The sequence below is a fragment of the Bolinopsis microptera genome, chromosome 9, assembly GCF_026151205.1.
Source record: "Bolinopsis microptera isolate Bmic1 chromosome 9, MBARI_Bmic_1.0, whole genome shotgun sequence".
Taxonomy (NCBI): domain Eukaryota; kingdom Metazoa; phylum Ctenophora; class Tentaculata; order Lobata; family Bolinopsidae; genus Bolinopsis; species Bolinopsis microptera.
In genome coordinates this window covers 2,100,255-2,321,483 of record NC_087080.1, presented here as the reverse complement: position 1 = coordinate 2,321,483, position 221,229 = coordinate 2,100,255, and the positions used below count along the sequence as shown (strand labels likewise).

Genomic DNA, 221,229 nt, shown 5'->3' with positions numbered 1-221,229 from the left:
CTACAATTCCTCACGATAAGCCATCATCTGGCTCTGCATTAAATGATAAGCACCTTCTATCAAAGACCATCTTTAAAAATGAAGAAAAACCTGTGGCAGACACAGTGGAAGAATTCATAGACAGTGATGCTGAATCAGATCTTCTCCAGTACTGCGAATCTCTTCAGTTCAGCAAGGAGAATGGGCACTCAGTGTGTTCGTTTGGAGAGAAATACAAATACAGTGGATCCAGGGATGAGAACAAGAAAAATGCAGAAATACCGGAGAAACTGGCTGCGCTCATCCTGAAAATTAATGAGAAGTTCTGTGCAGAAGAAAATCCTGTAATGAATAGCGTGTTGATCAACCGCTACGAAGAAGGCGAGGGTTACCTGCCAGAACATTCTGACAACGAACCAGTGATACATCCAGAATCTAGCATATTGACTCTTTCCATTGGAGGTGAATGCGAAGTCCTCTTCACTGAAATGAACAACTCAGTTCACACACACAAGTGTACCCCCAGGTCAGTTTACAGGATGACCAGAAGGAGTCAGGCTCACTACAAGCACTCTATCCAGAAGGGGTCAGTCACTGGTGCAGTACGATATAGTTTTACTTTCAGATCAATAGACGGGAAGAATCGTGCTAGTACTTGTATCTTCTCTGATTCAAACGGATCAGGTATGAAATTTGGAGAGGATCACAAGAGGAGCTTTGGTAAATGGCTGCCTGGTCGGAATGTTTGGACTCCGACAATAGATGACATTAACCCATATCTTGCATGTGGATACAAGAACGTTGTTATTATGTGTGGTATTAATGATGTTAGAAGACCATCTGTTAAATCTCAACGTGAAATTTTTGCTATATTTAGTCTTTTAGAATTCAAGATTGAGCAAATCCAAGAGGCCAATCCAACTGCTCAAGTATTTCTTTGTCCACTTTTACCAACTCGAAATACTGACTTAAATAGGAAAGTTCTATACTTTATAGAGCTTATTCGACGTGAGCTACTTCCCAAAAACTTTGGTGTCCAGTTCGTTGATGGCTTTGATGACTTCCTGGATAATAACACTGGCTTACTTTGCCCAACCTTGTCCAGGGAGTTTGACAAATATGGCCGGACGGATTACCTGCACCTTAATTGGAAGGGAGTGGCCAAACTTGCTACTTTAATCCGTAATACTGTCCTTGTTAGGATGCATGGAGGGACTGATAGGAGGAAGAGGGGTAGGAGGGACGGTAAGGTTGGTTCAACACTTTATTCTCATGCCGCCGGAGGACAGCCTCATGTTGAAGGCTATCAGCCTCCAGTATGAATGTTCTTAAAAAAGAGGTCTGTGCCCACTGTTTAAAAAGTATCTATCTAGGTCAATCTATATTTGAATGCTACAACTGTAACTGTCCCATTCACTCTAGATGCTATAACACCAGTGACAAACAAAATCAAAAAGTTGACTTGTACTGCAATAATTGTCTCCACCTAGCAGTAATCCGTTATAACCCATTCAAGCTTCTGAATGATGACAATGATGATAACACTGATGCAGATGATGTTACACGTAAAATCTCTGAGGTACTTGAAAGCTGTGACTCATATTCTGTAAAAGGCATAAACCACACCTTTGCTCACGAATTACAAGTGCAAAACTCACTAATATTTCAAAATCTTGATGGCAACAAATCAAACTTTGACTCGCTGGCAATTGAAATAGCTAGATTTACTAACAAATTCTCTGTAATTGGTCTCGCTGAAACAAATGTTGGCCCTGAATTGAAAAACTTGTACGAACTCACAGGCTATGAGAGCTTCTATCAAGATACCTTTGACTCGAAAGTAAAAGGCTCAGGAGTAGCTCTATATGTCCTTAACTCCTTTAATGCTGTTAAAAATAACAACCTGTCACAAGTAACAGAAAATGTAGAAACCCTCTTTGTAACCATAGGAAGTATAGGAAATTCTACTTCTATAGGAGTAATATACCGCCCTCCAAGTGGCAATGCTGAGCAAGCTCTCCAAGAATTGTCGTCAATCCTTGATAAAGCACCAAAACATACACAAATTGCAGGTGATTTTAACATTAATCTCCATGGTAAACACAGTAACATTATTGCACAGTATGAAGACGTCCTATTCAGTAGAGGCTTCTTCCCATTGATATCATTAGCAACTCATGAAAAGCCTGGATGTAATGCCTCATGCATCGACAACATCATTACAAATGACCTAGACTCTGTTACTGCCTCTGGAGTCATAACTGATCACATATCTCACCACCTCCCTATATTTAATATATCTGACTGGGAAATTAGCAAGACCAAAAATACTCATAAGCACACTCAATATTTGTTTCAGTACTTGGAGAAGAATCCGAAAAACTGTCTGTAATATTTGGTGTGCCTCAGGGGTCAGTATTAGGTCCCTTGCTTTTCATTATCTACATCAATGAAATATATAGAGTATCAGACCTAGGTAAGTTTATACTTTTTGCCGATGACACCAACATATTTGTTGTAGATAAATGTATAAAAACACTTTACTGCAAAGCTAACAAAATTCTTAAACTTGTTCATCAATATATGAAGAGTAACTTGCTGCATATCAACACAAAGAAATGTTGTTATATCCACTTTAAGCCGAACTGTAGAAATGAACCAGATTCAAACACTAATGAATTAGAACTGACACTGAATAATATAATAATTAAAAAGGTAGAGGAAACTAAGTTTCTTGGAGTCATTATTGACCAAAAACTGAACTGGGATGCTCACTTGAGAGCGTTAAATCGTAAATTGAAATGTGAGATTGGTAGACTATGTGGAATCAGACGCTGTGTACCTAAAACACTCTATAAGGACCTGTACCACACCCTTTTTGAATCACACCTATGTTATGGAATATCTGTTTGGGGAGGTGTATCAAATAATAAACTAGAAGCCATATTTAAAACACAAAAGAAATGCATAAGAATTCTCTTTGGTGATAATGATGCGTACTTCAATAAGTTCAAAACATGTGCCAGAGTAAGGCCTATCACTAGGGACAAGACCGGTAAAGTTATCAAGCAGATGTTAGGCAAAGATTTCTTTGAACTAGAACACAGTAAACCAATCTGTAACGAGTATAACTTCCTGACTGTCCACAATCTTAATAAGTTGCACTGTTTACTGGAAATGTTTAAAATTAATAAGTTCCAATCACCAGTCTCAATGTTCTCTTTATTCAACAGGTCACCAAGACGAGACAACTACTTCATCCCACCCACTCCGTCCTCACTATTCATCTACCAATCAACCAGTATTCACTGGTAAGTCAACGAGTGAAATAGACTTCTCCACTCCTATCAGTATATTCAAGAATAATCTTAAGAAAGCTTTGTTAGAACTACAATCTAAATATGACAGACAACTATGGTGCAGTTACAACTTTGATGCAAATGAATTATCATTGAAATAGGTTAATTAACTAAACTTAATCTTATGAGTAAACCACGGTGTTATTGCAAAGAACCATGACAAGGGTATCAGACCTATATATTAATCTAAGAGACGAAACAAAACGAATCATCATACAACAAATTTTAAAATCCTGCGGCACAGGATCCTGTTGTTTTCCTACTCTGCCTCTCCCAAACCCCTCTCCTTCCCCTTTCTTCAGGTTTATTCTTCAATTTTTTAAATTAGATAGCAGATATATTTTCTTTCGAATTAGTAATGGCATTATACATTATTTGGTATCGTATGTATGTTGTGTTTAGTGTTTGCTAACTAGGTATGTGCTGTATATTTTGAAGAATTTTGAGGCTCACGACGTCTCGTCCCATGGGTTGAGTTGTAAGCTGAGTATATGTTCAAATCGCCTTACTTCGTATGGTGAAACATCGACAGGTTTGCCTTGACCTTTCGGACGAGTGTTTGCCCACCGGGGATCAAAAAATATGATCACCATGAACATTACTTTGACACGTGAACTTATCAAACGACTGTAATGATTCCATTAAATTTTCTTAGTATATTTAGCTAGTTTATAGTAGATACACACGATCACAGAATAGAAGAGCACAATTGGGCTCTTTGTTCTGCGACCGTGTTTCCTCGGTGGGCCGACAGGTTTTTGTTGTGTAGTAGTGCTGGGGAAAAAACACGCTTTAAATATCAATGAATGTAAATATTGTTAATTGACATTAGTGCCACAGTTTATGTGGTAAAAACAAATTTATGGTCAAACATTATATATCGTAGAAGGGCATGATTTACCCACATCACTAAGCATCTGGATGGATAATTAGCACACAAGGATAAACTGACCTTTAAACATGACCACCAGCTATACCACGTAATCATAGCTCCAAAATAAATAAATTGCTCTACATAGAAACATCTGGCCTGATCTTATCACATTGTGGTCCCCTGGGGTTCGGTAAAGCCCTTACAGGCAACTGGGTCCTTTTACCAGCCACAATAAAACTAGTCATGCCAGTACTGTCATAAACTGTAACCAACTATTTAAAAATAAGATATCTTTTGCTAGAATTTTACATTTTAAGCCATAGAGCAATCTTCTCAATTTTAAAATTTAAAAATAACATTTTACCCTAACTATGATGTGGTGGCATTTCATACTTAACTAAAATTCAACTTTGAAAGTCAATAGATTATTAGTCACAATGAAATTATAGTTTAAGACATCCATTTTGCATTGTGTTTCCAATATTAGAATTTATGATATGTATTGATTGAATAATTGGTAATAAATTTAACTTTTGTTTTATTAAAACTTTTGTTTTATTAATAAGCTTGCAGCTTCCGATGAAAATGTATTCAACTTTGTGTCATGCTTGAATTGGTTTTGGACCTCTTCAATGCTTTTAGTTTATTTATAATTGTTATTTGGTATTATGAGCTGATATGTATATATACATACGGTAACTAAAATTAAGCGTATAGCGAGCATATTTAACAATTTTTAAGCAATAATGTATTGCGAGCAGCTGTAACTTAAATATCGCATAAAAATCATATAATTATAACACAAAACTAAAATTTTATTGGAATCTAGGTTAAACTAAGATAAAATTAATATCAGCCCCTTCGCCACTCTCAGCAGTCAACCAGGGCTCATAAAAGCTTAACAGCGCCTGGGTCCGTTCACCAACTGTGCTAATGTGAGTGGCGGTGTGGTAAAACCCATTTTAACAGCGTGAATATTTATCAAATATAAGCGCGCTAGCTGCTAGCATACTTGTATCATTTAATTTTTAATCAAATTTATTCGGATATATATTTATTGATTATGTATTGAATTGGTGATAAATAATAAAATTGTCTTTTCTCAAAAAAATTGTCTTTTCTCATTGTAGATTTTGAGTCGACGGATGTTACTCGTATAAATTTCTTCGAAGTAGCGCGCGCCGCTTTCTTCTCGAAATGGCCCGATGGCACGTGCTACGAAGTAGCGCGCGCCGGGCCAGACCATTAACAATGGTCAAATTTTGAGTTATCCCAAAAAGTCTTATTTTTAGCCTAATAAAAGTTCGCAGCTTAAACTTTGCAGGTTTTAGTTAACTTCTGATTGCATGGCTGAATTGTGTCACCACCGTCACGTGAAGTTGATTTGTTTCTCTAAAAATAAGCGCGGCCCGGGCGCGAGCATGAGCTTGTAGCGCGATTTCACCTAACCATGTGCTTTCGCGCCGCTGCGGGCGCGCGCTACTGCAAGCGCAAGGGCTCTGGATAGAGCAATAGCGCGATGCGTTACTGTGCCGCGCCGCGCACTCAATGAGGCTTCTCACGGCTAGATCGGCGAGATGCGCTACTGTGCCGCGCCGAGCTGCCATGAATAGACATCGTCAATTAAGCATGAGCTTGCTGTTATGTGAAGAAGACGCAATCACCTATTTAGTTGCTCTAACCAGAGCCCTCTCGCTTGCAGTAGCGCGCGACCGCCGGAGGCGGCAAAGAGGGCTCTATCCATGGCCACAACTGGCACCACAAATCGTGGGACGTGGTGCCAGATTTCCTCCCATATTTCTGATGCCGCGCGGGACGTGTCAGTCATTTTTAGTCATGTCCGTGGATTGTGATTGTAATATCGGAAAACAATATTTTCTCATTGGATTTGATTTTTGTAGAGAGCTAATATACTTTCTTTGATCACGCACTCCATTTAACAAATTTGAAATTTTGCTTGTTCCTTTGTTTGTTGCAATCATTCGGTTGATCATTCGGCGGATGCTCCAAAGGGCCGGGACATATTTTAATGTTAAATTCTCAATAACCAGCAGACTTGTTACCCTTTACCTTGCTAGTGCTACTCTTTTGTCGTTTGCAATTGGACTTTAGATTAATTTTCTCATTGGATTAGATTTTTGTAGGGAGCTAATATACCTTCTTTGATCATGCACTCCATTTAACAAATTTTGCTTGTTTCTTTGTCTGTTGCAATCATTCGGTTGATCATTCGGCGGATGATTCAAAGGGCCGGGACATATTTTAATGTTAAATTCTCAATAACCAGCAGACTTGTTACCAGTTACCTTACTACACTTTTGTCATTTGCAATTGGACTTTAGATTTATTTTCTCATTGGATTAGATTTTTGTAGGGAGCTAATATACCTTCTTTGATCATTCACTCCATTTAACAAATTTTGCTTGTTTCTTTGTCTGTTGCAATCATTCGGTTGATCATTCGGCGGATGATTCAAAGGGCCGGGACATATTTTAATGTTAAATTCTCAATAACCAGCAGACTTGTTACCAGTTACCTTACTACACTTTTGTCATTTGCAATTGGACTTTAGATTTATTTTCTCATTGGATTAGATTTTTGTAGGGAGCTAATATACCTTCTTTGATCATGCACTCCATTTAACAAATTTTGCTTGTTTCTTTGTCTGTTGCAATCATTCAGTTGATCATTCGGCGGATGATTCAAAGGGCCGGGACATATTTTAATGTTAAATTTTGAATAACCAGCAGACTTGTTACCAGTTACCTTATTACACTTTTGTCATTTGCAATAGTACATTTGTTAAATGTTGTCAAGGTGTAAATTTTCTCTAATTTTAATTGTATTTTGGACAAGTGTTTTGTTGAGAAACACTTATATAAGCGAACCTACCCCAATATTGATTAGCAAACAGTATTTTATTGATTAACTCCCTAAATTATTTCTAGTCCAAATAGTGGATATTTATTAGCATAATTTACAGCCATCTCTGAGGAACACTATAAGTGAACATATCCCAATATTGGTTAGCAAACAGTATTATTGATTTATTCCCTACAATCATGTTTCCAGTCCAAAAAGTGGACATTTATTAGCATAATTTACAGCCATCTCTGAGAAACACTATAAGTAAAGCTTATTGTTTAACATTTTACCAATTACTCTGTCTTATTGTGTTTCATTTTAAACTGTTCGATCCGAATTGTGAGTTTGTTTTATACATTTGAGTTCACAGCTGCACTTTATCAGATTATAATTTCAGTCCACTAATATTTGCTTCTCTTAAATCATCTCATTGTTTAACATTTGACCATATTTATTTTGATATATTTATTAGCATAATTTACAGCCATCTATATCTCTGAGAAACACTATCAGTGAACCTACCCCAGTATTGCTGTATTGGTTAGCAAACAGTAACATGTTAAGCGTGCATTATATATTATAAACCATGTCCTATTCCCCCACCCCTTTTTCCTTAGCGAGTGATAACTAAATATGTGAATGACCCCTTACAAAGGATCCTGTACGTGCAGAAATAGTATACATCGAAGTACACACTCATCTGCACACTAAAGTTACACTCGCTACAGTTCATCTCTCGGATTATTCCAGAATTGCGCGCAAACACACGTGTTGTCTCAAACAATGAAACAGTCTGTTTCATTGACATGTAGGTTGACACTCTCTCGTTGTGTACGTTTTGAGAACTTTTGTTTAGACTTTAGGGGCCATCTACTTGGGACGTCCGTCAAAATTGCAGATTTTCAGACCACCCCCGGGGAGCACCCCCTCCCCCTGTCCGGGTGTGTCCGAATTTTCAAACCCCCTCCCCCGGACGTCCTGATTTCCAGCTACTTTAAAGAGTACAAATAAAACCAACTCAAATTCATTGTTAATAAAATGTGTAGTCACTTAGAATAGACAATAATACATTTAGTGTCGAACAAGTTTAGCACAGTTACATTAAGGTACTGTAGCCATCCAATGGAATAAGTTTTAAGGCAGTAGCAGAATATGCGAGTTGTGTCTCGGCTCTCATGAGCTGCTCTGGGAAACGACTTCTCGTTCAAAATACAGGGATCTAAACTTACTGAGTAATTAGTGTCAAAGAGTTGAAATAAATGCGACTTTTTCGTTAATTCTGCCAAAATTTCCGGACGTCCGGATTTTCAGAAACCACTCCCTATCACTGTCCGGATTTGTCCGAAATTCCAAAACCACCTCCCCCTCCCTTTTTGCTGGACGTCCTAAGTAGATGGCCCCTTAATATTTTATTTGATGCAGAATAGCTGACAGCAGCTACAATTGTACATTTGACTCAGTCTTTCTGTGCTTTCATATCTTAAGTCTGATATTTACTTTGCTCCTAAACCTTCTTTTAGTTCTGACAAAGCAAGATTTGCCATGATACACACACGATACAGCGACTTTTTATGTCGTCATCGCTGCATAATTTAGACTTTAGAGCCAAGGTACTAAGGCAGATAGCTGATATTCAGGGCTCTTTCCCCCTAGACGATTTTGGAGCCCGCTGTTTGACAATATTTACACTGACAAAAATTGGTCGACTCTTTTATCTTATTCTCTCACATTAAACAACATTAACCAGGTTTATTTTTTTTCTAGAAATGACTATAATGTGACTACTGACTATTGCATTGGATAGAGTTTTCCAATGGCATTGTTTTCTACCTATCTGACCTATGTTAAGTTTCGCCAAGACTTGACGGGACCATCACATCTTTTGACCACCCCAAAGTCTCACTCGTTGCGCCAACACAGCAGAGAGTTCGTGAGGAGGGGCCTATATCCCTGATCAGCGGCTTATCCTTTCGTCCACCACAACACTAACTCACACAGTAACTGATGACAATCCTTTCCAACTAATGCTCACTGAATTTATCCTCAGCGCTTCTGTTGACACAGCATGGCACCAGGTACTCTCCCTTATTTTTCCCTATTTATTTTGTTATATTACACAAGCTGAACTGGCTCGAGGGATACCCTTGATTTTTACACGTACCTCATTATTACATCATATCAAGTTTAAGTATGTTAAATTCGATTCTAATCGAAATAAAATGGTTAACATTTGCAAGATAGTAACATTTGTTTCACTTCAGGGACGGATCCAGTGATCCACTAACTTTTCCTAAACAGTATCGAAAGATTGATCTAGAAGCTTTGACAGAGTTTTAGCTCTTTATGTCTGCCACATTGACTTTCTGATGAATAAAGGAAAAAATCGTAAGCCTTTTACAATATCTAGCGCCAGTCGGCCGCGCGTTATTGACATTGTGTAGACCCTTTGAAATTTTTTAAAGCTTTTAAAAACGGCCATTTCTTAGGATCGATGTCCTTAAAGTTAGTTGTTCAGATCATTCAGAGGTTATCGTTTAAAGTTTAGTTCAGTCTAAAAAAGAAATCTGAAAGAAGGTAAATATCTTAAACCTCAGCTGCTTTTCCTAATATGCGAGATGAGTCTGTCCGACCAAATTTTATTTGGTTAGCCGTCAGGGCAGAAACTCAGGATCTCAACGAATCTTTATTTAGTTGCTTATCTTAAAATCTGTTTCAGGTAGGTGATAAGGTGACGTTTGCAGAGCGGCGTCTATTAAATATCGTACCTTTATGTTTGAAGCTGAGACCGGCGATAGTTTTAGTAAGGGAGGGCTCCTGCAGAGATCAATTCACGGACGCTAATGTTGCCTTGAATTATAGTATGATAACCGACAGAGTAAGTTTGTATTATATGATAAGTGTTTGTGAAGTTAAGTTGTAAATCAAGTCGGAGGTTTTGTGATGTATAAGTATAATGTCTTGATAAATGATTCAAATTTCTGATTGTCTCTAAATAGACTTGGTGAAGACAGATTCTAATAGAAATAAATAGTTGAATAACGTATCGACATAACTACGTCATACTCATATCCTCAATAAATGTAATGGATTTGTAGTGTTGTAATTAGTTTAAAACTAAGAATAAGTGTGCAGATGATAATATAGCAGTATAATATTGTGCCCAGACCCTCCCAGATCTGCCTTCAGCTCCCTGTCGTAGTCAGGGATTATAAGGAGCTCTATCTACTTATCCCTTTTCAGGTGACGTTTGCAGAGCGGCGTCTATTGAATATCATACCTTTATGTTTGAAGCTGAGACCGGCGATATTCCTAAGTAATACGGCAGATGAAGACACAAGTTTTAGTAAGGGAGGGCTCCTGCAGAGATCAATTCACGGACGCTAATGTTGCCTTGAATTAGAGTATGATAACCGACAGAGTAAGTTTGTATTATATGATAAGTGTTTGTGAAGTTAAGTTGTAAATCAAGTCGGAGGTTTTGTGATGTATAAGTATAATGTCTTGATAAATGATTCAAATTTCTGATTGTCTCTAAATAGACTTGGTGAAGACAGATTCTAATAGAAATAAATAGTTGAATAACGTATCGACATAACTACGTCATACTCATATCCTCAATAAATGTAATGGATTTGTAGTGTTGTAATTAGTTTAAGCTAAGTTAAAGTATAAGTGTGCAGATGATAATATAATAGCAATATAATATTGTGCCCAGACCCTCCCAGATCTGCCTTCAGCTCCATGTCGTAGTCAGGGATTATAAGGAACTCTATCTACGTATCCTTTTTCATTCCTGACCCTGATTGTTGTACGTAGCTGTGACTTGTAATCTTCTCGATTCTCCCAGTTCAATTTCATTTGAACAGCTTCAGGTAGCATTTAAACAACAATTGTTACATGTTTAAATCTGGAAATATTCTTCGATCGTACACTTCTCTACACTGTTTTACGCCATACATAAAAAATCAAGAAAAAAACAAATTTTGTTGTGCAGCTGGATTGAACGGGTCGGCTCGCTCCGCTCGCCAAGGGCCCCCCAAAGAAAAATCCTGGCTACGTGCCTGTAGTGGATACTAAGTAAAAAGGCTTCCATGGAAAAAATTGCACATATAATATCTCGGTTCGGGATACTAGCCAAAATGACTTCTTTAAAATTGAAATAACTCCAGTTTTTGATATTCAGTTTTTTACTCTTTTTCTGAACTCTAGAATGTGACTGAGGAGTGATTATATTTGTCCTAGTATACTAATTAGCTAATATAGTAATCGGCTACAGACATATCTACGCCTATGTGGGACGCACACTAAAATTAATGGAAATAATTATCGGACTTTATTATTCACGGACCTTAATACCACAGACATTATTTTCACGGACATAATTATTCACGCTGAGGTCTTCAGTGTGAAAGTAATGTCCGTGATAATTATGACCAATAAGGTAGATAACATGCTTGTCCTTGCATTTTAGAGTTCCGTCTAGCACCAGTTCTATGTTGTTGACCATGATCTTTTGAGTCCTTGTCGGTGAACGGACCGAATCACTACATGACTGAATCCCTAACGGACTCAATCACTACCAATCACTATTGGTAGGGATTGAGGTATATTTTAGGACTGAATCACTACCGGACTGAATCACTACCGCTAATATCTAAACCTAACCACTTTGATGTGATCCCTACTGAACTTTGCAATAAAGGCATAATTATTCGTATTTCATTAGTTAATTATTTTATTTTTTGTTAATTATTATTAGATTTTTCGTGATAATTGACTAAGCAGAAATTTGGTCAAAGAATAATAGATAATATACTGCTACAGTAATTTAAATCACACAATAATAAGTAAACATTAAAGCATTAACCCAAAATCTTAGATCCAACAGCTTTCAGAAACTCGGTAACATCCCCAAAGTTATCATAATCATCAACCATACGTTGCATCTCCAGGTCAAACTTCTCCCACTTTGCTGCTCTCTTGAAGGGTTTTCTGGTGAGAATGAAGGACTTTCTGATAGGAGAGTTGTCGATAGAGTAGTCAGCAGCAAGTCCCTCGCTCTGCAGGTGTCTCCACAAGGACTGTTTAAAGGTTCCATCCACGACGAGGTGATCTGACTGATAGATGATGTTGATTGCAGTACCAAGGAGGATAGATCTTCTGGTGTTGGTGTCGTAGGAGGAGTCCCAGAGCAACATAGTGTCACCACCGGGAGAGGTCAGGTAGTTAGGAGGAATCACCAGGTCTTCTAAGGAGATGGGGTTGACAGGATGGGGTAGGCTGCCTGTCTGGCTCGTCTGACTAGTCGTGCCAATGACTTGGGATCACAGTTGAGCCGGGACGAGGCTTCGAAGGATAGTCCAGCGACAGAGTCTGCAACAATCTGCTTAGTTGAGTTCTCAGAAGTAGCTGCGAGGGTCTTCATTTTAGACTTGGAGCGGTGGGCTGCAATTTCTGCTGGTTGAGATTCGTGATCATGAGGGGTAGCAGAACAGAAGGTGTCCTGGACAAGGATCAGGCGGGACTTGCACTTGTTGCACTTCCAGTAGGTCTTGTCTTCCCTCTTTCTGTTAAGGTGGTAGAGGTGACCATCGTAGAGGACGTTGCGGCTGCATTTCTTTCTGCCAGGAATAAACTCGATGGATGAGGAAGACATAGTGGTATAAGATAAACACAGGCGTTGCGGGTTTATATATTATTCCCGCTAGCTGATTGAGATACCGAGCATGTGAAGGTTCACATCACTGTATTGTCGTATAGCAGGTCATTATGGATGACTTGATCCGAACCATTTCTCGTTAGGGCTCCTCGTTGCGTACGTAAGTCTGTGGATCACATGTCTGACAGGCCCCATAGCAAGCACTCCATGAGAGCACCGGCTCAGATCACGTCATGATATTAGACTAGTGAACTAAGATCAACTGGTAGAGATTGAGGTATATTTCAGGACTGAATCACTACCGGACTGAATCACTACCAGTAGTGATATTTGGGTGGTAGTGATTCCGTCCTGTCGGGATTCAGTCCTACAATCGTCCTTGTCAAAGAGGACGGGGCAAATTTTGCAGCTAGGTCCATTACACCTCTGTAATTGTCCTACATCAAGGGTTTCCAGTTGTCCCGGTTGTCGATTCTTTTCTAGTGTATTACCGATTGAAGGGTGTTTCCTAGTGGCAAATACTATCCGTACATCCCCACATAACATTAACCTAGTAGCTTAATGACCAGATTAAGTTCTTAACCAACTTTGTAAGACTAATGTTATCAAGAGTGTTGTACGGAAAATACGAGGCTCTGTTGTGTCTTATCCTCAGTGTCTCTGGTTGGATTTCCTGGGTTCTCAATAGACCTCTGTATTGCTTTCGGCTCGATTTCTTCTAGTTTGTCACCGTTGTTGTTGTGTCCGCATCTGGCAAGATCCTCCTTTAGTTCGCCCAGGTCCTCTACACATGGTGGGGTTGGAAACTACATATGTATCTGATCTCAAGTAGTTCCTAGCATCTGTTTCCTTTCTAAATAGCTTGTACCAGATCTGATTTTCGGAGTCCAAACTCAAGGTAAGGTCTAAAAAGTTAACCTTGATTCTATATGGTTCTGCCAGTTTGATTTAGCCAGTTTGTTCAACAATTCGACAAACATTGTAAATTGTCCCGCTGTCCCCATCCACACTCCAAATATGTCGTCGATGAATCTCTCCCAAAAGTTTATCAGGGTCGCACTCTTTATCTTTTTGCTAACCTTTTTGAAGAGCAACCAATGCATACTATGCATGCATGCATTGCATAGTAACGTCTGACACTTGTCTGGAGATACAGTTTCCAGTAGTAGGCATGAGGCAGGGAAAATTAGTGTGTGACTGATTTAAGCAGTTGGTCACCAGAGTTCAGTTCGAGTACTAATTTTAAGGAAATTAGTGACGTTTTATTGCTAATAAAATTGATTTGAATTCACGTATTTTTGTTGACGTTAACAAGGCTCATACCTCCCCCTCCTGTCAGCAACCGTCAGCATTTCCAAATACCCTTTTCCCTCGGCTGCTGACGTCATACATGAACGCTCGCTTATGTTAGCTATACATTTTGTAACAGCAACATTTACATTGTATTATGTATTATATTGTATTATGTAATTACATTAAATGACGGGTGGGCGACAATTTACCCCCCGACAATTAACCCCCCGACAATATAACTTAATACAATTAACCCTGACCCTGACCCTGACCCTGACCCTGACCCTGATCCAGGACCCTGACCTTGACCTTGACCCTGACCCTGACCCTGACCCTGACCCTGACCCTGACCCTGACCCTGACCCAGGACCCTAACCCTAACCCTAACCCTAACCCTAACCCTAGGCCTAACCCTGACCACTGACTCTGACCCTGACCCTAACCCTAACCCGATCAATTGACCCAGTGTAATTACATGGGGGTCAATTGTCGTACTAAGTCCTAGATTTCGCGACAATTGACCCTAGTTTAATTACATAGGTAGGGGGTCAATTGTCGGTGGGTCAATTTTCGGGGGGCCAATTGTCGTACTAAACCCTAGATTTCGCGACAATTGACCCCAGTGTAATTACATAGGGGGTCAATTGTCGGGGGGTCAATTCACAATTGTCGCGGTACCTAAATGACATGTACTTTTTCAGGATCAAGTCAAAGTCAGGCCTGCAGCGACGAGCCCCTTTCTTTCGGATTGTGAAGTGTAATGTTAATGTTTAATGTAGCTGTTTAACGTCGAAAATTGTTAGTTTGTAATTGTTTTTGAGAAGCAAAATAATTAATCTGAGAAGTGTTTCCAGTTTTATAAAGCTCAGGCATGGGCACCGTATTGTTTATTTAGTTATATTTTATACAATATCTTTGACCTTTGTCGCATTAAGTTGTAGTACTACTACTAGTAGCGGGGTAGTACTAGTAAATACTGAATACTGTGTTTCGTTTATTCTATAAGTATATAAATATTGCATTGTGTATCTTTGTCGCATAGTACATAGTATAAGTTGATAAGTAGCGAGGTAGTTAATACTGTTTCGTGATGTATTTTGATTGTACAATCTTAATTATTCGTATTATTATACCGCAATTCCTGTATTTTATCGTCTAAAAGTGAACAATACTACTACTATGTCGGAGCTAAGTCCGATCTACGCCAGAAAACCCCCTCCATATATCCCTGTCCCGCATCAGGGTTCGCAGTTCCTCTTTAGAGTTTGTCCCAACTTCCTTCAGTAACATAGACAAGTAGCTTTGTCTTGGTCGGCCTTGCTGTGCTCTACCGTGCGTAGGTTCCCATAAGACTAAATCACTGGCAAGTAGCTCAGGATGTCGGATGCAGTGTCCCGCCATTTTTAATCTCCTGCTTCGTAACTTGTTTGACAGCCTTGGGAGGCTACCATACAAAGTTATATTGCTGACCTTGTCCTTCCATGAGATACCCAGCACCATACGCAACATCTTTGTGTATGTCCCGTCCAAACTTTTCTCTTGAGCCTTTGTCAGTGTCCAGGTTTCTGATCCGTAGAGCAGTACTGATTCACAAGCCGCTATGAACAATCTAATCTTTAGGCTCTTTGAGAGTTTGGATTTCCAGATATCCTTCAGTCTATGTAGGGCACCCCACGCTTTTCCCTTTCTAACCCTTATCTCCCTATCTGTGCTCTCAATCCAGGAGCCTAAGTAGATGAAATCATCTACATTTTCTATGGCTTCCCCGGATCGACTTTGTAGGTCGCTAGATCGATCCTCCATATTCAGTGTCATGACCTTGGTCTTGCCTTCGTTTATGTGTAGTCCCACGCTTGCTGCCGCCGATTCTACTCTGAGCAGGAACTCGTTAGCCTTGTCCATGTCCTCAGATATAAGTGCTATATCATCTGCAAAGTCCACATCGGTGATGATCTTGGGCCCCACTCTTCTGCTTTTTCTACGTTCGAGGGTGAGTCCAAGTCGCTCCGCATCATCGCCTATGGCTTGCCTCATACAGTAGTCGATGACTATTGCAAAGAGGTAAGGTGCTAAGGTATCACCCTGTAACACACCTGCAAGTATCTCGAACAATTCAGTTTCTCCGTCTGGAGTTAGGACTTTAGCCATTGTCTTCTCGTACATGAGCCGTATAAGCTGCACGATTTTGACTGGAATGCCGTAAGCTTCTAGAATCTTTAGCATTTTCCCACGATGTACACTGTCGAAAGCCTTCTTAAAGTCTATAAATGTCAGAACAGCTGGCAGTTTCCGACTCTTGACACCCTCTATAAGACGTCTCAGTACCAATATCTGTTGAGTTGTTGACCTTCCTGGTCTGAATCCATTCTGGTTTCTACGCAGAATTGTCTCGATTTCTGGCTTCAACCGGTTTAGAACCATCTTGTTTAGAGACTTGGCAACTAGGGATGACAAGCTTATTCCCCGATAGTTCATTGGTTCGCTAAGGTCGCCCTTCTTTGGAATTGGTATGATGTTGGCAGTTGACCATTGGTCTGGTTTCTCACCTTTCAATAGAGCATTGTTACAGAAGTCTAAGACAATTTGATCAAGGTCGCATCGTTTTAAGACTTCTGGGGCTATGTTGTCGTCACCCCATGCTTTCCCTTCCTTTATGCTGGACTTTGCTTTCCTGTACTCATCCAACGTAAACGGTTCTGTTCCGATATTCAGAGGTGGGTGGACTGGATCAATATCCTCTTCCGCGTTCTCTACCGTCGGTGGTGAGCCGAGAAGAGTAGCAAAATAGTCCTTCCATTTCTGAACCCTTTCCGTTGGTGAGTTTCCCTTGATTTTGCCAGTATATGATGGAGCTTTACCTGTGATCTTGTTGATCATGGTCCAGCTTTTAGCATGTCTGCCCTGCCAACTTGCTTCCTCCAGTTCCCGGACCTGCCCCTCCAGCAGGTGCTCTTTGGCTGCTTGATAAGCATCGCCTAGCTTCTGTTTGCCCTCTTGAACAGCTATTCGGTTGTCTTCTGTAGCATCTGAGTGGTATTTTATGCTACATTCCCTCAGCTTCAGCCTGGCAATCTCAACACTTGGAGTCGCTGAGATTTTACATCTTTTCTTTTTCTCCTTTTCAGGTAGTAAAAGTCGAGAAGTTGTCCTATTCGCATCAATAAAGCATTGGTACCTTTCTGTTGCCGTCTGATCATCCTTTTCAAGTATGGAAAAGCGGTTTTTAACTTCCACTGTGTACCTCTCTTGTAGAGCGATATCAGTTTTAAGTTTAGACCAGTCCAGAACCGGAGCCCTCTTCTCCGTCTTGCTTATCCGTAGACTAAGCTTTACCCTTGCTACGACTACTCTGTGATCCGAGCCAATACTGTGGAAACTACCATATGCTTCGGAGTTCTTGACGGAGTTCCGCCATTTCTTCCGGCAAATGATGAAGTCGATTTGAGATTTACTTTGACTCATATCTGAGAGATATGTCCAGAGTTTACCTCTTCGCTTCTGAAATCTGGTGTTTGTGATTTCTAGCTGTCGCTCCAACAGCATATCCTCTAGCAGTCTACCATTTCGGTTTGCTGGACCCTTGTGGAAGGATGTCCAGTTTCCTGATGATGAGACATGCGCATTGAGGTCTCCTACAACGAATAGTAAGTTGTGGGCTGGTATCTGGTCGATGGCACCACCAAGGCTGTCGTAGTAGTTTTCTGCTTCGTCGACAGTCGCCCCCTCTGTCGGGCTATAACTCACAATAACAGTTGTGACCGGGTTCCCTGCAAAGTTGGCTACCATCGTCCTCCTGTCATGTGAGTATACACTAATCAATGAGTTGAATACTGTCTTTTTGTCCAAGACAATACCAACCCCACCAGCAGCCGCCCCATTGCTGGTTCTCCATGCCGAAGTTGTTATGAGGTGAGAGCTTCCAAGATCTTGATACTCGATTTCAGTGCTATGTACTACCCGATGCTCCTGAATGCCCAAAATATGTACGCCACTATCCCTCATGCATACACCCAGCTCATCCCTCTTGTATTGTTCTCTTATTGTTCGTACATTAAGAGTTCCTACAAGAATTTCCTTCTGGCCACGTAGTAGTAGGGTACCAGCCTTTGAAAGAGTTGGAGCAGGAGATTTGGGTGTGACCCGCCGGTCGAGAGATTAAGGTGTGTGCCCGAGGTAAATACCCCACACACCATGTGTTGAGTCTACGGCGGCGCCCGGCCAATAGGCAGGTCACAAATTGTTTTGCCAGACTTGTATAACCGCATCATAGTACTCAAGCGAACAACCATCCCCCTGTTCGCTAGGGCCGTTACTGCAGAAAGCCTCACGTCTAGAACAATTGATCATTTGTCGCTCCTGATCCTAGAGCATCCTTGTCTCGTTACTTGTCACATGCACTTTTTCTAAAGAGGAACTGTATAGTGATATACAGAAAGAAAATCTGTAGTAGATTTTCAAAGGCGACTGATAATATTGCGGACGCCACACCAACAATATGACAACCATACCATAATCCAACATTCCCATGCAATACCAAATTAAAATAAACAAGAGGCATTTATAGCCTTCGATAAGTATAAGCACACGATGTACGTGCACCCGGGGTTAAATACGACGCAATTGTCAGCACTGCGCGCGCGCACACGTACCATCTTATGTGTGCTAATCTGTATGTGCCTATCCTACTTGTGAAACAAGCGCGTCACGCAGTACGCGTAGGCACATGGCTATGTGAACCTATTTAGTAACATACCCAGCCAGTAACAAATAAGGTTTGCTAGGGGGTATAAAACAATTAGTTAAAATTAAACTGTAATAGTGTAATTAACACAGTCCTAAATCGTATAAGGAATTAAATTTGGTCCAATTTCTCCTAAGGAATAAGGTAATTAAGTTTATCTATAGCTTGCTAGTTATAAAACGCGCGCCGAGTTAAGCTCGACGACAGTCTTGTCGCGTCGACTCTCTAAGTCTAATATATCTGAAACAAATATTTAACGAGTATGGAGTATCACCCATTTTAATCTATTGCTCGTTTCTCACACGTACGTAGATCGACAGAAAGAAGCTATCCTGTATCCTGAATTCAATGCAAGTGAGCTTGAAAAGAGCGCCGCGCACAGAAAATGGGCCCAAGAAACCATACCGGTTGGGGGCCTAACTTGGAAAGTAAAAGATCTTAGCTAGCTTGACATACGTTGCATGCCACTTTTCGTGCGCGAAGCGCGCGCCGCCGAAGGGCGTACAGGTTGTCCCGGCAAAAGCCTCCTTAAATTATTAATGGACGATCCTAAAGACCGTAATCTAGTCATGAACACTTCAGAAGAATTGAATGAAATAAAGGATATTGCCCGCTGTAAACAATGTTGAAGGAACCGTTTGTAGCTTTTGCACATTTTACGGTGTGAAGATGTTTTTACCATGGTAAATTCGGTACACGTACTCAAGTTCGACACGCACTCTAGTTTGTCACTTACTGTAGTTCGACAAACCCTGAGGTTAGACTTTGAGTCTGTCTAACTAAAGTGCTCTATCTGGACTCAAGTTCGACACGCACTAAAGTAAGACAAGATAACTTTGACTGTCGGACTACAGTTTTGAAATCTCCAATTTATCAAGCATGCAACGATCCTTAACGAGCTTGTAATATATTCGTTTGTGTGTTTTCCACTTGTGTCATGCTGTTCACTGTACTTATGTGTTTATATAATTTTATAATCCATATCTATGGACATTTAATTGACCTCATACTCAATTGTTAGTTATTAAAATTGTAGGCTTAACGGAGAAATAAAAGAGTAACGTGGTAACTCTTATTTCGTATTATAGATCTAGATTGTAGATTATGCTAGTTAAGTATTTAGCTAATTAGTGATTCACTCCCGGCGCGAGAACAAAGCGCCAGGAAAATAAGACAATTTTTCGCGCGAACTTGTAAATTTACTTACGCCGCGCAGAGGTGTGCCTTCCTGGTGTATCCATATTATTAGGTAGTGCGCCATCGACAGTGAGCCGCACGTGCCGACTGTGGGATGGTTTTTTAGCGCTAATTTCGGCCAGCACAATTTTCTTCAAACAAATAGATATTAAGTATTCTTCCCGACCTCCGATTGCAACAAAAATTGGTAAGCTTACTCATAGACTTACAAGAAATGTGTCCGAAAAGTTTAAAGCATATCCAACCATCAAACATTATGGTACAGCTAAAAGCAGCGTATTTTGCCCCATTTTGATCACTATATCAACTCCGATATCCACCAAATTTTTCGGACAGTTGTAAAAGCCCTATTGGAAGATCGTCACCAATTTTCAGAATGATCTCATTCAAGGAACTGAAGATATATCCAAAAAATACGACAAAAATCAACGAATTTGGTCAAATTTGGTCAAATTACGCGACTTTTACAGCTAATTTTCCTCCAAAAGCCGCGCACCATCAAATATGGCACCTAGGCAAAACTCACTGATCTTTCCAAAAAGGTATGACAAATTTGGTATTGTGAAAATTCTCACAGTCTCTAGAAAAAAATGGTACAAAAATTTTTAAAGTCCGAGCAAGTTTATTTTTATGGTGCACCTCCTAATATTATCTCTGATATTGGGATACGAAACATGTATCAATAGCTAGCTAGGGACGTCCGGTTTTTTGCGAAATGTTCGCCTTTTAAAAATAACGTTTTTCCCTCAGAGGTCAATTTAAGACAACGTAGATTTAAGTTATCTCAAAATCTCCAGAAAAGTCTCATATTGGGCCGATCAAAAGTTTGCAACTTTAACTTTACAGATTCTTGTCGCCTAATTAGCTGAATTGTGTTACAGCTTACCTGAGGACCCCAGGCTATTATGTTCATTAACATAATAGAATAAAGATTTGGCGGAATGACAGGCTGAGCGCGGCCCAGTAATGTTACAGCATGCCGGCTGCTTAAAAATTGGAATGTGCCACGCGTGCAAATTACTTAATGTCGCACCATTTGTTTAAATTAGACCACCTCTACTTCTATTAACACGGCCTGACGGCCAGCCAGTAAGGTTTTCTGGGAACTATTACTATAGTTTTTTATAACTCACAACGTTGCTCTAATGTCTAACCAAAGCCCTTTCGCTTGCAGTAGCGTGCGACCGCCAAAACAAGCGCGTCACGCAGTACGCGTATACACATGGCTATGTGAACTCACAAACGTGTTGTAGGTCTCCATACCAGGTTAAGGTAAACTGTCATAAATGGAATATTTCCCGCTATTTACAATTTAGTACATTTCCCGACATCTAATACTATAAATGTCGCCCCGTCAGACGTGCTGCGACTTTCATTTGTATAACATTTCACAATTAATAAGCTAACAAAATAAAAATCGCAAAGTGATAATAAGATGATCAAAAATATCATTACATTTGTTCATTGAAATTGGGGACCAATACGATGAAAGCTACTTTTTGAGAAGTTTCTTGAGTGATAAGTGGTCACAACTATTATAGGTCACAACCTAAACTTAAAGTTCTTAAACATTAAAGGTAAGTCACCCTAAAAGTGCCCTTACAGTTAAAATTGCAGATCATTTACAAAATTGAAAATGTTACTTTGCATATGAGGGACGAGGGTACACTTAAAATTACATCACATGGCCCCCAAGTACACAGAATAATACGTGGCTACTAATTTAGCTGAAAACTGAAAATTATTACATTTAAACCATGCGATACAAAAAATAACTATATGCTCGATTCAACTCTGTTATTCTATTCGTTGGATCTGATTATATTCATAATAACGACATAATGATAAACATTTATTTAATGATTGTTTATTCAAGTCCCTTTATGGGAAATATTTCATAAGGTCTCTTCTGAGAGAGAAAAAATTTAACCGATGACACCATCAAATTTGTTATAACCACAAACATTGTGAAATGTCTTAATTCCCGTGATAACGTACACAAAGTGTGGTAAAATACATAGAAGCACAAACGCAAAACCAAGCCGTGCTGCACGCATGACGTCACGTTACAACGTCACGTGATGACGTCACGTGATGGTGCCAAGTCTTGCGATGAGTTTAACAGAACCAGCTGCACTCTCTTCTACCACCACTGTGTTGTTTGCCACAGAAACATTTTTCGTTGGCTTTGTTCAAACCCTGGAAAAGAAGGAAATATAAAAACAAAACTGATTACCTTACGAGACATATTTAGTGGTACGAAAGTCGGTGGATTTTCAAAAAAACACATTTTTTCGGACTACCAAAATTTAGGTCACCATCATTATTTTCCCCAGATTATTTTTCACGTATTTTCCTTAATTAATATTATGACTTAATCGATTTACTATCAATTTATCAATATAGTAAGTTATAAATATGATTCATCAAACAATTAATGATCAACACTAGTATTCGATCATGAATTGCTTTAAATGTTAAAAATGATTTTGGACATTAAAAATAAGCAAGCTCTGTCACTACTTCATTGTTCCCAAATCATTCAGGTCACCAGAATTATGTCGAACTAAAATATGTCTCGTAAGTTAATGCACGTGTGTTTTTAAGGTTTATAAAAGACTAAATATATTATAAAACAACAAACATTCAACTTATTTATCAGATTATAATAAGTGAATAATAAATTATCTGCAGCTCACAACCACTTACAGAAGTATTGAGAGAAGTGTTGCCTGTCCCGGAAGTGGTTCTCTTGTTGCCGTTGGTTGCAGTCTGTTGCTTAAACATGTTCTGCAGGGCAGACTGGGTATTGTTCTGGGTTTCTTTTGTGGTCCTGAACGTGGTCAGGTGCTCCGATACCGACTGTCTGGAGGAGATAAGATTTTAGTTTCTGGGGTGATGGAATTGTTAATCAGTGATTATAGGATACAAGGATACAAGCAATTTGGGACTCAAATACAAGCAATTTGGGGACTCAAAAACTATATTAATGAACTTAACTGATAACTGGTACAAATAATCGGAGTAGGAATTCAGACTAATTTGCTAAGGAATTTAAAAGGAATTCAGACTATAATTTGCTTTATTTCCGTTACAGCATTCGTGGGAACCCCTACCTGTGGTTAGATTCAAGGGTGGTAACTTTTTTGCTGTCGTTGTTCCAGGAATCGAACGTTCCTCTGAGACCTTGTTTTCCGGTGGGGACAGCCATATTTTATGTGATTTGCAGGGTGCCTTAGCTGAGTGATTATTTAAATGAAACACCAGTACTATCAATGATAATTCATTTTAACTTTAAGTTTAAAAGCCAACAAATTCCAACTAACAGACATGATAATAACCTGTTAGGCCGGTTGAAATTGGAAATAAAGGGAAAAATGCAAAATAAGAAGAGGTTTATAGGTAATCAAATAGCAAAATTGCCACGCACAACAGTAAATGTAATCAGGCACTACTTTATCTCTTATTCTGGAATATTATCGATATATTCCAAATCAAATTTATCCTCTACCACGTACAAAGTCCGTAGTTTTATTTCCAACTATACTATCCGCAACAGCAGCAAGTGGGCAGCACGTGAGCAGCACGTGAACAGATACAACTATATTCCGGGAGTAGCCGGATTGGTCGAGTATCAGTAACTGTAAGCCTATTGTTAAGCAATAATTTTAAAATTTTGTTGCATGACAGCAGGCTTGTTTAAAAACACGGTAAATTGGCTTGATACTTGTTTGAACTGATAATTATCAACCTTTGAGGGTCAGATCAAAGATGTAGCATGCAAATTTGTGAATAGAAAAATTACCGGAGGCCTTGGAAAACGGAACAGAGTACAAAACGATACAAAGCTCTTTGACTGATGCCATTTTCTTAGCCGAAGTATTAGCTCAAAATACCCCCATCTGACCAACCACAACCTTGTAGTTATCAAACTCGCCCACACAGCACACTATCACTTATACTTAAAGTTATTATCGAGCATCTGGGTTCATTTTCTTAACCTCACCTACTGTATGAAGGCCAACGAAAAGAGCACAGGAGAAAATGTGTGTTCCCTAAAAGTGACGTCGAAGCAAGGGACGTGAAATTTGCTGGAATAAGTTAGATATGATTAATGAACGCTCCTATGGCTATAGTTCCTATAGCTCAAATAACTTAAGAAAATGTGCTAATTCTCAGAATCGAGAGAGTTGCGGTATAAGAGCCTTATATACCCGACAAAACCTGAAAAGATGTGGCGATTCTCAGAACCGAAACTAATTTTAGGACATCTTTCTATTAAGACAATAAAAGCCTGACAAACCCAACAAAACTGAACAAAATGTGGCAATTCTCAGCCTCAGGTAAGAGAGCAACTTCAGGAGGTGTATGTGTAAATGTGACAACACAGCTATCTCCATCCTGTAGAGTGAGTACATACAGTATATTATACTTTGTGTACCCCTAATGACCTCTAGCAACGCTTACATATTATGTAATAGTAATACAATGACCTTTGAATAGGGACTTTTACCGCTCCCATTTAAACGCCCGCCCAAATTTTGAAAAAAAAATCTTGCGAACGGGCTCTGAGGGCATGAAAGTAACTTAGAAGGATGTATTGTTAAGCACTGATTCCGAATCACCCCCTTGACATAGGGTTAAAATGCTTCCCCGAGGAGCTATGGGCAAAACCTGGTTTGGTCAGTGGTCACGTTGTGGTTAGTGTTATGGTTATCTTTGGGCTTATGGTTATGGTTGGGATTAGGGTTGGGATTTAGGTATGACCGTTTCGTTAGACTGCAAAAGCGTAAAACCCAATCCCCGTGATGATTTAAACATTTTTGGGCGAGCGAAATAATGTAAGCCGGACTTTGCACTTACAGCCACACAAATCTAATTTTCACTGAATCTAATATAATTTAACATAATACAATAACTTATAATAACTGTCATCAACATTACTCATTGCTGGGTATATCTGCAATCTGAAATAGATCCGTTGCGTGTCGTGTCTAGTATATATTATAACTTTAATTAAAATATGTACACGATTTACTTGACACAAAAATCAGCATCGGTTAAACTAAGTAAGTAAAACGTAATTTTACTTAGAGAGATTATTTAAATACTGACGATGAGAAGCTACCCGCGCAATTCACAACAGGATTATGACCTTTTTAACCAAAGTTTCCCGCTTAAATTCATCATTTCTACGTGGAGATAAGAAAATCTAATTTTGTGAGACGTCAGAATCTGAAAACAGAATTGATAAAACCGCCAAGCATGGAATAAATTGTGTTACTACGCGATAAGAAACTCTACTGTCCTTTAAGTAGCTACCTGCATGTATTATGTATGGGTTACCAACTGGCAAAATGAGGATGGACCAAACAGAAAAAAGTCGTGTCTAACCATAAATCAAATGATAAATGGTTAGACTTAGATCCTGACGTAAAAGTACTGAGAAAATTAGAAATGAATACATATCATTAGAGCTCACTGGAAATACTTTTATTGGTAAGAAAAAGCGCAATTCAAAGAAAACATGAAGGATTACTTCCTACTCAGTAATGGATGCATCGAAATTGAATTCAAGACAAGATCAGATTACAAATATAACATTTCACAGAGACGGACTAAATAGGTCATGCCGTGGTCTCCAACACATAATGAGATCAAACAAACAATATTTGATAACTTATACATCACGCCGCTTGGAAATGGCACTTCCACTATTGATGTTTAGACTAAAATTAGAGAGCACAATTCCAAAGTAATTCGTATTTTCTTGGAAAGTAAGTAGAAGTACCATTTCCTCAGAGGACAAAAGAACGTGATAGAACCTGATAGAATGACAAAAAGTAACGTACTGAAGTCAAGGGGGAATCAAGTTAGCTCATCTCGTGAGCGGTTGTAAGTGATTTTCTCACTGAGTGCAGTGGATGATTCATCAGTAGTTAGTGACTGTGTCTGATAACTATAGCAGACACGTGTCTTCAGAATCAGTGCCATCCCTCTAACTAACAAAGCTATAAAGCTAAGCCATATATTTTATATTTAACCGGATGGGAAGGATTATGTGTGAGCTCCATCATCCAAAACACATAAATGTAATATGAGCATAAACTACTATACCGGAATAAACTACTAATACTATACCGGAATAAACCATAAATTTAAAATGTAAAGCATTATGCCATTGTTAGCGAAAAAAATTAAATAAGCTGAAGTGAAAATATAAAAGAGAAATAAATATCTATAGGTATAGGTATACTGTATATCCATAGGTTCTTATTACTTTATTATATTTAGTCTTCCTCAAAAATCATGAAAGGTCGGCTGCTGATGATTCAGATGTCAGCCACGTAGCCAGAATCCTCCGACAGGCCAGCCTCGGCTAAGGGCCTGTTGTGCTAATAAAAGGGCGAAGACTCCGGAAAGTTTTTGAGAAAATGTAATTACGTTCCTTCATTATCCGGCATCTTAAGCACAGAAATAGCCATAGAGATATACGTTAGCCTTAGAGAGGTGATATTCTAGCTTTTTTTACGGATTATCCTCAATAATCCGTAGAGAAATCGGTGGTGTTTTGAAATTAACATGTTATCCTTGAACTTAGTGCAAAGGTTGAGGAAAAATAACCATACAGCAACCAGGCATCCGGAGCACACCAAACGGTTTAATCTTCCTTCTTGACTGGACAGAGTTAACTGAAATTTAGAGTTACCTCCGATGTCTGATTCATGTCTGAAGGCTCCACATGTACGTGGCTGTGGTGATTTGTAATCATGCAAAGACCGTATTCACTATTTAAAAGGATAATTCAAAGAATAAATTATTCTGGGAAAATTCAAGTACGGTGCTGATTCCATAAAATTAAGTTTAAGCCATCGGAATTCTTAGAATAAAAAAGAATTTCTCAGGAAATTAATAAATACAGGATAAACCTAATGATATATAATCTCCTCATTCGATAGATGTTTTCTAAAAATGAATTGACTAATACAAAATTGCATTAGCCATGCCGGGCCGGGACTAAGAAGGTCCTTCAGCGAGTTAAGAGCTTGGTGCACTGATGCTGATAACGAAACTTATTTGTAATATATACACTATTATATTCAGGGTGATTCAAAAAGGGATTTTAAATGGCCATAATTTGTAATGACACAAATTATAAGTCATGATCAAATGAGAAGCAAGAATAATATTCAGCCTAAGGAGGTTTTAACAGACTGCCAGTGCCAATCACTGCCGGACTGACCTGTGGATAGCTAGCTCGCCAGACAAGTATAAGCAACTAGGGCAGAATATAGTATCTTGGTTGTCATTCTGAATATTCATTATCCAGGTTCGAGTAACCGACTTTTAGTGTTGGTGTAGATGATAGAAGGAAAGTCAAAAGAAATCAAACCCCAGTCACTTGAAGAATAAGAAGAGCTGATGAAAATGAAAGGAAACTGTGGTAAATATAGAAAACATAACTGGAAATTATAGTATAACTATAAGACAAACAAAATGTATACAATAGTCAGCTTATACCCATATTTTAGATTCACTACATCAGACACAGAGTTATAATTACATTTGATTAGCTGAACTTATAGCATGTACTTATAATTACTGTACTTTTAGTTAAATGTAGTTGTATTACCAGTATTATTAGTTGATGACTAATGAGTAATGGTGTTATCATATTCATGGTGTTGCTACATGGTGTAAACTGTTACTATGGTGATACTATAATGTTATTAAGGTGATATCATGGTGTTACTATGGTGTTACTAGGGTGTTACTATGGTGTTCTTACTGGGCGGCGCTCAGCCTGTCATTCCACCGAATCTTTATTATGAACATAATAGCCTGGGGTCCCCAGGTAATGGTGTTCAGGAAGCTTGAAAAGAGCGCCGCGCACAGGGACTGGCGTGCCAGGTAACTTTATGTGCTCTTTCGTTTATAAATAGATGTTATTATATAAGGAGAGTCTGTGTGCCAGAGCTGAGTTGTAGCATTCTGTATAATTACAGACGGGAAGGTCGTTTTTTGTTATCTTTACCTTGGCACAAAGTGATTTATCGAGGATAATGTCCGATGAAATAATGAATATGTGAATTCTTCAGAGCAGACTGTAATACAGTATTCGTCGCAACTTTATTTTTAGATCAAAGCTCCGAGATATATTTAATCTGAAGTTTTACTCCCTCCCAACCGAAGGTTAATTCCACAAAATCTAAATCTCAAATCAATTAAATGTGAAATTTGGGGGAGAGACGAAGGAGGGATAGAAGACACTTGGTCTATTAGACCAAGTCCCTGTTGGTATGACTATGACGACCCCAAAACCATTAGGAAAATCTCTGCCAATTTTAGGGTCGTTGATTTCCATGATCTAAAGATAAAGAGAGTCATTAAATGTGTCGAGCTTTCTAGCTCCATTGATTACTTTGTGAGTTGAATTGGAAACTGTATGTTATTGTCTATTTATTTTTTAAAAATCAGTATTAGTTTATTTGTTTGTTTACCTTACGAGACAGATCCATGCCACAAACGACCGCTCATCATGATCGATGACGGACAAATATTTGGGCAAAATGTCAACAATTTCATCAAAAGAGCCGGGCTTCCTAAATTTTAGGTTGGAAAATATGGGGAGTCTTGGAAAACATGGGGAGTCTAGACTCTAGAATAAAGGGCAGTTTAGTCTTGCTAAATAAAAGAAGAATTCATGTTTTGTTCAAATAAATGTTTTATAAAGTGTGATATTGTCAAACATAAATACAGACCAACTGTTGGTAAATTCTGAGCAAAAACCGTTCATTATTAATTTTTATTATTAATATTAAGATTAACATTTGTATAAATACTAGAATTTATTCATTATAAAATGCATCGTTAATTAATCTGCCAGAAAAGATAAATTACAAAACATGCAACAAACATTCTATTATTATTTTGTGGTATTACCGGTAATTATTCTTAATCATTGTTATTATTATGTATTTTGAAATTAACTCAGTACTAGCAAACTCATTACAAAACAAGCAAATCAAAATCCCATCAAATTCCCGAATTTAAACTAACAAATTCAAAATAAAACAAGATAATATCGTTTAACTTAAACTGTCCATCAACTCCCACACACAACTAAACCAGGAAATGTCTCATTAATCTCTCATGTCACATTTCCATCTCAAACAGGAAGTGCCAACTAAATGTCACATAAGGCAACTGTCTGGGGTTTGAGGAAATGTCCCATTACTGAGTTAGAGGGGGCTGGAAACATCCCGTTATAAAGCTAAACATCCCATTATAAAGCTAAACACCCCATTATAAAGCTAAATGTGACAGTATAAAGCTAAATGTAACAGTATAAACTACTGAAACTCTGACAAGTCAGGAGATAAGGGGTCAGCACCACAAATCCCACCAGACCCAAGAGGTACACTCCCCACGTGACCTTCGGACATGAGGTGTCCGAGATAGAGTCCAGGTTGGGGAACCCCATACAGTTACAGAACGAGTGGCACAGGATGGGTCCTATTACCTGGTAAATGTTTAATAGTTATTGGATAACAAGTGGATAATTAGTGGATAATTAGTGGATAATTAGTGGATAATTAGTGGATAATTAGTGGACAATTAGTGGATAATAAAGATGATAGTAATAGTATAGTGGAAAATTAGGGGACACAATTACATTGTACAATGTACATAACACCACATGTATGTCTTATGAGGAACAATTGCATAACGACCAATGAGTGATAAATAGTACTTGTCGAGGGTTAGAATAACATCAGTAAGATAACTAATCAGCTAGAATGTGACAACATTTCACCCCAGTCCACAACCTGCTTAAACATTAAACAACCCTAAATAACCTGCTAACAACCCACTAACATCCTGCTAACAACCCGCTAACGCCTAGCAACCTGAGCTAATAACCTGCAAACAACATACTAACAACCCAACTACTTACCACTTTACCTTTGTTCTAAGTATACAACAAAGAGTGTTTTGACATTTTCTAATGTTTTTCCATCCTCATGTATTTTTTCCTTTTCACCCTTTTGAAAAAAGGCAATAGTGAAAGGTTACGAATGGAGGTTTTTGCAGAAAAACGTGGATTTTGGAGATTGCAGTAGGTGGGTCAAATATATGTCGTGTTCCTTGCTTGCTTGCTTCCGTTCGTTACCAAGCAACGAAAAAGTTGCGCGCGCGCGAGGATTGTTTGCGGAGATGTGATGTATAGATAGCCTGTGATCTATGAATGCGCGGCGCGACTGTGTTTTATTGTATACGATGCATGTAATGTATAATATTACTATTAGGTAATACGCCCAATTTGTACGTGGCACGCGTAGTGTATTGATGTGTACACGAGTATAGTTTACCTTTGCTGATAATTTCTTGAATTACAGATACAAGTTAAGTTCTACGGCAATTGAACTGAATTTTTCCTTATTTGATGCATAATTTATCTATATTATTATCATGAAGATTGAAGTGAGCTGATTGGAGCTTATACTTAAATTTATAGTAAATGTGAAATGGAAATCTAGCGTCCGCCAAAACGAAACAACGGGCGCAATTCTTGTTATAAAAGGGCACATTCTGATGGATTTAATCAAATTCGTTTTAGATTGATAACTTCATTGGGGGGCATTCACATATTACGTAATCATTTTTTGGAACATTTTAACCCCCCCCCCTCCCTCTCCGTAATCAGTTGAATAATTGTTGAAAAAACCATTTTTAATTGACGAATGCTTGCTGTACTTCAGGGTCTAAACTCCTCCTGCAGAACCACTGACAGTTTGACACTACACAGTACACAGTAACTAGAATTGAGGCGACGTTGACACGTGACTATAATTTAAAACACGGCTATATTTACTAGTAAAGATCTTGATTCGGGAGGAGTAGCCATAACTTTTGACTTCTTGATTCATTAGATGGTAGTTTAACACATTACAAGGCTTTGTATTTTTAATCCTCAACTCTTAAAATAACTCGTCCAACGGTAAATTTGTTTTGACAATCTCACTCCAACGGAGCGGTTGTCCTGAGGTACAAGGAAAACAACATTTTTGACATGCCAATTGATCAATTACTATAACATAATTTTATGAGGAAGCGGTAATTTATCTTTCAAACAACGAGACTCGGAATAATCTTGATCTCATGAATAAGACTAATGTCATCGTGGGTCAAGACTCAAGTATAAAGGGAGTAAGAGTATTTTAGTATTTATTAAAGAGTAAGAGTCTTTATAGAGCCTAATCTTCTTCACATCAGTCTCGTCTTTTCCCTATGCCGCTGAAAAGTCAGAATTAGCATATATTACTATCTCACTAATAACAAGGGATTTGAAAGCAAAGTATAGAAGTGATTACGGATCCCTAGCGTAGTTCAAGTGGGTAAATGCAACTTACCATTAACAACGACCTCGCAGAATGAGAGCCACCCGATTTTAGAGATGGTTATCTGAGAAGCACGGGTTCCATCACAATCTGTTTGGTAGAACAGTTTTCCTGACTCGTAAGTGATAATTCCACACAGGTGATCCCCAGCTCGAACCTGTAACTCAATGAGAAGGTGAATTTGTGAACTTATCGAGCGACGCGGAGAGATTTTAACATGAAATTTAAAGTAACGTTTAATTTCGTTAGCATCTGAAAATATGCACCATCACCTCAACATAAACAGAAAAATCAAACGCAAAACATACCTCGGCACTGTTGATGGCATCATATGCGTAGTAATCCAGTCTAGGGTAAATTGACACAATACCAACTTTAGTATTTTCAGTAAGGTCCAGTTTTACCCAATTCCCGTTTTGGGAAGGTCCAGCAAAGAAGCAAGATCCTCCGAAGAAGTTACCTTCCACGTTTCCATCCGTTACGAGACTTGCAACAGCACCATACATAGAGGAGGAAGAGGAAACCTCAGCAGAGGAAGCCAGATTGGGCTTACTCGCCTTGATGGGCTCAACAGCAGCGTCACCAGGCTCATAATCATGGTTAACCATGACTTGGACTTCACAGATTGTGAGGTATTCACCGGTCAAAACAATCTTAACGAGCTGACCCTTCAGTCCGTTAAGAGGAAAGAGGAACTTCTCGTTCACATTCTGGTAAACGAACCCTCCCACAGTTCTACCATCTACTTGCATGATAGCTCCATTGATCCTTTTAGCAGCTCCATCGTTGTCATTCCTTCCATAAACCGTGATGTGGTCAATGTAGAACTCCTTTTCTAGGTCCACCTGCCAGTAGTTAATGACCTCCTTGTTAGTGTGGGAACATGATCCTTTGTTAGGTATGAGGACGGAGGGGAAGTTGTCGATGGCTCTGGCAGAGGAGTAACCCGCAAAAGTGGAGCTCTGGTTAGAGGGACGTCGGATGGCAACGTTCTCCCAAGCCGGCACCACTGTCGGCATCTCATCCCCGAACACATCTTCATTTGCAACCCAGACTTCTACCTCGGCTAAAGACAGGTATTCGTTGATCAGTTCAACAGTGACCTTCCTCCCGTACACAGCCTCATCTCTCTCCGACAGATCTATCTCGATAGGGTCAGTTGGTTTGGTGGGTTTCTTGAGATCAGTAGCCACCTGAAGTGTCCTCCCGACAACAACCCTAGCACCTTCTATCCGCTCAGAGCAGCAGTCTGTTCTCCCGAATATAGTGATGTGATGGATCTTATAGACCCGGCCCAGGTCCACTTGCCAGTACTGGAGACCAGATCTGCCCGTGTGAGTTACAGATCCATAGCCCCAATGACCGTTTCTGTTTCCATCATTGGCTTTACGAGCATATCCGGTGGAATGAGTAGAACTCTGAGTTGCAGTAGACTCCTCGTTTACAGCCTCGTGGTTAAATGCCACGTTTGTAAACCCATCCACTCTCTCCCCGGGCCAGTTAACCGTTACCGGTGTTTTGTCAAGGTCAGCTTTCTTCACCATGACCTGAACCTCGCAGATAGCAAGGTAAGTGGTACCAGCGGAGATAGTCACGTACCTACCTGCCATAAGTTCCGAGCTGTCACATTTTATTTGTTGTGGACCTGTCTTCTTCATGTCCTTCAACTTACCACAGAGGTTGCTATCAACGAAAAGCATGGCGTTGGCCATGTAAGCAGAAGCGGAAGAGTCCAGCCCCCAAACACGAATGTGGTCAATTTGGTAGACCCGTCCCAGGTCTACTTTCCAGTGATCAGACCCTCTTTGTGCGGTATGCGTACAGGATCCTTGGCTTCCTGCCCAGTTCTGTGCAGTCCAGCCATCAACAGCTTTATCGGCTGATCCTCCGTGAGCTTCAGAGGTCTGGGACGCCTCCTTCTTCCAGGCAACGTTGTAGAACTCCTCTACCTCCTGACCTGCTTGTAGTGCAGGACCGAGAGTAGGTGCTGCTTCCTCCATCTCGTCCTTTCTCACATTTATCTCAATCTCACATATGACGAGTTTGCGAGCCCAGCTCTCAATACGGACCACCTTTCCCGTTCTTTTTGAGGCTTCTCCGTTGCAGTCGAACTTTTGTCCTTCCATTGATGCCATGTTCTCTTTCATTCCTGAAATCTTTTGGCAGATTTGTCCTCCGATCAGAATGTTAGCTCCGTCCAGGATGCCCTCGTCATTTCTCCACACGTCAGAAACACCGTATATGATGACATGATCAATCTTGTAGGACTTGTCAAGAGTGATCTGCCAGTAGTTGAGGTAGGTGGTCCAGGAGTAGGTACACCCTGCTAGATCCCATCTCGTGTTCGTGTTCCCGTCTACAGCTCGATCAGCTACAGCTCCGGATTTAACACCGGACTGTGCTAACTCGACTGTCTCCAATCGGGCCACGTTAACGTACTCTGACTCAGCTTCAGCTTCGCTCTTCTCTCTGAAGCAATCCATCCTTCCTGAAACTCCGTTACTTGAAACTTTTGGGCCTCTATGGCCTTCTTTCTTGAGATAGCATCTACCATTACTTTTGGTCATTGTGAATGCAATGCACTGAGAGCCAAATCTTCGACAGGACTCGTAACACTCTGCTTTGTCCTTCTTCAAAGTTGTGAAGCTCTTTATGTCCCCACCCCACATATCAATATTATCCATATAGCAGGAATCAGGATCCGCACTGAAATCTATCGTCACTGCTGTGAAATCATCAACCGATTGGAAGCCATTATAGGACGGCATAGTGACTCCGTCTACGGAAACAACCATTTTCGTGAACTTCCAGGTATCGTCGAAACCATTAGCAACCCTCAAACCAGTAACATCACCAATGTCAGCACTGTCCTCAATTGCACAGCTACCTGCCTTCCCCATCTCTTTTTTACCTACACACTCATGCTCAGCTGTCTCACCCTTAGTTCCGATTACCGCAAACACATAGTGGTTCTCACTCCCACCATCATTACCCCCCGCGCCACTGGTCTGGTATGCGAACTCGTACTTTACCTTTTCTCCCGTGCTTGTTTCCGTTTCGGCTGCCAGTTTCTCGTTAAAGCAAGGCATTTCACCGAACATGTATCCGTTACGTGTCCTCACTGCGTTATGTCCAGCTTTCTTTAACCAACAGTACCCATCTCTTGTTCTGAACACGAAAGCGATGCAACCTGACCCGTACCTCCTGCAAGCTACATAGCATTCTTCCTTGACTTTGCTGGTAATTCTAAATCTCCCCAAGTCACTCCCGGAAGCATCTGATTGTTCCCATAACATGAACTTAGATCGGCTGTGTGGCAGGCAACTACCAGCCCAGCCATTAAAACAAGCCACTGCATTTGACCTGGGCAAGAGGGGTTTTGTGGATAAAATACAGAATAACGGACGGACGGACATACTTTAAATTTTAAATAGCAAAATTTCGAATATCATGGGCAAGTAATTATAAGGTATACCAAAACTTATTATATATACAAATTCAGGAAAAATATGAAGATATAAGAGCAACACTTACAGCAGCGTAAAACTGAAAACAAGCCTACTCCCCAGAGAAGCGTCCTGGTTAACAATAAGAAACAGAACAATAAACAAAGAGGCAAGAATAAAAGCGGAACAAAAAGAGCTCACGTGACCCATTTTATGAACAATGACTCCCTGTCCAGCACCCACTTACCTTTGTTGAAAGTTTGCTCTGTTGTCTTCACGGTATTGTCTGTAACAGTAGGCATCTTTATATAACAGGAACCATGACTACCAGTGTCTTTATCAGCTCCTCAGGCTCAAAAACCTTTTCAAACTTTCTAAAGGAACGTTCACAGATAACGACGGTACTGAAGAGATGGGACTTTGTGAAGCTTCCCGAAACTTTGACGCTCACGTAATGTTTACACAAATGTCGTGTGTTAAAGTGCTGTTAGAGGTCTAAAAATGACCAAAAATTGCTGACGTATATTGAACGGTCCATAAAAATGAATATTGAAGATACGAAGATGATGAAACATTACTTTCGTATATTAATTGAGGTACTTTATTAAAACATGTTACAGTAAATCGAGCAAGCAATGCATGGTTTCTTGTAAATATTCTTTTTACCGATTTTATTATCTTTTTCTGCATTCAAAAATAATTGAGTATTTTTTGTTTCGGCAGACTTCCGGACGATACTGATCTTGTAACAAACCAGGCGCAATACTAATATCGTGGGATTAGTGCGTTCTGGTTTCCCATATTCATAATACTCAATGTTTACGGTGGCCTACGAAGAAATAGTGTAAAATGGCCAATACGTGCCTACGTTATTTTAAATAACTGATATATTTGGTAGTGGACCGGTAAAATTGTTCTTATCATCAACAAAAAAAATTATATAGAATCAACTTAGTCGACCGTTGGCAAGGGGTATAAATTAGGCACGTAGCCAGGATTTGGCATTAAAGAAATTTGTAGGACAACAATAAACTGGGACTGAAAAGAATCAAGTACTCACGTAAATTTGGTAACTTCACAACAGCAATCTGCATTCTCCAATCAGACTGCTCTTTAATTTTTCGCTGGAAATTAAGCACTAAGCAAATGCCAAAATGTCTTACCAGTCCCTACCGGACTCAGTACTTGCCACATTGAATGGAATAAGTACATGTATAGTGGGATTTGGGAATAATTTACGAAATGCTGAAGTCAATTGCCTGCCGTTTAAACAGTACAGACTGCAGTCATAAACAAAGTCCAGTTACCAGGCGACCATGGGGATTAGGGGGCTTATTTTTTCTGGGGTTCAATATTTTCCGAGGGGGCTGCAGCCCCCCCCCCCCTGGCTACGTGCCTTGTATAAATTAAGTTACATGTGAACAATAATTGAGTTAAGACGCTTGGGAACTAGCCTATCCTTTGTAATTTGACTTGAAGTGACTTAGACTAACCTCTACCAGTCTACAGTAGTATACAATATGGCCCCGCTGTATCACCTAAAAGTTAGGCACCATTTACCTAATTTCCTTATATGGTAGTGTCACATAATCAATAATAATTTGTCGGCCGGGTGGTGTAGCGGTAACACAATTGCCTCCCAAGCAGAAGATCCAGGTTCGAATCCGGTTATATTCACTCTGTGACTGGTAGGACTAGCCCCCCCCCCCCCCCCCCCCTACTGCCAGTATAGCGCTTACACACAGTGACTTAGGGTTACCGTAGGGGAGATTTTTATCAGTGTAACGGTGAAATTATTATATTATTTAGATATCATAAATAAACTTTATGAGAAATAAGACAAACCGTTTGAAACTTAAAAATCATACACATTTAAAAATACAATGTCAATCGTCAGCAATTTTCAGTATTTAAGACTTTGTACGATCATGTCACATTTCTTAACGACTGATTTCAATAAGGGAATATTCTCATTTATAAGTTTACAAAGGATTAAGAGATTATCAGTTTTTAGTACAAGATTGAAAATTAATTGTTCTTTGTTTGATAATATAGAATCCAACTGTAATCCACGTGTTTGAAAGTAATTATCTAGCATCACGAAAAAATCAGTCTTCAATTCATAACTTGAAAAAAGATCAAAGCAGTCATCCTCTTGGCAGGCTTGGTTCTTTAAATGTTTCTCAATTGACCGCAGAGTCTTGGTTAGCATATTAGAGCCAGCTTTAAGTCTTGTCATTTTTCGTCTGCGCTTTACACGTGGATGATCATTGCTACTATATGAGGAACTTTCATCGTCTGTACTTTCATTGAGGTCATTGTCTTTATTTATTGATTCATTGTCACTTGAGTAATCCTTTGTAGAATCATCATCTTTACCTTCATCCATGCTATCATCAGTGTCGGTAGGATATTCATCATCCATACTATCACCTGAATTTTGTATTGCAAGATTGCATAGGGTGTAAAAAACAATATTAAACAGCTTGACAGTGTAACATTATTTTCAGATTTTCATGTTGTTTTTAAAACTTCGAATCTATTGAATTAAATTACCTGTCTTCGATAAGGAGTTCATCTCGTGTTTCTGATCATTCTTGTTTCCAGAGTTGTTTGTTGTAATGGTCTCATCATCAGACACATTTTTATTCTCATAGATGTCATTCTTATGATGGAAGCTATATCGATGACTGGCTAGACTGCGTGAACTAGCAAATGTTTTATCGCATAATTCACAGAAATTGCTCATGATGATTCCAATTAAAGTGTCAGAGTAGCAAAATTGATGCGTATGCTAGGGGCACAAAGTGGAAATGATGCTGATTCTATTGTATTTATACACAATTTTGGAAATTTCAATTTTTAGATGTATCTTTTTGCAATCATATAATGAAGCAATATACAGCTGACGCTGCAACATGTAGGAATACTTCCCAGTGGGGAACGCACCAGACAGGAGAAGGGGAATAAAGTCAAATTCTACATCAACTAGTCAGACGGAGAGTATCATTATATATCATATGTATCATTTTAGTTATCATTATATCATTTCAGCTATCATTATATCATTTTAGTTATCATTATATCATTTCAGCTATCATTATATCATTTTAGATATCATTATATCATATGTATCATTTTAGTTATCATTATATCATTTCAGCTATCATTATATCATTTTAGTTATCATTATATCATTTCAGCTATCATTTTAGATATCATTATGTATCATTGTGTATCATTTTAGATATCATTTTAGATATCATTTTAGATATCATTTTAGATATCATTTTAGATATCATTATGTATCATTGTGTATCATTTTAGATATCATTTTAGATATCATTTTAGATATCATTTTAGATATCATTTTAGATATCATTTTAGATATCATTATGTATCATTATGTATCATTTTAGATATCATTATGTATCATTATGTATCATTATGTATCATTATGTATCATTTTTGTATCATTTTGTATCATTTTAGATATCATTGTGTATCATTATGTATCATTTTAGATATCATTATGTATCATTGTGTATCATTTTAGATATCATTATGTATCATTGTGTATCATTTTAGATATCATTATGTATCATTATGTATCATTTTAGATATCATTATGTATCATTATGTATCATTTTAGATATCATTGGGTATCATTTTAGATAACATTGGGTACCATTTTAGATAACATTATGTATCATTATGTATCATTTTAGATATCATTAAGTATTATTGGGTATCATTTTAGATATCATTAAGTATTATTGGGTATCATTTTAGATATAATTATGTATCATTATGTATCATTATCATTTTAGATATCATTATGTATCATTATGTATCATTATGTATCATTATGTATCATTTTAGATATCATTATGTATCATTGTGTATCATTTTAGATATCATTTTAAAGATATCATTTTTAGATATCATTTTAGATATCATTATGTATCATTTTAGATATCATTATGTATCATGATATATCATTATGTATCATTATGTATCATTATGTATCATTATGTATAATTATGTATCATTTTAAATATCATCATGTATCATTGTGTATCATTTTAGATATCATTATGTATCATCGTGTATCATTTTAGATATAATTATGTATCATTAATCATTATGTATCATTTTAGATATCATTATGTATCATTATGTATCATTTTAGATATCATTTTAGATATCATTATGTATCATTATGTATCATTATGTATTATTTTAGATATCATTATGTATCATTGTGTAAAATTATGTATCATTATGTATCATTATGTATCATTATGTATCATTATGTATCATTATGTATCATTATGTATCATTATGTATCATTATGTATCATTATGCATCATTATGTATCATTATGTATCATTATGTATCATTATGTATCATTATGTATCATTATTTATCATTTCAGATATCATTGCATATCATTTAAGGCATCATTATTTAGTTTTTATATCATTATGTATCATATCGTTTTTGAAATTTAAAAAAAAAATCTATTATTACAAATTCTATTGTAATTTATTCATGATTTTTATGGTTCTACTGATTTGATTAGGCGATTATAAGTAATTTGGAATACAATCAAGACACATACATTCAAAAATGTGACAAATGAAAATTTGTTACAACAATTGGTAATGTTATCAAGATTCAAAAAGTCAGTATCAAAAATATTTGATTTAATCATTACATTTTTCCGTAATCAGACATGAAAAACAAATCAAATCAAATGTTCTAAATCAGAAAATCAATTTTTAAATAGTTGTTTATGTCCATAACTTAATGTACTGATTCCATCGTCTAATATAAACTTTTTGTCGTCGAATCCTGATAGTCCACGCTTTTGCACAACAATACTATAAATTTTATTGCCAAAAGTGCGAATTGTTTGAGACTTTGTTATTGTAGTGCATTGAGTGTTCAAAACTCTTCTATAGTCTTCGTGGCGGATCTTTCTTTGGGCTGTTTTAGCGATCCCTTTTGCAGTCACCGAATGACCGATGGAACAAGATGATGTGCAATCATGAGCTTTTTCACACTTGAACAACAGCTTTTTGGTTACGACCGAGTACATTTTAGGCTTTAATGCAATAACTTCGCTGATTATTTCAGTCGGCTTTTCATCAGAGAACTTCCCTGGAACCTTTTTGTTTGCAGGGTCATGAAATCCTGCCAGCGGTGTACCGTTTAGATAGCCAGACAAATCCATTAGGTTCCGCATTCTGTACAAATCTTCATATCCATCCCTGGTGAAAACACCATAAATGAAGCTGTCGGTATCACTAAGGATAAGTTTGATGTCGTTTCCATATTTTGGTTTGAGAACATCATACCAGAATTCCCCCATGATGTTTTTCGCATTTTCCAATACAATAAATCCACAAGCTATGGGTTTGTTCAGGACTAAATTGCGTTTTACTGATTGTACAACAGTTGTTTGGTCATCCAGCATGTGAAAACCAATGAACTGTGGTTTAGAAGTAAGACGTTTTGCAGATTTTTGATCTTTCACTATCTCAACATTTGTGCGATTTCTGAGACTTTCAATAAACTTTCCGTAAATGGAGTTATTGGCAAGCTTAAAGAAGTCTTTCTCAAAATCCGATTGTGCATTTTGTCTTTTTGTGGAGTTGAATTCAATGTACGGAGTCACAAAATCTGTTTGGTCTGCGGCTAAAACCCGATGAATCTTTTCAACTTCAAGCCCTTTGTTTACGCATAACTGAAGGGTTTTAAGGGAGCATACAAAATGTTTCTTATCTTTCAAATCAGGAACAAGTTTGCGTGAGGCTTTAAATTTTTCACTGTGCAGTTCCAGAAACTTTTTGTTGAAGGGCGACAATTGATGTTCTTCGGTCATTTTGCTCTCCACAGCGAGGGGGTAATCATTGTGGTAGTCATGAAGAAACGCTGGATAGTGCAGATCAATATCCAAAATATAGCATGTTTCCCCTTCTGGGTCTATCTTGGAAGTGTCAAGTAGATCTATTTCATCCCTGTCTAGCCATCTAAAATTCTTATATGGCAACTTGTACGACATTGACTTTCCATAAAGGTTATTTGCATCAACATAATGGATGAATGATGTAGGCTTTGTTGTGTCATGGTCGTCCAAATAAGGGTTGTTGGCTTTGAAATGACGATGGTTAACCGTAGTGACTCCTCCTCGCAGATTCTTCTCAATGAAGGTGTACATGTCAATGTCAGTCATGTACTCGATATTCACATTTGTCATCTTCAGCATCGCATCCCAAGAAAATCCTGGCAAACTCATATAGTGACAACAGTCTAGGCCATAGTAGTCCAAGCAAAGTTTTCTAAAACTCTCAAATACATCACATAATATGAGAGCATCTGTTTTTACATAAATCTCCATGTAATCGAGCAAAGATTGACAGTTCATGGTTTTGTAGACATCTTGAGCTCGAGTGTAGTCAGCATCTGAGATGTCTTCTTCCCTCAGTTTACTGTAAAACGCTTGCTTGGGTGGTAGGTTCTTCTCCGAGAAAACTGAGAAAGATGAAGCATAGTCAAAGAAATATACGCCTTTTTCTGACAAAAGTTCGTAGTTTTCTGGGAACTCTTCTTTTAATTGCTTGAACTTTTCGACACCTGACTTTTTCATATTTGATGCCAATCTATCAAGGGAAGTAGAAAGAAATGCAAAGCTGTCCAAGAAAATAAAGTTGTCAGTAAAAACAGCTTTGAACTTTTCAAGTGTCTCAGGGATTACATCCAATCTCTCGACTCGTTTTGTCAAATCTAGTAGGAAGAGGTTGAGATCATATCCTTTTAGGTTATGTGCAAATGCTGGAACTTTTTTAGTTCTGTTGAAATAGTTTATGTTGCAGGAATTGCATGCTGCACCTCTGAAGTTATTCTTTTTCTGCAAGTGGTCATGATCTCGAACTGGGTAATTTTTTTCAGATTCCCAGTTCAATTTTCTGTTACAAATGTGACAGATTGTTGCACTCTTAAACTTCACTTCATCCTCGGGCGTCATATCTATTGAATGTTGGTTCTTTTCATAGCATTTCATCATTTTATCATGTATGTTAGCTAGCTGTGATATGAATTCTTCAGTCACAACATTTGGATTTTCATGGCTAAAAGTGATCACTTCCGAGTTGTATTCCGAAAACTCTGACACAGTAACGATGCAAAAGCTGCAAGGTACATGTTTTTGATACTTTTCTGTGTAGCTCGAGGTATCTTTTTTACTGCAGGTACTGTAAGGTACAGTTAGACATTCAAAATCAAAGTAAACTGTAAACAGTTTTTTGTCTTGCTTATGTAATGCCTTAAACTCAATAAATCCTGGATCCGGCATCTTGACTAACTGATTAATTCCTTGTTTACAGTTTTGGTAGTGAGTCTCATGGTTCTGTGAAGATACAAAACCATGCATACATTTTCGGCAGTAAAACATCGTGTGATGATGCTTAGTGCGATGTCTCATGAATGCGTTAAAATCTTTGATCAGTAAATAATGAGCAAATCCTTCATTTTCCAAGTAGAGTAGGTCAACTGGTTCGCCAATTTCACTGCCATGTTTTAACGGCAAAACACATTCTTCCTCAACACACCACTGGAAAACAGAAATTGAGACCTTATTCAACTCCTCAACTTTTGCTATATCTTTGATCTTTACTGGGAATTGAACCGTACCCATATTTATCTTCCCGATGTGAGACAGATACTTTGTGTGTCTATCAATATTGGAGCCTGTTGCAGGATAGAGCTTTGCCAAAAGGCAATACAAGAAGCATTTATTGTCTGAGGACTTAATGTTTAGAACTGATCTCATTTTACTTAGCTTCTCCGGAATGGAAACGTTGCCTGAAGCAGAAAGTGGAGAGTATTTTGCAATTTCGATATGTGCCCATTGCAATTCGTCAAAAATCCAACCACTTCCCAATCGTTCGTAGGTGTCAATTCCATGCCGAATATAGCTCTTAGCACGTGACAGAAAGTCATCAACATTGTCTCCTAGTAGTAAGGGTTCACAAATTGACCTGAAAACCTTTTCAGATTGACCCTCTTCTCCATTGACATGCTTGTGGAATGATAGGGAAATGACTAGCTGTGCTTTAACAGGATGTGACTGTAAAATTTGGATAATCTTTTGCTTAGCTGCAGAGCATGACTCCAAAAGAATTGTATCATAATCTGAACTTTTCGCAATGCTGAGATCAAAGGACTTAAAGTACCCCGAAACTGAACTACAGTGCTCATCATTGTCCAGATGTTCATGAATCCCAGAGAAGCGATTGCATAAAGATTCATCGATCTGAAAGCGACACAGAAGCTCATGCCTTGCCAATTTGTCCGAGCGAAACAACTTTTTACAGCTGTTGCAGGTTTCTTTGCTGTTGTGTGTCGGAAGATGATGTTTTAGATTATCAGCCCTCATCCTCTTGAAACATACCGGACACTCTTCAACTTGATGTTTGCCATGTTGGCTTTTTGCTGAAAATCTTCTCTTCATTTCTGTCGAGAGCACAGAAAATCAAACGTAACGAAAAATGCAGTTTGAGAAATGAGCTGATGAAGGTCTCACTCCCCTTATATAGCCGATTGCAGAAAAATCAACTATTACTGAAAAGATCAAGTGTAAATCAGGATTTTGTCCTTGACCAGTTCAAAAACAGCAAAGAGAGCAGGTAAAATCAAACGTAACGAAAAGTGCAGTTTGAGAAATGAGCTGATGAAGGTCTCACTCCCCTTATATAGCCGATTGCAGAAAAATCAACTATTACTGAAAAAGATCAAGTGTAAATCAGGATTTTGTCCTTGACCAGTTCAAAAACAGCAAAGAGAGCAGGTAAAATCAAACGTAACGAAAAGTGCAGTTTGAGAAATGAGCTGATGAAGGTCTCACTCCCCTTATATAGCCGACTTCAGAAAAATCAACTATTACTGAAAAGATCAAGTGTAAATCAGGATTTTGTACTTGATCACATCAAAATCGCAGGGAGAGCATGTAAAATCAAACGTAACGAAAAGTGCAGTTTGAGTAATGAGCTTACGAAGGTCTCACTCCCCTTATATAGCCCACTTTAGAAAAATCTACTATTACTGAAAGTGTCAAGTGTAAATCAGGATTTTGTACTTGAATCAGAATTTTGTACTATAACAAAATGTATGCAATTGACGAACAATAATTATCCTATAAACAAATTATTAAAAAAAAGCTCGCTTAATTACTGACAGTGCTTAACATTTGCAAATTGACTTGGTACTAGTTCAAACTACATGCATCTTACATTACTCAGTTAGATTAATGGTCATACTGCAGTGCAAGGCTATTAGATTGTAAGCCGGGTTCGAATTCGCCTATATCTTTATATTGATCACTGCCTACTACATCTTACATTTCTCAATTTAGTGGGAGTTCCCACATACATTTGGATGGAGAGAACGCTCTCCTAATTCCGGTTTTTCACGGGAGTCAACCCCGAACTGCGATATAGCTGACTCATGGCACTGGAGATAGACTAAGATCTCTCTAACCGAGCCGTCAACATCAGCCTTATCACAGTAAATTTTGATTGCTTTTTTTTGAGTTTTGTAAGAGTAGCTTGACACAGATTTGAACACTGGATGTTCCGATTAACTGTCTGATAATTACAGGTGTACGCCACAGAGGGGCCCAAATTGATTCAATTACAGTGATATTTACAAACATATATTGCAATGTTATTATGGTGTATCATGTTACCAATGAATTTGGTGCCTTTCCTAATAACAATTATGACGTGTACATTGCACAGTTATGTTTTCACCTACTGTACACTCTTGTAACTGTCATAACCATTTGCAGTTATGTAATAATATCTTGTTGCATAGAGGAATATTGCTGCATCTATTGTTTTAGGCTGAGTTAATTAGTTGAATCTGGTTAGATTGATGGTAGCCAGCTCTCGACCGGATTCGAACCTGGATCTTCTGCTTGGGAGGCAATTGTGTTACCGCTACACCACCCGGCCGACAAATTATTATTGATTATGTGACACTACCATATAAGGAAATTAGGTAAATGGTGCCTAACTTTTAGGTGATACAGCGGGGCCATATTGTATACTACTGTCTACCATTTGTAGAAAAGACACCTTTATCGTTTCCGTGTTATCTGTTGGACGGGACTTAAAATTAGAAGGCCGATAAGACATTGGCTCAGCCAAACTGTTGCTTGTTGTTTGACTGGAAAAATTTAAATTTGGTGGATACAATTTCCGGAGTTAATTAAATCTGATGTCCTTGATGAAAAATTGTATCTAATAGGACACTGACATCTAAAACATATAACTTGAACCGCCAAGGAATCAGCTGATAAAACGCTAACTCAGCTTATCAGCTTAATTAGGTTTATTAATAAAGGAATCCAACTCTTCATTACCCTGTGTCACGTGTCCACAGCTGTATATTAACAGGTGCTGAGCATTACGACAGAATCATCATAACTGGAGATTTTTCATTTTCAGAAAACTTTGAAACTTTGAAATGCGAACTGTCGATTAAATTTTTTTCATTTTCTTTAAACAGCAAATTAACATTACTTTCTTGTTTTTTACAAACTTTTGAAGTTCAGTGGGATGTACAATTTACACTTTTTGTGCAGCATTTTGCTTATTGTCTGCATTTATAGTAAACCAAACAGTCGGTTTGGGCAACTCAAAATTGACGAGCTTTGTATTCTGTAAGATCAAAGAATAAATTGTGCGAAACCATTGATAGTGTATCAAATGTATTTTTCGAACATTTGTATGCTGAAGCACTGTCCATAATATAAATTGCCATACTTTATACCTACCAATAAGTAAAAACCATTCATAATTTTACTCACAGATGATGTTGAAGTCCTCAATTCTTTTGCTGTGCCTCTTGGTGACATGTGTGACGACTAGCTCAGTTTCGCTAAGTACGTCGTTTTTTAATAAGAAGGAATTAAGTTTAAATAGACATATGATAACTATTCATAGTTAAATTTAGCATAAAATGACGCTTATCTCGCTTTTTCAGAGACCGTTCGCGTTAACTTTCAGTTCAGTATAAGGCAAATAATATTCATCTTTAAACGAAATAGAAAAAAAAACCTTTCAGATCAGCGTTACGAAGGGGACGAAGAATCGCCGGATGCTTCTAAAAAGAGTGTACAAAAAAGAGCTATAGCTGACCTCATTACTAATGCTGTCAAAGTTTCTCCCCTGTTCAGTGCCATCTTTGGAGGAGGTGCCTTCATCTACGGGATAGTCAACGGTCAACAACAACTCGCACAACTCAAGGAAATAAACCAGAAACTGGATAAGCTTCAGGAGTCCGTGGATGAGCTGAGTGTGCGAGTAAAGTCGCTGCAGGTTGGCCAGGAGTGGAACGAAGGAGCAGTTCTCTACACAAACGATGTGCAAAGACTTAGATTCCTTTTGCACCAAATGCATTGGAATGTGGTGTATTGTACTTCAGGTGCAAATCTAGTCCTAATGACGACAGATGAAGCTAAAGAATGGGCTGATGCTGTCCTCGACAATGGACCTGATGGTCTTGAGCAGGTTCTCTTCAGTCTGCATGATCTGGTGATGGGAACTGGTCGACTGTTTGGAAGGAGATCTTTGATCTCCGTTTACAAAGACCAGCTTGTATTCCCTAGCATCAACAATCCCGGATCTTTCACCCAAGATATGGAAGACTTTGTGCAGTACATAATGGCTTTGGAATCAGCAGGTTATGCAGCAATAAGTACTGCAATGAACATTAACGGTGAGGGAAATAATGTTGCTAACTTTATCGATAATATAGCTAAACCAAGGATGGAACAGCAATGGACCAAAATATCTGAAATAACTGGAGTCCCAGCATCCTGGAGAAAAGTTTCGCAAATGACGCCACCATTCCACATTGCTGCTGATGGATATGGCGATCTTGGAGCCAGATTTGTTGATCTAAATGGTGATGGAAAGATCGACATGGTTTACCATCGATTTATCAATGGACATCACCAACAAAAAGGTGCATATCTGAACAATGGGAATGGCTGGACATGGGCACCACAGTACATACCACCATTCCACATTGCTGCTGATGGATATGGTGACCTTTCAGCCAGATTTGTAGATCTAAATGGTGATGGAAAGATCGACATGGTTTACCATCGATATATCAATGGACATCACCAACAAAAAGGTGCATATCTGAACAATGGAAATGGCTGGACATGGGCACCACAGTACATACCACCATTCCACATTGCTGCAGATGGATATGGTGACCTTTCAGCCAGATTTGTAGATCTAAATGGTGATGGAAAGATCGACATGGTTTACCATCGATATATCAATGGACATCACCAACAAAAAGGTGCATATCTGAACAATGGAAATGGCTGGACATGGGCACCACAGTACATACCACCATTCCACATTGCTGCAGATGGATATGGTGACCTTTCAGCCAGATTTGTTGATCTAAATGGCGATGGAAAGATCGACATGGTTTACCATCGATATATCAATGGACATCACCAACAAAAAGGTGCATATCTGAACAATGGAAATGGCTGGACATGGGCACCACAGTACATACCACCATTCCACATTGCTGCAGATGGGTATGGTGACCTTTCCGCCAGATTTGTTGATCTAAATGGTGATGGAAAGATCGACATGGTTTACCATCGATATATCAATGGACATCATCAACAAAAAGGTGCATATCTGAGCAATGGAAATGGCTGGACATCGGCACCACAGTACATACCACCATTCCACATTGCTGCAGATGGATATGGTGACCTTTCAGCCAGATTTATTGATCTAAATGGTGATGGAAAGATCGACATGATTTATCATCGATATATCAATGGACATCACCAACAAAAAGGTGCATATCTGAACAATGGAAATGGCTGGACATGGGCACCACAGTACATACCACCATTCCACATTGCTGCAGATGGATATGGTGACCTTTCAGCCAGATTTGTTGATCTAAATGGTGATGGAAAGATCGACATGGTTTACCATCGATATATCAATGGACATCACCAACAAAAAGGTGCATATCTGAACAATGGAAATGGCTGGACATCGGCACCACAGTACATACCACCATTCCACATTGCTGCAGATGGATATGGTGACCTTTCAGTTAGATTTGTTGATCTAAATGGTGATGGAAGGATCGACATGGTTTACCATCGATATATCAATGGACATCACCAACAAAAAGGTGCATATCTGAACCTTGATTTTTTCGGTGATCACACGCAATCGTTCTCATACGTATCTGACACCAAATTTGAAACTTGTTAAAGAAACAGTCAATATTGTAGTACCAATTCTTTGGGGGACAGTTCTTACTTATTAGCAAGAGGCAGCAGATAAATGTACTGTTGCTTGTTGCATGTATGTAGTCTCACACTTCTCTCAAGTTTTAGTATTATGAACAGGGAATATCGACAGTAGACAAACACTCGTTAATCGATATTGTGATAATAATTTCAATTTTATTGTTATCTTCTTCTGCATTCAAAAATAATCGAGTCTTTGTCAACAAATAAATTCCCCAATCCCCATTGAGAATGATACAGAAGAAATGTATTCAATATAATGCGAGGAACCGTAATCCTCTTCGCGGCCAAGAGTGGCGTTTCAATCGGAAATCTCAAATATGAGGTATATCTGCAACCTTATATATATTATGTTACCACACTGTGCGTCAATCGTGTGTCTACTGAGTCAACCGACAGACAACACCGTTACCTAAAATGTTTAAAACAATTAAATTGAACCTTCTAATTAGTGGCCGCTTAAAAGAAATAATGTACAAATTCAATTGGTTAGTGCCTCATTCACTGCAATCAAAATATCAATCATACATAATCATACTGCAAAATGGGGGTAATTTCGCTCTTTTCCCAACTCCAACTTAATGCGGCTCATTTTTACAAAGCAGAAAAGGGGGGACGCTGACAGCTCGTTTCGATTCGGAAGATTTTAAATTTACTGTACCACTTCCTAATAAAAGGTCGATACAAAAGATCTCGAATTTCATAATTAAATATATTATGGTATCTAACAAACTTCCCAATCCGGAATTTAGAAAAATAAATGTTAGTGGACATGATGCCCTCCCCCATTTTGAAAATTAAAGTTAGAGCAATTGAATGATGCATACGATCGATAGCGCGTAACTTCTAAAACGAAAATTGATAATATAGCGAGATGTGGAATGATTGGTGTGTACTTCAAGTTTAAACGATGTACTTTGGCAAGAATTGAAATTATATACACTGAGCAAAACCCTTCTTAAGATTTTCCACTGCGGAAGAGCCTTCGAGTGTTTCGACACAACCTTGTTTTTGAAATATCTTGATCACAGGCATTCCCGAAATGTTTTTTAAATTAAGTCGCATCGCTCCAATGTCCTCCGGATTGCGGAATTCATCCACATCAACTGTGAAAAATGAGGCGTCTATAGTGGGGCTCAACTCCTCTGCTACTTGGTTAAAGGCACCAGGAGAGTTCTGGGCACTATTGAAATAGTAGACCGCCTTGAACTCACTATCTTCATTCCAACATTCCATCACTGTGCTCTCGAACTGATCCAAACTTAGGATCTCCTTTGACATGTTTAGCTGAGTGTTTTGTGTCAAAAGATATAGCAAATTTGATTTCAATCGCAAGGATTGGACGGATTAAATAAAGTAAACGTTTCCAAAACTGCAATATCTGGATCATAACATTATTTGTTAGTTGCATTGTTGTAGTGATTCTGGGGTAGAATTTGTAGTGTTCCCGTTTGCTGCGACAAGGAAAACATTTCCTTTACCTGATAAAAGCCTATTCTTTGTCACAACAAACGGGAACACTACAAAACGGGAACACTACCAATTTTGCCCCAGAATCATCTTTCCAACACGGCATTGAAATAAATCCAAAAACTGAACGCCAAAGAAATGTAACACTACTGTGTATTATATCAGTCATCTATACATCATTACATGACGGCAGCAAAACAAGACTACACGCGGAACTAATTGCGAGTGTACAATAGAGTGTTAAAGAGTAATTGAGTGTTTGAGTGTCAAACAAGGAATGGGAGTATGGTATTCAGAAGAGCGGAGTGTAAGAATTAAGAGTATGTGATTGTGTAATATGATATTGTAACAAATAGATTTACATGAAAATGTATTATTGAGCAGTGAGCTTTTCCATAAGATTATATATATATTATTACTCAGAAATCACATGGAAAAGTTCACTGGCTACTGTTATATGTGTCAAACTCAAAAGTTAAGTCGTCTCATCACTCAAAAACTAATAAACAACCATTTTGCAAATTTTATTTTACCGTATATACATGCCGGCAGCAAATCGAGACTACGCGTAAATTATCAAATGTATCATAAGAGTGTTAGAAAGAGTGTAGAGTATAGCGTTTAAAGCTAACGACGAATAGAATGAATGCGATTATTCAAAAGTGTGAGGTATATAATTATTATGCTCATAATTATGTATAAATTATATTTATCTGTACTAGTATATTATAGTATATAAATGTATATTTATAAGCACATCAGAATGGTTTCGCACAATCCAAGACAACCCGGAAATGTAAATTTCAGATTGTGTGTAAATTTTAATTTTATTCATTATGCACTCCTCAATTCTCGAAATCCTTCGGCATTCCAAGAGATAGAACATTTGTATCGCATTATTTCTGCATCGGGGTATAGGAAGATGATGGCGTAAACTGAAAAACCCCCTCTGTTATAATGCACTGTGCACTGTGTAGTAATGGTGCCTCTGTGATCCTGAATACTGGAATCCGGACGTGGCGTCACTGCAGGTATATCCCGCTGTGTACTGGAATGCATAATCAAGGTTGACAATTTGCTAATTAGCTAATTGTTTCGCACGAATTGCTGGGGAAGTAACGTATCTGGATCCAGCATAACTTTCTTTTAATAGTATTCCATCTTGGTTTTTAACAAAATTGGTATTAAACATATTTTATATGCTTAATATTTTATTTAAGTTTTAAAGTTTTAGAAGTTTTTAGGAATTAAATGCCATCATGCCCCGTTGTGATTCACACTGGAACGGACGTCTACATATAATATGGGTTATTTTATTCTTTGTCGTAGTGTAACATTAGCATTGTGGGTCACATATTATTCGCATAAAGGCATAATGAATAGAATATAATACATTAGCCGTATTTAATGTGACCATTGCCTAAAATAAATAATATTGAACCTACCCGGCCTCCCAACACCCTACAAACATCTCAACGAATATGCCCGCAAATATCTCCACAAACATTTCTACAAACATCCCTACAAACATTCCTACAAACATTCCTACAAATATCCCTACAAATATACAAAGACACTTACTGAGCCAGTAGTGAGGAAGGTTAGGGTTGAGAAAGCACCGAATGCGGAGGTAAAAGCCGTTTGAACCAGCACTGTAGCTAAAACTTGCAGCAGGGGGGTTCCGCGTCTGTACAATTCAAACTGAAAACATCACTAGATATTATAATATACTGGGAATTAGATCAAAGCTAAGAAATACTATTTTAACAATATGTTAATATGCAACTCAGTGGTGTGGTACCTCCTCATTGGGGTGGTACCTCTCAGTGGGATGGCACCCCCTCACTCCTCAGTGGGATGGCAGCCCCTCACTCCTCAGTGGGATGGCAGCCCCTCACTCCTCAGTGGGAGGGCAGCCCCTCACTCCTCAGTGGGATGGCAACCCCTCACTCCTCAGTGGGATGGCAACCCCTCACTCCTCAGTGTGATGACAGTCCCTCACTCCTCAGTGGGATGACAACCCCTCACTCCTCAGTGGGATGGCAGCCCCTCACTCCTCAGTGGGATGGCAGCCCCTCACTCCTCAGTGGGATGCCAACCACTCACTCCTCAGTGGGATGGCAGCCCCTCACTCCTCAGTGGAATGGCAACCACTCACTCCTCAGTGGGATGGCAGCCCCTCACTCCTCAGTGGGATGCCAACCACTCACTCCTCAGTGGGATGGCAGCCCCTCACTCCTCAGTGGGATGGCAGCCCCTCACTCCTCAGTGGGATGGCAGCCCCTCACTCCTCAGTGAGATGGCAACCCCTCACACCTCAGGGGTGCCCCTCACTCCTCAGTGGGATGCAGATGGCAGCCCTTCACTCCTCAGTGGGATGGCAACCCCTCACTCCTCAGTGGGATGGCAACCCATCACTCCTCAGTGGGATAGCAACCCCTCACTCCTCAGTGGGATGGCAGCCCCTCACTCCTCAGTGGGATGGCAACCCCTCACTCCTCAGTGGGATGGCAGCCCCTCACTCCTCAGTGGGATGGCAACCCCTCACTCCTCAGTGGGATGGCAGCCCCTCACTCCTCAGTGGGATGCAGATGGCAGCCCTTCACTCCTCAGTGGGATGGCAGCCCCTCACTCCTCAGTGGGATGGCAACCCCTCACTCCTCAGTGGGATGGCAACCCCTCACTCCTCAGTGGGATAGCAACCCCTCACTCCTCAGTGGGATGGCAACCCCTCACTCCTCAGTGGGATGGCAACCCCTCACTCCTCAGTGGGATGGCAACCCCTCACTCCTCAGTGGGATGGCAACCCCTCACTCCTCAGTGGGATGGCAGCCCCTCACTCCTCAGTGGATGGCAGCCCTCACTCCTCAGTGGGATGCCAACCCCTCACTCCTCAGTGGGATGGCAGCCCCTCACTCCTCAGTGAATGGCAACCACTCACTCCTCAGTGGGATGGCAGCCCCTCACTCCTCAGTGGGATGCCAACCACTCACTCCTCAGTGGGATGGCAGCCCCTCACTCCTCAGTGGGATGGCAGCCCCTCACTCCTCAGTGGGATGGCAGCCCCTCACTCCTCAGTGAGATGGCAACCCCTCACACCTCAGTGGGGTGGTACAAGTTTAACTTACCCCATGGTGCAAGTGAGCGACTCCGAAAAAGAGGGGTTGAGCAATTACAGTAGCTGTCCATCCCAGGGGCTTGAAGAGAAGTGGGCCTAGGCAGCTCCTGAAAACTGTTAGTTAATTAAAATAATTAATTAATTTGATAGGATCACAATCAATAAAAATAAAGACTAGCCAGTAGCCACACCAATAGAAATCGGGGTGAGTTCAATGAGTTGAGAGTTTAATCGGGATTAGCGCTCTTCAATAGAATGTTCATAAAAAGAAAATATGATTCGACCATCAAAACTAAAAGCCAAGGATTACCATTATTTTTATTATCTCACCGATTTCCTCAGTGATGGGGGCGACTATCAGGTTCCTGATAAGAACCACATCAGAGTAAGATGAGTAGTCAGAGAGCAGTCCTTCCTTCAGTTCGTATTGTAAGTAGAGGGGTCCTGAGGGTAGTAAGGTGTTAAAGAGGGGTCCTTCCTTCAGTTCATACTGTAAGTAGAGGGGTCCTGAGGGTAATAAGGTGTTAAAGAGGGGTCCTGAGGGTAATAAGGTGTTAAAGAGGAGTCCTTCCTTCAGTTCGTACTGTAAGTAGAGGGGTCCTGAGGGTAATAAGGTGTTAAAGAGCAGTCCTTCCTTCAGTTCGTACTGTAAGTAGAGGGGTCCTGAGGGTAATAAGGTGTTAAAGAGGGGTCCTGAGGGTAATAAGGTGTTAAAGAGGAGTCCTTCCTTCAGTTCGTACTGTTAGTAGAGGGGTCCTGGGGGTAATAAGGTGTTAAAGAGCAGTCCTTCCTTCAGTTCGTACTGTAAGTAGAGGGGTCCTGAGGGTAATAAGGTGTTAAAGAGGGGTCCTGAGGGTAATAAGGTGTTAAAGAGCAGTCCTTCCTTCAGTTCGTACTATAAGTAGAGGGGTCCTGAGGGTAATAAGGTGTTAAAGAGGGGTCCTGAGGGTAATAAGGTGTTAAAGAGCAGTCCTTCCTTCAGTTCGTACTGTAAGTAGAGGAGTCCTGAAGGTAATAAGGTGTTAAAGAGGGATCCTGAGGGTAATAAGGTGTTAAAGAGCAGTCCTTCCTTCAGTTCGTACTGTAAGTAGAGGGGTCCTGAGGGTAATAAGGTGTTAAAGAGGGGTCCTGAGGGTAATAAGGTGTTAAAGAGGGGTCCTTCCTTCAGTTCGTACTGTTAGTGGAGTGGTCCTGAGGGTAATAAGGTGTTAAAGAGCAGTCCTTCCTTCAGTTCGTACTGTAAGTAGAGGGGTCCTGAGGCCAGGGTAATAAGGTGTTAAAGAGGGGTCCTTCCTTCAGTTCGTACTGTTAGTAGAGGGGTCCTGAGGGTAATAAGGTGTTAAAGAGCAGTCCTTCCTTCAGTTCGTACTGTAAGTAAAGGGGTCCTGAGGGTAATAAGGTGTTAAAGAGCAGTCCTTCCTTCAGTTCGTACTGTAAGTAGAGGGGTCCTGAGGGTAATAAGGTGTTAAAGAGCAGTCCTTCCTTCAGTTCGTACTGTAAGTAAAGGGGTCCTGAGGGTAATAAGGTGTTAAAGAGGGGCCGTGAGGGTAATAAGGTGTTAAAGAGGGGTCCTGAGGGTAGTAAGGTGTTAAAGAGGGGTCCTTCCTTCAGTTCGTACTGTAAGTAAAGGGGTCCTGAGGGTAATAAGGTGTTAAAGAGCAGTCCTTCCTTCAGTTCGTACTGTAAGTAGAGGGGTCCTGAGGGTAATAAGGTGTTAAAGAGCAGTCCTTCCTTCAGTTCGTACTGTAAGTAAAGGGGTCCTGAGGGTAATAAGGTGTTAAAGAGGGGCCGTGAGGGTAATAAGGTGTTAAAGAGGAGTCCTTCCTTCAGTTCGTACTGTAAGTAGAGGGGTCCTGAGGGTATTAAGGTGTTAAAGAGGGGTCCTGAGGGTAATAATGTGTTAAAGAGGGGTCCTGAGGGTAGTAAGGTGTTAACGATGGGTTCTTAGGGTAATACAATAATCAGTATTACCCGCAATCAGACAACGAATGAGTTTCAAAAAGTTCCAATTAAATCTTTACAACATGGGCAGAATATTTTCAGTCATTATCAGTACCTCAATAAATGTAATAGATTTGTACTAGTGTTGTAATTAGTTTAAAATACAGTGTCAAAGATATAGACGTGGTGTGCGGTTCAATGCTCAGTGTGCGATAGCAGTGATTATGTAGGGCGTAGGCTCAGTTGATTTTGTGAAATTATACAATAATAGTAGCATATATTATTATTATTATCCTTGTATAGAGGTTGATGAGAAATGTGACAAAATTGCTTTTATATAATAATATGGTGATCACTGAGATTCTCTTCATTGATCTTGATTGTGTCAGTGGTTTCAGTTCAGTTTGTGATTGGTGGTGGTTTAATGAGATAGTTCATTAATTTCGCTCTCTGTTATAAGTGCTGATCACGTACACAGAGTACATGTGATTCACCTCCACAATCTCGAGTCCTAGACTTGTTTTGGATTAGACACACTGTCTTTGATCACAGGGATGTTCGAGTATCTGCCATGATTAAGAGCACTGATTCTCTTTTCTGCAGCTCAGTGAGGAGCTCATTTTTTAGTAAGATTGTTGCAGCTGTTGCATATTATGTCAAATTAATCGTTTTACAAACAGACTTGTTTGAGTACATATTGAGGATTATCAGCTTTGTACAAACTTAAAGACTAAGACGTAGACCAACTCGAACACACTTCGTTAATATCGATCTTGCTGTGCTGTGAAGTGAAATTAGCTGAAAACAGTTCAGCAAACGACAGAAGTTCAATCAAATCATAGAATTGAACGTGGGCTCTCTTAGGGGCTTCTATCCACCATCCCTTCACAGTATATGGTTTTGCACCCCGACTGTGCTATAGCTATTACATTATTTCAATACCAGCCGACAAATGGGGTCTTTAAGGGTTGTACTATCGTCCTGTTGAACAGATCCCTCATACATTGCTTTTTGTGGTTAAAAGGAACTTTATTTAGCGACTTTTGATGTGCTATTTTAAGGGATAGTTTAAGTAGGAGGGAGGGGTTTGAGGAGGGGTTTGAGGAAGCTGACGCTAGTTTAATTTATAGGCGATGGCTACGGCTACGGGAAAACTAGCTTAGGGGTCGTTCACACATTACGTAATCAATATTTTAGCAATTTTACCCCCCTGCAACCGTAAGCATTTGGAACCCCCCCCCCTCCTCGGCTGATTACGTAATATGTGAACGACGAAAGCAGTTTTTTGGTCTATGACCAAAAAACGGCTTTCGTAATAAATACAGAAGGAATTAATTTAATGTAGTTTGAGGAGTCCTCACTCTCCTCACGTCCAATAATGGCGTTTCTCTTGTCCCTAATATGAACGACCCCTCATACCATAGTAAAGTATACGAGTAGACTCCATATAATGATAGATGTAGATTTCATTACTTTAGTAACTTTCACGAACTATCAATACTTAGCGACAACCGTGCCAGTGCTACTTCATGATTATTATAACCACAGTGTAGTTATTGACACCTAGCGTTACTTGATTATAATTCGTTAGTTAACGGGATAATCTAGGCTTACATCACGACCTTTTTGTCCGCCAGGTTTTATTAAAGTACTAAATATTAAGACTGATATAGGATCTTTCATCTTTTATAGTAGGTTATACCTTTGACCACTTTATTTTTTTTAAATACTAACATTTGTCCATAAATTCTAAACTGAAATTTTAGCAATGCATTATCTTGATATTTCCGCTTGAACGACTTGAATGTACATCTTTGTTGGGAATATTTTAATGTCGAAGCATGTAATAAATGCTCCAATTAATTAATTTTGCTCTTTAGAACTGCTCTGACATGGTTAGTCTTGGGCACTCAGTAGCTATTCATATTATATGAGCGCTATACTAATATTATATATATAGCACACATTAGCAGATTATTTTCGTTTCTTCTCATTTCATCATGCTACGAGACTTTTAAAGACTACGATTTATTTATAGTTCTGATTAATCAAGCACCTCTCCCAAGTCTCTGTTAACATTACGTTGTGTCTTGTAAATCATTTTACCATGTTAGTAAAACTGTAAATGATAATACAATAGGGGCAGCACAAGGTAGGACTCGAGAAGATGGTGACAACACGGACCATCGACCACACTCCCAACAGCACCCTCGACATCCTCTGTGGAATCCTGCTCATTATCGTCCTGGTATTTGGGATTATGGGCAACATTCCGGTAGCTGCTCAGTACCTTAAGAACATACCAGTTAGGATCAGCCTGGGAAGCAGCGAAAAGAAAGTATGTTTCGACTCCTCTTCCTGTGCATTTCACTTACAGACACCCTGATATGTCTGAGCATGTTCCCTATCATGATGTCCCTGCTGATGTCACGTGCTCCCATCCTGTTTGGTAACCAGCTGTTCTGTGAGATATGGGGTGTTACCTGGACTGTCCTGCCCTACCTCTCCATCTACCTGGTAACCACCCTGTCCCTGACCCGGACTTACACTCTACTGAGACCACTGAGAGGAGTGAGGTGGCGGTGTATCCTGGGTTCAGTAGCAGGGTACCTGGTGTTCCTGGTGCTGAGAAGTGTGGTCCCGTTACTGGCTACCGGCTACACGGACTACCACTACTTCCCAGACTCTGCTCTCTGTCAGGAGAACATCACCGAGACTAACCCTTACTGGCACCTCAAGATGACAGCTAACCAGGTCCAACTCCTCCTCCCCATCCTCCCTGTCACTGTCTCCTGTATCGCCTCCCTCCTGGTGCTCCACACCAAGCGACAACACCACCGGAGCAGCAGGGCTACTAAAACCATCCTGCTCCTCACCCTGCTCTACTGGGTCTGCAACGTGCCCGTTCTGCTCAACTACATGTACTTCCATGTTAGGTCCTGGCAGGGACTGGACTATGCTCAGATGTATGGGAGTAGTTTCATGTACTGGTACAGTTGGCCAGCCACTCTGGGCCTCTCTGTGGGGGTTAATTCGCTGCTTAACCCAGTCGTATTGTGCTCAAATAACAGGGCCCTGGGACTGCTCAATAAAGGCAGATCAATTATGAGAAGACAATTTGAGAGGTTGGTTGAAGGACCAGTTAATACACCAAAATGAACGTGTTTCATTGATGCCAACAACTGGAGTTGTTTTGTAGTGTTATGGACCATTCTTAAGGAACAGGCAAAACAAAGTTTTATTTCAGTTACATCTCAGAAGGAACAATTTGTGGCCAAATAGATCATGTGCAATGTGAAACACAAGAAAATATACCATTGAAGCCATATATCGCAAAAAGTCTTGTTAGCTCTGTCACCTAGTATCTGAAGGAAACACGGTACCTCTAAAGTAGTAGAACTACATGGTACCATAATATTTGTATGGAGTCGTGTAAACGACTCCGAAATCTGGACCGCGATGAAACTCAGCACTCAAAGGAACACTTGCAATCGAGTAAAAGCCCGGATCGAATAAGAACATGAATTTTCTCTGTACATTTAACGCAAATGTTAATTACTAATTTGTTTTAAGTGAGAATAACGACCGTTGTAGGTAATTAACCACTTCTATTAAGGAGGCCGGGGGTGGGGGGGACGAAAAGCAGCTGATAGATTTCACTCACCTCTATCAGAGGGACTTTTGATAAAGACCCCCCTCCCCCCCCCCCCCCCCCCCCCCCCCCCCAATACCTACTACATACTAAATAACCCAGTAAAGCTGTTAACATTGTGGGATATAATATGTTGTTAGAACTTCAGTATGTTGGAGTCTATTTACTATAAAAACTAAGTATTTTCTCTAGCAAAATAACGTAGCTACATTTTATACCGATTTACTGTATTATTGTGATGATAAACTGCGATATTACAAAATCTGTTGAGTCACGAGAAGGAGCTGTCTGGATATATACAGCTTACTTTATGTCTATATAAGGTAATAATAAAGCTCGGTATAACCAAACATAACACTGAGTAGACCACAGCTCTGCCAACTGGATTATCGTCAGCTCGAAAGAAAAACCTCGATAACTATCGTCACACAACAATCAGGTGATATTGTATTTATAAATCCAAGGTACCTTTCACGGAGTAGATCTTGGTCGCGTTGTGTTGGCTGACTTTAAATGGAGAGGATTTATTTTTTGCTGTTACTCAGTGAGTCAAAACCAAAATGGGAGGCTGTTTCGACTTTTGAATTCTAATTGTTATTAGGAGGTCTGCGCCGTTATTATAAAGTTCCGTTCAAGGAAGATCAGCAAACACTTTGTCGGTTTGCTATTATGTTAGTCGCGAGCAGAATAAATTCAGTTAGTTGTGAATATCATGGATAGTCCACATATCAGAGAGAAATAATCTTGGCTCCGAAGTAACACGTAACAAACTAAACACCATGATTACCGCTATAGTTATCACTAATAAATAACAATTTATCGGAGACGGGATTTTTGTGCGTATAACTCCCAAAACTCAAAACTCAAAACTAAAAACCTATAACTATCGTCTGATAATGTGATTATTGTGTGTTTATAAATCCAAGTATTCGGGAGGAGATCTCACATTCGAACAGTTGTTAACCATGTTGTGCTTCTCTACTCTTCTCACTATACTCGGACTACTCCTCGCTGCGGAGTCATCTGTCGACGAGCCCGGACAAAGACTGGTAGAAAGACGCTACAGGGGATTAAAGTTCGGAGCAACAAACCAGGACTACGTTCTCTTCAAGCCAAGAATGGAACCGGTGCAAGAATCCTACTCGCTGTGCGGATGGGTGAAGAAGATACTGTCTGGTAATTAAAGTTCTGGTTTGCTTACGGAACATCTGGTTATAATGAGGAGATCCGCCTAAGAGATAACGGAATTTCTACACGTTGAGCACTAATGTAGATATGAGGAGCAAGGTAACTGACCAGCTAGGAACATGGAGACATGTCTGCCTTACGTGGAGTCTCACTACTAGAGCAGCTAGTATGTACTATGATGGGTTACTTCTAGGATCAGCCACAACCCCCTCTGGTAGAAAGGTCGGTCTAGACGGGTATGTTGTGCTAGGTAATGAGTTTGACTCATACGGAAGTAACTTTAATAGCCATTTGGTGGGGAACTGTTCAAGGTGAACCTGTTTGATAAAGAACTGAGTGCTGCTGAAGTGAAAGAAATGGCGGACGGTGGTCTCTGTTCCGAAGTAGAAGAGAAATACGGACGAAGTAGGTATCTGAAATGGGAAGACATGCTTCTTGAGGAGAAATCAGGAAATGTAACAGAGATTGACGTAGGCTGCACCCCTGAACCAAAGGAGGAAGATGGAGAGGAAGAAAACAACAGCACAGAGGACTGTGAATGTGAACAGGGGAACGGAACAACGTTCAGCCAGTGGGACCTGCTACGAGGAGAAAAGTTCTTCAACAGGACGGTCTCCGTGGAGTTGGTGACAGAACTGAAACAAGCCTGGACAATTTTAGGTAAGCCTGTAATAAGCCTGTAATCATGTTCATTGTTCATATTACAAGCTGTTATTTTGTTTTGTGAATAACATTTAGTTTAAAGATATTTATCTGTGCAGTGTTTTTTGGTTAACAAAGTTTACTTTGTATTGTATATTAAATTTTAGAATACATTTTACACTATCAATTTATCCTAATATCATAATATCGTCAGGTGATTTTGAAGGCGCAACGGTAACGGAGCGGTTTATTTCTCACTTTAAATTCTTCCACGACGGGAAGAGTTGCGGAGATGACTGATTCTTCTTGAGGAAGATTTCACACACAGATTTAACTGTTGTACTGATAGAACAATTACAGACATTTTTTAACTGGGAAATTAATTAATCTGTTAGCTTTCTGAATTATTAGTTTTACAACAGTGTTACGTTAATCAATAGATCTTTACAGCTATAATCTTGTTGACATCATTTTTACTCCGAAAATTTAATTTTCATTACGCATTTTTTGGCAACGTTTTTATTTAACAATTTAGTGTATTGTTTTAAATACGATTCCTGTGACAATTCTAGATTAAATTTTTTCTTCAGCGACGAATTTCATCGAGTTCCAATATTAATTGTCCTATCTGGGTCAATAACAAGTCAAATGTCAAATGTGACGCACCAACATGATTTAAAATATAAAAGATCAATCCAACATTTAAATTCTCAGTCAATAGTGGTACAGTGATGTTACAGGAAGATCTCTATATTTGTCTCTAGTATCACACATACTGAAGATACTACACAAAATATCAATACAATACAAGATACAATAAACCATCTTATCTGTACTTATACTATGATATAGATTAGTTTAACGTTATAGTAAGACTGTGTACTTATAGTAAATAAGCTAAGATCCTGATATAAACACTTCTCAGCGGTATAATATTACAAGTTATCTTACATCTTCATAACTACCATATTGTACATAATTAAATTTTATAATAATAATTTTACCATTTGTTTACTAATGACGCATCACTCCCTGGGAACTGGTAATTATCCCCCGATTATCCTAATTAGAAGATCTAGTCCTCTTCCCGGACCTTGTCCGTGTAGCAGCACTAACTCTAAATTAACACAGTTTATTAAAGTACGACTATGTAAAGTAATAAGGATAGAGTTATCCCGTCTGAAGGACGACGATGGCACGATTATAAGCTCCGATCTGGCAGTCGCTGAGAAATTTAACGGCTACTTCTCCGGTATTGCAGCCAGTATCAAGAGGCAAATCGCTGCCCGTCGAACCTTTGACCCAGGTGGTTTCAAGCATTTTCTTAAGGCTTCGTGTAGTAACTCGATGTTTCTTAAGCCTACATCACTCGGTGAAGTCCAAAAGATAATATCAGGGCTTAAGAACAAGTCCACACTCGATTGTAAAATTGAGCCATTGAAAATTGCAAACAGCTGCGAAAACTTTACCAGGGCACTAGCTAATGTCATTAACTGTTCGTTCTCCAGTGGTACCTTCCCAAATGCTCTAAAAACTGCGAAAGTCGTTCCTATCCACAAAGGTGGTTCAAAATTGGAAGTAGCTAATTATAGGCCGATCTCTCTTTTGGGATCATTCTCGAAAATTTATGAGAAACTTATGCATGCTCGTGTTTTAGAATTTTTAGATAAGAACGATTCTCTTTTCGAAAATCAATACGGATTTCGGCCAGGAAGATCGTGCGAACATGCACTGCTCAATGCCCAAAATTCTATACTACACTCTCTGAATAAGAAACAAATTTCCCTACTGCTCCTGCTCGATTACAGTAAAGCCTTTGACGTGCTTGATCATGAGACCTTACTTAAGAAGCTTGACCATTGTGGGATCAGGGGAGTCGCGCACGAATGGTTTAGATCTTACCTTTGTAATCGATCTCAATACGTAACTTTAAACGGAACTTGCTCTTCTAGCATGCCCATAGTTTACGGCGTACCTCAGGGTAGCATTTTAGGACCTCTCTTATTTGTAATTTATATAAACGACCTACCTGGAATTAGTGATTTTGCAAAGTTCATCCTTTATGCCGACGACGCAAACATATTAATTAGTGGAACCACCCTAGAAGAAATACAATTAAAAGCTAATCAGCTAATTTCACGTCTTGTAGATTGGGCAGGTGCTAATGGGCTATCTTTAAATGTAAAAAAGACGTGTTACATGATTTTCACTAGAAAAAGAATCGACTTCAGCGGCTTTAATTTGTCCATTGACAACACTGTAATCGAACGTAAGACTGAAGCAATATTTTTAGGAGTGATCCTAGACGAAAAGCTCACTTGGCAAAAACACATTACGGCAGTTAGAATAAAGATGGGTCGCTACCTCGGAGTTATGTATAAGCTAAAGCACCTTCTACCTATCAAAGCCCGCCTAAACATTTTCCAAAGCCTTATCCAATCCCATCTAAATTTCTGTTCTTTAGTGTGGGGATTTGCCTCAAAATGTCACATTGAATCTCTGTTCACCAAGCAAAAGCAGGGAATTAGAGCTGTTGTGTCAGGATATGTAAATTATAGATATAAAGACGGCAATCCCCCGGAGCACACAAAAAGTGCGTTTAGATTGCATAATATCCTAACAGTCCATAGCGTCATTGTAAAAAACGCTCTTATTCTACTACACAAAGTAAGGAACATGCCAAGCCTTCTCCCTAAATCCATCAAAGAACTTTTCCCTCACGATATTCCCACCTATAATTCCACATACGAACATAACCTTTCTTGGTTCACAACTTACAACGGCCCAACATTTAGAAATACTCTTTTCTTCAAAGGACCCATGCTCTCTATTACAAAACAAAGTAAGGATATAACTATTCCAAGTTCTACCTTTTCAATTGAAATCTTTAAAAATTCAGCTAAGCGCGAACTCCTCAAGCTGCAAAGCTCAGGAGACGATGAAAATTGGCCAAATTTCTTACTTTATAGTATACCTGGGCTAAGAAAGTCTCAAAGAGAAGGGCGCTCGCAGATAGACTACAACACCGAGTTAGTAAGCGACAACGCGTAAAGAAAGATCACTCGCGACAAATGACCATGATCTTTTATCAACAACATATCATTTTAATTTCACTGCCATTATGCAATGCCGAATTTACATCTGCCGCGCAAAACTTTTTATCTATTATTATTAAATAGTAATTAGCATGTTTACAAATTGCGACTTCAACCAGTTTTGCAGACCGTTAGTTATATAGTACTTTTAGTAGGGCATTTATTTTAATATATTTTATTTTACATTATTATATTTTAGTGTGACTTCTATAATTTCATTTATGTAATAACCATTGATTAATAAATTGCGGCACACGCCAACCTCCACCGTGGGGTTTCAAAACAAAACTATAAATTACAAGTTGGCTATTTTTTACTCATTGTGTGTTGTGTAATACAAAATTATGTCATTGTAACTTACTGTTTATTTCGATACGAATTTCTATAATACAGACAGTTTTTTTTCCTACTCTTGCCGAAGGCAAAAAGATCGTAGGGAATAAGTAATCGGGTTTGGATATATGAGGTGGCCCGACGGTCCTACGTTGATGACAAAAGTCTGCTCCTTTGCAATACAGACCACTCCACTATAATTATGTGTATTGGAAGCGTCTGTTATGCTGCGCGCGACGCTAGCCATGAGTAAATTAATTACAGTGATGTTCCTCCTTCGCAAAGTTATTTTCCGCAATTTTCTGGATTCATTTATTGTTAATGCGCGCGGCGCTACATTGGTCAAATAAATCGTCAATTTTTACCATGCGCGAATCCAACTCATTTATTAAAAACATAGTATATAAATATGTTGCACTTTTTTTCCAGTCACACTTTTCACTCGAAAGAATTAATGGCACAAAATACATGTACATTGTAGGGAAAATTGATCGAGCGTGGTTTAACCGCGGCGAAATTCTTGTTTATTCGTGATTTTAAGTGATAAAAAAGGATCAAAGCGACTAAACGTTCAGCCAACTTATTAATAGAATATAACAGACATTAAAGTTAGAGTTAATTAAGCTTAATCATTGTGTTTTACAGCCCTTATATTTAATTATTGAGGGCTGTAAAACACAATGATTTTGCCATAGTTGAGCGATTCAGACTGCACCTGGGAGATAATAAATATACCACTTCAGAGTTAAGGGTAACAGCGTCATAAAGATCAAAGGGGTAGGAGTGGCTAGTCAAAAGAGTGCAAAGGTAACAGCTGAGGTGTCCTTAACCTTCAAAACTCGATAACTACCGTCACACAACAATCAGGTGATATTGTATTTATAAAGCCGAGTATTCGGGAGGAGATCTCACATTCGAACAGTTGTTAACCATGTTGTGCTTCTCAACTCTTCTCTCTATACTCGGAGTACTCCTCACTGCGGAGTCATCTGTCGACGAGCCCGGACAAAGACTGGTAGAAAGACGCTACAGGGGATTAAAGTTCGGAGCAACAAACCAGGACTACGTTCTCTTCAAGCCACGAATGGAACCGGTGCAAGAATCCTACTCGCTGTGCGGATGGGTGAAGAAGATACTGTCTGGTAATAGCAAGTACTGGTTTGCTTACGGAACATCTAGTGATGTCGATGAGATCCACTCAGCAGATACCGGATTATTCCGAACGTTAGGCACAATGTAGATATGAGTAGCAAGGTAACTGACCAGCTAGGAACATGGAGACATGTCTGCTATACGTGGAGTCTCACTACTAGAGCAGCTAGTGTGTACTATGATGGGTTACTTCTAGGATCAGCCACAACCCCCTCTGGTAGAAAGGTCGGTCTAGACGGGTATGTTGTGCTAGGCAATGAGTTTCACTCATACGGAGGAGACTTTAATTTTCCATTTGGTGGGGAACTGTTCAAGGTGAATCTGTTTGATAAAGAACTGAGTGCTGCTGAAGTGAAAGAAATGGCGGACGGTGGTCTCTGTTCCGAAGTAGAAGAGAAATACGGACGAAGTAGGTATCTGAAATGGGAAGACATGCTTCTTGAGGAGAAATCAGGAAATGTAACAGAGATTGATGTAGGCTGCACCCCTGAACCAAAGGAGGAAGATGGAGAGGAAGAAAACAACAGCACAGAGGACTGTGAATGTGAGCAGGGGAACAGAACAACGTTCAGCCAGTGGGACCTGCTACGAGGAGAAAAGTTCTTCAACAGGACGGTCTCCGTGAGTTGGTGACAGAACTGAAACAAGCCTGGGAAATTTTAGGTAAGCCTGTAGACTTAATCATGTTCATTGTTCATATTACAAGCTGTTATTTTGTTTTGTGAATAACATTTAGTTTAAGATATTTATCTGTGCAGTGTTTTTTGGTTAACAAAGTTTACTTTGTATTGTATATTAAATTTTAGAATACATTTTGCACTATCAATTTATCCTAATATCATAATATCGTCGGCAACTTGGTCGTTTACCTCCGGACAGTCTATGCAACTTCTATGCAACGTCCGTGCAACAACAAAAGAACCGTCTATGCAACGTCTATGCAACGTCCCTGCACAATGAACACTCTATGCACACTCCCTGCACGGTCAGTCTATGCAACGTCTATGCAACGTCTATGCAACGTCTATGCAACGTCCCTGCACAGTACCATATGAACACCGGCTACTAGCCGGCTACTAGCCGGCTAGTAGCCACTTTTGTAATAACAGCTCCTCAACTTCACATTAACAACCGGCTACTAACCGGCACTTGAAAAGTGGTCACTAGCCGGCTACTAACCGGCTACTAGCCGGCTAGTGACCACAAAGTGGCTACTAACCGGCTACTAAGCGGTCACTAGCCGGCTATTAGCCGAGCTCTAAAGCAGACCTACTAGTAGCCGGTTCCAAACCGGCTACTAGCCGGCACTTAGAAAGCGGTCACTAGCCGGCTACTAACCGGCTACTAACCGGCTAGTAACCACCAAGTGGCTACTAACCGGCTACTAACCGGTCACTAGCCGGCTCTAAAGCAGACCTATTAGTAGCCGGTTCTAAACCGGCTACTAGCCGGCACTTGAAAAGCGGTCACTCGCCGGCTACTAACCGGCTACTAACCGGCTAGTAACCACCAAGTGGCTACTAACCGGCTACTAACCGGTCACTAGCCGGCTATTAGCCGAGCTCTAAAGCAGACCTACTAGTAGCCGGTTCCAAACCGGCTACTAGCCGGCACTTAGAAAGCGGTCACTAGCCGGCTACTAACCGGCTACTAACCGGCTAGTAACCACCAAGTGGCTACTAACCGGTCACTAGCCGGCTCTTAAGCGGACCTACTAGCCGGCACTCGAAAAGCGGTCGCTAGCCGGCTACTAACCGGCTACTAACCGGCTAGTAACCACCAAGTGGCTACTAACCGGTCACTAGCCGGCTCTAAAGCGGACCTTCTAGTTCCAAACCGGCTACTAGCCGACACTTGAAAAGCGGTCACTAGCCGGCTACTAACCGGCTACTATTTGAAACTTGTTATTTGAAACAAATTGTAAATGTAAAGCACAACGTAAATGTAAATACCACATAATCAATCAAAATGATGCTCGCAAATCTTTGCACGTGCAAGTTCATGTAGTAATCATCGTTACCATGGTTACTATACAAATTCCGTTTTTTACCTAACAAATATAATTCTCTGAATTTTAAATAAGATATTTAGTACTAAAGTATAATGATGAAATATCGTGGGGTCAATTGTCGGGGGGTCAATTGTCGGGGGGTCAATTGTCGGGGGGTCAATTGTCGCATTGCTATACCTGTGAAGGTATGTGGTACCACGCTAAGCGTCACATGAGAGGGGGGCACGGACGAACCAGGACTGATTCAGCTGCAATGGACTTGGCACTCTGTGAATTTATGTGGTTGAAGAGATTTAATCTTACACGTTCTGATGTTTCTGTTCGTAAGAGTTTTAACTTTGAGATTCCTGAGCTCATGAAAAGAACCTTTGGTTGAATAATGGGAAGTTTAATGATTATCTAAAATATATAATTGATGTTGTATTGCATTTAATGAAGTCGTAGATATATCATAATTTTGCAAACTAACCAGATTAATTGTTTTATTTCATGAGGACACTATAATTATTTATATTATATATATTTGCTACCATTTTACTGACACCAGGGCATCAACTTTAACACGACGTTCCGCAAAAACCGTAAAAGATATAATACTCAAATTTGTTATGACTGGGCCTTAATGGCCTTCAAATCAACATAAAAAAATAAGCAAGAATTTCGCCGCGGTCACACCACGCACGATTTTCCCTGCTCAAACCGTTAATGTTTGCAATGAAAAGTTTAATCTTATTGAGTCAAAAAAAATAGGATATTGCATTATTTTGTTGTCATGTCATAAGTTACGAAAATATTCAGTAATAATATAAGTTGCTTAATTCATAAGTACAATGTTTTTAATCGTAATTTATCATTGCGCGCGTGCAGGATTATAATCGAATATTTAGTACGCCGCGCACAAATGTGGGGCTAATTTATTTAAACGGCATCGTTTGACAATTGAAATTCGCGTTGGATAAAACAATTAATTAACACATAGCTGTCGTCGCGCGCAGCAAAACAAACGCCAATAATACCCCCAATTTATGCAGAGTGGTCTATATTGTGAAGGCGCAGACTTTTGTCATAGACGTAGGATCATTTTTTCACCTCATATATCCAAACCCGATTACTTATTCCGATCCCTACGATCTTTTTGCCTTCGGCAAGAGCAGGGAAAAAAATTGGCCAAGAAATAAGAATTTTAGTGCCCAAAATTCGGACTTCCAAGTGGTGTCAAAAACGTGAATTAAATAGGTAATAATAATTTTCACTGGGAGACTTTGCGGCAGGAAACTGATCCGGCCTCCTAAAGTCTTGACACCACTTTAGGGTTAATGGGTTCCTGCTAGTGTTAATAACAGGTAGCTAAACCTTTGTGGCAAGTGTTGTGTGAGTGCTAGCTTCACTGAGCTTATTTGGCCAATTTAGCCTGAGCAAGCTAGCTCGAATTTCTCACGCAGAACTGTTTACATTGGTTAATAGAGACATTGGTTAATAGTGACCACGGTTGTGGTTAGGGTTATGAATAGCTTCGGGGTTAGGGTTAAGGTTGGGATTAGGGTGTCTGTAAAACCGTTTTGTTTGGCTGCAAAACCATAAAAACGGCACGTGAAAATTTGGGCGAGCGAATTAGTTAGAGCCGATTTCTATACATGGCGCTAGCCAGCGCTAGCAGTAGCCGGCACTAGCAGTAGCTGACGAACAATATCGCAACTATATTGCGCTGGCCTGCGCTGGCTGACGAGTAATATCGCAATTATTACATTTTGAAAATAGACGAATGCTCCGCTTGCTCCCACTTTACTAAGAAACGATCTATAAACCGAACCGAAACTGATGGATCCCAAATTATTTATGATATGGGACGCATCAAGTATCATAGTCATTTTTTAATCCTTTTATCAAGATTGTTTAGGTTATATCCCTCCTTTTGCATAAGAATCCCTGCAGGGACGTGATCAGTGAAAACGATGTGATCCCCAATTGAGTTCTAACGGATCACCGCAATCGTTAGGATTTGACGTGACACCATGCATGATAGATCAGATCAAATAACCATGGGTATAACGAGCCCTGACGGACCTGCAGGCCTTTCCAAAAACTATATAAGTAGCATTAGCCACCAACTTATTTATCCCTCGTTCTTTACATCGTTCTTTACTATACATCATTCTTTACTCTTAATCAACATGCGGACCAGAAGAAACAGATATACCGCTCCTACACCTGCTCCTAAATGCGATCACTGTGGGTCTACCGGTCACATCTCCTCAATCTGCTCCAGAAGGACTTACAGTCCCGACCTTCCCTCCCTCAGATGTACTGCCTGCATTCGGACTGTTAGAAGCGCTTACAGAGAGGACCCAGATTATCTACAGATTATAGTACACATCGATCCGTGCTCCCTGCACTCTACACCCACAATTCGACCAAACAGACCTATCCCCACCACCAATCACCGACTTAGAACCTCTTCTACTTCAAGACCTACCCCACCCCCTCCTCCTCCCACTGTTCCAGGACTAGCTCCTCGTACCGCTGCTGCTCCTCGTACCGCTGCTGCTCCTCAACCGCCTCAACCTCCAGCTCCTCAACCTCCAGCTCCTCAACCTCCAGCTCCTCAACCTCCAGCTCCTCAACCTCCAGCTCCTCAACCTCAGCTCCTCAACCTCCAGCTCCTCAACCTCCAGCTCCTCAACCTCAGCTCCTCAACCTCCAGCTCCTCAACCTCCAGCTCCTCAACCTCCAGCTCCTCAACCTCCAGCTCCTCAACCTCCAGCTCCTCAACCTCCAGCTCCTCAACCTGCTCCTGCACAGCAACCTGTTACTGATCAACAACCTGCTCCCAATTCTCCTCAACCTCCTGCTCAGCAAGCTGCTCCTGGACACCAACCTGCTACTGATCAGCAACCTGCTCCCAATGCTGCTGCTGCTCTGCCTACTGGTCGCAGAACGAGGCGGATATTTTCTTTAGACGGGGTTATAGCGGAATACGACGCCGTTGTGCAGCTAGTCAACTCTGGTCTCTCAAAGTCTGCCGCTCTGGAGCAGATACACATTTCTCGGAGTCACTTCTCAAGAAAGCGATGTATCGCTGAAGCAGCAAAAGTTGACCTACCAGGTGTCCAACACGCACTGCTGCAACTACGAGACGTCAGACTTCCTAGTGTTTACACCTTCGCAAACGAGATCTGCAACCGTAATCTTGCCACTCTTAGGACCCTTTGTACCCAAGGCGTCGTCCTAGCGCCCAAAAACAATTACACTGCTCCTCCACCACGAAGAAATTGAATGTAATCAGTTTTCAGTATTTTTTTATTTTTCATAAAAATGTTGTAATCGATTTTGGAACTTACTTTCAAATAACGTGTTTCAAATAACTTGTTTCAAATAATTCATTTCAATAATTTGTTTCAAATAACAAGTTTCAAATAACAAGTTTCAAATAATTTGTTTCAAATAATTTGTTTATTTGGCAATAATGAATTATAGCCGGTCTGATTTAGAGTCGCCTAGAGCAGGTTAGTACTAGCCGGTTAGTAGCCGTCTACTAACCAGCTAGTACCCACCAGCCGGCTAGTGACCGCTTTTCAAGTGTCGGCTAGTAGCCGGTTTGGAACTAGAAGGTCCGCTTTAGAGCCGGCTAGTGACCGGTTAGTAGCCACTTGGTGGTTACTAGCCGGTTAGTAGCCGGTTAGTAGCCGGCTAGTGACCGCTTTTCAAGTGTCGGCTAGTAGCCGGTTTGGAACTAGAAGGTCCGCTTTAGAGCCGGCTAGTGACCGGTTAGTAGCCACTTGGTGGTTACTAGCCGGTTAGTAGCCGGTTAGTAGCCGGCTAGTGACCGCTTTTCAAGTGTCGGCTAGTAGCCGGTTTGGAACTAGAAGGTCCGCTTTAGAGCCGGCTAGTGACCGGTTAGTAGCCACTTGGTGGTTACTAGCCGGTTAGTAGCCGGTTAGTAGCCGGCTAGTGACCGCTTTTCAAGTGTCGGCTAGTAGCCGGTTTGGAACTAGAAGGTCCGCTTTAGAGCCGGCTAGTGACCGGTTAGTAGCCACTTGGTGGTTACTAGCCGGTTAGTAGCCGGTTAGTAGCCGGCTAGCGACCGCTTTTCGAGTGCCGGCTAGTAGGTCCGCTTAAGAGCCGGCTAGTGACCGGTTAGTAGCCGGTTAGTAGCCACTTGGTGGTTACTAGCCGGTTAGTAGCCGGTTAGTAGCCGGCTAGTGACCGCTTTCTAAGTGCCGGCTAGTAGCCGGTTTGGAACCGGCTACTAGTAGGTCTGCTTTAGAGCTCGGCTAATAGCCGGCTAGTGACCGCTTAGTAGCCGGTTAGTAGCCACTTTGTGGTCACTAGCCGGCTAGTAGCCGGTTAGTAGCCGGCTAGTGACCACTTTTCAAGTGCCGGTTAGTAGCCGGTTGTTAATGTGAAGTTGAGGAGCTGTTATTACAAAAGTGGCTACTAGCCGGCTAGTAGCCGGCTAGTAGCCGGTGTTCATATGGTACTGTGCAGGGACGTTGCATAGACGTTGCATAGACGTTGCATAGACTGACCGTGCAGGGAGTGTGCATAGAGTGTTCATTGTGCAGGGACGTTGCATAGACGTTGCATAGACGGTTCTTTTGTTGTTGCACGGACGTTGCATAGACGTTGCATAGACTGTCCGGAGGTAAACGACCAACTTCCCATATCGTCAGGTGATTTTGAAGGCGCAACGGTAACGGAGCGGTTTATTTCTCACTTTAAATTCTTCCACGACGGGAAGAGTTGCGGAGATGACTGATTCTTCTTGAGGAAGATTTCACACACAGATTTAACTGTTGTACTGATAGAACAATTACAGACATTTTTTAAACTGGGAAATTAATTAATCTGTTAGCTTTCTGAATTCTTAGTTTTACAACAGTGTTACGTTAATCAATAGATCTTTACAGCTTTAATCTTGTTGACATCATTTTTACTCCGAAAATTTAATTTTCATTACGCATTTTTTGGCAACGTTTTTATTTGACAATTTAGTGTATTGTTTTAAATACGATTCCTGTGACAATTCTAGATTAAAGTTTTTCTTCAGCGACGAATTTCATCGAGTTCCAATAATAATTGTTCTCAATAACAAGTGAAATGTGACGCACCAACATAATTTAAAATATAAAACTTGTAACTTAAGTGATAGAAACTTAAGTGATAAAAACAAGAATATCTATGAAAGCGACTAAAAGTTCAGCCAACTTATTAATGAATTCAGGACAATAAACCAGGTGATGGGTTTAATGAAATTTAAATGAGGTGAAGCAATAATTAATCATCACACCTCCACTCAGAAAACTACTTTCTTAGACTTAGAGTTCCTACACTAGTCAAAAACTCCCTACTAGATGATGGAGTAATAAGTAATAATTAGTAATTAGTAATTAGTAATTATTAATTAGTAATCAACCTGAGAAGAGTAGGAGAGTGAGTGAGAGAGGGATGATGGAGTTATAAGTAATAATTAGTAATTAGTAATTAGTAATTAGTAACTAACCTGAGAAGAGCAGGAGAGTGAGTGAGAGAGGGATGAGAGCGGAGAGAGGGTCCCTTATTCCTATCCAGTCTAGTAGGCGGTAGTGTTCAGAGGAAGTGTCACCAAATAATATTAGGTAACACGGTGAGAGTATTGTGATTAATAGCGCACTGAACATCCTGCAAATAGTTATTTTATAGGAGGAGGGGAGGGGGGTATGCGATATTTGATTCAATGGTTCGATTTTTTTAATAATTGTCTCATATCAAACAAACATGACGTAAGTTCATATTAAATATTATCAAACCTCTGTTTTACACAAGTTGGATGATTCCTGTGGTATTTCTGCGGCCATATATAAAGACTAGTAACAAACAAGACAGCTAATCCCAGAGATACCAGTATCGCCTTCCAAAGAACCAGGTCGAAGTTCATCAACATAGTATTATCTACTTGAAGAAAATTGTTAATAAATGTTAAATAAATGTTAAAAGTCTGAAACGTTTACAGAAATGTAAAATATCCAAAGTTATATTGTTATAGTAACCAATTCATAGTATCGTAGGGAACGCACGAAATCTGAAACAGTGACAAACAAATAAAGGGAGTCATTAGATAGATACCAGTCCCTAATTGATGTGGCTAGCATTATCAAACAACTTGTCGTGCATTAACGTACTCTTCACATGGTCAACAAACTCAGCAGTGTACGATTCACAATGAGCCCATATTCTACTATGCCTACTTGCCATGTGACATATACACTATACAGCTCTTGCTCGGTAGGAATCCTTCGACAGGTAGCCCATTTTGTTGAAAATCACAGGTCGCATGGCAACTAGGGATCTCCACTGTATAATATATGAGAATACTCGGCTGACAAGCCCTCCAGCATAGCTTCTACTGCAGTTTTGCTGAGTTAATATGTTCACTGTGTGGCCTACATGTCAGGAATTGCTATGTGTGATATTTCAGTTGGGGTCGAAAAAGTCATGAAATAGCAAATTTTGAGAACGTTTCGTGATTGGACTGTGGGTGAGATTTGGAGCTTACGTATGGATGACTGCTGTACTCTGTGGAAAGAGCGCAATTTAATTCAAAGCGTCAAACTTAGAACAGTTATTCAGCCCCATATAATGATTTTCATATTAACAACAGTAACATTTTCATAATAACAAACGTGATTTTCTAAATGATATAATGTACATGGTTGGTTATTGAAATCAAACAGGGACTACTAAAACTGCATCCTCATTCTTCATTTCTTCATGCAATGAATTTTAACTCAAATATCGTAACTTAACTTTCAAACAACCTTAAGATAACCTTATAGTGAAAGAGTCCAGCTCTTACGACTAAAACGTAAACAAAATAATTTTAATTCACTCGAATCCAATCTCAACAGAATAAACACCTTGGATCTTTCGGTTATGCCATAAAATAAACCAACTTGTTGTAACTAAAACTGCTTCTTGATAAGTTTCTCCAACTTTCTAATTCTACTGGAGTCCTGGTCCGCTACACTAGCTACATTCTCAGAGTCCGAAATATTCGCGGTCTTCTTAAACAACTCAATCATGTCCATCTGTTCGGACCTCTTGAACCCTTTCATTTCCAAAACCTTCTGGAAATCTCCAATATCCTTGTCAGCCAGCAGGTTGATATAACTTTCCACAAAAGCGATCTGGGACTCAGAAGGAGCCATGACCAACTTGAGTATCATTTCAGCTCTAACCATGCCCTGGCTAACAGTTTTAGTAAAGCTAGGAGCAGGTTTCCTCGCTACAGCACTCCCCAGAGAGGGTAGCTGCAGGAGCACTGTCTTCAGAGAGTGAGTATCCAGTAACAACTGCTCAGCTCCCACTGTACTCACCGGCTTACACTTGTAGATCTGGTTAACGTACTTGGGTATGAAGCTGTTAGCAAACTTGAGACAGTAGTTGGTAAAGTATTTCCGGGAGTTGTGGAGGAGGTCTCGCACTGCGGGCACAGTCGCTGCTAAATGGGAGGTTATGGAGGTAGTGTACGCGCTTTGATCTCCTACTGAGTCCAAAGTAGACCAGTTAACCTTCAACATGGCACTTAGTGCAGGCTCACAGAGTGAGTCTAGGTGGAGGACTAGTTCCTGAAGACACGTGGTGATGGTGTTGGAGAACAGCTCTTGCTCGCTGTTGAAGGAGATCTTTTCAGCGTACGCCTCCTGGGCTTTTTCCTTGATTTTATCCTCGAGTTGCTGGGTTGTTTCTAGGCAGTACTCAGACGTGCACAAGACAATGCAGATCATAACCACTTCTGACATTGCTACTTTGTTGTTGTCCTTGTCTTTCAGCAGGGATGAGGCGAATCCTGGTTATAGTAGGGTGTTAATTATTAATCAACTCTTGAAGAATTTAGAATATCAATTCCAGGCACACACCCTACATAAGTTAAATACATGGCACAAAATATAATTTAAACCTGAAGACTTGTTAGGGAGACTGGGCATTAGAAGACTGCTATGATAATTTTGGAGATGTTTCTTGAATACTTCCGTTAGGTCAACCAGAGCTTGTCCCTGAAATGATAGAATAAGGTGTTAAATAACATATCAGATCTTTACAATTTTATCTGTACATGCAGTGCTCTACGATATCTCTCTCTGAAATGAAAATTTCGCACTTTAAAGACTAATCTATTCTGGGTTCCTCTATCACCAAAGTGTAAATAAATAATTTGTATTACTTAAATCCTGACTTCCCGACTCGACGAACCTGCGATAGCTGAGAACACTGCACAAGACACTTCTTGTAGAAGACGAACAGGTCGGAGGAGGAGGGTAGTAGTGGAGCAGGATCTCCAACCTGGTAAGTAGGGACACCTCCCTCCTTTAGCTCCAGAACAAACTTCTCTACCAGCTCCGTCAGGTTTACATCCTGGGAATCTATATACACGTTCAAGTACATCTCAAAGCACTGTGACATTGCGTTGTGGAATGATTCTGGTTCTTTCTTTTCCGTTTCTCCGTCTGTTGCAGAGTCCAGTTCCCTTTTTGGTTCTTGTTCGAATCGTTCCATTAGAAGCTTCTCAAAAGCTTGGGTTTTTTGAACTGCGAAAAGGAGCAGTTTAACATCCAACTCCGAGACACGATTTTTCATCTGCTTCTCTAACATTTTCCGTGTGACTTTACAGAAATCGCTGGCTATTTTCCCCGGCATGTTCCAGTGCTCTGGAAATATCCGGGCACAGTCCTCTTCGTACTCGAGAAAACACCTCTTTAACCAGGCATACCTTCTATCACATTTATCTAACCACGAAACTTCATCGTATTCCCTAAACAAGGATTTGTACTCGGTAAGCTGACGATCCACAAACCAGTTAACAAGATCCTCTTTCACTCGGGGCTGCAAAGCGTCCACCACTAAACACGCATCAGCTAAGGATAGCTGGCAGTTTAACTTACACTCATATAAACTGTGAGCCTCCTCGAAATCTCCTCTTATCTGCGCAGCTAGATCCCTCAGAAGCTTGTCAAGTTTATCAGAGAGATCCTTTATTTGCGGGATCTGGTGATAGGGAGTGAAATGGTGCATTACGTACATGACTCCCTGTAATAATGGGGCTGCTTCATCGTATTTTCTATGTTTAATAAGAGTGGCTAGACTCTCAACACCTCCTACTAGCATGTGCAGGTGGTTGAGAGTGGTGATGGAACTAGTCAGGTTCTTCTTAGCGTGGTCCAGCTGTTTTATATCGCTTGTTATCTCTTTAACGGTAGTTTCACTTTGCTCTGCCTTATCTCTAATCTCTTTTATCTTGTTGAAGAGAGTGGCGATGCTCTGTTTGGAACTCTCGAGTGCCTCTCTGCCGTCTTCAGCGGCCATGGTTTGTTCCTTGATGAGATGGCGTATGTCATTGTCAAGTTGTCTGATTTTACTGTTCATTTTGTGGACCTGAAATAAAGAAATGTTTGGTTACTTTTGAGGAAGCTTGAAAGGTCACGTCATGATCAATAAAATCCGAGAGGAATAATTTCTATTTTACTTTTAGTGTGATAGAGACCTGTAAACAAATGCAACAACTTTAAATTTAAACATCAAAACAGAATGTGATAAAACTTACAACATCATCAATATTTGTCAGACTCTGCTCGGTGGGGAAGATGGTGTTGATATAGTCGATAGCTGAGAAATCTTTGCAGTGTAGCGGGTCATTCGAGGGCAGCAGTTCTGCTATAGCAGCCTCAACTTCGGGATCAAATTCCAGTGATATGTCATTTTCCAACTCCGTTATGCATTTTTCCATGCTTAAATATGGAGTGAGATCGTTATTATTTCGTTTAATTATCGAGGGACTCTAAAAAGATTGAGAAATGAAGATGATATGCGCGCCCACGATAATCGTATGCTTCATTTCTGTGATTCAAGTAATTTTGTCTTCGCGCCCTACAAAAACACAATATTTTACCTGTGACCAGGAATTGGCCGCTATTTTTGCATCATTCTGCGATCATGAATTCTGGTATAAGTGAGAAAGAGGGTGAGATCAGGTTGCTATGTTGGTAGAGGTGGGGCTTGGGGACAGTAATTCAATATCCTATCCGATTGTGTGATTTTAAATCGGAAATCAAGGCATGATACATCTTCAAAGTAAAATTTTCACGTAGAGCTATCTTTATTCGAACAGTTTCATAGTAAAGATTTCCAGTCGTAGGGTGTTAATAAATAATGGAAAACAGCAGCGTCGATAAACCACAACTAAAACTTGAAAGTGAGGATCTCAAATAAAAAGAGTAAAAAATATAACTTAAATTAAAGGCTAGATTTCAGAACTAGATTTGAGAAATTTCGTCACCATTCATCGTCTTTGTCGTGGGCGTCTCTATCTCTAACAAATTTAATATCTTTAGATGACGAAAGTTTTTTCACAAGATTTTTTCTTTTTTCGTCCACAACATCAGGAAGAATTGAATCATGGATGTGAACTTCCTCTATTCCATCGGAAAACAGTGACACACGTTCTTTGAAATGTTCTGGAAAGTTTACAAGCTTTTAGTTTATAAATTATTCAATACAGGCAGTAACTAAAAACATAAATTTATAAATATAAGCACTTTTTCTCAAAGTCTAAGGAATAGAATGAGTTGAACGAACAAATCAAAATGAAAATAAGGACCTAAATTTCCATAATTACCTTCAGCATCGATGTACAAACTTTCATCAGGAACATCGAACAATATATTAGAGCCAGCGATCCCCTTATATCTCTGTCTGCAGTCTTCTAACCATATTCCAGCTCCTTCTTTTGACATCTCCTTGAAAGGAGATACAAATATACCGAGAGGAGCTCCTGCAAAAATAAAGAAGCTGAAAAATGTGCTTTGGGGTGCAATGACTATCAATTTTTTAAATAGATGCTCATGATTATTTTCAAGCAATTATGCATATTATTACATTTAGAATGTTCAGCCAGGCTTTGTCCCATATCTGGAACATTATTCTGATTCTTATGCAAAAAAAGAGGACACTCTTCTAAAATAAAAAAGCTAAATGGTAACAAAACAGAAAACTGAAAGACTTACCCTCAAACTCATCCCCGCGCTCCTCGCGCCTCAACACCCAATACCACCTCTGAACCCTGCCCACCCAGACAGAGTGAGGTCCTGTAATCCTCATGTTATCATCCGGCACCTGCAACAAAGACAAGTCCTCCTGTGTTCTCGACATTACAGAGTGACCCACGTACTCTCCTAAACTGTCTTTCAGTGGTTTGAATTTACATCTCTGATCCATTGTTCTATCTGCGATATACTCCGCCATTTCCTGGTGTTTTAAAGCAAGCTCGGAGAACTCGTAGGAGCCGTCAGGCATTGGATAAGGGTTGGAATGTTTGAAGACATAGTGAAACCACGCCCACCGCCGTACCTCCTTAGTGATAGTGTGTCTTTCCCCAAACGCTTTAACCACATTATAATACAGTTTGTAGCTAGGTTTAACCTTGCGTTGCCGTCCGATGGTTACAAGGTCCACTGCAGTGTAGAACCCTGCACTGGGTTTAGGAAGATAGCTAGCTATAAACCCGTATGTGTGGTACATGTGCGGGGGATACACTTCGAATAGTAACTCGTATAACTCAATATCGTCCACTATGTCGAACTCGAACATGCGGAGAATGCACCAGTTAACGAACTGAGGGTGGTCTTGTCGGAGACGGGGCTGGCGCTCGTTGTACAGCTGTATTGCTGACTTCAGTATCATTGTCTGTTGGGTGGAGAGGTTAGATATAATGCTAGGTTGAGTTTCATGGTATTATGACAAACGTTATTCGAATCATGTAGTTTATAAAATTATGTCTTTATCAAAGGATCAATTAATTAAAATTAATAATATTAACAATAGAGATGATATTGTGTAAGAACCTTTCTTTCTTTCTCGGTGCCAGATCCATCATCCTGTGCCAGTGTTAACTTTACGCTCTCGTTATACGCTCTCTCATCAAACTTCGTCAATCCCCTGTAATTACACGTGTATATTCAACACTTAAAAAGTTAAGACTGTAAAAATCAGCATCACCATATTATACAAATAATAATTTCACACTGATTAAAACTACAAATGGGTTCAAAAAATCATTAAACTTACTTTTCCTCAGCCTTTTTACGGAAATCCTCCCTTATCTGCTCCTGCCAGCCGAAGAAGTTTGGTTCTGCCGTCCTAAAACGGGGCTTATCTCCTGACAAGCCCCGACTGCAAACTTTCTTCTGCTGTCCTGAACAAACAACATCACTATTTACTGATGACTATTACGCATCAAAATACTTAGAAATTTATACAGATAGTGAGTATAAGTAACTACTTAAATATACATACTTATAATACATATTATCTCGGCGTACTGCCAATTCAAACATTCAACTAATCAATTCTTTTCAAGTAGAATATTAAATAAGTATCTCGATTGCATGAATAATATGTGTTTATATCACCCCCCCCCCCCCCCCACTATTACCTACCCCCCCCCCCCCCTACTATTACCTACCCCCCCCCCCTTCCCCCCTATTATTACCTGACACCCCCCCTACTATTACCTACCCCCCCCCCCTATTATTACCTGACACCCCCCCCCCCCCCCCCGCCCCACTATTACAGAAGCCCGCCCCCCCCCTACTATTACCTACCCCCCCCCCCCACTATTACAGAAGTAAGAGGCCTACCTTTGTTGGCTAAGTGCACTGCTAATCCATTGTAACAAGTCCGCAGAGAACGAATTCTTATCATAGTTGAGTAACTCTTACATTTCCTAAAGCATACATTTCAGTACATCCTGGATAATGGAGATGGATTTGTTAGTAATTTTTAATATGCGTGAAAGTTTAACTTACAATTATTGTAAAAGTGCTGTTTACAGAATATTTTATGTGGTGTGCTGTAATTAGTATTCAAAACGTGGTACGTAAAGTATTCTAACAGTCTAAATGTACGATTGAGGAATTCCAATTAAAGAGCATTTAAAATAACTTAAAATACAACTTAACATACAACGGTGAAGCAGTGGCTACCAAACAACTCGAGCCGATTCGGCAAACAAAAATAGCGGTTCAGATCGAGGTCGGCACATAATTCAGGGATTGGTAGTATTCGAAAATCATTATTTAAATTTTTGCTCTGTAGGTCAACCTTAATTAATGAAATGCCTATTTAGCGATTTTTACGTACAGTAAAACCCCGATATACCGCAGAGTTTGCGGGAAAGGCAACGGCGGGGGTTGCATTGATCGGGGTAAATTGGGGTCCGTGATAAATCGGGGAATTACTGTATCGAGTTGCAACCCTCCTATATAAACTTCGACCTTTCCAATTTGCATGATTCAATTTTAAAAGGTTACTTTTAAAGCAGTTCAAAAAAACAATATATAATTTTCTGGTCAGAATAGCACAAATCAGGCTTTCAATGAATCCTTTTCTGATGTCTAATCAGGCGATGTCTCTGATTTGAAGCGAAAGTACAATCAGGACATTTGTAGGGTTTCTCGCCCTTATGGATCCGCATATGTCGAGAAAGAGTCCCTGCCACTGAAGCAGCATACGAGCAATATGAGCATGTGTACGATCTTTCTCCCGTGTGTCTTCTTTGGTGGTTTGTGAGATTATGTTTGAAAATAGCAGTGTAGTCACATTCTGTGCATTTGAAGGGTCTTTCTCCCGTGTGGACTCTTTGGTGACACAAGATGACACTTTTGAAAGCTGCAGAATAGTTGCAAAACGAACATTTATGAGGTTTCTTTTCATTAGACCTGAGTCGTTTGGCACTGGAAGGAGAATCGTGAGTTTTAAGGTGTTCAATGTATGTGTCTTGGTAAGTGCTTGTATACGAGTACTCAGGGCAATTATAAGGTGTTTCACCTTTCTGAGAGTCTTTTTGATTTTCTAGAGATCGACGAGGGTTTCTCACTCTGGTATGAGTTTTTAAATGATCTGTAAAAGTACCTTTATTAGAAGTGACATAAGAGCATTGTGAGCATTCGAAATGGTTTTTATCGCTTTCTTCTTGCTGATCTTTATATAAGATATTGGACGACATTAAGTGCTTGGCTTGTCGAGCTCTGAGGTTATAAGATGACTTATTAGAACTAGTAATGTCAGGTGAAACGTTGCATCTCTCCCACTGATCGTCACATTCTTCATCTATGTGCTTATCTTGCCCCCTGTTGCATTTTCAGGGTCATGTCTTTTAACATTTTCTGTAAATGAAGCATCACATGTGAAATCATCTTTACAAACTGGACAACATTTTACAACACTCCCTGGCTCAGGATTTTCAGGATTTTCTTTTATTTGTATCTCCGGATTCTCCTTTTAACCACCTCTGCTTTTATGAGATTAGCATTAGACCCTGCTTTTAATTCAGCTTTGATAACTTCTGTATTTATGGTTTTTAGCTGAGATTCTTCCATGGTTGCTCTTACTGATATATCGATTTCTGCTTCAATAATTTCCGACTTCATCTCAAAAACAACACGTAATCTAATTTCTGATATCATCATGGCTGTATTCTCAGATATATCTGGTTTCGGTTCCATTGCTTGATCCACCGGCGCGGCTGTTAACACGCCTCGAATACACAAGAATCCGATTAAAACTCGTCTGATCTAGTCTCTGTCGTTCCTCCCTAATTCCTATAAAGCAAAGATGACAGTTTTATCAGTTTAAACTGGGCGATCTGCAATAGGATGTAATGAAATTATGTGACAAATTTTTTTATAAAGTTGTTTTCCACTAATATAAATAATTTGATACTATAATTGTTTTACTTTAAACTTTTTTGTCATTTAGTGTTACTTTTTATGAAAACTCATTTTAAGTGACTGGATGCTGTGGATCCTCGACAAGTAAACAACTTCTGCTTCAGGACTCTCTGACTGTTTATAGGATTACCGTTTTCCGATAGTCTGCAAAGAAAACACTAAAAATATTTGGACTACGATTGATCCAAAGATTCACTGCCTTCTGACATTAAAACGATACAGAATGATAGTAAATCGCAATTAATTGCTAATACAAGTAATTATAGCATAATACCTAAAATTTAAAAATATGATATGAAATGCATAATAACTTAATAAAAACGGTTAAAAACGCTGGAATAGCAAAAAATATAAATAATTTAAAGTGATTAAAATTCATGAAACATAGGCTGTAAAGTGTACTATCATGAACTTAAATAATAAATACTGAGACTAAAAAATTAGGAAAAGTTTGATTAATCTAAACAACTTAACGAAAATCAAATAAATTTCCTTTGATATCAACTGCTTTACTGCAAAATTAAGGAGACAAAAACGGTAATTTCATGCGTCTTGTAAACACTAAACAATAACAGTGCAGACTCTAATAATATATCTTGAGATTTGTCTCAACATGATCAAACTACAAGATAGAAGGTGACCTGTATTCGCCGATCAATTCGTAAAGAGTCCAAGCGATCGGTATCGATCTCGCATCTCCATAAGAACGAAGATCTGTCTATATACAGGGTTGCAAAAGATGTCGTACTCCTGAATATTCTCACCCTCAACTCCTGCAGTGTTCGTTCGACGAAAGTCTTTATAAAGGAGTATAAATACTCCTTCAGGAGCCCCGACAGGAATCTTTTCAGGAACCTTGCTGAGTTATTCAAGATGTCGATTGTTTCTTCTTGTGATGTAAACCTATTCATTACTCTGCGGCCACCAGAGCAAAATGCTGCCCCAACTTCTTCCACACATTTCAGAGCAGTTTCAACTCCCATCAATTTCATTTCTTCACAAATCTCTTCTATCGTTTTGCGGAATTTGAAACCCATCGATTCGGCGCTATATAGAGTAAGTCGGTATCGAGAGGCAAACAATGTAACGACAGAAAGCTCTGGGTCTTTCATGATGGCTTTTGCAATCTCATGTGAGCATTTTGAGTTCACGTCGAGGACTTTAGCCATGAATTTATCAAGCAACAAACCAAATTCGCTTTTGGAGATAAAAATAATATCAGAGAATTTGACGTCTCTGTCCGAGGACAATGTGCAGGGATTGTCTGCGAGGAGCCATTTTGCATGGTGCCTGATTTTCTCTTTAAGATGCTCAATATTGTTTGGTGGATTGTCCATTGAGATGCGTTCTGACCTGATAGTGAGCACACCTTTCGTGTCTAAATCGGTTTTAGAAAACATTTCTACACCAATAACTAGTTTTTCAAAAGTAGAGTTTAACACCGGTTTCCTACAAGTACAATCTTTGTCAGATCCCTCCAATAAAAATTGTTCCAACTCAGCGGAGCTCTTTATCAAAGGAAAGGGAGGAAAGGTCTGTTTAATATCGTTTGGTCCATAAGTGAAGCATACAACGAGTGATCATCCTCTACTGGTTTTGTCGGATCAGACTTTTGTTGTTTGGATTTTTGAGTCACTTTCTTGACTTTGGGGCACAGTTTACTAAAACACTCACTCTCATAGACGTCGCAATTACGTTCACTTGCTTTATAATAATTATCAGCTTTGATGATAAAGTCATCAATATACCACAAAAAGTTCTCGGGCAATGCACGTATCATTTCCACATCCTGGTTATTCATGTTGCAGTTCCTTCCTAACGCTAACCTGTGAATGAATTAATATGATTTATATTTCTCAACGGATGTAGGTGGAGGGGGAGGGGTGAGTGAAGAGAAATCAAGTTTAGTTTTATGGCTGGGTGAACTTTTAGAAATCATCTGAAATCGGTCAAAACTAAAATGAAACACCGTTTATTATATTAAGATACAACATTCCATAAAATACAGAATATAAACCGTAGGTAAGAAGTAGCAATACGATCTGAATAAAGGGTCTGATCAGCAGTAAAAAAGGAATGCAAATTTGACATAATAACATGGGTAAAAACAACGGTAATAAATTAAACAATTTGATCGTAATAAATATAAAATCACTGATTAGGAAAATCAGTATAATTACCTATAAGTTATATTATGATAAAACAAAAACGAATATAATATGATAATTTCTTTGTAATTTAATGTCATTTTTGGGCAGTTTTCGTGATCACTATAAAATGTTATCAAATTATCACACAATATAATCAGGGTCCAGAATTCTTTTTCGTTTGAAAGGATTTCTGATGCTTGGTAATTTCCTCCTGATATTGTCTCCAGTCGTTCTGATGAATCTTGACATTTTACCTTCTCCTTTACAATCAAGAAGTTCTTCAGAACTTGGTAAACAGTCAGACGTTGCTCCACCAGAATATGAAGGACCACATTCCATGTTTGTTGTTTGCTGGAGGTCGGCACTAAAAGATTCTGAAACCTCCGAGAGTGTTCTGATGGTGGTGGAGTCTGAATCAGAGCTGGAGTCCTCGGCCTCTTCCAATAAATAACAGTGCTCTTGTCCTAAACAATCAGGATTGTCACACCTACAAAGATTGAATTCACTCGCTCTCTGAACGAATGAATTTTGAGCATAAGGATCGTCAACAGAGCTACAATCATCAGATGAATCGTCGGATTCTGATGAACTGTTTCGCTCGCAAACATGCTCTCTGGTCACTGTTTGAGTACAAAAGTTTCTCAAATAACTGATTACATCGGATTTCGATTCTATCGAAGGGTCTATGTCCGCTCCATATGATTCTAATATCTTGTGTTCGTCTATCTTTTCCTGCTCAGAATTCACAAACTGTATGAGCTCTGACATACGTTCACTGAAGTTGGATCCCCCCTTTGAGTCTGAATGTTCATCGTTCTCTGAATGTTCATCTTCATCTGAATATTCATCTTCTGATGCTTCTTCATGCCCAACAGAACTTTTACCACCAGTTGTTTTTGTAGGTAGTATACTGTTTAACCAGACTAAACAATTCTCTTTATCGCTATCTGATCCAAGACTAATCTCACCACTGCTCTCCACAGCACGTCTGTTTCCCTTGATTCTGTGGAACTCTTCAAGACCCCATGATGAGAACTGAAGTCTGACACCCAGAGTGTCATGCAACCCTCGTGGTACTCTTTCTGGCCAGTTCTCAGGGAATGTGTGAGGATCTTCTCTCTGATTAAGTTTTCCGTCGTTAAGCTGTCCATTATTAACGAGCTGATAAGATCTCTGTCCACGGGACACACTCTCAAAACAATTACTGTACAGAACATTGCAGTAAGGTGGAAGGAACTCAGTCAGATGAGGAGATGTGCCCACGTGCCTGCCACGTTTCCCCACGTGGTTCTTGTTTATGAAGAAGATTATGTACCAGTGGTACTTTTCTGGTACATCTCGGATAGTCTGCACGTCAGTCAGGTACATTCTTTAGCCGTGCATTACCTGAGCGTACGGTTTGATTTTAGGATATCTTTAGGATGTTTCGGTATTGAGATTACGACGAAGAGATAATTAATTTATTGATGATCAGTTAGTTATGATAATCAAAAGGTGGTAAAAACATGAAAGTGGAGAGCTACAAATTAATTGATTTTAACACAGAATTAGTGAGATTTTGTAGAGCTAATTATAGGTAATGGGTACTACGATAAACCCGATTGTTTTTAAAGTCGTATCAAACTTTCGCCGAGAGAATGAAACTCCAATCTAATTGCTATTACTGTTTGCTATTCAAATTCGACTCATAAATAATACGGAATCCACTGCACAATATATACAATCGAGATAAACTTCAAGAACATTAACTATTTTACTTAGAATTACAACTTCAAACTAAAGAATGAGACTTATTTTCCCATTTTTGCGACCATTACATAAAACAACAATCGAATCTAATATAAGAGCCAACTTAAATCTGACGACAAATACGAACTGTGCTGATGTCAATATAATATATTTTTCTTTTCCTTTTTTTTTTTGCATCTTGACACCATCTGATCCGGGTTCAGGCTATGGAACAGGTCATGTAACATTATCTCCAGTAATTTTATAAACTATGTATTGATTGAGATAGCAGGATAGAAGAGAAGCGAGGGGGCAGAATGAGGCATTAACAAATTTAGGGCAACACACGGATAATTTAATTAATTAATTTAGTAAACTAAGTTATATCATATTTCTTTGAATTGAGAGTATAAAACTTTCAAATGATCAACATTTAACGATTTCAAAGTTATGATAGTACAACACAAATCTAACTTTTATATCATATTTATATAATATATCCAGAATATAGTCAACTAAATTCAGTCTTAAATTATCTGATACCTGCAGAGGGTGCACGTGGGCATTAAGTTCCCAATTCAGATATTATAACACAAAAATCAAAATATCACCCCTAACTCAAACCAACTCTCAGCCCGATCTCTGAATCTCTAGAATCTTCCCAACAATACCCAGCAGCTGGGGAACACTCCTAAAAATAGCAATGTCCTTATCCATAGCACTACACAAGTCTGCAACTTGTCTGTTCTTGATCATCAACAGATACAGGGACTTCAACAACAGATCGAAGGTTGATACAGCGTCCCCGTTAACATTACTCAACTTGTCCGTGGTGTCCGGGAGGGAGAAGATTAGAGCTCCTCCGATCTCTAGGATCTGGTCCTCTGTTAGGGGACTCCCGGCTAAATTGTATGCCGTCCTGAGAGAATACGGTCGTAATTAGTTGGTTGTTGTTGCTAATCATCTCTATTGTATATAGTTTTGGAGATCTATAGTTTTTTGAGATCTAGAGCCGTCTTTGAAAAATTGTAAGAAGATCTTTTCTCAACGTAGTTTGGTCCAATAGGCTCTTAAGAACTTTGAGAAACGATCTTATTAAAAATGTTTACAGATGGTTACAGATACATCTTATACATATCTCCCGTACTAATAGTGGATAATTGTAAGTATTGCCCCCATGCGGCCTCTATAATTCACGTGGTCTCTACGATATGACAATATCTCATTCAATGATGTGATCATTGTTATAATAATTAAATATATATATGTTTAATGCAGCCAAGCTTTGGAACGCTGTTCATAGAAAAATTTTAACTTCAAGCAATTGCTTAGAAACGTCCATTAGCTTGATAAAACTGAGAACCAAAGCACTATTAATACAAGCACAGGCAGCTGACTTAAAAGATACTTGGACTCCAAACAATTTCAAATTGCAGTAATCAAATCTAATTGCAGCCAGCGGCACACACTTACTATTACTATCATGATTGTACTATAGACAGAAAATCTTTCAAATCGATTTTGGGCGCTTTTTAACCATTTGTTGTAATGTTTTTAGATAAGTTAAACATCTAAATTTATAAAAATTTTTATCGGAATGAATTAATTGATATTTAATAATTTATTCGGTAGGTTTATCTGATATTGATATTGATTATATTGATATTGTTATTATTGAACGAAGCTAACTCTAGACATAGTTAATACTACTTCTTTTAAGAAAGGGACTTGGAGTATAAACGACCAAGTTTGCATAAATTTCTATCCAACCAAGAACTCAGGAGGCAAAGGTGGGTGCGTAAACTTCTGGTCTGCACTCTCCGATCCTGTATCACCCTGGATTCTTCTCAACGTATCTTTGTAAAAGTTATATACCAAGTCTAGTCAATCTCTTGCTACTCCAAGTCCCCTAAGATATCTGATCTAAAGTTCGTGCTAGTTATATATAATATATATGAAATATATTTTTGTGTGCTTTAATTGATACTAAATAAAATTGTTGTTTTCTTTCTATACATGAAGGTTTCAATACTTTAAACTATATCACAAATAATTTGAGACTAATGTCACTGAAGAGTGAAGATGACGCCTCAAGCAACATGTAACATGTTTGTCATCTTGCAACATGTTTGACTGTCTGTAGATCGATAGTTTGATCTCAATATTATTTGCAACAAATTATCTAGTTTAATTATTAAAAGGGAGACTAAAATTTCCCCAAAGAAACATATAAACTCGTACCTAGCACAGGGAACAGTAGCGTCGACAAGAGTGTTCTTTGCTATCCTAACAGTCACTATATTAATCAGCTCACCCTCAGATCTGTCAATCTGGTTCATTCCTGACAAATGTGAGAATTAATTAGCAAATTTATACAATTATAATACATACCGCGTGGGTCTAGATTTGGGAACCGACCGGAAATATGGTTTCCGGCTACAAACCTTTGCTTCCAACTGCTTCGGTTCCACAGTTGGGCTACCTTGCTAGGTTCCACAGTTGGGCTACCTTGCTAGGTTCCACAGTTGGGCTACCTTGCTAGGTTCCACAGTTGGGCTACCTTGCTAGACACCAGGTCCAGTCCGGCCACAGGATTCATTTTCAGTCCGGTAATGGAAATACTACCTACTCGGTTCTTAGTCTCAGTCTGCTACAGACAGTGTGTCTAGACTAGATCACGTGGTATTAGTTATGTATATATATAATACTCTCACTATGTAAGAGTATAACACCACGTACGCTAACAGGTACTTACGGGCTAGGTGACCGCTGATCACCAATTCAACAACTGATTAGGGAGCTCGCTAATTGAAATTAGAGCTACAATTAGAGCTACACATACACACGTAGATTAGGACTAGTTTAGGGCAACACAACTTAACTTGAATAATCTTAATAAATACCACCTGTATTTACACACAAAAGCAGAAACTCAACCAGAAACACACTTGAATATGAACTATTCACTATTCAGGTATAACCGTAAAGAAAGAAGCAGCAACTACCTTATCGGAAGTTATTTGACTGAACATTGCGTGAACGGACATAATTTCGAACAAATAAAGTCGGGTAAGGTACATTATATAATAGAATAGTTAACGACAATATATTACAACAGGAACCTGATAAGAAGTTGTTGCAGAGAATCTCGCTGGCGTTATTCAACTCCTTCTCCTCGCCTCCCCCTACACAGCACTCCTTTATTAACTTGTACAGCTGCTGGTCCGCTAGTGCTAATCTTATAAACCCTGGTGAGGGGTAATGAGGGGTAATGTTTTAGTATGTTGCTGGTCCGTTAGCGCTAATCTTATAAACCCTGGTGAGGGGTAATGTTTTAGTATGTTGCTGGTCCGCTAGCGCTAATCTTATAAACTCTGGTGAGGGGTAATGTTTTAGTATGTTTCTGGTCCGCTAGCGCTAATCTTATAAACCCTGGTGAGGGGTAATGTTTTAGTATGTTGCTGGTCCGCTAGCGCTAATCTTATAAACCCTGGTGAGGGGTAATGTTTTAGTATGTTTCTGGTCCGCTAGCGCTAATCTTATAAACCCTGGTGAGGGGTAATGTTTTAGTATGTTGCTGGTCCGCTAGCGCTAATCTTATAAACCCTGGTGAGGGGTAATGTTTTAGTATGTTGCTGGTCCGCTAGCGCTAATCTTATAAACCCTGGTGAGGGGTAATGTTTTAGTATGTTGCTGGTCCGCTAGCGCTAATCTTATAAACCCTGGTTAGGGGTAATGTTTTAGTATGTTGCTGGTCCGCTAGCGCTAATCTTATAAACCCTGGTGAGGGGTAATGTTTTAGTATGTTTCTGGTCCGCTAGCGCTAATCTTATAAACCCTGGTGAGGGGTAATGTTTTAGTATGTTGCTGGTCCGCTAGCGCTAGTGTTATAAACCCTGGTGAGGGGTAACGTGAACGATCACTTATTAACCAGAGACTGTTTGTTCAAAATTGAGTATTTCTACGATATCCGGATCACGAGTCTAACATACTCCTTCATAAAACTATTCATTATCTAACGTCTCATAGCTCATCCATATAACCTCTATCCGTCCAATAGTTTCTCAACATTATTTCATGTTGATTAAAGTACCAATCCTCTAGCTAAAGTTTTAACACGCCCAATTTGTCACTCGCATCATCAAACACGTACAACAAACCAAACCTGATTTGTGTGCTAGAAGAGCGGCAGTTCGCACGAAAACGAGCCTGTTCGTCTGGTAAAGCTTGCAGATAAGCACCAAATCCTCCGCTGAGAGGGGACCGTGTGTTATAGTTGCTGGGAGAGCTGGATCAATCTGAAATAAAGCAATACGTGAAAGTGTGACGTCACAATGACGTCACAATGACGTAGTAACCTTGTAACCATAGTAACCGTGAGACACTAGAGTTGGTATTTTACTAAATGTTGGTAGTATACCTCTATGATACACTTTGTCGCATATGAAAGTGCCGATATTTGCTATTGATAATAGGTTATTAGGTACTTGATAACCATTGAAGGGAGGGGACACGTCTTGCTCAATACATTGAAACGTCAACAAAATTTCCCGTGTGGCTACAGTGATTGAAGATCCCACATTCGAGTACTGTGTAAAATTAAAAATATTCGAACCAATTAGAGCTGGGGAACTGTGATTCAATACTTCGCTCTTTAGTCAGGCACAACTTTAATGATGCAACGTTAGATTCTCCGTAAAAAGTGTCAATTCCCCCTTTACACTTTCAATTGTTAGAAATCGCAGTATTTCCAACATTTCGCAACCTACACACACGGCAGAGAGTAGATATTTGGAACTTTATTGTTTCACCACTGTACAATTCTGCGAGGGAACAACACACATAAGACACAGTCACTTTAGTCGCGTAGCCATTTCCAAGTTGGTATCCTTTGTTTCGTTGCTAAGTTGTACTGTAGATTAACTCTTTGACCTGTGCGCGTGCTATAGTTGAATACCCTTGTTACACGATCTATCCCTTGCTGAGTGCGATGAAAGTTCTGGTTTTGGTGGTATGTTTGGTGGCAGTCAGCACGGTGTGCGGTGTAGAGTTTGAGGTGGAGGAGATGGAGAAGAGGAACATGAGGCATCACAACAGAGTGGTGGTTGTTGAGAAACCTGAGGAGGATGCTGCGGTACCTGTAGCTGAAGTAGAGGCTGGCACGGAGGAGGATAAAGCGGTTAATACTGGCGTTCCATCTGATGAACCACCGAGGTTTGTGCTTCATTCTTTGTTTCACGTTTGCTTACGTTTTTTATATTATCACTCCTTTTTTAGAGAAATTAGAAATTTCTAGGTGATGTAATATCTGACGAACAAAGTTTTTACTTTTACATTTTTACATTGATCGAGTCATGGTTTCGAAATTGATAACTTGGCAATATATTATATTAAACAACGTAAAGTAAGTTTAACCCAAATATAGACAAACTTCTTAATTAATTAAATTACGAAGTTGAGCGATACCATTAATTGTTGCAATTCTCCAAATAATCCCTTATTTCCTTCAGTTACGTGAACGGGAACGGTGGAGATGACAGCGGAGAAGATGACAGCGGAGAAGATGACAGCGGAGACGCCGCCCCACAAAAAGCCGGAGCACAGACACCAATGGGATTCACTACCGCCATACTGCTCGCCTCATTTTTCGTACTGGTTTTTGTCTAATCGCGATCGTAGAATTTGTGACGATTCGTCATCTCGACAGGAATTCTGCGTCAATCATAACACTGTACTTTGATAAAGGAACTCAAACTGATGTAAAATCGGAGTGGCTTCAGGTAGAGGAGGGGGAGACTAGGATCGAATAAACTTGTTTGGTATTTTTGGTTGTTGTTGTTTTAGAGATCGTTTAAATTTTCAATGTTACGTAAGCCAAGTTTTTCTATTTATTTTTCAAAACGTCCTTCCTTTCCATAAGACCCCTTTGCATAGATTTAGCCCCAACTTTCGAATTATGAAAAATGACAACTTAAAAAATTGTATGATTCGTGCGTTTTTGGCTTCTTCTTACAGCATCCTTTTAGAAGTTACACTGACGTCCTAATTCCTATAACATCGAAACCACCTAAAAAGAAGGCGTCAAGAATTTTCTCAATCCTCCGAGTCCAACGATCACAATTTTATTGATTCACATAAGGCTAAAATACCCTTGTATAAAACCAAGTGCTTTTGATATCCCCCGGTTCTTTATTCGGCTTGCGTGATTTAAACTTTAGTAGTGTAATAGATCTATGATAATTTGGTTTTGAATTCGAAAACGTTCTTTGAATGCTCACTAACAATTCAAAATGGCATACTTTTAAACGCAGCCATTTCATTACTAATTTACATGATCCTTTCTGTTAAAAAATATCGTTTTAATTTTCACTTAAAATAAAAATAGCACTGCATTGTAGAGTATTCCGTGTTAATATTGTACTTTTCTTTCTTTAACTAAATTAAATTAAATACAGTTTGTTATCTCCTTATTATTCGTACTTACATGAATAGATGACTAAAATCACAAGAAATAACAAGAAATTACTTGACAATGCGATAAATTCATCAAATAAATCCTAAATTAACACCAGATAAATTCTCTGATTTTCATCATGACTGAAGATTAGATATAAACTAAATATAAACTAAATATAAACTAAATATAAACTCAACAAATTAAATAAAAACTGCAAACTAGCCTCCTTGAGAGCAGCTACATCCTCAGAAGTAAGCTGTACAGGAGAGAAACAGGGGAAGTAGAGTGAAGTGGAGCCCTCCCACGAGTTAATAGCAGCATTACTACCCTGGCCCTGGGAGCAGTGGCCGTTACTTGGCGGGCTGGTGGTGGTTTTAGTGAGGTTCCTGGAGTCTGTTGGGGCCACGTTACTCATCTTCTCCAGGTGCCCTCTGAGAGATAGAGTTTAGTTAGAGTTTAGTTAGAGTTTAGTTAGAGTTTAGTTAGAGTTTAGTTAGAGTTTAGTTAGAGTTTAGTTAGAGTTTAGTTAGAGTTTAGTTAGAGTTTAGTTAGAGTTTAGTTATAGTTTAGTTATAGTTTAGTTATAGTTTAGTTATAGTTTAGTTATAGTTTAGTTATAGTTTACTTATAGTTTAGTTATAGTTTAGTTATAGTTTAGTTATAGTTTAGTTATAGTTTAGTTATAGTTTAGTTATAGTTTAGTTATAGTTTAGTTATAGTTTAGTTATAGTTTAGTTATAGTTTAGTTATAGTTTAGTTATAGTTTGGTTAAAGTTTGGTTAGAGTTTGGTAAGAGTTTGGTTAGAGTTTGGTTAAAGTGTGGTTAGAGTTTGGTTAGAGTTTGGTTAGAGTTTCGTTAGAGTTTAGTTGGAGTTTAGTTAGAGTTTAGTTAGAGTTTAGTTATAGTTTAGTTAGAGTTTAGTTAGAGTTTAGTTAGAGTTTAGTTAGAGTTTAGTTAGAGTTTAGTTAAGGTTCGTTAGAGTTTATGTAGAGTTTAGTTAGAGTTTAGTTAGAGTTTAGTTAGAGTTTAGTTAGAGTTTAGTTAGAGTTTAGTTAGAGTTTAGTTAGAGTTTAGTTAGAGTTTAGGTAGAGTTTAGTTAGAGTTTAGTTAGAGTTTAGTAAGAGTTTAGTTAGAGTTTAGTTAGAGTTTAGTTAGAGTTTAGTTAGAGTTTAGTTAAGGTTCGTTCATATTACGTAATCACTGAGGGAGGGTTCCAAATGATTACGCTAGAGTAATTTTAACACAGTAGCTTTGTGTAAAACTGATAACAGAGCGGGAGGGGGGAATTGGCCAACAAGTTATTACGTAATATAATGTGAACGGGCCCTTAGAGCGGTGTTGATCTATTGAGCTAGACAATTATAATAGTGGCCGCTTAGAATGTTAGAAGTATTAGCAGCATTGGATGTTAATACACGTAGTATTATATTGCCGCGGTTATATAACATAACATTTATTATGTATACTACATTAATTAATGATCGAGATATTATGATATTATGCACTATTAATATGCGAGAATGAATAATGATTTGCGCTCTTAAGGTCAGACCTTGTTAAGCAAGATATTATAATATAATGTATTTCGGATGTAGAATTCATGCTATTAATGTAGATCTATACTGTAGGAACTTGGGATAATTTAAATCTCAACGGGTCAATGCGCTACAAATATCGCAGTGTTATCATGTATGCTCTTGTGTGATTTAACTTCACATTATTCGGAGCAACGAAAATAAGTTCTTTACAAATTTTTTATACCGTGTTAGAATATTTACACAACCCTCTATATTAAGCTGGTCAGATAGACCACACTTAAAGCCACATGGAAAACAACCCGGCTCTTACAATTCAAATTATCATATTGTTGGAAACATCGTTTTTATCGTAATTATATATTATATACATCACAGGTGGGTTCAGTACTAATTATCTTCTTAGAATGAACTGTTTCATATTTGGTTGCATGTTTGCTGGTATATTTTGATGCATGTTTGGTGGATTGTTTGGTTGCATGTTTGGTTGCATGTCTGGTTGTATGTCTGGTTGCATGTTTGGTGGTATGTTTAGTTGCATGTTTGGTGGTATGTTTAGTTGAATGTTTGGTGGTTTGTTTGGTTGCATGTTTGGTTGCATGTTTGGTTGCATGTTTGGTGGTATGTCTGGTTGCATGTCTGGTTGCATGTTTGGTGATATGTTTAGTAGCATGTTTGGTGGATTGTCTGGTTGCATGTTTGGAGGTATGTCTGGGTGCATGTTCGGTTGCATGTTTGGTGGTATGTCTGGTTGCATGTCTGGTTGCATGTTTGGTGGTATGTTTAGTTGCATGTTTGGTGGATTGTCTGGTTGCATGTTTGGAGGTATGTCTGGGTGCATGTCTGGGTGCATGTCTGGTGGCATGTCTGGTGGCATGTCTGGTGGCATGAGGATTGTAATGAGGAATGTTTGGTCGTTATGGATCACCCGGGCCGCTCAACTTCCGAGGAGGCCAAGTCTGCATTTCTAAATAATGTTCGGGTCTCCCAGTCGTTCACATAATATTACGTAATCACGGGGGGGTTTCTGAATAATAACGCAAGCGTAATTTTAACACAATATCTATTATCTATTGTATATTATATGTGTAAAATTGATTACGGAGGGGAAAGAGTAAACAACTGGCCGAAAAGTGATTACGTAATATGCGAACAACCCCAATTGACTTCACTTAATAGTACTGAGCTAAGTTCCAGTAACTATTAGTAGGGAACACTTGCACAACTTAAGGAGATGAGTACAGTAAACTAACTTGAGTAGAGGTCCTAGAGGGCTGGAGAGGACACGTTGTGGTAGGGACACTATGTCCTTGTCTATTCCTGCTCCCACTAGAAACTTAGCAACCTCGTCACTAAAATAAATATTATTATAATATATATAATTTTTATTATAATATAATACGCAATACTACCGTAAAAGTAAAAGTTTGGTGTATCTTAAATTGCATTTCGATAAAATCTAAAATAACTTCTCGAACTAAACTTTTGAAATTTATTTTCTGTAATTATATAGATAATTTGTAAAACATTTTTGTTAAAATTCGACGAGGATGGGATTCGAACCCACGCGGGCATTGCCCAATGGATTAGCAGTCCATCGCCTTAACCACTCGGCCACCTCGTCCACATCTGCCCCTATGTTTGTTATTGGATATAGCTAAATTTTGAAACCTAAAATTGTTGCAGTTGTTCTCCAGCAGATTATAAGAAGAACCATGGAACTTTGAGTTGCTGTGTCCTATGAGGTAGTCTTCAAATACCTCCTGAAATTGTAGAACTTAAAATTTACTTGACATGGAACGCACTATGTGATATAAAAGAACTGCCCTAAAAAGTGGATTGGTAAATGGTAAAAAAGTTCAATACGGAACTAAAAAATCACCCAATAGAGAATAATACAAGTTTTGGTTGCTCAAAGCTCTGACTTAGAAACAATAATTGTCTTTCACTGCTCACCTGAGTAACAGCTGTTAAGCCCAGAAGTTCCTGTTTTAAAGGCGCACCAAGCTGCGTAGTCCCCGGAACACAACAAGCTATTCCGTGTCCTCCAAAGAAATACTCGTTACCATAGACCACTATTGCAGTGTGCCATAGTCCTTCTATACGTCTGAAAATAGTGCGCTCCTGCAGAGGGCTTACAAACAAAGTTATTTCAATAACTGCAACAATGTAGGTAAGTTTAGTTAATGTAATGTTAAATTTAATAAGCTTATTTCTTTCTAACATTAATCTTGGTGTCAGTTTGTCAGATACCCTTAACATGATTGATATCATAGTTCAATAAAAGAATACCATATTAGCAACTTACCTGCCCAAGATAAAAGGTGAAATAGTTTTGGCGAGTCCATTACTGAGGTCATACACATACAGGGTTACTGGCGTAGTCATTCAATGTACATGCAAGCTAAAACTGAGTATTGGTAAATTCTGTTAAATATCTCTTAGCGTGGCTTTTAAGTACTATCAAAATAGGAATTAAATCATTATTATGTTTTAATACTTTCAACACTACTATATAACAAATAATTTGAGAATGTCCAATATGTCCATGGCTTTTCGAATCACATCTCAGTTATGGTATAAGTGTTTGGGGTGTTGTCCTCAAAGAACAGTCCAATGATTGTCTTTTTATCACACAGAAGCACTGTATAAGGATCCTTTTTGGTGATCTCGACTCATATTTAGATAAACAAGCAACATGTGCACGTACTAGACCATATGGTATGCAGAAATTAGACCATAAACATTTTTTTTTCAGGGTGATTTTTTGAGCAATCACCCTGAAACTTTCAGGATATGTTCTAGGGATCATTTAGAAGAGATCAATCGAGCCGAATTTTGAGATAGGCCTTAGAAAAATTTTTATTCAATTTTCAATGAGGTCCAAGATTTTCAAAATTGAATAAAAATTTTTCTAAGGCCTATCTCAAAATTCGGCTCGATTGATCTCTTTTAAATGATCCCTAGAACATATCCTGAAAGTTTCAGGGTGATTGCTCAAAAATTGTAGGAGAAGATAGATTTTTAGACTCAATTTTCAGGGCACGCGATTGAAAATTGCTCGCGCAATATAATTACACATAAGCGCTGACCTTTGACTGGCGATAATTTTGCTATGAACAATATTTTTCCATGGGACCAAAAGCAGCTGATAGATATCACTCCCCTCTATCAGAAACAACTATAAAATCAATTTCGAGAGAATTTTGATGAAGTCCCTCCGGCCCCCTTAAATAATCCGGTCCCATACCATTAAGACATTTAAAAACAAGAATTAGTGACTTTTGGATTCTGTAACGGATAGGCAGCCAATGAAGATTTTCAGAGTATCTCCTAGGTGATCATGTTTGTAAAGTTCCACTATAGCTTTAGCAGCAGCATTCTGGACAAGTTGCAGTTGGATGAGGTAGTCACTAATTCTAAAATAAAGGGCGTTGCAGTAATCCAATTTGCAGAGGATGATGCTATTATCATTTGACAGCTGCACTCCTCCCATACTTAGCAGACATGAGGGCAAACAGTATATATACAATAAATTAAATCGTGGCTCTCCTCCTCAGGTATCAGATTGAAGGAGACATTGGACATAGGGGCGGTCTATGCCTTCTTTGCCTTCCCACATATATACCTCCTCATAATATCCATATTCAGGCGTGTCCTGATGTTACACATTTCCTGGCTGTAGTCCTCTTTCGTCTTGGTGGCTATCAACACAGCAAGCCACCTGTGAAACGCTTGGCTTCAGGTGCCATTCCACCTAAGCTATCCACCCCGATAATTGTAACCGATAATTATCTCCAATAATTCGTTAAAAATAGTTATTTGTTTATCTAGATAAAATATATTTTTACCTTACAAGACATATTTATGGCGGCCTAATTTGCGACGACCGAAATTTTGGCGGTCCGAAAATATGGCGAAATTGAACAAAAACGTCAAATTTCGGACGTCACAGAAAATAAGGGTATTTTTCATCATTTTTTGTGACAGTAAGCAGTAAGGAAATTTCTGAAATTCGGTAAAATCATGTTCAAACTTAGTCTGTATTAAGACTGTAAGACTTTCATGTTAGCACATACATGTATTTTAATGCAAATTTAAACTGTATTGCTTGACATTCAATTCGTCATTGGTGTGGTGATAATTTGTCCCAAGATGCCAGAATTTATTTATTTATTTTACTTGATATTACATTTTAGAAACAAAATAAAGCAGTGAAGGCACAGTCATTGAAATAAGCTAAAAGATAATGCGACAGATTCTATTACGACGACCGAAATTTTGGCGGTCCGAAAATATGGCGAAATTTTCGGAAAACCGCCACATTTATAAATATGTCTTGTAAGGTATTGGTATAACAAATATTTCGCCGCGGTAACACCACACACGATTAAATTTCCCTACTGCCTACAATGTAATTGTTCTACTTGTATCCCAGAGTGGTGTTTGGCGCACGTGATAATCGTTTTCATTATATTAGGCGTGCAGAACTTGAAAATTCTGCGCGCATCTTAGGTGTCGCCGTCAATCTATATGTGGTTTGGTTGTAGATCATTTCATATGTTGCGCGGTTTTGTTTCGTGTTAACGATGCGTATGATCATGTCACGTCATATTTATACTGCATCGTATGCCAACTTTATTGACTGTAATAAAATATTCTGTCTAATCTTAGTTATTATTTGTATCTAACATAAACTAATACTTTTTGATGCTTACTCGACACATCTACAGCACCATCGACTATATAGGATTCTTTAAAAGCATACCGCAATCTTGATCTTAGTCGCTTCTTGAATGTAAATGTAAAGTAACATCTGTTCTTAAATATGTAATCGCTTTTTACCATTCAGTTTCGATCAACTGTAAAATAATCGGCCACGAGTTTATCAGCTGATATAATAATTTAATTCGTTTCGACTTGCTGAATTTTATCACTCGGTAATTTATTAAGCTTGTTTCAACAAAATAACTAAACACTTATATTGATGATTGATCCGCTCATATGACTAATATGCTATATTAATGAATTAGAGTAAATTGTAACCCGATGGAAACCTGTGTAACAGTCGTCAAGCACCTAAAACTGGTTGCTATGCCTGTAATTAATTAACACATAGCTGGCGTCGCGCGCGCAAAATTGCCTCCTTTTATACACATAATTATAGGGGAGTGGTCTATATTGCGAAGGAGCAGACTTTTGTCATCACCGTAGGACCGTCGGGCCACCTCATATATCCAAACCCGATTACTTATTCCCTACGATCTTTTTGCCTTCAGTTAAACAAAAATTTCAGTTAAACAAAAATTTCAATTTTATGCCATTTATTACAGATTAAACAAGTTTACAATAAATCAATTTGATATTTAACGGAATCCTAATTCAATGTGCAGTATGGTTGTCACTCTTTAAATAGATTAGATATAGGTTGACGGGGCAAAGGAGTGTGCGTGCTGTTCGCTATTGCTCACACCAAACGGCAACCTAGTAAAAGTTTTGTATGAACACTGGTCTCCATCACGACACAAAATTAGGATTGTAGAATTTATTGTATAACTATTAGTGCAGTGGAGGTAGCGGTGTGGTGCATTAATAGAGTGACAGCCTACTGATTTAGATTTGTTTTTAAGTGAGCATAATGGGTGTATTTTTGGATCTAATGGCAACTTTAAAATTTGTTCTTTTAATCATTTATTAAATATCAGTTTAAAAATATATAAATCTGGAATCTGTTCACTCTGTGAACCAGTCCTTTAAAAAAATTCCAAAAACCCTCCTAAATTAAATATTAAAAACGTCTCAGTAATGGAAATAGTCATACAATTAAGAAATTATCCAAATTCTTAATATCTACCTAAGAGAAAAATACCTACCTAAGTCAATTTCTACCTGTAATACACTAAATATTAGGTTAAATACATAGGTGGTGGAGTCAGCACACATTTACCAAAATCAAAATTGTTTAATAGGAGGAGCCTGTGGGCCGAGATCACTGGATTAAATTTAATGAAGGGGATTGTTTTCAAATGACAGCTGCATTATGTCATAATCGCTTGTGGTCCATGCCGAATCATTATAAGCATGTTGCAGCTTTAGAAGTGCCTTTTTCAGGCGACTTTTAGCAAGGCTAATCTTGTAGGAGTAGTCAAAGAGCTTAAGTTTAGGTGCAATTGTGTTCCAAATTTTGGTGGATCTTGATATAAAGTCATTAGATGGGAGTTGTGAAATGATAGTGGTTTCCTTTCTAGAAGATGACTGATAATGCTGTTGCAGTGATGCTGGGCACCTTAGTTTTAGTATTTTAAAAACTTCCATAAATGTGTGATATGTATATAAATTTTTGAAAGCCAGGATGTTTTGTTGCTTGAAAAGTGGTTTACAGTGCTCTAGTTGGAAGAATGTATGGTCAAGTGCCTGGCTGTCAAACTCTCTTGTTCTTGCACATGTAAGGAACTTGTTTAGGTATGCCTCTTTATCACCAAAGAGGACCCGTACACAGTGCTTCTGAGACAGCCAGATACTTGCTGTCCTAAAGAGTGCTGCATCACCCCAAACTGAGATACAATATGTGAGGTGGGATTCAAATAGTGTGTGGTAGAGGTATTTATGGAGTTCCTTTGGTACAGAGTCCCTAATTCTATTTAAGGTGGCAGAGGCATAGTTTAACTTTCGTTTAAGTGCTGTTATATGAGGCCCCCAGGAAAGCTGTTCGTCAATAACAACTCCGTCAATAACAACGGCAAGAGCAGGGAAAAAAATTCACTAGAAATTACAGTATCGAAAATACTGCCACAATACAGTGAAATTTGAAGGAAATATTAGTGGTTTTGCCTCTCTCTCTCTCTCTCTCTCTCTGTTCCAAAGTAAACCAAGAAACAGTCCCAAATGTCTTCTAGTATGATAAAAGAGGTAGTTTACTTGGTTAAGAGGTTTATTTACATTCGTATACCTATGGATGAACTGTAGAATATCAGAGAAGGTTATTGACATTGTTCTCTTGAGGAGGGTGCTGGAATTTTACCTTACTACCATTCTGGAGACGGGCACGAACATATTACTGTTAACAGGAGTCAAAAATACCAGCAGGGCACTCAATTGAATTCCAAAAGTGTTCTGGGGGAGAAACATTGTCTTCGGGAAGGAATCTGTTGCTCCAAGTTATCCTCAGGAGAAGGAAACGATTCACCAATTCACTGAATCACTTATGCTCTACTGTTCCCAAGAGAAAGAAACTGTTTCGAGGAGAATTGCTATTTGGATTTGGTGCACTACTGTTCTCAGGAGAAGGAAACTGGTGCTCTACTGTTTTTAAGAGAACTGGTGCACTACTTTTCTCAGGAGAGGGAAACCGATACTCCCCATACCCTACTGTTTTGGAGAACTGCTGCACTGCTGCACTGTTTTCAGGAGAAGGAAACTAGTGCTATACTGTTTTCTGGTGAATGTTTACCCCTGTTCTCAGAGTAAGAAAAATGATGCTCTGATATTTCCAGAAGAAAGGAAGTGGTACTGTACCAAGATTACTGGTAAACAGTGATAAAAGTCGACAATTAGCTTTTGTGAAGCAAATCACTTTGGACATGATAACGTTTACTAAGCTTGCTAGTCTATTGCTCGCTTCTTTCACTGTTCAGGAAGCTTGAAATGTGAAAAGTGCACCGAGCACAAAAATTAGCATGTCAGTCAGGTAAAACAAAGTAGATAACAAATATATAATAATTATTTCCCTACAAACATTAATTATTTATCAAATACCATATTTTAAAACAATTTTATCAAAAACATTATCCTATTTTAAAAATACATATATTTTATAAACTGAACTGAAGAATGGGAAGTCATCCGACATCCCAATACATGTAGTTAAAGAATCGTCTAAAGTGATCTGTCCTGTACTATCTTTATTATACAGTGAATGCATGAGGAATGGAGTATTCCCAGATGATTTAAAGACTGGGAGAATCAGTCCGATCTATAAGAAGGATAATGAGGAATTGCTGGAAAACTATAGGCCAGTATCAACCTTAGCTGTTTTTGGTAAGATATTTGAAAAAATTATTTACAACAGACTGTATAGCTTCTTTCAGTCCCAGAAAATGATTTACGAGAACCAGTACGGATTTAGAAAAAATCACTCCACAAGCCATGCCCTCAACTCCTCAGTGAATTACATAGAATCCTGTCTTAGCAAAAAATTGCATGTACTTGGAATATTTATTGATCTATCTAAAGCGTTTGACACGATCTCACATGAAAAACTACTTAATAAACTAGACAACTATGGAATACGTGGAAACGCCAATAGACTCATCGCTAGTTATCTCTCTAATAGATATCAATATGTCTCTGTACTGGGCGAAGAGTCTGACAAGCTGCCTGTTCTCTTTGGAGTTCCCCAAGGCTCTTGTCTCGGACCCTTGCTATTTATAATATATGTTAACGACTTATTTAGAACAACTGATCTGGGCAAGTTCATACTATTTGCAGATGACACAAACATATTCGTAGTAGATGAATGTAGAAAAAAACTGTATGCAAGAGCAAACGAAATTCTCCGTTTGTTACACCAGTACATGAAATGCAATCTATTACATATAAATATAAAGAAATGCTGCTACATTCACTTCAATCCGTCACGTACAGCTACTGATAATGAGGCAGATAACGAATCAGAATATATACTAACTCTAAATAATACGGTAATAAAGCAAGTTAAAGAGACCAAGTTTTTAGGTGTTATTATTGACGAAAAGCTAAAATGGGATGTTCAAATAAGAGCCCTCAACTCGAAACTTAGGTGTGAGATCGGAAGACTCAGTAGAATACGACACGTTATCCCGAAAAAACACCATAAAGAATTGTACCACACGTTATTTGAGTCACACCTAAGATTTGGAATATCGGTATGGGGTGGGTCGAGTAATAATATGCTTCAACCTATCTTCATCACTTAGAAAAAATGTATCAGAATACTATTTGGTGACCTTGAAGCATATCTAGATAAATTTAGAACATGTGCCAGAACACGTTGTATAGATGAACAAATCCTAGGAAGAGAATTCTTTGAAAAAGAGCATACAAAGCCGTTGTTTAACAAGAACGGCCTTCTTACCGTCCACAACCTGTACAAATACACATGTCTATTAGAACTGTTCAAAATTGTCAGATTAGAATCTCCAATCTCACTCCTATCTTTACTCCACAGATCACCATCACAAAGACGTTCAGACCAGTTCATCACCCCGAACCCATCCTCCTCTTTCATTTATCAACAACAACAACATTTATCAACAAAAATGTGGAACGACTGTCGAAAAATTGACAGTTTGATAAGCTTTACTAAGTCAACGAACTTAGTTAAAGTAACACTGAAAAGTGAGCTACTCAAGATACAGTCAAGGTACGAAGAATTAGAATGGACAGAATTAAACTTTGATAAGAATGAGCTTGTATTTTAAAAACAGAGTCCTTTGACTTTATTATTTTGAAATTGAAGAATCGTCTGGCCATAACTCATTTCGTTCGCATTACAGATTCACATTCACTTTCATTTTCACTATCACGCACAGTACAGGGTCATACCTCAATACCAAATTATTATAGGGCACAAGAACAAATTTGTTTACAATTATCAAAATTTGTTGAGCCCAGCAGCTTACTTCCTTTCCTCTCTTCCCCCGTCGTCTGGAGCGTGTGATTTTTGTTGATATCCGAGCTCTTGTTTTTATCTTTTGGTTAACTTTCTCAATGAAACTAATAAATCAATGAAACTAATAAATCAATGTTTTAGCTCATTTTACAAAGTCAAATATTTAAAACAATTAAAATTGTATAGTGCTCAATTTGTAAATGACTAGTTGATCTTTGCTATTGGAAGTTTGTCAAGGACTGGCAGCTAGCGGGGCAAGGAATGCACGGGCTTAGGGGCTTTTGTGCACACCAGAACACTAGCTCGGTAGATTTTTGGAAACTAGAAGGACTGAAAACTAAAATTGTTTTTGATGGAGGCTGAGGCATGTTTTTGAGAGGGACGGTATAATAGCTTGTGGTAACAACTGGCCTTTACTTTAATAGGATGAAGTTTTAGTTTTAGGACAGGAAGAAGGCATTAAGAAGATTTGCTCTTTGTTTACAAGGCAGAATATAAGCAATGTTGGTTATAATATGTATCAATATCTAGATCTTCGTTTATCAATTTTCACTAAATGGGTTTAAAATTTTAATAGGGAGGGAAATTCATCAACTTTATTAAGTACCTATCAAAAATAAATCTTATATCAATGTAATATATTAAAAATCATAATCCTAAGTCTAATAATAAATCTGTTAAAAACACTTTCTCACTACACTGCGCTCACACACGTTAGTAAGACAAAGGAAAATGCACACCCAGCTAATTTTCAATTTCAAGATAATCATTTTGGATGTGTGGACCCTAGGGTAGACTTAATGTCAAAATTTAGATTAGAGCATTCGAAATCTTTGTTTGTCCAATCAAGATCAGCATGGTTATGCTGGTTGACGAGCAGTGATTGCTTCATCCTAGACTTCAGGCAGGCCACACTTAGACAGTAGTCACGTATACCAAGCTTAGGCACAATTACGTTCCAAATACGAGTCGTTCTGCTATTGAAGTTGTCAGGGGGGTCTGCTTGGCTTAGTATAAGGGTGGGTTTCCTACTTGAGCAGGTGAAATTTTCATGGAGGGAAATCGGAGCACGGAATTTCATGATTTTATAGAGCTCAAGGAAACAATGGTAAGTGTACAGGTTTTGGACGGCAAGTATTCCGTGTTCCTTGAACAAAGGTTTCGTGTGCTCTTTCAAGAAAAATTTTTTGTTCAGATTTTGGTTGCCAAACGGTCGAGCACGAGCACAGGTCTTAAATTTATCTAGGTATGCCTCCCTGTCGCCAAACAGTACCCTGAGACAATATTTTTGTGCTTTGAATACAGAACTTATACGAGTTTTGGCTGCCCCACCCCAAACCGTGATACAATAGGAGAGGTGTGATTCAAATAGAGTGTAATACAACTGGCGGTGTAAGAAATCTGGGAGGGAGCAGCGTAGGCGGCAGAGAGTTGATGTTGCATGGCTGAGAGAACGCCTAAGTGATTTTATATGGTCTTCCCAGGTTAGCTTTTCATCGATGACGACTCCCAGAAACTTAGCAGATGCAACTTGTTTTATTGGAAAGTTATCAATGGTTAGAGTATATTCAGAATTATTGTCAGTCTGGGAGGACGATGCTGGTTTAAAGTGAATGAAACAGCATTTAGACAAGTTGACATGGAGTTTGTTTGCTCGCATGTAGGAATATAAACTAGCTAAAAGAGAATTACCACGCATATATGCCTCCTTTTTAGATTTCCCAGTCACAAATATATTGGTGTCATCAGCGAAGGTGACAAATGATCCCAAACTGGAGCTGTTGGCGATATCATTAATATATAGGAGAAATAAGAGAGGTCCAAGAATCGAACCCTGAGGGACTCCAAACTGTATTTTCAAGGCGTCAGATTTCTCACCAACAACTTCAGTATATTGTGATCTATTTGTTAAGTAACTTTTTATAAGATCATTTGCCACCCCACGTATCCCATAGCCCTGTAATTTGACAAGTAATGTACCATGATCTATTGTATCAAAAGCTTTGCTAAGGTCTATGAATATGCCTAAGACATGATGCTTAAGTTTTAGAGATTCAGTTATAAGGTTTACTGAGTGATTAACTGCATGTGAAGTAGAGTGTGACTGCCTGAAGCCAAATTGTGTTTTAGATATTATACCCTGTGAGCTAGCAAACGAATATATTCTTGAGTAAATGATCTTTTCAAAGATTTTACCAAATATAGAGAGAGTAGAGATTGGGCGGTAGTTTTCTATCTCTTCAGGGTTTCCCTTCTTAAATACAGGAGTTATTCTACCAGTCTTTAGAACGTCGGGGAACGTGCCATTAGACATTAAGATGTTGATGTATCGACTAAGGATCGGTGTAATTACGTGAGATGATCTTTTGATTACACTAACAGGAATATCACTTGCTTTTCCATTTTCAAATCCTTTTATTATTTCCGTTATCTCATAAGGTGTACAGTCTTCTAACATAATCGATTTTTCATTAGTCTTTCCAAGGAAATCATAGAATGTTTTTATAGGGAGAATTGGTAAACCAGAGGCCTCACTGCTACTAAGTGTTTCATTGAGCTTAGGGGCAATAGAAACAAAGTAAGAGTTGAATCCATTGGCTATGACTCTACGATTCATGATTCGTTCGTTGTTTATGATAAAGGGAGGCTTAGTTTGCTTCTTTTTCTTGCCCCTGAGCTCATTGATTATCTGCCACGTTTTTTTGCTGTTTTCTATATTTTTATGGATTTCATTGCAGTAGTACGATCGTTTGGCGACCTTGATAATACTTTTAAGCATTCTTCGGTAGTCACTGAAGACTTTATAGAGCAGTACATTACCCTCAGGGTTTCTATTTGTTACAGTGCTTGACCAGTCTCTACAGAGTTCATGTTTTCTTTCAACTGAGACAATGATTCCATCGGTAATCCACGGGTTGAGTTTGGGTGTCCTTTTGGTAACTTTTGGTACATCAAGCTTACAGTGTTTATCAAGTGTTTTATTGAAGCAGTCCAAGAACTCATTGAAGTTTACCGAGGGAGTCAAGTCATTCACCTTCACCTCGAGTTCATTAACAAAATTAGTGAGTTTGGAACTTGAATAATCATAGTAGCGAACATGTTTAAGTTTTTCAGTACTGTTTTCGGTAGGAATTGACGTGAAGGTGAATATAAAGGCATGGTCACCAATCCTATCATTCAATACACCGGAGAGAAGTACATGATCTATCTCTGATGTGAGGATATTGTCAATACATGAGTTTTTACAGTTAGGACGGAAGTGGGTAGCAAGTGATATAGTAGGATACATATTGTTACGAAGTAACGTGTCCTCAAATAGCTGGCTGGAGGTTTGTACATTAAGGAGGTTAGAGTTAAAATCGCCAAGAATATGGAACTTTTTACCAGCCAACTGCTTAGATATATCCTCAAGAGTTTGACAAAAGGTCTCACTACAGCCATTTGGAGGACGATAAGCAACCCCATATGTCAGTTTATCACCCGAGCTAAGAGTAATTTCAACAAATAAGCACTCAATATCTTTTGTACAGTGAGATAGATTTTCGATTACTACAGCATTCAGGCGATCAGAGACATATAAGGATACTCCTGTTCCTTTTTTCTTATCAGGGAATGGTACTTGACAAAATGTTGTATAGGAGGGGATTTGGTATAAGCCTTGTTGGCTTGGATCGATGTTGGTCTCAGCCAATCCAATGACATCAAAATTACACGGGAGGGTCTTATGTTCTATTAAAAAGCTGTCAAAATTACTAGCAAACCCATCTATATTGCAAAACAGAGCGGGCAGATAAGCAGAATTTTTATTTTTCTCAGGAAAAAGTTTGCTGATTGAGTTTGCTAGTTCTTGTTTTGTGTAACGCTTACAGTCTTCAAGTATTGAAGAGAATTTAGCTATGGTGACATCTTCCTGGTTGTTTGTATCATAGAATTTATCTGAATCATCATATCTTTGGCTGCTTGGAAATGGGCAATACCTATCTTCTATTGTACTACAGCAATCACTGCACATCCATAGACCGTTTTTGCTTGTAAATTTCGCGGATCTGAAGCACTTAGTATGAACAACTTTGCTGCAATTTTCACATTCTAAGAGTGGCTGGCCAATATTAATGTATTTACTACAGGGGTCGCACACATCTTTAATAAGTTTCATAATCATGATAAACTAAGTGGGATAAACTCCCACTGGTCGGGTGGCCTTCCTTTGTCTTACTCTCTCCTGTCTCTCCCTCACATACACCCACTGTTTCAGACATCTCACAAATTTAGCAATACCAAGCTCTCCGAGATGGATTTCATCACCATTTCTCGTGAGTTTCATAGCAAGCAACCCTTTACCGTCTAAAAAGTGGCCAACACCAAGGTGCCATACAGTCTGGTTAAAGCTAGAGTACAACATTTCATCAACCAAGCTGTTGAATGCCATAATGTTTTTATTCATCTTAGGGAGTCTAGACGGTAAAACTGCTGTGACAAACAACTTCGCCTTAGGGCACAGTTTCTGGATCTGCTGGATTTTCAGGTGGAGAATGTCTACCAGCTGGTGTATATCACCAGGTGACTGCACATTTTCAACTCGTAGATCGTTGGTCCCACAAACTAAGATGACGTTGCTATAACCAATGCAGAGCTTAGGGTCTATTGCACTGACCTTGTTGGCTTTAACACGTTCACCTGGGAAGGACTGTCCAAGGGTTCCAGTACCGACACCGAACTTGATGGGCTTGGTGTTAGAGTCGCCCATGATGATGCAGCTCCGGCTAAACTGTTTGCTCACAGTTCTCAGTGTGATGGAGAACCTTCCTGTCTGCACAGAAGACTGAGTTTCAGCAGGACCTGTTTCATCAATACCGTGACGATACCAGGCTTGTGACGATCGTGTCATCACATACACTGAGTTAGATTCTGGACTCACACTATGAACATACTCAGTTGAGGCTTCGTTTCCGGTCTCATAGATGCACTTAAAGCACACCTTCCTGACGTCGCCTATGCTGATAGTAGCAATTTCTGAGTTAGCAATAATCTCAGACTCATCGTCAGAGTGAAAAGGGAGCTTGCTACTAGTGGTGGTATCAACTGAGGGAGGGTAGTAGTTTATTAGGATGGAGTTGGGCTTATGGGTCAGTCTGCACTTTGATGTAACTGCGTCTATGGCTGAGGCAAGGGGTGCTGGGATTGTGGGGGATAGGGGTGGGTCTGAATCACCAGTATAAGAGTAGTCTTCCCCAAACTTGAGGACCTGTCTTCCATTCTTCGGGATGAACTTATTACTAGCTTGGCTCTCCAGGAGAAACTCTGTAACTTCTTTGAGGATCTCAGCACTTAGCACATCGACCAGGTAATCACACACTGGAGGTTCTGTGCATTTAGGGAGGGGGATTTCTGTAGCAGGTGGTGCTTCAGATGGACTTCTGGACTGCTGAAATTCATGAATCTCTTGACTCAGCTTCTTCAGTCTTGTCTCCAGGGATACAATCTCCACAGTAGGCATACTGTTACCAACAGCATTAGAAATAGCATCTGATATAGCCTGTATGTTCTGGCTGTAGTCTACAGAGCTCTTTAGGTTGTTGTCCATCTTGGCTGACATGCTGGAGCCTGGTCTGGGGAATGATGTATCGAAACACCATGGACATAGCCATTCTGAGAGAATCATATTCAGAGAAGCTTCAAGAGGTGTATCGTGCTGAATGTTGTTAGCACCCTTGAGATTGCAACAGGAAGCATGCCAGTGCTGAAAACATCTGGTACACTTGAACTTCCATTCCTTACCATCTGATGTTGATCGGCAAGGACAATCACTCTTTGAAGCCCGTTGTTTTACTGTAGGTTTATCCTGGATTTCAAGTTCTTCAGCAGACTCTTCAGCACGGGAGAATGGAGGAAAGGACTTGTACAGAGGGCTCATTGGACTGCTGGGGCTCTCTCTGAGGTTCGATGATTCTAAAGCTGATATCAGGTTTGGGCTGATCTTTTCAATAACCAGATTACCTGGAGGTTTAAGAACAGATGTCTCTGGTTGTTCTTGGGGTGACTTTGATGGGCGTTTACCCAGCACAGCTTTCTGGGCCATTGCACTAGGGCTGTTCCTGCGCAGGGCTTTGTTGTCTGCTAGAGGTTTCTTCTTTTGGGAGGAAGCTCCTCTGCCGGATGGTGACATGCTAGCTCTGGATCCTGGGTTGGTAGGAGGAGGAGTGTGTCTAGGGGAACGCCTTTGGGTACTAGCACTTGAGGTAGTAGCCATGATGATATGATATCAGAGATATGTCCGGAGTCCAGGGGGCCAGCTTGGACAGACCCCTGCACCTGAAAGGAGAAGAGCATCAGCCGGTTCATTGTGAGTGATATGAGGTGGGTTAAGTGGGAATATGATTGAATAGAATTTTTTCAAGAACTTTCAAAAGAGTGATTGAAGTATTCAAAAATATGTAAATCATTCAAAGGTCAGACACACTAACAACAACAGGACAAACTGGGTTTGGATGGGGTGATTTGGTTTGAAATTGTTAAGTGTGTAGGTAAAATTGTTTGAGCAGAATTTTCAGAGTAAAAATAAATAAATTCAGGGCAAAAAATTTGTTGAGACAGGTATTCAGAGAATGCCTATCTTGGAATACTTCAACACTACTGTATAATTTTTTGGACTAGCAATGGTTTTTTATTAGGTGTAGTGACTAGTGGTATGTGAACACATGACGAACCGAACTGACAACTCAACTCATTTTCTAGGAGCAGTGATCCATCCTCCTTGAGCCCCCCATCGTCCAAACAAGGTCTCTAGTTCATTGTTAACATAACCATTGCTAGTCCTCAAATTATTTGTTATATAGTAGTGTTGAAAGTATTAAAACTGTGATTGGACTCGGTATTTTCGTCCCCGCCGAGTGGGACGATGCTTGCTCGCCAGTTAAGCTATACTTTAGATGACACTAATTTCTACAAACCACAAAATATTAAATATAAAATGTGTCCAGTATGGCGCAAATGCATAATTTGATAATTTCTCGACGCTGTCGTCGGGGTGAGAGTTATCTGAACCAACTGCATGCCCCTACGATTGCGTCACCACTGGTGAGCAAGCATTTGTTTGTTGTTTAGTTGTGTTGGAAGGGAACATTACTTGATTAATTCATCCATTAGGATTTTAATAACGATGAGCTAAGATATACCGTTCATCTTAGACTATTGGATCAATCTTATTATATGATTAGATTTTATAAACGAACCTGGCACACAAAAGATTGTAATGCGGAGGTTGGCTGGCTCTACTATAATAAATACGACACTCCAACTTACAGAATGCTTGCTAGAGATAAAACAAAATATTATCAGACTATACATGCAGCATGAGTAACTGGTGGATAAGCCTTCGGTAAAAACGGATCCGGAAAAGTCAATGCGGCACTCGGGTCCTTGGTATTGTCGTCGGTATATTGTCCATTATCTACGTTCTGCTTTCATAGTTCAAACAATAGTGAGTTCTAAACATAAATAGTAAAAAAGTAAAGTAAAAGTAAAAATTATGACATAACATCATCACTAATGTCTACAAAGTATCATCACACTACATGGAAAAATAACTATTTCTCCATCAAATTTAAAGGTAATAATTTATCAAATATTAATCATGAATAAAAAACAACATTACAAAATGTAATTTATTCATACTTCCCAGTGGAGTAAAGATTTATAAAACGTTTCTTTGCTACATAAGGATGGAACCACAGATAATCATTGTGTTTTTCCTTATTACTGATATAACTGGTACCTTCAATTCTTGTTAAAACTTCTTTCGAAACATTCCAAAAATGAAAGTCATTTACAATACATTTAGAAATCATATTCTTTTTAAAACTTTCCAATCCAATTTTAAAACTCAAAACTGTCAAGCAGTTCTTCACCTCCGAAGGGAGTTTGTTCCAATAAGGAACAACCCGCTCTGGAAGAAAAGAACACTGAAGATTCTTGACCTTTGTCACACTCTTACTACATCTATTGGATGAAACCAGATTAAGACCTGATCTGCTTGGTCTGAACAAGTCTGAACCATAATCAGTCAAGCCATTAATAACCTTAAAAGCTTCAATAAGGTCCCCACGTATTCGCTGCTCTGCCAGCGTTGTCAAATTAAGGATTTCCAGTCTACGGCTGTAAGGAAGAGTACCCACCTCATCAATCAGACGGGTAAACCGCCTCTGGACGCTCTCCAGCTCCAAAACAGTCCCCCAACTTCCATGAGCCGCAACTGGATTCCACAATTGGACACAATACTCTAGATGAGGTCTTATCAAAGCTTTATAGATGGCTATCATTACACATTTTTCTCTAATTATCAAATTCCTTACAATCCAGCAAATCATTCGATTTGCCTTGGAAATACATGCTTTTATCTGTTCATTCCAAAGCAGGGAACTATGGGTAATAACCCCCAAATCTTTTTCCTGATCAGATACTTCAAGTTCTACGCCATTTACTAAATAATTTAAGTTAGGGTTGCTATTAAGATTAATATGAACAACTTTACATTTAGCAGGATTAAACTTCAAAAGCCAAATACTCTCCCAGACTTCCAGTTCTACAATATCTTCAGCAACACTGCTGTGGTTAGCTGCATTACCAATCAACTTGAGGTCATCTGCAAATAATTTAATCTTATTCTTGACTATATCAGGTAAATCATTAATATAAAGACTAAATAGCAAAGGACCCAATACTGACCCCTGGGGAACACCAGATAACACGTGTTTCACCTCAGACCATTGTCCTTCTACACAAACCCTCATGGTTCTGTCTGTAAGAAAATCTTTAATAACATCTAAAACTTTTCCTTTGACCCCAAACCCCTCCAATCTAGATAAAAGTCTAAAGTGGGGGACAGTGCCAAAGGCCTTACTAAAATCAAAATACAGTAGATCAACAGGATCACCTTCATCTAAAATATCAAGAATATTATCAAATGTCTCTAAAAGATTGGATAAGCAAGATTTGCCTTTAACAAATCCATGCTGATGCTTTGATATTCGTTCTTCTAAAAAATCCAATAAATAAATAAGCTTTAAACCGACTAAGTATGAATGAATGAAATACCTGACAATCTACACTCCTATAAAAATTAAAAAAGCATGAGTAACTCGTAGTGATGTATGATTTCTAGAAAGTTTAAATTAAATTTGGCGCTCACAGGTCCTCGTGATCATGTGATCGCCGCATAATGTTCTGTAAATGCGCAGGGCACCTTCAAGCTTAAATTATTCACCATACTGAGGCCAGAGGCAGTCAACCAACGTGCGGCTTTATTTTTATGATATGATATGTTTTGATTGTTATTAATAAATACCAAAATTTAAATTTGTTTTACTAAAATTTGTTTTACTATAATTTATGCTTAGTTTGTCTGAAACTGACCATGCTACAATTTTTATGTTTTAAAAATATTTTGGCTGAGATACCTTTTAAATATTACGATGCATTTAAAAACAAAACAAACACAAAACAGAGATATTTTTAATTTATAAATTAATATTTAAATTCTGAAAAACCTCTGAAAAACCTTGTCCTAAGAGGACAAAAATCTGCAAAGTAAAAGCTGAGAGCTTTTATTAGACCCAAACGAAGACTTTTCGGGATAATTAAAAACATAGTTTGTCCTAAATTTTGCTCCTGGGGAGCTAACTTTAGTTTTACGAGACGAACATTTTGTTAAAAACCGGAAGTTTCTGTTTATTTTACTTTGAGAGAAGTTTGAAACACATTACTGCAATGCACGCAATTTGGTGAATGTGCTCTCTGTGGGTGGAGATGTTAACTGCAACTGCACTTAGTACTATATTCATTTTGCACCCATGAGAGGAATATGTGATCACAGATGAATTTTCGATATTATGTTATAAGACAAGGTATCTGGTATAGGGTTGCTACAAGTTTTAATTGATGATGTCCATTTCTGCAGCTTGGCGAGGCCGCGAGTAGTGTGGTTGGTTTTATCCGATTTTTTTAGATTTTTATGGAGGTTGTACCATTGTAAAACTTACATTGTGACAGTATAGATGGCGAAATATTTTTGAAAATGGTCCTAACACAGCTTTGATCATAACAATAACATTGGGTGAATAGATTGGGTGAACAAACTATGAAGCAGGCAATTATATGTGCTCATCCATCATTCTGCATATGTAAGCTCAGTAGTTTAATTGCTGATTCATACTCAATGGTGAATCGATAGAATTCATGTGTCGGAGATCTCGTGAGAACACCTTTTAATAATTATAGCCCTCAGGATCGCATTATCCCGATCCGGCCGTAATGTGTATTGAGGTATGCACTAATTGTAGTGGTGAACGGTTGCAGCTCAGGCTATGTTTCAGTATAACTATATATCAGAGATCGCAGTATATTTACATTCTACTCGGATTGCAGATTGAAATATTTTCCTGTTGGAACCATGACACATGCAGGGGAATACCAAAATATTAATTGTAGTTGTACAACTAATATGATCAATAATTAATAACGGCAACGCTAATTTGTCCTTATTGGACTTTATTTTTACGGACATAAGTTAATAGTTGCTGCAAATGCCAAATGCTACAACTACAAGTTAAGCCCTATAAGCGTTCATTTTAATGTCCGTTCATTTTAATTTTAATATCCGTTCGAATATTGGCGGACGTTTTAAATTGTAATTAAATAGACCATTGAGCGGTCGCGTTTATTTTAATGTCCGCTCAAAATTATTCCCGTTCACATTATTTCCGGTTGCAGTACGGGTAAAATAACGTCCGAATAAAGCTATCCGATAAGCTCAGGCAGAGCTTTCGGACTGCGTAAAACTAAACAACTTGAAACGTTGAAGAACGCCGTTAAGACATCTGTTGTTAACTCACCTAAAACACAAACATACGTCATACAGTCCAATGGCGAAGAATTCACAGCCAACTGAGCAAGTCATAAGCTATATTGAGCGGTCACGTTTATTTTAATGTCCTCTCAAAATTATGGCTACGCCCGTTCACATTATTTCCGGTTGCGGTACGGGTAAAATAACGTCCGAATAAAGCTATCCGATAAACTCAGGCAGAGCTTTCGGACTGTAAAACTGGACAACTTGAAATGTTGAAGAACGCCGTTAAGACATCTGTTATTGACTCACCTAAAACACAAACATACAGTTCAATGGCGAAGAATTCACAGCCAAAGCTGAGCAAGTCATAAGCTTGGAAACGCTCAAAAGCGTAGTAAAACGTGTTGTTGAGGAAGAGGACCGCAGTCGCAACGTCATTGTATTTGGTCCGTCACAAGGGAGCGAGATATATAGAGAACTTATTGACACAGTTAGCGAGATTTTTCAAAACATTGGACAGAAACCGAAGATTGTTGAAGCGTGCAGAATTGCCACGAAATCTAAGGACAATTCAGTTACAGCATCATTAATAAGTGAGCTTACGTTATTCGTTTAAGTCTGTCTGTCTGTCTGTCTGTCTGTCTGTCTGTCTGTCTGTCTGTCTGTCTGTCTGTCTGTCTGTCTGTCTGTCTGTCTGTCTGTCTGTCTGTCTGTCTGTCTGTCTGTCTGTCTGTCTGTCTGTCTGTCTGTCTGTCTGTCTGTCTGTCTGTCTGTCTGTCTGTCTGTCTGTCTGTCTGTCTGTCTGTCTGTCTGTCTGTCTGTCTGTCTGTCTGTCTGTCTGTCTGTCTGTCTGTCTGTCTGTCTGTCTGTCTGTCTGTCTGTCTGTCTGTCTGTCTGAGTGTCTGTCTGTCTGTCTGTCTGTCTGTAATTTCCGAGCGGCTTAATTGAGAAAACGGTAAGAGTTACGGCAGTCTCTATATTTACTAGGCGTTTTTAATGCTAAATGTGTTTCACTTTCAGTGTTTCATAGGTAATGAAACATATTAACATAATATTAATATTATGAATTGGGTCATGCCATGTGAATTTTATATGCTAATCTGCATTCATCACGCTTTTTATACTAATAAATTATTCTTATGTAATGAGTAAGCACGAGAATTTACCTACTATTAATAATAATTAGAACTCATGGATTTATTTTTTCTGAAATTACCATTTAGTGTCAAATTGGTGCTAGTGCTACCCACCCATGACGGGGTGGTATAATCATGTAACTTGCGGTTGATCGAACAATTAGCTTCGTAACAATTTGGACTTTAATAGCCCTTAAGCTTATTAAACGACATAACTCATGATGTTAATTTACTCAATAGACACTTTTAACACATTGTTCAAGGTAACTTCTAAATTACTGTTACCGAAGTTCAAATGCCCTGCAAAAAAATCGTTTGATGTGCCCAATATCTATGCTTCTCAATTCCCACAATTAGCCTCAATATTCAATAATCATATAACTATAAATAAAACAACGCCATCTGCATCAATAACACCAGTTTTATAAACTTTTGAGCCCACCATGAAACTTGAAGATTTTGTTAAACCAGATCGTTTAAATCCCTCTTGCCGTCCAACTCTGCTACGTCATGTTTTATCACATTTACTCTTTCTCGTCGAAGAAGCCAACACTGGTAGAAAGAAAAAACTTTCGATTGTTGATTTCTACCGTCCTGTTGCTGTTGACCTGCTTTCTTTGTACGATGTCACAGAAAAGTCCGAAGTTCGTAGAATTTCACCTACTATTGCTGGGTAAGTTGCATATTTTTATGCTTCATATTTGTTGTCAATATACATACATACTATCCGATCATAAACTTCATATCTGAGTGATTTTTCCGATTTGTTGATATCTATTCAGTTTCTGTTTATCCAGTTTGCATTTAGCGATCATGTCCGATGCGGGCGATGTGGATAATTGCCAATCGTGACTGATATTCATAATTTGTTCTATATATAATATATACTACTTAATATTTTGTGTTTATGCTTTATATTTCTTGTCACATTGGTTACGCTGTTTGTAATTTGAAACTATTACAGGAAAATCAAAATCATCAATACAAAACTTCGAGGTCTCTCAGTTAATACGGCAAAGTCTACGATGGACAAGTTCACCGACAGTCTAAATGAACCTTTTGATGTCCTACCCAAAAAGAAACTTGAAGTTGAAGCCCCTGTGCAAGTTAATCTCATCACTCCTGTTCTCAGTGACGTTACTACATCAGCATCATTGCAAGTAAGCACGTTTCAATACGAATACAGAATTATTTGTTTAACATAGCTTATTTATTTTAAAAGTTTATAAACTAAAATAATATTAATACCATTGACTGTCAAATTATTAATTTTAATCTCTGAGCCGACACTGTAATTGATTGTTTGCAATGAACAATTTGAGATCACATAACACAACTTTTATTTTCACTAAATAGTAGATAAATGCCCGGCCATTAATTGAATCACCGATCACGGATAATAATACAAAATATACTTATGATATCAACGACAGGCTTATATAAGCGAGGACTCGGCAAGCCAACACACTAACATTGACCCGAGAGATGAAAAGGATCGTGATTATCAACCAGCCTCTTCCAGTTCTTCTGCTAGCACTCCGAGAGTCACGGTGTCCACTTATCTGAACTGCAATCTGGATGGTATGGCAGCTGAGTTGGAAAGAAATTCTGCCGGCACGGAGTCGAATGCACGCACGTTAACATTGTTTTGCAAAGAACTTTACAAGGGTGGTCTCCTGCAGCAGCCATATGTTGTTCCCCGGTCAAAACTCGAAAGCATCCGTGGAAGAGATGGGAAAAAGAGGCTTGAAGCTCTGTCTACTCGTTCTCCGTTAGGTTTGTACATAATATAATGTTTTCACCAGGTTATTTTTTAACTTTTGAACATGTTTATATTACCAATTTTAAAAATAACAGCGACATTAACTTTACCATTAGAATTAGTACGCTTTAGATTAAAAACAGCTATTTTGCAGCAATATTCTTTGACGGAAAGGAGGATAAGAATATAAGGATGAGCCAAAAAGATGAAAAAGGTCACATACGACATAGTGTGGGGAAACGGAGCCACTACTCTGTGGTAGAACAGCCTGGTGCGATCCCTTTGGGGATGTTTGTTCCTGAGCAATCGACTGGTAAGCACTAGATAAAGATTATACTTAGATGAATATATTTTTATACATTGCGATGTTATTTTGATCATTGGTACATAATAAACGGTCTAACGACTAACGTTATATATGTCTCGTTCCATTTTAATGTTGCATTAGATTTCCGGAATAGGTTCTGCAGTTACAATGTTACATTTATGCCGATTCTTTGTTGATTACTTAATCTTTATACCACAGGTAAAGGCCTTGCTCTGGGATTGTGTAACTACTTTGAAAGTCGAGGGATAAGCACGGACAAAACATTGTGTATAGGTGGAGACAACACTAGTGTTAATTCTGGCTATCTGGTAAGTAAATAACTTATTTTTCATTTCAGATAAGGAACTTTTCATCTTTTAGCTGAGCATTGGATACTATTAGACAACCATTTCGTTCGTTAAAACATATTAAAATAAACAATTTTCAGGGAGGTGCTTTTCGAGAGTTTGAGGTTCTGCTACATCGAACACTCCAAAGAGCCCTGTGCCTCTTACACCAAGTGGAACTCCCCTTGAGAAAATTGTACTTTCACTATGGAGGAAGTACCAAGGGTGTGTTATTTATTTTAAATTTGAAGATATGTTATAGTATTTTAAAATAACAGTTCAGAATTTCCACAGTATTAAACATTCCTTATTACTATAACGATTGCAGGGATTTCCTCGATAACTACGCCAATAAATTTCACTTTACAATTAATATTATCATCGTTAATTCTTACACTTACACTCAAAATAACGTGTATATCATTATTATATATCATTACAGCACCTGGTGACTTTGACGGACCTATGGGGCCCTTCATTATGTCCAACGAACTTTGGCTGAAACCAGTTAGAGTATTTAAAAAGATTGGCAAAGGTTTTCCTCGACTGCCCCAAGAGGTGATATATAATTTAAAATTGATATGGTTAATAATGGATAATCTTATTGTTAGATAGTAACTACGTTTATAATTTGCTGGGAAGATAACTTACTGAACCGTTTTGCAGTTCCATGTTTATCAATCATTGCGATAATGTTCGACAAAATCATAGAGCTCTTACCTAGCAACGTTAAAATTAATAACAATCTGTTTTTTTTCAGACGCTGAGTAAGATGTCAAATGATGCAAAACTTATGTATAAGTACTGCATCACTGTCGAGACTGGTTTACACGACGAATTCGTGTATAACGCGATAGGAAACTGCTCCACTGCTCGGTGGATTACGTTTGGGGCCAGAATCCTCCGATTTTACATTTCGGGGGATCTTACCTACAACTCCCATATTTCGGAGTGTTTAGAGAGGATGGTCAACTTTATTGTAAATGTCTATTACAAGGTAAAAATCAGATTACAGTGCTGGCACTTGTGAATTGATTGCTAATGTTTATTCAAATTTAAATGCTCTTACAATATTGATGAAAATCAGAGAATGTTCAGCCTATGTTTCCCTTAAGTACCAAAGTTACTCAGAATTTCTATTAAATCGGACTAAATCTCAATAGGTGTTTGCCAACATCAAGATGAAGAGCAGCTTAATAGACGCCCCAGCCCACCTATTTGACCAAATACGGTTCACAAGAGAACACTGCGAACCAGCAGAGCGTAAGGTCATATTCGAGTCAATACAACAGAACGGCTATATGGCTCATCCCGAGAGTGTGATACTCGCCATGCTAGGTAAGAATAACAACAACAAAAAATGAATACGGAAAGTGGGTAATATAGCTAGGCACACTTAAAATAACAATATGATACTATTACTATCAGAGCAGTGAATATTCAGCTGGTAGTGGTATTCTGTGCTTACGTCCGAATTCTTGCGGTTATAAATTATAAATGTGCAGGTGCTCTTAGAATCACTTGACTTTAACACAATATCCAACCAACAATATTTTACATCTATTGTAAAAAACTTTATATACATATTTATTATCCAGGCGATCACAACAGAGACCATCGAGAGAAAGGAATAGGGATCGTAAAGAATATTCGTCGTTCAGAGGAGTGGGACAAGCACGTTGAAAGAGAGTCTGGCGTTCGACGACCTAGACGAATCCGACATTTCAAGTGCCCGAAGATAGTCTTCAAATGTACGACATATTTTGAGATGGTCAGAATGAAAGTTGAGGTGAGTTTATAGAGCATGTATAACTATAGTGATATTGTAATTATGCAATGGTTTGATTTCCAAACCATTTGACGATACTTTACCATGTTAAGTGACCATGTTAAGTGATCGGCAGACTTAGTAAGTCTGCCGATATTATGCTTTTGCATCAAAATCTGACAAACGAAAAGTAAGACTGTGCGTTCATTCTACTGAACTAGCAGAATGCAGAATTTGTTAACTAATTTGCTGAGTCTACCTAGTCTGTCAAATATACCACGAACTCTGTCCCTGTTTCAGTTATATTATTATTACGATTTACCGATCAAATAACTAATTTGCCCTTCATTCAGAAAGAGAACGGTCCGGTTCCAATGAAGATATTCTTCCAGACGTACGACAATGAGTGGGAGCGAGTAACGTGCCCTCCCCTCCTCTCCGTAATGTCAAGTGCTGAACTGGAAAAGATACGGGAAGCCCCTCTGGTTTGTAGGATTCCTTGCCATAGTCAATCTGTGGAGCACACTGTCGCACTTGTGTCCCACGCTGTTCAACGACGACGGACTGAAGACACTCAATTGATGAGTGTCCTCCAGATAGGAGCTGCACGGAAAGAGTTTTCGGGTAGAGTAACGCACAAGCGGTACAGAACTGATACAGACTCGACTCCAAAGTCGAAGAAAGTTAAAGATACGCCCTTTAACAGGGAATTATTTAAGGATTTCGATTAATAGACTTAAGATTAGTGTAATCTATAAACTGAAAGTAGATGTTAATAAACTTTTGATAGATAAGCACTTTTGGAAAATAGTATTACTATCATTATTGAAATACTGTTCTGATAATCAAAGTTTTGCAAATAAATGAATTACGAAAAGAGTAGTTTTTAATTTTGTCATAGTATTAGCCAAAAACATGATTATACATTTTTTTGTAGAACATTAGAGCTTCGGTAACACGTCTGAGGCTCTAATAGCTATCATGAAGTTACCTTGAGAAATGTGTTAAAAGTGTCTTTTGAGCAAATTAGCATCATGAGTTATGTTGTTTAATAAGCTTAGGGGCTATTACATATTAGTATTACAGTCCAAATAGTTTTGAAGCTACTTGTTCGATCCACCGCAAGTTACAAATACATGATTATGACACCCCATCATGGGTGGCCAGGTGGCCTGCAAACCCTGGGTAGCACGAATTTTGTCACTAAATGGTAATGCCAGAAAAAATAAATCTATGGGTTCTAATTATTATTATTATTAGTATTAGTATCATAGGTAAATTCTCGTGCTTACTCATTACATAAGAATAATTTATTAGTATAAAAAGCGTGATGAATGCAGATTAGCATATAAAATTCACATGGCATGACCCAATTCATAATATTAATATTATGTTAATATGTTTCATTACCTATGAAACACTGAAAGTGAAACACATTTAGCATTAAAAACGCCTAGTAAATATAGAGACTGCCGTAACTCTTACCGTTTTCTTAATTAAGCCGCTCGGAAATTACAGACAGACAGACAGACACTCAGACAGACAGACAGACAGACAGACAGACAGACAGACAGACAGACAGACAGACAGACAGACAGACAGACAGACAGACAGACAGACAGACAGACAGACAGACAGACAGACAGACAGACAGACAGACAGACAGACAGACAGACAGACAGACAGACAGACAGACAGACAGACAGACAGACAGACAGACAGACAGACAGACAGACAGACAGACAGACAGACAGACAGACAGACAGACAGACAGACAGACAGACAGACTTAAACGAATAACGTAAGCTCACTTATTAATGATGCTGTAACTGAATTGTCCTTAGATTTCGTGGCAATTCTGCACGCTTCAACAATCTTCGGTTTCTGTCCAATGTTTTGAAAAATCTCGCTAACTGTGTCAATAAGTTCTCTATATATCTCGCTCCCTTGTGACGGACCAAATACAATGACGTTGCGACTGCGGTCCTCTTCCTCAACAACACGTTTTACTACGCTTTTGAGCGTTTCCAAGCTTATGACTTGCTCAGCTTTGGCTGTGAATTCTTCGCCATTGAACTGTATGTTTGTGTTTTAGGTGAGTCAATAACAGATGTCTTAACGGCGTTCTTCAACATTTCAAGTTGTCCAGTTTTACAGTCCGAAAGCTCTGCCTGAGTTTATCGGATAGCTTTATTCGGACGTTATTTTACCCGTACCGCAACCGGAAATAATGTGAACGGGCGTAGCCATAATTTTGAGAGGACATTAAAATAAACGTAACCGCTCAATGCTCTATTTACTAACAATTTAAAACGTCCGCCAAAATTCGAACGGATATTAAAATAAACGGACATTAAAATGAACGCTAGTGCTTAACTTGTAGCATCTGGCATTTGCAACTATTAACTTATGTCCGTAAAAATAAAGTCCAATAAGGACAAATTAGCGTTATTGATCATGCAATTTGAGCGCCGCCTGGTAAATATATAAACCGACACAATTAGTATACAGTACAACTACAACAACTGAAAGTCTAAATTGAAGTCGAACATTATTTGTAAAATCGCATGTAGCATGATGCCTGCAGGCCTGCTCCTGCTGTACACTGTACAGTACAGTGTACGCAGGCGAGTACAGAATTAGTAAATTAGCGCACGCGGCACAAGGCGGATTTTATTTATTGGAATCAAATATTTTGCAATAACTTAAACGAATAACGTAATTGCTCATTTATTAATGATGCTGTAACTAAATTGTCCTTAGATTTTCTGGCAATTTTGCACGCTTCAACAATCTTCGGTTTCTGTCCAATGTTTTGGAAAATCACGCTAACTGTGTCAATAAGTTCTCTATATATCTCGCTCCCTTGTAACAGACCAAATACAATGACGTTGCGACTAGACTGCGGTCCTCTTCCTCGACAACACGTTTTACTACGCTTTTGAGCGTTTCCGAGCTTATGACTTGCTCAGTTGGCTGTGAATTCTTCGCCATTGGACTGTATGACGTATGTTTGTGTTTTAGGTGAGTTAACAACAGATGTCTTAACGGCGTTCTTCAACGTTTCAAGTTGTTTAGTTTTACGCAGTCCGAAAGCTCTGCCTGAGCTTATCGGATAGCTTTATTCGGACGTTATTTTACCCGTACTGCAACCGGAAATAATGTGAACGGGAATAATTTTGAGCGGACATTAAAATAAACGCGACCGCTCAATGGTCTATTTAATTACAATTTAAAACGTCCGCCAATATTCGAACGGATATTAAAATTAAAATGAACGGACATTAAAATGAACGCTTATAGGGCTTAACTTGTAGTTGTAGCATTTGGCATTTGCAGCCACTATTAACTTATGTCCGTAAAAATAAAGTCCAATAAGGACAAATTAGCGTTGCCGTTATTAATTATTGATCATATTACTATTAGTTGTACAACTACAATTAATATTTTGGTATTCCCCTGCATGTGTCATGGTTCCAACAGGAAAATATTTCAATCTGCAATCCGAGTAGAATGTAAATATACTGCGATCTCTGATATATAGTTATACTGAAACATAGCCTGAGCTGCAACCGTTCACCACTACAATTAGTGCATACCTCAATACACATTACGGCCGGATCGGGATAATGCGATCCTGAGGGCTATAATTATTAAAAGGTGTTCTCACGAGATCTCCGACACATGAATTCTATCGATTCACCATTGAGTATGAATCAGCAATTAAACTACTGAGCTTACATATGCAGAATGATGGATGAGCACATATAATTGCCTGCTTCATAGTTTGTTCACCCAATCTATTCACCCAATGTTATTGTTATGATCAAAGCTGTGTTAGGACCATTTTCAAAAATATTTCGCCATCTATACTGTCACAATGTAAGTTTTACAATGGTACAACCTCCATAAAAATCTAAAAAAATCGGATAAAACCAACCACACTAGGCCGCGAGGCCCAGTAGCGCATTTTGCCGATCTAACGAAGGTTAGAGAAGCTGTGGTTGCTATCAGCATAATTGGATGCGCGGCGCGGCCCAGTAACGCTTAGGGCTACAATCGCAAGTTATATTTTACTAAATGCTAAAATGGTCCACTATTTAAAGAAAATAAAATTTAACGAAGACAACATTTTATTGCCATTGCAATGAATAATAATATCATAATAAATATATCACTTTATCCAAAGTCCTTGCGCTTGCAGTGGTGCGCACCCACCTCCCAGCGGTAAGCCTAGCACATGGTTAGGTGGCTGGTGTTATAGATATAAGTAAACATCTTGCTCTAACCAGAGCCCTCTCGCTTGCAGTACACAGGGGGAGCTGAAACCAGGTTTTCGATCAAACGCTGCCATTTGTAGTCAAACGTCGCCAACAGTTGCTCTCGTCCAATGAAATCGCTGCATTTTGCCTGCCATTATGCATAATTGAATTACATATATTCGTATGCGAAGCTTGGCTTTCATAATGCAGCCTTTCTTCTATGGCAAGTGCTACAGGGGAAGCCGCGCACTCGTGCGCGGCGGGTCATACACCGTATTACAATACAATATATGTATACAACATAAGCCATACCAATCGAGCTATAACACATAATATGTAAAATATAATTTTACGTCATATTAAAAACTTAACATCATCTTTAAAAAACAATACAAAAATAAATTTGATTAGGTAAATAATATCAACACGACAATAAATATAACCGAAAATATTTTGATCGGAAATATGAAAGGAAATTTATTTTTAATTATGTTACTCATTACTGCTGGCTGCAACTTACCCGCGGCACAATTTAAATATTTCTAAAGGAAAACAAAATTTAACGAATTAATTTAGCATGCTGAATTTGTGGAACAATTATATTCAATTGTTACTGGAAAAAAATAGCATGGGATATTGTATCACGTCGTGACCCCCACGGTCGTTTCATTTTATCGCGCACTCGGGTATGATATGACAAGTAGGATATTTGATATTACAATTATACTCAATTGTTTGCTCTAACCAGAGCTCTCTCGCTCGCACTAGCGCGCGACCGCAGTACGCGCATACACATGGCTATGTGAACTTAATTGTTACTGAAAAATAAACAGTAGAAGTTACTAAAACATAAAACAGTTACTGAAATATAAATATGATTAAAAAACCAGTCCATACCTGCTTTTCTGAGAACTAAATAGCTCAGGTTAAATGAAAATGCTATTTCCATAATATTAAAACAATGTTTTAATGCTTAACACTTAATCAAAGATAGTCCAGCAAGAGAAACACAATAAAATACTCATCCCAGATATTGGTTAGGAAACAGTGTTATTAATGATTAAGGCTACGTATCAGTAACACACAATTCACTCAGAGATATAATCGCAGAACTCTTAACCACTGTTCGCAAAAATGTTGAAACAGAGCCTTGGCCTAGCCTCTTTCGTTCCCCACAAATTCAAATTTTCTATTGAAACAAATAGATAGGATGGCGCAAGACTGAACATCAGTGTGAGATTGTTCTGTTCACCGCTGGACAGGACATTCACAGATGTAAGGGTACTTCACCTTCAAGCACAGTCCAACATTGACAAAAGCATCTCACAGATGTACCAATCTCACGAGAAAAGAAAAAACGTGAGTATAATGACAGAGTTAATAGTTAATAATAGTTCATAGTACTATGTTTACAGTATGTACAGTATGTATCTGTAGGAAGTTTCTTGAACTTTTAACTGGTACCCCTCAGTGGCGTAACGAAAGGTCCTGCTGACCCCGCTGTGCAGGGGGGCGCCGTCTTAGGGGGGCGCCAAATCGTCGTTTGAATGTGGGACAATTTCGAAAACTTAACTAAAGTACTAGCAAAACTGCGCGTTTTGCTCTAGATACACACTTTTTTAGAGATTTTACCGGAGTATTCTTTAAAATCACCTAATTTGTTCAATTTTAGGGAGGGGCACCAAAAGGGGAGGGGGCGCCAACAGGGGGGCGCTTTTTTCGGCAGGGGGCGCCAACAGGCAACGTTACGCCACTGTTACCCCTGAGTGCTTAATGTGGAAAAGACCAACTTCACACCACTGGCGTTCAGTACTACAGGAGGAATCCACTGCTCTGTCAACTCTGATGATAAATGGGTTCAATTTAATAGATTGTCCTTATAATACATGAGACTCTCATAAAAATGACATCAGGTCAGCCATGGTAAATGGATAAAGTAATATAGGAATACATCCAGTTGCGTAACGAAGGGCCCCGCTGACCCCGCTGTGCATTGACGATGATGAATGTGGGACAATTTCGAAAACTTAACTTAAGTACTAGCAAAACTGCGCGTTTTGCTCTAGATAAACACTTTTTTAGAGATTTTACCGGCGCATCCTCTAAAATCACCTAATTTGTTCAATTTTAGGGAGGGGCACCCAAAGGGGAGAGGGCGCCAACAGGGGGGCGCTTTTTATACGCCACTGCATACATCCCTAAACTTCTGTAATTATTTCAGAATAAAACAAATATTCAGAATAAAACAAATATTATATTCAAATCTCTTTATTTAATAATAATAATAATAAGTACAACATTTATAAACCGCCTTATAGCTAAATCATATAACTCGATATAATTTAATCCTGGAGATAAACTCCAGTGCTTTCTAAAGCGGCTCTTACATTAACTGAGCTTAGTTTAACAATATTAAATCATTACAGGGACCTAATTTGGGGCTTGATCGTTATGTTAGGGCTATTCTGTTAGCTGATGCTGACAGGCACCGCATGAGGCAGAGACTTAGGACCATTACGCTGGAGGCAGACAATGACCCTTTTTGAACCCCATGGCAGTGTTAGTTTTATTATGGTACAATTTGTAAATCGGAGTTATGCAAACGACCAGGTCACTCCTGTTTTACACTATCAACAGCTACTTAAAACAACCTAGATTGTACAACTCACTTTGAAGATTAAACTGTTAAGCGATGAGTGATTGGGCTCATTTTAGTAGCGGAGACATGCGGATCAGCTTCTTGTGGTTCTAATAGTTCATTTAGACAAGAAGTTTTACTTTTTTTACAAATTTAGTTGTTCAAGTTATTTATTTTAAATAAAATAGGGCTGTGACTTATTTAATTTGGTTTGAGATACAAAGGGGACCATGATTTGAAACACCTTATAGTCGTCACAGCTGGAGTATGAAAATAGTCAAAGCTATTGTTTATTTCACATCATGAGACACCATTTATTATATTATTGTCTTAGAGACCCTAAAATTCCTCCAACTTACAAGTGGGGTCAGGGGGCTAGCAAATTTAGGGCAGCTGATTTGTAACATAGTTCTTCTCAGGATAAACAATGGCATTGATCGGCAGAAGAAGAGGTCTGGCAACCGGTAGAGTGGACAGTAAATACAGCAGTGTAGTGATGTGACCATTGGTGAGAGATCCAGTGTCTCTGTAGCATGCTGCTAGTACAGAGAATTAGAATGGCGACTCTCCAAAAAGCATGCCAACAATATCGATTTTTGATCAGGAGGTGTAGCTTTATCTTTCTTGGATTGCAAGGTAACAGCTCTTACCAGTGTTTATGTGAAGTTGATTGGCAAGCATGTAGCGATGAACTGAATTTAGGACTTCATTGGCTTTTTTGTATGCTAGGTTTTTACTAGGGTTTGCATTATCGGTCCACAATTTTTTATCGCCGATAACCGATAATAATTTTTCAATTATCGGCGATAACGATAATTATCGGCGATAAAATTTGGTCAGAACAATTAGCTTATTTTCCATCGATTCAGTGGCTTAATTAATCATACGTTCATGATTTATAACTTCCGTGATTGAGGGTCATGAATTCCCGAGATATCGTACACAAATTGTAAACGCGTAATTTCAAAATAGTCAATTAATTGAAAGTGAAGATCCGATATACTTTACAGTGAACAGTCAGTGACAATAACAATCTTACACAAAGTGGAACTCCACAGCCGCTAAACGGCTATACATTTCGGCTTGAGTTTTCTTTTCGATGTAAGATACTATTAGGGACTGATTTTTTGGTCGCTTGACTTTGGGGGATGCCGAAGATTTATCATTATTAGCAGCTGCATTTTCTATACCGTGTTTAACTCTCAAGTGGTACCAAAGATTAGTGTAAGACCTTTTGGCTGTTGTGCTGAGAAAAGACTTGTCACATTGCATGCAGGCCACGTTGTCCCCCTCTTTTGTGAAATGTTTCCAGATCTCGTTGGTTTACATATCAAGATTAACTAGTTTTCCGAGACACAACAGAAAACAGATAACAACTGATACGTGTAACGTAATCAATCAACGATTTAAGCAAATGAGCGACCCAGGCAAGTAAATCATCGGCAAGTTAATCATCGGCATTTCTCAGGGGAGGGGCGTGGAGTGTGGACTGTGCAGGAGTGTATTGTGTTGTTATGGTGTGTACTGTGTACTGTGTCGGGTTCAAATTATTACCTTATACGGTTGTAACTGAATTGATAGTTTGAAGTGAACAGCTTATCTGTAATAGGGTGGGGCGAAACTACGGGATACTTATTACAGATTTACCGTTTAAACTTTAATTCTGTTGAATTCAAATATGCAACTATCCCATGAAATATGAATACTTTTACATAGTACATACCTTGTTTCACCAATCAACAGTGATAAGATAACATTGCAAATCTTGCTGATTTAAGTACTTAAGTAGCAAATTCAGATGTTTTGATCAGTTTCACACATATCTTATGATCAATCTAGTGAAAATGGGAGGTAAGAATCTGCGAGTTAGCTGTAAAGTCTCGAAAATTCCGAAATTATTTTTGAAAAGAAATTTCTGAAATTATCGGTTTATCGGTCAGAAATTATCGCCGACAACCGATAACGATTTTACTACGAATTATCGCCTATAATTTTATCACCGATATTATCGATTGCAAACCCTAGTTTTTACCTTTTTTTCATCAGTAAATAGAATAAATTAAGATTTCTTTTCAGAATTTGTAAATTCATTTTTGTAAATTGTAAATAAAGAACACGAGGGGGCCTTAAGCACTACTTGTAGCACTTCAAAGAGCACAGGTAGATAATCCAGCTTCTCTTTTTAAAATAGGTAGATTATCAGATGTTTCATGTATTCCTTAAAATTTGTATTTCATATGGCACACCGCCATATTGTTTGTGATTGGAAAGATAACTCACCAGGAGTTTGTGTGCTCGTCCTCTGATCCGTATGTGTCCAAGAATAGTTGAAGAAGAATAACTTGACAGTTTCAGAGATGAGCTATAGATCACTTTTAGATAAAATCATCAAGAGTTCAAGACTTATTGGCGCCGAATTGTCAAGTTACAAAGACCCTGACATGTCAAATAAGAGCTCTATTCAAAAAGGTAGACAATTAGCCTTCTTCGGACAATGGAACTGATTAAAGTGATAGTTAACAGATACTGCTCACAAACACATCTAGATAACTCGTATTTTATATTTAGCAACGTTACTATTTTCTTAAATAACACATCACTGCTGCAGAATAAGTAGAGGAGATAACTTGTGGCAGAACAGTTTCTTCAAGTTTTTTTCAGCGTTAAGTTGGTTCACAAGATCAAGGTTATCTGGCAGTATACTCCAGGCCAACAGTTGAAACTTTAATTGGTTATAACGGTCTGTTCTGTCTCAGTTCTCACTCGCAACGGAGCAGCAACTTTGTAACTTTGTATCAGGTAATTAAAGTTTTTACTTTTCTCAAATTCATTACTCAATACAGCCTGATATCAGAATATAAAGACAATAGTTTTCAAATTATTACACATAATTATTAATGAAGGGTCTAGAAGGTAGCTCCTAATTAACTAAATTAATCCATTTTAAAATATATTTCCTCTCATTCCAGTTTAATGAATCTACTTGCTTTTGCTCTAACGTGTTGGTTACTTAATCGAACTAATGAAACAGGTAAGACATAGTTATAGTTAATCACAATTATTTATAATATCCCATAGAAATCGATCAATATCAGATGATTTTGAACAATTTTATGATTATGATGACATGGCTTTGTGAGTTCATTGCTTGGTACAAATGTGCAAGTTTAAATAAGATATATAAAGATCTGAGGCAAACAGATATAGTATAGTAGGGCCAAAATAAAGACAGCAAAGTGTGTCACTTTTGGCCCCCAGTGTCATATAATTATAAATTGAAGCAGTGAAATTTAACGACAAGCTTGAAAACGTATTTTTTTCAGAAAAAGTTCAATTTGAATTATACAGATGGAATGGACTTCCTGGTAACGCCACTGTTGGAATTGTTGTCGCTAGAACATCCACAGAGGTATTTTCTTGACTTATATATTAAACTACATTTCAATAAAAAGATTTTCGATAAAGATAAAGTTATTATTGAACTATGCCTACAACAACATTTACAACGAGTGTTTCTTAAATTTTAATTGGTGATATTTATATATTAATATAATCATGGGATTGTAGTCAAATCATCTTTGTACAATTGAGTTGAAATTTAACTCGAAAGATTTTCAGGCCACTGGAGGCAAAACCAGGCCATGCAATAATATTCAAAAAGATTCTCAGTTCGATTTTAGAACTTGAGTTATATTAGTTCATAGTTTGTACTGTGTAAACGTAAAATATTTAAAAATGTATGTACTAGACTTCCCCAAATGAGAAATAATATAAGGACATTTTGTTTCAATTCGCGATACTGACTACAGCTGATCTCTGTTAAATCATTTTCGATACTTTGCCTTTTAAATCTTTCATCTCAATCATTTGAACTTGATCATGGCGACACTCATTTTTATTGATACAGGTAGTGTTAAATTGTTCAGGAGAAACTTTCTGAGTTCTCCACTTCTTAGCAAAAACATGTTTCGATTTTTCTCTGACTTTTTCTGATAATGTTGTAGAGAAATCGTTGTACAAGACAGGGTTGATTACAGAGTTGATAGGTAAAAATACTATGGATATAAGAGAGTAGTATGGTGTAGCGTCGATGACTGCTCCTGAGTGGAGACAGGAAGCTATGGTAACTGGTAACCAACAAAGAAAATCCGTTGCTATGATCAGCGATATTTTTCGCTGCAATCTTCTGTTTCTTTTCCTTACTTCATGACCTGTATTTGTTTTACCCTGAGTAAGCACTTTCGACGTGGTTCTGGTTCTATTGTTGATGAAAATGTAGCAGACTGAAATTACTAAAAAGCAAACCATGTTTAATGATAGGATGCCCCAAGCATAAATTCGTTGAGGATCGTCTGCTTTAACAAAAAACTTGAATAGACAAACTCCTTCATTCCCGTAAAAGTCAATCTTCTTTCGACCAAGTACATCGTCTCCATAATCACTAGAAAACATACCATCAACAAGATCATTTATCACTCTCCATTTAAGATTTTTGCCCTTAATTTTGCCATAGTACTCCTGTAGGATGCTGAGATGGATTTGTTTTTCGGGAGCTCCGATAAAGAGTCGTACTGAGGGTCTGTATGTCATGCCATTGACAAAGAAGTCTTCAAATTGAGGCACCAGAGGAATTACTGCAATAGTTATACACATCATGACGATAATTAGTGCACCTAGACTCATTTTGAAAAGGACTCTTCTTGTAAATCGTTCGCTGATCCGAGTCTTATCTTTTATCACCCCCAACCTAGTTATGGCAAGAATTGTCATGGAAACAAGAGACATTTCATAACCAATCGTACTGATGACGCCTATTATGTTACAATGAGCGCTAGACAGCCAATTTATATGTTCGGAGCAGTATCCACTCCCATAAACTATTGTGTCCATTATTGCTATATAGATCAAATACACTCCGATCAGCAGATCACCGAGATTTATGAGAAGTATCAGCATCTTATTGTTCATAGCCACTTTTGACATTTCTTTGTTGAAATCGGTTAGAGTTCGATAGAGTGAAATCAAGTTAAGGAATATGGCTAACACAGCCAGATTCCAGCTCAAAATCTTTAGAAAAATGCTTTGTAATATTTGTTTGCCACAGTGTAAGTTACACTCGTCTGAGAAATCTATACAGTCAATATTTCCATTACACTTTTCGGTGATCGGGACCAGTTGGTCTTTGGAATCACACAAAAACACATTAGTACAGAGTATTTCGTCAGAACCATCCCCACAATCATCGACCACGTTGCAAACTTGTTCATAGTTTAAGCAAACACCGTTGTCGCATTGAAAATAGTCATTTCTGTACGACTTATTACCTATTTTTGTCACGAATGAAAGGAAAGTATTATCAGCAACTGTGTATATCCTATTTCGGTGTTGCTGAGGACAAGAATTGTATTGGATCTTTTTTTGCAAAGGGCAAATCGAGTCTTCACAATACCCTGCACAACTCAGTGTCACGTAAATTTCTCCAAAGGTATGATCACAGTTAACTGTTGTGTTAGGGTGGATAATTCTCAAAATGGATTGAACTCCAAAGACATCAAGTCCCGAAAGATTGACTTCATTGATAACGCAACGATTTGCTATTTCCTGCAGACTCTCGAGACCAGGCAAGCAATACATCAAAGTTTTCAATTCTCCACCTGATTTCTGCACAGTCAGTACACTGTCAAACGTAGGATTGATCTTATGCGACTTCGCACATATATTCGTTTCAAGACCACATGACGTATCAATCCCATCACATATATTTTTGAATTCTACGAAGGCTACTTGATCATGTTTACAAAGAAACACCTCCTCGCACCTTTCATCTATTGACACTACGAATCGTTTTGTTGAACCAATGCCACAAGTTTGCCACACGTCCTCTTCGTCGATTGCATCTAAACAGTCCTCAACCCCATCCCTTAGCCATGCAATGGGGATTTGTAATGCCTGGTCGGGCTTGTAAGCCCTGTGACAAACCCTCTTTGTCATGGAGCGACAGATTGCTATGTTTTCATCAGCCCCGCTCAGACAATCTTCAATTTCGTCACACAGTTGGTGTTTATGTACCTCACAGGTGAGGGATACGTTGACACAGACCAGGTCTATTCCGTTGTCACATAATGTTGGAACCTCCTCATGACCATGACACACAACAAATTTGGATATGGTTGAAAGATAGCCGTTGATATAACATGTTATTGTTGAACGGCTCTGGTCTGTACAGTTGGTTTGATCTAGAAAGTTATCACAGATTGATACATGGTCAACTAATACTTCCCTAAATAAGCTGAATGGAGCGCCACACCTTGTAATATTCATAATTGGGATCACCGAAGAAGTTTGTCTTCCTGTGAATGTATTAAAGGTGGACCTTCTACATTTTTCGTGCCTTGGTAAGGAGTCTTGTTCCGGACAGTTCTGTTCGTCCTCACCATCTGGACACAGGTACGTCGAGTACCCATCACACACTTCACTTGGTTTGATGTAATTGAGTGTTTGTGTCCAGCCAATGCAGTACAAACCGTACAGATAGCCACCACAGAAAGCCTCGTCCTCGCAATTAAGTCCATCACAGCATCCATTACAAACTGAGGACTTCCCCACTATTAGCCCGCTTCTTAAAGTTACTTGAACTATATCTTCCTCTTCATTTTCTGCTGAACAAATGTTGTCCGGTAAATTGGAGCAGCTTTGTGAATAGGGCAGATTGTCAAATGCTGGGTCTAATTGCAATTGGCACAACATCGCTGAAGAAACTGTGACGGTAGACATAACACCTTTCGTCGGGAGGACGGCGTTTTTCTTCACTGTGCAGACGTACTTGTCACAAATTGCAGCAGAGTTTGATAAGGTCAGCGAATTTCTGATACCACAGCTTTGATAGAAATTAGGGTCGTTGTCACAGACGGTGTCAAATGTAGAGTGGTGGTCCCCGGGTCTGGCTATGTAAAGCTTGTCAGAGTAGTGACATTGAAATACTAAGGAGCCCAATTCCTCAATACAAACTCTCTTAAGGAAATTATATCGCTCCACGATTGGACAAGTGCTTTTAAAAGGACCGCAGAAGAGGACAGTGGCTGATGGTATATTTGAAGAAAAAGCTTTTTCCTTTATCTTTTTTATTTTAAACGTCACATTAACAGTGCCGTTGTTATCTACTGGACAGAAAATATCGTCGAATGTAAACGCATGCATAGACTTCCGCTTGGGGTCAAGAACGGTTTTTAGATCTGAGAACCAACTTATTGCAAACTTGTACCCCATCATTTGGCATATGTGGTTAGGCAGACATTCTTGATCGAATCCTTTGTTTCCTTCATATAAAACATGGCCCGAGAGTTGGCCCTTCTGGACGAACAAGACACCAAATCCATTCGTTGCTTTTACACCCTCACCGTTGAGCAGGTAAAACTTTGCGTTACCTGTTTAAATTATTTTGTGTGAAATTAATTGCTTACTGGTAAATAGTTTGAGATTTCAGCCAGCTAGACACGTAAACTTTCATATTAGATATGCCTTGAAGTTGATATAACTAATTAAAGCTGTAAAGACAGAGTTTTAAACTCTAAAACTCTAAAAGGAACCATTTTGTGTCAGTTAAGAATAATCTTGTTAACAATTCACAACATATTCTGAAATCGTTGGAAAGAATACCCCCTTAAAATAACTAGCTAACTAGCAAGACATACTCACTTTCGGGTAGAGTATGTGAAGATCGTATCAGTATAACTATTAGCAGCAACATGTTCACAGATTTAACTGTGCTGATTTCAAATGGTGAGGAGTGTCTCAATACCTAAAAGTACTTATATAGTCCAGTCTCCCGTTCCCCCAGATAATGAAAAAACGTCGTGTGAATTGTTTACTCGTAATATTATAAATGCTAACATTGTTCGTGCTGCAATGGGGACCCCATCAGACCTCTGTATAACAATAAAATGTTCGAGATTCAATATTTTTAACCCAAAAAAAGGTTAATGTGCTGTTTGTTGGCCATTTAGTGAGGAGTTTTGTTGGTTTTAAAGTTTGTTGTTTGATTTTATTAGTCGTGTTAAATTTATGTTTATACAAAGAACGTTTTTTAAAAGGTTACAGTTCGTATGTCATTCATGCCTCTAGCATCATTTTCACATATTATGCAGTTATGCAGTTAGTTGTTTGGGTCAAGAATTCATATTTGTGCCTATATTCAGGATATAACGAAAACACATTTTTTCCGTTGAGCTTTTATTTAACATTAACGTGAATTGTAAAATGGAACATGAATAAAACACGTATTTCGAAATTATAATTTTAACTAGAAAGCCCGTGGTCACAGGGAGGAAGCTAATAGTATTCTTTGGTAGTCAGCGTTTATTATAAACGGTTTATAGCATTAAAAAAGCATTAAAAAAACGTCACATACGATGATAAAGCCGATTAAAATGTAGCTCGCACGGAACACAACGTAATTACCACAAAACCGATAAAAATGACGTTAAAACAATCATTGCACGTGCACGTGCGTGTAACAACCCTCGTTACCATGGTTACTATGCAAATTCCTATTCCTCATATAATTTGCACGTGGGCGGTCGTACATACAGACATAAAAAATAATTCTAGAAAGTACAAAGGCTAATAGGTCAAAGACCGACCACCGCTTAAGAGCCGGTTAAGAGCCGTTTAAGAGCCGTTTAAGAACCGCTTAAGAGCCGCTTAAGAACCGTTTAAGAACCGGCTAAGAACCGGCTAAGAACCGCTTAAGAACCGGTTAAGAACCGGTTAAGAGCCGGTTTAGAGCCGGTCAAGAGCCGGTGAGCGGCCGCTTAAGAACCGTCTAAGGACCGCTTAAGAACCGCTTAAGAACCGTTGAAGAACCGCCTCTAAAACTGCATTTAAACAACCTAAGAACCAACTTAGAGCCGTTTAAGAACCGGTTAAGAACCGGCTAAGAACCGGTTAAGAGCCGGTTAAGAACCGCCTATAGAAAACAGATTTATAAATCTACTAATAAACTTAGATCCGGATAAGAACCAGCTCTTAACCGGTTAAGAACCGGTTAAGAACCGCCTATAGAAAACAGAAATATAAATATACTTATCAACCTAGAGCCGGATAAGAACCGGCTCTTAACCGGTTAAGAACCGTTGAAGAACCGTCTCTAAAACTACATGTAAACACCCTACACCCGGCCCAGCACATTTGAACTCCCCCGCTCCCTCTCTTGTCTTTACCCTCGCTCCCGGCCCAGCACCACTCCACTCCCCTGCTCCCTCTCTTGTCTTTACCCCCGCTCCCGGCCCAGCACCACTCCACTCCCTTGCTCCCTCTTTTGTCTTTACTCCCGCTCCCAGCCCAGCACCTCTTCACTCCCCTGCTCCCTCTCTTGTCTTTACCCTCGCTCCCGGCCCAGCACCACTCCACTCCCCTGCTCCCTCTCTTGTCTTTACCCCCGCTCCCGGCCCCAGCGCCTCTCCACTCCCCTGCTCCCTCTCTTGTCTTTACCCTTGCTCCCGGCCCAGCACCACTCCACTCCCCTGCTCCCTCTCTTGTCTTTACCCCCGCTCCCGGCCCCAGCGCATCTCCACTCCCCTGCTCCTTCTTTTGTCTTTACTCCCGCTCCCGGCCCAGCACCTCTCCACTCCCCTGCTCCCTCTCGTCTTTACCCCCGCTCCCGGCCCCAGCGCCTCTCCACTCCCCTGCTCCCTCTCTTGTATTTACCCCCACTCCCATCCCAGCACCTCTCCACTCCCCTCCCTCCCCATTTTAGACTAGGTTAGTAGTTTTTGACGTACGTAACAATAGTTGGCAATAGCACCTAACAATGTTGGCAATAGCACCTCGCTTTTGTTATAATTGTACAAAATACTTGATAACCTTGCTTAAAACTTATAATTAATACGCTTGCCTGATTCTACTGTATCTACCGTTGAGACTATGAGGACTGAGGAGGAGGAGGATTTTAAACATTATCCCTCGGCTTACTCGCATTATCAAAGAAAATGAAACTGAGAAATGAGAACTGAGCTGAGCTGGTTAGAAATGGTTGATCCTGCACTGTATTACCAGGATATGCCACGTGACTAAAAATCACCACCTGACCAAGTTGTGACCTATCATAAACTGACTGTCGTTATCAAGCCAATGAGAAAGTAGGACTAACATAATAGATTTCTTTGGACACCAATATTAACCACCAATATCTAAATATTATTTCTTTATAACTTCTTAAAATGCAAATACTTACAATGCTAATACTAAAAATACAAAAATGGTAATTATCGTCCTTGTTAAGTACGTGACAAAACATTACCTCGTGACCAAGTCCCGACCTATCACAATGTATTAATCGTCGTTTTCGGGCCAATGAGAAAGTTAGGATTAACATTATACATTTGTAAATTTCTTTGGACACCAATATTAACTACCAATATTTAAATATCATTCCTTTGTAATTTCTTGAAATGCAAATACAATGTAAAAAATGGTATTCTTTCGTCTGCGTCAGGCATCTCAGCAAGCTTGAGCTCAGACCATCGACACAGCTGCTTGTAATGGCATAATCGATTGTCAATCCCGTTGACAATTATTTGTAAAGAAGTTTACAAGCTATTATATACTAGCAGGAACCCGTATAACCCTAAAATGGTGTCAAGACTCAAGAGACTAAAATAATTATTATCTATTTAATTCGCGTTTTTGACACCACTTGGGGGTCCAAATTTGGGGCTCTAAAACTTCTATTTCTTGGCCAATTTTTTATTTTTTCATGCTGATTTGGAGGCCATTAAAGCATCTGGCCCAGTCAAAAAAGTTTTAGTTGTATATCTTTTACGGTTTTTGCGGAAAGTAGCGTTAAAGCTGTTGATGTCGTGGTGTCAGTAAAATGGCACGGATAAACATATTATATATCGTCTCGCTTTATATATAGTAAGATTCTAGTATCCTCTGAACTTTTGGTTATTCATGGGGTACAGGGGTAGCATCGTACTGATACTTGAAGCTTTCCTTCTTGTAGTTGTATTACTTTATTACCTTTCAACACACTTATCAAAACATCAGTCAGAACTCACATTGTTGCAAAACAATGAGTGGACATTAAGAAGCTAAGCTGGGGTGTGGTCCAATTTGAGAGGTTCCCCATTTGAGTGACTATTTACTTTAAAAAGAAGCTATAAGGGGCGCCTGTTGACGTTGCTTCACAAAACTCGAATGTGGCCATTCCAAGATTTTGAAACTTTTAGAAACAACCGAGCGGGCCATTAAAAAGGTGCTTGACAAAGAAAACTTTTTATTTACAGTTAGTCAAACATAAATACCTATAAAAATACATTTTTTAGTTTCATAATATCATAATACATAACAAAAGATTCTTCTATCAAGTAAATCCTGGTTATAAGGTCGCCTTGTAAGATCTAATTTCCTGGAACGCATGATAATATTTTCATGGTTCACTGAGTAGAACTAAAAATAAGTTTTACGCTTTAAAAAACGCATTTTATAGATATGACTAGAAAGCCCGTGATCACAGGCTATTAGTATTCTTAGGTAGTCAGTTTTTATCGCATCAAAAAATATCCGTCACAACCGAAGACACAGCCGATTAAAATGTAGCTCGCAAACCTTTGCACGTGCATATTGTGCGTGTAACAACCCTCGTTACGATGGTTACTTTGAAACTGCTTATTTTTCATCTAATTTGCACGTGGGCGGTCGTACAAAAATAATTCTTTGAATTATAAGTAAGATTATACCATTGTGCAGTTCTATGTCAGGTGTCATTGCAGTTCTATGTCAGGTGTCATTGGTGGACACTCGCTTCACAGCTCATCAAATGACAATGGTACCCGATTGTTGGACTTTTGCATTGCCCACCAACTTACCATCGGTGGCACTATGTTTCAGCAAAAGGATATACATAAAGGTACGTGGAGATCACCTAATGGTCGTACTGTAAACCAAATAGACCATATCTGTATCAGTAAGAAGTTTGGAGGCTCTTTGCTAAATGTAAAAGTTTGTAGGGGGCTGACATTGGGTCTGATCACTATTTGGTAAGAGCACGACTGAGAATGAAGCTTATGTCAGTGAAAAAGAAGCAAGAACGTAAGCTTGAGATTCCTGCTATTGAGCATCTGCGTGATCATTCACTTGTTTCCGAATACAATATTGTTCTGAGAAACAAATTTGACTGTTTGGAACCTGAGGTTGACCTGGAATCAATGTGGGACAACTTCAAGACAACTGTCCAACAAGTCTCCATGGAAATCCTTGGGCAAAGACCTCGAAAAAAGAAGGACAGGCACCAATCTCAGAAGACAAAAGATTTATTGAAGAACCGTAAAGAATTTAAGCGTAAAGACCCTAATTCAAACGCTAACAGGTCAGAGTATTCTAGATTGAATAAGCTCTTTAAAAAAAGTAGTAAGGTGGACGATAACAACTGGGCACTTAGAATGGCCAATGACTTGGAAGAAGCTGCGAGAAAAGGTCAGCAACGCGAGGTATGGCAGAAGATTAATGTCATATCTGGAAAGAAGAAGAAGCAGTCAACTGCAGTTAGAGACGTATCTGGCCAGTTGATTGCCGACCCACATGCCCAGAAAGAAAGGTGGAAAGAGCACTTCTCAAGGCTATTGAACCCGCCCCCGCAAGAGGCCAATATTTCCGACCTAGACAACATCTCTCCTCAACCCAGTTTTGATGACCTTTCCGATTCGGATGAGGCTCCTACAAGAAACGAGATTGTTGATACCCTCAAAAAACTCAAGAATCACAAAAGTCCAGGAGTGGATGGTATCACCAACGAGCAACTTAAGTATGGACAGGATGGGTTAGTTGATCAACCAGTTGTGTTGTTCAAGAAAGTGTGGGAAGATGAGAAGATTCCTGAGGATTGGTCCAAAGGTGTTATTATCATCGTTGGAAAGAAGGGTGACACCTCTCATTGCGCTAACAACAGAGGCATTACATTAAGATCCACAGCCTCGAAGCTCCTGCAGATGATACTCCTGCGAAGACTTAGCAATGGCATGGAAAAATTTCTCCGGGAGAATCAAAGTGGTTTTAGGCAGAATCGCTCATGCATTGACCAGGTTTATTCACTCCGCTGTATTATACACCAATGTATTGAGTATAATATCCCTCTGTATATTAATTTTGTTGATTTCAAAGCAGCTTTTGATTCAATTGACAGGCAGTTCATTTGGAGAAGTATGCAGCACTACGGCTTACCTGACAAGTACATTAGAATCATGAAGGCGTTCTTTACTCACACAGTTAGTGCTGTTAGGGTCAATGGAGAGGTTACAGGTTGGTTTGATGTCAACTCGGGAACTGGGCAAGGTGATATACAGGGACCACCAGTATTCAACTTTTGTCTGAATTTCTCGGCATACCTTATGGAACTGAACAAGGTCATTAGTAAGGGGGCTCTATTACAGCTGCCAGCCCCCGGGGTAGAAGAGAAACATCTCTTGGACACTGATTACGCTGATGACATGGCCATGTTAGATAACTCAAAAGAGGGGCTGCAGGAAACCACTGACCTTCTCTGCAAATACAGTGCCTATGCGGGTCTGAAGATTAATGCTGGCAAAACACAGAGCATGGCTGTCAGTAAAAGTGCATCGCAGAGGCCGTATTCTAAAGACGACACTATGGACATCAATGTGGAAGGTCTCCCAATACAGCAGGTCAGCAGCTTCACTTACTTGGGTGCTATCATCAGTGCGGATGGAACAATTGACAAAGAACTATCAGCTCGAATTCAGAAGGCCTCTGGGGCATTCTATCAGCTTAGCAGTATATGGTACAGTCGCAACATCAAGACACCGACTAAAATCAGGATCTACAAAGCGGCTGTCCTCACTATACTGCTTTATGGAAGTGAGGTATGGAATACCACACAGACGCAGATGAAAAGATTTGAGGTGTTCCATCATAGATGTCTGAGAAGAATCCTGAAAATCAAATGGTTTTATCACGTATCTAATGCTGACGTACGTAAGCGGGCCAACATCGCCCCTGTTGATACTTTCGTACGAGCAGCTAGGCTCCGATGGTTTGGCCATGTGGTGAGGATGCCAGAAGAAAGAATACCCAACTATCTTCTGCACTGGATCCCAAAGCATGGTAAAAGATCAAGAGGTAGACCTCGGAAAAACTGGCTGTCATGTGTCCGGGAGGATGCAGCAATCTTCACAGGTGTCGATAACATCACGATAGAAGATGCAGAACAACAAGCAACAAACAGGGTACATTGGAGAGGCCTAATACATCGGAGAAAGGAGTTACTATGTGGTGCAGGCCACTCCAACGACTAGGAGGAGACCTTTTCAAGTACAAGTACAAGTATACCATTATTTATAAATTAAAGGTACAATGGATGAAGAAATAGTTGCGACTACTACCTGGAGATATATTGAAATTAGAAATTGCTAATAATTAGCAATTTAGTTTGTAATTTGTGCCCAGGTTGTAGAGACCAATCAAGTTACAAAAATGGTTACAAATTGCAAAAATCAACGAATAAATTAACTATCACTATTACTCTGCTTTCTAAGAACTGCTAGTGGGAGTAAGAAATACAAACAATAAAAATGTTACATTGTTTATCTTCACCTGTTGGTTGTGACAACAGATATCATTACAGGTAGTGACAGTCGCCATCTCGAGCGTCACAGACCACATCGCAGATTTGATATGCAAGGATATGGGATTTAATCATTCTGTGGATTGGTTTGGTTTGGTTATGTTCCATAGATTTAATAACAGAGATGTTAATGGCAGTGCTATTTATCATAGGTTAAAGGCATATAAAAGATGGTAAGTTAATTCTAAAATTCTCACAAGTGCAAAGACAAAATAGTTATTTTACCAATGTACTTTGTTGGGCTTCCTTAACAAGGCCAAAGTAAATAAAACGACACAATAGTGTAGAACGTATGTCATTAAAATCCAAGTCAAGATTGAAATTTTTCATACAAAAAGGCAGAGGGAGGTTATTTCTCAACGACATTTGGCACTTTAAAGTTTTATTATAGTACATCAGTTTATGCCCTTTATGGTACGTACTACGAATTATATATTTCTAATTATAGAAAGTATAGCTATCCTAGGGGGCTAAAATCCAACTGTAGCCAGTTTTACGCTTGTAACTCTGATTACATAGCGAGCTATGAAAAACATCAATTATGAAATAAAATTCAACCACAATTATACAATTATCCGTTATCGTTTTATCTAGAATGTAGTGCACACTGTACTCACTATCTCTATAATAGTTAGTAGACACACTGAGTCCTGACAACTTAGAAGCATTAAGGTAACACTCCACACTGTTCGCCGATTTAATTGTCTCAAGGCGACCTCAGAGTTTCGATTGTTATCTTTACAAAGCTTCTGACGGCCATAACCGAAAAGAAGAAGGTGATGAATTATAAAGTTATAAAATCATCACGTCCCTGGATATTTCCAGAGTCCAGCCAATCAGCATTATTTGGTCCTGTAATTCTAAACTCACACTAGGGAACAAGGCAACGAATTCCTTTCTGGCTCGGTGTTATCTCCATTATATCATGTTTATTTCATTCCAGTTTTGGTTAGACTTTAATAAGTGGCATAAAATTGAACGTTTTGTTCGACTGGAGTTCCCTGTTTTCTACCTTAAACTGCAATCTTTGTCATTACCTTTAGCTGTAGCACTAATCTGTGAGTAATCATTTCAGGTACGCTTTACTGGTTGAAGAACAAGATAACGCCAAACAAAACCTCGAGGAATTAGAAAATCGTTTAAAAGTAACAAAAGAAATGAATAATATTATCTGTGGTGAAAGTGAACGAAATTTCAATGAATGCTCTAATTATTCGATTGGGGAAAATAACCGTGATTATAGATTGGGGCTTGCTTGTGTACCAAAACCCGGTAAGACTGAATTTGGTCATTTTTAAGGGGCTTTATCTTATGTTAACTGATGTTCCTTTTTCAAAGATTGATTATTAGCCATCATTCAAATAGATTGTATCAAAAACACAATATAGAAACTACGCTATTTATACACGTTTAATATTATATTTTACATCTGAACAAGAATTATTTTTCCAGGAGATTGCACCTTCGTCCAAAAAGGGGTTTTTATGAAAAACCTTTGTTACCGAGATAGAGAAATCGCACTTTACAAATGTCCTGACATGTCCACATATTATACTTACGTCTTCTTCTTTGATGAAACTTCTCGAATTAACACAGGTAGCACAGCAACGAAAACATGCCCCAATGACCCTCGCGGATACCAGACATGTTTTGGTAGGTTGGTTGTTAAGGTTTCAAGCAACATCACCATACCTTTCTGCAGTAGATACTTCAAGAAGATTTCCATGTCAGGAAATAGGTTTGAATACAAGCTTAAGCAGATAAGGTATACAGATATTAAGTATACTCATGACCCTGGCCCTGGTAGTTTAAGTAAATGTGATAGAATTTGTAATTATGATAATTGTCGCGTTGACGCATCCTGTAATGGTTTCTATTATGGCATTTACTGTGGTGGCATTTTAAGTGATAATACATATGTAAGCCCGGTACAAATATGTGACGGCAAACCTGATTGTGAAAATGAGGAGGACGAAGCTGGGTGTTCAGAGTACGATATTGAACTAGTAGAAAAACATATTCTAAGGGATGTGGTTCAAGATAATGACGTGATTGTTTTTGAGACGAAAGAGTGCTTTTCGAGGAATCGTTATTATTATTTCATAAAACTATACAACTATACCAGATGTTCATCACATTACTACAGACCAAAATGTCAATTGTACCTTGACCAGACTAATTGCTCGGATCCTATGAGAGGAGTGGTCCCCTGCCTCATCGGGGGCAGCCCATCTACGGTGTCAAAGTTTGCCACTTGCATACAGACGCCGGGTCTATGTGATGATGGATTTGACAATCTCTGTGTGAAAACTACTCTTTTGTGTCATGTTCACAAGCACCAACTATGCGATGGAATATTGGATTGTTCTGATGAAAGTGACGAAACATCCAGAATCTGTACATCAATGACTGTATCTACGTGTTACCGCAGATATCGACACAAGACAAAACTCCCAATACCTATCAGCTGGCTGGGAGACGGATTTGAAGATTGTGAAAAGGGGGACGACGAAAAAGACATTTGGCCAAGATGTGGAGTCGGTGAATGGTCTCATTTTGTAATCGACAACAGTAAATGTGAAGATGTCTTCAAGTGCAGCGTCAGGTCATCGGATTTTGTACAATTCCACGATCTGTGTCAAGGTCTCAACATCTGTGATCATGAAAGAATATGCAGTAAAACCAGAAAACATGAGCATATTTATGAAAAACCGATTGCCATCGGAAGAGAAAAACCATTAGAATTTCTTGTGCATTGTTTACCGGGAGTCATTAAAAGTCTAGGCCACTACATATCACCATGTGTCAAATATGACTTCACACCATTGCAGATTTTTGGATCAATTGAACCAACAGCATCATTAATGTTACCCAAAATAGCTAGAGACTGTAGAAACGTATTCGGAAAAGTATACATTTATTTCAGCTGTTCCAACAAATGCACTGACCAACCTACATGTCCTTTAAAACCACTTAACTTTGATTCTTGTGAAGTTGAAAATCAATTTAAAGACAGGATATACACAATGAATATGAAGAACAAGAATCAACTTACCTTTTTGATTAAAAACGAAAGAAGTGGAGAATACGAACAAAGAAACTTCCGATGTAAGAATGATCGATGCATCAGCTTCGAAAAAGTTTGCAACTTGCTTGACGACTGTAATGATGGCTCAGACGAAGAAAATTGCTCAAACAACTACGCTTGTGACACTCCAAAGCAGTACATAAGACACAATCAAAAATGTGATCGGACAAATAGATTGTGACGACTACACTGACGAATGCAATAAACAGTGTGGTATGACCATCATACCTAACAACTCAATGGAGGTGTTCAGTTGGGTCATTGGTTGTGCAGCAGTTATCTTAAATTCCATAAAGATTTTTAAGAGTCTCAGGCTACTGGCCACTAAAACATTTACCTCTGCTCAGAACAATAAGGCATTGACATGTGTTATTCATGTCGGTGATCTGATTACAGGATCTTACCTTCTCACAATTGCAATCGTAAACTCGTATGTATATGGGACTTCATTCTGCAAAAAAAGGGCTAAGTGGTTGTCAAGCGATGAGTGTGCATTCTTAGGAGTCTTCAGTACATTTGGAAGTCAAATATCACTCTTTTCTATGACCTGCCTCAGTATTTTCCGTGCTCTTGGCGTGATCAAAGTTCAAAAGATTACATCTAAAAATGCGGCCGCCAAAATGGCAATCCTCATTCTGATTATGGGAGTAGCATCATTTTTCTGGGCGTACATTCCTTTAATGGCGATTAGCGAGGACTTCTTTGTTAACGGTATGACTTATAATCCAAAAATCAGAGCATTTTCTGCGTTTGTTAACAAAAAAAGACACGTTGACATTTTAAAATCATATTTTGGAAGGATTTCTACCTCAGCAGTCTCAACTTGGGCCAAGATCAATGATTTGATTGGCGATATGTTTTCCAAACAGTATGACGGGATAGGACGAAGAAAGATTCACTTCTATGGTAACGATGGTGTTTGTCTTTTCAAATATTTTGTTTCGAAAGATGACCCTCAAAAAACTTATGTTTGGACAAGTCTTTTGCTCAACTTGCTATGCTTTTCAATTATGTTAATCTGTTACATCAAAGTCCTGTTTTCTTCAAAACACTCTAGAAAACGCAGGAACAGAAACGAGGAACAAAACAGACGGGCCAGAGATAAAATAGAGACAGAGAGATACATTGCCATAATAATCGTGACAGATTTTCTATGTTGGATCCCGTTCATCTTGGTGTGTATGCTTCATTATTTTGAATTTATGGACGCAACAGCCCTGTATCCAATATCGTCTATTGTGATTCTCCCAATAAACTCTGTGATAAATCCTATCCTATACAATAACTACATTACCCGCATAGTCAAAACAATTGTAATGAAAGGAAGATATTGGCTCTCTCTTATCTACATGACGTTCTGGTTAAGAATATCACATTCAGCTACTGAAAAAACCAGAACGAAAAGCAAGAAGCAGGAAGAGGTTAGAGTCGATCATCAACCGATTGAAACACCTGGACATGATGCGGGACTGAAAGACACCGGAAATTTTAAGTCATTACAAGGGAATATTGCATAGTTCCTGATGAATCGGTTGACGAAATAACTCTACAAGTTTCTATTTTGAAAATATAGGCAATGATTAAAAACAACTCAATTCCTTTTGTAGTTGAGAATTTGGAGGCACGTGATCTGACAACATCTGACAAAATCGCTGTGCCTGATGAGAAAGTAACTGAACTATAACTTATTACATCATGTTTTGAAAAAAGGGTAGCTCTGCATAGCGGACCAATCTTATTATCGGTAGCAAATTTTTAAACATTTTTCTGTGCAGAAGTGCCCAGTGTCATCATCTTATATATTTTGAATTTTAAGAAAGTGGTTAAAATATTAAACTTGCAAATGGTGTTCGTAAAAAATTTGCTTTAACTCTTTGATATTGTATAATATAGTATGCTTATCTTTAAAACATTGGATGTCATATCAACTTATAGAGGCAATCCAGCTTCTGATAACAATTCGTCGTACCTGTGTACAGTGTATTGTGTACACCGAGACAAATTTAATTTGTTAACCCTTTACTTCTAATGGTAGGCATATGAACTGAAAATCTGCAAAGGTTGAAACAAGTCCGATGTTTGGACAGCTAGTGATCGGGCCTCCTGGATCAGGTAATTCTGTAAAAAACTGCAGATTAATTCTGATGTTTTCATATTAACATATTGTTGAAATATGCCACCAATAAAGTACACAATTAACACGATTAAAAATATTTTGAATCTTACATGATAACAACTTTATCTCTTTTACAGGAAAAAGTACCTACTGTCGAGCTATTGCCCATCATTTGATAAACTCGATCAAACGTGACATCATCATTGTGAACTTAGATCCTGCCAACGACAGACCTCCCTATCAAGCTGATGTTGATGTTCAGAATCTTATAGAAGTCGATGAGGTTTTTGTCATATTGTGTCATAAAAAGTATTGATCATGTGCAATGTGCATTGTGCATATATAATATATAATATATGTAGTTAAGTTATTGTACATGTAGTGGTAGTGACATCTGTGACAATAGAGAATATAGTTATAATATTTACTTATTTATTGATGAAAATAACATTGCAGAAGTTAGTTCAATACTTTCTATCAGTTTTATTTTGTTGCAGGAAATTGTAAATCTCCCAAGGAAATTGTAAATCTCCCAGGTCATGGAGCGGCTTTCACTGGGACCAAACGGAGCTATCATCTTCTGCATGGAGTATATTGAGAACAATATGGACAAGTTAAAGGAAATGGTGACGTCACAAAAAGCCTATGTAATATTCGATTGTCCCGGCCAGGTGGAGCTGTACACTCACCATACTGCCTTCAGAAATATTGTTGATGCTATCTCCAAATGGGGAATGCAGGTTTTTACTTAAAACATTCATTTAACTCCATAGGCTCCTAGGACCTTGAGGGTGCAAGTACATCGAAGCTTTTTGCTGTAAACAACTTACATTTTCCGTGTATAACAAAACCCAATTGTTATGAAATAATGTTGATTTTAGAAAATGCTCACAGTTTATTATCAAAGTTCATCTTTGCTTGTACAAAGTATTTCTTAACATAACTTATGTCCAGTTGTGTGTAGTCAGCATGGTTGACAGTCACTACTGCACTGACCCCTCAAAGTTTATATCAGTGCTGTTAACTAGTCTATCTAGCATGATGCATCTGGAGCTACCACACATCAACGTGCTCTCCAAAATAGACCTCATTGACAAGATGGGACCGTTAGGTTTGTTGTTGTTTGTTTTCTTAGTGCAGGGTTTTGAATTGTTGACTTTTTATTAAATCTGATTATTTATAAAAACAACTAACACTCCATGTTCTCAGCATTCAAACTGAACTTCTACACTGAAGTACTGGACTTGTCGTACTTATTGGACGAGCTGGATGAGAGGGTGTGTAGTAGGAGGTTTATTAAACTGAACAAGGCGCTTACTGGGCTGGTGGAGGATTACAACCTTGTCTCTTTTTACCCTCTCAATGTTCAGGTAACATTCTCCAGTGTTTTAATACCTAACTTATTATAGCGCTTCAAGTCCACACTTTCTGACTTGTACAACTATGTACATAACAAGTATTACTCTAGAAGTTTAGAGGAATATTTTGGCTCTCAGCCAAATTCTTAAAATCTCTTCGTCAGCAGCACTAAATAACACACAACATTCCTCCACTGTAAATACGAAAATGAGACTAATCACTTAATCACTTAATTACTAAATTACTTAATTGCTTCCGACACAGTAAATTAGTCATAATCATGTCAGGAGCTCAGAAATTGGCGCCCAAAAGAGAGGATAATATTATTATTACGTTAAACAGAATAATATATTTAATACGTGAGCAGGATATAGCGAGTAATTATTGTTCCCTGGCCCACAGCCAGGTTTGGTAACTACAGTAATAAAAGTAATAAGCTTGTATTGATGTACACGGGCAGTGTCGGAGGGATGACATTGTGTGTTGTACCTTTGTTTTGTGCCTTTATGTTTCATTCTTATCACCCACTCGTGCTTTTGCCAATTGTTTTTGTTTCACTTCTTTCCCTGGCTTCTAATATTGTACAGTGTACAGTATCGTAAGGTGTATGATTTGGTAACGTTACAAAGCTTGGACTTTCGATTTGTTTCCTTATTAGTTAAGTTTCAAGATGCAACGAACGAGTTTTCGAGTAAATAAGAGTAATTATAGTTATTAGGTATACTTCTATTATATTATAATATATTATTATATTATAATATTATGTTTATAATGAGTTTTGGGAGTTTGTTAACTGATTTGAAACCAATCATTTTCATATTTCCTGACCTGCTTAACTAGTATCTCATCCATTTAATTGTCATTATATAATAATATACCTAGAACCCCTGTTTGTAAAATAGTGTTAGCAATGACCAGACAGTCTCGGCAATTAAGTGCAATCAGTGCCATTTAATAAATAGAAACAGATAATTTGTCGCTATAGCTACGTAGTAACTAATACTTAGCCGGTTTGATAGTTAAATCATATCATTTATATATTTAAGCATTAGAGCCACAATGACATAGTGTCTGCAAGTATTTTTAGTTATTCGTGTGATTTTATCAAGTCAGGGTTCCCACTAAAAGACGAATAAAATACTACCAAACACGCTGTTTTCATCAAAACTCAAGTTATCAACTTTTTGAAAATATTGTTAAATCTCTAAATTATGTCACTATTAGAATCTAGAATTATTACAAAAATGTTTTAACAGCTTTTTTAATCAAAGTATAGGACGCGTTCATTGAATTTTGGAATGTGGAGTTTGACTTTCTATCCGTGTCTTGAGCAGAATTCTTCTCCTTTTACTCCGTCGCATGACTGAAAGAAGGAAAATGTTATAATTTAATTTTTAATCAACCAATTGCAATTCGAAGATTGATCACCGAGCAGAGTTTCTATGGTAAAATATGTATCTTGTTTTGGAGTAGAATAAGATGATGTTACCAAGTTCATGAAATATGTGGGCCAGAAGTCAGTGGGCATACTTTGGCCTTAATAGCTCCGCCGTGTTTTGCATTTGAGAACTGTTGCTTTGCAGATGGCATACTGTACTTACTGGTTCGAGGATTCCGTAGTCAAAATTTGAAAATTCGAATATTGTAGACCACGCCCATTCAATATTAAAACACCTATATTGATTTCTCTGAACATGCTGAACGCCTAATTTTTTCAAAGACGGTAGATTATTAAAATATATTGCATATGATCGGAAAACATGAGGCAAAACGGATTAGAAATGACGAAGTTATCAAGCATTTTCTGTATCTCGTTAACAAAATTGACTGGGTGATTATGTTACACCGTGACACACCACCTCAATTGGGCACCCTTAACAATTTCCATAATGTTTAACGGCTGGTTAACGGGGTTACCTAATCACGTGATTAGGTAAACCAATCACCTGATCACACGTAATGAATAAACTCGTTATGTTTCATATCTCGGTCATCTGAGAAGCTACAGTTCTATTTTTAAAGGACAAACGTAATTCGAATGGCCAAACGGGGGGGGGGGGGGGGGGGGGGGGGGTAATGACTACTTTTGGGGACTTGGGGAATTACGTCAATTCCCCATGATTTTTAGTCCCCATTAGTCCCCAAAAGTCTCCATTTGTCCCCATTTAGATTTCAAAAAATCTGGCTTCTCCAGACCAGATCGTAAACTTCTCAAGACTGAAGTCTAGAATATTTATAAATGGTCACTGGACATTCCTGACTTCTTGGGAGCTACTTGAGGGCTGTTAGAGTACTTCAGGTTATTAAACTAACTTGAAAACCATAAATAACTGTCAAAAATTCTGGGGACTTATGGGGACAAATGGTGAATTACGTCAACGAGTTGACCTCTAGTCCCCACGATTTTTAGTCCCCATTAGTCCCCAAAAGTCTCCATTGGTAGTCATTACCCCCCCCCCCCCCCCCCCCCGGCCAAACACAATTCAATAAAATTTAGCTCGATCTGATTATCCGAATATTTTTCGATTTGACAAATTCCTCGAACCAGTGGTAGTAGTAAGTCATACCAGAAAGAAATATTTCAATTGGGCACTCAGTGACTGAGCTATTAAGGCCAACGTATGCCCACTAACTCACTAATATAACTTTTAGCCCACCCTGTAATATAATTTAAATATTTTTTGAATGAATAAATAGAAATAAGTAAATATTATAATTTAAAAACGTACCGTATTGTCACACGAAACAGCAAGTTGGCCATCACACCGACAGAAGCCACACCGCAACGGATCACACCAGCTGCTACCAAGGGGGTGAGACACACCTCTATAGTGACAGTCCTCAACTCCTCTTTTCTCAACAGACAGAGTGGAGGTTAGCAGGATAAGGCTTAGTAGAAAGAGTGTTTTCAACATATTATTTCCTTCTTGGATTCCTGCTAGAGTAGAGGGATTGTGACGAATAGATAATAATTATACACATTATACAATATACATCTAATAGATATGTCATATTATGTGTATTGCTTCAACTACACCGTTTGGCGGTTGGGGTCCGGGACCCCCTCAAAAGTTCGGTCACCGGTCCTAGTTTGTTGGTCAACTGCTATCTCGAAACCAAGTTTCACAACAAAATCAGGGTGAACCCCCCCCCCCCCCCCCTACGGTGTTCGTAACTAAATATTTAATTTAAACAACGAAAGTGGCAAAACGTGAACAAACGTGGCAAAGGGTGGTCTTAAGACACGTGGAAAAGTTTAGAAAAGTTGTGCTGTGGTAAAGGCCACCTAATGGAACTCAAAAACGTCAAACATCTTCTGATAGGTCGTTATTTCGGTAAATCGATGTTTTTGGACAGATTAGTGTGTCCTTACTAATGAGAAAAATACGATGTAATGAGGTACAACTCGTACCTGGGTAAATAAACAGGCTAACTTGAATTAGTGTAACAATAGACCGACTTCTCTCCATGATGCTCCATTATTGAATTACTCTAAAGATTGTTGAGATTGTATACATAAGCTCTCCTAAAATCTATTATTAATTATTCTAGCACTCTGATTGTAACTTTAACAATTGTACATCTACTAAAGGGGCATACACCAAAAATTTCCAGCCCAAATGACCTCATAGAAAGTTCAGTGACAATCTAGCGCGCCCTTACCATACCATACAAATTTTGTTTGAGGATTCTCCTTTTTGTAAACGAGCATTTCCTGGTCAAAGTGCATTTTCGGAAAAGCATAATTTGTTTTGTTGAGAGGCTATAAGTCAATCATTTCTTGTGACATCGAGCTGAAATGTAACATTTTAGAAATGTTGCACGAAGTTTATTCATATCTTGTTCAAGCTTTCAAGATGTGTATAAAATCTTGATATCGTATCTGAAAAGGCTGCGTTTTTATAAATTTTTAAAGTCAAAAAGTGGTATTTTACTTTTCAGGCTTGTTTTGACCAAAAAGTCCGTCAAGGAACATCTGATTGTTTTGATGCTTGACATGAAATTGTTCTCTGAATTCTGGCGCAGTTTTTGATGCCCTAAAAATTTGTTTATTCAACTGGAAAGTTGATCTTTTGGAACTCAAAAACATCAAACATCTTCTGAATGGTCGTTATTTCGGTAAATCGATGTTTTTGGACAGATTAGTGTGTCCTTACTAATGAGAAAAATACGATGTAATGAGGTACAATTTGTGCCAGGGTAAATAAACAGGCTAACTTGAATTAGTTTAACAATAGACTGACTTCTCTCCATGGTGCACTCCATTATTGACTTATGCTAAAGATGGTTAAGATTGTATACAGAAGCTCTCTTGAAATCTATTATTAATTATTCTAGCACTCTGATTGTAACTGTGACAATTGTACATCTATTAAGGGGCGATCTTACTATTAGATTATTACACGGGTTAGAAGCGGTAAGAGTCCGAGCACTATACCGAAAAAAAACAGTCCTGTAACTCTTGCTGTTTTCTTGATTAAGCCGCTCGGAAATTACACACGCACAGACGCACAGACAGACACACATTATGGGATTATTGTTATTATGACACGTGGAAAAGTTCTGAAAAGTTGTGCTGCAGTAAAGGCCACCTAATGGAACCCAAAAACGTGGCCTCAGGATATTGTCTACGTGGTTTATTGTTTAGTAAAGCAGCTTCTTTTCTTTTGGAATCCATACTGATGGGGGGAGAGAAAGCTGTTTGACTCCATAATATGTTCCACAAGATGCTTTCTGACCACTCTCTCAAATATTTTAATAATGTGAGAGGTTATCGAGACAGGGCGGTAGTTAGCGGCAGATGTTTGGTCTCCTTTCTTGAACACAGTCGTGATGTACTGTGTCTTCATACCAGATGGTATGACTCCGTTATCAAATAAACCTTTACAGAGTAGATAAATTGGTTCAGCGATTGTTCTTCGACATTTAGTTAGTTAGGATCTTGGCCGGGATGTCACCATCAGGGTGGATGCATACGGGTCCAGTTCCTTTATGTAAGAAAGTATTTTTAGTTATTCGCGATATTTTACTGAAGTCAGGGTTCCCACTAAAAGACGAATAAAATAATACCAAATACGCTTTTTTCATCAAAACTCAAGTTATAAACTTTTTGAAAATACTGCTAAATCTCTAAATGTCACTATTAGAATCTAGAATTACACAAAGTATGGGACGCGTTCATTGAATTTTGGAATGTGGAGTTTTACTTTCTATCCATGTCTTGAACAGAATTCTTCTCCTTTTACCTTGTCACATGACTGAAAGAAGGAAATTGTTATAAATTAATTGTTAATCAACCAATTAAAATTGCAATTCGAAGATCGTAAATTGAAATATGTGAATAGAATGTTATATAATTTTAGATATTTTTTGAATAAATTTTTTTAAATAAGTGTATATAATTAAAAAACGTACCGAATTATCACACGAAACAGCGAATTGGTCATCACACCGACAGAAACCACATCGCAACGGATCACACCAGCTGCTACCAAGGGGGTGAGACACACCTCTATAGTGGCAGTCCTCAACTCCTCTTTTCTTTATAGACAGAGTGGAGGTTAGCAGGATAAGGCTTAGTAGAAAGAGTGTTTTAAACATATTTCCTTCGTGGATTCCTGCTAGAATAGAGAGATTGTGACGAATAGATAATAATTATACACATTATACACATATCTAATAGATATTATGTCATATTATGTGTACTGCTTCAACTATAATACTTGAAACCAAAAAAGAAAAATACTACCAAAGATGACTCAACTGTTTAAAACTCGTGATCATATTATATGATATAAAAAAGATAACTGAATAGTTAAACAAATAATACAATATAAAATATAACTCATAATACAATATAAAATATTATAACTCATAGGACTCCAGCTGTGACCATGATGATGTGGTTAAGTGAACAAGAGGTCGGGCAACATAGAAACAGCTCGTCTGAGATAATTTATAATAATAAACGACAAAACACATTGAAGTTGGACTTAAACACGGACAATAGACTGTCTAAACCGCGTACTTACCACTAAACGTTTAATATTGCCAATATCAAAATAATTAACAAAATAATTAACATGTTAACAGGGAAGTGTTAAAACAGTGGGACCGTTCATTTATATTGGTCCTTTAATTATTGTGACCCTCATCAAAGACATTGCAACTTAAATATCGTGCGGTTTGCTATTTGGAACATTACTATATGCTAGCCTGACACCGTAGATGACGAAAGCTGTCCTTTGGGATTCACACTAAAACTGTATAACACTTATAATAAAATAATACCTTGTCTGTTGAGTGCTACCCGCAATAATTCCCGACGCCTTGGCGGAGGTGACTCGCAGTCTGACCTGATAATTAGCTGGCAACCCTTATCGGTTACCAGTGTTCACTACTTTTCGGGAATATAATTCCCTAAAACACTTATAAAATACATTGTACCGCCCAACAAAAGTGTTTATTCCAAAGTAAGCTTCTTGAGCAGGTTTTATCTGATAGCCTGGCTTCTTACTCAGACCCCCGTACGAATTACCCCGGGTCATACTAGAAGTAAAAGATCACTCTTAAGTGCACGCCTAAGTCTTATAAAGATACAATGCAACACCAACTTGTGGTCAGGCCCTTAGCTTAGGGTGTGTTGACGATACAAGGGCCTTATTGAGCACTCACCATATTAAGTCCACTTCTAGCAGATCTATATCATATTATCTATAATCTACACATTAATTAAAAATATCTTTGAAAAACTCAACGCCATCCCTATGATAAACCACTCCTTGTAAGACACTGTCATGCTGACATATTCCGGTTGATCACTTTAACTAGTCCATGACTGTTCTACTTTTATACCTATCTGTCCTCTGTAAAGGTTACACCCTGCCTATGCCCATTGCCCTACTGTACTATCCTTGCAGCAGTCGACTTGAACTTAAAGCTTCCCTAAAGTTTTAAAATAGAAACTGGAACGTTGAAATTGTAAATTGTCTGATCCACCTTGTGATTGATTTTTTCTAATTTTCAATAGTATGCAACCTACCAAAACCTATGGTGTACTCTCCAGGATCTTCTACTCGCAATTGCGAGAGTCCACCTTGTTATTGTTAAGAGTGAAGGGAACAGTACGACAGTTCCTAACTTTTGTTATTCTATGGATAAGGGAAACAATAGCATAACAAATAGGAACGAGCACAAACACTGGGAAACAGTAGCATAACAAATAGTAACGAGCACTAACACTGAAGAACAAGGGTTTTGCTGTACTGTAAACATGTTGTTTAAATCAACCTCACCACCTCGTGAAGTAGTGTGGCTGACTGTTAAGAACATGAGGGACTCTTCGGTGTAGCCGTTGTAGACTAGTAGACTGAACGAAGTTGTAGCCTTTGAGATGTCAGACGAGATTAGACTTTATTGCATAACAGGACCGCATGGGAGCGTTGGTTAGAGTTACCAGTTAATGTAATTGCTTTTTAGTTTTTATTGCTTAATCATTTAAAATGCGTCATCGATGTAAGATGTTACAAGTAAATGAGCTCACTTTATGTTCTGTTAGAGAAGCTGGTTAGAAGAAACGATATTTTTTTGTATCTTACAAACTTTAGGTTTAGGGTAAGGGTTAGAGTTAGGGTTAGATTTTGGGTTAGGTTTAGGGTTAGGTTTAGTTTTAGTTTTAGGTTTAGGTTTAGGTTTAGGGTTAGGGTTAGATTTAGGCTTGCGGTTAGATTTTGGGTTACGGTTACGGTTAGATATTATATTGTATTGTTCCTCAATCCTCATAGACAATGCGGTGTACATTTAATTACTATTAGTTGATGCAAGCTTTGATTATGTATATTACCCGATATGTGTTGATTCAATGAAATCGCTCACACATTACATTAAGTGTATAACGTCTAATATACAAATAAATTGTATCTCTTTTTTAGTTCGAACGATTATAAATTACCAAATCAATCTTCCGAAATCTTGAAAAGTAAGGACACCACAAGGATCATTCTTTCCAAGCTATCAAAAGCTACTCCATTACTATAGTTGACATACAGTTTAGGTACATCGCATAGCTTGTTCTCACTCCTTACCACACACGAGGCAGTCTTCCAACAGTATCATCAAAATAATAATGATTTTATTTAATTAATCAATAATGTTAGATAGTTAAATAATTAAACGCTTGAATCTCTTTCCAGGATATAGGAAGTTTACACAGATTGTGTAAAGCAGTTGATAAAGCAAACGGCTACGTGTACGGTGAACTTGAAGAGAGGACTGTTGTAGGTTAGTACTTAGTTAACCTCTGTCACGTGTTCTCTGCTCACAATCACGTGTTCTCTGCTCACAATCACGTGTTATCTGCTCACAATCACGTGTTCTCTGCTCACAACCACGTGTTCTCTGCTCACAATCACGTGTTCTCTGCTCACAATCACGTGCTCTCTCCTCACAATCACGTGTTTTCTGCTCATAGCCACGTGTTCTCTGCTCACAATCACGTGATCTCTGCTCACAATCACGTGCTCTCTGCTCACAACCACTTGTTTTCTGCTTTTAATCACGTGTTCTCTGCTCCCAATCACGTGTTTTCTGCTCACAACCACGTGTTCTCTGCTCCCAATCACGTGTTCTCTGCTCACAATCACGTGTTCTCTGCTCACAATCACGTGCTCTCTGCTCACAATCATGTGTTCTCTGCTCACAATCACGTGTTCTCTGCTCACAACCACGTATTTCTGCTCACAACCACGTGTTCTCTGCTCACAATCACGTGTTCTCTGCTCACAATCACGTGTCCTCTGCTCACAACCACGTGTTCTCTGCTCACAACCACGTGTTCTCTGCTCACAATCACGTGCTCTCTGTTTCAGGATTGTCTCAAAGTGAGAGTGGTGTAGATCTGGAGTATGAGTATGACAAATCAATGCAGTACGATAATAGATGACAGAAGAGTTAACTGCGTATTATTCACTTATTGTTCTTAAGTTATATAAGGAATAAGGATGGTGCATATCGGATTGCAGTTCAGTGCTGGGATTTTCTTTATTAATTTTTAATTTCTGTTATAAGCAGCGTTGCTAATGAAGGGACAAGATTAATGAAAATTTTGTATGATGCACATAAAAAGATAAGGGGCATGGCAATATCTTATACCCACAACCATCTCCTCTGATAAATTTAAGTTACTTATCATTATTTCAATTCAATGGATTTTCCCATATCAGATATCCGTGTAAATTATTACGTTCATGACGTCACGCAGTCCATCATATGACTCTGCTTGCATTTGCATTTGTTAGTGCTTTAATCCATGTTGTTCAGTCTTTAACGTATCACAATTGCCGTGCAAAACTAATATCCGAGTATTTTACATTTTCAATATTCTCCCGAGATCCATTTCTAAAACTGAAAGACTATTGAGCAGTGTGATCAACTCTGACTAAGTGTGAAGGAATGTAATTTCGGCTGGTAACCTGATGCCATACTCACTGAATGAGCAGCATGCGAGTGTTGTGTCTTTATAACAATGACAACAAGTTATTAACTTGGAGACTACTGATTTACGGAGATTGGTTTGGAGTTAGTATCGTGCTTCTCAAAGCTGGGGTTTCTTGTTTCTGATGGCTTTACTGTGGTGCATACTACTTGATGTTATTTTATACGTGTAACGTGTATAATTTATTTTAATTATTTTACTCCACTCCAAAAGCCTAAGAAACCACTTGGTCCAGCAGCAAACATCAGACCTCTCACCCTCTCAAACTGCTCCAGAAAATTACTGTCAATGATTACCCTAAAACGTATCCAAGGCAAGCTAGATCAGTACACCGGTCCTACACAAAGTGCTTACAAGAGAGGTAGAAGTTGTGGCGATATAATTTGGTCTCAACGTATGCTAACCTCAGTGGTACTTAGAAAGCATTGGAGCTACCACAGAATGAGTATAGACATGTCAAGTGCCTTTGACACCATCAGCAGAGAAACAGTACTCAATGTTCTTGAAGATGCTGGCTGTACTAGAGATGAAATTAGGATGGTACGGCTCCTACTATCAAACACAGTGTTGAAAGTAAAAGTCAATAATACTGTATCAATTGAGTTCCAAAGCACAACTGGAGCATTTCAAGGAGATGCACTATCAGGTAATCTATTTACTGTTGTTGAAGCCGCTGCACTTATTCACCTCAGATCTATACTCTCCCAAGTATCATCAACACCTTACCCAGTGAATCATCCAATCCCTAATCCTCCTATCTCAGAAGAATTCATGCCACTCGAAACAGGATACTCTGATGATATTGACTTTAATAACACTGAACTTGCTCCACTCAAAGAAATGCTTCCTATCGCTAAAGATATATTCCAGCAGTGGGACCTTCATATCAATTCTTCCAAGACTGAATTTGTCCATTTTTATTTAGCAGATCCTAAACCCACTGTTAAACGCAAGGTGATTGTTGGAAAAGTGTATAGAGGTGATGAAGAGTGGCGCTCTAACAAAACTTTAGGATCGTTGATGTGCACTGTTAAGGATATCAAGAATCGAATATTCCTTGGTAATGTTGCCTTTAGTAAATTTCAGAAAGTTTGGATGAAGAGCAAGATTTCAGTCCAAAGGAAGATCAAAATCTACGAGGCACAAGTAGTCTCTATTCTACTCTACAACTGCAACTCCTGGGCTGCACCACTAGCTTCGTTGAATGAACTTGATATTGCTCATCGCAAACACCTCCGAAGAATCCTCAACATCAGATGGCCTACTGGGGTTATTTCTAATGAGGCACTCTATGCTCGTTGTTATGTCACTCCCTTGTCTGTGAGAGTCTCTAAGTTTCGATGGAGAATGTTAGGACATATCTTAAGAGGACAGGAAGACTCACCAGCATACACCTCTATGTTATTTGCTATATATTCTGATATTTTTATGGAAGGGAGACGGGGTAGACCATGTTTAAACTTATTAGATGTTATTAGAAAAGACTTGACCAGTAGAAATCTTGATATTACTATTAGACTTAAGAATTTGACTGATTTCGAAGACCTTAGATTTTTAGCTTTAGATAGGGAGGAGTGGAAGAAGTTAGAAGATGGTTGATGTTTTTGTTTTCTTTTTTATGCGTTTTGATATCTATAAGGTGCCTAGGATGCTCTTTTAAAGAGATATTTCGTACTTTGAAAGATTTACTACTACTATTTTAATAATACCCATTACTATATTTTGATGATTTCATACTTTTAAACCTTTCTAAAACTGGTACAGTGAAACCCCGATTTACAGCGGAGTTTGAGTGAAAGGAATCAGCAGCGGTAAATCAGAGTTTGTGGTAAATCAGAGTTTTACTGCAGTTAAGTAATTAATACGGCCTGTTTGATGCAGAAACTTCAGTTAAAACTTGAACCTAGCTGATTAAAAAATTGATTTTCTAAGCTTTTTTCTCTAAGCTTTTAAACTCGCAAAATACCACTATAACTAATTAAACCCCATTATAACTAACTAAACCCCCGTTATAGCTAATTAAACCCCCAATATAGCTAATTAAACCCCCACTATAACTAATTAAACCCCCATTATAGCTACTTAATGAACAGAGACCCCATCTCGAAGACCTACTCCGCAGCCACCACACCTATCTGCCTCACTGTCACCTCACTTTCCATCTTACTGGTGAACGAGTTCTTCGGGTACTCTCAGTATGTCAAACCAGTGACAAAGACCCTCGCCTCTTTCAGCTTCTTGTATCTGGGCGTTAACTATGGACTGGTGAACTCGGCGCAGGGCAACTACGTCTTTATAGGTTAGTAGAGTTTGTTTTGTTAATTAATAATTAACACAATTAACACAATTAATAATTAAAACAATATAATTAATAATCATATTGTGTTAATTATCTTATCACACTAGGATGGGAAGTGTAGATATAGAATTGTTAATTGATGTCATGAGTTATGTCATATCTTGTTGTTATCAGCCTGTGTCGGATGATATAATGATTTGAGATCACATCATCATGGGACATGAGCCGATCAAATTGAAAATTTGTACGACGAGTAAGTTGCAGCTTGAATCGCTGGTGTTTATTTGTCTATGTTACAAAATTGTACAAATTGTACATTACTCAACACATAATTGACCAATATACCTATGCTATTGTTTTGCCTGGCGCGCCTATCACTCCCTAATCTAACTAGACTAACGAGCTAGTTAACTAATAGATGACATCGAACTTACCTCTGCGATTTTTGGCCTAAATAATCGCATTTTCTTTGGTCCTTGGTAGAAGCTGAACCTATCAGTGCAGCGATGAGCTGGAGATACCAATGAATTTCGAGTTCTAATGTTGTAAAATACTGAGCCAGATTCGGCAGATATTGGAAATGAAAACAAACCGGATTGGATAAAAGTCCGCCGGATCAGTGAACGAACCAGATGTGTGATCAACTGCCAGTTAGTTAGACAAAAGAATCAAGAATGAATAGCGTGGCCTAGTGAATCTGTTATATTTTTAATAAATGCGTCCGAACAGGAATAAAGGAGCATCTCTCAATTCAACACAAAAACGTTCTGGCACTGATAAAAACAACAACAGTACCTAATCTGAGCAGCAGTGTTGTGACAAATAGAATGATGCTGTTTGAGAAAAGACAATTCTTTGAGAAAAGACAATTTTATTATTTATCATCACTTTATTACACAATCAATCAATAGATATATAACCGAATAAATTATATACAACTAAATTTTGGCGCTAGATGGTAAGATCAAACGTACTATTACATATTGTTTGTTTGGGAACCAGCTTTGTTTACTGGTTAATGTTTACTCAAGAATTTATACATACAATAATATACAATAATTATATTCCTAAATCTGCTAATATAAAACCTAAATAACTCTAAAAATATACTCCACACGAAATTATGGACCTGGAAGTAAGATTAAATACATCAGCTTAATACACAAATCAAAACAAAATTCTAGAAGACTGACAGTCTTGTGTTGAAAGACGAATATGATTTAGAAGCTTATCAAAAAAAATTAAAATCTTAGCCAACCAGGAATCCATAAATCCAAGCAAAACTCTGTCTTAACACATTTCAAACAACAATTTTGTCCACACTACACACTTTGCCTCCTTTTATGTAGTGTCTCTTATCTGGCTCGTCGTTTGATCTCTTCTTGAGTTCTAAAACAAGCTTTTGCTGTTCGGCACGTTCCTCTGGAGACCTATCTGGACTGATAAAGACTTTACTGAAAAGTTCTGAGCTACGGAGATGCCTTGCTCTAGTCAAAATCTGCTGCACGATTGTGGAGCTCGTCAAAGTCACCTTAACAGGTCTGTCAGCCACTTGTTTCTTATCCTTGGGTTTATTCAAACCAATTCTGCTAGCTTCTATTTTTGGCTTTTCGCCAAGTTCCAACAACACTTGAGCGACCTTGTCGCATAACAGCTCACCTTTCTCTTCTTTAATACCAAATAACATCAGATTCCGACTTCGGTCTCCTTCTGCCACAACATCCTTGATGACATTCTTCAAAATGTTTCTATCCGAATCCAACAAAGGACCTGCTGCTGAGGTTTTTGATGCCTGTACTGCGGCGCTGTATGTCTTCAACTCTGATTTCACAGTATCCTCGACTGATGCTACAACCACAGATTTCAAGTCATCAAGCTGCTTGTCTTTGGCAGCTAGCAGCTCTTTCTGCAATACAACTACTGTTCCCTGACTGTCAATTACATCGGAGTGCAATTTCTGATTATATTTCTCTAGCTGATTAATGTACAACGACTGTCTATACATAACTTTTAACGCAGCGTTAAGACTCTGAGCCATGACTTCCCTGGAGATTTCTCTTTTACCACTGAAACTCTGAGCTGCACACGCGTTAACATGATCTACTTTAGCAAGCCCAAGAGTTTTCCGGATCCATTCAGCTGCATCATCTTTCACTTCATCAAGCTTATAAGCCACGTATTTCTCCGATTTATACATCACACAACCACGGCACCGGTTAAACAAGCAAGTCTTATCAACGTAATGATAAGTAACTGATAAGCGAGTACAAACGTATTGAAAAGTGTAATTACTGAACTGGGATATACTCAAATATATTATAAATATATTTGAGTTGATTAAAAGCGTATGCTAGCAGCTAGCACGCTGGTATGAAATACCAGCTGATAAAGTCGACCTGACCACACCGTCGTTCTCGTTGGCACATGCAGTTGGTGAAAGGACCCAGCACAGGCGCTGTTAGGTTTTATGAGCCCTGGTTGACTGCTGAGAGTGACGACGGGTCCGACATTATAATATTTTTTAAATTCTGGTAATATTGCTATATTCTAGTTAGATTTAATTTTTGAGTTATTGTGTAATGCAATATTTAAGTTACAGCTTGTCGCAATACATTATATAATTATCATGATCAAATATACTCGCTATACACTTTTACATATCAGTATATCACGTCATGTACATATAATATTAGCTCATAATACCGAACATTAATTTAAAAAACAATAAGCAAGAGGTCCAAAACCAATACAAGTATGACACTAGATCAATGCCAACATTAAACACATTTTCATCGAAAGACCAGTCACTACGAACTGGTTACTAAATACCAGTTAGTGACTGTTCTCCTCCAAATATAGGGGTTTATAAACGTGCAACAATCAGACGATAGTCATCAGGTTTTGAGTTTGAGAGTTATTAAAAATTGCTATTTTTAGTGATACCAATAGCAGTGATCATGGTCTGCAGTCTGTTAAGCTGTTATGTGTTGAGTGTTCCTTTGAGCCAAGTATTGTTTCTATCTGATATGAGGACTATCCATGATATTCACAACTAATTAAATTTATTTATTATTAATTCTGCTCGCGACTAACATAATGTCAAACCAACAAAGTGTTTGCCGATCTTCCTTGGACGGAATGGTATCGACCGAGATCTTGACATCAGGATCCAGCGTACCAATGGCGCGTTCCACCAGCTCTGGAAGATATGGAACAGTAGAACTATAAAAACACCTACCAAGATCCGCATCTACAAGGCTGCTGTTATCACCATCCTGTTATACGGAGCTGAAGTCTGGAACACTACTAAGAATCAGATGAAGCGTTTTGAGGTTTTTAATCTGACCTCCCTGAGAATAATCTTGAAGATAAAGTCGTAGTATTTAGTCACGTGATACGCGTCATCAAAATTCGTGACAATGCACAGATGAGATTCTCAAATCTCATGGGAATGTTAAAACGAACCAAATCTAGTTGAACCAAAGCGGGACGTGATTATAGAAACTGTGCCAGGGTTATTTATTAAGGGTTATTAAGTTATTAAGCGGGGAAAAAAAGCGGGATTATCAGAATTGAATATTCTATCCCGGTTGATTATGATTAATTCAACCCTTGTATTGTATGTATATCTACCAAACTGTTTACTGTAAACTTTATTATACAGGGTGTATACCAAGATCAACTGATAAAACTACTCTTTTCTATCAAAAACAACTAAAATGTTGATTTCGAAATTTTTTTTCCTGAGACCTCTTATTTACATCAAGCTTAAGTTCCTGAGGTAGTACCATAACAGAATTGCAATTTGTGAGAAATCAAAAAGTGATAGGGACTTGAAACTTGGTATGCTTAAATTCGACACATATTGACACAATGTGATGAAGAGTTTTTAGCAACTGCTCCTACATAATATTTTGTACAATTCCTCAAAAAAGTCACACTTTCTGTGGTACACCCTGTGTAATATGCTACATATTATTTACGGCTACTTCGCTAATCGCTATTTTACTGAGTGAAAAATACCAGGATTAAAGGCAGACTCGTGACATTATTAAATTAATGTCAGTCTAGTTGAATCAACTTTTATTTTTACGTCATCTGATATGGAAGATTTCCCCTAGAACTTTGGTATCAGAATTCAGAATCAAACAACTGGATATGTGACGGAAACGGATCATTTAAAAATAATCATCTGACAGAAAAGTAGCATACAAACCCACATACAGTACACAAATACAGCAAGAAATCAATTAAATTGCACAATATTTACAGATTAAAAAGACACAGCTCACTCAGCTCAAGTTATGATATTATCAACGGACAGGTGATTCAAATCAATTGAAACATTATTGACAACATTAGGCGTAACCCCTGACAACTGGTTCCTAGTGCTAACTATACCACCCTCCTTCTCACCCCTGCATGTTGTCATGTTCTTGTTGCTAGCATGTTCCACCTGTCTAATAGACACCTGATCCACCCTTCTCCACCGGTACATGTACTGATCCAGCACCCCCAGACAGTAGTTCTGGAGACTCCTGCCCCGGCCTATCAGTATGCTAGCGTTAATAGTGGAGTGGAGGTAGGGTATCACAGTGGAGGTGATGAAGAGGAGGCTCTCATACGGGGGACCCTCTAGGGAGATGGAGTTGGTGGCCACTATCGCTATGAAGTAGACACTGTTACACAGGATATACACAATGGTGAGGTAGATGATGGTGATGGTCATCTTCTTGCTGCGGGAGCTTTTAGAAGAGATCTGCCTGTTCCGGAACATAAGGTAGTACACCTGGCTTATCATGAGAGGGAGAGCGATCAGGACGGGCAACACAAACGGTATCACCAACACAAAGCCCCACACTAAGAAGGAGTGGGGGAGGACACACATTGAGAAACTGGCCTTGAATATAGTTATTCTGCCCAACATGGACTTGATGACGTCATAGCGGATATAGTAAAGTAAGGGCAGACCGGTCGTCTGCTCCAAGGAAATGTCTGATATGGTTAAGATGATCCAGCAGGCTGGCTGGATGATCAACATCCAGTTTAGAGTCCTGTTAGAGATTTTAAAAGAAGGAATTGAAACAGTCTGTGTTCGGAGAATGGTTAGGAGTAGGTTGTTCCACACGGCAATCCGGGACATTAGGGACGACACCGCTACCACTAGCTTCGTCATCCCAATATCAGGGGGGTTCGACTCCAAAGTGGCTATATCCCAGGTGCAGTAGTACATGAGGTTGCAGCCCATTAAGATGGCAGCTACCCCGTTAATCATGTCACACAGAGTCAGTGATCTGTAGACTGTGTTGAACATTTGTTTCTTAACCTTGCAGTAGTAGGTGAAGGTGAACATGTTCAGGACAAGACACGTGAGCCCAATGAAGACACACGTTGTTCCCATGAGCTGGAGGAAGGTTTTGTCTTTTAGGAACTCCATGGCAACGAGTTTGGTTGTGTTCCGTCCGAAGGATGATTCTAAGATCTTTAGTTTTGCTCCGAGGGCTGACCTGTTGCAGTGTGTCAACAGGCCAAACATTTCGTCATCCTCTTTCATTGTAGAAACTGTGGTAGATTGGTCAGTAAACAGAGAAGATTTATTCACATAATAATTTCTTCGTAGCAACTAGCAATGTCTATATATATGTCTATATTTATAGCGTCTCCTCATCGAGACAACAAATCGGACAAAAAAAATGAATCCATTTAAAGATCAAGAAGATATATTTAACAATGTTGTAACAGTGTCACATAACAGAGTTGTGACACTCGTTCTATTGAGATGACCCTGGTAGAGAACATCACAACATGTTCAAAAATATTGGCAAGGTTTGCATTGACAGAAAAGATAGAAGTTATTGTAGTAGTAGAGGCTATAGAAAAGGCTAAAGTAGATAATACGTGAAATTAAAACCAACGTGACAGCTCAGTACTGTGTTTTGTCTCATTGTTTTTCTACGTGGATATTTTAAATGACGTTTGGGCGATTTCAGAACCTACTACGACTTATCATAATATATTCGTTTCTTGATTTATTCTTTAAGATACTTTGAAAGTTGAATAATTAAACTACGATCGCAATCCACATGAAACTCATGAAATGTGGTACAACGATTAAAAGCAAGATGATGATCTATGAAATTGGCCTAATAACACGACAGCAATGACCCAGCACTCAGAGTGAAATGGTTACTCAAAGAAAATATAAAAGCACCTTTTTACAAGTTGTACCATTAAGGGCAAAGAAATTGATCTGTACCGCTTATCACTACTAAGCGTGTATTTATATCTTGTGACAATGTGACAGCCAGCAGTTGCGAATCTTCAAAGTAGGGTCCTCAATCCTCCAATAACCCATTATTGACACGGTGCAGAAAGTTTTTAACTTTTTAGTGAGCATTAGATCAAAGATTTTTATCTAATGGCAGAAAACTGATATACGTGTCACGTGATAACGGAGCTGGAGGGTCAGGACGTCAGTTAATTTTACCAAAACAAGTATAATGCACTATAAACAAGTATAATGCACTAAAAGCCACGCCCAATAAACTACAATCCTCCCCTTGTGCGGAGTTACGAAACATGTGAACCATCCTATGCCCTTATGCTCCATTGTTGCACAATTATTGGGAAATACAGTCGCAATAATAATTAAGTTAACCCACCCTTAACAGTTGCCCTAATGTGCTAAAAGCAGCCCAGGAACCCAGCAAAACGCTTGCGGAGGGTAACCATGGCAAAACGTTTAGATCAGCTTGAAATGGCGACCTGATTTGATCATTACAACAACCAAGCTGTTTAAACGAGTATTACAACTTTACAACAATGAAGGTGTTAAATAGAAGACTAGACAAATTGTGAGAATATGCCTTCAATACCCAGTGAGAGTTATACACAGGGTAATTAATAGCACTTTACGTCAAACTAGAGAGGCAAAGGTCCGTCAATCTTAGATCCCTTTTAAATATTTGTATATTTTGGTAACAAAATAGTATGCCGGTCTGCAATATTATGAGCAAAAGGTATTTCTCTTAGAATTCGGAGGGCACCCTGTCTTCATGCTTGCGTCCGTTAAGTTTAACTCCAAATCAAGTTCTAAAAATAGTACAGAGAACACACTTCTGGATAACAGTTATTGTAAGTAAAGTAACAGTATTACCGCACCAGTATTACCGCACCAATATTACCGCACCAGGATTACCGCACCAGGATTACCGCACCAGGATTACCGCACCAGGATTACCGCACCAGGATTACCGCACCAGGATTACCGCACCAGGATTACCGCACCAGGATTACCGCACCAATATTACCGCACCAATATTACCGCACCAGGATTACCGCACCAGGATTACCGCACCAGGATTACTGCACCAGTATTACCGCACCAGGATTACCGCACCAGGATTACCGCACCAGGATTACCGCACCAGGATTACCGCACCAGGATTACCGCACCAGGATTACCGCACCAGGATTACCGCACCAGGATTACCGCACCAGGATTACCGCACCTATAGACTCACCCCAAACAGAGACAAAGGTGCAGCAGCTCAGTAAAGTCTAGACCGTACCCGGTCCACTTACCAACACGTTACTATGGTGACCCGGTCTACCTTCCTCAGGTCACGCCCCTTTACTCCACAGTCCACAGCTTGCCACAACAACACGGTAACTACCTCTCCTGTTCCCCTATTTATTTATTGCTCGGGTGGGAGGGGTGGTGCTGGTGTGGGCAGTAAAGTGAGACTCTAGACAGGTTGAACTACATCAAAGTGGAAAATGGTGCCTTTGTTCTCCCATCATTCACGTTACCATGGTGATTGGTGGTGCAGTTGGTGGTTTTACAATTGTTCTTTCTAGATCGACGACGTTAATTGATATGCAAATATTAATGAATAAATTCTTGCGTTTACAATACACCTCGATATAAAAAACATGACAAAAATATGTAAAAAAGACATTACGTAAAAGTAAGAAGATTATATATTTTAAAAGCAATTCAAACGTGATCTTACTCAAGCAGTTCATGCAATATTATTGATAGACCGAACAATGTACTGAAGAGTGAAAATGAATGAAGCAACTATTGTTTGTCACGAGTGTGGGGCATGGGCAGGATAACTTTTTTTAATTGTATAGAATTCAGTGACTAGATTACACAGATAATCTGAACACGACGTGCCATCACGTTCACTGTCACCTGAAACAAAAGCCTGGGCATTATCCAAGAAGCCCCACCCAGTACAGAAATCGAATGACTCATGTACCACATTTTAATCATTAATTTCAATCAGCAATTTACAACATTACAATTAATCGTAACTAATTGCATCCCAGATACTATTCATATGATCTGCTTAATTTCATGTCATAAGTAGTCCGCAGACTGGGTCCGACTTCTTGGATAGTTATTAGTTATCAGACGGGATCTTTTGAAAATCGTCATGCAAACTAAAATTGAAACTCTATAAAACTAAGTTAACTAAGTTTGCATCTTCTCAGAACTGTAAAAATTAAACTACAGATTGACAGATAACAGACAGGAACACTATTTTTCCTATTAACAGATAACAGACAGGAACAATATTTTTCCTCTCAAAATTTTTAAAAGTCAGAGTTTCTGTTGATCTTAGGATATGGGTTTACGTTTACGTTTCCTTTCCAAAGCAAACAATAATCAAACCGATTGAGAAATTCCTAGTTAATCAAATAAATAATTAGTGAATAATAAGAGTAAAAATTAGTAAGGTCCATGGTGATAACAGTGTAAATCTTTGAAGGTTTGTACGAGAATGAACAATCAAGACGTCAGAAGGTTGAAATTATAACAAGCCGGACAATCGTTTTCAGCACTGTCCCTCTCAATAGGTTGCACAATTTATATAAATATTCAACAGAAAATCAAGAGTTGGTAAAGGAGCGTGGCACGTGATGCCCTTATAAGGAGCGTCCCACCACATTATCGCGCTAATGGACCACTCAACCACAGGACATGGGCTGCACTGTTTATTGCTTAAATGGCTACCTGCCGTTAACATTGGGCACTTAAAGTGCAGCACCAGAGCGAGCCCGGCTAGCCTCCCCCCGGCTAGCCTCCCCTATATTATGTGCACATATTATTGTAGCACCTTTTATTGTGAGCCGCCCTATTAGTCTATTACAGTTACTCAGGCTAGATATTATATTTCTATAATACCTTACTAATAACGTCGTGTCATGTGGGTTAGTTTGGGTAACGGAGTTACCCGTTATTACTGGGGGACTTCATTTCAAGCTTTCACGGGTCCCTCTTGTCGGTTATGGAAATGTTGAGTAAGTTTGTGACTATGTTGCCGGCAAGAAACATATACACTGAAATTACAGGTTCACGTTAGAACACGAGCACTGGTCAAATTAACTTGAACACCTACGTGTGACACTGGAACAAGCCACTTACAAGAACTCTATAAATAAATTGTAGGTCAGCAGCCATCAGACTGTTCACTATGGTTACTATGGAAACAGCCCAAGTGACAGTGTCACGTGTTAGAGTGGCCCTCTTCGACTAGCTGCCCACTTCTAACTTAATTTAAAGGTAATATTACGAAAAAAACGAGGCAACTAACTTTAAGACACTTTAAGACTAATAATCTACTGCAGTCTGGTGTCTAATACCATGCCATATTATCGTTACAATGTATTTAAACAGCTGATAAGTCTTTTTGAACACGAAGCTGAGTGATAAGGTTAACATTGCCCTGTTAGTGGAGTAGGAACCGACCGGAAATCCGGCTGAATCCGGTTCCGGCCGGATATCCGGCTTCAAAATCCGGTTCCGGTTCCGGCTCCGGCTGGAAAAAAATTTGCCGGATTTTTGCCGGATTTCAGTTTTTTTTTACCGAAAAAAAAATCAAAAAAATATTTTCGGCTAATAACAAATAATGAACAGGGTAGCCGAATCGTGGAAAAAAAAGTGGTTTTCAGAAAAACTTTTAAAAAATTTTGACTTAGAAGTTTTTCGGTCCGAGTCGTTCTCGAGACGTACCTCCTGTATCGAGAGCTCCCGCTTCCGAGCTCGTATTGCAAAGGGGAAGCCTGCCTTTCGAGATCACATTACCAGGGGAAACCTCGAGTCCAGAATTGTGTATCGAGGGGTAGGTGGGGACTTCGAAAAACCGAAAAAATATTTTCGGCTAATAATGAACAGGGTAGCCTGAATCGTGGAAAAAAGTGGTTTTCAGAAAAACTTTTAAAAAATTTTGACTTTTAAAAAAGTTTTTCGGTCCGAGTCGTTCTCGAGACGTACCTCCTGTATCGAGAGCTCCCGCTTCCGAGCTCGTGTTGCAAAGGGGAGGCCTGCCTTCCGTGATCACATTACCAGGGGAAACCTCGAGTCCAGAATTGTGTATCGAGGGGTAGGTGGGGACTTCGAAAAACCGAAAAAATATTTTCGGCTAATAATGAACAAGGTAGCCTGAATCGTGGAAAAAAGTGGTTTTCAGAAAAACTTCGACAAATTTTAACTTTAGAGTTTTCGGTCCGAGTCGTTCTCGAGACGTACCTCCTGTATCGAGAGCTCCCGCTTCCGAGCTCGTGTTGCAAAGGGGAGGCCTGCCTTCCGAGATCGCATTACCGGGGGAAACCTTGAGTCCAGAATACAGAATAGTGTATCGAGGGGTAGGTGCGGACTTAGAAAAAACCGGAAAATATTTTGGGCCACCTCCCTGAGCTAACCCCCGGCTATAATCGCAAAATTGGCAGTATTTAATCTTCTGATTATGAAATACGAAATATGAAGGTCACGTGTTCAGGGTCTGGGTAGCTACTTAATTAGCTCATTACTGCAATCATGTGACTCAGCTCTAGACGCCAGACGGTAATTAGTACTGTACTAGACAGTGCCTGCTTACGAACAACCTTATTAAGCACCTCTGGTTGTAAGTCACGTGACCCAATGATACTCAGACTTGCATGAAAAAAAGGGAATTCGCACAAACGCGCTCAATCAGGGGTCTGGCAGCATATGCCAATTAGATATCATTTCTGATTATTACTCGTCTAGTGTCGTGACTCGTGTCTACTCGTGTTACATTGTGTCTGCTACGTACTGCTTGTTTAAGCAATGTCTAGTAGTAGATAGGAAGATTTGTAAAAAAACTAAATCGAACAGATATTGTTGAAGCCGCCCTAAGTCGAGTCGAGTAGTAGTAAATCTAAAACATTGTCCGTCTGGTTGTTCTACTCAGAAGAAAATGGGATCCCTTATGCAAGCTGCAAGAAGTGCTCGATGAAGATTAGGCGTGGAAAGGAAGGAAATTTTCCGGCAACATCTGGCAAAAACCGGCAAAATCCGGCAAAATCCGGCTGCCTTTTATTTCACTCTGAAACCACCGGTTCCGGTCCGGAAAAATCCGGCTTGCCGGATTTGAGATCCAAATCCGGCTGAATCCGGTCCGGCAGCCAAAACCCCAATCCGGTCGGTTCCTATAGTGGAGCTTCAAGGTTCCCTTGAAGGTTGTCCTTGTGGATGCTAGACTCATGAATCACGTATCTCGTTAACATATTGTTACCATGGTTACTATGGTTACTATGGTTACCATGGTAACTGCTGCTCTGATTAATATGTCTGCCTATGCTGCTTTAAATTAAATATTGTATTATGCAGATAGTTCATAGCAGACTACTCCATATTAATTAATGACCAATAACTGAATAGCTAGGATGAAGCGGGATGTCTTTAAGAGATAAAACGTTTGCGGAGGAAATGGAACCTCTTTGTCTAGGAAGAATTACTTTAAAAGTAGGAAACAGGATTAAATATTTACTATTTACTTAAAAGTACTCAGTCACAGATAGTGTTGAACAAAACGTTGCTCTAATAAAATGAAACCACGCATCCCCACCACTAGATGTAATGAAACTGGAGATTGGAATGTAGCTGTGAAGTGACTGTGTCATTTCAAAATGATTGAAAACGACCAACCGTTCGCGTTGGTTCTACTTTGGCCATAGGTATCAGAAAAACAGTGTCATTGAGAGGAAGCCATTAAATCGCAGAGAAATATAGAGAGAGAGAGAGAGAGAGAGAGAGAGAGAGAGAGAGAGAGAGAGAGAGAGAGAGAGAGAGAGAGAGAGAGAGAGAGAGAGAGAGAGAGAGAGAGAGAGAGAGAGAGAGAGAGAGAGAGAGAGAGAGAGAGAGAGAGAGAGAGAGAGAGAGAGAGAGAGAGAGAGAGAGAGAGAGAGAGAGAGAGAGAGAGAGAGAGAGAGAGAGAGAGAGAGAGAGAGAGAGAGAGAGAGAGAGAGAGAGAGAGAGAGAGAGAGAGAGAGAGAGAGAGAGAGAGAGAGAGAGAGAGAGAGAGAGAGAGAGAGAGAGAGAGAGAGAGAGAGAGAGAGAGAGAGAGAGAGAGAGAGAGAGAGAGAGAGAGAGAGAGAGAGAGAGAGAGAGAGAGAGAGAGAGAGAGAGAGAGAGAGAGAGAGAGAGAGAGAGAGAGAGAGAGAGAGAGAGAGAGAGAGAGAGAGAGAGAGAGAGAGAGAGAGAGAGAGAGAGAGAGAGAGAGAGAGAGAGAGAGAGGAAGGTCAACAAAGTGTCACCTCAACCATACCCTTTAGATGTGTCTTGGCACTAAAAATCGTTCAAATATGTCACTAAAACTCGAATTAAACTGGCGAAGCTAGCCGAAAATGACATGTACGAACAAGCTGAACCATTAGATCTTAAGATTACTTGGCAAAGTAAAGGTAGTTCGTAATATCGCCCTGACATATAATATATAATACCAATCCATATTAAAGTTTAGGTATCATAGAGGTCAACCACTTTCAGTCACGAATATAATGGCAGGCGCTTCGGAAAGCGGCCCAACTTAAATTCTAGATATTAAAGATATCACGACCGTCATTACAAATTAACGCAAATCCTATAAATCCCTCTAATTAAATCGCCGATATTCCCTCAGGACTAGTGCTGTCAGCCATCGGTGACGTCATGCTCCTCTCCCTCAAGCCACATTTCTTCCAGATAGGAGCTTTCTTCTTCCTGCTCGCCCACCTCATGTATTGGTTAGTTTAATCAGTGTTAATTTAGTAGTGTTGGAACTGTTGACAAGATTTTATTTTTAAAAACCAGTTGCAAATTGCAATTGATATATTACTATATTATTTAATACTATTATATATAGGACCTACTATTATATATAGAATTTCCATACGATCGGATTCTAATAGACTTTTTAAATTTAATTTAATATAGCTTAAAGAAACTTAAATATCCAAAGGTTCTGCATTAACATTAGAAATGTTGTTTAAATTGAAATAACCTGCAAGAACTAAGCAAAATTAAAGGATAGTGTTAGTATAATATAACTGCAGAGTGAAAGGAGCATAAGCTCCGACGCCCAATAAACCTAAAACCTTTAACAAATTTCTTTGACACCTTAAATTTATGGAGACTACAGCTTTGAAAATAATACATCAAAGTGATTTTCAGTGATTGCAGTGTCTCATTGCAGCTACACATTTTCCATCTTTGATAGCGGAGTCTTGTGACCATTGACGTAGCGATTCTAAGAATTGCTCATCTTTGATGGAATAAACCTTGTCCAATCTAATAATTTAAGTTTCTAGGTCAGAAGGGGTTCCCTTTGTGCACGTGACCAATGTTTTAATGAGCGGCTCAGACGCTCAGTGGCTGCTCATTACTGAGTTATTAAATTCGAATAAAAGTTAATCAGTTGTTCATCACCTGATGAACATTTGAAACATATGTTTTTAAGACGACAAAAAATAATTTTCCGAAGAAAAAAAACAGACGATCGAAATTAATAATTGCTTTGTAATCGAAAAAATCGATCTTTATGACGGGTTTGCAACTAATAAACTGAACATTGATGTTCATTAAAACATATATTATAAAGGAGTTCAGCACTGATTTAGTACAGATCTGTCTGTACTGATTGGCGATCTGCACCAAATTACTTCAATTATACCAGATTAAGGGGATTGAAAATTATTAAACAAGAATAAAAATGTTAACTTCAACTTTTAAATTGAGCGGTACTTGGTGGAGCAAATAAGACGGTATACGAAAAAAAATTGAACATTCTTGTACCATTTTAATATGAAATTAATAAAGTTAAACACTTGTCCCAAACTTGGGATTTAAACGGTGGTTATAGTACATAGTACATAGTAGTACGTGCCTCAGTTTGTAAATGGTCCTTCACTATTAGGCATCTTTTTAAATACCATAAATACTGTTCCATTCTCCGCTTGAACAAACGGATTTGTGGAATTTTCGGTGCGAACAAACTGGCAGAATTCAGGGGTCAGCACCTACCAAGTCAATCAAAGTAGATATTGTCGCCCCTCCTACAGCATGATGGCTCAGTGCCCTCTTTGGAACGAGATGACTCAAGGAAGTCAATTATATTGAGCTCTTCGTCGCAAATAATAAACGGGTTCTTTTGCGATAGTATAAACGCGATAGCTAGCGCCATAAAGCGCTCGTTAGCGCTGGATGGTGCTAGCTAACGCGTTTACACTATCGCAAAATAACCAATAAATGTATTGAACGAAGTTGAAACTTACTGAGTAAAATGTTTCCTTAAATTCAGCTGCTAGTGGTCATATTATAATAATGTAATGTGTTGGGGAGGCAGGAAAACACCATAATTATTATATCTTTATGACGGGTTTGCAACTAATATTTATAATGACAATATTTCGACTTCGCATTACCATTTAAAGCGCCCCTGTCACTTTTGTAATTGCTTTCTGCTTACACGTGACGTAATGAATTAAACCTCGTACTAATCAACCCAAAACCTTACCAGGATTGTCTTACCACGCACTAGGATAAGCTGTTTTATAAATTAACATTTATTTATTTTTGACCTAAAACGGTATTATTATTTCAGCGGCGCTTTTATCACGACAGGGATCTCCATAAAGTGGTTTCTGATGAGCATAGTGGTGGTTGGGCCAGCTGCTATCATTGTATACAAGTGAGTTTAGCTTATCTTATCATTGTATACAAGTGAGTTTAGCTTATCTTATCATTGTATACAAGTGAGTTCAGCTTATCTTATCATTGTATACAAGTGAGTTTAGCTTATCTTATCATTGTACACAAGTGAGTTTAGCTTATCTTATCATGTATACAAGTGAGTTTAGCTTATCTTATTATGTATACAAGTGAGTTTAGCTTATCTTAATTCTTATTATTTATATTAGTGAGTTTAGCTTATCTTATTATTGTATACAAGTGAGTTTAGCTTATCTTATTATTTATACAAGTGAGTTTAGCTTATCTTATTATTTATACAAGTGAGTTTAGCTTATCTTATTATTGCATTCAAGTGAGTTTAGCTTATCTTATTATTTATACAAGTGAGTTGAGCTTATCTTATTATTTATACAAGTGAGTTTAGCTTATCTTATTATTGTATACAAGTGAGTTTAGCTTATCTTATCATTGTATACAAGTGAGTTTAGCTTATCTTATCATCGTATACAAGTGAGTTTAGCTTATCTCATTATTTATACAAGTGAGTTTAGCTTATCTTATTATTTATACAAGTGAGTTTAGCTTATCTTATCATGTATACAAGTGAGTTTAGCTTATCTTATTATGTATACAAGTGAGTTTAGCTTATCTTATAATTGTATAAAAGTGAGTTTAGCTTATCTTATCATTGTATACAAGTGAGTTTAGCTTATCTTATTATTTATACAAGTGAGTTTAGCTTATCTTATTATTTATACAAGTGAGTTTAGCTTATCTTATTATTGTATACAAGTGAGTTTAGCTTATCTTATTATTGCATTCAAGTGAGTTTAGCTTATCTTATTTGGCGCATTGTTGTTTTGCGCCAAATGACCTCAATTATATCGGATAGGCAACAATTTCGGGCAGGCAACAATGGAAAATCGTTAAACATTAAACAAAAGAAAGAGAGAAGAAATTTTAACTTCAAATCTGGCTCTGTTCCAAGAAAATTGTAGTCCCCTAAGTACCTTCTAACCTTCGCTTTGCAACCTTAAAATGCTCAATGAACCCTAGCCAACTGTTGTAGTAGGAACTGCAACAAATATTCAGACATTACCTTTAAATAGCAAAACCTCCGATTAAATTTTAACCGGTATTTTGGGGAGGTAGTTTGGACCATCTCCGTTAAATCGGAATTCCCGGTTAACTTCTCGAAACTAAATGTGGGGGGGGCAAAAGTCAGTACTTTGGGGCGTATTTCTCACTTCTCAGTAACTGGATACTTGATATTATCACTCATTCGAGAAATATATCAGATAAAATAATAACGATGTTCGTTTTTTCCGTTTAAAAATACACTTGTCCTGAAAACATTATATCATCTACAAAGTTACAGGTCTCAAATCTGAACCCCCCCCCCCTCTACTTCTTTTTCCCTCAGTTCAACCCAACAATTTAATATCCGCGAGAACAGTCAAAGAGGAAGTCGGGAAGCACACAATTTTCCAATTCAACAGTTTAACTAATCGAACGATTAACTATTTAAACTGTGCGAACTATGGTGAAATTCCAAAATAATTAATATTTAAGCCTAATGAAATGGTAAGGTGAATTATACTTTCAGTTCCAATAAATTTGAAAACTCTCCCTAACGGTATGTATGAAGACAAGTAATGGCTATTATTCAACAAGTCACAAGACAACATGTCTAGATACAGCTACAGCTAGTTTTGATATTATAAGCGCATCTTCGAGTATCCAATATAATAATAAGAAGATCAAAGGTCAATACTTTCTAGTAAAATAGGTACGATGGTACTAACATAATAGTATGTTAGTTAGTTAGATAGTACTAACATAACTTAAAATGACAAAGAGATTAGCGGTTATCCGAATAGTTACAACGTCTTCAAGTATTACTGAGTTGAAAACAGATTGAGAGAAAATATTAAGATAAATTGGCAGTGAAATATAGCTAGTGTAGAGCAATATTGTAACAATGATACCATCTGTTATAGCCGTGATACTACTAGTAGTGTAGTAGTAGTACTACTACACTACTACACTACTACACTACTACACTACTACACTACTACACTACTACACTACTACACTACTACACTACTACACTACTACACTACTACACTACTACACTACTACACTACTACACTACTACACTACTACACTACTACACTACTACACTACTACATTACTACACTACTACACTACTACACTACTACACTACTACACTACTACACTACTACACTACTACACTACTACACTACTGCTAAAGGAGGGTGCTATTATAACTGCTCTCAGATGTAACCAGTTTCAAATAATATATATATTCGACTCAGGAGTTCTAGGACTTACCGTATTATGTATTAAAATCGCCCGTATTCGATCAATAATTCATTTTACTTATGTTTATAATACTGTAACGACAATATACAAAGACGTGTTGTTGGTTATTCAAGGAAGATGCCTGTATCATTGCCTAATGATGTGACTAATTTCCATAACTCGGGGCGGCTGTTTCGAAATTAAGTCCTGATAATCTGGGCACTCAGGAACATGCAATTCTGAGAGCAGAGTATTATTGTAGTTATCCAGGGATTGTAGTTAGTTATTCAGGGATTGTTGATCGTGGGCCTGGGGCCACCCTGTATAATTGATACCAGGAGCTAAACATTTAAATTATTTAACAAATAACAGTGGCTTTGGAAAGTTGCCAAGCGGGGAATAGTACTAACCGGCAGAACCAAAACATTCTCAAGAATAACCGGACCACCCAGGAGGCCGCATAATATTTGAACTTAGTGACCATGGTGAGACATGACTGAGTCGCTAATAGCATGATAACGCTGCTGCGACTACATACGAACTGAAACACTGGTAATGACTCCGGATGTAGAGAACAGCGTGACTTTTTTGTTGTATTTTATCTTCTACATACAGAATATTGTTCTCTACTATTGTTCTCTACTATTGCAGAGGAGAAAATTCAATAAAAAAGTCATTTCTACATTCATAATATAAGATTCGTATTGGCCCTTTATTGGAGGGTAAGGTAGGGTTGTGTGACCACGTCTTGATGATATTAAAAGTTGTACTGTAATTGAAAATTGGCCCTAAATATGAAGCGTCATCTTTCATGATGATGATTCTACAGAGGAACGAAGTGTCGTCATGCAAAGGATTGTAAATGATGAAAGTGCTACCTTTAATACTCTTAGTTAATCATAACCCAATATTAGCACTTATTTGTCTGTGATTCGCTTATTTTATTTATTTTATGTGGAAATATTATTTGTTCGCAACGAAATGAAATAATCACAGTCTCAACTGAGTTAGGAATTAAGTCCACGGATTTGGGAGGCAAATAAAACTTTTATCCAGGATCTCGAAATTTCTTGTTGGATTCATAAGCCCATAAAAAGCCACCTAAATATTACAATTTATTAATTACTTATTATTAAAATCTTGAATTCAACCAAACAACAGAAAACTATATACATTATTATATTATACTGCACACGTACAAAAAATGGTCTCCTTTTAAATTTATATAAGCCAAAAATCAACAAACGCACCAAGTAAAGATAAACGGTTGCGAAGTTGCGAGATAATCTCAACAAACCATTAATTTGTTCCACCCTCAAGCTGGCTGGAGAGACATATCAAACTACAAAGTAACTCTCTCCTCCCAAAAGGATGATTGATATTTACCCCGTACATGTACCACTTCTTTTCATTGGAAAGATACTATATATTTCCCGTTGAAAAGGTATAATATTTATAAATATATTTGAAGTTATAATGGCATCAACCCATTCACCGTATTGGTTCGACAGTTACAATAATATATTAACATGAGTTTTTTATGTTCAAGCTGTGCGATTAATCCTTTTTGGGTCATACGATAGCGGTCTGTGTGTATTTCCAGCGTGACGTAATAAAACTTTATTTCTCGAATGAAAACTGCAATTAATAAACATAGACTTAAATTAAAGACGGTGGCAGACGATTCTTAAGACCTTTCTCGAAATATCACAAAATATCACAAAATATTAGAGAACTAGTCATTGTCATGGCTCCTAGATAAAGCGTCGAACCCCTCAAATAGCCGTGATTTCAGCCACCAAGTAAACTAGGGCACGATATTGGCACCCCCCTCCGGTACTATAACACTTATTGGACAGGACAACCCTCAAATGAGAGCTAAAGTGACAGCTTAGTGCTTTGAACCCGTTAAAAGAGAGAGAATGTCACGTAATCTCATGAGATCATCTCACCCGACCAGTTCGAGGAGATTTAACTGAAAGTGTAAAGATAAAGTCATTTGTGAGAGGGTGGTTTGCCTTTTACCCATTTTTTCACCCCTCCTTTTACCCATTACTTTAAAGTCGTGACCTTTACGAAAGTCTACTATTTAAGTATTGACTCGCGAAAGTTTAAACTAAACTTTTATCTAATCTGAGTGGGCACAGCTTATTAATGTGATGATTATTCCTTTGTGGAAGATTGTCAATAATGCGCTCAATAATTCTTACTTTAAAGTCGTGACCGTTACGAAAGTCTACTATTTAAGTATTGACTCGCGAAAGTTTAAACTAAACTTTTATCTAATCTGAGTGGGCACAGCTTATTAATGTGATGATTATTCCTTTGTGGAAGATTGTCAGTAATGCGCCCAATAATTCCGAGAATTGAGATCCACCAAAGCTGTGGAGAATCCGGTACCGAGAGATAATATCTTATAAAGCTAATAAATATTGAAGATAACATATTACGACCACATACTGTACTAAGCGTGTTATTCCTAACACAGTTATGTGACCCCAGATACGTGCTACCCTACACTACGGGTCTGATGAGGAAGCTAGTGATAACCTACTCCATTGCTATCTCCTGGATGATGGCTTTTGCTAGTGGCAGTTATGGGTAGGTCTTTCTTTTAATTTCCCCGGAACACAGCAAAGCAGAGACTTGCAGAGAGCAACGTTGATGATATTACCGAAAAACGAACAGAAGACAATCGGGAAATTGAGATTTGTGAGATACGACGAAAAATGTGTAAACGGTTTACAAGGCACCATACTTTAATTAAAGATTAGAAAAATGATGAATTCAAGCGTTTAAGGAAATGGTTAAACGTTCAAATGGTTTATGAGTCGCGAATTTAGAAAAGTGCTGATATCTGTCTGCAGTGCTTGGAATGGTAGAAGGTTCAAATGGTTATAAAATATAACCATTATATATCAGTGATTATAAGCCACGCAATTGGTATATTCTTGGTAGATGCGGTCACTCCGACTCTAATAATTAGTGCTGGTAGCAATTCTACCCACGAATTTATGGTCTCGCCCGTCTCGATATCAACCAATTTAATGACGCCACTTTGTTGGTACAATGAAAGATGTTGTAATGTCTCGGGGGATTGTCTAGGATTTTCAAATTTTAAAACGGAGTATTTTTTAGCATACTGACCTTTAACATAAATATTCAAGAGGACACGAGTTCAACTCTTTTAACCGAATATTATACTATAATATATGTACCTTAACGACAATACATGATGTTATTTGTTTTAGAGTGATTTGAGACTCTCATTTAGTCCCCAGTAATCTATCAACTCTAAATTCTTGTAGTTAAGGTAGTATTAACTCGAGGTAGAATGCGGTGGATTGTTCTATTTCTTCGTGGAATTGTTCCATTTATGCCATTTCGCAATAAAGGAGGGCACTAAATAGTCATCTCCCCCACACAGTGTCTTCTCAGAAATACCTACAATTAAGTAAAAATATAAAACCAGATGTAACTGAAAAATCACTCTTCACCACTGATTGATTGGGGACTAGCCTGTAGTGCCATTCAATGTTTACTGAAAAATATATCATGATTAATGATTATTATAATTGAATTGTTTCAAATACCATTTTTCAGGTACAGCGGTAAGACGTGGCTCCTCGCTGCAGCTTTCCTCTTCTACGTATCGGACCTGTTTGTTGCGAGGCAACGCTTTATCAAGCGCTGTTTCCTAAACTCCCTCTGCGGACTCACTCTTTACTACGCTGCACAGCTCATGTTTGCTATTTCACCTGCCATTGATTTTTAATGTGCAAACTGTGGTTTGGAAGATGGACTGTATGTTATTTCTAACAACATTTCTTATTGTTAGAAGTAATGTTTTATATAAAACATGGTTGTTTTATCATTGGTTTTGTGGAACTCTTCAGCCCGCGACCCTTTTGAGAGCCATCCCAGTGTTTAAACGTGTTTAACTCATTATCATAATCTGGAAGTTTGAATTTTAGAGCATAAAAAATTGCTTTTTAATATATTTTATTATCATGATGTTATATCGCTTTTATAGGAAGTTTGAATCATCAGCAACACTAAAAACTAAAACATTTTCTAACTATCTCGGCCAACTCAATTCACTCAAAACTATTAATACAGATTGATAGATAACAAGTCATTATCAGCTGCTTCCTTGCAATGTTAAGTTAACGTCCAGGATATATTCTCTTGTTCACAAACAGTGTTTATTTTTGTATATATTATTGTGATTGCCTCAAGCAAAGCCTGCTTTATTTGTACGTGAATGATTTATTTGTATAACTTTTGAAATATCATATTCGCAAATGAAATGGTCCTCTGATAATTTCACTAAAATCACCACTTCTTCCATCTCAAACGCATCTGCCAGCACTAATGGTTTTCTGTATAAAATATGAGCGATTCGTTCAATTGGCTCGAATGTGGCACCATTTTTAAATCACTTAAAGGATAATTTACTGCTACTGCCAAACCAGAAGAATTGGTAACCACAAATCTATAAATTTAAAATGACGTATGTTTCAGCACTGCTTTTAAGTAACCACTTCAAATCATTTCGTCAAGCGAATCTCATTTCGGCAAAATTTTCCGATTTTAATTAAACCAGTCCATCGATTATGACATTAAGCTGTTGAGGTGTCGGCAACTAGGGGTTTTCCCCAGAAATTCAGGATTGGATAATGGCCACTTTTAAAGTAACAGCATCACGCACCATTCTGGAGAAATCGAGCGGTAAATGGTTAAATCATACGGAAGGTTGAAGTTCGTTAGAAAAATATTTTAAGTTTGTGGAAGCTTGTCATTAATGGATTTTGATGCAGGCGAATATAATACATATTACATTCATTAATATAGTGCAATATCGGGGGAGTTCTTAGAGATTGATTTTGAAAATTGGAGTATCGGCCCAAGAATTATCAACTTTGATATTTTGGATGTATTTAGTTATTTGAAAAACCTTCTGCACTATGTATATTTAATCATGATAACTCCAATTATTGGATTATTCGTCTGTGTTTACCGATTTATCTTTAACTTTTTAAATATTGTCTTCTATTTGTCGATGAATTGTTAAATTATAAAAAACTGAACGGCGGGACCAAAAAAAATTTTAAAATATGCTTATTGTGTCAATTCAAGATTAACGTGAAATGGCTTTATTGTAATAAATATTGATGTGCCCTTAGGTGGCCATTCATTGTCACAGTACAATACTGAAATATGTGAAGTCTTGCTGTCAACTGCATTAATTTAGCGATCAACTTTTTGCAGAATTCAATTCCATATCGCAATATTATGAGTCATTTGACGCTATCGAAAGATAAGTGTACTATTCAGGTTTTAATCTTGAGCTTATCTCATTTTATGAGTGCAAAATGTGACCAATTTTGTTCTAATTTAGTAAAAGTGTATCGTATTCCTTATTTTCGCTAGAAAACGCTACCCTGAGAATCTTATTTTTAAAGCGAAAATGATATGTCCGCGTTCATATTATTATAATATATCAACCTGAAGAGTGGATACCGCTTTTGCTGTCCCATAAATTGGTGTGAGTTTATTCTTTAACTTAATTCTTATGAGAAATTGTTCGTTGTATTTTTCTGGGACTAAAGTCGAACAATCTTATCTGTTGCATGTTTTACAAAACGCTACTTACTAAACAAAATCTTCTCTTTTAAAAACCCTTTTTTCTTTATTTAACTAAATTATTTGTCCTACATTTTACAAAGTTTAGCTCAATCGAAGAATTAAATTATCCCTATTATGAATTATCTCACGGGAAGCATTTATTTTTTGTTATTATGATCGTTTGAAACGTTTTTATCACATGTTTAACGAGATTTCACCAATTATTTCGAATAATTATTTCGTCCCATGCATCACTCAAAAACAATGTTTTCAATTCTGCTTTTAAATCTATCGTTCACGATCATGAGTTTTTGATTGTTTGTTCTGTTATTCAAATTATGAATGCTCTCTTGTAATTTAAAGGTTTGCCTTTAACTTGTGAAAAACATATGACCAATTATTTTTGGCAATGACCCAGACATTCGCACGTGATTTATGACTGATTATGGAACGCGCGAAGACAAAACATTAATAACCACACCAATCATCGAGGGTAGCGCATGGTCGCGCGCGGTCAATTGACACCCGCGCATACAGACTATATTATATATGGATGCCGAATCACGTACAACCGACAACGCATATAATATTACCTGGGACCCCAGGCTATCATGTTCTTGTGTGTCAAAATTTTAGGTTTACAAGGACGCGCACCGAGTTGGACTCGTCGATATATGGAACAGATATTTTACGAGTATCACCCGTTAATGTCAAAATTGGGGTTACATTTTATCATATATAATAAGCGATCGTCGCGTCGTTAAATATTTGTTTCAAATGTTCAAAACCGGACATTGATCAACGAGTTCAATATTGACCATTGTTAATGATCTGGCCCGGCGCGCACTACTTCGTAGCTCTTGCCATCGGGCCATAACATTTCGAGAAGAAAGCGGCGCGCGCTACTTCGAAGAAATTTAGACGAGTAACATCCGTCAAGTTCAATACAACTCGGCGCGCGAAGTAGGTCATATACAATATAATAATAATAATTACAATAATAATCTTACAATGGTCAAAGTTTTAAAAATAGGGTCTTGAATAAGCCCTCTGACGTCATAGTTGACCATTGTTAATGATCTGGCCCGGCGCGCGCTACTTCGTAGCACTTGCCGTAACATTTCGAGAAGAAAGCGGCGCGCGCTACTTCGAAGAAATTTAGACGAGTAACATCCGTCAAACGTCATAGCCTTCTAAAAAACATGTTTAAATAAGTCATTGAAGGATCTAAGAATCACAAAATCAAATTGAATCTTATAAATCCAAGTTATTTTTATATTAGCATAATATAACATGGAATTTTTTTAAAAGCTGATACTTGCTTTAAAAAGTTAGCTGATGAACTATTTAGAAAATTAGGTCAATAATACACTGATGCGATGACATTTATAATAGTTAATTTATCAGGAAAATAATAAGATTTGACTCATTGAGAACACTAAGGCCAAGGGTAATTTTTAATTGTTAAGGGAATTTTTTGAATTCTTAAAGGGTTGATTTTATATAGGGTAATTGCTATATTATGTGTATATTGTTTGAATAATTAATAAATAATAATTATTGCTCTTAGAGGAGAAAAGGGGTGAAGAGGTTTCTTTGATAATTAATGTTCCTCAGTTTTAAGGGTTTTAAAACTGAAAATATTGAAGATTTAGATTTAAATATTGAGCCCTTTGGCTAGAGAATACTTTCTTAGATATTTTGGACAGTTTTTAATATTGGTAATGTTAATGAATTGTAATTGATTGATACACATATCCTGTCATCACTCCTGGAGTAATGGATATTATATGTTTATTTCAATAAATATAATAATCAATAAATTAGAATAGAAACTTGTCTTCTTTTCAGCTCACTCTTCTGAAACCTCTTCCTCTACATTCACAGCCTCATCATCAACTTCATCATCTTCATCATCAACATCATCACCCCTGTCTTCATCGTTGGTGGTGTGTAATTGATTGATATGTAATCTTTAGGCCCGTGGCCAGTTTTCACGTTTTAAGGGTTTTTGTTACTCAGATTTGTACTTTTATATAGGGCCATTGTAATATTATAACAAATTATTCTTGCATATTTGTAGGAATTAATAGTTTTTAACTAAAATTATTTTAGGATTTCTACTATTGTGAACTTAATAAATTAAGTATCACTTTTGTACTTTTGTATCTTGGTAATGGCTGGAAAAGGTAACCCGGTTAAAATGTAGTTTAATCACAATAACAAAAAAGAAAGGAAGGTGTGTCCTGTAAAAATTTAAATTTTGTCTTACTTAAAAATGTTGTTTTACTTAATCAAATTAAAGGGATTCGCTGTATATGAGGTAATTTTAACTTGTATTGAGGGTCATTTTAACTTGCAGATCTACAGCCCAGCATCTTGAACTGCAAGACGTTTCCTTCAACTTCATCCCCCAGAAGACGAGCTTTGAGGTCTCCTAGATTTGATTCCAAGACAAAACTGAGTTGAACAATTAGTTGAGTGATGTGTACATAGTAATATTATTGTTTAAATTTCACTCGTCTGCCGTCCATTAATTTCTGTTATCTCTTTTAATCTTTCTTTCATCCGGCATCAATATGGCTTTCGGAAAAATCACTCCACAACTTATTTGATGTACGATCTGATGGACGAAATATATATGAGTAAATCTAAGTCTTATAAACCAGGAATCATCTTTCTTGATCTTAAGAAGGCCTTTGACACAGTGAATCATGAAATATTACTTTAAAAATTGGCATATTATTATATGGAATTGGTGGCATTGCTTTAACCTGGTTTAAGAACTTCTTATCTTGTAGATATCAATGCACTAGGATCAATGGCAAACTAAGTTCATTTTTAGAAGTTCTGAGTGGTGTACCACAAGGAAGCATCATTGGGCCTATATTATTTAGTATCTTCATAAATGACATCATTTATGCCTGTAACCTATCTAAGCCCTTTCTATTTGCAGATGATGGTGCACTATTCTTTGATCAAACCTGCAGAAGCACATTTATAAACATGAAAATAGAACTTATGACAATCTTTAAATGGCTCAGTGTAAATAAATTATCACTCAATGAAAAGAAGACTGAATTCCTATTGTTTGATTCTGTTGATCAACATGATGAATTAACCATTGAATGTAATGAGGTAACTTTCACAATCAAGGAGTGCAAAGAGACAAAATATCTTGGCCTCATTCTAGATAGTAAATTAAACTTCAAAAGCCATGTAGATTATATTATTAGGAAGGTCATGAAGAGAATTGGTGCAATGTATAGAAGTAAAGCACTGCTACCCATTAAATATAGGAAAATGTTTGCCAATGCACTCATGTTGCCACAATTCGATTATTTAGACACAATCTATTGTAGAGCTGGCAAGACAAAACTTGCTGAACTTGACACTCTGTACAAAAAGGTAGCCAAAATAGCTCTCAACGTTCCACAAACAGAGAGCAGCCTTAATGTTTATAGAGACATGAAATGGTTACCACTCCATCTTAGACGACAACTCCATCTGTCAAATTATATGTTTAGAATCATCCATGACAATTGTCCTACAAACTTTATGAACAAATTTAGTTACATATCAGGAGGTAGTAGGAGCGGCGAAAGCTGCAACCTATATGTCAATAGATCAACATCACATAAAAACTTTCAATACTTGGGGGCAAAATGTTGGAATAATGTTCCAACAGATCTACGAAATCTGCCCGATGTTAAAAGCTTTAGTGATTCGTATAAGAAACAGCTACTCTCATCTATAACAACAGACCCTAATTATACCGTCGACTATTCATATGACAAATTTTACACTGCAATCATAGTCGACGATAACTAAGTATCTTCTAATTCTTTTAAATCTGAGGCATATATAATTGATGTATCGAAAGGATTTTCCCTTTTTTACCACCTTACCATTTTGATTGATTTTGCACATGACTGACATGTTTTAACTGTGGTAGTTTTATAAACCACTTTTAATTTATTGACCTATTATACCTAGTGGTAGTTTTATAGACCACATTTAATTTATTAACTTATTATACTTAGTATTTATTTTTGGTGACTGTATCACCCAGTTTTAACATTTGATAATTGTACAGTTAATTGACGACACATTGACTGAATGTTATTTTATATTCTAATTTATATTCTAGATATTTTATTTATTTTTCAACAGATGACAACTTCCTGTTTTTTCTTCTATATTAGTTACTCATATCTCTTTTACAGACTTTTTTACAAGGACATTGACAGATGATACTCACATTAGGCATTCATTATTGCATCTAAATTATTTCACTTGCATTAGGTTTAGAAATTTATTCTCTGGTTAACAGATTTCAAATGTTTAATTAATTTGTAGTATGACAGTAAGGTATATAGGAAGTTATTTAATTTTGCTTGGGCTATTATATTGACTATTGAGGTTTAATGATGATATGGAATTTGAATTCTATATAAATTTACACTATGTGGTTGGGGCATTTTGCATAGTAAATATGGTTACTACTCCTATATATCATATTATTTGATTGGTACTCGATTTCTGATTATTTCTCTAGGAATATGATTATTATATCTCAATTTGGCTTTAGGTAGGGTGCCCCGCTAAAAGAACTGGATTCTTCCAGGAAGCATCCCGTGCACAGACCTTGGTCTACATATATATTAAATTATTAACCATTCATTCTGTATGTGCACGAAAATTTATTTCAATCAATCTTTTATCTCCTGTATATCGACCTCATTTTCTAGACATTTTATCAGCTAACCTCTTGAAGAAAGTATTTTCTTTTTCAGTTCTCCCATTTGCATATCATTATCAATGATTTTTGACATTATTCGATGTATAACATAAAAAAGGAAGGAACGATGTACACGTGATCTGAGATACCAATATCTCAATATCAAAAGGATAGTGTCTAGAAACATTCATAGTCCATGGTGGCAGGTATCAAGTTAAACGAAGTTACACTGACTGGCAATGTATACGATTGCCGTCTCCCTCTCTCACCCCTGACCGCTATCAGGGTGCTCCTGAGGATTGAGAATCTAATCCTGGTGCGCATGTAACACATAATAGCCGCATAGTCTTCTCCTCTCTTCTGGGATAGTTTTAGCGAGTCTCTTGTGGTATCTTGTGGCTTGTGGACCCCATCCACCATTTGTTGAGTATATAAGTGGGGTAAAGGTGCCTTTTTCCACCTGGATGATTCTGTTGTTGTACTTTTTCATTCGATGTATAACTAATTTATGTTGTTTGAAGTTTATACACCATTGATTGCTCAGATCATAGTTCAAAAAGTCTTGATTAAGTGTTTCATCAGTGCTTAAAATAAAAAACACTAAACATGTATTTTTTCTCAGCATGTCTAAACAAGAATTAAAGATTGCCATGTATGGCACTCTTGGTATTTCTGCCGCTGTTGCTGGAGGAATGTACTACTGTTTTCCTTTCCTGAAGCGTATGATGACCCACAACCCTTCATCATTCATGAATACAGAACATTTGGCTAAGATGCGTGCCAACGTAGTTTACACTGACATTCCAATCCCCATGGATCCGGAAGAGGATTTTGATAATGAGATCCTGATTGAATGGTACAATGACCAAAAAGATAAAGTTCAGTAACTTTAGTTTAGAACTATTGGACAATCATTTCCATTGTACAGACTTATGAACAAATGTTAAGTTTACTTGTGTGATTTAATATTGAAGTCATCACTGATATCGTTGTAATTGCTCATTTATACTCCTTTTAGTGGTCAAGATAATCAACTCCTTAGTTACATTTATAACTCCTATCGCTCAAGTCGAGTCGTGACCTGAAACGTTAATTTATTCCAAGGCACTAGGTTAAAATATCTAATTTGGTTTTCAATTGATAAAATTTGGTTGCACTGCACCTTTTGTTAGTAATCATCTAGCTTTGTTTTACTGCTTCATTATTCATTAATTCCCAATTATATCCAACACATTAAATACCTAATGGTGATCTACTTCAAGAAGAATAATTTCGACATTTTAAAATTTAGTAAATTGATAAATGGTAATAAATAATAATTGTATCATTACCATTCGCATTCGTTTTCATACCTATAATGAATTTATAGACCTATACTAATCCACTTCTCATTAACCCCTAGCTTCTAACAAGACATCATGGTCCTCAACAGAGTAACATACAGACGCCGCCTGTCCTATAACACCAAAAGCAATAAGACACATTTTACCAAAACCCCAGGTGGCAAACTTGTGTATCACTACGCTACTAAGAAGACCAACATTAGCAAATGTGGGGACTGCAAACAAGGTTTAAGAGGAATTCCTGCTGTACGACCTGTCAAGTTAGCTTCACTGTCTAAGCGTGTGAAGACCGTTAATAGAGCTTATGGTGGCTCTAAATGTGGAAGATGTGTAAGGTCCAGAATTATCAGAGCTTTCCTTATCGAAGAGCAGAAGATCGTTGCTAAAGTTTTGAAGGCTCAAGCCTCCAAGGCATAAACTTAAAAGTTGTTTTTATCTATTGCTAATTTGTGTTTTATTCTTGTCTGCTTGTAAACTTTTAAAATTAATTTATACAGAACATTATACGTTTATTTAAATCCTTGAAATTATAATTTATAAAATACAAAATTTTCTGCGAACAGTTCAAGTCTCTAAAAGTTTCTTCCGACATTTTTGTTAAAATTAAACTTTTAACGGTATTTTATCCCAAGATAAATAACTAACATTATGTTCCGATCTAGGTGTTGCACACCGTGGCAGCCATGAACAATCTATCAGACTTTAGCCCTGGTGGAAGTAGCCTTGGTTCATTGAGTTTAGATCTTGGAGATCTCTCTATAGATAATACAAGTTCTCCTAAACCGTCCTCACTTAATGAGCATGGTAGCAATGCAAACTCATCAAATATTTCAAGCTGTGACTCCAATATAAGCATAGCTTACTCATTATCATTTGAAGAATTTGAGCTTAGACCTGCGGCATACAGTGTAAATTCTAAACGGAAACTTCGAACAGCCCCCAAGTTGTCGGTTGATTCTCTTAGGAGATCAGGATATTCTCCTCTTGCAACCAATATCCTAAATGTAAACAACTCCGGTCTCAAGCAGAAAAGATTTAGCGAGTTTTTCAGATCTGAGATGTCTAGTTTAAACCTTGGTGAGGGGAATGACTCTTTTTCAGACAAAGATAGCTTCAAAAATCTTTCATTGGATTCAGATAAAGACGATAGTTTTAAAAACCTATCCACTTTGGATTCAGATAAAGAGAATCTCTCGAATCTCTCTATTGATGATAAGTCTGTTCCATCTAACAAAGTACTCTCCTCTTCCCGTTATAGTGAACATTTTAGAAGTGAGGTTTCTCATTTGCACTTGTCATCTCCGGATATAAGTTTTGACCTCCCAGAATCTCCTAAGAACAGTAATTTGTCACTTGTCCTTACAGATAGCTCCAGAGAGAACTCTATTGTTAAAAAGTCACCTGAAAAACCCCCATCTGAGGAAATTTTGTGCCGCAAACCAAGAAGTTACAGTGAACATTTCAGAAATGAAGTCTCTCAGCTGGACTTATCGTCCCCTGACATAAGCTTCGATCTACCAGAGTCTCCTAAAAACAAAAACTTGTCACTTGAGTTCACAGAGAGTTCAAGAGAGAACTCCTTCAGCAAACCAAATCAAATAAACACAGAAAATGTTAGAAGAAAAAAAGAGAGTGATGAAGACGGTTTTGATCTTGCAGCCCCAGCCAGAAGAGGTGGGAGAAAGAACATGTTAGAATCTTCAGACGAAGAGGAAGAAGCTGATGTATCAACTGTATCAGAAATCAACGAGTCTTATCCCGAGGAAATTAGAGCCAACAACTACATTTTATCAGATGATGAGGAATATGAAAATAGCTTTATAGATGATGAAGCTTTAGAAGGAGACGAAACTGGCAGTGAAGATGGAGGTGTTCTAACTTCTGATTCCTCTGCAAGTGACGATGGTGGTGCATTCAAAGGTGTCCAGACACCAGACTCTTCTTCAGATGACGATTATGAGACACCAGGTCAACCAAATGTTGCAATTAAGGAAACTCCATTTTTTACTACCCGGACGGATATTAAGATGCCTAACCATAATCCAACTAATTTGTATAAAACACCAACTTCTTTCTGTCACAGCCCGAGTACGCCTGCTGCTAAAAATGTTCGGTAATACTGTCTTTAAGAACTTTGATTTTCATATTAAATTGAGTTTTTTCCCTAAAGTTTTGATTATCTAATCAATAAGTTAAAGCTCCAATAAATAAACGCAGCATGTACGTCTTCTGATCAATAACCAACTATTCACCTCAGACGCCGCACTTGCCTGGCCATGCCCCTCTCAGTAAAAACAAAGACAGGAACCCCAGGTCAACCCAACAGAACCTACAACAGGAACCTTCTTACTGCAGCACGTGAACTGTTCCAACAGTTTAACGAGTTTGTCTTTAATAATGAGCTCCCTTCTGATCTGGAGATAAAGGTCAACAAAAGGTTGGTGCCTTTTTGTGCCTTTTGTGGGTTTCCATCCTAATATGATAACTTATCATTTTAGAATTAGAGTTAGAATCAAATTAAAACAGCATCTATGTGGGGAATTACTTTTGATGTAAATTAAGTTATGTAGACGAAAATATGTGCTGATTATAAGTTGTATAATGTTTGCATTGCTTGTGCTTGACAATAAAAAACATTAGATAATAGTCAAAAGGTAACGTATATATTTTACAAACGATCCACTTTTGTTATTTAAACTTGTTTTCTGACTAATAATGGTAGTAGTAAACCCGCGATGGGGTGGCATGGGCCTCAATAGCATACTACATCAATTTATATTGATTTATATTGATATTATAATGCTAATCATATATTTAACAACATCAATAAATCCTGACTCCCAGATTGAACACGACAGCTGGACGGTGTGTATACATGCGTAAAGGTGAACAGTATAAATCACACATAGAGCTATCCCCCAAAGTAGTGGACTGTTTAGAGAGATTGAAGGAAACTCTGGCGCACGAGCTGTGTCATGCTGCAACTTTCATCATCGACAAGAAGATGGTTAGTGGAGTTTAGTACGTGGTTAGTGGAGTTTCGTACGTGGTTAGTGGAGTTTCGTACGTGGTTAGTGTAGTTTCGTACGTGGTTAGTGGAGTTTCGTACGTGGTTAGTGTAGTTTCGTACGTGGTTAGTGGAGTTTCGTACGTGGTTTTAGTGGAGTTTCGTACGTGGTTTTAAGAGTTAGATACAACTGATTAGTTATAGTGAGTTTTAATAGTTGCTAAAAGCTGTAAACATAGTACTATTAACTATTAGTATTAAATGCTGTGTGATATGTCATGCACGGCTCTTGCTTAGGAAACATAGTCTGTTATACGAGCCCTCTGCTTTTGCGATTGATACTTGCTCTGGCATTGTTGATTATATTGTTCGTTATTTATCCAATCATACGAATATCTCTGTCTAAATCAGTCAAGTTAATATTCCCATCTGTCCAGGATAACCACGGCCCTCTGTGGAAGCGGTGGGCGCGGCGCGTGAACACCAAATACCCGGAACTACCGCCAGTGTCGCGCTGTCACTCCTACCAGATACAGTACAAGTATAACTACAAGTGTAGTGAGGGGTGGTGTAATTACACTATTGGGAGGCATAGTAAGAGTGTGGATCTGGACAGAGCGAGGTGCCCTCTCTGTTACAGCAGGTAGATCTGCACTTTTATTATTTAAATAATATACTTTTAAATGTGGAATGTGGATGGAGTTTTATTATTTAAATATTATGGTATTAAATGTCTCTAGACACAGATTAGCATGTTATCTGTTACCCAGCCATGGCCTTATTTGTTAGTCCAACTTATTTGCTGACTAAATTCTCGCCCACTTAGAGATTAACGCTAAATTTCATTTCAGATTGACATTACCAAATACAAGTCAGACTCCAGGCAAGACCCCTAATAAGTGGACAGAGTTTGTTAAAACTCGTTTTAGCCAGGTTAAAGAGAATCAACCTCCTCGGACCCCTCATAAAGACCTCATGAAGATTCTTAGCGCCGAGTTCAAGGATCTGAAAACACAAAATACTATTTAAATTGAGTTTGCTAATGTTCTATAGTACATTTGAGAGTTGGCTAAATGTTTTAAAGCTTTACTAGAATTTCTACATGGTTTGACTATCATGTATATTTCGTTTTGAATACATAACGTTTTTTAACGCTTCAAGTTAAATTATATTGTTTACAATTTATCATTCTTTATAATTTACTTTTAGGAATTTTAGATTTGAAATGAGGTTTTTTGATATATTTCATCATGCAATGCTTATTGAATATATTCACTTAGTTTTATTCAAACGTTGTGAACAACATAAATACATATAAAAGCTTGATCATACTATCTTATCATATTATGTAATAACCTACTATCTATCGACCTCATATTAAGATATTAAACCGAATAGTAATAAATGTTGAGACAATCAACAATCCATTATAAGGGCACAAATTGCATTAGTTACAGTTATTTCAATCATCGTGTTATGTGAGATTCTGTTTATAATAATACCTATTACCTCATTTTACATATGATATCATTTTACCTATACATATAAGTTGTGATTAGTTTACCTGCACAATCTACGTAGCCGGCAGCGCAAGATAATATGAACGTAAGTGCCAGCTGAAACCTGTGTTAAGAAATCTAAGAATCTAGACTTTTAACCGTTCTTAAGTCCCTATCAACTTGGTACTCTCCCTCCCTTTCTTCTAAATACCATCTAAATACCGATCATGGCAGACGCTCCAAAGAAAACCTCTCCCCTTGACGAACCTCTCAAACCACGTACAGGAATAGCAGCCGCCCGTTCAACTACACTCTTCCGCTTCACTAACTTTGAGCTGTACGCGCGCCCCAACAAGTTTATCATGATTGTTGGCGCGACTACGTTTGTTTGCTGTTGTACCTATTTATATCAGTGGAGGAAATATACACCAAAGACAGGGATGATTCAGACTTCAGAGGATGGGGCGTATTCTTATGAGAAGAAGAGCAAATGGGACTCGTGAACATATTCTCAGTGATCAGAATAATATTTACCTGGTTGCTTTGGTTCTGATAGATGGAGTGGTTACTTTGGTTGAGAGTAAGATGAAGCTCTGTGAGATTCAGTTGTTGACACTTAGTTGAGAGTTGCACTTGGTTAAATGTTGACAAGATAAGAATCTCGAAAGTTGACTTGTGATAAATTGTGCAATCTGATCCTTTGATGTTTAAATGATGTTTTATACAATTAGGACATGTGCATGTGGGCAGCGTTGAACGTTGAATTTGTAGAACTGATGATAACTTCAAAAACCCACATTTACTTCAAGATTGTGAAATAATTTATCGTGTAATTATAATTTATGTAAGTGTTCCTAGTAACACAAACATAAATTCAACTTCAAATAAACGAGAAAGCATTCTAGTTTCAAATCTAATTTTAAGATTCACTTCAAATCATATCATTTTAAAATAATCTCGTAGTCCAAATACTTACCCTGTGTTGGAACATATAGCTCATTTAACAGTTTATTAAGTAGATGTCAGCCTTTAGAAGAACGTTACAACTTCTGCCGACGCTGCAGAGGTCCTACCATGTCCAGAACATGAGTAGTAAGTGTTATGTAGCCCACCCTGCTACTCACTGTCCTGTCAAACGTGCCAGACACGTAAGTTACATTCTACAGTTACCAGGTTACCAGGTTACTAGGTTACCAGGTTACCAGGTTACCAGGTTACTAGGTCACCAGGTTACTAGGTCACTAAGTTACCAGGTTACTAGGTTACTAGGTCACTAGGTTACCAGGTTACCAGGTTACTAGGTCACCAGGTTACTAGGTCACTAAGTTACCAGGTTACTAGGTTATGTTATTGTTAATAGTAGTGTATCGGAGAATCCTGACGGTTTCTAGGGTGACTAACATTATAGCTGCAATCCTCAAATTTCATTAAATATAAATTTCATTAAATCTAAACGCTTGTATAATATGGAAATTACTATATTTGACGAGTGTTTCTGTTCTCAGACGGTAGTGAGCAGTCCTGTGCCGTGCCCATCACGTGACTTACACACTTCAGTACCACAACACAACGCTACAGTAGTTCCCTTTAAACTATCCGATATTGGAGAGGGTATTGCTGAGGTCACTATCAAAGAATGGTATGTTTCTAGTAATTTTACGTATAATACTATTGCAAGAGTACTGATATTCCACAGTGTAGCGCTCCACAAATATTCAATGATTCGGCTATCCTTGGAAAAATAGCGGTTTTGGAAATGAGATTAGCTCCTCACTAACTCTATTATATACCGTAACTCGATATATCATGTATATTGTATATTGTACGTGGGTTGTTCCGATTTACATTTCAGTTGTTAGCTACTGAATTCACAGTAAATAGCACGGAACGTGTGCTGTAACGTGTTAATAAACTAGGATCACTGCAACTGAATACTAATAGACAAAACAATTCCAGGTATGTGAATGTAGGGGACGAAGTGGCCCAGTTTGATAACATCTGTGAGGTGCAGTCTGACAAGGCAACAGTTACAATAACCTGTAGATATGATGGAATTGTGCGTGCTGTGCACTTTGCGGAGGAGGATATCTGCAAGGTGGGTCAGGCTCTTGTGGATATAGAGGTGTCCGACGAAGGTAAGAAATGTTTTATCACCTTTTTTTTGGTTCATTATTTAACCAGCTACTTAGTGACTTAGTCTACATTATTTATTATTTAACTTAGATAAAATAACTTCAAAAATCAGCACGGTCGAAATAGCGTCCCGTCATTTAAATTCAAGGCAAAATGCTGTGACAGGTGACTCACCATTTTAAAATTAACATAGAAATAGCATCAATTACTTTAGAAGCAGAGAACGTGCTGCCTTCCAACTCCTCTTCTGAAACAGTCCCAGTGCCAATCCAGACCCAAGGTAGCGCTACCTCAAGTGCTACACCGAGCGCTACACCGAGCGCTGCACCCCCACCCCCTCCAACACCTGCTACCCCGGCTCCTGAAAGAGAGATCCTTACTACTCCTGCTGTGCGCAAACTAGCTGCTGATAAGAAGGTTAGTTAAGTTTTGGGTTGGAAATGTGTCTCCCTTCAAAGGGGTTGTCTTATGAAATTCCATCTATGAATCTTACATTTTTAACATGTTCTACCCTTATCTTTATAGGTTTTTAAAATCATAGATTATTGAATTAGGCATGGATACTGGATGTTCACGTTGACGAATATTAAAACTGTTCCAGGTAGATTTGGTTTTAGTGCCAGGAAGTGGTAAAGGTGGTAGAATCACTAAAGATGATCTGTTGAACTACCTTGCTTCAGCCGGGTCAGCAACCGAACAAGTTTCTCAGGTATTGAATATATTTATATTCTAGCTTATTACTTATATTATAGTTTATAGTTTATAGTTTATAGTTTATTCTTGTTTATAAACTAGCTGTATAAGCACTAAGTAGGTCTAATTATGTTAACAATTGAAGTTCTTACAAAGTATTGACTGAGGATGTATCCCTCAGGAGCCGCTTGTAAGAAGGGAGCCAGCCCCCATAGCCACAATACCCACAGCTCAATTCTGGAACTCATCTCCTACATCTCAACTGATGGGAGGAGGCAATCAGTCTGAGGATACTGTTGTTGATATTAAAGGTTTGATAGTTTTTTGGAGATAAGTCAAGGTAATCTGATAGTTGCTTTTCCCAAAACATCTCCAAACTCCAAACATCCGTGCAAAATAAGAAGCATTTGGGAGGGGGAGGGGAGAGAGACGATCGTATTTTCCAAAAATCATAGATCGTTAATAAACCCCTCCCCTGTCAATACGATTCAATTAAAAATCCCGTTTTTTTCTATTGACAGTTTGTCACTCACACACTATTGTTGCCAGGAATAGCGAAGGTGATGGTCAAGACAATGTCTGCAGCTCAACAGGTCCCCAGATTTACATACCACGACGAGTATTCCATGGACAATATTGTGCAGTAAGTAGAGGGTGGAGAAGGGGGGCTGCTTGGTAGAGGGGGTAGATGGGAGGGGCCGGGGGGGGGGGGGGTGGGCTGCGTAGACGACCACTTTTTTATCTTTTACCGCAAATAATTTCATCATGACCATTGTAGCTTCACTAAACAGATTGTGGCACTTTAACAAATGACCACAATATAATTCCTCGTTATGAGCTAACAACTTCCCACTTCAGACTGAAAGATATGATAAAGAAGCTGGGAAAAGAGCACAAGATCAAGCTAACTTTCATGCCACTGCTGATAAAGGCTGCCTCACAAGCCATGGCTGACTTCCCCATGGTCAATGCTCACGTTAACTCTGATTGCACCGCTATAACCTACAAAGCGTCCCACAATATCGGTATTGCTACTGATACTCCACATGGACTTATGGTTCCTAACATCAAGAATGTTCAGGTTCGTTATTTTCGTAGTCCGATCTGGTTAATTTGGTCATATTGTCACATCGGGTTTTTACCTTCGACATTAAAAACATACCCCCCTACATGACATATTCAAGCCTCTGAAGACTTTTATACTACAAAACATGTCACTATTATACTACTATATACTACAAAACATATCGGAACATATTACGGGTAAACCGCCCCTAAAACGTCACCTGTTTTTTGAGCCCAGATTGCCGAGTTAGGGCTAAATTTACAGGGTTCTGAAGTGTCTAGGAATAATATTTAAACCTTTTTCTAGCCTGCCAGGAAGATTTGGAAATTTGAAAATAAAATCAGGTACAATTTTTTGGACGTTGAAATGGAGTCACTTTTAAAACACCACCCCTAAAATGTCAACTCTATATGTGTGATAATTACAAAATGTACAGGAGGCCTGATTTATCTTTTGTCACTAGTACTATTTGTTTTGTCTTATTAAAACATTAAGCTACTTGAAAACATTCACTCACTAAAGGAAGTACCTCAAAACAGTAATCACCCCCTAAAATGTCACGTGCACCACCCCTAAAACGTCAGCTAAAACAGGTTGTGTAGCACTCAGAATGTTGCTCAATTATTAATTTTAACCACTTCTGGAACAAATATAACCTATTTCTGAGAGGTGTCGACCAGAATTTCTCTCTCTGTTGAAAAAAAATGGTGGATTTTAGTCAATTTACTTTTTGTGACATTTTGGGGACTTTTTTTTGAATACCCAGAACTTACGGCAAAACAGTAACTCAGTCAACAAAATTTACACCTGTAGTTAGATTATCTAGTTATAAACTAACCATTGCATTGGCACAAAAGAAATGGATTCAATGTGATTTTAACCTTGTGCAAATTGCATGTTTTAATTGTATTTTTTGGGATTTTTAACATCATCCTGCATTTTGGCAATTTTAGTGACCTGTAGTTAACTAAGCCAACCCAGTAATCGATCTGACCTTCTCTATAGACTAGATTTGACTGCTTTTAGCAAAATTGAATGTCAAAAACTACGGTTTTTGGTACTTACTAGTTTATGGTAAACCTATGATATGCCCCCTAAAATGTCATTTTTTTCTCCCCTAAAATGTCAAATTTGTATTTTGTTCGCATGGTGTGCGATAATAGCTCTTGTTTTGGCACTTGTTAATTATTAACATCAACTATTAACTAAATGTGAGTATGCATTGCATCTTAGGAAAAGCCTGAGTAATTTGATCAGGTTAAAATGACATTTTAGGGGGGATAATTAGACATTTTAGGGGATGTTTATTGCAATTAATAAAATAAAACTAATTCCTTGAGCTGCCAAAGCTTTCCAATATTACCATTAGATGCTAAATATGATGTTTAATAGGCTGGTACCTCCATTTTATGGTGCTTGTAGTCTCAAAGCCAGAATCTGATAAAATGACATTTTAGGGGGCGGCCAGTTGACATTTTAGGGGAGGGTAGTAATATTGAGTAATGTATAACTTTCCATATCTCCAGTCATATGTACAAAGTTGCTAAAATATGTAAATATCACTATCCTAGACCAAAACTGAGTTAATATTAATGAATTTCAGAGTTATAAAATTGTGCGCTTTTTTTCAAAAGTAAAAAATTCGTACAAAGTGAAAATAATGGCCTTATGGCATCATTTAGATTCAATTTCAGGATGTGGCAGGGTCTGAATGATATTTTTTTATGTTTAGGAGTTACAAATGATTAGGTAAGATACTTTCTAAGAAGATGGGATCTATTCAATCAAGAGTGGCGTTTTAGGGGTGGCTGACATTTTAGGGGCGGTTTACCCGTACTAAATTATAAATTAAGCATTTAAATCTTAATTATGTAAGGTCATAAAATCTAATCTCCACTCTCCTCAGAATCTGTCAATCCTGGACATAGCGAGCGAGCTGGACCGACTTAAAACCTTAGGAAATAACAATAAGTTATCTGCTGATGACGTCACAGGAGGAACTTTCAGTCTCTCTAACGTTGGAGCAGTGGGTGGTACCTACGCTTCACCCATGTTGGTGGTACCTGAGGTCTGCATTGGTGCTTTCGGCAAAATACAGGTTAGCATGGAACTGGACTTGTATATTATAGGTTTATTTAGCATTTAGTCCATATTCCTTTATGATTCGGAATCGGATATATTATTTGATTTGAAATCGCGAATAATCGGTTAATTTTTTTATAAATTGATAAATCCTTATCTAACTTTGTAACCTGCCCTGTCAGACCCGTCCAGCGTTCAACACAGCAGGTGAGGTGTACGCTGCTAACACCATGTGTGTCAGCTGGTCAGGTGACCACAGAGTTCTGGACGGTGCTACTGTTGCTCGGTACTCCAACACCCTCAAACGCTACCTCGAGAACCCTAGCCTCCTGCTATTTTATCTGAAGTAGATTTAAGGGGTGTGGTTTTTACGTTAGATCTTTAAAAGTGTTACGTTTTCGGTTTTTGAGATATTCTTACAGTTTATTTTGAGGCTTATTAATTAACGTTTTGAAGAAGTTTTAACGATTTTGGTTGTTGAAATTGTCTACGAGTTAATTTCGAGCAACCCAGGATACAATTTTAGATTAGTCCGTTTTTAATTCTAAAACTTAAATGGTTAATTTCTTCAAGGTTTTTAAGGCTCCCCTTCGTATGGTAATTTATTCCTTAACTTTTGGACAACATGGCAAAATATACAGCTATATTTCAGCTCAATAGAGTATTAGAGTATGGTACGTATCAGAAATATTAAGTTTTTAGTTTTTCAATTTTGACCGAAAAATTGTGAAAATTATATGCTCATTTTAGCCATTTATTCCTCAACTTTTGGTCAAATGGACATAGGCATCGATGGGGTTGGCACCCCCTCAAATGTTTTCTCATGTTAAGCTCCAACACTGACATTAGATACTAAGCTTGGAAGTAAGCCTCAATTCCTACTCTCCCTCACATAATCACATATGTTTCTTATATATATCTATAATATAAGGTATACCGACGAGTCCTTTAAAATGGATAATAGCATAATACTTATATACGAGTTAGTGGACCATTTAGCGGTCCGCCACTTAAAGAATTTACCTCGGTTGCTACAACTACTACTATTAGTAGTAGACTATAACTACTACGACTCTTAAACGAGCTTAACATCATGTTTATCAGCTAGGCAGTACACGTACGTAGTGTTATTTTAACTATCCTATGTGTGTAGCAATGAAGAACAATAGCGAATCATCGGTAACATTCCTATCGCAGTGTTAAAAGCTTGCTGCTTAATTTGCTTGGAGAGCTTAACTCTTTAGTTTATAATAAACGTTCGTTCATTCTCGAACGTTTTGAATATTCATTAGCAGTGATGATTTTCTTAGTTATTGGATGAGCTGCTTCATAAGCAACGGAGAATTGCTAATTTGAATTGTCGGTTCGTGTCGACGTTTTTATCTTGTTAGATATAAGTTATCAATAGGTTGATTTGGCAAGGACGGCTACTTTCCAAATTGCTATTTACTGGTTACAGTGTGACTTCGTTAAGGCCGCTTATTAATGTTTAAAGTTTTGCATGCGTTTGGATGTAATCATCAAATTTCTTTAGTGGATGTTTACAATTATTAATTTATTAGTAGTTAAATTGGGGTTGATTAACAAATACTGATGCCTTTAGGGTTAGTTAGAATAAAATCAAGAATGTAGGCATGATTTTTTTCATATTTGTACCATGACCTGTGTACAAAGTAAAAAGATCAGAAAATTTTGAGAATAGAGTTTTTGTATTTTTTGTAATATTTTGCTTATATTAAACTTTGAGGCTCTGTTTACGACTTAAGACTATAACTTATTTATAATATTTAAGAATTTAGAGGCAGTATAAAATATTATCTGTATTCGAGAATGTAAACTTGAGAATAAAATTATAAAACGCATTTATAAATCGAAGAACGTGACTTTCATTTCTTAGCAGATTTTGTGATGCTCAATCCGACATTTACCATAGACATAAGTTTAAATATTGTTCCACACCCAACAAAAATATAAAATCTGAATTCCCACCTTCTCGTCTTGTAAGGTATTCTAATATCATCAAGTGTTTAAGCGTTATTACAATAAACCATTAAAACACGTACAATAAAACACGTGTCAAGTATCAGCGTTATTACAATAAAACAAATAGGATCAGGACCATGTTACCAGAATCAGAGCGTCCTGATCAACAGGAGCAGAGTATTCCTACTGATGATTCTAACAGCTGGTTCTGGAAACCTCATACCCTTACAGGTAAACCTCATACCTTACAGGTAAACCTCATACCCTTACAGGTAAACCTCATACCCTTACAGGTAAACCTCATACCCTTACAGGTAAACCTCATACCCTTACAGGTAAACCTCATACCCTCACACCCTTACAGGTAAACCTCACACCCTTACAGGTAAACCTCATAGGTAAACCTCATACCCTCATACCCTTACAGGTAAACCTCATACCCTCACACCCTTACAGGTAAACCTCATAACCTTACAGGCTAACCTCATAACCTCATACCCTTACAGGTAAACCTCATAACCTCATGCCTCATACCCTTACAGGTAAACCTCATAACCTCATACCTCATACCCTCACAGGTAAACCTCATAACTTCACATACCTCTACAGGTAGCCCTCATAACCTCACAATATGTAAACCTCTGAATACCTTACAGCCTCAATATATGCCCTCAAACATTCACAGGGAAACCTCATAACCTCACATGTAAACCTCATAACCTCAATGATAAGCCTCATAGTCTCTCAGATAGCGCTCATAGCATCACAGGTAAACCTCATACCCTCACATGTACAGGTTAACCTCATATTCGCATCCTCACTTTAAAGTTTTAAATCTCAAATCATCCTTCGACCTTTAAAAACCAAGTGAAGATGTTTAGAACAGCATTATACAAATTCAAACTGTATTTTCATTTCTTGATTCTTCGGAAGTCTGCTCTTACAGTAAAGTATGAAGTGAAGTATGAAGTGACAAGTTATTAATCACATTTCACAGGTTGCTCTACTAACGTGACTACATCTCAGGTCTTGTCATATTCCTGGGTGTGATAGCGTACTTTGCTCTCTTTGAGACAAGCAGTGAAGATACGGCGCTCAACACCAAACGGGGACTTCTCTTCGTGAGCGTGTCCTTCCTGTACATTGCTATGATACACACGAGGAACGGGCCGTTTATCAGGCCTCATCCCATATTTTGGAGGTATTTTTATAGTTATATTATCTGCATATTTTCGTTATGATATCTGCATATTTTATATTATTGATTGTGATATTCGCTATAACCGTTCTCTGTTAAGCTTGTAGCTCCTCCGTGTAAAGCAGTTGTTGTTGCTTGTTGATCTACTGATTATTCATATTTGTGTAACATGTACTTGTTATACGTTATACAATATAATCCTGATCAACTTGATGATCGTATTACGAACAAAATCTAACAATTGGGACGAAATAATCGTTAAAATAATAAGCAGAACTAGAAGTTCCTAAGTTGAATTAAGGTGTACACTATTATCCTCTTTGTAATACCAGTACTATTTCAGATTAGTTCTAGCCCTATCAATGCTGTACGAACTGATCCTCATCTTCACACTGTTCCAACATAAGGATGATGTTAGAAGGCTCCTTGTGTACATTGACCCTGAGTTGGGAACACCGCTGGAGGAAATGGATTACAGGTCAGTTTTCAAACTTTATTCAATCTTAAGTTAACATTTTATTTTTGAATTTCATGAATTTTTGAATTTTCCACCTAAGAATTGAATCGGTTCAATCGAGAAACTATTTTAAAATCTTTTTTGTCGCGTACTAATACTATTGTAAGTTTGTAACCCTGTTGTTTGTTCAGCAACAACTGCCTCATCTACGACCCGGACCACCCTGAGGACCCGTACCATAACGTTTGGGATAAGATGGACTGGTTCGTGATATTCCATCTCACTGGTTGGTGGGCCAAAGCTATCGTATTCCGCGACTACTGGATGAGTTTCGTGCTCAGCATCACATTTGAGATTCTAGAATATTCCCTGGAGCACCAACTTCCTAACTTTGGGGAGTGTTGGTGGGATCACTGGGTATTGGATGCCGTTATTTGTAACGGACTAGGAATATGGTTGGGAATTAAAACTCTCGATATCCTGGAATCCAAAACTTACGACTGGCGCGACTTGTGGTCCATTCCAGGGAATCGTGGAAAGTTCCAGAGAGTGTTAAGCCAGTTTACCCCCCAAAGCTGGACCAAGTTCGACTGGGGGTACACGGATGATGTGAAGAGATGGTTCTCTGTTATTGGAATCTGTTCCATTATCATGTTATTCGAACTGAACACATTCTACATAAAAGCGGTGCTGTGGATACCGCCTCCCCACATTGTCAACTACTCCCGGGCTGCCATCATGTTGTTTATGGGCGCGGTGTCCATGCGTGAGCAGTATGAGTACATGTCCAACCCTCTGTGCAAGCGGTTTGGGCAGCAGAGTTGGGTAGCAGTAAGTATCCTGGTGACTGAGTGTATGCTCGTGTACAAGTTCGGATACGAGACCATCTCCAAACCATTCCCTCCGCACGTTGTGGCGTTCTGGGTAGCGTTTGTGGTTGTCTTCTTGGGCTGGTCGTTTTGGAACTTCACGTATAAGTTACCGCGGAGACGCCGTACAGCGTCCGGACGGGAAGTCAGCGAGTCAATCGAGGAAATGGACCAAATTAGGGCAGCGAGAAAGATTAAAAATAGGAAAGTTCAGTAGGTCAGGGACTAATTAGTAATTAGGGGTGGTGCTTTTTCGGGTGATAGTACCCTTACCAGGAGCTAGTTAAAGTTAAATGTTATTGGGGTTTTTTGTTTAGGTTCAGATTTTTCGTAATTTGGTGTATGTTGGAATTATTGAGTACAGTGAGCTAATGCAGAATAAATTAGAGTCAATCACCGGTGGTTGCTCGACAGTTTGTAACGTCGCTTAAAGATGATAAGAATTTACTTTTGTTACATAATCGCTGTTTTACAAATTGATGCAATTTTCTCTTTGAATATCTTTTTCCTGCAAATACCTACAACATTTTAAAACGTGATTGTCATTTTTTATAGCTCAACCAGATCGGATACATAATTGTCATTTGATATGAACAATTATTTAATGAATCCTTCTTATTTTCCTTTACTTGAAATTAAATGGTTTGACACAATTCCGAGATGTTTAATAACCTTATATATCAGATCTAACATATTAAAACTAGGCTACACCTTGAGATCCAGACTTAGGGGTAAGGATTTGTCGTCGTGAGCATTTGTCGTCGTGAGCATTTGTCGTCGTGAGCATTTGTCGTCGTGATTTTTATTACAGGGTAAAAAATTAAAATCGTTTCATAAGAGCGGTTAAATAACAAGGCGCTATTTGCTTAAACAATTAAAACAATTTGTCTTTTTTATAACTATTATATAATATATATTATATGTCAAATATATAATATATACTATTTATATATGTCAAATATCACCACGGCGATAAATATTTACCCCTGCTTAGAACTTAACCCTCTGAATAAATGCATTTTCCCTTTGAACAACCATTGCTTTTAAATTCTTTAAATTCTTGACATTCTTTTGTGCTATTTGTTACGTATGTTATTGTTAAATGAGTTTGATAGTTTTTGTAAATTGTCGTTTCATTGGCTCTTTAATGTACGAACCGCGCTTGAAAAGTTCCACTTAATTCAGAACCAAACTGAAAATGTTAACTAGAGTGGGGTTATTAAAACAGTGAAAGTATTGTTGGTAACAGAACATTGTTAAACTGTGTTAATCGTCTCCAATGGCAATGTTAAATTCAAAGAGTTCATAAAATTTTATTTTAGAGAACCCCAGCCTAGCCTGTCATTCCACTTCCTCGGAGCCTCATTTGTAAATACTACGAAAACGTTATTATTAATGATTATTGATAATATTGATTATCAACGCCCATAGTTCTGTATTCTACATGAATGGCGAGAATTGACCAAAGAAGAATTTGTAAAGATTTTGCTCATAAGACCGCGCCTTCATAATTATAGCTTTTCCTCAAATATGTTCGATTTTGTCTCTAAAATTATAAAATATCGTTTTATGGTGAAAGTTTCAAATCAAATCATTTCGACCTGTCAAGCAGTCCTAAGTCACGTGAGTCAGAAACAAGTCAAGTGAGTTAGGCTCCACCAATGGCACTGTCAGGTTTAACCTCGGTATGATTGCCTTCAAAACATTTGATACGCAACTAGTAAGCCGTAACCCGACTAACTCTTCTTAATCTCATATCTGGTTATATCCTTGTAGTCCTTGTAGCTGTTCTTGTTGTTGAGTCACCCATAGATCAGCCAATCGGGGCCCAAGAAGAGTAGGAAACCAAAAGGGTTTTGTGACTTCTGAATATGATAAAAGGAAAATTATGACATTCCCTAGGAATTCGTCTCTTCGCCGTTATGAGGCGGCCCCCACTAGTGAAGAGTACTGTTGATCTTTCAGGCGGGTCTTTGGTTTAAGGAGAGGTTGAAATGGAAGGGGAACTGCTAGTTCACAGCACCATTTGAGAGCAAGCAGATCTGTTTCTTAGATCTCCATTATTAGTGCTTGATTGAATGAACTTATACTCGGTACTTCATTTTCTAGAACATTCCACTTAGTAAAAGTTATACTTCGCATTTTGTGCAAAATTTGCCAATCTTCTTTTCTGTCTCAGAGAAATTATCGCTTTATTGGAAAACGCGGCTGTAATTTTGGACGGTAGTTTTGTATGCATTGTCAAATTTTCTAGAGTTTCAATTCAATTCGGTCAAGGTTCATGCGCAGCGCGCGGTCAATGCGCGCGTAGTCAATCGTCGTTCGAATTGAAGACGTTTCATCGGCATCTCTGATCTGCGTCACTTCCTGTTTCGTTTCGTTTTGACAAGCAACCTTGGTCCGTTTTGGGTATGATCGGCACAGGTAACCTGTGCTCGCCTTAGTTTATTGTATTCTATTCTTCATCAGTTTCGAATTTTGTTAAAGGTATCCACAATCCGTTCATTTCTTGACATAGTCAATAATTATGTTATGAATCAATCATTGATAATTACATCCGGAGATAACCCAACTCAATTTAATATAATAATGAGTCGTCATGCGCATGATATGATATGATATCGTCGATTAATATGGCCCTTTTATTTGTTTGGTGGCAAGAGATTTTTATAATCTCAGGAAATAGTGATCGTGTAACTTATAACCTCTCCTATTTCAATGACCATAGTACACCCTTTACGAGCAGGGACAAAAGGATTTCGCGGCATGTACGAAATCGCGAAATTTCCCATTCTCCGCGACAAATTTTATGTGTAGTTTAATGTATAGCCTGTTAAATTTCGCGGTACCGCGAAATTTGGCCAAAATAATCGCGAAATCCTTTTGTCCCTGTTTACGAGGTGCCACTTTTAAGTACAGTAATCTGTTCTGGGTGATTCCAGTTTAAACAGATGAGGTGCAACAAAAAACTATGGATCTAGACCAGTAAAGGTCGACAAAAAACTACCAGGTTCGAGGGGCCAGCTACCCTTCAACCTTAAAATAGCTACTGAAACATCAATGAATAACCAAAAGTGGAGTGACTCTCGGAGTTCAAGGAGGGGTGTAGCCAGGATGAAGTGCTCTGGGCAAAGCCGCAAGGACCCCAGTGTGCAGATGAGAACAAAGAAGTCGCCTTATTTCAACAGTGTTATTAGTTCACAGCATATCACTCATGTGGACCCGGAGAAGGGGAGAGCACTCCCGTGCAACTTTATCAAACACAGCATTAATGTGGGAACGTGGAATGTGTTATCATTGGAGAGCAGTTCCTCAAAGCTGTATGAATTGTCACAGAATATGTCAGCATATAAAATGGATGTCTTGGGGCTGACAGAGACGCACAGACCCGGCACTGGTGAGGTTACCTTGGATGATGGGTCCCTCTTTATTAACTCAGGAAGAAGTGATGGGTACAGACGACAAGGGGTAGGTTTAGTCCTCTCGAAGAAGACTAAAAATTCATTGATTTCATACAGTCCGATATCAGAACGTATTCTTGCAGCGAGGCTGCACAGTCGACATATCAACATTTCGATTGTGATAGCTTATGCTCCAACTGAGGATGCAGCAGTCGGGGTAAAGGATGACTTTTATCAGCAGCTATCTGGGGCATTTGATGAACTACCAGCTCATGACGTGAAGTTTTTACTTGGAGATCTAAATGCTCGCATTGGCCAAGATAACTCAGCTTGGTCCGGTGTGATTGGTAAGCATTCCCTTCACGTTTCATCAAATGACAACGGCCTTCGACTATTAGATTTCTGTGCATTACATCAGTTGACAATCGGTGGGACGCTTTTCCAGCATCGTGATATTCATAAAGGAAGTTGGAAGTCTCCAGATGGCCGCACAGTAAATCAGATTGACCATGTCTGTATTTCTACCAAGTGGAGTCATTCTCTACTTGACGTAAGATCATGCAGGGGTGCAGACATTGGCTCCGATCATTATTTGGTTCGGGGTCAATTTAGAGTCAAACTTATGGCAGTTCAAAAAATGAACGCCTCTCGTAGGATATCTCCAGCAATTGAGAATCTTAGAGACCAGTCCAAGGTTGAAGAGTACTGCATTGCTCTTCAAAATCGTTTTAGCTGCCTACCAATGGAGGAGAATCTTGATGGAGAATGGACATTAGTTAAGGATACTATTAAAGAAGTGTCTATGGAGGTACTGGGTGAGCGCCCCCGGCGCAGAAAGCAGCAGCATTTGTCTCAGGAGACAAAAACCCTTATTGCAGAACGCAGTAAGATTAAACAAATGGCGCCTAATGACAACAACAATAGGAGCGAGTATTCTCGGGCCAACAAACTTGTCAAAAAGAGCTGCAGGAAAGACGACGAGAATTGGGCTCTTAGAGTTGCAGCAGATCTGGAAACAGCTGCTGTCCATGGCCGTCAAAGGGAAGTCTGGCAACGGATAAAAACACTGTCCGGTAAGAAGAATCGAAAATCAACTGCTGTAAGAGACAAATCCGGGAAGTTGATTGCTGATCCCTCTGCTCAGAGAGAGAGATGGGGAGAACATTTTTCGGAGCTATTAAACCCTCCTCCCACGAATGCGGATATGTCTGACCTGGACCATCTTGAAGTGGTTCCATGCTTTCCTTATCTTGGTGATGGTGATGGTCCCCCCACAAGACTTGAGATTTTAAACTGTCTCAAAAAATTGAAGAATCACAAAAGTGCTGGGATTGACGAAATCTCTAATGAGCAGTTAAAGTATGGGGCAAGTGGTCTTGTGGATAGGATGGAGAAATTGTTCTCTAAAGTTTGGAATTCAGAAGCAGTGCCTGACGACTGGTTGAAAGGCATCGTGATAATTGTACCAAAGAAGGGTGATACCTCTCATTGCTCCAATAATAGGGGGATCACTCTAAGATCTACAGCATCTAAACTGTATCAAATCATCATATTACAACGCATGAGTGACGGTTTAGAAAGTCTGCTACGAGACAATCAGTGTGGGTTTAGAAAGAACAGATCATGCATTGATCAGATTTATTCACTCCGCACTATTATACATAACTGCATTGAATATAATCTCCCCCTGTATGTAAATTTTGTGGACTTCAAGGCAGCTTTTGATTCCATCGACAGGAATTATATTTGGAAAGCTTTCAGTCATTATGGCCTGCCATGTAAATACATTCGAATAATACAGGCATTCTTTAATGGAACTGTTAGTGCTGTTAGACACAATGGTGAACTATCAGAATGGTTTGAAGTAAGTTCAGGCAGTGGCCAAGGAGACATACAGGGTCCCCCACTTTTTAATGTCTGCCTCAATGTGGCTGCTGAGAGAACAGAAAGCAACAAAGTGGTGTCCCACGGAGCGGTTCTTCAAAGATCTATCAGTCCGCTCGTTGATGATATCACTGTGTTAGATACAGATTATGCAGATGACATGGCTGTACTGGATAACAGCGAGGAAGGTCTTCAAGAAACAACTGACCTTTTGTGTATGTATGGTGCCCAGGGAGGTCTTAGAATCAATGGTAAAAAGACTGAGGCTATGGTCATTGGTAAAGCAACCTCTCAACGGCCATACACGAAAGAAGCCACAGTGAACATCACTGTTGAAGACACGCCAGTGCAGCAAGTTAGTGACTTTACGTACTTAGGTACAATTATTTCCAGCGACGGTACTATCGACCGTGAGCTGTCAGCTAGGATTCAGAAAGCTTCCGGAGCCTTCAATCAACTGAGTAATATATGGAAAAACCGCAACATCCAGTCTTATACAAAGATCAGGATTTATAAGGCAGCGGTTTTGACAATATTGTTATATGGTAGTGAGGTTTGGAACACAACCAAAAAGCAGCTACATCGCTTTGAGGTGTTCCATCAGCGTTGCTTGAGGAGAATACTTAGGATAAGATGGCTCGATCGGGTTAGAAACACTGAAGTGCTGGAGCGTGCAAAGATAAATCCAGTAGAGACGTACATAGGAGCAAACCGCCTGCGTTGGTTTGGCCATGTCACCAGAATGCCAGACACTAGGCTTCCTAAGTACCTGCTTAACTGGACCCCTGCCCATGGGAGAAGATCTAGGGGCCGTCCAAGAAAGAACTGGAGGAAATGTTTGCTGGAAGATGCTGCATCGTTTACAGGAAACACTGACATAGACCTAGAAGGAGCGAGCGAGATGGCTAGTGACCGAAAACTTTGGAGGGAGATGATACGTCACAAACGGGAGTTCATTGGTGCAGGCCACTCGAATGATTGAGGAGACCTAATCAAGTACAAGTAAGTTTTATTTGTAATACGAGTGTAACCTGCGCTTGAACCCCAGCCCGTCGCCTTCAGCCTTATTAAAGCCTAACATGTCTGTCTAAGCTATTAATGGACATACAACAAAACTTTTTGTTGCCACCCCCGAATTGATTTCATATTATGAAAGAAGCAGTAAGTATAATGTACTCAAAAAAACTTATTGCTTCTTTCAGAATATCAGGTTAAATTGGGGGTGGCACCAAAAACGGTTTTACTTTTGGTGTATGTCCCCTTAACCATCACTGCATTTTAAACTTGTTGCCTGTATCTGAATTTCCCAACAATGTGTTAATCTTTGGTGTAGACCGTAGGGACAGTTAATATAAGGAAAGGGACACAAAATTCAGAGAAGATAGAATGGTCTAAATAAGCATCTAAATTGATTCAAGGAGAACATCGGCTGCAGTCAGATGTTATGATTATGAATAAATGCAAACTAACCCTCTTACTTACTTTATAGGGTTTACTTCATAAATTAAGTTACCTTACGAGACATATTTAAAAGGTACGAAATTCCGGTGACCTAGATGATTTGGGACCGAAAATATGGGTTTTTTATCGTTCCCCAAATTAAATCATGGTATTTGGGGATTTTTTCATTTCTTAATCTCTACTATAATTCAGAGAATTATATTTCTGCTGTATGTATGTACGACCGCCCACGTGGAAATTAGGCGCGAAATAGGAAGTTACATAGTAACCGTGGTAACGAGGGTTATTACACGCACGTGCACGTGCATTGATTGTTTTAACGTCATTTTGATCGGTTTTGTTGATATTACGCTGTGTTTAGTACGAGCAACATAATTGGCTGTATCTTAAGTTGTGTACTTGTGTAGGATATTTTTGACACGATTTAAACTTACTAACAAAAATACTATTAATTTCCTCCCTTACCACGGGTTTTCTAGTCTCTACTATAATTCAGAGAATTATTTCTGTCTGTACGTACACTGTACGACCACCCACGTGCAAATCAGACGAGAAATAGGTAGTTGCATATTAATAACCTTGGTAACGAGGGTTATTGCACACACGTGCACGTGCGTCGTGCAATGATTATTTTAACTGCATTTTATCGGGTTCGTTGATATTACGTTGTGTTTAGTACGAGCAACATTTTAATTGGCTGTATCTTCGGTTGTGTGGGATATTTTTTGACGCGATTTAAACTTACTGACAAAAAAATAATATTAGCTTCCGGCCCTGTGACCACGGGTTTTCTAGTATTTTATAAAGTAAAACCCAATATTTGAGAAAATCAATAAAATAAAATATGAAATTTGAAAAATTACATGTAAATTTCCTCTTGATCTTCTTGATCTTCTGGTTCAGGTACGTTTTTCTCTCCAGTGTAGTCCCAGGTGTAATACTAGTGTTCATTTGTTAGATGAATCATATTGATAGCTTACTATAATGTTTAATGATAGTAAATCGACAAAGTCATAATTAAAGAAAATATGTTAAAAATAATTTGGGGGAAAAATTTATGGTGACCTAAATTTTGGTAGTCCGAAAATATGGTGTTTTTTCGGAAACCCACCGCATTTCGTACCTTTTAATTTTAAATATGTCTCGTAAGGTGTTCAGTTTTCTTCTTGCTAGCTCCACACACCACTCAATCAATAACTTATTAAATTCACGACATATAACTTCTAGTCGCAATATTATTACAGTTAGCATTAGTTCGATGTGGGTGTATTGTAACTTCTCCTACTCGGTAGAATATGATAGTTTCTGATACCACCTTGTCTCTTGATACAGCTATTGGCATAGAGCCACGTTTCATATGTTCCTTCCTGCTTTTAGAGCATATATTTTTACTGCTACAGCGAGGCACACGAAACTGGGTAATCTCACATGGTAGGTTATCTCTAACTTCTCTTGTCTCTGTTACTTAATTCTAGTAATTTATTCATTTATTTCAAGAATCGACCAAATATTAAATTTAAATATTTTTGTAAGCTTATTATTATATATATAGAATTAGATACGCTGCTATTAAACTCCTTCGGTTATTTTAACAGCCGGATTTAAAAGAATTTAGTTTCGCAACTATTAAAACGGCTGCTGGATAACTAGGCCTAACCTAAAAAACAACCTACAACCGGAACTTAAACTCAGCCAGCAACCTTAACCTCAACTCCGGCCTTCACAGTTCACACTAACCTAGAGAACAGATTGTGAGCCACACAATTCTTCTGACCCCCCCCCCCCCCCCCCTTGACTTTTTCCCTAGAAAACTACTTACTATTATAGCCGGATATTCGATCAATTTCTAAATTCTATCACTATCAGAGTGGAATTTGAATTAAAATATTGTCAAATTGTTATTATTCTAGAGGGTAAAAAAGAAAATTGTGATTATGTAATCAACGACCAAACCCCCCCCCCCCCCCCCCCCCCCCCCCCGTAATCAACCGTAAGCATTTGGACCCCCCCCCCCCCCTCGGCTGACTACGTAATATGTGAACAACCCCTAATCATTTTACACCCGGCCCTATCAAAGTGTGGGAACCTGAATTATAGTTATTTCTAGTTATAATAGTTGTCGGTCAGTGATGAAAACGTTAGATTGTCGCAGATACTGCTGGAACTAAAAGAAATTATTACAGGTATTAGTTCCGATCTAACTTGATAGTAGTAATTTCAGCTGTGTGCTATGATAGAGTTTTTCAATTTTATCCTATAGATTGTTGATTATTATCGATATTAGTTCTTATAGTGGTGGTATTACCGTTTTACTTGGCTCTCAAAGTCAATCCAATCAATCGTAAACCTCCGGGGGCTAAGCTGAGAAGCTGAGGCAATTTCAATTGCAACTTAGTTTGGACATATACAATTATCAGTGAATATAATTCGTCACGGCTGGGCTCATATAAGCGTATGAACTTACTTGAGTTATATTTGAGTTTATTTTCAGGTTTTAATCTATATCTGTGTTCATCTATCATCTATCATCGGAGTATGGGTCCATCTTACTGGGCGGCGTTCAGCCTGTCATTCTACCGAATCTCTATTCGGCCATTTATGATTATGAACATATTATTTATGATTAAGAACATAAATATAATAGCCTGGGGTCCCAAGGTAAGGGTCCATCCTCCGCATAAGCGATTCTGAGGAGTGGCAAACCAGAGGTGATAGGTTTACCACTCTGTGTGATTGGTAGCACGTACATGTCGTACAACTTTGTCAGATTTAAGGCTTAAAATCTCTTGAAATTGACGTGTCAGTTATTTTGAAATAACCCAATTTCAACCCGTTTTGACGTTCCATTTATTGATATTCCAGCGAAAATGAAATTTCCATTTTCTTCAAATATCGGTCCCGGAAATTTCACATTCAATCTCTGAAAACAGGACATGGATAATATGATTTTCCCTTTTGTGGTTCTAATTCTTGTAGGAGTTGAGCAACCAACACCCTCAAAGTTTTACTGTTAAACCACATCCAATTTATATAATCATTTAACTTGCCCGGGAAAGCAGATACTCAGGAACACGTGTTCAACTAAATATTGTGTCGTCATATTTAGTCTGGAGACTTACCACATGATGGGAAGATGCTGCAAAGTGCAAGCTTGGGCCTTACTGTTACTGGGTCAGACTAATCATAACACAGTTATTGGTAGTGGTAGTGGTAGTTCCGGTATCAGCTTTGATTCCGAGATAGCACATGAGAAAAAGGGCACAAGCTCGACAATTTCATCCTTATATGCGGTGCTTGTTTGCAGACTGATTAGGCCAGACGAGGTAGATAGTTACATGGGACTCTGTAAGTGGTAGTGGTGAATCTCATTTTACCCACGTCCACTTCTATTGCTACTCTTAAATGACTTTCAAGTTTTAACTGGTACTGGCCACTGGGTTATCAAATGTTGGAGTAGTTCGCTGTTTATTAGTCTCGTAATGAAATACTGATAGTTGGATAATACTGTTAATACTCTTAATGATACAAAAATTAAGCCCAATACCTTGATGGCGATTTGGGTCACTTTCACCGACCTCAAGCTCACTGATTGGTCAATCGTCAAAAAAAATTTGTCTCTTCAAAAATCTTCCAAAATCTACTTTTACATTCTGACGATTTTTCGTTAATATCAAAGTTTTCTTTGGGAATAGAACTTTTAGTACCTCAGTCGTGTCTTGTGCCATCCTCAGTGACCCTGTAAGATGGTCATTCAAGAAAAATTCAGTCAGAAACAGTGAAATTTGGGTCGCAGAGAGCTGAAATTCGAATATGTCCTACTGGTAGTGGTAGGACATATTCAAAATTTTTCATTGCATCAAAGTTTTCTCCGGATATACTGCTTCCAGTACCTTGATGGCGACTTGTGTCACTCTCACAAACCTTACTGATTGGTCACTGGTAAAAATTTAATTCAAAACCACGAAATTTCGGTCAAGGAGAAGGCAGAAAAGCTCTTCTTCAAAAATCTTCCAAACTCTCTTCTTTCGAATTATTTATGAATATTATATAATGATGATCTTGAACTGTAAAGTTAATGAATGAGGCTTAATTCGCCATTATTTCTTCCCTCAGCTCTGTACGAGAAGTAGGAGTTGAGCAACCACCACCCTCGAAGTTTTACTGTTAAACCACATCCAATTTATATAACTGTATAACTTGCCCGGGAAAGCAGATACGTGTTCAACTAAATATTGTGTCGTCACATTTAGTCTAGAGACTTACCACATGGGAAGAGGCTGCAAGTTTGGGCCTTACATAGCTGATTACTGGGCCACACTAATCATGAATTGTATTTGTTATTATCTGTATCTGAGATTAAATCCATATTTTGTTGATTATAATGTTATGCATAATTTATTGTAAATCTACAAAGCTGCCATATAGCCTGACTGACAATTTTCTCGACTGACTGACAATGTTTCTTCTTTTTCCCCATTTAGAATACAAAGATTAGTACATTTTAGCTTATGATTAATATTATATTTTTACCTATAGTTTACCTAGATTGTATTTCAGTATTATGTAATGGGATTGGAGTGCTTTAATTTTATCTAGGCGTAGCCAGTCCATGCCCTGGCTCCATAATATGAAGGACTTGCTTTAATCATAATTGAAAAGCTCGAATAAAACAGTTATTGGTAGTGGTAGTGGTTGTTCCGGTATCAGCTCTGATTCCGAGATAGCTCTTGATAAAAAGGGCATAAGCTCGAATATTCCATCCCTATATGCGGTGCTTGTTTGCAGACTGATTAGGCCACACGAGGTAAATACTAGATAGTTACATGGGACTCTGTAAGTGGTAGTGGTGAATCTCATTTTAGTTTTTACCCGCGTCGACTTCTGATGCCACTCTTAATGGCTTTCAAGTTGTAACTGGTACTGGGGTCTATATTATATACGAATCTTATAATTATGTATTAGAATTGTACCTACGTACATCTTCATCATACAATTCATAATGGTGCCAATACTCGAATTTATTTAAATCATTATTTAAATGTTTACTCGCAATTTACTGGATACTTGCCGTGACAGGTCTGCAGGCTGCAGACAATCCTAGGTAGTTAGCTTGTGATATGGTCAATGGCTTTGGTGAAGTGGTTATAGTTAAGTAGTTGATAGCGAGAGAAATACTGGTGATAATAATTATCACCGATATAATATATCACTGATGTTTGAAAGTTAGGGTTACTTATGGAAGGTGTTGCGGTACTTAACATTTCAGCGTTCTTATCATAATATGATATTGATTATCAGGCATTAGTTTCAGATTCCTAACGCAATGAATTACATGGAATTAATCTCATATAATGGTCAGTAGCAGCTTCACTAGTTCTACATGCATTCTCCATATTTAAAAATGAGTGTACCAGATGAATAAAGTTTTGCCTTGTAATTTGTAACACGATTCAAGAATCGTAGGAGCGAAAGAAACGGATGGTTATATAAAAAAATCACTTGATGGGCTATTTTTAGGACATCATTTACAATATTAATTAATTGCATTTCGCTGACAGTTGCTGTAGTTAAACCTAAATATAACAATATAACTTTCGCTTGAGCTAGGTAGTTAGGGTTGCATCCCACCAAAAGGGCCGGAGTCTTTGCGACACATGAGCCCAATTTTATATCTAAATCGCTAATTAGGTTAAGTTATTAAATAGGCTTTAAGTAGTATGGCTATGTCTCTTATCGCACAGCTCGTGCACAATGGATTTCAGGCGGAAATAGGGTATAGATATAGAAACACAGACAATTCAACAGGGGTGTAGGAATGATTTTCTTCATGGGGGGGGGGGGGGGGGGGGGGGGGGGGGCAAATTCTAATTATTTTTTGAATTTCGCAGCATGTTTAGTATCGCGATTTTTCACGTTTGCTGCGACAAATCATCAGGGTAGCATGAAACATGAATAAAAGTACCTAGTATGTAGTTTCCAAGAAAACTTTGAAAATTTTTGACTTAGAAAATTTTCGGTCCGAGTCATTCTCGATACGTACCTCTGAAAAGCAGAGCTCCCGCTTCCGAGCTCGTATTGCGAAGGGGAACCCTCGAGTCAAAAATCGTATATCGAACTTCGAAAACCGAAAAAAATATTTTCGGCTCATAATGATCAGGGTAGCATGAAACATGAACAAAAGTAGTTTCCAAGAAAACTTTGAAAATTTTTGACTTAGAAAATTTTCGGTCCGAGTCATTCTCGATACGTACCTCTGAAAGCAGAGCTCCCGCTTCCGAGCTCGTATTGCGAAGGGTAGGCCTGCCTTCCGAGATCGCATTACAAAGGGGAACCCTCGAGTCCAAAATCGTATGTCGAACTTCGAACACCGAAAAAAAATATTTTCGGCTCATAATGATCAGGGTAGCATGAAATATGAACAAAAGTAGTTTCCAAGAAAACTTTGAAAATTTTTGACTTAGAAAATTTTGGTCCGAGTCATTCTCGATACGTACCTCTGAAAGCAGAGCTCCCGCTTCCGAGCTCGTATTGCGAAGGGGAGGCCTGCCTTCCGAGATCGCATTACAAAGGGGAACCCTCGAGTCCAAAATCGTATATCGAAGGGTAGGTGCGGACTTCGAAAACCGAACAAAATATTTTCGGTATGACTATGTCTCCTATCGCACAGCTCGTGCTCAATGGATTTCAGGCGGAAATAGGGTGATTTGAAAATCTGACATAGAAATTGTGTGTAAAAAGGGCTAATTGGTTTCCGGATTAACCCTAGGTAGCTGGGTGAATAGTGAGCTATTGGGTGCAGTAACCCTAGCCAACCCTAGCTGTGTGCTACTATATTCCTAAGAAAGTTTGTGTTGTGCTCTAGATATGTAAAAAGTTTCCGTAGAAGATATGACTGGCAGTCTGACAAGCCAATCAGGATGACTAGTCAACTAATTGTAATTAGTTTCGGGACTCTGGTCCCGGAACTAATTGCATGAAGACATGATAGGCAGTCTGACTAGCCGATCGGGATATCAATTAACATCTCAATTAACATCCGTGCAGGGTTGTTAACTAATGTCTAGGAGACGGGATATCCGGTGCTGATAGAGGTAGTGATCGCTATATAAACCAAGAATTTTACAGCTAACATTAACTATTTGCTTATTCGATTGAATCCGTTGATTGAATTATCGAATCTTGAAACAACCGATTGTCAGTTTTTTTATCTATTGGTCGTTATGACAGAGCGCCCTTGTCATTTCGGTCCTTCTACGGACTTGAAGTTTAGTGGCGATTATGATAATGCCCTTGCGGAGGTTTCCAAGGCTATTTGGGGTGCTCGGGATACCTATCCCATTAAGGCACTTTTGACAGTGAATGCCACGAATGGTGCCCGCTATGTTTCCAGTCCCCTGTATGTTCATCAGTTTAAACAGGAGATGATTGATCATATCTTTAGGAATAGTATTGATGCTCAACTAGAGCTTGCCTTGATGGATGCGGCAAATGCAGGTGTGTTCGAGTCTATAAACACTACCTCTTATAATTTGAACCTCAGAGAGATAAAGAATCCTGGTCAACAGTGCCCGGCGTGTCAGAAGTGGTTTGTTCGGAATTTTAAGAGACATCTGAAAGCGTGTTGTAAGGGTAAGTGGTGTACAGTTTGCTTTACTCATCCTGATGATTTGGTAACTCATCGTTTGGTATGTGAGGGGGATCTTTTCCCATGTCGGGTATGTAGTATGGTTTTCCAGAGTCGGGAGCTTAGATTGGAGCATGAGACGATCTGCAGAAGACCTGATAGTAGTGCAACAGCCAGGAATGTGACAGCTAGAGTACAGACAAGTGAGACAGCTGAGGGGAGTTCCTCGGGAAACATAACCAGGTAAGAAATATTGTTTACCCTTTTACAGATATATTTTGTAACTGAATTTCCATGGTTATATTAAAGTATTATTGTAACGGTTCATTAGAACCAGACAGAAACAATATTTCATACGTAAAATTTAATGATTTATATTTCAGGTATAATCCGTTAGCAGGGAGCAGCTGGATGGAGTTACCTAAACCCATCAGACACAAGACCATGGCTCTTCTCAACATCAAGAATGAGAATGATAATCGCTGCTTGAAATGGGCTCTAGTTGCAGCTATTTTTTTATTGGAACCAGCTTTGTTTACTGGTTAATGTTTACTCAAGTATTTATACATACAATTATATAGAATAGTTATATACCTAAATCTGCTAATATAAAACCATAATGACTCTAAAAATATACACTGCACAAAATTATGGACCTGGAAGTAAGACTAAATACTTCAGAGCTTAATACACGAATCAAAACAAAATTCTAGAAGACTGACAGTCTTGTGTTGAAAGACGAATGTGATTTAGAAGCTTATCAAAAAATTATAATCTTAGCGAGCCACGAATCCATAAATCCAAACAAAACTCTGTCTTAACACATTTCAAACAACAGTTTTGTCCACACTACACACTTTGCCTCCTTTAATGAAGTGTCTCTTATCTGGCTCGTCGTTTGATCTCTTCTTGAGTTCTAAAACAAGCTTTTGCTGTTCGGCACGTTCCTCTGGAGACCTATCCGGACTGATGAAAACTTTACCGAAATGCTCCGAGCTACGGAGATGCCTTGCTCTAGTCAAAATCTGCTGCACGATTGTAGAGCTCGTCAAAGTCACCTTAACAGGTCTATCAGCCACCTGTTTCTTATCCTTGGATTTGATCAAACCAATTCTGCTAGCTTCTATTTTTGGCTTTTCACCAAGTTCCAACAACACTTGACCGACCTTGTCACATAACAGCTCACCTTTCTCTTCTTTAAGACCAAACAACATCAGATTCCGACTTCGGTCTCCTTCTGCTACAACATCCTTAATGACATTCTTCAAGATATTTCTATCCGAATCCAACAAAGGACCTGCTGTTGAGGTTTTTGATTCCTTTACCGCGGCGCTGTATGTCTTTAACTCTGATTTCACAGTATTCTCAACTGATGCTACAACCTCAGATTTCAAGTAATCAAGCTGCTCGTCTTTGGCAGCTAGCAGTTCTTTCTGCACAACTATTGTCCCCTGGCTGTAAATTACATCGGAGTGCAATTTCTGGTTATACTTCTCCATCTGATCAATGTACAATGATTGCCTATACATAACTTTTAACGCAGAATTGAGACTCTGAGCCATGACTTCCCTAGTGATTTCTCTTCTACCAATGAAACCCTGAGCTACACACGCGTTAACATGATTTGATTTAACAAGCTGGAGAGTTTTCCGGATCCATTCAGCTCCATCATCTCTCACTTCATCAAGCTTATAAGCCACGTATTTCTCAGATTTATACATCACACAACCACGGCACCGGTTAGACAAGCAAGTCTTATCAACGTAATGATAAGTAACTGATAAGCGAGCAACAACGTATTGAAAAGTGTATTTACTGAACTGGCAACGTATTGAAAAGTGTATTTACTGAACTGAAAAGATCAGCTGAAGTTTCCCAAGCATTACAACCGTACTCGCGTTGCTCATTATCAGAAGAGCTCCGTGAAGATGAATATGACCGGTATCAGCTTCCCTACACCAATCAGTGAGGTGAGAATTGTAATTAGTGCTACCAGCAATTTTAAAATTATCTACAATAGTCGGTGCTAATCCATGTTCCACTTCCTTAATCTTAGACTTATGATCATGATATAGCTTAAAATAATTAAAGAATTGTTTTTGTCTGTCTGCACGAGCGCCCACGTGCAAATTAGATGAGAAATAGGTAGTTGCAAAGTAACCATGGTAACGGTGTTGAACGTGCAGATGCTTAAATTTGCTAGCGAAATTTTGATCGGTTTTGTGATTATTACGTTGTGTTCAGTGCAAGTTAAATTTGTATCGGCTGTACTATTAGTATTACTATTACCTTCCTATAGCTACCTGTGCATGTGACCGGGCTTCCTAGTTTAGTTTAGCTTAGAATCATATGTCGCCGGCTGTGCAAGCTAAACAACTCATGATCATCCACTATTTATTTCAGATTGGTAAGGTTGAGAAGTTGAACAACGTTTCTATCAATGTTCTTGGATGGGATGATGGGACGATTGCAACAGGAAAACCGCATGAACTTCACCAGGGATTCTACCCGATCAGACATTGTGAGGATCCTGACAGTGAGACGTGCATCAACATTCTGCTGGTGGAAAACGACAGGACGAGCCATTGGGTCTGGGTAGAAAATCTATCAAAACTATTATGTGGACAGAGCAAGAATACTCGTAGGAAATTTTTTTGTATCAGATGTTTGAGAGGTTTCACAAGAAGTGACCTTTTGATTGTACATAAAATTGATTGTAGTGAATTTCAAGCACAACCATCATGCTAGATGAAGTAAAATAGCGAGAATACCCAGTAGGAAGTTTAAAGCAGAAGAAGACGGAGCTGCTGTCTTTAAAGTTCAACAGTCGGAGGAAGACTATTGATTACGATAAATCCAACGATCTACCTCTATTCCCAGAATATCTGGTGGTGCAGGAATCAGGATAGTATGGTATCAGATGCAATTTACAAGGCAATGGAGAGGACAGGGGTAAACTCCGTTGCTCCTTCTGAGAAGCTTGCTCCAAACCTTTTTTCTAAGATTAAGCACAAGATTCATGTAGCAGCACTGCAGTATTATATTTAAATTGGTCGTGTTTTTGACAAGATCCACAGAGTTTTAGAATTCAAGCAGTCTGTTTGGTTAAGGAAATACATTGAATTTAACACCCGAAAACGACAGGAGTCTACATCAGAGTTTGATACGGAACGGCAGGCAGCATCGTTTTCAGACTAGTAAACATGGATTCAAGAGGTTTTGCATTTTCTCAGATAACCTGGTTGGACTAGAACTTGTTATGCCTACGATTGTGTTAGATAAGTCGTTCACATTTGCTTTTGGTTATTCCTGTGGAATTAATTTATTAGATCTTTAGATAAAATATTCGCAACTATTCGCATTTACCTTTAATTATTCCCGTGGAATTTATTTAACATATTTCGAGATTTTAATTCAGATTATTTGCATAAGGGAGTTAACTAGGAAATTTCTAAACTGTTTCTTTTAAAAACGGTTCTAGGCATTGTTGTTTTATTGTGTAACAAGAATACAAATTTTAAGATAATTGAAAATCAAAAATATAACATCATAAATAATAACGGCAACTAAAAAAAATATCACATATCAGTCTCTGACTCTAGTACATTGTGTATATTTATAAAGTTGACAAATGACAATGTTCCAAAAGTTTGCCAGGCTGCAATATCGGGGGTTATGTAAGATGCCGCACCATGCTGACGGGAGCTGTTTGGGGAAGTGTG

The 221,229-nt window shown here is 38.4% G+C and overlaps 18 protein-coding genes, 4 long non-coding RNA genes and 1 other non-coding gene across 26 annotated transcripts in view; 12 read left to right on the top strand and 11 right to left on the bottom strand.

Annotated features, from left to right (window-relative positions):
* The first annotated feature begins 8,935 nt into the window (after window positions 1–8,935).
* Window positions 8,936–15,045, top strand: LOC134820984 (uncharacterized). The gene is made up of 5 exons (XR_010160959.1): window positions 8,936–9,152; window positions 9,339–9,462; window positions 9,794–9,952; window positions 10,318–10,495; window positions 14,731–15,045. It is a non-coding gene; the product is annotated as an uncharacterized LOC134820984 (long non-coding RNA).
* Window positions 15,046–16,347: 1,302 nt separating this feature from the next.
* On the bottom strand, window positions 16,348–17,815 carry LOC134821063 (uncharacterized). The gene is made up of 2 exons (XM_063831730.1): window positions 16,576–17,815; window positions 16,348–16,403 (listed from the first exon to the last, which is right to left on the bottom strand). The coding sequence occupies exons 1-2, from the start codon at window positions 17,813–17,815 to the stop codon at window positions 16,348–16,350; spliced, it is 1,296 nt and encodes a 431-aa protein (XP_063687800.1).
* Window positions 17,816–21,817: 4,002 nt separating this feature from the next.
* On the bottom strand, window positions 21,818–109,919 carry LOC134820951 (uncharacterized). Of its 2 annotated transcripts, none has more exons than XM_063831620.1 (4): window positions 109,889–109,919; window positions 23,084–23,208; window positions 22,677–22,833; window positions 21,818–22,166 (listed from the first exon to the last, which is right to left on the bottom strand). In XM_063831620.1, exons 2-4 carry the CDS (start codon window positions 23,176–23,178, stop codon window positions 22,086–22,088), a joined length of 333 nt encoding a protein of 110 aa, XP_063687690.1. In that variant the 5' UTR covers window positions 23,179–23,208; window positions 109,889–109,919; the 3' UTR covers window positions 21,818–22,085. The 2 variants fall into 2 exon arrangements, with proteins under 2 accessions (XP_063687690.1, XP_063687691.1); XM_063831621.1 differs by lacking the exon at window positions 109,889–109,919 and adding an exon at window positions 68,619–68,628.
* Window positions 28,720–72,719, bottom strand: LOC134820948 (CAAX prenyl protease 2-like). The gene is made up of 6 exons (XM_063831616.1): window positions 72,579–72,719; window positions 72,293–72,450; window positions 53,109–53,222; window positions 52,789–52,892; window positions 51,242–51,361; window positions 28,720–29,490 (listed from the first exon to the last, which is right to left on the bottom strand). Exons 1-6 carry the CDS (start codon window positions 72,710–72,712, stop codon window positions 29,302–29,304), a joined length of 819 nt encoding a protein of 272 aa, XP_063687686.1. The 5' UTR covers window positions 72,713–72,719; the 3' UTR covers window positions 28,720–29,301.
* LOC134820943 (uncharacterized) lies at window positions 31,014–54,875 on the bottom strand. The gene is made up of 4 exons (XM_063831611.1): window positions 54,835–54,875; window positions 31,678–34,732; window positions 31,382–31,526; window positions 31,014–31,265 (listed from the first exon to the last, which is right to left on the bottom strand). The coding sequence occupies exons 2-4, from the start codon at window positions 34,663–34,665 to the stop codon at window positions 31,258–31,260; spliced, it is 3,141 nt and encodes a 1,046-aa protein (XP_063687681.1). The 5' UTR covers window positions 34,666–34,732; window positions 54,835–54,875; the 3' UTR covers window positions 31,014–31,257.
* On the top strand, window positions 45,697–48,393 carry LOC134820990 (uncharacterized). The gene is made up of 2 exons (XM_063831656.1): window positions 45,697–45,766; window positions 45,949–48,393. Exons 1-2 carry the CDS (start codon window positions 45,697–45,699, stop codon window positions 48,150–48,152), a joined length of 2,274 nt encoding a protein of 757 aa, XP_063687726.1. The 3' UTR covers window positions 48,153–48,393.
* Window positions 59,244–60,790, top strand: LOC134820950 (uncharacterized). Its single transcript, XM_063831619.1, has 2 exons — window positions 59,244–60,219; window positions 60,416–60,790. The coding sequence occupies exons 1-2, from the start codon at window positions 59,916–59,918 to the stop codon at window positions 60,499–60,501; spliced, it is 390 nt and encodes a 129-aa protein (XP_063687689.1). The 5' UTR covers window positions 59,244–59,915; the 3' UTR covers window positions 60,502–60,790.
* Window positions 64,484–71,838, top strand: LOC134820952 (uncharacterized). Its single transcript, XR_010160952.1, has 2 exons — window positions 64,484–65,444; window positions 71,463–71,838. It is a non-coding gene; the product is annotated as an uncharacterized LOC134820952 (long non-coding RNA).
* LOC134820944 (vacuolar protein sorting-associated protein 53 homolog) lies at window positions 73,262–76,555 on the bottom strand. The gene is made up of 4 exons (XM_063831612.1): window positions 76,370–76,555; window positions 75,022–76,200; window positions 74,729–74,825; window positions 73,262–74,617 (listed from the first exon to the last, which is right to left on the bottom strand). Exons 1-4 carry the CDS (start codon window positions 76,550–76,552, stop codon window positions 73,731–73,733), a joined length of 2,346 nt encoding a protein of 781 aa, XP_063687682.1. The 5' UTR covers window positions 76,553–76,555; the 3' UTR covers window positions 73,262–73,730.
* LOC134820493 (evolutionarily conserved signaling intermediate in Toll pathway, mitochondrial-like) lies at window positions 76,794–79,593 on the bottom strand. Its single transcript, XM_063830889.1, has 6 exons — window positions 79,461–79,593; window positions 78,889–79,015; window positions 78,666–78,759; window positions 77,829–78,507; window positions 77,441–77,596; window positions 76,794–77,279 (listed from the first exon to the last, which is right to left on the bottom strand). Exons 1-6 carry the CDS (start codon window positions 79,522–79,524, stop codon window positions 77,098–77,100), a joined length of 1,302 nt encoding a protein of 433 aa, XP_063686959.1. The 5' UTR covers window positions 79,525–79,593; the 3' UTR covers window positions 76,794–77,097.
* LOC134820543 (uncharacterized) lies at window positions 83,769–85,083 on the bottom strand. The gene is made up of 2 exons (XM_063830975.1): window positions 83,989–85,083; window positions 83,769–83,955 (listed from the first exon to the last, which is right to left on the bottom strand). The coding sequence occupies exons 1-2, from the start codon at window positions 85,067–85,069 to the stop codon at window positions 83,843–83,845; spliced, it is 1,194 nt and encodes a 397-aa protein (XP_063687045.1). The 5' UTR covers window positions 85,070–85,083; the 3' UTR covers window positions 83,769–83,842.
* LOC134820945 (uncharacterized) lies at window positions 85,352–95,840 on the bottom strand. The gene is made up of 9 exons (XM_063831613.1): window positions 95,731–95,840; window positions 95,379–95,529; window positions 95,094–95,185; window positions 94,676–94,774; window positions 92,110–92,317; window positions 89,595–89,727; window positions 88,552–88,677; window positions 87,671–87,770; window positions 85,352–86,348 (listed from the first exon to the last, which is right to left on the bottom strand). Exons 1-9 carry the CDS (start codon window positions 95,808–95,810, stop codon window positions 86,060–86,062), a joined length of 1,278 nt encoding a protein of 425 aa, XP_063687683.1. The 5' UTR covers window positions 95,811–95,840; the 3' UTR covers window positions 85,352–86,059.
* Window positions 90,298–91,879, top strand: LOC134820529 (uncharacterized). The gene is made up of 2 exons (XM_063830959.1): window positions 90,298–90,643; window positions 90,940–91,879. Exons 1-2 carry the CDS (start codon window positions 90,420–90,422, stop codon window positions 91,094–91,096), a joined length of 381 nt encoding a protein of 126 aa, XP_063687029.1. The 5' UTR covers window positions 90,298–90,419; the 3' UTR covers window positions 91,097–91,879.
* On the bottom strand, window positions 94,965–95,046 carry Trnas-gcu (transfer RNA serine (anticodon GCU)). The gene has a single exon. It is a non-coding gene; the product is annotated as a tRNA-Ser (tRNA).
* LOC134820949 (lysoplasmalogenase TMEM86A-like) lies at window positions 95,934–181,481 on the top strand. Its single transcript, XM_063831617.1, has 6 exons — window positions 95,934–95,954; window positions 158,910–159,130; window positions 172,066–172,168; window positions 174,025–174,111; window positions 178,941–179,039; window positions 180,042–181,481. Exons 2-6 carry the CDS (start codon window positions 158,917–158,919, stop codon window positions 180,211–180,213), a joined length of 675 nt encoding a protein of 224 aa, XP_063687687.1. The 5' UTR covers window positions 95,934–95,954; window positions 158,910–158,916; the 3' UTR covers window positions 180,214–181,481.
* LOC134820989 (uncharacterized) lies at window positions 115,307–126,045 on the top strand. Its single transcript, XM_063831655.1, has 11 exons — window positions 115,307–116,213; window positions 116,487–116,829; window positions 116,970–117,128; window positions 117,342–117,451; window positions 117,571–117,694; window positions 117,912–118,027; window positions 118,230–118,466; window positions 118,633–118,807; window positions 119,068–119,258; window positions 119,591–119,722; window positions 125,926–126,045. Exons 1-11 carry the CDS (start codon window positions 116,079–116,081, stop codon window positions 126,043–126,045), a joined length of 1,842 nt encoding a protein of 613 aa, XP_063687725.1. The 5' UTR covers window positions 115,307–116,078.
* LOC134820947 (GPN-loop GTPase 2-like) lies at window positions 141,518–158,664 on the top strand. The gene is made up of 7 exons (XM_063831615.1): window positions 141,518–145,975; window positions 146,117–146,262; window positions 146,516–146,719; window positions 146,934–147,090; window positions 147,189–147,349; window positions 155,531–155,618; window positions 156,206–158,664. Exons 1-7 carry the CDS (start codon window positions 145,939–145,941, stop codon window positions 156,277–156,279), a joined length of 867 nt encoding a protein of 288 aa, XP_063687685.1. The 5' UTR covers window positions 141,518–145,938; the 3' UTR covers window positions 156,280–158,664.
* On the bottom strand, window positions 148,494–150,291 carry LOC134821149 (uncharacterized). Its single transcript, XR_010160981.1, has 2 exons — window positions 150,068–150,291; window positions 148,494–148,701 (listed from the first exon to the last, which is right to left on the bottom strand). It is a non-coding gene; the product is annotated as an uncharacterized LOC134821149 (long non-coding RNA).
* Window positions 152,400–153,013, bottom strand: LOC134821306 (uncharacterized). The gene is made up of 2 exons (XR_010161004.1): window positions 152,754–153,013; window positions 152,400–152,596 (listed from the first exon to the last, which is right to left on the bottom strand). It is a non-coding gene; the product is annotated as an uncharacterized LOC134821306 (long non-coding RNA).
* Window positions 181,482–188,812: 7,331 nt separating the features above from the next.
* LOC134820471 (germ cell nuclear acidic protein-like) lies at window positions 188,813–193,352 on the top strand. Its single transcript, XM_063830857.1, has 5 exons — window positions 188,813–190,263; window positions 190,408–190,587; window positions 190,995–191,157; window positions 191,595–191,800; window positions 192,009–193,352. Exons 1-5 carry the CDS (start codon window positions 188,834–188,836, stop codon window positions 192,184–192,186), a joined length of 2,157 nt encoding a protein of 718 aa, XP_063686927.1. The 5' UTR covers window positions 188,813–188,833; the 3' UTR covers window positions 192,187–193,352.
* A 309-nt stretch (window positions 193,353–193,661) lies between these two features.
* On the top strand, window positions 193,662–200,505 carry LOC134820798 (lipoamide acyltransferase component of branched-chain alpha-keto acid dehydrogenase complex, mitochondrial-like). 2 transcript variants are annotated; one of them, XM_063831427.1, is made up of 10 exons: window positions 193,662–193,804; window positions 194,162–194,295; window positions 194,613–194,791; window positions 195,004–195,206; window positions 195,391–195,498; window positions 195,664–195,793; window positions 196,032–196,125; window positions 196,341–196,563; window positions 198,455–198,646; window positions 198,813–200,505. In XM_063831427.1, exons 1-10 carry the CDS (start codon window positions 193,676–193,678, stop codon window positions 198,978–198,980), a joined length of 1,560 nt encoding a protein of 519 aa, XP_063687497.1. In that variant the 5' UTR covers window positions 193,662–193,675; the 3' UTR covers window positions 198,981–200,505. The 2 variants fall into 2 exon arrangements, with proteins under 2 accessions (XP_063687497.1, XP_063687496.1); XM_063831426.1 differs by having other exon boundaries at window positions 193,668–193,804; window positions 194,989–195,206; window positions 198,813–200,501.
* Window positions 200,506–200,729: 224 nt separating this feature from the next.
* Window positions 200,730–204,262, top strand: LOC134820636 (phosphatidylserine synthase 2-like). 2 transcript variants are annotated; one of them, XM_063831139.1, is made up of 5 exons: window positions 200,745–200,844; window positions 201,299–201,382; window positions 201,640–201,814; window positions 202,155–202,289; window positions 202,460–204,262. In XM_063831139.1, the coding sequence occupies exons 1-5, from the start codon at window positions 200,751–200,753 to the stop codon at window positions 203,352–203,354; spliced, it is 1,383 nt and encodes a 460-aa protein (XP_063687209.1). In that variant the 5' UTR covers window positions 200,745–200,750; the 3' UTR covers window positions 203,355–204,262. The 2 variants fall into 2 exon arrangements, with proteins under 2 accessions (XP_063687210.1, XP_063687209.1); XM_063831140.1 differs by lacking the exon at window positions 201,299–201,382 and having other exon boundaries at window positions 200,730–200,844.
* Window positions 204,263–210,918: 6,656 nt separating this feature from the next.
* The window catches only part of LOC134820894 (uncharacterized), a 44,289-nt gene continuing 33,978 nt past the window's right edge, over window positions 210,919–221,229 (top strand). Inside the window, exon 1 of the mRNA XM_063831544.1 lies at window positions 210,919–210,928. The gene's annotated coding sequence lies outside the window, so the exon portion shown is untranslated. The remainder of the gene's footprint in view (window positions 210,929–221,229) is intronic.

Excerpts from the sequence above, each read along its gene's own strand:
- LOC134820798 (XM_063831426.1), top strand. The coding sequence starts at position 193,676 with ATGTCAGCCTTTAGAAGAACGTTACAACTTCTGCCGACGCTGCAGAGG. Across the intron at positions 195,207-195,390 it reads AACTAGCTGCTGATAAGAAG|GTAGATTTGGTTTTAGTGCC; the intron begins GTTAGTTAAGTT and ends AAACTGTTCCAG. Across the intron at positions 198,647-198,812 it reads GTGCTTTCGGCAAAATACAG|ACCCGTCCAGCGTTCAACAC; the intron begins GTTAGCATGGAA and ends CTGCCCTGTCAG.
- LOC134820948 (XM_063831616.1), bottom strand. The coding sequence starts at position 72,712 with ATGTTGATGAACTTCGACCTGGTTCTTTGGAAGGCGATACTGGTATCT. Across the intron at positions 53,223-72,292 it reads CACTCTCCTGCTCTTCTCAG|GACCCCTCTACTTACAATAC; the intron begins GTTAGTTACTAA and ends TACTACCCTCAG. Across the intron at positions 51,362-52,788 it reads TCGCTCACTTGCACCATGGG|TTTGAATTGTACAGACGCGG; the intron begins GTAAGTTAAACT and ends TGATGTTTTCAG.
- LOC134820636 (XM_063831139.1), top strand. The coding sequence starts at position 200,751 with ATGTTACCAGAATCAGAGCGTCCTGATCAACAGGAGCAGAGTATTCCT. Across the intron at positions 201,815-202,154 it reads CCTCATCCCATATTTTGGAG|ATTAGTTCTAGCCCTATCAA; the intron begins GTATTTTTATAG and ends GTACTATTTCAG. Across the intron at positions 202,290-202,459 it reads CTGGAGGAAATGGATTACAG|CAACAACTGCCTCATCTACG; the intron begins GTCAGTTTTCAA and ends TTGTTTGTTCAG.
- LOC134820529 (XM_063830959.1), top strand. The coding sequence starts at position 90,420 with ATGAAAGTTCTGGTTTTGGTGGTATGTTTGGTGGCAGTCAGCACGGTG. Across the intron at positions 90,644-90,939 it reads CCATCTGATGAACCACCGAG|TTACGTGAACGGGAACGGTG; the intron begins GTTTGTGCTTCA and ends TATTTCCTTCAG.
- LOC134821063 (XM_063831730.1), bottom strand. The coding sequence starts at position 17,815 with ATGGTAGCCAACTTTGCAGGGAACCCGGTCACAACTGTTATTGTGAGT. Across the intron at positions 16,404-16,575 it reads TAACAATGCTCTATTGAAAG|AAACCAGAATGGATTCAGAC; the intron begins GTGAGAAACCAG and ends AATTCTGCGTAG.
- LOC134820990 (XM_063831656.1), top strand. The coding sequence starts at position 45,697 with ATGTTGAAGTCCTCAATTCTTTTGCTGTGCCTCTTGGTGACATGTGTG. Across the intron at positions 45,767-45,948 it reads GACTAGCTCAGTTTCGCTAA|ATCAGCGTTACGAAGGGGAC; the intron begins GTACGTCGTTTT and ends AAAACCTTTCAG.
- LOC134820989 (XM_063831655.1), top strand. The coding sequence starts at position 116,079 with ATGGACAAGTTCACCGACAGTCTAAATGAACCTTTTGATGTCCTACCC. Across the intron at positions 117,129-117,341 it reads TGTTCCTGAGCAATCGACTG|GTAAAGGCCTTGCTCTGGGA; the intron begins GTAAGCACTAGA and ends TTTATACCACAG. Across the intron at positions 118,808-119,067 it reads TGTGATACTCGCCATGCTAG|GCGATCACAACAGAGACCAT; the intron begins GTAAGAATAACA and ends TTTATTATCCAG.
- LOC134820945 (XM_063831613.1), bottom strand. The coding sequence starts at position 95,810 with ATGACTACGCCAGTAACCCTGTATGTGTATGACCTCAGTAATGGACTC. Across the intron at positions 87,771-88,551 it reads CTGCAACAACTTCTTATCAG|GAATGAACCAGATTGACAGA; the intron begins GTTCCTGTTGTA and ends CACATTTGTCAG. Across the intron at positions 86,349-87,670 it reads GCTACTGTTCCCTGTGCTAG|GACGGCATACAATTTAGCCG; the intron begins GTACGAGTTTAT and ends GTATTCTCTCAG.
- LOC134820951 (XM_063831620.1), bottom strand. The coding sequence starts at position 23,178 with ATGGCTGTCCCCACCGGAAAACAAGGTCTCAGAGGAACGTTCGATTCC. Across the intron at positions 22,834-23,083 it reads ACCCTTGAATCTAACCACAG|ACAGTCGGTATCGGAGCACC; the intron begins GTAGGGGTTCCC and ends TATCTCCTCCAG. Across the intron at positions 22,167-22,676 it reads ACACTTCTCTCAATACTTCT|GGTTTGAACAAAGCCAACGA; the intron begins GTAAGTGGTTGT and ends CTTCTTTTCCAG.
- LOC134820950 (XM_063831619.1), top strand. The coding sequence starts at position 59,916 with ATGGCGGACGGTGGTCTCTGTTCCGAAGTAGAAGAGAAATACGGACGA. Across the intron at positions 60,220-60,415 it reads ACAAGCCTGGACAATTTTAG|GTGATTTTGAAGGCGCAACG; the intron begins GTAAGCCTGTAA and ends TAATATCGTCAG.
- LOC134820944 (XM_063831612.1), bottom strand. The coding sequence starts at position 76,552 with ATGGAAAAATGCATAACGGAGTTGGAAAATGACATATCACTGGAATTT. Across the intron at positions 76,201-76,369 it reads TGACAAATATTGATGATGTT|GTCCACAAAATGAACAGTAA; the intron begins GTAAGTTTTATC and ends TCTTTATTTCAG. Across the intron at positions 74,618-74,728 it reads TCTCCCTAACAAGTCTTCAG|GATTCGCCTCATCCCTGCTG; the intron begins GTTTAAATTATA and ends TACTATAACCAG.
- LOC134820943 (XM_063831611.1), bottom strand. The coding sequence starts at position 34,665 with ATGTTATGGGAACAATCAGATGCTTCCGGGAGTGACTTGGGGAGATTT. Across the intron at positions 31,527-31,677 it reads ATGCCATCAACAGTGCCGAG|GTTCGAGCTGGGGATCACCT; the intron begins GTATGTTTTGCG and ends ATTGAGTTACAG.
- LOC134820471 (XM_063830857.1), top strand. The coding sequence starts at position 188,834 with ATGAACAATCTATCAGACTTTAGCCCTGGTGGAAGTAGCCTTGGTTCA. Across the intron at positions 190,588-190,994 it reads GAGATAAAGGTCAACAAAAG|ATTGAACACGACAGCTGGAC; the intron begins GTTGGTGCCTTT and ends CCTGACTCCCAG. Across the intron at positions 191,801-192,008 it reads TGCCCTCTCTGTTACAGCAG|ATTGACATTACCAAATACAA; the intron begins GTAGATCTGCAC and ends ATTTCATTTCAG.
- LOC134820493 (XM_063830889.1), bottom strand. The coding sequence starts at position 79,524 with ATGATAAGAATTCGTTCTCTGCGGACTTGTTACAATGGATTAGCAGTG. Across the intron at positions 78,508-78,665 it reads GCACCGAGAAAGAAAGAAAG|ACAATGATACTGAAGTCAGC; the intron begins GTTCTTACACAA and ends TCCACCCAACAG. Across the intron at positions 77,280-77,440 it reads TTTGTACATCGATGCTGAAG|AACATTTCAAAGAACGTGTG; the intron begins GTAATTATGGAA and ends TAAACTTTCCAG.
- LOC134820947 (XM_063831615.1), top strand. The coding sequence starts at position 145,939 with ATGTTTGGACAGCTAGTGATCGGGCCTCCTGGATCAG. Across the intron at positions 145,976-146,116 it reads GATCGGGCCTCCTGGATCAG|GAAAAAGTACCTACTGTCGA; the intron begins GTAATTCTGTAA and ends TCTCTTTTACAG. Across the intron at positions 155,619-156,205 it reads TGAAGAGAGGACTGTTGTAG|GATTGTCTCAAAGTGAGAGT; the intron begins GTTAGTACTTAG and ends TCTCTGTTTCAG.
- LOC134820543 (XM_063830975.1), bottom strand. The coding sequence starts at position 85,069 with ATGTACCTGACTGACGTGCAGACTATCCGAGATGTACCAGAAAAGTAC. Across the intron at positions 83,956-83,988 it reads AACGTCTGACTGTTTACCAA|GTAAAATGTCAAGATTCATC; the intron begins GTTCTGAAGAAC and ends GTAAAGGAGAAG.
- LOC134820949 (XM_063831617.1), top strand. The coding sequence starts at position 158,917 with ATGAACAGAGACCCCATCTCGAAGACCTACTCCGCAGCCACCACACCT. Across the intron at positions 159,131-172,065 it reads GGGCAACTACGTCTTTATAG|GACTAGTGCTGTCAGCCATC; the intron begins GTTAGTAGAGTT and ends ATATTCCCTCAG. Across the intron at positions 172,169-174,024 it reads CTCGCCCACCTCATGTATTG|CGGCGCTTTTATCACGACAG; the intron begins GTTAGTTTAATC and ends TTATTATTTCAG.